This window comes from Panthera tigris, chromosome C1 (genome assembly GCF_018350195.1).
Source record: "Panthera tigris isolate Pti1 chromosome C1, P.tigris_Pti1_mat1.1, whole genome shotgun sequence".
Taxonomy (NCBI): domain Eukaryota; kingdom Metazoa; phylum Chordata; class Mammalia; order Carnivora; family Felidae; genus Panthera; species Panthera tigris.
Window position 1 is genome coordinate 8,423,656 of NC_056667.1, and position 264,625 is coordinate 8,688,280.

A 264,625-nucleotide genomic window follows, 5' to 3' on the forward strand; every position below is an offset into this window, starting at 1 on the left:
AAGGAGGAGAGAGGAAAGGAAGCAGAAGGGAGAGAAGGGAAGGGAGAGTGCCTGGACCACACAGGGCTCCATCTGAGCTCAGCACCTGTACAAACCCCCAAAACACCCTGCTTGCCTGAGGCCAGCCCCACCCCGCCCCAACCCCCTTGCTACAAGGTCATCCCACACCCCTGACCATGGTGCTTGGTTGCGAACAAACCAGGTCTGAGCCCATCTATTCGTGTTACCCCTCTGGCCAGTCAGCCAAAGACGTTCGCTGGAATTCTGGGCGGACATCTCCCTCCTGGTGTGCAGGGAGGCGTAGCTGGAAGTGTGAAGTCCATTTGCTGCCATGAAGGAAGCCGTCCTCCAGTCGAAACCCACACCGGCAATGGAAGAGAGGGGAGCAATGGGAAATAATCGGACGATCGATGACCACTGAGCGGCTGAGTCCAGCAGCGGGGCGAGCTTACCACTGGGCCCCAGAGGCATGAGCTGATACACCCGCTCGCTGGTTCAAGCCACTTTGAGCTGAGTTCTTCTGTCAGGTTCACGCAAGGGCAGCAGAAAAAGCTGAGGGAACTGGAGACCAGCCACCGTCCTCTCCATGAGCATCTGTCTGTCCTGCCTGATGCCAAAGAGGGGGCCGATGACTAAAGGGGGGTATGTATCAGTCGGGGTTCTCCAGAGAAACAGAACAAACGGGAGATGTAGAGAGAGGGAGAGACTTATTTAAGGAATTGGCTCATATGATTAAGGAGGCTGGCAAATCCAAAATCTGCAGGATGGGCCAGCAGGCTGGAGACCCAGAGGAGAGCCCATGCTGAAGTTCAAGTCCCCGGGTCTCTGCTGCAGAATTCCTCCTTGTTGGAAGGAGATCAGTCTTTTGTCCTATGGAGACCTTCGACTGGCTGGATGAGACCCACCCACATTACGGAAGGCAGACTGCTTTACTCAAAATCCACAATAACGTTTGACCACATATCTGGACACTGTAGCCATGCCAAATTGACACATAAAGTCAGCCATCATAGGGTCCCCGGATGCATCTTGTTCCGCCCCCTCAGATGAAGAAACAGAAGTCCAGAGAGGCCCACGGGGCTGTCCTAGGTCACACAGCAGTGTAACAGCAGTGCCTGGCTGCCTCCATCCTGACTCTCAGGCCAGTGCTCTCTGGACAGTCCCCTCACTCCTGCTGTGGCTCCTAGGAGCCCAAGGACCAGCTGAGAGCAGGAACCACAGACAGGCTACCCACACTGCCAGCCCAATACACCTGAGCAATCAGCCTTCGAGAAGAAATGGTGGCTGGTGGGGTATTTGCATACCCTTAACATGCTGTTCCGTAAAGTTCAAAATATACAGAAATTCCCCAGATCTTCCTTTTCCCCTATAGCCTTGGAATTTCCAACTGAATTCCTTGGGAAGGACCCAGAAAGCGTTGGTTCTTCTGGGTGGGTCACCTACCCCCTGACCCCCACCCTGGTGCTGCACCAGCCAGGAGGTCAGATTCAACTGACTGAGGTTTTCCTTCACATGGCGAATGCGCCATTGCCCACGTGGGAGCTGACATTTTTTATTTTAACAGTCACGTATTCACTTTTATGTTGCTTTGAATTTATGACTAGGGATGCTGGTTTCCCATTTATGGAGGTGATATAAAGTTTCCCTTTAAACTAAATTTAAGTTTTTTAAAAGTGAGTCAGTGGAAATAAAAATAGTAAGTAAATAATAGAACAGGCAGTGTGTCGATATGGCCAAAACAGAGCTGAAATAACCGAGGTTGTAGGGATGCTGGAGTGACCGAAATACCTCCTGCCGCCATGTCAACCCACCTCCACTTGGCCTGTCCCCAGTGGAGGTGAGGGCCGAGGGGACACAGTTGCACGAGTTGGGAAGAAGTGTTCACTCCCCTGCCTGTGCCTGGCCTTGACATCCTGACCCGGGCACCACGGCGTATCCAGTCCCCTTGCCTGGAATCCCAGGACACCAAGAGTCCCGGCACCAAGTTCTGGGGACTCAATACCTACCAAAGGAACATCCCACCAATTTCCTCTCCTGCCTCCCGGAAGGGGACTTGTGTTTTCTCACCTAGACCACCCACCAGCACGGAAATAAGCCATTACTCCATACATAAAAGCCTGCAAGGTAATTAATATCGCAGCCATTTAACTCAGCTGTAATACCCTCACCGTTAATAAGCTAGCTTAGAGCTCTGCTTGAAATTAATAACTTGCAAATGACCCAAGAGCCCTGGTTTCCTACCTTCTTTTTTAAACCAAAAAAAAAAACCAAAAAAAAAAAAAACACACCAGAATTTAAATAGAAAAGCAATTTTCATTTATGAGCCAGTACCATTATTCATAACTGGAGAATTGTAAGGAGTAAAAGCCTTTTCCACTTAATTAGAATCCTGAGCACCACAGGAAGGAGGGGGAGGCCACGTCTAGCACAGGGCGTAAGGAGGCAAGAGGTACAAATCGAAAGGAAGAAAGTCCCTCCTATGTCTACACAGCTGGATGAGGAGCAGGACCCCCCCCCCCCCACTCCCCTGGTGCATCTACTGCAGTGAAAAGTCCAGCACCAGCAGCCGCACGGGGGGCTGACGCTGGCAGGGGAGAAATGCGCGAAGACGCCCGCGTGTCAATCCGTGTCCTCAAGACGCAAGCGATAAAGTCTAATCTTAAAGTACAAGGGAAGCGGAAGGGAGAGAGCAGAGGCCAGATGAGAGGCTGGGGAGGAGGGAGGAGGGAGGATTGGAGGCAGGAGGAAGGAAAGGGGGAGAGACAACCATCCGTCCTTCCTCCCGCATGGAGGACCCAGCCCCGAGGCTCACTACCCCACCCCGCGAACCAGGTGCTTGGCAGGTGCGCTCTGGGAGGAGCCTCACTGTCACCCGCAAGCTTCACAAGACAACCCCTACCTGTGTCCCAGTGAGGAGAGGGGACGCAGAGCAGGCAAGGTCCTGTTAGGGGCGGAGCCAGGGAGGGGCGGAGCTAGAGAGCCAACTCAAGTCTCTGACTGCAAGCCGGGGGCAGCTTCCCAGGCCACCAGCCAGCTCTGCCCTCAGCCTTTCTTCACCTTGATCAACTCACTGAGGACTCACTTTCGTGAAGTAGATACTGTCCTCCTCCTTTCAGAAGTGAGGAAACTGAGGCATGGGGCGGTCAGGCCACAAAGTCACGTGGTCGGCCTGCGGCCCCGCCCCCCGGAGGCCTGCTCGTAACCATGAGGAACACTGCCTTCAGCTCTGGGGTCTATGCTTTTAGGCCCCTCCCCGTCACAGTAGCGACAGGGAATCCCAGAGTCATCCTGTGGCTTCTCTCACGCTGCGCATCGGAGGCATTTTTCCTCCTTACCCCAGCGGCCCCCTCGCCAGCTCTTGCTGCCTACACCGGCCCCCCTGGACTGACTTACGGGGACTCAGTTGCCCCCTGGCTCCCGCAAGCCGAGCGCCTCCTCCCTGCCACCACCCTCCCACCACCACCCCCCCCCCCAGTGTGGCCCCCTCCCCAGCTGAGCCCTCTCCGAGGGCTGGACTAGATTCAGAATGTCCAAGCTCTAAAGATCTGACAAGCCACCTCCTCCACTGCCACGCCCATTCTACAGGTGGGGAGACCGAGGCCCCAAAAAGGATGCCCTGACTTGGCCAAGGTCACGTGCCCCCTCCCTCCCCAGTGGCCTCCTGGGGTGTCCCCAAGTTGCACCCTCTCTCCCCCTCCTCCCCAGGTCCCATCCTGTCCCCAAGCACTGGCAGGATCTCCAGGAAGAGCTCTCCGCTCCCAGATGCTCCACCAGCTGGCAGGCCTGGGTCCCCTTATGGGCCACCTACCACGTGTGGATGCAAAAGCGTCACCACCAGGAGCCTTATGTTGGAGTCTGGACTCAGCAGCGACGGCCGCCTCCAGTTGTGTGTGTGATGTACCCCGTTAGCTCTCAGGCGAGCAAAGGCAAGCAGTGCCCCAAACAGGAATAAGCTCGTTGTCCCCTTTGAGGAACCAGACTTTTTAGGCAGTGGCTCCCAAATGTCAGGTAAACAACCAACTACATCAGAATCACTTCTCCAAAATACAGTCCCCTGGGTCTCACTCCCAGGACAGTGCCATCTGGCAGGTCTGGGGAGGGCCCAGGGATCTGTATCTGAAAAGCCCCCGGTCCCACCAGCTAATTCTGGCAAGGAGGCTTGGAACCACTACTCAGAGCACTTTACTCACAGAGGGTCAAACTTGGGGGCATCTTAAGGCCCCTCTAGCCCAGGGGCACCTGGGTGGCTCAGTCAGTCGGTTGAGAGTTTGACTTAGGCTCAGATCACGATCTCACGTTTCATGGGTTTGAGCCCTGCTCCGTGCTGACAGCAGAGAGCCCACTTAAGATCTTCTGTCCCCCTCTCCCTCTCTCTCTCTGCTCCTCCCCCTCAAGTGTGCACTCTCGCTCTCTCTCTCTCTCTCTCTCTCTCTCAAAAATAAACGTTAAAAAAAAAGATAAAAGGACCCTCTAGCCCAGCCCACCCATTGTACGGTTGGGAAAACTGAGGCTTATGGGGCTTGTCCTGGGTCACGATGGTGCTATTACTCAGAGCCAAGTGTCCTGGCTCCCAGACCGGGGTGCTTGCCCTTCTGTGAAGCCATCTTGGGGGACAAGGGGAAAGGGCTTCTAGCCCTGGACCGTAGGCCATGCTCGGCACAGAGCAAGATTTTCATGGAGAATTATTGGATGGGAATGAAGAGTATTGACCTGGGGACACGGCCTGTTTCTGACCATCTCTCCCTGTTCCGTGAGGTCCTGAGGGAGCTGAGTCACAATGCTCTGTGAGACACATCTCTCTCCCTCTCTCCCTCCCTCCGTCCCTCTCTCCATCTCTCTGTCTCTCACGCACACACACACAATGTCGGTGGGTGGGCAGGTGACAGGGCCGGGCTGCCCAGAGTTCTTATCCCTCTGACCACTATACCCTCTCTTCTTGGGATCTGTGAGGAACAAACTATATTTTCAACAGCAGTTGTCTCCTGATCTATGGGTCTCACCACACCTAATTACAATAAAACTATACCGTAAAACACCCTCTGAACCTCAGCTTCCCCGGCGGGAATCAGATACGATACTGCTTCAAAAAGCCTGGAAACCACAGGGGACTCAGATCTTCAAAGAGAGAAGGCACACATCCGAAGCCAAAGTCGGTCCTTTGAGGACACCACCGTCGGAAGGCCTCCTCGTGACACCTCTTTGGAGTGGCGGAGGCCAGAATGACCACCCCTGTCTCCAGATAGGTAAAACGAGGCACAGCGAGGCAAATGACACATGCTGGCTGTCCAAAGATCCGGGACTGGAAATCAGGAGATGGGAGGAAGCGTAGCCCCGGCCGGTTGGGGTCAGCCAGGGAGAGTGTGTCGGGGGAGGCGGAACAGGAGGTGAAGGGGACCATTGCCAGACGCACGTGCACGTGCCCTCACACGCGCTCACACCCTCTCCTTCCGCCAGCACTGGCGGAATTGAGAACGCAAGCAGCGTGGGGAACCGGCCAGACAATTACCCCATCACTCCCGCTCCTAATTCTCCCTCCCCGTCCTTGGACACGTTTGAGACTCTCTTGAAGGTTCACAATCAGACCCCTTCTCCAACGGGCCTTTCTGCGCCTCACCGCGTGACTTCCCCTCTCCCCAGGCTCTTCGGCAGCCCGCCTCTCGGCCCAGCGAAGCCTGACAAATCCTGCCTACAAACGCGCGTGTCTCAGGCTCGGAATAGCCCTCCCCAAGTAAGAGAAAAACCCTCACGAGGTGATGCCAGGTAAGTCGCAGCGACAACCCCAGCGTGTCTGCTTTCTCCCCAGGTCCCAGGCGTTCCTCGTCTGGGATAGCCATTCGGGACGCGGCCACGGCCAGCCAGGGAAGCCCGGTGCTCCAAAGAGCCCCCAACAACCAGATCACAATGATTGGACTCCGCCACCCTCCCATCTGGAGTGTGCTGGGGGTCGGGGAAGGAAGACATCTGGTCTCCTGTGCAGAGAGAGAATAACAACGCTCATGGTAATTGGCAATGCAAGTAATTGCCACTTACTACATGCCAGGCACTATTCTAAGCCCTTTGCATTCATTAGCTCGCTCAGCCCTCGCACCAGCTCCACGAGACATGTTCCTGTGCCCCTTTTCCAGGTGGGGACTGAGACCCTCTGACCACCCAAGATTAGCGCCCCCTAACATGGCAGTGGTCCTTGGAGCCGGGCAATGGCCGGGACATGCCCACTTCAGTTTGCCGTGGTCCCCGCCGCCCCCTAGTCTATTATATCCTGTCTGTCTGGCCCGTTGAGTTCCCTCACTTCACCCCTGCAAGTGTCTGAGTTTTCAACCCCTATACCAGGCTGCCTCCTCCCCTGTATTTTCCTCCACCCGCTCCGGCTCTTAAGGAATCAGGATCTGGAGCCTACAGGCCTGCCAAAAGCCGTACCCTTCCCCTTCCTTCAGGCCGGCCCTTCCAGGAAGTCTTCCTGTTTTAACCATCAACTCTGCAAATGTCTGAACCTAAAGGATTCTGGGAGGCCGACCTGGGCTTCACCCATCGGGTGCAGATAAGAGCCCGAGGCCCGGAGAGACGTGAAATGCTGCTGCCCCCTCGCGCAGTCAGGAAGCCTTGCGATCCAAGGTCCCCGCTCCGGTTTGGCATGGAGGATGGGGGGCGGAGGGGGTTGGATCGGGCTGGGGTCGTTCTCATGCTCATTTTACTGGGGCAAGGTTGCAGGGTGTCTCAGTGCCATATACGAGGCTGCTGTCTCTTCCAGGGTTTTCCTGGCCACAAGCTTGTCCTCTCATTCCTCCTGAGTCTTCTGTCGGTCCCTGAGCTCTGGGACCGGGTCCGGGCCCTCCCCCTGCCCTCTTGCCTTCACCGGGCACAGCCTCCGGAACTCCCACTGACTCTCCTGACCCGATATGTGGGTCCATCATTCTGCCTCCATTGCACACCCACCCCAGCTACACTCTCCTTCTGGGCTGAGGGGAGGCCTGATCCTGCCCCTAACTTCCCAGCTGACAAAGGAGTATCACAGAGAAGCTAAATGTGACCCAAGGTCACAGCCACTCCTGCGGAGTTGGGACCAGCTCTGGACCCCTGACTGCTGTTTATGATTCCTCCTCCGCAGAAGCCAACAAGGGACTTTGTGACATCACTGTGACCCTTCCCCTGTCTTGAACCTCCCCCCTGGAGACCCTGACCACTTGGAAGACATCCCATTTTCTGGAGTGGGCAGTGGAGACTTACTCCCCCCCCCCACCCCCAAGATGATCATTTTCTCAGAACCTTTGATGTACAGGCCCTGGCAGCTCCCCAAGCTCACACTGCCTGGTCTTTCCCACGACCCCACCTATCTCTGGATACCCCCAGGCCTGTCTGTACAGCTGTGCAGGTTGTGCACTGCTCCCCCAGCACAGCCCCATGCTGCAGTCCTAATTGTCACTCACTAGGCATCGCCATGCGTCCTACGCGACGCGGCTGCCAACTACAGGAAGTGCTACAGCAGCAGACCAGAGAGCCTCCCCTCTCCTCCACTGCATCCCCCCCCCCCGACACACACACACCCCTGCCCCAGCCCAGCCACTAAACTCCCTCAAGCAACCAGGGATGGACCTCCAGGACTGACAGGAAAGGTCCCCCAAGCGGGGGAAATCTTGCTCGGCCGTAATTAAACTCCGTCACTGCACAGGCTGCAGACAAAAGGGAGCCCGTAATGGGATTAGAATTGTCATAAATTAAAATCATAAATTCAATAAACGCCTTATCGGCCTCCCTCTGGAAGTGGCTGGCCCACGGCGGCTGGCTTTGATTGGCATAATGGAGGGGCCATGGGAAGATGGGTCTCTGCAACCAGGCAGGCTGCAGGCAGGGGGGACTCTGGCCAGCTAGGGGGTCCTTTCCCAGAGAACGCTCCCACAAGGACAAACCACGACAGTCGATAGTGCTCCTCATCCCCCCCAGGATTTAATCCCGCCTAGCTGTTCACCAACTTCCTGCCTTAGAATGGGTCGTCACACAGGTCTGCCACCCATGTGGGCACCCATTAAATGGCCTTGGGCTGCAAATGTGCGGTGTGGTAGAAGGACATACGTTGACAAAGCAAAGTTCTGGGTTTGAATCCCAGCTCCAGCACATGCGAGCTGCACGGTCTCGGCCAGGTATCTGCATTCAGGAGCATGCGTCTTCCCTCACCCTGAGAGCACCATCCATCCGCCTTTCCATCTATCCCCACATTCGGCACACAGTTACGGAGTTTGGACTGAGTGCCAGACTGTGCTAACCACTGGGGGAAATGACAGTAAGATCATGAAGCGGACATTCCCATGAGGAGACAGGCCTAAGCAGGAAACTTCACAAATAATTGATTATAGCTATAATTCACAAAGGAGAAACCCAGGAGACCCGGGGCCAAGTTGGGGAGGAGGACACACAGTGAGAGAGTTTTGTGAAGAAATAAAGTTCCAGCTGAGGTCTAAAGGAAGAACCAAGAGAAGAGTGTGGGGGGAAGCATAAAGAGCTCTCAACATCGGGAAGAGTATGTGCAAAGGTCCTGGGGTAGGAGCAGCAGGGGATCCTAGTTTTGTGGGACCTGCAGTTTATATAACCTGGGTGGGAGACAGGGATCTTAGAAATAGAATGCAAATTAGGCCTAAACATCAATGTTAAAGTTTCAAATAAAGTTTAGAATGAACTAAATGAAGTTAATGTTTATTTAGAATGGATGGGGTGTCTGGGTGGCTCAGTCGATTAAATGTCCAACTTCAGCTCAGGTCATGATCTCAAGGTTTGTGAGTTCAAGCCCCACGTCGGGCTCTGTGCTGACAGCTCAGAACCTGGAGCCTGCTTTGGATTCTGTGTCCACCACCACCCCCCCGCCCCTCCCCTGCTCATGCTCTGTCTCTCTCACTCTCTCAATAATAAACAAATGTCAAAAAAAATTTTTTTTAAAGAATGGAAAAAGTGTTGCAAATTACACACTTTTTGGGGCGCCTGGGTGGCTCAGTCGGTTAAGCGTCCGACTTCGGCTCAGGTCACGATCTCGCGGTCTGTGAGTTCGAGCCCCGCGTCAGGCTCTGTGCTGACAGCTCAGAGCCTGGAGCCTGCTTCGGATTCTGTGTCTCCCTCTCTCTCTGACCCTCCCCCGTTCATGCTCTGTCTCTCTCTGTCTCAAAAATAAATAAACATTAAAAAAAAAATTACACACTTTTTAAAGCTGACAAATACTACAAAATCCAGGGCGGGGTGGGGGGGGAGTATATTTTTAATCATGGCCTAACCCACCTCTGCAATATTTCCTTTTTACATTTTTGCCTGCAGACTCTTGGATTCCCTCTACATATGTCAAGATTTTGTAATATCATTTTCTAGAGGATAGAATCATTCTTCCAGCATGCCTGAGTGAAACACACACACACATGCACATATACAAACACACGCATACATAATACACCCATATATAACAAATGTATTGTGTTATATGGGATCCATAAAGCATGTGGCTTCACACACAGGCACCTTCATTGTCTGTACACCTGCTACAGATCTGTGCCCTGCTGTGGTCAGCAGAGCAACAGCCCCACGAGACAGCTATGCCTTGAGCTCCGTAAGCTATGAACATGTTGGGTTACCCAGCAAAGGGCAACCAGGTGGCAGCCAGAATCAAAGTTGACCTTGAAATAGACAATACTGGACTCTCTGAGTGGGTGGGTCCAATGTAATCCCAAGGGTCCTTAAAAGTGGAAGAGGGAGGCAGCGGGGACAGAACCAGAGACAGCAGCGGGAGGACTGAGCCCGGTAGGGCTGGAGGCAGGGGCCACAAGCCAAAGGGTACAGCCAGCCTCCAGAAGCTGGAAAAGGCCAGGAAACAGATTTTTCCCTCAAAGCTTCCAGAAAGGAAGGCAGCCCTCCCAATACCTTGACTTTAACCCTTGATGGGAGACCCATTTTGGACATCTGACCTCCAGAACCATAAGATAATAAATTTGCATTGTTTAAGCCCCTGGGTTTGTGGTAATTTGTTGCAGCAGCAACAGAAAACGAAGGCACCCACAAACACAGGAATTCGAATCAATTCCATTTCACACGGTCGCCAATGAGGAAGGAAACATACACACAGTGCGTTTATACTCGCAGATCACGTGTCCTTAAGGATGTTCCCAACTGGAGAGAACTGGTTTTGACGAGGCCTCTGTGAGAACCGAATCCTACACTGAAGAATTTCCACATTCCAGAGGTGCCTGGGTGGCTGGGTCAGTTAAGCGTCCCACTCTTGGTCTCACCTCAGGTCTTGATCTCAGGGTCATGAGTTCAAGCCCCACATTGAGCTCCACACCGGGCATGAAGCCTACTTTTAAAAGTAATCATAGGGAAGCCTGGATGGCTCAGGCAGTTAAGTGTCTGACTCTTGGTTTCAGCTCAGGTCATGATCTCATGGCTTCGTGGGTTTGAGCCCCACATCAGGCTCTGCGCTGGCAGTGTGGAACCTGCTTGGGATTCTCTCTCTCTCCCTCTCTCTCTCTGCCCCTCCCCCACTCGTGCTGTCTCTGTCTCTCTCAAAATAAATAAATAAACTTAAAAAAAATAATAAGAATAATTTCCACACCCAGTGACTGGCTTCCCACTCCGCACGTGCCAAACCTTCTGAGACGGGTGCCTCAGGACACACACACCTCCCAGGTCAACTCCTGGCCCATGTCTTCATGTCACAACCTTGGGCAAGTAATGGGTGGGGTGGTAGGAGGGCTCCTTAACTAGACTCCGAGACTGTGGGGCCGCATACATAGATCCCGCTGAACCCACACTAAACAAATCTCCCCTCAGCTTTGCCTCAGATGGATTCGAAAGCTGCTGTGGCCACCCTAGCCCCCCGACCACTGGGCAGTGGGAAAGCAGAGTGACAGAGTGGACAGAGACAATGGTCTTAATGGGCTGCAGTTGACATCGCTCCATTAGCGAATTTTACAAACACACCTAACCGTGTGGACACCACGTTAGGGGAAGGGAACAGGAGCACCCTGAGCCTTGAGTGCCAAGCTTTCCCCATTCAAGTGACTCAAAGCACGTGTGGTGCCAGGGGGCACAGAGGGCCTGGAGGAGTGATGGGGGCAGGTGGAGGCGGGTGGTGGGCCAGGAGGCTGCAGCCGGACCAGGCGGGGCCTTGAACCCACCCGATCCACCACTCGTGAGTGAGAAGGTAACAAGGTGAGATCAGAGCAGCTGCTGGGTGGGGAGGGGCTGGATGTGGGAAGGCTATTGCAGGGGGGTCCCAGGAAGAGCGGATGGGGGCTGAGGAGCCGGGAGGAGGAACAAGCACCAGCCAGGAGGTGCTTCCACCTCTTGGAAGGTAGCAGCCACAAGACCTTGGGACAGATTGGAGGTGGGGCTTGAGGAAGGGGCAATGTCAGGGCTGAGTCCAAGGTTCTGGCGGAGAGACGGGAGGGCTGGGGTGAGGCGGGGCTCCAGGAGGAGGGGCTGTGAGGGAGAAGAGGAGACCCTATGCGCCCACCTCCCCTTCCACCCACAGCACAGAGCAAGGGACGTCTTCCCTTACTTCCCCTGCAGCCCCCGAACCATGACTTTGGGATGAGACTGAGAAGGTCCCGCAACGCTAGTGCTACCAACTGCCTCAGCCCAGGAGGCAGAACAAAATCTCCAGAAACAGAAACAAATTCTTCCTTCAGGGACGACGCTCCTGCAGCTGCTCAGGCTGCCTCAGAACCCCACCTGTTCCCAAGGCCAGCGCTCACCCCCCCCCACCTCTCAAGCCCCCACTCCTTGCCCTCTGGGGGGTCTCAATCCCCCCCCCCATCTCAACCCCAACTCCCAAGCTAAGCCCGAAGTCTTTGCTAGCGCTTATTAAGCTACTAATTAATTGAATTTTTCCCCCTCATTGCATGCTGTTAATTAGTTTCTTGTAGTAACAGAGACTATTATTCTTGGAAGTAATAACTTGGTCCAGGAGGCAGTTTTAATGTTACTTGTAATTGCTGGAGAAGGTGGGGTCTTGGGCTCAGGCGGGTGGGGCTAATTCAGGAAAGGAAGGAAGGACAGGGGACATGATTCTCCTATCTAAAAGGTGACTTTTAAGTCAGTCTTCACGTTGTCCCGCATTTTCCAAATTTTCTCCAACGGAAAGCATTATTTTTATAACAACAGAAGTAAAAATTAAAAAAAAAAAAAAACGTAAGGCAAGACAGGCTTCAGAGTGTCTAGGAAAATTGTGCTAGAGCACGGAGCCACAGAAGGCTGGGCTAGGAGCTGGGGAGAGCGGGCTCCTTCTGCTCCCAAAGCTTCTGTTCTGGGCTGTCCCTTCTCCTCCTTCTCCATGATCCCACAGCTGGTAAGCACCACCACCAGGATGCGAAACCTGGGCTCTGACTCGGAGCCCAGGGACCTGATGCTGACCCCCGCTGAGTTACGAAAAGCAAACAGCTGGGTGTGATGTCTTCCCCGAGCAGGGATGGGGGGGGGGGGCCACAATGAGGAGATGACGCAATGGAGAAGCAGCGTCTGAAATTGCAACCCAAATTGCTAAGTCCCTCCTTCCCATCTTCACAGAGCTTGTGTTCTAGTAAAAGAGACAAGAAATACGTAAGCAGAAAAACAAAGTAAAAGAAAGGTTTGTGGGAGGCAGAGAAACATACCGTAGCTAGGACGCTCAGGGTCTCCCCAAGGGGCCCGACACTAAAGCTGAGCTCAAAGGGATGAGGAGGAAACCTCATACCTTACGCAAAAGGTATTCTAGAGGACACGTCTGCCTCTGCGTCTACCTGTGAGCGCACTCCCTCCGGCCAGATTCCTGCCTTGTCCTCAGAGCACCGCAAAAAGCTATCGCTCACACCAATAAAAGCACCAGTTAACCTTGAGGCCTCAATTAGCCGCAAGGTCTTAACTCCGTCATTAGCCTGGACGTGGGAGGGGAGGAGAGCGGGAACCACACCTGATTCCCAAAATGACCTGTGGTGTTGAAAAGTGGCCAAACGGAGGCTGAAAACTCCCGACGCCTCCATGGGAAGTCCTTCTGCTCTGCCTCAGTTCTCCCCAGACGAAGCAGCTGCTTACAGGCAGGAAGGACATCTTCGGTGGCCCCAATACGCCCCCCATCCTTTGCCGCTGCTTCAGAGGATGGTATCCGTCAAAGCGCTTAGGTGCAGTGAGTGATGTGCTGGTAAATGCTTAAGAACCAGTTCTCCAAAGCGGGGAAAGCCCTGATTTGTAGCCCCTGTCAGTGTCCTCGGGGTAAATACTCCCACCAGGGCACACACACCACGGCTCCAGCCTTGGCGAGTTTCCTCATCTGCAAAGCGGAAATTAAACGAGATTAGGTAAGTCACCATCACCACCAGGAAGGGCCTGATGAAGGTCAGTGCTGATAAAGTAAAGGTTTCCTTCTCCCACCCAAGAAGAGCATAGGAGTCCTGGCACAAGATTGGGAAATACCACCGGAGCATTCGGGGACTGAATATCTTGCTTAGCCATCTGGGCAGAGGTGGCGTGGGGTGGGGTTGAGGGGGAGGGACAGCACAGAGAACATAGGGAGAATCAACTTCCGGTCCCCACCAGCGCCCCGTCCAGTCTCGCCTCCTGGGTGGTAGCAGGGAGATGGCAAACGTCACACTACTTGGGCGCCCCGGGACAGGGGCTGGACTTGACTGGTTCACCCCTAAATGCCCAGCCCCCAGCCCAGTGCATAGCAGCAAGCGGCAGATGTTCCAAAATGTTTGCCAAATGAGTGAATCAATGAATCACAGAGACCTCTGCAAATGGAGGATGGCAGCTGATCGCCTCCTCCTCTCAGCCCACGCACATGCACGACAAGAAACCTGAATCATGGGTCGGGCTCTGGAACAGATCACCAGACCCGCACCAAACCCCCGCCCCCACCCCCACCCTGGGACACTGATGAAAGTATCTTGGGACCCAAGGATGGGCTTGTGGTGCTGTGTGAGAGCAGGTTAGAGACAGCCTTGTGATTCATAGCAGCAAATGCTGGGGAAATAAATATCACACTGCCCTAGCCCTTCCCATCTCAGCCTCTAATATCCTTTCTGCAGAAAGAGGCCTTATTATTCAGTGCCCGTGGTGACAGCTAACGAGTAAATCAGTGGCCTGGAGATTGCTCCCTGGGGAAATTGGATGTGGCTTCTGGTGACGGCCACTCTGCAGGGGCTGTGTGGGAGCAAAAGGGGTCACATTGGAGCAGAGTGGGGGCAGGGGTTGGGTCTGGAGAGAAATTCCCTGCCCGTCTCCTTGCTTCCTGTGACGCCTGCAAGATTGGGAAGCCCCACTCCCCACCCCCACCCCACCCCCATGCTGTCATTTGCCTTTCTAGAATAGAACCAGCTCAAGGGCGAAATAGAGGCACAATTCAAAGGAAGTATCATATGGTCTTCTGGGCACTCGTCCTTTCCAGAACCTGACCCCCAGGTCCTGGAGCCAAATCCGTCCTCCTGGGCTGGAGTGGGTAGGAACTGAATCTACCAGTTACAGTGATAAGAGACCAGCTTTGTTTCCCCAGTGTCAACACCTGATTCTTTACTATTTGCCTGGCACATAATAGCCCCTCAATAAATATCTGTGAATGAATAGATGAAGAAATGAAGAAATGGTTCCAGAACAGAGCGGGCATGGGCGTGCATTTTCATCTATTTCCCTGCCTCGTTATGTTCCTAATCTTTCCAAGGACGCACCACCACTTTTCATCACGGCAGCAATATAATTCACTGGGTCACACTAATTTCCAGTCTCTTACTTCAAGCTCTGTTTGGTTTTGCTTTCCATTCCTCCCACTGTCCAAATGACACTACCCCAAAGTCCTCTTCCTCCCTCCAGATGGTGGGCATCATAAGCAAACTGGTCCCTGTCCCCCTGGCCAACATAATGTCTTCCTACGTCCCCAGCAGGCCCCCATGGGGTGGCCTTCATGGTCAGAATTCCAGATGCGGGGACAGACAAGGAGATGTGTTGGGGCGAAGGGGGTTTTCCTATTGCCTTGAACCTCACACAAGAGTAAATTTCTGGGGACAAGTACCTACGGGGCTTTGCAGAGAATGGGAGCCATGAATTTAGTGAGGGTAAAAGGCCCGGTTCCAAGTTTTCCCCAAGGTCAGCAGGATATAGCAGCACCAGCCTCGCTGGCTGCCACTCCAGCAAACCTTTCTCCTAATTATATCTGAATTATGCAAATCAATACCAATGTCGATACACGATTTCCTCTAACAAGTCAAGAACATGCAAGAAGTGAAGACCTGGGGAGATGGAAACCCATCTAATTAGGAGTGAGTTTCTCTGTTTTTCTCGTGGCTGAGGGAATAGTTGGCTGCATGAAAACCCCAGGGAAGAGAACATTGGGGTACGGAGCAGGGCAGAGGGCAGATAGAACATGAAGATGGGGTGTGGGCGGGAGGGGTCGGGAGACGGCGGCCACACTTGAGAGCATGATGGGTGTAGTGCCAGTCTCAGAACAAGTGTGTGATCTTGGAGACTCTCTTTCCACGAAGCAGTTTAAAATGTCTCAGACCTGAAGGTTGGGGGCCCAGGAACACAGAGCGGACACAGTCGGATACCCCCCTGGACATGGGCTACAAGGAACTAATGAGTGGGTGAGTGAATGAATGAATGTTACAGCTATCATACCTTGGACTCTGCTAAACACTGTACCTGCATGCTTCCACTTAACCCTCAATGCTCTGGGTGAGATACTACTATGACCCCATTTCGAAGGTGAAGACGGTGCGGTCAGAAAGGTGAAATGTCCTGCCATGGTCCCATGGCTGTAAGTAGGAGGCTGGGACACCAGGACTAGTTGTCCCCCTGTATGCCACTGCTTCGTCAAGAACAAGTGGGGATCATAGGCAGAGTGTGGGCTGGCAGAGAGTTGCCTGTGGAGAGGTGGGACGAAGAACAGGGAGCCCTGCTTTAAATCCACAGGGGTCTTGGGCACAGTGACCCCCTTCTTCAGGTCCCTGATGCAAAGAAAAAGCCCCAAGACCCGAATCCCAGAACAGGAAAGTCATCAGAGGAAGGGACTGGCTTAACTTCCCTTGAAGTTTGCGCCAAATTGTTCTGTTATGGCATCTCCTCCCCAAGTAGAGACTGGAACACAGCTGGGGAGCTCTTTATCTGTTCAATGAACAAACATTCTCTACGCGGAGGGCCCAGCATGAGGCACTATAGCATAGTGGGTTAAGAGCCTGGCCTCGGGAGGCAGACTGTCTCCAATCCCAGCTCTACTGCTAGTCGTGGCCTGGCCTATAACAAGTTACTCTCCATGCCTCAGTTTTCCCACCTCTAAATTGGGACTGATGGCAGTGCTTGATATATAGTAGGACCTCAATAAATGTTAGCTGTCACGGTTGCTCAGGGCAGGACATGGGGTCTCAAGATAAACTAGGCCCCATCTCTGTCCTTGAGAGGCTTGTAGTATAAGGAGAATGGGGAAAAGACAGCACCATGATAAGTCAGTTATGGAGGTGAGCAAAGAGGCCATGGGAAACCAAGAAAGAAGCCCTTAATTTTGCCTGGCTCAGTGCTCTGGGGAGCTACAGAACAGTCGGGGAATGCTTCCTACAGGTAATAACACTAGGGCTGAGCCATGAATGATAAATGGTACTTACCAGGTAGACAAGAGAAGCGATGGCTTTGCAGGCAGAGGACTCAGCCTGCGCAAAGGCCTGGAAGGCATTCAGGATGTCTGCAGCAGGCCATGGCTGGGGCTGAAGGTGGAGAGGTAGGCAGAGACCTCTTCCAGAGGTCTCTTCCAGAGACCTTGAATACCAGGCTAAAATGTTGGGATTTCATCCCAGAAGTGCCAGGGAGACCCTGAAGAGGGACAAGATGAGCCTTACACTTTGGAAAGGTGCCCTGCAGCTGAGTGGAGGCTGGAGCAGAGATGTGGAGTGGGGAAGGCAGGAGGCTGAGTCCTGGAGCCCAAGCCCCAGGCTCCCAGCTCCCAGCCAGACTCCCTCTGTGGGGGCTGAGGTGGGAGCTGGAGCTCAGCGGGACCAGAGAAGTTATTAATCGCTCCACGACGCCGCAGGCCATGGCCCATTTGCTGCTTTTCTTGGTCTGTTTTGAAACTGTGAAATGAGCTCCAGTCTTCAAGGCGGCTATAATAACCATCCCGATTCTGACATTTAAATTACAGATGGCATTTTCAATTAAACAGGCGCTCTCAGCAGGTTTAATTTAGCTATCAGTTCTGGTCTGTTCTTTAAGTGCTTAAAAAAAAAAAAAGGCCAACAGTGAATTCTAGCTCTCCTTCCAGGAGGAGGGAGGGTCTCTGAGATGTGACACCAACTCTCATCTTCTAGCCCCCCTGGGGACTGACGCAGCCTCCTGTAAACAGTCACACTCCACTGAAGCCACCCTCATGTGCATCCAGAGGCATTCACAAAGCCACACACATAAACATAGACCCAGCCTCTCAGCTACAAACCCAAGAGCTTTGGGGTCATTTTTGCCACAAGTGTGCAGAGGCTGTGCCTCTCCCATCTGGCCAGAGTAACAGTAAGAGATTCCACAGCCAGACAAACCTAGATCGAGGTCCATGCTTTACTACCAACTAGCTCTGTGACCTGGGGCAACTTGCTTAACCTTGCTGAGCTTCTGTTTTCTCAGCTGTAAAATGAGAAGGAAGATAAGGCTGAGTTGGAGTGGTGTAATAAGGTGTCCAGCACTGTGCTGGCTTCTGTAAGTGCCCAATAATCCTTGTGCCTACCCCCGTCTTCTTCCCTTGGGCTGTGATACCCTGCCCACTTGAAGTTCTCCCATTCAGGATTTCCACTCCTGGATTCTTTGGTCCAGGTGGGAGGGCGCTGTCCGCGGTGCTGAACCACACCTCTTGCTTGCTCTCCGTTCCAGAGGCGTTATCTCCTTCCACCCTGCCTGGCTGGCCTCCTCTGAAAAATCTCACCTCACCCAAGGCAGCCACTGCAGGTGACCTGCATGACAAAGGCCCAAATGTCCCCCTAAGGTTCTGCCTCCCCATATCCCAAAGTGGGGGCAGAGGGCAGGGGCACCCAAAGGAAGAGTATGACTGGTCCCTGACCCCCGGCCCATATGCACACAGAAAATCCCCAGCTTCAGCCAAGCAGTAGTCCAGCAGCTGGGCTCCAGAGGTTTTGTCTGAGGTTCCTGTTGTTCTGGTTAATCCCTGCTCTCCTGTTGAGTTCTGGACAAGCTGTCAACGGGCTGTCTTCTCTACCCACCAGTGTGCTGGTTCCAGTATTTCAGGAAGATGCCGGCTTTGGAGAAGCCACAAGTGGCCAGTTGGAGTATATTTGCATGGATCGCCTGTCCTCTCACTTTCCAGACAAACTTCCGATCAAGTGGAACTAGGGCTCAGGGAAGGAGAGGGCAAAGGTTACTGCCCCCAGCTAACCAAACTCCAGGGAAAACCAGAAATCCACCAGTGCATCAGGTCAGGCCTAGAGCTCCAGTGTACCCCAAGGCCAACAGACATTAGAAATTGGGAGGCAGGGAAGGGGGGGTGGGGAGGCATGAGGCTGCAGCCCAGAATCTCGATAAAACAGTGTCTCCAAGGGAGGGTTTTGTAAGAGAGACAATTCTTCCAGCCAAACCTTATTTGCAAAATATTAACAGTTCATAAAGCACTTTCTCAACCACCCACTTCGTTGGTTCTGGCGGCGGTCCCATGTAGTAAGTCCTATTATCCTATTTTACAGGGAAGGAAGCTGAGGTTCAAAGAAGTAGAATAGCTTGCCTAAGGCCACTGGGAAAAAGAAGCAGCATGTGGACTTGAACTCTGGACTTGGGAAACCCCGTTGTCCCTGTCCTCACGCCCAAGGCAACCTTACTTGGGGCGGGGGGGTGTGGGGTATGGCAGCTGGCAGAAGACAAGGAGGGCCAGTGCCCTGTCAGGGCAAAGTATGGGGCCTGAAACTGAAGCTACAGGAATTCAGACCAGACCCAAGAAGGCAGATGGGTGCGTGTGCCACCCCCCCCCCATCACCTCTACCTGCAATCAGTGCTTTCAAGTCAGGGCACATCTGGGCTCCGCAAGGCTAAAGCACCACCTCCCCAGGCAATGTCCCTACTTTCACCCTTTTGCTGTCCTTCCCAGCATTTCACATCCAAGCCTCTGCCCTCTGTCCTCCAAGCCACAGCCTTTCGGGGCAGCTGTGACCAACAAGGCCCCATTTAGAGGCCCCCACCTCTCCACTATGTGCTGACCTAGTAGGAGCCTGACCCCCCCTCCCGGCACACATCAAAACCAGATCGGCACCTGTCCTTGGTGAGCACCTAGTGTGTGCCCAATGCTTTACACAGAACACTTTGTGGACTAGGTGTTACGACGTCCATTGAAGTAAAATAATTTCAGGGGCGCCTGGGTGGCTCCATCGGTTGAGTGTCCGACTTCAGCTCAGGTCATGATCTCACGGTTCGTGGGTTCGAGCCCCACGTCGGGCTCTGTGCCCACAGCTCAGGGCCTGCAGCCTGTTTCAGATTCTGTGTCTGGATCTCTCTGCCCCTCCCCTGCTTATGCTCTGCCTCTCTGTCTCTGAAATAAATCAACATTGAAAAAAAAATTTTAAAGAAAAGTAATTTCATTGAGATTCCGAGAGGCAAATAACTTGCCCAAGGCCACCCAGCTTCCTAGTAGTAGAAACAGATTTGAACCCAGGTTCTGCCTGTACTTTCCCCAACCACACCCACTGCTCCAGGCTGGTGGCTGGGAAGTGGGGGCAGGCAGAGAAGACGGAAGGGATTCTAGAAAGCCTTCTTGGAGGCAGAGCACTTTGTGAACTCCCCCAAACGCAGCCTCCACCCTGTGCCAGGTGCCCCACCCCCTCCTCAGGTCCAGAAGCTCCCATCTCCCAGCCGCCTCGGTTGCCCCTTCCACAAACCCCCGTGGACCACAGGCAGAAGCCCCGCATGGCCCCACTCCATGTTCTTCATAGGGCCTCTCGCCCTGGCCCCTCTTCCAGAGGCCTGGAGTAGCCTTTATGTCTTAGGGGTAAATATAACACCCATGAAATCTAATATGTGTTTTGAGCCCTGACTGTGCTTTACACACACCACCCAATTTCATTCTCATGACCACCGAACAAGCTAGGGCCCATCTTTCTGCCTATTTGACAGAGGAGGAAACAAGCTCAGAGAGGTCTGGAGCCTTACTTGGAGTCCCACAGCCAGCAAGGTGTGGAGCCGGTCACTCTGCACTCATGGCCAAGCTGGGGACCTCGGGGCTCGGCCACCTCTTCTTCTGGTCCCTGAGTTCCCACGCCTCTGGTGGGCGGGGCCAGGCGGTCAGATCAGGCATCTGAAGACCCCCTAGAAGCCAGCGGTTCCCCCTTCCTACCTCATTTCCTTCCTGGCTCTGGAGCCTCCCCAATGCCTGCGTGCCCCAGCCTCCCGCCCCCCCCCCGCCCCCCGCCAGCTTGGGTTCTCCTCCACCCAGGGGAAATGGGCTAAGACGCCACCTCCCTCTCCTTGCACACCTGCTCCCAGAACCTCGGCGGCTGGCTCTCGAGAGAGGCCTGTTTATCCCCTCCTGCAACACAGCCTCAGTTTCCTCCTCTGTAATTGGAAAGATGCCGAGTGAAAACCCCTAAGACACACGTGCCAGCCCTTCATGGTGGGTAGGAAACAAGACACTCCTGTCCTCCGTGCTCTTCCTCCTCCTTCCTGGATCCCTCGGGCAGGTGTCTAATGGATACGGTGGAGGTGGAGTGCATCAGAATCTCTCTGCCCGCGATGGGAAGCAGGGGGTGTAACATTGTAACAGAAAAAGGCAACTCCAATATCAGAGCGGGACTTTATATTCAGGGAAAATAAAACAAGAGTTGGCAATTCCACGTGAGCAGCTCTCACTTCTGGGGCACAGAGCCCCCATGACCCCCTCCCCAGACCCCTACTCCTCTCTCCCTGGTCAGGCCTCCGGCCCCTGCAGAACCCCAGCCTCAGCCCCCTCCCCAACAACTCCCTCGGCCCCAGTGCATTAGCCCTGAAAAACCTACTCAAATCCAGGGGGAGGGTTTTTCAGCTAAAATAGCTCCATCTCAGGCTAGTTTTTTTCCTCTCTTCCCCACATCATTAGTGAAAGTGCAGCCCTTGCAGTCCCCTGGCTGTGTGGGGTGAGTCAGCCCCCCCTTCCCTGGGGACCCCTGGCCAGGCAGAGGGCCAAGGCTGGGATCTGGCCTGGGGGTGGGGAGGGAGGTTCTGGGGGAGCAGATAAAGTAGGAGATCATGAGGGAGGCAGAGGGCGGCCCGGGCAGAGCCCCTTGTAACCTGCCCAGGAGGACACTGCATCTTCCTCAGTGAAAATTGGAAACAACCCCAGCAGGGCCGTGGTGGGCAGAATGCTTGCCCGATGATGCCAAGCGCTGTGCCAAACACCCCCTCATTCTTGCCCGGGGCCTGTGAGGGGTGGGGCTCTGTGTGAGGTTTTTGTCCCAGTGCCTTCTTCAAGGGGGGCAGCATCTGCCCCCTTCTCTCAGCCTGTGGTTCTCACTGGGTGGCTCCACCCCAGGCCTTGCTCAGGGATGGGTGTGTGAACCCACTGGACTTAATGTCGGGGTGCCCGGCCCCTTCCAGAGCGCGCCTGCCTGGGGTGAAGCCACACAGCGCTGAGATACAAAGACAAAGCCCAATTTCCGAACACGCCATTGGGGCCTCTGGAACCAGCTATCCCTGGGAGAAATCTACACCGGGCTTTTCTGTTATGTGAGCCCCAAATCTGCTTTTTCATTAAGCCACTCTGAATCGCGTGTCTGTCATTTGCTACCGACAGAGTGGCAACCAGTACAAGGGTTTTAGTAAACCCCATTTCTTGGGTCAGGACACTGATGTCCAGAGAGATTAAGCTACCCTTCGTCCCAGGTCACACAGCTATGAATGGGCAGAATGCCCCAGACTGAAAAGCTCCCAATCTCAATATGTTCCCCCCTGAGGTTGGGCTGGGGAGGGGTGGGGGGGAAGTGAGGCCATTTTCCACAAGGCCCAGAGAGCAAGGGACAAAAAAGTAACAGGTTGCCATGGCTACCCACTCACTGTGTGGCCTCAGACAATCAACCTCACCTCTCTGAGCCTCAGGCTGGAAACAAAATGTCTCACCCCTGCAGAATGCAGGTGGCCCCTTGGGCAGGTGGGGTGGCTGCCTCTTGGCCCCCACCCCAGAGCATTATGAGCAGGGGGCTTCCCCAGCCAGGCAACAGAGGTCCCGGCAGCTGTCAGACCCTCCCCCCCCGCCCCCCCCCCCGCAATGTGCACACTCCACCTGGTTTTAAATGTCTCTCAAAGACCAAATTCAATTTGGTATAACTCCACCGGCTCTGCAGTGCAGAATTCATCGGGTGAGGAGCCTGCTTTTGGGGGAATAATTCATTTTTCCGGTGTCGGAGAGCAGAGTAATTGATCCAGGGGGCTGACGCCTCCCTCCCCTCTCCCTCCCCGGGACGATCTGATTCCAAATGCAGCCCAAGACTGTTAGGTCAAAGTCACAGCAATAAATAGGAGGGGGGTATCTGCTTTAATATATTGGATTATTCCACTCAGTGGTGACGAAAAACAAGATTTAATTCCCTGAGAAACGCCAGCTGAGAAAATCATTTCCCTGCCTGCTTCTCCCTTCCTTTTTTTTTTTTCCTCTTGTTCTTTTTTCCAAAGACATCTTTGTCTCTTCATGCAGGCTTTGAGGGCCTTGCTACACCTTCTACCACCAGAGATTTCTCTGCACCTGCCCACCCACCAATCTTAAGAGAAGATTCAGGACCTTCTTGGCGCACTGCCCTCAATCATGGGTCCCTGGGGACACAGATTTCTGTTCAAACGCAGATGACACTAATGGTGGTTTGCACACTGATAAATTCTGACAAGAAAGCCCCAGGAAATGACCGGTTAGTGCCAGAGCTCCAACTGATAGTACATGGAGCTAAGAGCTGCTTAAGGAAGTGATTTGCCTTCCTACTACTCCTCAGATCAAGAGTCCACTCACTGCCTCCTCCAGGAAGCCCTCTCTGATTAAGATCCAAGTTAGATGCCTCTCCTCTGGGTTCCCACAAGATAGTGGGCTTCCTCCTCATAGCCCTTTTACTGTTGGACTACAACTGCCAGACTTACTCGTTTTACTTTTCTTTTTTTAAGTGTACTTATTTATTTTGAGAGAGAGACAGAGTGCGAGCAGGGGAGGGGCAGGAGAGGGAGACAGAGAGAATGGCAAGCAGGCTCTGCATTGTCGGTGTGGAGCCCGATGTGGGGCCTGAACCCACAAACCATGAGATCATAACCTGAGCCCTAACCAAGAGTCAGACACTTAACCCACTGAGCCACCCAGGTGCCCCGTTCATTTAGCAAACTCACATATATTACTTGCCATATACAGGCTCTGATCTTAACAAACATTACCTGATGCTTTACAAATATTAACTCGTCTGGTCCTCATAACAACCCTATGAGGTAAGAACTATAATCAGCCCTATTTTACAGGCAAGGAAACTCAGGCACTGAGTGGGTAAGGGACTTGGCCAAGGTCACATGGCAGGGAGGGTCAGAACTGGTGACCTAGGTGTCTCCCTCTTTAGTCAGCGAGCTCCCAAGGGACAAGGACCTCATTGGCTCACAGGGCCCTGAGACCCATGCCCTTCACCAGTCCCACCGCGTACAGGACCGGAATCCACCATGAAAAGTCTCATGATGTGGGACAGCCTCCTGGTGTGGAAAGAATCCCCACCCTGTAACGTGTGGCTTCCAGCTGTGTGGCCTTGGGCAAGACTGCACTTCTCTGAGCCTCAGTTCCAACACAGTCTTTCAAGTGAGAAGGGAAGTAGGGCACAGGTGTGCTGCAAGGATTGAATAAAGCCATGCACCAATACCCAGCACGTGGTGAGCGCTCAGTAGGTGTGAAATATCATAAACTATGAGATGTGGACTTCGGGAATACTTCTGCTATGCTCAGAAAACAACAGAACCTCATCAATCCCAGGAAATGAAGCGAGGCCCGAGATCTGGATGGAAGGGTGGATTTTTCTTAATACTCGTAGTAAGATGGGTGAGTTGCCAAGAATTACCAAGAAGAATTTTGCAATCACACACAATCCATTTCCTTCTGGGAGTTACCAGGACGCAAGAGGGTCTGAAATGGGGACCTAGTGGGCCAGAAATGGCGATTGAGGAGTGTTTCATTCATTCAGGTGTGGGCTGAACGCCTTTCAAGTGCATTGAAGGGAGGTGGAGTGGGGGGAGGGGCACAGTTGCCCGGGAGGGCCCCTCGGATCCAGGCCCATCCCAGCCAGCTCTGCAGGTCTTGCAGGTGTCGGTTTGTGTCCTTGACCCCTAGACCCCCCTCTCGGCACCGCAGACTTCTCTTTCATAAATTGGGGTGACAAATGAAGTCTTCCCCAGGGGTTGCTATGGGGAGCCTGTGAGATAGTGTAGACGGGGTAGGAGACTGACAATGTTAGTTCCCCCGCCCCCGAGCCTCTCAATGGTGGCCCCAGGGGTGTGGCAGTCCACCTGACCCACTCGGCCCCGTATCTTGTACAAAGAACCCACTGGGTGCCAGAAACTGGGCCTGGAAGCTTGGGTGCTTAAACTCCTCGGAGCCGCACTCAGATCCCACTTTGCAGCTGAGGACGAGCGGCAAAGCCAGGTGAAACCCAGGTGTTTCTGTCTCCAAATCCATGCTCTGAACCCTCATTCCTGGGACAGGAAGGGAGGGGGGCAAGCAGGGTGGGGAGGAGGCTGGAGACCCCTGCATGCAAGTTCATTTATCAAAGGCAACCCCAGAAATGGAGTTCATGAGGCTGAGACAGGTCACAGGGCGATACCCTGAGGGAGGAAAGGCAGGGGAGGGTGTCAGGTGGCCTGGGATGGAGATGTTGAGGGGTCAGGGGCCTCAGGGAGCAAATGCCTTGCACGCGCAGGGACCCACGGAGCCTCTCCCCATGTCTCACAAAACCCACCTGGCAGAGGGATTCCACACTCTTCACAGCCCCCTCCTTGGCTTCAGCCCGTTCTCTCATCCAGGCAGTTCTCCTTTACATCTAACTGACATTTTTCCTGCTGCATCACTGGCTGACCCCTGCTGGAGCACTAGGAGACCCCCCCCCTCCCCGCACTCCCCCCCTACCACAGCCCTGCCCATCCTGTCTGCAGAGTCTGTGCTGGCTCCCGGCTCAGGGCGGTAATCCTGCTAACAATTAATTGGCTTTTGTTGGAGGAGAATGAATACCATCTCATCTTAATCTTCTTCATTATTCTCCTTGTTCAGCAAAGTCAACACAAGATTAGGTTTAATTTACGGGGGAAAAAATAGCAAAGTCATTACTCACCAGGAGATCAGGACTGGATCTGCCTGGGTGTTCTGTGTTCACTGCAGGCGAAGGGCCGTGAGGAAAGCCCGGGGCTCTGCCAAGCTCGGGATGAACTGGGGCAGCAGGTGGGAGAGTTGAGGGGGGAGGTCTAGGCCCTGAGACCTATTTGGGGCTGGATTCCCGAAGACCACCAGCCCCTTCCTAGTCTTACAGGACTCAAGCCTCAGAAGACCTAGCCTCCTAAATGTTTCTCAGGGGCCTCTGGCATAAGAGCAGCCCCAAGCAGACCCTCAGCCCAAGACTCAACCCCAGGCAAGAAATCCAATCCAGCTGTGGATTCAAATCCTACCTGCCGATGCCCCTTCCCCTGCAGAGAACCCGGCAGAAGCCCAGCCTGGGAACTCCCTTGACAATGCTGACACCTAGTGGTGCTCAGAGGAACTGGTCCTTCCTTCCCTCCTCCCTATACAACCGCTCCTAAACGTACCGTGCACACAAAAATCCAGGTTTACAAACAAAATAAATCAGAAAGGGGAAGGAGAACTTTTTCCCATTGCAAAAATTACTAAACAAAGAGCTCTACCAAGAAATCTAAAAGAAAAGTCACTTTACCTACCTCAACCCCTTAACCAAAATGGCCCAGAAACACTTAGGATCCCCTCCTTCCGTCTGGGGCAACCAAGAATATGCTTAGAAGGCCTGGAGCCCCACCGTCCTTGTCACCACTGTTTCCACTCTTCCTCGCCTCAAAGCCCCCAGCTCCTGCCATTGCTCTGTCCCCTGGCATGTGCCCATCTTTGACCCTGAGCCGTAGTGAGCCGGATTTCCAACCTGGAGAGCCACAACTGTTTACTCACTGTATGTCCCTGAGCAAGTTCCCCAACATCTCAGAGTCTGAACTCTTTCATCTATAAAATGGACGTGTCTGTGTCTACCAGAGAGGGCCACTGAGCAGATTAAATGAGGCTGTGCGCTTAGCACGGGAATTGACTCCCACCAGGTCCCGATGGATGCTTGTTATCATGCCCACCATTGTTGTTATCAGCATCCTGGTTATCCTGTTACTCTCGGGAAATGTGGTTTCCTCACCTGGGCTCTAAGCTGCTCATGTCTAACTCCCCATTCTCAGGTCCTACTGGATACAGCAAAGGTTTTTCCTTAAAGCATTTAAACCTTATATGTCAGAGCACACAGTAGGGTGTTCAGGAAACTCTCAGAATTGCCTGCCTACATCTCCAATCTCATGTCAAACAGCTTCCCTGCTTGCTCACTGAGCTCCAGACTTTCTAACCTGTAAATGAGTTCATTCCCACCTCAGGGCCTTTGCACGTACTGCTCCTACAATGCTCTTCCGCCAGATATCGGCATGGCTGGTTTCTCCTCATCCTTCCAATGTCCCTTCCTCGAAGAGGTCCTCCCTGATGGCGTGACTACCCTCAGTTTGTAGTTTGTTTACTTCACGTAGAAGTCAAGTGCCTAAGTGGCTGAGGAGAATTCCGGTTCCACCATGTATTAGCTGTACGGCCTCAGGCAAATTGCTTAACCTCCCTGTGCTTCCGTTTTCTCATCTATAAAAATAGAAGTAATAATATTCCCACTCCATATGGTTATTTTAATGAATCAATCTATACAAAGCTCTCAAAGTATTGCCTGGTATGTATATTAAGTGCTCTATCATGTTAGTAATTACCTTATTCATTTATATAGTTGCTTGCATTTAAGTTTTTCTGCCTAGACCGTATATTCCAGGGGGCAGAGTCCTCGTCTGTTTTTGCCCTGCCTGGAAGATAGTAGATGCTCAGTAAGCACTGATTGAGTGGAAAGGACCTTCAGGAATATGCGCCTCTCTCTCTCCTTAGCCAATGTTCAGGTGCCATTGAGTCATGTGGCTAATCTGTCTGCTATCTACACTCCCCACGGTCCAGAGATGGCCCTGAGGCACCCCCTGCTGGACAGCATAAGCTTTTCCCCTTGAAACCTTCCCCTGAAGGTTTTCCCCTCCCTTGAAGCTGGTATCTGCAGTCCTAGAATCAATGTTGGAGGGGAGCGGGCAGGTAAGGACAATAAAACTGAGGGGTTAAGCGCACACTCTTTGAAGCCCGTGCCACCTTGGTTGAAACTTGTGCTTCTCCAGTGAAGTCGTGTATCATCAGCGAGGTCTGGGCTCTTCAGTATCCTCGTGTCCAACAGGGGTAAGGATGCCCTCTCCCCCTTCCCCATGTCCGACTGGGCACGGGGATGTAGTGACAGGACGCGCCCTGTGCACAGTGAGTACACAGTGCCCTGTGCAAAGCTCACTGTGCTTTTCTGGCCCGTCCCCCGCTCCCGAAGCATCAGCTCTTTGGTGACTCAGGAACTGCTGTCTGCTGAATTCCACCAGTGTATCCAACTGTCCCTCTAGTGACTGTCCCTCAGGGACAGTGGGTCTGGAGCACTCCATTATCCGAGCCCCTCAGGTCTCCTCTGTGGGTCTCATCTCTGGGGCCCCAGGGCAGAGAATCTGGTCTCTGGGCTTCTGGCTCCCTCCTCTGAGTGCAGAGAGTTGACTACAGATGGCCTTGCTGGCCTCGCCCCCTCCTACCCATCCCATCCCCGCCTCCGTGGCTGCTCTGTCTTCTCCACCACAGCCCTAGAGGCTGTTTCTCTGTGCCCTCTCCTGCCTCACTCCACATTTGTTCCCAGCCCTCAACAGTGGCCTTGGCTTTGGCCGCTGGCCACATACACTGCCAACCCTAGATCACCAGCCCAGAGCCCCAGACCCTTCACGGGCCTCTCTTCTGAATGTCCCCAGCTCCCACCTGCAGCACCTTCCATGCCCCCACACCCCGGCCCCGGCATCCAGTCTTCACAGGCACCTGCACAACGCCTGCCTCTCATGCTCACCGCACCTCCATCCAGCCTCCTCGCGTAGCCCCAGCACGGGCCCAGTCCTCCCCCAGCTCATCCTCACGGGGATCCCTGCGTGCCCATCCTAGTCCATTGCCCCAGGGCACCACTGCCTGCTGCACCTTTACGTACACCTGGAAGCTCAAGGGGTGAGCCTCTTCCTTTATGGCATCCATCGAACTCATCAAGGCATCACGCCCCCTGACTGGAAACTCAGGTAGGTGTGAACAGTGCCCTCCCCCACCGGACTGTGACATCCCCTAGAAAGGACTGAGGGTGCCCGTGGGGCAGGGGCTGTGCCTCCACCTTCAGACTGGGGAGTTCTCGAGATCAGGGTTTTGTCTCCCCTGTCAGACTGAGGATGCCCCCAGAGCTGAGACGACTGGAGGCGCCCCAGGACCCCAGGATGCCCCCTCTTCCTGGGACAAGAAGTATCTTCCTCACCCCTGGAATCTCAGGGCCCTGCACAGAGCCCGGCCCCGGGGACTGGGGCTTCAGGATTGGGGAGTGAAGGAACGAACCAGTGACCAGGCCCAGGCAGGCCCCAGCTTAAAGCCTGCAATCCCACCTGACCAGCAGGTGGCAGCAGGGATCAGAATCAAAGGAAAGCTGGGAGGGGGGGGGCAGGGTGGGCACTGAGATTTTATTGGTCACCATTGCCTAGAGGAGAGAGGCTATGGGGAGACCCTCATTCAGCCCCAGGACCAACACCCGAGAGTCCTGGGGAGGGGCTGGGTTTGAGAGCTGCTGGAGAGGCCAAAAAAGGGGCCTGGCACCACACCCTTGCCGCCTCAAACCAGGGCTAGAGCCAGCCTCCCGGCAGGGCTTAGAAAAATGACCAGATGCTGGAGGGGGGGGTGGGGGCTGGGGGGCTCAGTCGGTTGAGCATCCAACTCCAGCTCAGGTCATGATCTCACGGTTCGTGAATTCGAGCCCCTAGTCGGCTCACTGCTGTCAGCGTGGAGATTGCTTTGGATCCTCTGCCCCCTCTCTCTGCCCTTCCCCCACTGGCGCTCTCTCAAAAATAAATAAAACTTTTTTTTTTTTTTTTAAGAAAAAAAAGAAAGAAAGAATATGACCAGAGACCAGATGCTGCTGTTCAATCCATCGCCAGGCCAGGGAGGACAGCATGAAGTGCGCCTGTACTGAAGAGGGACACCAAGCCTCTCCCCTAGCCACCCCCACCCCCAGCTCCCCATCCCCACCAGGGCCACCGGCATCCATCCCTTGGGCCCCGGAGAATTCGTGTGCTAAGTGAGAGGCTACCGCCACCCACCATCCTGGTCTCAGAAAGGAACAGGACGAGGACCAAGAGAGGCCTGGAGGGCAACCCCCCCGCCCCCGCCGCCCCTGACAGACACACACACACACACACACACATACACACACCCTGTTCTGGCCTCTGGGCAGCTTGGGTGTCAGTCAGGCGCCAGGCCCAGCTCCCCACTCCTTGGCCTCACAATCCCGGCCTTTGTCCAGCCGGCCCGGGCCTGGCTGGCTCTGTACCGGCCCAAGGGCCTCTGGAAACCAGAGCAGCTGGAGCCCCACCAAGTATTTTTCCAGGCTGGGCCAGGGGCCCCCAAGAGACAGAGGAGGATGCAAAGGGGGCGGTGTTCATTCATCCGTTTGTTCATTCATTCCTTCCTTGGACAAATATTTATTAGGTGCCCACTTTGCGGCAGGCATTGTACTAGGTGCAGGGGATTCAGCGGTGGGCCCGACCCAGGCCCATACCCTCACCCATCTTATTTTCTAGATGCACATATACGCCAGCAAAACTCCTCTTTCCCAGTGTGGGGGCTGGGCTGGGAGAATGGGGCAGGAGAGGAGTGTGTGGGGGTGGGGGTGAGGTGGGGGATGGAAAAAGTGAGGGGGCTACTGACTAAGGCCTATCTACCCCAGGCCTCTGCACCTCCAAGAGGGCTGAGGTTGGAGGAGGGGTCACTCAGGGCTCCACCCACACGCTGCTGTTGGTCACTCGGGCCCCGAACCAGCCCTTCCAGTAGACGGAGTCCTGACCCCCATGTTCGAAGCGGACAAAGCGGACACCGGGCCCATAGTCGGTGAAGGTGTGGGAGATCTGGGGGGTGGAGGTAGGAGGGTCGGGTTAGGGCCCTGACGCCTCCCCCAGCCACCCCACCCCAGCGCACTTTCCCAACCCCTGGCCCGCCCCCTTTCTGGGTGTCTCAGCCAGGGTCCCTCACCCACACCTCTCCGCCAAGTCTGCCTTACCCCGGCCGCGCGTGCCATGGGCGGGGTTTCCATGAGCCCCGCCCTTCGCTCCCAGGCCCCGCCCCGGCCCCCGGAGCCTCCAGGCTCACCTGGATCCAGCCATCGTCGCTGTCTGGGGGCACCGCCACCTGCCCGCTGCTGAACTCGGCCAGCACGTCCTCGTGCTCCGACAGCAGCTTCACCGTGAGCTCGTACAGGCAGCCGGCGTCCCTACGGCCCGAGTACCTGCCCCGAGGGACAGAGCGAGGGCCGGGGGAACCCTGCTCAGCCGGTACTGCGGGCCCTGCCTGCTACCGAAGTTCTCATTTCCGCCCAACCCCGCCGGCCGGTACTACTAAGGTCCCCGTCTTACAGATAAGGAAGCTGAGGCCAGAGAGAGCGTGGATTCGCCCAAGGTCCAAACCCCGGGGACTACACCCCAGGTCGGCCAGACCCACCCCCGGGGCTAAAGCCAGCCCACAGTGACAAGTTTTGTTTTTTTAATTGCCCACCTTTGAAAGTCAGCAGGAGAGGTGGGTTTCCACCTTCTCCCGAAAACCCCGTGGCCCATGTAGCCACAACCAGTAGAGTTGGGAGGCCCCGGCCCCTGGGGCAGGGCAGCGGCTCCGGGTCGCCCCTCCCCCCCCACACACACACCCCTCTGCTCCCTCCCTCCCCCCTCTCCCTTCCCCTCCCTACCGTCCCGGCCCCACCCCCAAGGCCGCTCACCAGTCCTTCACCACGATGGCCGGCTGAGCGGTGTCCAGCAGCTCCTCCCAGTAGCCCTCAGCCTGCAGGTCAACGACCTGCGCTTTGCGACACCACCTGGGGAACTGGAGTTAGGAGGGAGTGGAGACCCCTCCCCCCACCCCCACCCCCGTGCCCTCCATCCCGCTTCTCCTTACTCAAAGGAGGAGGCGAAGTACTTCTTGACGCTCTCGTCGTGGATGAATTCCACCCCACAGTCTCCGGGCAGGTCCTCCACCCTCCAGCCGTCCCCTCCGTGCTCCACGTCGCACCAGCCCTCCAGGTCCTCTGTAAGAGCACGACAGCCCCACCCTGGTCACCCACTCCCTGCTGAGGGTGTGGCCGGGCTGGTTCCCGCGCCATCAGTTGCGGGGCAGGGGAACGTGGTCCTTTAACGGGGTGGGGGGGGTGGGGAGGCAGGTGATGCGAGGGGTTGGAACGGGAGGAATTTCCTGTTCGTCCCCAGATTCTCTCTCCCTCCTGGGAGGGTCCTCCACGGGGCCCGTCTTGCCTCAGATCGTGAGGGTGGAAAGACCTGGAAAAGGGACCCCCAGAGAGCAGGCGGCCCCAGGAGCCAATAATATGCACAGGATTCTTGTCGGGGCTGCCCCGCGGGGCGTCGTGCCGGGGCTTTATCCCATTTAGCCCTCCAAGCAGGCTGGCGTTGCTCCGGCCCATTTTGCAGCAGGGAAAGCTGAGCTCCCCGGGGCAGCTCACCTGCCCCGCACGGGTTGCGCAGAAGGTTGCGCCGCCGCTTGCTCAGGAAGTAAAACTGTTGCCAGTGGTCGCGCTCGTCCTCGGCGCCGCCCTCGGGCACCAGCCCCTCCTGCTGACACTTGAGCAGCCAGAGGGGGGCGCCGTCCACCAGCTCCTTCCAGCGCAGGCACACCAGGCGGCAGGCCTGCACCAGCTCGGCGGCCGGCAGCTCGGCCAGCACGCGCAGCAGCAGCGGCTCGGGCAGCTCCTGCAGGTACGCCGCCGCCTCCTCCTCCTCCTCCTCCTCCTCGGGCCGCTCCTCCCCGGCGCTCGCCTCCTCCGCGCCGGCTTCCTCCTGCTGCCCCTCCGGGCTCACCTCCTCCGGCTGGCCCAAGCTCTCTGCAGGCGGGGGAGGGGAGGGGGGCGGGGGCTGTGACTCTGCTCAGAATATCCCCCTCCAAGCTTCAGAACCGCGACGTGTCGGGTATCCGCCCCTCACCCACCCTCGGACGATCCGAAACCGGGGCCCGAGGCTCTGTGGCCAGAGACCGGCGCCCAGTGGAGGAGACCCCAGGGGGCTAGGGCCGCAGACCAGCGCGCCCAGTCGGAAGAGTTTCCTGGCAGGGCCAGTAAACCCGAGCGGTTAACAGCAACTGATAATCTGATCGTAAGGGCACCCATCTAATTGCACAAACTTGACTTCATCCACTCCTTTATCCTTACAACCGCGCCCTGAGATCCCTGCCTCCCCTCCCCTCCTCTGGGGACGGCTCCCGGACTTCCCACCACGAAATCTTCTAGCCGTGGAGTTCCTGTCCCTCCTAGCGCTTGTCTTAGGGTGTGTTGGTTTGTAAACACCTCCCTCAGGACTAGAGTGAGTGCAAGAAGGCAGGAACTGGGTCTGGGACACTCACTGCTTCACCCCAGTGCCTGGCGTCTCGAACCCTCCCTGGCACACTGTCAGCAGCTAATGTTTCCTGGGCATTTAGCAAGAGCGAGACATTGTCCTCAGCGTTTTTATTTATTCCAAATCCTTGCAGCATCTCTCTGAGGTTGCTCCTCCTGCTGTCGCTATGTCATTGATAAAGAAACGGAGGCAATAGTGAGGTGAAACCACTCAGGATCACACAGCAAATGAGTGAAGACTGGGTTCAAATCCAGGCTCAAAAAAAAAAAAAAATGCCCTCAATAAAATAGTTTGTTGACTTTGGAGGTGCCTTTGATTTTGACTCACCAAGGGTTATGCTGCTAGTATTAGGACAGGGACATGGGGATCTGAGGCCTGAAGGGAAAGGGGAACAGGGATCGTAATCCCCTGCTGGCCACAGCAGTATGACGTGGGGGCTCATTAAAAGAGAGCAGGTAGGGGCGCCTGGGTGGCCCAGTCGATCGAGTGCCCAACTCTTGGTTTCAGCTCAAGTCATGATCCTGGGGTCCTGGGATCGAGCCCCACCCCAGGCTCTGCACTCAGCATGGAGCCTGCTTGGGATTCATTCTCTCTCTCTCTTTCCCTCTCTCTCTCTCTTTCCCTCTGCCCCTCTCCCCTGCTGGGGCTCTCTCTCTCTCTCTCTCTCAAATAAAATAGACAGCAGGTATATCAAATAGGGAGATGTAATAAGTGCTCAAGAAAGGAAGGTCTTTTCACTCCCTCGTCCTATCCCTGGACCTCAGTTTCCTCATCTATAAAATGGGAGTAATCAATGTGCCAGGCCATTCGAACAGTGCTGATGTTCCAATCCCCTGGGGAGGGGGCAAGAGCATTCTAAAGTGTAAGGAGGTGGACAGACGTCAGGAGCTGCAGGCTGGACTATCTCCTGGAACCCAGCCGGCCTCAGCTGGGCCATCAAAACCTTGAGTAAGCAGATACTGAGTGCACAGTATCTCTGGAGGAGGAAGACACGGTGGTGAGGGGCTGGGACCACTCTGGGTGATGGGGGCGGGTGGGGGAGACTAGTGCTCTCAGATCTAGGATGGGGGGTTCCTAAGGGCTAGAGCCTGGAAAGCCCAGGCAGTGGTAGAAACAGGCTGAACCGGGGGTGGGGGGAGAACAGGCAGGGCCTAGACCCAAGTCTGGATGTTGGCGGGACCCCAGCCTGCCAGGCTTTACCGCCCCTCCTCACATGTAGCACATTCTCCCCCCTCCCACAGTCAGGCCCTTGAGAGCTGAACCAGGGTTTACCTCTTCTTCAGAGCCCAGAGCACACAGTCAGTCCTCCGCAAATCTTATTTAGTGAATCTGAGCACAACGCTTTCCTTCATTATTAGCTGCATTGGGGGGGGGGGGCACATCTTTATGATGCGGGGGTTTTCCCTTTCTTTTTTGCAGAGAGGAAACTGAGGCCCAGTTTCCTAGCTTCTCCCAAGTCACACGAAAGAACAATGGGCAGACAGAAAGGAAAATGCCAGGCCCTGAAGCTGCATCACCTGCCTGTTCTGCTGCCCACAGCTCTCTGGGGAGCCAGCCCCAGTGTCCTCACCTCTCCAGCCCTCCCCCTGCCCTGCCCTGGCCCTGGTGGACACCTGATGCTCCCCCGAAAGGTGCACCTTGCCCAGTCCCCTCTTCTGGCCCCAGGCCTGGCACTCCAGGCCCCAGATCTAATTACAGCCCCCCCCCAACCCCTTTCCAGTACACACAACTCCCCACATTGTTGCTGTCGGAAAGTTATCTGGCCCCTAGAAGCTGCCTCCCAGGCTGATTCACTCACCTGCACTGGGCCCTGGAGTCCAGGGAATAGCTGAGCCCTGGGAAAAAGCAGGAGCCCATTCTGGGGCCCTATAGAGGGCGTGGCAAGGGGGTCACGGATTGGGAGCATGGGCTGAAGGAGCTGGGAGTTTCAGGACTGGGGAGAGAGGGGCTTGGTTACCGGAGCGTGCATCAGTGTTTCCTGTTGACTCCTCCAGGAAGGCCCACTCTCAGATGGGCCTGCTGGGACCGGGGTGGGGAAATCTGCAGGCAGGTTTTGTTCCCACCCTGACTCAGCAGGCAACCCCTACAGGCCCAGCAGGGAATTCGAGGGATGGGGAGAGGGGGGTCTTTGGTGCCAGGCAAGATGACTGGGCAGTCTCAGAGGGCTCTGAGCTGTGCCCCAACTCTCCCTCACCGCTGGCCTGATCCCCACTGGGCAACCGGCCACCCAGTTGAAGAGCAGTCCCTCCAGACAAGGGAGCCAAGGAGGAAGGCAGGGATGGGGTGAGGAGAAGCCGGTAACCCCAAGAAAGCCGTAGGGATACATACACGCAGTTCAAGGGCCAGAGCTGGCAAATGAAAGAAGTTGATGCGGGGGGGGGGGGGGGGGGGGGGGGAAGCTTGCAGCCTCCGTCATCCCAGATGTGTCCCAGACCCGGACCCAACAGACCCTCAGGAAGCTGAGAGGCGAGAATGTGGGATTACCCCTACACTATTCCCCCCCCCCCCCCGTAAATAGGACCCAGGAGTCCTCCCTCCCTGCCTGTCACCTCTGGAGGCCTCCAGCCACAGGGCTGTGCTCTTTTAAAACTGTTTCAAGGGCTTTGCGTGGGTGAAAGTTTGCCGCGCTCGGTCGCCGGGACCCCCTCGCTTTCTGATGCCCCCTCTCCGTAGCATTCGCTCGCCCGCCTGCCTCGGTCTCCCCTCCCGGGCCGAGCGAGTGGATCCGGGTGGCAGCGGCTACCTGGTTCACCGTCTCCGTCCATCGCTGCGGAGGGCGGTCTGGAGAGGAGGAGGAGCCGGAGCGCTGCGGGGCTGCGGGGCTGCCCGAGTCCCGCGGCGGCGGCGGCGAGTCCAGGCGCTGCCCGCGTCTAGGTCGGGTCCCGGCTGGCGGCGCCTCTTAAAGGCCCCCGCCTCCGCCCCCGCCCCGCCTTTGGCCCGGAGCCGGGACGCCCCGCAGTCTGGAGCGGTCGGCCCCAGGCCTGAGGCTACCGGTTCCAGGCGGACCCAGGAGGCAGGGAAAGGTCGGGAGTCGGATTTTTTAATGGGAATGGGGATCCGATTTGGGGTGTCTCCCAGCTCCCCCCAGGGGTGGCTGCTGGGAGGAGGAGGCGAGGGGGCACCGCGAGTCTGGGTCATGCGGAGGGTGCGGGGCGCGCCGCCCTGGAGGAGGGAGGAGGGCGGAGGCCCCTCCCCGCGCCCCACTCCAGGTAATTTTCCTACGTAGCGGTGGGGGGCGCGGCGCGGCGCGGGCCAAGGGGGCGGGGCCGGGGCGGGGCCTGGCGGGCCGGGGCGGGGCCTGGCGGGCCGGGGCGGGGCCGTACGCGCTCGCTACAGCCGGCGGAGGTCCGCTCAGCCCCGCGACCCAGCGGGATCCGGCAGCGACGGCTAAGCGAAGGTGACCCGGCGGGAGTGGGCGCGGGGAGCGCCGCGGCGGGGGCGCGGGCCGTCCGGGGCTGGGGGCCGGAGGGCGGGCGGGCGAGCAGGGCGATTTCCGGCCTCGCGGCAGTGCGCAGAGGGCGGCCCGGCGCGGACAAGGCCCAGGCCTGGGGCTGCGCGGCGCGGGCTCCAGCGGCGGCGCAAGAGGGAACCGGGGCCGGGGTCGCTTATCGATGCTCAGGGGTCCAAGCCCCAGCTTTGGATTGGGGCACTTTAAAGCCACAACGCAGGGTGGGAAGCGCGCGCGCCGGGGGTCGTGGGGCTGAAAGCCCAGCCGCGAGGATGGAGACGGGAGTGTTGGAAAGGCCTTTCTTTCCCCATCTCCCACCCCATCTCCAGTCCCAGCTAGGGGGATCATTTACTCTGCGGCCTTGAGAAAGTCGCTTGAGCTCTTTAGACCTCCGTCAGACACCAGGATAATTATCCCCCCTGCCCCCAATCTCTCTCCCTCCTCCGTTGGAGGACTTGCTGGAGTGCTCTGCGGGGCTGCGCATTGTTATTCACACTGTAAAGACTTGCTTTTTGGAAAAGGTCTGCTCTAGAATCAGAAGACTCTTTCCCTCCTCTGTCTATATGACCTTGGGCAGGTACTGGCACCCCTCTGGGCCTCCTTAGCGTCTTTTAGAGGCTGTCGTATGGTGGCAGTAAAATCAGTTACCATTTATTGAGCATCTGTTGTGTCACGGCATTTGAACCCATTTTAGTACAGTTCCTGGTCCCATTTTTCAGAGGAGAAAACTGAGGCTCGGAGACGCTCGGTGAATTTCCCAAGACAGCAAGTGGCAGAGCTGGGATGGGAACCTCCACCACCATGGGGTGTTGCGAATATTCTGTTCTGGGGGAAGGGGCCGGCTTTGAAGGGTAGCTTCTCAATAACCACAGGGGGTTGTCCAGAAGCCACAAGCCATGGCCGTGGGGAACATCAACGAGCTCCCCGAGAACATCCTGCTGGAGCTGTTCACGCACGTGCCCGCCCGCCAGCTGCTCCTGCGCTGCCGCCTGGTCTGCAGCCTCTGGCGAGACCTCATCGACCTGGTGACCCTCTGGAAGCGCAAGTGCCTGCGTGAGGGCTTCATCACCGAGGACTGGGACCAGCCTGTGGCCGACTGGAAGATCTTCTACTTCCTACGCAGCCTCCACAGGAATCTCCTACACAATCCGTGTGCTGAAGGTGGGATGTAGGGTGGGGTCTGGCCTGCCCCCAACACACACGGCTGTGACAGCAGCTGACTTTCGTTACGCATTTACTATGAACCAGGCACTTTGGATGGCTTAACTCCTTAATCCTCCCACAATAATCCCAAGAGGTAGGTGCTGTTAATGCTCCCATTTTTCAGATGGGCAAACTGAGGTCGAGAGTGGCATTTTGCATTCCACTCTTAAGATTATTTCCCCAGTGAGGGACTGTTGACCAGTCAGGACTACTTGTGCCCAAGACACAAGACCAGGAAATCAGAGCCATAATTTGTTGGCCTGGATCCCAGACTCCAGGGCTAGGCGGACTAGGACTGTCCCAGAGTGCAAAGGGGACTTTACTCATGGGAGGATGAGAGATCCACTCTTCTTTCCAGCGTATTACAACAACAGGTAAAACAAAATTTCTACATCACCTAGAGCTCTCTTTTTCTCTTACTGCATAGTAACTCATTGGCCAGGCACTGGGATGGGATGGGATGGGAACCTCATTTTCTAGTATATGACCAAATTCTGGAGCACAATGACAATGAAATAACTCCAAGCCGTCCAGAGCTTTCAGATGCCTGCCTCACTTGACTCCCCAATGGCCATGACCATGGACCTTGGCACTCTATGGTCCATTAGCCACACCTGGCCCAGGAGCTGAAACTAGCTTTTGTGATTTTAAATGGTTATATGTCAAAAAAATAAAAATAAAAATAAAGACTAATAGAGATAGTATGTAGCCCACAAAACCTAAACTCTTTTGGCCCTTGGCAGAAAAAGTTTGCCAGCTCTTGTTCTTAACTCCAGTTTACAGAGGACAAAACCAAGCCTCAGAGAGGGAAAGCAACGTATCTAGGGTCACACAGCCTCATACTGGTAGAGCTGGGACTAGCTCCAGATCTGGCTGGCTCTGGCATCAGAGCGTTCTCCATCACAGAAGGGATCTGGTCACTCCCATGGTCGCATGTCTTGGGATTCCCAGTGGCAATCACTTGCCATGGTGCCTGGCGCACAGGAAGCACCTAATACAAGACAGCTACTGTTGGGGCGCCTGGGTGGCTCAGTCGGTTAAGCGTCCAACTTGGGCTCAGGTCATGATCTCACAGTTGGTGGGTTCGAGCCCCACGTCGGGCTCTGTGCTGACAGCTCGGAGCATGGAGCCTGCTTCAGATTCTGTGTCTCCCCCTCTCTCTTCCCCTTCCCCACTCCTGCTCTATTTCTGTCTCAAAAATAAATAAACATTAAAAAAAATTTTTTAAGTAAAAAAAAAAAAAAAAAAGACAGCTACTGTTGATCAGCAGCATCCCACAGCGTGAGGCCTGAGGGTAGCTGCAGAGATCCAAGGAGCAGATCCAGGAGGAAGGGGCACTTGTGAGAAAGGGACCACTGAGGGGCTTCCGTATGACGTGAGTTCTGCTTTCTGGCCAGAGGGCTTTGAATTCTGGAGCCTGGATGTGAATGGAGGCGATGAGTGGAAGGTGGAGAACCTCTCTGGAGACCAGAGGAAGGAATTCCCCAATGACCAGGTCAAGAAATACTTCGTGACTTCTTATTAGTAAGATCTGAGGCTGGGGAAGTCTTGGGGTGGGGGGAAGCCCAAGCCACTCCACCCAGGGATCTCCTGCCCCTGAGAGGGGCAGCCCTAACCCCCCAGTGCCCTAGTGCTGAGCCCCAGCCCCTCCCGTCCCTCCGCCCGCCCTCCCCAGCACCTGCCTCAAGTCCCAGGTGGTGGACCTCAAGGCCGAAGGGTATTGGGAGGAGCTGATGGACACCACACGGCCGGACATCGAGGTCAAGGACTGGTGAGTGCCTGGGGCGAGGGCCTGGGGGAGGGGGGCCTGCCACTCAGGCGCCCCGCCCCCACCCTGCCCCCCATCTCCGAGGCCCTGATGGGCCCTCCCTCCGCACGCAGGTTCGCAGCCAGGCCAGACTGCGGGTCCAAGTACCAGCTGTGTGTTCAGCTCCTGTCGTCAGCACATGCGCCGCTGGGGACCTTCCAGCCAGACCCGGCGACAATCCAGCAGAAGAGCGATGCCAAGTGGAGGGAGGTATGTGAACTGGGAAGAGGGCAGGTGGCATATTGCCCAAGGCTGAGACTGCAGTCGAACGGGCCCGGGTTCGGATCCCAGCTCTGCTGCTTCTCACCTGGGCACCAGCTGCTCAAGCTCGAAAAGCCATCAGCGAAATGGTGCTGGTAATAAACCCATGTTCGAAAAGGTTGGCGGGTTCTAGTTACTAATATCGGTTATTCCTACTATTTAGACCAGGGGGCAGCAGACACAAATATTTTAGGCTTCGGAGGCGTTGCTGTCTCTATCACCTGTACTCAACCCTTCAGCTGGGCCATTGCGTTGTGAAAGCAGCTATGTAGACACGGCTGTGTGCCAGTAAAACTTCATTTACAAAAACAGGCAGTGGGCCCCTAGGCCATAGTTTGCCAATTGAGACCAGTGCTGTCCAGGAGAAATGGTCTATGTAACCAATAGCCACATGTGACTATCGAACACTTAATAAGAGCTAGTCCCTAGTGTGACTGAGGAATTACATTTTTAATCTTCTCTAGTTTTGATTAATTTTAACTGAAATAGCCACGCGTGCGCAGTGATGACCGTATTGGACCTCTTTCACTTTCCTTCAGTTCCTTTGAGCTGCGCTTGGGCAATCCTGTGGAGTGGACGGACCCAGGAGGACTCTGCTCCATTTTACGGATGAGGAAACTGAGGCAGAGAGGGGAAGGGGTCTGCCCAAAATCACAGAGTAGGACTAGAACTCAGTTCTGCTGACTGCTGGGCCAGCATTAAGACCTTGGCCCCTGACCTCTCTCCCTCCACCTGCCGCCAGGTCTCTCACACGTTCTCCAACTACCCACCCGGCGTCCGCTACATCTGGTTTCAGCACGGCGGCGTGGACACTCACTACTGGGCCGGCTGGTACGGCCCGAGGGTCACCAACAGCAGCATCACCATCGGGCCCCCACTGCCTTGACGCCCCCCAAGCCCTGATCCGCCAAACCCCGACTGGTAAACTGCTCTCAGAGAAGGGCTGGGTTAGGGAAGGGGAGGGGGGCCGGGCTCCCCCAGACCTCCTGGTTCATCCTTGCCCCTCAGTTGCCTATTTTGTGGAGCCTCACATGCCATGGGGGCCAGCGCTCTGCCCCAGGTCTCAGCCTGAGTGATGGCAGGGGAGGCCTGTGTGGGCTCCTTTAAGAGATGGGGCCCCTGAGGTTGGGGAGGTGCAGGATGTTCTCCCAGGTTCCTCCAAGAGTGGTCTCCGAGCTCAGATGCCAAATCTAGATGCGTGTCTCCTACCTTCCCCTCCTGGGCCCTTTCTCCCTGTCTACACTGGGGGCCCTCAGAGCAAGGACAGTCAAGACATCTGGCAAGCCTGTGCCTGGCCTAGATCGTGCAGATGCTGGGAGGTGACCACATAGCTCAGACAGATCTGGGAGCAGAAGAGGAGCTGTGCTGGCCTGTCTTCTGCCCCTCCCAAGCTCTTTGCTCTGCCCGCCAAGCTCAGGCCTGGCCTGAGATGGGCAGGCCCAAGATGGGTTGGGGTCCAGGCCAGGTCTGGACTGACCTCATTATCGATGAAGCCCGAGAAGTCAGAAGTCAGATGGGTATCAGGTGGAGGCAGGATCTCCAGAAGACCCCTGGAGTCCTGTGCATGGTAACCCAGGGCAGGTGGGGGGCAGGATTAGACCCTGATTCTAAGAGCCGGGACATGTAAGCCCTGGATGAGATGAGTGGGAGGTTTTCAAGGACCACCCATCCACCTCCATGCCCAGATCACCTTCCCTGTGGCTTGGAAAACATCCCAAGCCCCTATCCCACCCCTGGAACTGCCGTTCCAGAACACCCCCCCACCCCGCCTGCCCAACCTCACTCCTTCCTCTCCCTCCTGCTGGAAGGACAGCTGTGCTGTGATTCTGCTCCTGCTGCATGCAGCTAAATAAAAGGTGTTCCCAGCCCAACCTGTGCCCTGTGGTTTCTGAGGGGGAAAGGCAAGTTTCATGGGAAGCCCTGCCCTGGGGGGTGGGGGGGAATATCTGGGTAGCCCTTGTATGCATCTCACTGCAGGCACCAGTTACCGCTTACTTACTTGGCCAAGAGTTTTACTGACATTAGATGAAGCCCCAGCATTTAGAATAGTATGCGGCACACAGTTGGTGCTTAATGTACTGTTTATCTCAGTAGCAAACTAGATTAGGGCCTCAGCCTTGGCAGGGACACCACTCACTAGCAGTATGGTAAACCAGTTAGTAAAAGACCCCTTTGGGGGAGATGCAGCCCTGACGAGTTAACAGGATGGCCTGGGCCAGGCACCCTGGCGCAGTGCACAGCCTGCACAACCCTTTGTGGTTGCCTTAAGTAGGTGCTTGATAATTATTTGTTGAATGAAGAAAGGAATTAATAAATTTAATCCCGACATAAACGCAGGGAGGTTTTTACTTTTGAGTAGATTGAGGCCTACGCGAAGCCACTCCCTAGTGAAGGTGAAAGCCATGCTCCAGCCCAGAGTTCCAGCAATCACCCTCTGCGGCGAGCCCCACCTCCCTCTATACCGGAAGGAACGGGTGAAGAGGTCTCAGGGTGACCCGCGCACAGGTGGACGCTTGGTTAGGAGAAAGCTCGGACTTCCCTGAGGGAGGAGAAAGCAAAGGGAAGACGTGGGATCCGGCTGCCGAGCCGCCCACCACCTGGAGGAGAAGAGAGCTTAAGGCTCCGAGGTCCGGAGGGTCCGGAGCGCCGCGGAGGCACCGACGACCTCAGGGTTCCCTTCCTTTGGCTGCGGAAGGAGCGGGCGTCGGGCCGGACGGCGTGGGGCGGGGCGAGGCGGTGGGCGCGGCCCCGGGACCCGAGGGGGGCGGTCCGAGCGCGGCGCGTGACGCGAGGGCGGGGCGGGGCGAGAGCTGACGGCGCAGCGGAGGGCGAAGGGTCCAGGCAGACCCGGAGCTCAGGTCCGGCGGGGCGTTCCGCCCCGCGTCCAGGTCGCAGTCCAGCCCGGGGGACGGGCGTGGGACAGGCGCGGGTAGGGCTTGGGTGTCCGGAACCCCCCGGGGTAGGGGGGGAGAGGAGGAAGGGAAGGGAGGGGCTGGGGGCGGGGCATTAACTGAGCCGGCGACGCAGTCTCGAGCGGGCGGGGACTCCGGGGACCGCGGGGCGGGGGTCTGGGCGGCGGTCGGGGCGGCGCGAGGCGGAGGGGCAGCGCGGGGCACTGTCGCCCAGGTCTGGTCACGAGCCGGGCCGGATCCCGCGCCGCCCGGTCCTGGCTCCGGGCCGTGCCGCCTGGGAGCGACACCCTGCCCGGGGCCGATCTGGGACCTCCCGGCAGTACCATGCCGGCGGGGGCCCGGGACCGGCCCCAAACTTTCCCAAGCCTCAGCTTCTGCTTTCGAGAAGTTGGCATGCTAACAGTACCTGGAGGGGGTGTTAAGAAGGTCGCGACTCGGGCTGGGGACGTGAGAAGCACAGGGTGCCCCGGGGTGGCTTCGCCTCCTGCCCCAGTCAGGCCTCGCCGGAGACCCTTGAGGTATAGAAACTAAGGGAGCGGGTGCGGGTGATAACGTTCAACCGGAGCCAGAGACCAGACTCTGGACGCCTGGGTGAGGAGCTGTTCGTACCTAAGTCTCCTCTAACTCCGACCCAGCGACTTTTATTTGGCCTAGACAGTGCCTTTAGAAGTTGCCAACATTTAAAAATTGACAGGTGTCGTATTTTCAAAATCGTTTAGAGTTGCTTCTGAAAAATCGGAAGACCTAGCCACACGCAGTTTTTCCCATCCTAGCATTATTGTGCGAGGTACAAGTACTTTTTTATTGTTCTCTGCCCTGCTGAAACGCTCCTCTCTGGGCAGGAACTAGATGATGCGCCCACCTCGTTTTTGCTGGGACGGTAGCTTTGGGAAGACTGTAGGCTGCTATGGAAAGTGAGAAATCTCAGAAACTCTGGGGGTGGGAGAATAGTTCCTCCTTCTCCCACCTGTAATCAGATGAGGCCCATCTGAGTGACAGTGGCTGGCCTTCCCTCCCCTCCTAGGGGATCTCCTTAGAGATCTGGATGATAAGCAGGCAAGATTCAGGCCAGGGTGACACTGAATTTTCCAGAACCCTTGTGCAATTCAGGTGTAGAGGGTGGAAGGTGTTCTTGGGGGCGAGTAACTACAGCTGCTGGACTGTTTTTGCTGTTAACGACAGAAGTGTAAGTAATGGGGGTCTGGAGCACTTCTTTACCCGCCCTATGCTAAGTGCTTTGCTTGTGCTAACTCAGTCCTCCTGGCCCTTCTGAGGTTGGGACAGTTGTTAGCTCCTTTTACAGCTCCCCACGCTAGCCACTGCAGGCCAGGATTCAAACCCAGGCAGGCTTGCTCAGGCCTCCCCCAATCTGCTTTGCAGTTTCTGAGCTTTTCAAAGTGGGTTCTGGCCTGATCCCCAAACCAGAATGGAGTTGGGAGGGGAGGGGGGGGGTGCTTCTCATTGGGGTGTTTCAGCACATCTGGCTTCCAGGCCAAAGTGAGCAATCTGGGGAGAGGAAGTTGGTTTCTCAGCACTAGCCCCGCCGCTTAATGAAGTCGTGACGTGGAATATAAAATCTTTATTACGTCCCCAGATAGTGAATTCCCAGCACCAAAATAACATCACCACAAACTCCTGCAGAGCCCACAGGCAACAGCGTGGCCTCGGCAAGGTCTTCCAGGCCACCAGGTCCACCATTACATTTTTTTTTTTTTTTGAGAGAGAGAGAGAGAGAGAGCGAGCGAGCAGTGGGGCTCACCCAAAGCAGATTTGTGCTCACCCAAAGTGGGGCTCCAAGTCATCTGATGCGGGGCTCAAACTCACGAACCGTGAGATCATGGCCTCGGCGGAAGTCGGATGCTAAGCCGACTGAGCCACCCAGGCGCCCCATTAGGCAATTATTTTTTAATGGGGGGGGGAAGGGCCCCTTTAAATATTAGCTCCTAAAGTCTCTATTAATGTGTTTACTACACTCTTTTAAAAATGTGCGTAGCATGTGACCACTCCGTATTCTGACAGCCTACTCTGTACTGGAAGGACACTCAAATGCGCCGTCTACCCCTCTCGTTTCAAAAGCCCGGGTGGCTCAATCGGTTGAGCTTCTGACTTCGGCTCAGGTCATGATCTCACAGCTCAGCTCAGCTCCTGAGTCCAAGCCCCGCGTTGGGCTCTGTGCCGACAGCCCGGAGCCTGGAGCCTGCTTCAGATTCTGTGTCTCCCTCTCTCTCTGCCCGTCCCCCGTTCACACTCTCTCTCTCTGAAAAATAAATAAACGTTAAAAAAAAAAAAAAAAAAAAAAAAAAAAGAGCCCCTGGCTGAGGTCCCTGGGAATCCGAGGGGGTCCACCTGCTTGGTCAGGGCTCGTAACCAGTGTTGCCCCCCACAGGCCTGTGTGTGCACCCTACCTCACCCCAGCCATGGCCCCGGTCAGCATCAACGAGCTCCCCGAGAACATCCTGCTGGAGGTGTTCACGCACGTGCCCGCCCGCCAGCTGCTCCTGCGCTGCCGCCTGGTCTGCAGCCTCTGGCGAGACCTCATCGACCTGGTGACCCTCTGGAAGCGCAAGTGCCTGCGTGAGGGCTTCATCACCGAGGAGGGGGACCAGGCTGTGGCCGACTGGAAGATCTTCTACTTCCTACGCAGCCTCCACAGGAATCTCCTGCGCAATCCGTGTGCCGAAGGTGGGTCGGGGGGGGGGGGGGGCTGCCCCAGGCCGGTTCCCTCCCCTTTCCCGCCACTCAGGAGGCCTTGTTTACCCTCACAATTCCCACACTGTCTGGAACGTTCTCTCACACCCCTCCCACACTCCCCTGATTCCTCATTCTTCAGGTCTCAGTTCAGACACCTGCCCGCGCCCCCACCCCCTCCCGCCCCGCATCTATCTATATCACATCCACTCTGTTCAGTTCCTTGATGACACTTTCGTTACCTATAATTACCTTATTTATCTCTTGGTCGTTTTTTTTTTTTCCCCCTCTGCCACAGACTTCAAGGTCCAGACTTCATGGGTCTTGCTTGCCCCTCTCCGCCCAGTGTCCGCAATGATGCCTTCACATAGCAGGTGCTCAGAAAACGTTTGTTGAATGAACAGACTACACATTCACCGTCCTCTCTTGAGTTCGGTCTAAGCTGCCTAACGTTTCTGGAGGGGCTTCCTCTGCATCAGGCACTGGACTGAGGTCTTCACAAATGTCATTATCCTCCTGTTATCCCTATTACCCAGATGAAGGAAATAAGGATTTCAAGAGGTGACTGCATAATTTGAGGCCCCTGCATAGCTCTTAATGTTCTCTTATGTCTGCCAGTGGTTTTTTTCCTTCATTGAACACCTACCACATCCCAGGCACCGGGCTTCTTGTTGGGGCTACAGCAGCAATCGACTGAGGCGTAGTTTGTACGCTCGGAACCCCTTTCACGTCGGTTTTCTCTCTTGACCCTCACAAGGATCCCGAGAGTTGACCGAATAAGTAGGTTGGCTCCATTTTATAGATGGGGAGTGCTAGGCCCGTGATGAGCGTCCTACCGGAAAATCCAGAACTGCCCAGTTGCTGGGGCCTGGTCCTGACTGATAAGGGCCCTCGGGCCCCTCTCTGAGGCCCCACAGACAGTGGCCCAGACACCCAATCTCTCTGCCTGCCCCAGATTCCACTCCGAACAGACCCAGCTGAGCTGCCGGCTCAGCTCACGCAGCTTCCACAGAGCCCGCCTGCAGCCTGTGCCTGGCTCAGGCCCACAGCTGGATTTCTGTGTTGTTCCCCTGGTTCTCCACTGGTGGGCCCCGGGGCACCCAGGGAATAGGTGTGGGCTTCTAGTAGAGGGAGGAAGAGAGCAATTTGGAAAAGCTCCCTTGGTGACTGTTCTGGAAAGCCTTGGTAGAGAAACACTGCTGTTTTTTTAAGGTCCTCTCAGCTCAGTCGGAATGTCTGAACGGGGAGACCGGAACCTGCCAGGCCAACCTGGTGGGGATCACGAGTATGGGGTCACCACATGCCACCAATGCAGAGGACGCCCACCCTCACGGTTATCCCTCCTGGCCTGGGCAGAGGGGGGTCTGAGCTAGCCCAGAAGGTTCCCATGACCTGCCACCAAACCCACAAACCAGTCCTCGGGCCCCCTTGGATCTCAGTTACATAGCTAGGGTGTCAGGGGAAACGTCAGTCAAGTCAGTGGGCCACGTTGGGACAAACTGACATTAGCCATTAAGAACAGGAGTACCATCACAGGCCCTTCATAACTTCATGTTTTGAGAACTGAAACTTGGGTATTTCCCAGAGCCCTCCAGCAACAGTGTGAACGAAAGGAAGGAAAGGCTAGTTTCGAATTTCTGGTAGTACTCTCTATTTTTCCCAGCTTCATGCTACAAATAGAGCCCGTCAGGGACAAGGTGGGGCAGGGAGGGTCCCGGATCAGAGCCCACATGGTGGGGACAGGGGGGAATGTGCTGGAGGAAAGGCACTTTGGAGGGGTGCTCGCCTTGAGATGGGAGCTTGAGTAAGCCCAGCCTTATACCTCCCTCCCTCCTGACAGCAGGAGGGAAGGGCCAACTGTACACTTACCCAGGGGAATCTGACCTTGGTCCGTTTCTCCTAGAGGATATGACCTCCTGGCAGATCGATTCCAACGGCGGAGACCGCTGGAAGGTGGAGAGCCTCCCCGGAGACCACGGGACGGACTTTCCCGACTCCAGAGTCAAGAAGTACTTTGTCACATCTTTTGGGTAAGGGACAAACCACCGAGCCGGCAGTGTCGAGGGGGAAGGGGGTCAGGACACCTTTTGCCAAACCTCAAGCTTCAGCGAGGGCCTCTCTCTGCAGCTGGAGGAAGTGGAAGCCTAGAGCAGGAGTCCTTAGCGGCCTGGATTCATGGCAGGGGGGGGCGGGGTGGGGGTGGTGATTAGGGTAAGTCAGAGGTATCTTCTGGTTCCTAATCTAGGAATACGAGTTCACCAAGGTGCCCTCTTTGGGACCCTTGGACTGGGGTCACATGCCACCGAGGCACAGGTGGGTCAGACCCCTCCCCCCATGTGTTTCTCATAGGCCAGCACCAGCCAGTGGCCGCGGTCCCACAGCAGCCGGGGGACACTGCTGGGTCCTGGCCACGGCGCACACCCGGGAAATGTCCACCTTTCCTTATGCTCCACAGGATGTGCCTCAAGTCCCAGCTGGTGGACCTCAAGGCCGAGGGCTACGGGGAGGAGCTGCTAGACACGTTTCGGCCTGACATCGTGGTTAAGGACTGGTGAGCAGGGCTCGGGCCGCGCTCTGCGTCCTCCCCTCTTTCCTTTCTGGGAACACCCATAGGCAGTGCCCAGTCTGTGCCTGGCAGTGTCCTGGGGTCGGGGCTGCCCCAGAGCCGGCGGACCCGGCGCTTGCTCATTCAGTGCTTCTGGGCCCTCCTGCCACCCTGCATCGGCACGTGTTAATTCCAGTTTACAGATGGGGAGACTGAGGCCCGCAGATAAAGTGTCACCAAACAAGTACTGAAGCAGCAGAGACACCAGGACGCACCCTCCCCGGACTTTGCTCCACGCCTCCCGCCTATCTGCCTCCCCTCCCCCTTCGGCGTGCACCCCTCAGCTCTTTCCCAGGCTCCTGCTCGGCACCCAGAGCTCTGCAAGACTCTGGCTTGGCCCAAAGCAGCAGGGGCAGGACCCCAATTCCAGCCAGGCCCTAGGCCGCCACTCAAAGTGTCACGGATGGGGCTGGAGGGGCATCCAAACCTGCAGAGGGGTGGACAGCCAGAGGGTGAGCTCCATACCAGCCCCTGTCACACAGGCCACCCCTTAAATCTCCCACCACATCTCCAGTCTGATCCATGATAACGTACAGGTGACACAGCTCCCACAGCCCAGGCCTTGATCCGTAAGGACCCTTTTGCTGTGTTAAAGGGACATCAGCAGAGGATACCCAAAAGGGATGCTGCTTTGCTCCACTGCCCCAAGGGCACAGTAGGGCCCAGGGAGCAGTGAAACCAGCGGGGCCTCAGGGGCAGAGCAGGGAAATCCAACTCAGAGCTCCAGTTTATGGGGCTGCCACCTCCCCCACCTCCAGAGCCACCTTCTGTCTTGGGGTGCACAGTCCTGAGCCCCACCCTCCCCCAGGTTCGCCGCCAGAGCAGACTGTGGCTGTACCTACCACCTCCGCGTACAGCTGGCCTCAGCCGACTACATCGTCCTGGCCTCCTTCGAGCCCCCGCCCGTGACCATCGATCAATGGAACAATGCCAAGTGGACGGAGGTGAGGCCTCACCTGCTTGCCCTTCACCACCTGCTTCTCTCAGGGCCACGAGGGCAAAGAAACAAGGGTCAGCCTCAGGGCACAGAAGGCCCCAGCTCTCCTGCCTGGAGCCCGTGGTGTCCAGCGGGGGGGGGGGGGGGGGGGGGGGAGGGCTCTCCCCTGCAGGACCTGGCTCTTCCCCTCTCCAGCGGGGTGGTCACCCCATCTCATCCCTTCCCCAGTCCGGGCGATCACTTCTTCCTCTCCCCACCCCCCAGGTCTCCTACACTTTCTCAGATTACCCTCCGGGCGTCCGCCACATCCTCTTCCAGCACGGGGGCAAGGACACCCAGTTCTGGGCAGGCTGGTATGGGCCCCGCGTCACCAACAGCAGCATCGTTATCAGCCCGAAGATGACCAGGAACCTGGCCCCCTGCACAGCTCAGCCTGAGACCACAGAGGGGTAGGAGAAGGTTGTCTGCCTGCCCTCCTTCCCTCACCTCAGAAGGCCCTTCTGACAGCCTGTCATTTGATAGCCATTCATCCGTCCTCTGTCTGGGCCAACTGACTACCAAAGGTCTCCTCCGGCGGAGCGTGTAGCCGGCAGCGAGGGCCCCTGCCCCTGGAGCTCCTGCCCCAGTTCCAACCTTGGGGAAACCCACCAGTTTGTGGGAGCCCCCAGTCATTTGCTCTGACATTTTCTCACAATAAATGTTTTCCGTAAAACCAGCCTGGGGTTGGGTTTACGGGTGGTGGGGGTGTCCCTGGCACTTTGGGAGAGAAGCAGCCCCTCCTCCCAAGTTAATTTGGCTGCTCCTGTCCCTCTCCAGTTAGTGACAGCCCAGCTCAGCCCTTGGGGCTCTTTATTGAAACAACTCACAGCACAGTATTTCAGACAGACAGTGTTGGCCGGCCACATCCCAGGAGGCCAAGAAATCAAGGTCCCGGCATCCTTCCCTGCCCTCCTGGGGAAAATTCCTCCATGAAGGCAACCAGACCTGAGCGGCGCCGGGCCGGAGAGTGGGTGGTCCATACACAGAGGCAATAAGAGCACTTGGAATCGGGGGGAGGGGGTGTCCCTCAGCACCGGCCTAGGCTGGGGGCCCCCAGTGTCCCATAGTTGTTACATCCATGATCGGAGCATCACACCCTCAGCTGCTTTTGTGAGCTCGCTCTTCCACGTAGAGCTGCATCTAGTGGACAGGAATAAACCGCCAAGGTCAGGAGCACAGCCAGGGCACGTCCTCAGGAGGGCCCGTAAGCCCCAGGCAGACCGATCCCTGCCAGCGGTGGGGCAGTGTGGCACAGCCACGGGTTAAGGGAAAGGGAGTTTGGAGCCTTACGCCAGGCACTCCCTGGTCATCTCCTCCGAGCCTTGAGCCATTAGCCTCAGCGTACCGTCTGTAAAGCTGCCCGGGTCCCCATGCAGCTCACCTTTAAAATGTCTGATGTCATCGTTTTTAGCGGTATCAGCCGGGGATCATGCATGTGGACGTCCTGCTCATCTGCCAGGATCCAGGGAAAGTCCTAGGGTGGGGACCAAGGGAAGCGGGTGGAAGGGGGCTGGGCCGTGGCCTGTCCTCACTTTGCTACCCACTCCCTCTCCAGCGCCGGGGTCCCCAGACTTCAGGGAACACCAGAGTCGCTAGGGAGCTACCGCATTGCGGACTCCCGGCTTCCTCCACCCGAGAGGCCGAGCCCGTGGATCGGAGCTGGCCGGGGCACCCAGGTGATTAAACGAGCCCCAGACACCATTTCAGAAACTGGCGGGTGAAGACCCCGCCCCCCCGCCCTCTCTTGAGAGCCACCACTGAGCTGGCAGCCCCAGGACATGGCTCCACCCTCCTCTCAGTACTGGGTGCCCAGGCTGGGTAACGACCAGCATTCGGCCACACAGTTAACACACGACAAAAACCTGCCGCGTGCCAGGCACCGCCACCAACGATGTTGAGGGTGCGCGAACAGCAACACCCCGGCCCACTCAGAACTGTGGCATCTTGCTTTCAAAGCCTCCCGGCTGTCTCCCTGCCCACCAGACGGGTCTCCTCTCACCTTGATGACCTGAATCTTCTCCATGTTGCGGGTAGCAGCTTCTCTCGTGTGCACTAAGACTGTGAAGGTACAGCCTAAAGAAGCAAGAGTCTGGTCAAGGCTGGGCCACGTCACGCCTGCCACTGGGCACAGTCTCTTCCCCGCTCCCAGGCTGGCTCAGCAGCCCCCCGAGGGGAGAAGAGTGTAAAACAAGTGCTAAGACAAGACACAGTCAATAGGGAGACTGAACCCCGGTGGAGTCCATCAGGGTAGCTTCCTGGAGGAGGTGGACTTTCAGAGAGGTTCTAAAATGCAAGAAGGAAGAGAGGTGGCTTGATACAGCAAAGTAGGGACCGGAGAATGCAGCCCGAGCCAAGGTAGCCATGGAAAGGCCCGAGGACAGTGGGGTGGGGGCGAGCACACCTGGGGGGTTGTGGTCCAGGACAGCATCACACACACTGATCTTCAGGATGAAGGCTCGGAGCAGCTGCTCCACATGAGACAGCAGGGAATCTGAGCTGGAAGGAGAAAAGGAGGGGCTCCCGTCACACTGGCGGCCCTTCCCACCAGCAGGCAATCAACCCTGGAAACAGACCTGGGGGTCCAGGGGCCCTCTCTGCTTCTGACCGTGTTGGCTTTGGAGGGCTTGGCCACCTATCCTATCTACGCAGTTAAAACCATCTGGAGAGTTTAAAACCAATGCCGAATGTGGCGCCTGGGTGACTCGGTTAAGCGTCGGAACCAGTCGGGATCTCGCGGTTTGTGAGTTCGAGCCCCGCCCCGGGCTCCGCGCTGACAGTGCAGAGCCTGCTTGGGATTCTCTCTCCCTCTCTCTCTGCCCCTCCACCTCTCTCTCTCTCTCTCTCTCTCAAAATAATAAATAAACTTAAAAAAAAAATGCTGAGTCCCATCCCAAACTAAGTCCAAATGGGGCACTGTGAACCCCCATAGGTGGTTCTAATGTGCAGCCAGGTCTGAGAACAAGGACACAGCCCAAGCCTCCTCATACCCCAGGACACCAAGCCAGGAAGGGAAAGGGCTTGCCTGAGGCCACACAGCAAGTGGGAACAGATAACAGTGCCCTGACCTCACCAGGAAACCAGCAGCTGACCAGCCAACACGCTTGCCCAAGGTCAACTTCTGGTTGACTATGGGCTGGACACTCGACTAGGAAGTCAGAAAACTGGGTCTGGTCCCGGCTCTGCCACCATTTGGGTGACCCTGAGTGGTTCATGTCATCTCTCTGGTCCTTGGTTTCTCTGTCCATAAAAGGAGGTTGGGAATAGCCATTCAGCAAAGCGATGGTTTGCCAAGTGTGGACCTCACAGAGGTTACATGAAGACCACAGGGCGGCCAGCCGCGTTAGGATAGTGTTCCTTGCCATTTTCCTCTTTACCGAGCTTCCTGGAGGAGGTGGGCTTTCAGAGGGGTTCTAAAAGGCAGGAAGGGAGAGAGGTGGCTTGGTGCAGCCAAGTAGGGACCTCAGAACACAGGCCAAGCTGAGGTATTCAGGGGCTGCCCTAAAGGGGTGAGTATGGGGGCGATTTCTAGGGACCTCATACCAGCCAGCCAGCTAGCTAAGAGTCCGGGGAGAGGCGGCTTACCTAATGGACAGCAGTGGAGGCTGGGTGATTTCAAAGACGAATTTCTCCACTGGGCGGTGCTCTTTGTCCAAAATTACCACCACCACTTTCTCGACATCGTTCTGCAAGGACAGGAATCCCCTAGTCCAGGACCAGGTAGCCCACCCACCACCACCACCTCCCTCCCTGCCCAAGGAAGGAAGGCAAGGGCACGCCCACAGCCCTTCTCAGCTTCTAGGCTGAGGGTCCCTGGGCTTTGAGAATTTCAAGTAGGCATCGTTGACATGAGCGGTACAGGCTGGGAGGGGAGAGAGTGTCCGGGCCCCATGGCAGTTCCAGGACATCTCAGAGAGCGGGACAAGATAAAAGGAGGAAACCCTGAGGGGGCAAGCCCAGACAGAACTTGGGGGCAGGGAGAGAAACAGAAGTGAGAAGAACCCAGAACCCTCTGGGGCAGGCTCCACTTGACCAACTCCACAAAACAGGGCTCCCGGGCCCAGCATACCCTGAATGTGGCCCACGTGCCCTGAGGTCTATCCTGGGGCAGGGGTGGTGTCCAGGGAACAGGAGATATGCTTTGGGGTATAGAGTCATAGGGACCCCGCACGGTCCCAGCATCACCCTGTCCTGGAGCCCTGGAGGAACAGACTGGGCGTGAAGTAGGCTGCAGCCTGGTGTCCTCACCTTCTCCAGCAGTGGCTTGACACACTGCAGGGTGTCCTGGATATACTGGTTCAGCTCCGGGTGGCAGGACATCTGCACACAACCGCACGATGGCTGGTGAGGCCCAAAGCACCAGTGGGGAAACCACCCAACACCCCTACCTCCAGGAGCCCAGGGAGAGAGGCCAGCAACTCCCTAGGGCTCCCTACCCAAGAGACTGACTTCCCATCATGGGGCTGAGAACTGCAAATTATCCACACAGAACGTAGAAGAATTCAGTCTCAACATTAGCACTTAATATAGCATCAGGGGTTTCTAAAGTGGGGTCTGCGGGCTCCTCTAGAGGCTGAGAAGTCCCTAAATTGTGTGTATTTGGGCATACAGGCATTTTTCCCAGAGAAGGGATCCAAAATTTTAATCAATTTTCAAAAATTGAGAATCTGGGACTAAGAGCTATGTGGCCTCAGGTAAATCACTTAACTTCTCTGAGCTTTAATTACTTCATCTGTGAAAGGTCTCGCAAAGAAAAAATGATGAGTAGTGAGATAATCCCGTACAACACAGAGGGTGCACAGTAAATGCCATTCTTTTTCCTTTTCCTCGTATATCCTTCAATCTCCCACCACGTTTCAGTATTGGGTCATTCATTTATTCTAATGTTTACTGAGTGCCTTCTAAGGGCCGGCACTTCTACAGACTGGGGACAGGGTAGCATTTGTTTACTGCTTTTGTCTGCCTTTTAACCTAAAACAACCCCTTACAATGAGGGCAGAGAGCAGGGATACCTGAGGTTTACAGGGATCCCCTCCCCAAACCAATCATTCGCCAGTCCCAGGAGCTCTTTAAAATACAACCATGCCCCAGGGGCAACTCTAACCCGAGAGTCTGGTCCCTAACTTGGGGCAAGGGGAACTCCCAGTTCAGAGGGATGGAAAGAAAAGTCCCTGCAGTTGTGGCTGGGAACTGAACGGCAAGGCCAGGCCGCTGGGGAGTGAGGGGGCTCAGCCTGAAAGCGGAGGAAGAGTTCAAAAATCCAACCTCTACCCGCCTTGAAGTTCGGGGATGACCAGAGGTGGGGGCTCACCTGGACAGGCACGTTGTACTTCTTACGCTTCTGGAAGATGCCCACCGGGTAGACCTCGCGCACGTAGAGGATGAGGTGCACGGCCACCTCCAGGAACTCGCAGAGGACGTCGGCCACCACTGTGAAGGGGCTGAAGCCGGTGAGCTTGGGAAGCCCGCCGGCCCAGGCCCTCCCTCGCCCCCCCACCCTGGGTCCGCAAGTCCAGCCTCCCTACCTTGACCAAAGTTGAGGTCCTGTCGCGTGAGTGTGGTCATCCTTACCGCCACCTAGAGGGTGGGGCAGGAGGGGGGGCTGGTTCTAACGGATCAGACTGCCGCAGGGTGCGCTTGCCTCCACCCCCTCTCCCCTCCGTCTGGGGGAATCGGGGCAGGACGTCCCCCTTCACACAGAATCTGGGCAGCTAGAAAGGACCTCCCACGCTGGCGTCATAGCTCGGGGACATTAGCTGCGCCCCGATCAGCTCTGTCTACTGGCCCCCCGCCCTGCTGTCTCGGGGGCGGGGGTTGGGGGGGTGCGGTAGGAAAGGCCAGAGCTGTGCTCGCAAAAGGGCACGGCCGCAGAGGGAACGGCGGGTTGCCTAGGCCCGCGGGCGCAAAGCCGGACACGCTGAGAACGAAACCGGGCTGGAATAAGACGCCGCCCTCCGCCTGGCCGGAAACCTCCTCGGAGGGAACCCCGCCCCTCTCCCCTCCCCCGGTGCGGGGAACCACCGACCCGACCACTCGCGCCTCCCGCTCAACCAGCGGCCTGGACTCGGCTCCGTGACTTCCGCGGCGTTCGGGCAGGTCCTAGCGACCGCCTCCGGCCACGCCCACTTCCCCGCGCAGCCAACCTGGAGGCGGGAGGGAGCGGCAGCCGGAGGGGCGGGGCTTGGGAGGGGGCGGGGCCCGGCCTCGCCGCCCGAGATCCCAAGGCGGGAGACGCGGAGACTGCGCGGCACCGCCTCCCTTAGGCTCGGGGTCGGCGCGAGAAAAGACCCCTTCGCTCTCCACGTCAGGTCGCCACGTATTTTGCTCCCCAGGGCGTTTGTCTCGCTTTGGGAAGCGTTGGGAGGGAGCGGATAGGTGTTGCTGGTGAGGAACAGGTGGAGGGTACAGCTGGGGACTTAAGACAGCGACATCTACTGCTAACTGCAGAGTCACCATCCCCGGACCGCAGCTGCCCAACCGAAAGCGAATCCGCCGGCTCCGGGGCGGGGACGTCCTCACTCCCGCCCTCACCCAGAAACTAAATGCATCTTGGGTTTACCTCCCAAGAAGATAAAACCTCCCGGGCCCGGGCATCATAGTGGTAGCTGCCCTTTATAGGGACCCAGCCGTGTGCCAGGCACCGGGCTAAGTGTGCCTGTGGATTATCCCACTAAATCCTCAAAACAGTTCCGTAAGACAGTTACTGTGATTGTCCGCATTTTATAGAGGAGCCAAACGAGGTTCAGAAGGGTGAAGTAACCTTCCCGAATCACACATCTATTGAGGGAGGGGACGCGCGGAGTTGTCTTTGCCCACTACATATTACGGTTCTGGAATCCCCTAGAGACATGGCCTCTGGAACCGCTGAGAGGCCCCCTGGGAGATAATAATATTAACATTAAAATAATCACTAACTTGAATTGAACACTAACTCAGCCTAGGAGCTAAGCACCCGTTTTACAGCCCCACTTTATAGATGGCAAACAGGCTCAGAGATGCTCCCTACTTTGCCCAAATCACACAGTTGGAATACAAACCCAGTTCTGACTTCTAACCTGATTCCAGGGCCTCAACTTATTTTCAGCCCCTTTATTTTACAGGTGGGGAAACTAGGGTCAGAGAAGTTGCAGCACAGTTACAGGCAACAAATCAGGACCAGAAGCCTGGGGACCTTGACTCTGACCTCTAGGGACAGAAGAGCTTGTTAGGAGTCACACCCAGCTGTGGGTACCCAGATCTAGCCAGGAATGTTTATCAATTACAGGTCGCTATTGGAGATCTGCACCCGTTTTCACTCCAGATGCCTTCAAACCTGCACTTGCCCACTTCTGATGGGGCGGAGATAAGGAAGAGAATAAGTGACTTGGCCCATTAAGCCAGGAATACCAGCAAAGCATTTCTCAAAGCAATCCTTGGAAATCTGCATCAGAATCCCTGGGGAGTCCATTAAACTCCTGGAACCCAGGCCTCTCTGACCTACTGGACCAGTCTGGGTGCAAAGCAGGGTATGGGCCCTTTAACAAGTTCCCCAGGGACCCTGATGCCCAAAAACATATCGGAATTGCCACGGTAGTTTGGGCTGTTCCCAAAGAAAGTCTGCATTTCATACCATTTCCACATTTAACCCAAAGGGATAAGATGGTTTATTTCAGGAATTGACGCACTCGGTGGCACATTTTGGGCATAGCAGCCCTTCTCAAGACTTGGGGACACTGCCCATATCATGCCATGAAGGAGAGAACCGTTTCCACACAGAGCCAGTTAAGCAGCTCACTGGCTTGTAAACAGTGTCCCCTGGCTCCTTGCGATTTAATCATTATGGATACTTTGGCCCTGGAGAAAGCAAGAGTCCTTCTTTGCCCCTCTCTGGAGGCTGTTCAAGCATTTTGTCCATTAGTGACAGGAAGTGGCAGTCTTAGGGGGGCAATTTCTTGTACAGGGTTTCTTGGGATTGGATCCTGGGCTGGGAAACTCAAGAGTCTAGCTGCTTCCATGGGATGGCCTCCAGAGTACAATGTGAGCGACACGAGGACTCATGCCAGGCTCCCAGCCTTAGCCCCCTGCCCTGAGAAGACAAAGCACAAGCCACCTGTAGGTCCCCTGACACACAGAGCTAAAGGAACTTCAGAGACACCTTGGCAGACATAAAACCCAACACTCAACATTTTTCAAATGCAGAAAGCGAGGTCCCAAGAGCTTTTGACACTGGGGTACCTGCCTTGTCAACTAGAAACCCATGGACAAAATGCCTACATTTGGGGCTTTGGATTCAGAGTCAGCCACAAGCAGAGGGATGCAGGCTGGGAGACAGGTGAGGAGGGACTCAAACTGATCTGACCCCTAACCCCAAAAAGGCCTCTATCTCCTCATTTTTGAAATGAACAGGCTGGACAGATGTTCCCTAAACCTCTGATGGCCTTGGGTTCCACGGGGGCCAAGAAGCTGGAGAGGGGGCAGGGGAGCTCTAAGAAGACATCTGTCATTTTTATCCATAGGGCTCTGTGGCATCTGGGTTTCTAGATCTTGAGCACATCAGCATGATGGATAGTCTTGGGACCAAGATTACATTATGGGGTTAATTTATTACATTTTTGAATACCCATTTGCAGGGAGACTGTTTTTCCAAGTTATTTGCATATTTTTCACCATAATAACAATATGTAGGAGGGCATCTTGGAGGAAAAGGATGGATGTTTAGGAGGAGAGAGGGCTTATTTGCCAACTGGAACAGGTCCCTGAGGGTCTGCAATGAGGACAGAAAGAAAATCACTCCCAAGAGACATTTAAATTGAAACTAAGAGAAAGCAAGATGTAAGAAAGTCTTGCAAAGACCAAGGCCTGCGTGGGCAAAGGAGGATCCCTGGAGTTCACTGAACAAATATGCAACAAGTGAACAGAGTAAAACAATAGACAATGAAGTATCCAGCCCCTTAAGATGCTGCCAAGGTCCCCTCGTACCCACTAGGCTGATCACATGACAGATCATTTATCCCATCCCTGCCTAAGGTTCCTAAGACACCAAACACAGGAGAGTGGGGGGAGCCATAGAGAGTGAGCCACATATAGCCTAGTAACAATCCACTGGTACCCCGATGCTCAAGGATGCAGCCGTTTGGGACACCTCCTGATCAGAGCCTCAGCCTTGTTCATTCTTTTGGTCCAGCCCCTCACCCAGTGCCTGGCCCAATCCAGGTTCTCGATGAGCGCGAGTAAATGAATTAATGAAAGAAAGAACAGATGAAATGATAGCGAACAGTGGCTCGTTGCCATTTGCCTGACTTGAATCCTAACTTATTCTGAATGAGAACAAAGGCCTCTGATTTCAGTGCTCGAGCTACAGGTAGCGGTGTGCAAAGAGCTGTTTTCAAAAGTGAAGCAAGAGCTGGGGAATGCTCACTATGTACCCCCTGCACCCACCGGGCTGCTCGCGCCTCTAACATGCTGTCTTTCCCCACCACTGCTCCTTAACCAGCTGTGAGTCCCTTCCCTCTCTGAATCTCAGGTTCCTCACCTGTAAAATGGGATCATGGGAGCACCGATTCCATAGGGTTGGGGGGGGGGGAACAAGTGAGATGGTTGTAAAAGTATAAAGTGCACAGGGGCGCCTAAGTGGTTCAGTCGGTTAAGCATCCAACTCCTGGTTTGGGCTCAGGTCATGATCTCACAGATTCATGGGTTCAAGCCCTGCATCATCAGGCTCTGTGCTGGCAGTGCAGAGCCTGCTTGGGATTCTCTCTCTCTCTCTGTCTCTCTCCCTCTCTCTCTGCCCCTCTCCCACTTTTGCTATCTCTGTCTCTCTCAAAATAAATAAATAAACTTTTATATATATATATATATATATATATATATATATATATATATATGGCACATGGGTGGCTCCGTGGGTTAAGCGTCTGACTTCGGCTCAGGTCATGATCTCACGGTTTGTGGGTTCAAGCCCAGGGCCAGGCTTTGTGCTGGCAGCTCAGAGCCTGGAGCCTGATTCAGATCCTGTGTCTCCCTCTCTCTCTTTTCCCCTCCCCACTCACTCTCTGTCTCTGTCTCTCAAAAATGAATAAACATTACAATTTTTTAATAAAAAATAAAATTATATATATAATTGTATATATTAATTAATATATTATTTTTATATTTTATATATATATATATATATATATATATATATATATATAAAGTGCAGAATGCCTGGCATATAAATGCACAATTCATGCTATTATGGCAATGATATTAACATCTGCACACACTGTCTAAGCCCCTAGAACAAACACTCTGGACCAGCCACCATGCTTTTCAAAACCCCATCTAAAACATTTTCAACTGCACCCCCTCCCCATCTCCATTTCCCAAGGCAGTCCCCAAGGTGCCCCAAGGTGCCCTAAGGAAGGACCTGCATCCCCCCTGCCAGAGATGCCTAAAGGCAAGGGAATGTGGCCCACACTCAGCTCCTCCCCTCCCTCACCTGGTCTTCTGGCGCGAGGCGTGACCTATACAGCTCCCCAGATCCACGGCCGACCTCAGACCCAAGCCAGGGCCCTGACCTTAGGCCAGCAGCACTGGGCACTTCCAACACCTCAGCCAGGGCAGAGCCCATACATGCCATTCCCTCCCCAGTGTTTTGCTGACCACCCCCCCGGTGTTGCTGACCCCTTTTTGGTCAGGAGGATCTTACAAATCATCTCTTCTTAAGCGTAGAGCTTCCACCCATAGACATGGAACGTCTTCCACAATTTCAGGGGTTCCCGGGCTCTCTGAAGTCATCCCAGACCACACACTAAGAACCCTTGATCCAACTCGACTACTACTTTAAAAATAATAATAACTGCTTTATTGAGATGTATTTCACAAACCATAAAGTTCACCCTTTAAAACATGCAATTTAGTGGTTTTTAATGCGCTGTGCGTCAATCACCACTATCTAATTCCAAAACGTTGTCATGACTCCAAAAAGAAAAACCCCGTCTCCCTTCCCCCAGCCCCAGGCAACCACTAGTCTACTTCCTGTCTCTATGGGCTTGCCTATCTTGAACATGCCATATAAATCATACAACATGTGGCCTTTCACGTCTGGCTTGTTTCACTGGGCATAGTGTTTTCAAGATTCACCCACATTGTGGCATGTCTTGGTACTTCGTCCCTAAAGCCCAAGTCAGGTCATGTCTCGTCTCTGCTCAGAACACAGTCCATCCTGGTGCCCATCAGGCTGATACTATTACATAACAATAGCAGGTCATTTTTCTAGAGTGTTTCCCATGGGGCCAGGATCTTAGGAACGCTATCTCCTCGCATCCAACAGAATCCTTGAACCCTAAGAGTTAGGGATGATGAGCTCAGAGAGGTTAGGCGACTGCCCCAGGTGGCCCGGAATGGCATCAGCAGATGAGCCCAGGTATCTGGCCTGACCCAGGAACGGAGCTCCTTAAACCTCTGAGCCATAACTGCCACACTCTGGAGGAAGAGGAAAACAATCGAAATGGAAGCCGCTGGGCGAGCTCTGGGCTCCAGGCGAGACTGGCGATTCACGCGCGCCCGGGTCCTGCCCAACAGCTCTTTGATCTTGGCAGTGCCTGTGGCCCCGCTGACCCCGCCGTGAGTTATGGGGGCCGCGGGACTCATAACACAGCATTCCCGGACTCCCAGGGTCTTTAGGACACGGCGCCCCGCGCGGTGATGGATGAGCCGGCCCTGGGGGCTGGCTTTGTCCCAGCTGGGCCGGGCTACGAGAACACCACCCGGACTTTGGACGGGGCGTGGCGAGAGGAAGACCGAGTGTGTGTGTGTGTGTGTGTGTGTGCGCGCGCGCGCGCGTGTTGGGTAGGAGGATTGTATCTCTCCCTTCCTTCTCAGGGTGTGCACCGGGGGAGACACACTAGTGCGGCCGTCAAGGCCCGGGATTCTCACCTGGTAACGGTTTGAAGACCCCCTATACCCCCCGCAACCAAGAGCGACCTCTCCAGAACCCCGCCCCCTGCTCCGCGCACTTTCCGAGGCTACAAAGGCTCCGCGGTGCCCCGTCCCGCCTCCCTCGCACCGGGCATTTCTTCCGTCCCATTTGACAGCCGGGGCGGAATAATCCTTTTGGGGACTGGCCGGCCCCTGCCCGGCCAGACGCGGCCGCAGCTGAGCGCTCAGCTCCGATCCATTGTTGGGTCCGCCGGGGACCCCCTGCCGCGGCCCTTTGTCGCCCGCTCCCGGCGGGGCCGCTCCAGATGCGCCACCGCTGCCCGCGCCCCGCCCGTCCCACGCGCTCCGGGCAGTACCGAGGCGACTCTTACGCACCGGGAGGAGTGGACTCGCCTCGCCCCGTGCCCGCTCGGCCGCCCGGCTGCGCCCGCCTTTGTCTGCCTCCTTTGTCTGCCCCGCGCCCTTGCGGCGACGGCGGCTAGGCCTCTGGGGAGCGGGCCCGGAACGCCAAGTGCAGCTGGCGAGGGCGCGCCGGCCGGGAGCGCGCAGGGCCCAGCCGGGCCGGGGGCTGCCCCTCAGCCGGGGGCGGCCGAGCCAACTCCCACCGCCCCTCCCCCGCCTCCTCCCAGCGCGCCCGCCCCTTCCCGCGCGCCGGCCCCCTCCCCTTCCCTCCAGCCCCTCTCAGCCTGGGCACATCCTCCAGCCGCCCGCGCACCTCGCCTCGCGGTCCCCGCTTCGCAGCTCGGCCCTCCGCTGCGCTCGGCTCCCGCAGGCGCTCGGCCCCGGGCCCCTCGGCCCCCGCCCCGCCGGCCGGACAGGTAAGGCACGGCCTTGGCCCGCCCCTGGCCCCGCCCTCCCTCCTCACCTGGTAGCGTGCCCGGACAAAGGTGGGCTACCTGGCGCGGTTAGGGGCAGGGCGCGCGGGGGACTGTGGTTGGAGGTGAGGATGCTGCTTTCCTCCCTGCCCTCGCGGCCCTCGAAGCCGTCGGTCCGTGTGTCCGCCGCCTCCGCCCCTCGCCGCGTCACCGCTGGGCTCCAGGCTCTGCTCCCGGCCCCCGCGTCCGCCCACCTTCCGCCGGACGCTTACTTTTCCACGCTCTGACACTCTGCCTCGCGCGCGCCTTGGCCGCCCTCTCTGGGTCGCGGCTTTCGCCTTCTCTCCTCCTCCGCGCTAGCCCTTCTCCCTCTGGGACCGCGTCTCTCTTTGTCTCTCTGTCTCTGAGTCTCTGGGCGGTCTCCAGGACGCGGGAGCGGACCGGAGAATCCGCCACCATTCGAAGAAGCTTCGAAGACTCCCTGCGCCCCGGGCAGAGCTGACAGGCGTGTCCTCTTGCCCCTTTCGAGGCTGCCTGGGGGGCTAAGGTGTGTTCCGGGGGAAGGAGGCTCGGCGTGCGCCTCTGCCAGCGCCGCCGGCGGCCACGCGCCCGGGCGGTTCTGCGCCCTAGCAACCTCGACGGCCCCGCTCTGGCCCTCTTCCTCCGCTGGCTTTTTCTCCATTTGCGCACCGGGGTCTCGGCTGCCTGCGGGGTTTGAGATGCGAGGGCTCTCGGGTTTCCCGCCAAGTCTTCTTGCTTTCCTCCACTGGGGGTTCCCTCGGCCTTCGCCTCCATCGGGTCTCCTGCCCAGCGCACCTTCCCCGCTGCCCTCCTCCCCAGCCGGGGGCCCGCAGGAAGTGTCCCGGTGCGGTTCAGCATCATCCCCCAGGGATCAGGCAGACAGAGGCCCTGGGAGTGATCTTGGACAAAGGAATGCATTTTCCTGAGCCTCGATGCCCCCTTCATAAAATGGGGATAACAGCACCTACCCACAGGGATGTGTGTTGAAACAGTGAGAAAAAAAAAAAAAAAAAAAAAAAAAAAGCAGATTGGATGCCAGCACAGGGCACACTTGGTGGCCGTGGGGGAGGCTTCGGTCCCTGGCTGGGGTGGGGAGGAGGCTCCCCAGCAAGGGGGGGAAATGGGTCCCAATTCAAGGCTTAGAGACACTGCAGGGAAACCTGAATGTCCCCCCCCCCGCCCGCCCCAGCGTGGCTGCCACAGTTGCAACCGCCCCCACCCATTTACAGGGTTCCTGCTGTCACAGGCACCGTCCCCTCTTCTCGCTCCTCCTCTCTGCTTGTCCTAAAAGCAGTTTTAAAAAGTCAGGGTGAATAGGGTCTCTGCTTCCAAAGTGAGATGAGTGTCGCTGTGACAATGTTGCCAACAGCTGGTCATTCATCATGAGGCGTCCATGTGACTCATTCCCAATTCTGAACCTCTGTCTTGCACCGATTTCTTTTTTAATGGCACTTGCACACAAGCCATCTCCTTCCCCCTGGGGGCACTGTCTTGCTGTATCCTGGACCTGCTGTGTAATTGCCCAAACCCTCTGACCACCGGATCATCTGTGTCCTCATAACAGGGGACACACCACCCCCGTCCCCCCCCCCCCCCGGAATCCAGCAGTGGCTCAATGAGGGCCACTTCAGCAGAGGGTAACCTCCTCCCAGCCAGCACGTTCTAGGCTCCCCCGGCTAAGTTCTTGTTTTCAGCCGTGGCCAGAGCTGGCACTTAGGGACTAGGGACACAGGCGCACCCCACCCAGCCTCCTGCTCGTGATCCCGCCTGGCGGACAGGCCCAGCTTTGGCAACCCAGGGCGCCCTTGCCGGCTCTGCCTCCTCGGGAAAGCCAGCTCGGCAGCCTCTGCGACCCCTCCAAAATTCGCTCCTTGCCCCTCACCCACACGAAAACGACGGCGCCTTCTCCGCCCGTCCAACCTGCCCCCTCTCCCCAGCCCCAAATCCTTCAAATAGCTCCCTGTTGGCACCAAATTAACAACTCTACCTGCCACGCACAACACTCTCGTTGAGTCTTTGGCTCTTCCCTCCTTCTGAAACGTCTCCTCCCCTGCCCGTATTCAGTCGAAGCCTGCCCTCCCTGCAGGCCAAGGTCAGATGTCCCCTCTTGCGGGAAGCCCTCTTGCTCCCCCCTTGCCTCCCCTTCTTGCGTGGTCTGCGCTCCCCTGAGCGGGGCTGGGTCTCGTTCCGTTCGTGGTCCCAGGACACCCAGTGGGTGCTCCATGCACACGTGTTGTACCGACTGGAACGTTTGGTCAAGGCGATGGGAGTGACCTGAAAATTGCAAGCCACAGGTTATCCTTGGGTCCCACCGGGTCCTGCCGGCCAGGCCAGGGGCAGGGGTGACCCTGAAGCAAAAGACCGTAGCTGGGGAGGTCAGAGGGGGAACAAGCCTCCTGGAAAACCCCCGGGGTACTGGGTTCTTCCTCTCCCTGGAAGATGAGGATATCTGTGCCTGATTATAGAGAGGGAAGTGATTGCCCAAGTCCTGCAGAATGGGTTTGAATTCTGGCTGATGGCTTGCTAGCTACGTGACCTGGAGGGAGTTCCTTCACTGGTCTCAGCCAGGAATTTGGTAGAGCAGAGATTTGCATCCTGGCCTCCCTGATTCTACAGCCTGGGGAGAATGGCGCTCCCTCCAGAGAGGGTCCTGGGCATATTCCCAAGGGGGGTGTTAGATGAGCATCCCTATTCTGGCTCTTTCGGAGGAGACCTGCCTCTTTTCCCGCTGCAGCCCCTCTGCCCGTCTTCTGTCGGCCCTTCCTCTTGAGTGGGCCATTTGGCCAACTGAGCAGAGGCCATCTCCAGGAAGGACACAGGCCGTCCCCAGGAAGGACATGGGAGGGTGGCTGAACCGTTGCCACTAGAGGCCAGGCCGCCCTCACCACCAGCTTTGACAGCTCTCCTTACACAACACCGTGGTCCGGCATTGACCATCTGGTACACGTCACTGGATGGGTGTGGGGGGGTCCAAGGGATAAGGCCCCTCCTAGAATCTAGAGCAGTTGAGGTGAAGTCATTGTAGAAACTACAAGTTCTTAGAGGCTCTCTCTGTGCCGGGCTCTGTGTTACGGCCTCCAGTACGGGAGGTCCTGGACAGTCACAGCGTCTACACTGAGGGTCACTGAGGGTAACATGAGGAGTGTTCAGAGACCCTGCCTTTGACAGTACAGGCACGGTTGCCTCTCAGACAACCATGAGATCAAGTCCCAGCCCTACCACTCCCTCTGCAGTGTAACCTTGGGCAAATCCCTCCAAATTTGGCCCCATGTTGAGTCATTTTTGCCCACTTCAAAGCGCTAAATTAGACAATGCACCTGACGCTCTAGGCCCAGATTAGTAAATGGCCAATAAATGATACTCAGACAACCTGGGACTGACGCCCAGAGAGGTTAATTGACTTGCTCGGGGTCACTCAGCTATTAAGCGCTTGGAGCCAGGATTCATCCCCAGGCTTGTCTGACACCAGGTGTCTTCCTGCCCCCACGCTGGCCTGTGCCAGAGCCAACAGCGGGCATTTTTGTCACTTGATGATTAAGCGATGGGTCTGACCAAACACCAAGTGGTGTTAAATTGTCTGGGTCCCGAGATAATGAAGTTTGGGGAAGGGGAGGGCGGGCGGAGGATTGTTTGGGGAGCGGGGAGAGGAGTGGCTACCTATAATGTAGCAGGAGGCAGGACACTGGCTCAGGAGGTGGACGTGGGACACTGGGAGAGAAAAGCCCAAGGCCGGGAGCCTCTGGGTGGGTGGGCGGGGGCTCTGAGGCGTCCCCCAACTCCACACCCCTATGTAGGTTTTTTGAGGTGTGAGGCCTTGGGGGGGCTGCCAATTCCCAAGGCTACTGTTGGAAACAATAAAAGCAGATGGGGCCGCCCCTGCGGGGAAGCCAAACCTCATTTACCAAGACAATGGTCCTCTCCAGGCTGGCCTGGGCCTGTCCTGTCCCACCCCACGGGAAACCATCGATCACCCCACTGAGGACTGAGGACATGGCCACCTGCGCTTGCCCCCCCCGACCCACACAGGCACAGATGCACAAATGCTTCCAGGACCAACCCCTCTCCCCCCCTCCACCCACCACCCCCTCTCTCTCTTTTTCCCTTCCCCATTATAACAAGGGCTACTGCTTATCCCGCCCGGACTGGGTTCTGCTCACTTTCTATACGTTTACTTCTCCTCCTCCACAACCCCTGGCATTTTACAGAAGAAACCGAGGCTCAGAGAGGTTCAATGACTTGCCCAAGGTCACACAGCTCTTCCCACCTGCTCCATGGGGCTCTCCCATGGCTCAGCTTGATGGATTTGGGCCGACACCTGTTTGAATCAGTGCTAGCTTGTGCCTCGAGCTTTCATTGGACCTCCGGCCTCTCCAGCAGGTCAGAGTGGAGACACCTGGAGGGCAGGCACTATGTCTTTGCCTGCAGATTAGAAGCTCCTTCCAGCAAAAGGTATGTTTTCCCCCATGCTGTGGGAACTTCCAAGGCCAGAGGTACGTCTCTCCTATCGGGAACCTCTAAGGGCAGCAAATGAATCTACCTCTTGATTTCTTTGTTTAAGGTTTGTTTGGTTTTGTGCACACGTGAGTGGGGGAGGGGCGGAGAGAGCGCGGGGACAGAGGACCCGAAGCAGGCTCTGCGCGGACAGCAGCCGAGCTGGGCTTGAACTCGTGAACTATGAGATCATGACCTGAGCCGAAGTCGGACGCTCAACCCACGGAGCCCCCCAGGCGCCCCTGAGTCTACCTCTTCAGACTGCAGGCTTCCTTGGGGCAGGAGTCGCTTTCCTTGTTTAGACTGAGAGCTCCCCGTAGGCGGGAGGGGTGTCTCTCTTCTCCGTCCGGGAGTCCTCCCTAGATCCTAGTCCTCCAAGGCAAGACGTGGATCTCCCCTGTGACACTGGGAACCCCCTAGGGCCAGGGTTAGTATCCCCATTTGGACTGGCAGTTTCCCGAGCAGAGACGAAGCTCTCTTCCTTGAGACTGGAGCGGGCTCCTTTACGTGACCTCCAGGTCCTGCACGCAGAGGGGCTCAGCCGGTGGTGACCGCCTGGTGTCATTCTCCCCTACAGTCTCCACTGCAAAGCAGCAGCCGGTGCTTCCCCACCCCCCCTCCTCCCACCGCCTCCCTCAAGATAGAGTCCTCTGCAGGAGGCTGGGTTGGCTCAAAGGCCTGTGGAAGGGTAGGTGGGGCTCTGGTTGTTCTGTGTCCTCTTCCTATTGGACAGGGAGAGGGGTGGGGACTAGATCAGGACTGTCAAGGCCCAAGTACGCACCTCGCCCCCGCCCCGCCCCCCCCCCCCCCCCCCCCCCCGCAACCCGCGGGCTGGGAGTGGGTGAGAGCTCTTTATATATTAAGGAGCTAATCTCTTGTCTGCTGGATAGGTTACAAAAAGAGGAGCCAGTGAGCTCGTTTGCTGCCTTCTACCCCACGTACACTGCCCGGCTTCCAGGCACACCGGAAGTCCCTTCTGCCCTACACGCGGCACGAAGAAATACTGATTTCCTAAATAATCATACCTCAAGACAGCCTGATGATCCCATTTCGCAGACAGGGACGTCATGACTCCCGAGGAGTTCTGATGGTGGGAACAGCTAGAGGGACAAAGTCTATTTCAGAACTGCCTTGAGAAAAGCCCACCCATCTGCCCCTCCCCCACTCTCATCTACACCAGGACTATTTTGATTGAACCAGCAAAATCACTCATTTTCCAGCCCCGGGGGAGTCAGGTCCCTCTAAAGAAGACAGGAATCTGCTCCCAGGGGGCCAGAAGCTCTAAGACCCCCCCCCCCCTCCGCTGGAGCTCCAGTTTGGGGAGCCCCACTGTTCAAAGACAGAAGGAGGGGCAGGCCTAGGTAGCTCAGTTGGTGAAGCATCCGACTTCGGCTCAGGTCGTGATCTCACGCTTAGTGAGTTCAAGCCCCAAATCTGGCTCTGTGCTGTCAGCGCAGAGCCTGCTTGGGATCCTCTGTCCCCCGCTCTCTCTGCCCCTCCCCAGCTTGTTCTCTCTCTCTTGAAGTTTATTTATTTTGAGAGAGAGGAGGGCCTGGGGATGGCCACCTCCATTCTCCATTTCTAGCCATTCCAGAAAGTGTCCAGCCTCCAGGATGAGGACGAGGCACCAGAGGGAGGAGTCAGGCAGATCCGTTCTAAGTTAGGACATTCCTAAAATCTTCATGGACACATGGGAACGTAAAACCAGAGATGATTCCTGCATTGAGAAAAATCCGTCCTAAGCACTGCTGAGTCGGGGTTCTAGGCCTACAATTGCTGCCCCAGGGCTCCCAGGCTCGGGGTGTCAAGGGCTGGGCGTGAGGGAGAGCTCTTTATACATTAAGGAGCTAATCCCTTGTCTTCTGGATAGGTTGTAAAAATGTCCACTGAAGAGTTTTAAGCCGTAGAGCCAGTCATCAGATTTGTTCTTTTTTTTTTTTTAGGTTTATTTATTTATTTTGAAAGAGAAAAAGTGGGGAAGGGACAGAGAGAGAGAGGGAGGGAGGGAGAGAGAGAGAGAGAGAGAGAGAGAATCCGTAGGAGGCTCCCCACCACCAGCCCAGAGCCCGACTTGGGATTCGAACCCACAAACCACAAGATCATGACCTGAGCCAAAGTCGGCTCTACCAACTGAGCCACCCAGGCGCCCCCAGATTTGTTCTTCTGACCACAAAACAGAGAATGTTTTGGTGAAAAGCAGGAGCGGAGGCAGAAGGGCAGCGTGGGAAGCTGTTCCAGTCACCCAAAACACGGCAGGGAACATGGCCAGGGTTTTGTGGCGAGCGGGCACCCACACAGAGGCCGGGCCTGCCCGAGGCTGCTGCGCAGAAGAACACGATCCAGCCTTTAGTACCCAGGATCCGGGCCATGTCCCCATGAGCCTGAGGGCTCATCACCGAAGCCTGAGAAGAGAGACAGCGAGCCCCAGGGTAAGGGAGTCTGGGGTGACTTCAGCATGTCCCTTCCCAGCTGGGTTCTCTCGAGGGAGCAAGATCTCAGAGATGTTTCTTGGTCTCTCAGAGGTCAGAGGTCCATTCCTGCTCAAGTTTAGCGGTGGGTGGTTGCCTGCAAGTTTCTTACGATCTGGAGAGGGTTAGGGTGTTTCCATGGAAAGGGTCATTTCAAGACCCAAGCTGTGGCCAGAGGAATAGCGGGAATTAAGACACCTCCCTGTCCAGCCCCCACCCCCAGCACCTTGCATTCTTTTCTGCAGAAGTCTAAAAAGATAGAAATGCTGCGATCGTCCCAAAGAGACCCTGTGCTGGTCTCAAGGTGCCCATCCCAGAAGCCCTGTGGGTTAGGGTCTCACTGGTGCCCAAGGGGTCAGCCACTTTTAGAGAAATGGACAGAGCACAGTAGGCCTCCTCCAAGAGCGAGGGAGAGGGAGGGCCAGCCCTGGCATGGGGTTGTTAATCATATAATTTGTTTTACCTTTTAGCATTTACCAGTATGTCCTCTGAATTCATGCCCCTAGCCCCTGGGGGCTTACTCAAATCCTAGAGGATATTACCCGGCACCCCTCCCCCACAGGGGGGCTGTCAGACAGATGGAGAAGGCTTGTCACTGTAGGTCATAAATTCCCAGGCTCCCTGGGCGGACAAGGTCCTTGAGGCCACCCCACCTGCGGATACGATGGTCTTCTTCTCCTGCTCCTCCCGTACATAAGTAGTTGCGAATGGCAACAATTCTTTTATTATTTTTTTTCCCTTCGAAGTTGATTTATTTTGAGAGGGGTGGGGGAGGGGCAGAGAGAGAGAGAGAGAGAGAGAGAGAGAGAATCCCAAGCAGGCTCCCCACTTCACGGGGCTGAAACCCATGAACCATGAGATCATGACCTGAGCTGAAAGCAAGAGTCGGATTCTTAACTGACCGGGCCACCTGGGTGCCCCCATAACGGTTCTTTTCAACTGCTTACCTTGAGCCCCTGGAACACTCTTCAGTGACCCAGGAGAAGCCCGAGTGACGATGGTGCAGTGCTCGTGTTAAAATTTGAGTAGAGAGCGTGTCTGAGAGTGTCTGTTGTCTTTGCTACAGCTTTCAGAATAGTTTAAAACATTTTTTTTTAAAGTGATGTTAGAATCAAACGTTTAAAGAAGCCCTGAAGCATCTCTAACAAATATGGTGGTTCGGATGTCTCGTTTTCACATGTGAGGAGGAGACTCAGCGTCAGGGAGAGGGGTTGATGGGCCAAGTTCTCCCAGTGGGTGGTTGTCTGGCTCACAGCCCGGACTGAGCTCGGTAATCCTCTGCTCTGTCAGAGCATCACTGATATTCCTGGCCCAGGATCCCCATCAGACCCACCCCCCACCCCCAGCCCTACTACCCCACCCCCCATCCCTCTTCCTCCCCACCCCCTCCCCCCATCCCAACCCACCGTGCGGCTGGTGAGCTGATCAGCAAGGCAGGAATGTGAGCCCTACAGCTGTCCTGGGATGCCCTGGGGGCAGTCCAGCTCCACAGTTGTCTGCCAGGCAGGTGGGACAGGAACCCCCCTAGTCCCCTGGCCCTAAATGCCAGGCTGTTGGGAGGGGAGGGGCTCAGGAATCACGGTAGACTCCAGCCTCAATTAAGTGCCTTCGTTCGCGTGTGCAGCCTTTGGATGGAGACAGCTCCCAGTCAATTGTCCCCACTGTGTAGGGACAGCTTAAGGACATGAGATAAGTTCTTTCCTCCCTGTCCCCAGCTGCCAGTGCCTGGTCCCCTTCTTGGGCCTCGACTGCACTCACAGCAATGACAGATTATGTGGGGGAGGCAGGTGACCCCTGATGAAGCTCAGTGCATGGTCGGTGGTGTGCAAGGACCGTCCACGTGCACTGGGTGAGTTGCATCATCTTGAATGTGTGGCTTTACCCTCCCGGAGCCTCGGTTTCCTCATTTTAAAAATGTAGAAAATGACATGCTGTGCAGGGCAGCGGGGAGGGACGCAGGGAGAAGTGGACGAAATCAGTCTCAGCGGCAGCTCCTATGATTACATTTGCTTTTGTTCTCTTTTGCTTTTAATGAGTCACTTAGATCTCAGTTACGAGAGGGGCATCTCTGGGTCGCGGATGGTCTTGAAGTCCCCTTGACAACTCTCATCCAGGGCAACTCCAGGCTGCTGGGGAGGGCATCCTCCCCGGGGGCCCGGAAGGGCGGACTTTGTGAGCAAGCCGCAGGCGGGGACAACCCTCCAGGGCTGATGGGGGTGGGGGAGGGGGGGGCCTGCTGCCCCTTTTTTGCCTGGATGCTCGGCGCTTTGTAATGCAGCCTCCAACTGGCTTTCAGAGTGACAGAAGTGGATTGGAGCCCCTCATCGCTGTGGATCCCTGGCACGACTTCTGTTAGCAGCCCACGTTTCCTGAGGCGCTTTGCCAGGCTGGCATCTCAGCTGCTGGGCTGTGCCAAGACCTGCGAACAAATCCCGTGGGCTTGGAGAGAGGGCTTCATGCAGTGGTCAGGGCAAAGTGGTGCCAGGATGCCCAGCCTTCACTCCAGTACTCATGCTCTCTCTCAAACCCACATGTGCGCGCACGTACACACACACACACACACACACACACCACCCTAGGAATTTATTCATGTTCTTCTGCTCAGGGTCACTTTGCGCTCAGTCCACTTCCATTCCCATCCACTGTCAGTGCCTGTTATTTGCAGGGTCCTGTAGATGTGATGGGAACAGAGGGAAGAGAGGGACAGAGCCCCCTAGGATCTTTCTGTCCAGTCAGTCTTTAAAAAAGCCTGCCCCGGCACAAGATGGCACATGAGGTCTTCAGGAGCTGGACACACATATGTGGGGGCGCGGTGGGGAGCATTTGTAACTGGGGGACTGACAGGGCTTCCTGGAGGAGAGGACATTTGGGATGGACCCCAGAGGACGGGCAGGATTTGGACAGAGAGAGATGGGGGGGGGGTGGAGAGAGGGGGTTGTTTGAGGCAGAGGGGACAGCCCAAGTGAGAAGAGAGATAGGAAAGGTGGGGTGTGTTTGGGGCCCGGAGAATAGTCTCTGTTGACCGTGAGGGGGAGGAAGTAGAAGCCAAGGCTGCAAAGCCAGGTCGGGGTCACGTTATACAAGGTTTTGAGTGCCGAGGTAAAGAGTCGCCATTAAATGGGAAGGCAATAGGGAGCCAAGGACAGTTTCGAGCAGGCGAGGGTCATGGTCAGAGGAATCTGTCAGCAGTACAAGCTGCTCTGGGGGCAGGACGGTGCCGGTAAGGTCTGGGGAGAGAAATGGCTCCCAGTGGGTGCATCGATCGGCACTGCACACTGAAATCCGTTCTTGCTTGTCCCAGGCTGGCTCGCGCGTGATTTGTGGGGTGCAAAGGGAGGGAGGGAACAAAGATGGCCCTGAAGCCAGTTGGGGTACCGTAAACAGACCCACGGCCATTGGAAGACTCTTGGCAACAGGACCCCGGTGGGAGAGAGAGATGCCAACGGGTGGCTCATGATGCCTGAGGAAGTGGCGATGGGCTTCCTCTTCCGGCTCTGCAGAGGAGGGGCTGTCGTCTGAGACAGTTCCCCGGGGGGGTCAGCGAGCTCACACCTTGGCTCTCAGAGTCACCGACCTGCTTCGCGTCAAGCATGCTGGCCCACGAGGGCCTGTGGGTCTGCCCACCCCTCCTCCTCTGCCTCATCTGGCCTCTTCCTGCACTTCTGGAGTGACCGGCCTCACCCCTCTCTATTCCCACCACCCCTGCCGGTGAGGGCACTCTGTGGGCTTCTCTCAGGCTATTGTCCCTGTGAGACAGAAGGGCCGCGCGGGGTGGGGGACAGCATCCCACACAGCCTCAAAGCCTTTCTCAGTCCCAGGCAGAGCGAAGCCTGGCCAACCAGCCTGGAGAGGAGTCTGCATCTGCCTCAGGCCCGGAAACAGGGTTCAAGGGGTTCCCCGGGGGCAGAACAATACTTGACTGACAGGCCTTTAGAATGGCCCCCCTCCTCCCGCCCAGCTGCCTCAGGAGCCCAGGAGCACAGGCCCCGGCTGCCTGAGCCCCGGCCTCCAGAGCCCTCATTATGGGAAGGCTGGAGGTGAGGTTGATGGGGCCGAATCCTCGTGTGGCCACTGAGGTGGACAGCAAGGCGGGCCAGGGCTTCATGGTTTACCGTCTTAGGCACGGAAGGCTGTGTGACGAGACAGGAGTTGTCACGCCATGCCATCCCAGGGTCCCACACGGCTCCTGAGGCTCTCCCGGGACGCGCAGGGGGCTCCCCGGGGTGGGAGGAAATAGGACGGCCTCTTTCTCTCAGTCGGTGGTTCTAGCAAGATCGGAGCTGCAGGCCGCGGAGGCAGGGCCTGGGCCTTGCAGGGGACCAGGACACTCCAGGCTGGAATGAAAGGAGAGCAGGATAAAGGACCCTGGGACCAGGCAAGGTGGGAGGAGCTGTTCCCCCCCTTCGGCCCCCCACCCCCTCAGAGTGGGTCAGCCTGGCGGGGCCCCGGCCTCCCTGTCGGGCCTGCCCTCCCCGCCCGTTTCGAGAGCCTCGCTGGGAGTTGGCTAAAGGCGAAGCTGTGGGTGGGGGAGCCGGGGGCAGGGAGGTTGTGGGGGGCAGGTGGGGCCACAGGGGGTGGTCGCCAGAGTTGGGCACCTGCCCCACCGTCCCCAGCCACAGGCCTCATGAGCCTTAGCTCCGACGTCTTCTGGAACATCCAGGGGTTGCTTCCTCCTCCCACAGGGGGGCGGCGGGGGGAGCAGTGTGTGCCCTGAGGAGGCCCCACTTCTGGTGGGCAATGAAGGGTTATCTTGAGGGTAGGTCAGGGTCAGCTCACCCCACCCTGCCGGGGTCAGAGCCAAGCTTCTTCCCAAGTTGCTCAGTGCCGGCAGAGACAGGGCTGTGTCAGAACCTCCCGGCCCCTTAGAGGAAAAGAAAAGAGCAAAGACAGGGACCGAGCGGTCTTGGGACAGCCACGAGGGAGGTGCAGAGCACAGACGTAGCAATTACATGTATGAGACTTACTAGGTGTGGCTTAACCTCTCTGGGCCTTAGTGGCTGTTCCAGAAAATGCTAGGAGCCACTTCAGAGGCTTGTCGAAAGGACAAAGTGATATGAGTTCCCGCAAAGCTCTGAACCCGATCCCTGCCCGTGGCACGCGCCCAAAGAGGCTGTTCTGTTTGTTCGGAGTTGGGCTTTGAGTCAAGCCTCGGGCAGGACAGGCCTGTTTCTGAGCTTGGAAGGACGCAGCTCATTCCGGGGGACTTGGCAAAGGGCAGAGGTCTGTGCAAAGAGAATTCTAGACGAATCTGGAACCTGGATGCTGCTTAAGCCAATCAAACCAGGACTTCCCAGCCTCGGCGCTGTGGTCTTCCTGGGCCGGCAAGCCTCCTTCGTGGGCCATCCTGTGCTAGCTGTAGGGTGTTTAGCGGCATCCCTGACCCCAGAAGGGGCAACACTGCCCCGCTATGACAACCAAAAATGTCTCCGGACATTGCCAAATGTCCCCCTCCATCCCTGCTGAGAGACACCGGGCTATGATGATGTGGGTGAGGGGATTTGCAGAAGTGGGGAAGCAGAAGACGAGGAGGGCTGTTGAGCTGTCTGCTCATGGTGCTGCTTTTCTTACAGACCAGAGCTCATGGCCGGGCCCAGCACCCACGCTGTCCCCATGCTGTTCCTCGCCCTCCTGGTGCTCTCGGAGCTGAGCCTGGCAGGCTCCCTGGGACCTGGAACCCCGGCTCGGAACCTTCCTGAGAATCACATCGACCTCCAGGGCCCAGCACTGTGGATGCCTCAGGCCAGCCACCACCGCCGGCGGGGCCTGGGCAAGAAGGAGCGGGGCCCAGGCATGCCCGGCCGGGCTCAGGATGGGGCTGTGGTCACCACCACCAGGCAGGCCTCCAGGCTGCCAGGGGCAGGGGAGCCGCTGCCCGGGCAGAGTCCTGCAGGCCTACTGGAGGACAAGGGCCCGCTCCTAGGGCTGGCACTGCCCTACCCGGAGAAGGAGAACCGGTCTCCCGGGTCAGAGAGGGTCAAGAAACGTGGCAGGGAGTTCAAGAGACGCAGGGAAAGGTTGAAACTGCACAGAGGTAGCCGGAGGTCTGCGAGGGGGTGGGGTCCTGACATGGAAAGGAGGGGTGGGGGGATGAGGGAAAGGCATACCGCCATGGCCAAGGGGACTCCAAGAGGGGGGTGGGGGCGGGCACAAGGGAAGTGGAGAAGTGTCGATGGTGTGAGAAGCCGGGGAGGATATCCAGAGGCTCCATAGAGGGCAGGCAGTGGACCCCCAGAGGAGGGGAGGGGGTCTCTCAAAAGTCGGAGTGATCTGGTAAGAGGAGGGAGCTGGGAGAGCCTTGGTGGTGGCTCGTGGGAATGATCCTCCTAAGTCAGGAAGCTCTGCCTTGTGTCTGACCGAAATCCACCCTACTATAAGCCCGGAGTAGAGATAGACTAGTTCGGTCCCCAACCAGGGGACTTAACACTTACTCAACTCTGAATCCCAGAGCGGGGACTGAGAGCTCAGACTCTGAAGCTAGGTCTGCCCCAGTTCGGCTGCGTCTCTGCCGCTTACTAGCTGCGTGCCCGGGACAAGTCCCCTTTCTGTGCCTCGGTGTCCCCTTTTGCAAAACGAAGATGAGGGCTCCATCTACCCTCAGTGTGGGCTCATAGAGGACTTAGATGCTTAGAATGGCACCTGACAAGCATCACGTGCCGTGAGCAGTAGCTGTTACTAGCTAATTCTCAACTTGCTCTCAGTGTGGAGTCACCGTCCCCTGACCCGGACACGGATGACCCAGGGAGAGACGTGGCGTCCTTATCCCTCCTGCCTCTGTCCTGTGTGTCTCTTGGGGTGCTCCCCCGTGGCCCTGGTCACCTTCTTTAAGTTTCTCCCACCTCCCCAAATCCCCGTGAGGGCCTAGCCGCCCCCTGGCCCCGGCCGCCACCTCCTTTGCCCACTCAGTCCCTGAACAAACATGTCCCAACAGCTGGGCCCAGGCAGCTCCTCCTGCCTGACCTGGCCCCAAGGCCACCAGGGGCCGACCAAGTGCCGCAAATGTGGGGCAGGTGTTCTCCAAGAGGAGCGTGATGGAGGCTGGGCACCCCCACCTCCTGCAACCGCTGGGGTCTTCCTTGCTAGGCCTCCTGAGACCCCCCCAAGTGGACAGAACACAGTCGAGAGATCCCCGCTTAGACTCAGCCTCCCACCCCCTTGGAGGTCACGGTCAGGTTGGGTGGGGGAGGCTGGCATCCTCAAGGACTCACGAGGCATGAACTCATCCTGGCTCAACTCCAGGCCCCAGCTCCATCGGACCAAGGGCCCCACCCCCACCCCAAGAGAGTCAGTGTGGCGGGTGAATGGAGGAGGGGACAGTGCTGGAGGCCAGGCCCGGTACTGCCGACCTGCTGCGGAGCTCTGGCTGACTGGGCCCCAGTTGCCTTGTCTGTAAAATGAATGGAGTGGATTCAATGGTCCCTAAGTCCCCTTTCTACTCTCTGGGGTTTGTTTCCGGAGGGTGGGGTGGCCCCGACTGACCCAATCAAACTCAAAGTCAGATCTTGCCCGAGAAAAAAGAGGCAAGGGTGAGCCCGGGGCCTCCAGCTTCTCTCAGAGCCCCTTTGTTCCTGACCACCTCCAATCCTGCACACTGTCCCCTCACACTCAACTTACCCCAATGCCCACGGGTCTTGGGAGGTGGCATCTGTGGCCAAAAGCATCGGCCTTGTGCTCAGATGGACCTGTGTTTGAATGCAGGCTCTGCTGTCCCCTAGCTGTGTGTCCTGAGGCAAGTTGCCTAACCTCTCTGTGCTTCCGTGTCCACACCACCCCCCATAGATGAAGCCTGAAGGAGCACCCATCTCCTAAGAGTTCCTACCGTGGTTAGATGAAATAATGCTTGTAAGGAAGGACCCAGCATACAACAGGGCGATGGTTATCACCACATAGGAAGCCCTTGCTTGTACGTGACAAACTGTGGATCTTGCCATCTCAAAGACCTCTCCCCAGTGCAGTGCCTCTCAGCCTCTCCTACTCACACCTCACCTCTTCCGGGAAGCCTTCCGTGGTCAATCCCACCAGTTCGCACTTGTTGCACTTACGCCCCCGGCTGTAACCTGACTTGAACTGGCCGGACTGCTGCTTTAGAGAGAGCATCCTTGGGCTGCCTCCTGGCGGCAACACTGCAAGTTCATTCAAGACCTCCCTCCTCTCTCCCCGCCACCCCAGTCCCTCGTTTCCACCTCCCCAGGAAGGTGGGCAACAGGAGTGTTGGCTGAGCCATGGCTTGGCACATAGTCCCTGCTGCCTCCTTGTTCGCAGATGGAAATGTGAGTTGTGCTGTGGGTTGACACAGGGTGGTGAGCAGATAAAGCTCCTGTGTTTCCCACTCCGTGTCTCAGGCCGAGCCTTGGTCCGAGGTCCTAGCTCCCTGATGAAGAAGGCAGAGCCGTCCGAAGACCAGGCACCGGATGCCACGATGGAGGAATCCTCCACCAGCCTGGCCCCCACCATCCTCTACCTAACCACCTTTGAGGCAGCACCTGCCACAGAAGAGTCCCTGATCCTGCCTGTCACATCCCTGTGGCCCCAGGTAAGGGGCCCCAGAAGAGCCTCATCGTATATTTAGGGAGACTGAGGCACAGGGGTGGGAGGGAGCGGGATGAGGCCACCGGGGCTAGAGGCGGACCAGGTCTCCTGATGCCTGTCCAACTCAGCTGCAGCCCGGCAGCCGCTCTCTGCTAAAAGGGCTGCTACTGTCCGGGACAAAGTGGTCCTAGGGTTCACTCCAGGGACAGGCAAGGGAGCAGGTGCCAGCTCAGCACACCGGGTCCGCATGGAAAAGAGCAGGGACCTCGGGGAAAATTTTCACACGTACCAACGCGTCCTTGTGCACTGATCCAGCCCTGAGACCGCTGGCTGTGAGGTGAACTGAGCGGCGGCCTCGCGGTGCTACAGAGCCAATGACTTGTCAGAGGAGAGAAGGGACAGGAAAGCGAGTGGCTGGGCTTCACCCAACTCCCCGGCTGCATAGGTGTAGAAACCCTGAGCAGGCACGAATGCCTTCCCGGTCCCTCCCTCAGGGGCCTGGCGGATAACTCACCTGTCTGCATTAATACCATCCCACTGGGGTGGTGGCTGCAGAGTGAGAGAACTGCTTAGGCAGCTGTCCCCGTGTCCCCAGGGCTGGGATTCCGGGCTGCCCAGCAGAGGACGAGCTGGCCTCTAAGGCGCCCTTCCTTAACCCCCTGGTTCTGGGGCCCCATGTTTCGACTCGCACCTGTTGGGAGCTCCAGGCTCCCTCCTCTCCATGTCCCTCCTGCAGGCTCAGCCCAGGCCTGATGGGGAGGTGATGCCCACACTGGACATGGCCTTGTTCGACTGGACCGATTATGAAGACTTAAAACCTGAGGTCTGGCCCTCTGCAAAGAAGAAAGGTATGTCCGCCCAGCCCTCCACCCCCACTCCTGGGTTCTCCCTCACCCCCCTCACTGTCTGTCACGGTGGGGGCCCCAGTGAGCCCAGCCTGACCTACAGGTGTCCAGAGTGGGAGGGCGTGGCGTCTAAATTGGCACTGACACCCACAAGGCAAAGGCTGTTCTCAAGTGCCGATCACGCGGCACACGTTTTCCTCTACCAGCTCGTTTTACCCGAAAAAAACAAAACAAAACTGTTAGGCCCATCCTGCTGTTGAGCCCATTTTAGAGAGGAGAAGACGAAGGCAGAGAGAGCGAGGTAGACAGTCCTGTCCACGCCACACCGTACCGGGGGCAGCGTGAGCACCCAGTCCCCGGCGCCCACGTGCCGAGTCTCTCTGCTCTGCTTGGCGTCAGCTTCTGACAGCAGAACTTCTCGTTGCCAGAGAAACACTGGGGTAAACTCTCCAGCGACGGTAACGGAACATCACCGGCTGAGGGTGAGCCGTGCGACCATCATCAAGACTGCCTGCCAGGTACGGAGCCAGCATCCGCCTTCAGGGCACACGGCTGGGTGCAGGGTCAGGGTTGGGGTGGTGGAGGGGAGGCTGCACGGGTGTGGGGACGTTCCCAGGCACGTGAGCAGGGCCTGTGGGTCCGTGGCCCTAAAAGGGAGAGAAATAACAAAAACCAGAGCTACCTCTTTCCTGAGTGTCGCTGTCATACTCGTACTTTATTTGCTCCTCATAGCAACCCAGGGAAAGGGACCCTGTCATCCCCAGTGTTTAGACCACCAGCTCCCGGACAGGCCGTTTCCTCTGCAACACATGGTTTTCACCCTGAGCGCAAAGAAAAGGCTTGATTTGGGGTCAACTGGACAGTCTTCCTAAGAGCTGGCTCGGTGTGTGGCGGGCAAAGCCCTGCCTGGGGTCTACCTTGGCCCCCCCGCCCCCCCACCCCCCTGCTGCTCCCCTGAGGCGGCAGGGGGGGGGGCGGGCGGGGGGGGAGGGGCTTCAGTTTTCCCATCTGTCAAAGTGGACCTTGGCAGCGATGATCCCTGAAGCCCCTCCCAGCTCCACACCCCCCCCCCAGCTGCTCTGCCCCCTCTCCCTGGGAGGCCATCCCACACCGCCTTCGCTCTGCCCGTGCTCTATCAATTGCCCATCTGGGGCAGCTGGGGTCTCTGCCACCCGCCCCTGGGGGGCCTCGGCCATGGCATCCATAGGTGGTCCCAGTAGGGAGCCTTGCGCACCAGATGGCCCACCCTGCCGGGCCACGGCCCTGCCACAGAGATGATGGATCTCCTGTCTAGTGGGACGGCGGGCTCGGCGGTGGGAGGGTCCGGGGAAGCGTGGCTGACCGCGCACTTGCTGTGTGAGCAGGGAGCTGCTGTGACCTTCGGGAACATCTCTGCACGCCCCACAACCGTGGCCTCAACAACAAATGCTTTGATGATTGCATGTGTATGGAAGGTGAGCCCGCACTCCTGGGGGGCGGGGGTCCCCTGGGCTCTGAAGAGGGTGGGCAGAGGGGCCCGCGGCCAAGAAGAGGGTGGAAGAGGGCCTCGGGAGCTGAAAACATGAGCAAGAACAGCTTTGCTCGGTGCCTTCCCAATCTGTGAACTCATTTAGTCTTGATTCCTGGCATTGGTTCTCAGATGTGCTTTTCTCACCTCTTGAAACACAAGCTGGCATGATCTCCTGTGATCTGGAGGTGGGAGAAGGGAGGAGAGGCGCGCATCTCTTTAAATAAGATCACATCTGAGGAGGCTGGTACTTTCATACCAGAATTCTATCCCTGGGGAGGCCTTCCAAGTGTGATAACAAGGGGTGGGGTGGATTTCCCAGCACTGTCCCAGGGGAGGATGCACTTGGCCAGCTACGTCCTTAACTCTTCTGAGCTCCCACCTGCCCAGGTGTGCCCCGCTGTGCCGGGCTCTTGTGCCGAGAACTTCACTCACGCCATCTCCCATAATCATGCACAAGCGTCCCGGGAAAGGGAGCTATTATGATCCCCCTTCCGCACATAAGCAAACCGAGGCACAGAGAGGTTAAGTGACTTGCCCGAACTCACACGGCCAGAAAAGTAGGGGAATGCTTTTAATTTTGCATTCTGAAACATTTCAAACATACGCGTTAGAAATCATTATTGCAACCATTAGCCCCCCAGAGTGATTTCCCATCATTCTGCATCAGGATTTACAGACTCACTGCCCATCTGTGCCACTTCTCCCCCCCACTCAGTTCCCAGTATGATTTTGAAGCAACTCTTGGGAGTTTACAGACATTTCACCTGTGATTAGTTCAGTATATCTCTCTAAAAGAGAAGTACGCTTTTAAAGATAAAATACCAAATGTGAACAATAGCTGCTCAGTATCATTCACTAGCTAATCAGTGTTCACGTGTTCTGAGTGGGAGAATTTGGTCGAGGTCCCTCTACTGACCATCCTGAGATACAAGCCCTGTTTTTACTCAGATTAGCCTCAAAAATTATCTGCGGTGAAAGCAATACACCTACACGGTCTAGTCAGTCAAGAAATATTTTGTTTGTTTGCTTTGAAAGAGAAAGAGAACAAGCAGGGGAGGGGCAGAGAGAGACGGGGGAAGAGAGAGAATCCCAAGCAGGCTCCACACTGTCAGTGCAGAGCCCACCGCAGGGCTCGATCTCACAAACTGTGAGATCATGACCTGAGTCGAGATCAAGAGCCGTACGCCCAACGGACTGAGCCACCCAGGCGTCCCCAAGTCAAGAAATATTTATTGAGTGTCAGGTACCGTTCTGGACACTCGAGATTCAGCGGCAAAGAGAACCGGCAAAGGGCACCCATGGATTCCATTCTAATGGGATGAACGGATACTAAGCAAATAAAGAGATAAGGTGTCTTTAGAAAGTAATAAGGGCTGTAAAGAAAATAATCCAGGTGGTCTGATGAGGATCAGACTTGTTTTAGGAAGGACAGACTGGAGGGGACAGTGGGGACCAGCCTCCAGAAGATGGAGGGTATAGGGACGGAGAGAGAGCCCCAGGCAAGAAGCAGGAGAGAGACCCCCAAGCAAGAAGCAGGCCAAAGGCGAGGACCTTGGGAGGAACAAGGCTGGTGTGTTTGAGTGGGCCCAGCATACAGTGGCCAACAGAGAAGGTGGCCCAAGGGCCGGGTGGGAGAAGCTAGCGGGGAGGATCACATGGGACGTTGTCAGCCTTGTTTGAGTTAGAATTGGAAGTCGTAGGCAGGTGTTAGGTGGGAGAGTGACATGGTCCCTGCTGCAGGATGCTGAGGGACAGGAGTGGAGATAGACAGGACCGACAGGGAGCTGAGGAGAAGGCAGGGTGGGAAGGGTGCAGGGAAACTGCCTTCTGTTACGTGTAGGCAGGGTTGGGGACCCATTTCACAGAGCAGGAGACTGAGGTATGGAGCCGGCAGGAGGGCACTCCAGTCCAGGTTGGCCAGAACACTTCTGAGGTCCGATCTCAATCCTTGGCCTCCAGGTCCAACCCCGAGCGCCCAGGTTGGGGGGGGGGGGGATGCGGCCCTGCTGAGCTGCACCTGCCTGGTTGGTGCCTGGCCGGGTGCTCAGGGGGTGGCCCCACCATCCAGGAATCCTTCCTTCTTTCCTCCCCTGGACCTCAGGCGGGAGGGGGCAGCTTTCCAGGCATCCGGAAGATAAGTCGGCATCCAAAGCCCCATCTGCTCCTTTCCTCTCATCCCTCTGGCACTGGTCGGTCCTGGAAGGAACGCTTGCTTCCTCCTGGGAGACTCAGGCTCCAGAAAAAAAAAGAACAGAAGTGACAACTCAGGCAGCTCATTAAAGATGGTCCAGGAGGCGGCTGTCACCAAGATGCCACACCAGAGGGATCTAGGCGGTGGCCAGGAACCCTCCTGAGGACCAAGAGTCCTGAGGACCTCTGAGAAACCCTGAAATGCTGAACACGGGGCCCAGGGCTTAAGTCCAACAGTCAGGGCCAGCCTGGGTTCTGGAGGGTTCTGAAGGGGCTTCTGTGGGAACCTAGTACTCCTGCTCATGAATCCCCTCCCCTTTCCAAGTGTCACTTGTGTGGCCACAGGTCTGGAAGCCCAGTGACCCAGGTGTAAATTCTAGACCACTAAGCACAAACTCTACCCAGCAGCTTGCTCCTTTATTCTCTGGATGGTGACATAAGTGAATCTTAAAGTAGCAATGTCCTCTCTCCCTGAGGTCACTCCTAACCTGAAGTGGTGGCATTGCTCAGGCCACACTCACATCTCTTTCCACCTGCCACCACCAGGAGGATGTGGCCTTCTGAGGCCTTAAATGAAAAATACATCTACCTGCCGTGTATCCCAGTAGATGCTGGTGGCCATGACAGAGAGAGCTTCAGCTAAGAAACCCTCCCACTGGTGGGCCAGAAGGGCCACACTGACTTTAATTTGGGTGGTCAGGGAGGGTCTTTGAGACGTGAAGGCTGTGAAGGAGCCAGGGATGCAGAGAGCTTGGGAAAGGGATTCTGGCTAAGAGAAAAGCAAGTGCAAAGGCCCTGGGGCAGAGCATGACTGGGTGTTGAGGAAAAGCAAGAAGACTGAGTGTGGCTGGAGTTGGTGAAGAGGAGAGTGGGAAGTGAAGAGGGCAGACGGGAGGCGGGTCCAGGTCCCAGGGGGTCGCCAGACTGGGAAGTTTGGATTTCTATTTGAGTTCCAGGGGGAGCCACAGGAGGTTTATAGGGGAGGGCAGAATCTGCATCCCTTTACACATTTTTTTAATAGACCATCTTTTTTAGCAGCTTTGGGATTACAGAAAACTTGCACAGAAAATACAGTTCTCCTGTGCCCTCTCCCCCCCACCCCCCTGCACGGTTTCCCCTGTTATCTTGCATTAGTGTGGTATGCTCTTTACAATTGAAGAACCATGGTCTTGATAAAGCCCATGGTGTGTATTCGGTTCACTCTCGGCATTGAGCATTCCACGGGTTTTGATAAATGCATCATGTGTCCACCATTCCAGTATCACAGAAGAGCTTCATGGCCCCGAACAGCCCCTGTGCTCCGTCTCTGCATCCTTCCTCCCCGCCCCCCCCCCGCCCGCCCCCCCGCCTATCGTCTTTTCTAAGCCCACTCGGGCTGCCGTGTGTTGAGTGGGTGGGTTTTAGGGCAGCACAAAGAAGGGCTGGTGGAAGTGTGCGGGGCGGTGGGGGCGGGGGTCCCAGAGGATGCGATGCGGGGAAGGAAGGGGCGGGCCCTGGCGGTGGGCCCCCCCTGACCGCCTTGACTCTCTCCGCTCAGGGCTGCGCTGCTATGCCAAATTCCACCGGAACCGCAGGGTCACACGGAGGAAGGGGCGCTGCGTGGAGCCGGAGACGGCCAACGGCGACCAGGGATCCTTCATCAACGTCTAGCGGCTCTGCGCGAGGCGCCTCCCCGCCGGCCTGGGGACCGCGCGCGCGCCGAGGTTTGGAGAAGCCGGGCAATTTGTTCGGAACTAGCCGTGCGAGATCGGATGGGGACTAGATGATCGAGGCTGCAGGCGCCAGCCCAGGACACTCAGCCCCGGCAGGGGAGCCCTGGGCGAACTGCCCCCGCCCAGGAGCCGAGCTGCGGCACACCCGCGCCCACCTCCCGGCCTCCGGAGGACCCACGAGGCCCCCGCGGCCCCGGGGGAACCGCGTACTCCGCGATGGCAATGTCGAGACTGCCCTCTACTGCCCGACCTCAGCACTGCAATGGAGAGGTTTCCGAGCGCGTAAAGGGACCACTCCCAGAGACCAGAGAACCCGAGGAGGTGACCGCGGGAACACCTCTGCCGTACCTGGCACTGTGCTAAATGCGTGCCATACGTTATCTCTCTTAGTTATCACAATGACCTTTCAGAGTGGGCATTATCACCGTTTTATAGGTGAGGAAAACCGAGGCAGAGTTAGTTATGACTTGTCCAGGGTCCCAGATCAATGCTCCTCAAACCTTAGCCTGTGTAAGAACCCCCGGGGAGATCTGGCTCAAATGCAGATTCTGGCTCAGTCGCTTCAGCATTTTTAACAAGCTCTGGGGGGGGGGGACATGCTGCTGATGCTGATGCTGATGGGGACCCCACTGAGAGCACCCAGGTCCTAGGGAGTAAATGCCAGAGCCAGGATTTGAACCCAGGCCAAGCCTGTCGGGTTCCCCAGGCCCAACGTGTGGTTGCTTGTCCACAACCAAGGATTTATCCCAGGTTCTCCAGGGCTTTCAGTGGGAAAGAAGCGTTCCCTGGCAGTTCCTTTCCCTGGGATGAAGTCTGCAAAAACGAACTGTTCTCTGCCTTCCCTGGACAAAGGCATATCATCTTTAAAAACAAAACATGCATTAAGCTCCCGCTTGCCGGGAAGGCATGACTTGGGAAGATTGGTCGCTGCCCTCTGGGAGTTGGTATTCTGAGATACGATGTGTTTGGGGGAAACAAGAGTGCATGTCCCAGGACATGTGCTTTGCCGTTGCCCTGATAGCTTCTTAAGCTTCTGTGGTTCATGCCCTTTCAGAATCGAATGCCAATATGGACTCAAAATATGCACCCATTTTGCATGCTGCCTTAGTGGTTTCCAGGCCTCCCACAGACATCTCTAGACCCCCACACCACACTTCTGCAGCAAAGCCTACTGAGGAGTTGAGGTACCTCTGAGGTCAAGGTGCTGTCTGAAACTACCTGCCCCCCCCCCATAAGCTAGACCCACGATGCCCTCAGAACATCTCTCCCAGCAGATTTGGCTCTAAGGGCCACTTCAGGAGAGCCACTTAAATCCCCCCTATACACACCTGGCACCTCATTCTTGGTCAGCCCTCTGGTCCAGGGCAAACCAGGTTGCAAATGACAAAAGCGTTCCCTGTCCAAATTCCTCGCTGGCCTGGACACCTGCCAGAGGGACCATACCCGTGATGTCAGGGCTGTTTACTCCATTGGGAAAATCAGTCAGGGTCAGAGGTCTGGCACCAAGCACAGCAGACAGATCTAGGAGAAACCAAATATCCTTGCTCATTTCTCCCTTTTCAAGTTCTATGGGCAAAGGAATCTGGGGCGTGGGGGTGGGGCAGGGGAACTGAAAGAGATCAAAGCCGGCCATTTGGAAATCAAATCCACCGGCAGTTTTGTCTAAGACCGGACAACGCCCGTGCTGTGTGTGCTTCACTTGGGGCGGCTGATCTGAGATTGTGATTGAACCCTAAGGGGGTGGCTGCAGGCAGGAAGCACAGCATTGCTTATGTCTGCCATCGCTTGTGTCTGGGGGCTAATAGGATGGCCCGGGGACATCAGCAATGGAAAACACAGAAGGCCCCATGGAACTATCCCTGTCTACTAGGGGAGTTCCACGGTTGGAAATTCAGAGGAGTCTAGCTCTTTGCCCTAGCCACCTGCATGTCGCGGTTGCAAGGTGGTCTGTGGGTGCAAAGCTCCTAACACCAGAGTTAGGGATCCCAGAGCCCCCTGTGTTTAACAAACCCCTCTGCCAGGAAGTTCTTCCTTAGGTCTATCTTACATTTCTTTCGCTGGTACAGAATCCCTAATCCAGGATTCAGCAAACTTTTTACCATAAAGGGCAGTTAAATATTTTAGGCTGTGTTCCAATAAAACACTTTGTGGACACTGAGGTTTGAATTTCATATAATTTTCACATGTCACAAGCTATTAGCCTTCGTTTGATCTTCTAAAACCCATTTATGAATGTAAAAACCTCTCTTAACTGGCAGATTATCCCAAAGCAGGTGGTGGGTTGGATTTGGCCCACGGGCGCTAGTTTACAGGTTCCTGCTACAGAAACTGGTCTCAAACTTGGCTTCCCGTTAGAAGAATATGGGGAGCTTTCCAAGGTACTGATGCCCAGGCCCACCGGCAGAGTGGCACGAGTGCTGGTTTCATTGATCTGGGTTGCGTCTGGGCTTCATTTGTGTCCAAGCCTCCCCCAGGCAACTCTAATGTACAGCTGGGCCTGAACTCTGCCCTTGTCCTCTTGACTGTGGGAGTGCAGCTGGTAGCAAACAGCCTGCTCCACCTCTTACCACCTTGGTGACCTTAGGAAAGTTACTTGTGCCTTGATTTCCTCATCTGTAAACTGGGTTAATGACTCTCCCTTCACAGAGTTGTTGCCAGAAGTAAACGTAAAATCCTTAGAGCATGTTTAGAATAGTGCCAGGCACATGATAAGCCCCCAGTGTGGGCTAATTTGTTTCCTAGGATAGTATTAGTAGGCGTTCTGTTCTTTGACGATGACCCATCATATACTCAAGGATCATTTCAAAGTCACCGTTCAGGCTCCTTCCCCTGGAACACTGGGGCCAGGAGATGCTCCTTTAGAAAAGAGAGGGCGGGGTTCTGTGGTCAAAGAAGTTTGGAAACCTATTCTGGACTCAGCCAGAGGCAGCCATGCCCACGGTTCCCACATGACTCCTTTCTGGGATTTGTCCAGCGATGCCAAGAGTGGCTCCCCAGCCTGCTGGGAATGGGCTGAGGGTCAGAGGACGTGAGGGCCGAGCCTCATAGGGAACGTGACGGCGTCAGTTGCCCCTTGAGGAATGACAGGAACCACAAGTCATATCCAAAGCCACAACCCCTTCCTCCCCCCAGATGGATCCTTACTCTAAGCCATATTCAACACACCCAGTAAAATCTAGTGTTGAGATGGTGGGCCCACAGCTCCTTGGAAATGGACCCGCTTTGCAGCAGGAGAGTCAGTGAACATACACGGAACCTACAAAGACATCTCTGTAAGACAGCAGAACAGCAAGGAAAGTGGGCGCTGGGAGGGACACTGGGAGGAGCCAGAAAGCAAACCACTTAGGCTCCTTACTGGGGATTTCACGGGACTGGCAGCATCACCTCCACGATGACCTTTCCTCTCATGGGACGCAGTGAGGAGCGTGGGGGAGGGGGTTAGGGGGCAGCAGGAACTGGTTTGCAGAACCAGGGACTTTCATGGCAGGGAATGTGTTTTCTGAATCCTAAGTCAGGACAGGTCGTCTGATATAGGATCCTCAGCCTCTTCTGGGTGCAAGAGGCTCCCTAGTCTCTCCTTACTCACCGTGTGGTCCTGGACCAGCAGCATGGCGTCACCTGGGAGCTTGATAGAAGTGTGGGATCCCGAGCCCACCCCAGGTCCGCTGAAACAAAATTTGTGGCAGGGGGGCACAGCCGTCTGGATTTTAACAAGAGCCAGGCTGTTCTTGTGCACGATTGAGTTTGAGAGACACGGGTCTAGGATGTATAGGGGGAACCAGAAAAGTGGGATGGTCTGGGACTTCTAGCTAATTCAGAGCCTTTACATTTGGGTGTGGGAGTTGGCAGATCTGAGATCCGGTTTGCCTAGTTAATAACCAGCGGGTGGACAAACCCCCAGGCTCTGAGGCCCTGGCAGGGCTGGAACTGGTCTATTTTCAGAGGAAATCAAGCAGAGCACCTGGGCCTGGAGCCCTCAGTCATTGGGTTTTCTGACTCTTGGGAACTTCCCTGGGGTGCTGTGGTTCCTCTTTAAAGTGTGGGGGCAGCAGGGGGAGGGGGGGAGGTGCCAGGCCCTTGTAGTCCCGTGATGACGTGTTGCATGTGCTCCCGTGAGCTGTAAATAAAGAGCCAATGGTTAATTAGCTGCTTTCTTGTCTCTCTCTGACTCTCCAGGAGATGATCTGTGTGTGCAGAGGCAGGGAGCACACGCGGGGCGTTTGGAGGGGACCGGAAGCCTAGCATTTCCTCAGCCACATCTTTGAGCATTTGCTCTGAGCTCAGCGGGAAACGAGACAGAGTCTCTGTCCTCACCTGGACCTCATCGTGACCCTTTAACTAGGCCTCTTGGTGGGAATGTCGTATTTAGAGCTCCCTCTCCATTTTAGGGTTGGGGTGGCTGAGGTCCCAAAGAGAACACAAGGCTCGTCACCGCAGGCTGGCCCTCATCCAGGGCCTGGGTGGCCACGTGTAGAGAACAGCAGACGCCAGCTTCAGCAGGATGGAAAGGAACAAAGCGCCACCATCTAAGCAGGCTCAGATGCCATCATGGGAAAGGGCATGAATTGGCCAGGGAGTGGCCTGGCTTAACACCAGGAAAGACGTCTCTTATCTCTGTGGCAGCTCCAGCCACTGGAGCAGGACCAGGCCCTGCTAGGCCTGGCTGATCATAATACAGACCAAGGCTGTGTAACAGCTCTAGGGGACTCCACATCCTGAAGCCAAGCCAGGTCCAGAGTCTCCTGGGGGCCGGGGTAACCACAGACATGGGATGCCCCCCCTTTTTTTTTTAATGCTTATTTTATTATTTTTGAGAAAGAGAGAGAGAGAGAGAGAGCGTGAGCTGGGGAGGGGCAGAGAGAGGCAGACAGAAGATCTGAAGTGGGCTCTGTGCGACAGCAGAGAGCCCAATGCGGGGCTTGAACCCTGAGATCATGACCTGAGCCGAAGTCAGACGCCTGACTGACTCAGCCACCCAGGGGCCCCAATATGGGATGCTCTTAAGGGCCTGGTGTCCCTGTGGGGCGCTCCCTGCCCAGGCACCACTGAGGGACTGGCTTCTGCAGCCTGGACGGGAGAAACACCCTAATCCAAGGTTTCCCACAGCATGGGCCTGGGATTCCCAGCATCAGGATCCTCTAGGGAGAAAACCCAGGTTTCTGAGCTCCACTCGGGCCTGTGACTCAGAATCTCTAAGGGTGGGTCTTGGGAATCTGCATGTTTGATAAGCTCCTTGCCCTAGGTATGAGAATTGCTTCATCAGATCTTCCTGAGAACTCAATTTCCTCCCCCACTCAGGCTCCAAGTAGCTGGCGAACCTCTCTCTGGGGATGGATTTAGGGAATCAAGCCCAAAAAGTTCCGTTTCATCTAAGCTTCAAAAGTCCTCCCCTTGCTGGCCCAGCAGCTCAGCTCTGCCACTGCAGGGCAAGGCAGCCACAGACAACGCTGTGAATGGATATACACAAATGCATGAGCATGGCTGTGTTCCAATAAAACTTTATTCATACAAAAGAGCAGCAGGCTGGATCTGCCCATGATCTATGGTTTGCCAACCCCCAAACCTATACTGCTGACCCCTGGGTCCATGGTTGCAGAAAGGTATGCTAGGCTTTTACAAACCCCTCCCACCCTGGGATGGCTACTCAAATCCATTTCTTCTGATGAGGGGTTAGAGCAGTACTGAAATGAGGAGTCAAGGTCAGTTGAACTCAAGGCCACAGGGATTTCAGCTCTCTGCCGGCAGCCTGGGTGCTGCCCTCAGGGGATCAGGTAGCTGGACGGGGGGGTGTATTGGCCAGGTTCTCCAGAGAAACAGAGCCAATAGCTTATTTGTATTTATATATCTTTGTGTATTTATATATCTCTTTTCTCTCTGTATCTATTTATACAGATTTATTTTAAGGAACTGGCTCACCCTATTATAGGGGCCAGCAAGTCTAAAATCCATGGGGCAGGCCAACTGGCCAGAAACTCAGGCAGGAGTTGATATGATGGTCTTGAGACCACATTTCTTCTGCTCTGAGACCTCAGTCTTTGCTCTTAAGGCCTTCAACTGGTTGGATGAGGCCCACCCACATTATTGAAGGTACTCTCCTTTCCTTGAAGTCACCTGCTTGTAGATGTTGACCGAATCTGCAAAATGCCTTCACAGCGGCACCTAGATTAGTGTGTGATGAAATCCTCACATACTCCCGCTGGCCAAGATGACACAGGAAGCTGACCATGACGGAGAGGCGAAGCTCAGCTCTCCAGCTCTGGATCATAGCACCCGGGCACGTGGTAGAGTTGTCTTTGGTGCGTCTTGAGGTTCTGGGCTCCCTCGCTGCTTTGCCAGCTTGAGTGCCAGATGACAGCAGTGACTGCCATCTGTTACGTAAGCAGACACACCAGTCCTAGTCTCAGGACATGAAATCCTGGCGGGCGTGGGATGGGGGAAGGTGGTGTGATGGACACTTGCGTAGGCAAAAGGCTAAACAGAGAAACTCCTTTCTCTGCACCCTCCCCCTCCAGGATGGTATATCCTGAAGCCCACATGTTTGTGCCTGGGGGACCATGGCGGGACACCTGGGACCCTTCCCCACTGGTGATTGGTCAGTCCAGTGGGGCAGCCTGGGCAGCTCTCTGCATGGCAGTCCTGAACTGTCTCTCCATGCCCCAGCCTTGACCTTGTGTCAGTGCCTGGCACAAAGCGGAAGTCATGTTTAGAGAGGGAACACATTCGTCCAAACACAACTGTGGCCTCTATCTATGGGGCGGTCCTCACTGCCAGAAGCACCCTCCTCTTGTGTAGCTAGGTATTATTAGAGCCCCTTTTTCAGAGCAGGAAAACTAAGTAGATGTATCGGGGACCCCACCCAGGTCTTTCCTACTCCAAAAACTCGATTATGTCCCCCGATTTCACACTGCCTCTCAAATGCCACAAGTTTGCTGAGCACCTACTAGAGGTTGGTCACTCCCACCCACCCCCACCCAGACCCCGGGTCACAGGAGCTGCACAGTGCATCTGGCATCACCAAGGCTGCTTGCGGGGCCGGCAGGGGACAGGAGTTCTGCCAGGCAGGCCCCAGCCCCGGGCTGCCAGAACCAAAGATCATGCCCTCACCATGCTGCCTTCTAGAAGGCCCCGCGGTGTGGAGGGGGAGGGGGTTGAGATTCCCTCTCAGGGGCTTCCCAACTGGTGAAACCTGCGGAGATACCCTGCCCGACCCCAGTCCCTGCTTCCTTTCTCTGATCCCTCCCCCTGCATGGCTCACAGCCTCCCTTACTGTCCCCCCAGCAAGGAACGCGAGACCTCAGAGAGCCTGCCGCAGACCTGGACCCAAAAGCCATTTGGTTCTGAGCTGGCCCAGCAGAAGGGGGTGAAAGCAAACACCAGGATAACCCCCACGCAGATAGGCACTTGGGGGCTGCAGGGCCCAGGACCCATAACTGGCCTTGTGCGTGTATCTGAGCGATCAGCAAGGTGCAGCCAGAGCCCTCAAATGCCTTTCTTGAAATTCTACCCCGAGCACGTGGAGAGATGAGAAGCCTGACGGGGAAAGAGGCGACAGCCTGAACTGAGGCCAGGACAGGACAGGCAGTGGGAGGCAGGGGGTGCATAGTGAGAGCCTGGGAACGCACAACCACGATGGCATAAAGAGGGTTGCTGGAGTATGGACGAGGCGAATGAAGAAAATGCCACAGGACAGAGCCGCGGGGAGGGGCGCCGTGGCTCTGTCTTGGGCAACACAGCCTCTTCAGTGCGCTTTCCCTCTGGCTGTTGTCGAACACAACCTCTGTTTCCTGGAACCGGACACAATTTCCTTTTCTGCCTTTCCCACGCTCGCCAAGAGTTCCATGGAGCGCTCTGATGTGTTCTCTGATGCCTGACTTGAGCACACGGGTGTCTGGAGGGACAGGGTACTATCGCTACGTGTCTGGCAGGGCCTTCCCAGAGTGGGGCTCACCCGCAGCCATTTTCTTAGGACCCTGATGAGGTGGCAAAGCTATAGGGCCATCAGGAATTACGGGCTTCATTTTAAGGCTCAAGGGAGAGTCTTCAAGGAGCCTGACCGGGGCCTCTAAAAGTCAGCCATGGATGCTGCTGTAAGTTCGAATTGTGTGCCAATGGGACAAATACCCTGGAATCAGTCCCCCTTTGACTAATCACAGAAAACAAACGTGTCCTCTAGAGTGGAGGCCTCTCCCACCTCCCAGCAATGTCCAGGCACCTCCAGAAAATCCAGGAAAAGGGATGTAGCAGGATCATCCAACCTGACTCCCTCTGGGCACATGCCTCCCCCGGGACCATGTCCCCTTCCTGGCTCTGAGTAAATGGTGCTGTGGACACAGTGATTTTACTGGTGAGTCATAATGGCATTTGATAGTTTCGGTACGCACATCAACCGAGGACTGGGCTGAAGACAGGGAATAAAGTCTGGGAGCCCAAGAGAGCCACTCCCACCCCAGTCCTACTACTACTGTAGTAGACTACTTCCTGTAGTCGGTGGGCAGCAGCTGGCCCTCAGAAGGAGAAAGAAGAGTATAGCCACAGATCCAAAGGCCAGCACTGACCCACAAAACTCCCACGCCTTCCCCAACCCCGCCAGACCTCAGGCTGAGAAACACAGAGCCGGCAGGTTACATGTGACAAGCTAACACGCACCCTGGAGGATGGGTCTCCAGATCAAAGCCCCCCAGGGGGATGTGCCACCAGGGGCCATGGCTCTGCTTCCAGACCCTTCTCTAATGTGCTTCTTGCGGAGGACTCTGCATTGTGACAGGCGCATGTGACTTTCAGACGGTGTTTTGGTGATGTTCTCTGCTCTCTTTCTTCCAGCTGGATTTACCCCCTTGGGAAAGGAAGTGGCTGCACCCCCTCACAACGGTGGGCCTCCCCTGGGTTAAGAACTGAAGGACAGGGGGAAATCATCTCCAAACCTTTTCATATTCGGAGTCTCCTTTGTGCCTCACGCAGCGCCGGGGGACTGATTATCACTGTCCCCATTGTCTCGATGCAGAAAAAAATGCGGAGGGATTAAGTGTCATAGATGCAAAGTGGCAGCGCAGGGGAGGGGAGGGTGTCGAAGCTGGGAGGGTGGTGGGCAGCAGGCTGAAATGCCGAGGTCTTTGCTAGTAGGAAAGGGGGGGATGGGCCTCTGCTCCCCATCAAAGGGGTCTTCCCCGGTGCATCTGTTCAAAAAGCATTCACTGTGGGCCCAGACGTGCTGGGAGACGCCGAAAGACACTTGTGGTTTTCTTCACAGCAGGAGGGTAGCTATTTGCCTACTGAGCATTTATGAAGTTCCAGGAGCTGTGCCAGGAGGAGGCAAGGCAGGGATCCAAAAACACCCACCTTTACCCAAAGGAGCAAGCAACCATGGGAAAGCGATGGCTGTGGTCCTGACGCAGGCAGGCCGGGACTAAGAACCCAGAGTGGGGCGGGGGCGGGGGGGGCTGCCGCAGACCCAGCCAAGAAAGTCCTTGGCTCCGAGCAGGATAGAAATCAAATGCATGCCAGAGAAAGTGAAAGCAGAGTTTAGTTTAATGAATAGCATGAGTGACAGAGTGTAACAGATGGGAGTGTCTGGGAGATGCGGAAACCAAAGGAGAGTGAGTCTCATGGTTGCTTCGAGTGGGGGCGGGGCGGGGGCGGAGGTTATACTGGAAAGGAGCCTAGGGTAGTGTTCCTTCGGGAATCCAGGGTAGGGGTCCGATCAAAGATGAGGTGGGTGATGGGCGAATAACAGGAACTATTTTATAAACCACCGGAGGGAGGAGGTGTTGATGTCAACATCAGCCGGGGTTTGTTCGAAGCTGATGCCCTGGAACCTGTTTGGGATCTGGCTCCTTTTAGGTGTTCTCAGGTGTTTGAGGCCTAGGACAAAGCTTTTTTGCTTCCCCCCTAGAAGTGGGAACATCGCTTCTTTGGCTTGTTCAGAGGCAAAGTGTAGAACAGGAGTGAAGGGGGCGTAGCAGAAAAACAGAGCAGATAGAGCCTTGCTTTATTTTTTTTTAACTTTATTTATTTTTGAGAGAGAGCACGAGCAGGGGAGTGGCAGAGAGGGAGACAGAGGATCCAAGGTAGGCTCTGTGCTGAGAGCAGAGCCGGACGTGGGGCTCGAACTTGAACTCACAAACCGTGAGATCATGACCTGATCTGAAGTTGGACGCTCAACCGATTGAGCCACCCAGGTGCCCCATTTCTTTTTTTCTTTTTAGATGTTTCCTGCATGGTTTGTCCCCTCAGTCAGCGTCCACAGGGCTCTGAGAAGCCATAGGAATATTCAAGTGGAGACTGTGGACCCGGCTTCATCTTTAACATTATGGAAAAGGACTATACATTGTTATGCCCAGAATTTGTGATCCCCAAAGACCACCAGGGAGCCGAGTCCGATGCAAAAGCAAAAGAGCCTTTATTCGAGCTAGCTCGAGCTCAATCCCCTACCTGCACCTACGCAGCGGTGAGATACCAGGGAGAGAGAGAGAGTTTCAAAAGGACAAAGGTTTTATTGGGGCCTAGGGGCAGTTGGTGAGGTAATGGCTATGGCCTCAGCCGATTGGCTGGGGAAGGGTCCGAGTCCTGTTAGGCAGGTGGGGGGGGGGGTTACTCAAGGGGAGGAGGTGTGGTCAAGGTGAAGGACACAGAACAAGATGGAGTCGGCCGGCGTAGGCCCGCCCTTTCATTCCCCCCTTGTCATGTAGCTTAGGGACCCAATCATGGGACCCGCTGCATTTATGGTGACAAGGGGAACAGAGTTTGGAGGTTTACGCAAAGTTCTGGGAAGCAAGTGTCCCTGGGGTGGCTCTGGGAGGTCTGATTAAGTATTGTCCCCGAGCTGGTGTCTATGATCTGCCAGGTGATGTTTTGGGGGGCGTGGGGACTCCCGGCAGCATGAGCAATGACAAGCAGAGTTAACAGAGTTACCAATATTAGTTGGGTCGAATGCGCTGTAGCTTGAGCTTGAGCGGGTTGTGTTGGTCCCGACTGATGGCCCATCGCGTGACGAAGTCTTTCCGGATCGAGGAGGGGTCCACTGGCCGAACGTGGGTGTGATGGACCCAGGTCGCGATGCCGTCTACTTTGAGAGCGGTGGGGGTTGTCAACACCACGATGTAGGGTCCCTTCCAGCGCGGCTCGAGGGTCTCTCGGTGGTGCCTCTTGACGTAGACCCAGTCTCCCGGCCTGTACCGATGAGGTGTCGGGGTCGGGCCAGCCTCATAGATGGCACGGAGGCGCGGCCAAATGTCCTCGTGCGCCCTCTGGAGCCCGCTCAAGGAAAGAAAAAGTTCTTGATCTTTAAACTCAGCAATAAGTTCAGCTCGAAGGCTGGGAATAACAGGGGGTGGCCTGCCAAACATGATCTCGTAGGGAGTAAAACCCAGAGTGTAAGGAGTGTTTCTAACCCGGTAAAGGGCGTACGGTAGGAGAGTCACCCAGTCCCCGCCAGTCTCCATGGTTAATTTGGTAAGGGTCTCTTTTAGGGTTCTATTCATTTTTTCTACCTGTCCTGAGCTCTGGGGCCTATAAGCACAATGTAATTTCCAGTTTGCCCCCACCGCCTTGGCTACTGCCTGTGTTACCTGCGAGATAAAAGCTGGTCCATTGTCTGATCCTACCATGGCAGGAAAACCATACCTGGGTAAGATGTCTTCTAGTAGCTTCTTAGCCACCGTCTGAGCCGTTTCATGCTTGGTTGGGTATGCCTCCGCCCAGCCAGAGAAGGTGTCTGTAAATACTAAAAGATATTTAAAACCATACTTTCCTGGTTTGACTTCAGTGAAGTCGACTTCCCATTGGGCTCCCGGTCTGGTGCCTCTGAGCCTGGTTCCTTTTTTTATTTGATGTGGCTCTCGCGTTGGTGAGTTGGCAGGTCTTGCGGGCAGATACAACTTGCTCTATTTTGGTGTCCTGTTGGTGAATCTTGATTCCGGCCTGTCGGATTAAGTCTTTTAATTTTCGGGCCCCCATGTGAGTAGACCGATGCATGTGCTCTAATATTGAGACTCCGAGCCGGTCTGGCAGCACGAGCTCCTTGTTAGGTGTATACCACCATCCCTTTATCTCCTGGGCCATGGGGAGTTTCTTGATCCGCTGTAACTCCTCCTGGGAGTATTTGGGCTGGTCTGGTAAAACTGGGTCTCCCGGGTCCGGTAGTTGTATGGTCATGGTGGGGACCCTCTTATTTACTTCCCGGAGGTCTTGTACCGGTCGGTAGTCATTTGTGTGAGGCTTTTTGACCGGCAGTAAGGGGGTGTTCCAGGCAGACTGGCAAGGAACTAGTACCCCTAGGCTTCGTAGTCTCCGGATGTGTGGCTGGATCCCCTTCCGGGCCTCCTGAGACATGGGGTATTGTTTGATCCTTACCGGACTCTCTCCTGGCTTGAGCTCTACCAGGACTGGGGTCCTGTGAGCGGCTAGTCCCATCCCCCCCCCCCCCCCCCCCCCCCCCCGTTCTCTGCCCAAACCGAGGGGAATTCTTGTAGCCATCTGTCTATATTATCCTCTCTCGGGAGCGCCTCCTGGTGGAGGAGGTATTCATCCTCCAGTTTCATGGTCAGGACCTGGATGGGTGGCCCTTGCCATCGGTGACCTGAGGCCCCCCCTTGTCTGAAAGTTATCTGAGCTCCAATCTTGGTCAGTAAGTCCCGTCCTAACAGCGGGTAGGGGCATTCTGGTATTACCATAAAGGAGTGGGATACCCGGCCCGTTCCCAAATCTACTGTTCTTCGGGTAGTCCATGAATACTGGCTCATACCAGTTGCCCCTTGTACCCAGGACTTCTTGCTGGCTAGTTTTCCTTGTGGGGTGTGGAGGAACGAATGTTGTGCTCCGGTGTCGACAAGGAAGTCAACAGGGGTCCCCTCCACTTTAAGACTTACCCTGGGTTTGGGGAGAGGGTCCGAACCCCGACTCCCCTAATCACTTAGTTTATCTAGCTCTAGGACTTTTACTCGATCAGTCTTGCTTCCCTTCCCGCCGGCCCTTTTTGGACAATCTCGGGCCCGATGCCCTATCTCCTTGCAGTATGCACACTGATCCTTCTGCAGCCTCTGCTTCCCCCCCTTGGTGGTTCCTTTACCTTTTCTTGCATCGTCTGCCAGCTGCCGGAGACGGCGGTCTTGTTCCTCAGGGGAGTCAGCAGTGGTAGCTAGTAGTATTCTGGCCAGGTCTCGAGTCTGCTTACTGCTGGCAGCCGCCATGGCGCGAGCCTGCTTGTCCTCAGGAGGCTCCCGGTTATTATATACCTTTTCGGCTACCACCAGTAAGTCCTGCAGACTTTTTTTCTCCTAATCTATCTATTTTCTGTAATTTTCTCCTAATGTCTATGGCCGATTGGTTTACAAAGGCCATGATAACAGCTGCCTTGCTTTCCGGAGCCTCTGGATCCATGGGGGTATAGGTACGGAATGCCTCCATGATCCGTTCTAAAAAGGCAGCCGGAGATTCATCTTTTCCCTGTTGTACATTTCCTACCTTGGTCAAATTGGTTGGCTTTCTAGCAGCCATTCGGAGACCCCCCCATTAGAGTTTGGCGGTAGACCCGGAGCCTCTCCTTACCTTCTGACGTGTTGAAATCCCACTGGGGCCGAGTTAAGGGGAAGGAGGCATCTATCTGAGCCTGGTTGGTGGTGGGATTCCCGTCTGCGCCCGGAACTAGTTTTCGGGCCCCATTGAGGATTCTTTCTCTTTCTTCAGTCGTGAACAGGACCTGCAAAAGCTGCTGGCAATCGTCCCACGTGGGCTGATGGGTAAAAAGAACAGAGTCTAATAAATCAATAAGCCCTGCCGGTTCCTCGGAAAACTTAGGATTCCGAGCTTTCCAATTGTAGAGGTCACTAGTGGCGAAAGGCCAATAGTGATGGAGCTGATTCCCCTCTGCGTCTGGGGGTCCGGTGGCTCGCAGGGCCAGAATAGTGGAGTCGGCGGCGGAGGCAGATTGGTCCCTCTGAACCCTTTGTCTGGTAAAGGGCGGGCTTCCCACTGGAGCGTTTCTGCCTCCCGCTCTCGGAACAGCGTCTGCCTCCCCCGGAGAGGGAGGATGGTGTTCTTCCGGCATCCTAGAGGGGTTATACGGGGGAGGAAAAATTAATTCTTCTTCAGTACCCCCCTGTAGGACAGGGTAGAGGGGTGCTGAAGGCTGGGTAAGACTTTTCTTCTTCTTTGTCCCCTGCAAAGCAAGAATGGGTTTTGGCTCCGGAGGGAGCGGGCTAGGAAGGGCTTAAGCCAAGAGGGTGGGTCTTCTACAAGGTCCTGCCAAGTGATAATGTAAGGGAGCTGATCAAGATGGCCCGTCTTAGGCCGAGAGATGATACTCCTGACTTGGTGGATGGTAGGGAGGTCGAAGGTCCCCTCTGGTGGCCATCCGACATTGAAAGTTGGCCACTCGCTAGAACAAAAAAATTGCAACCGACCCTTTCAGACTTCCACACTGAGGTTGTTAGCTCTTCCCCTCACATCCTTAAAGTGATCAATCATAATACTTAGAGGAGTAGTCTGAGTCTGTCCCATAACGTCCGTCCAGTAAGTCCACAGAACAAAATAGAGAAACACAAAAACAGACAAACAGAGGGCCCCTAGAAAGTCTTCCAACTCCATGGAAGCAAAACTGAGAGCTAGCTTAGACATTTGAGGGGATTCCACGTCCCTCCAAAGACGACGGCCTCACGCCGACCAGCGGGAGCAACCCGCTTCGTCTCAGACCTTTGAGGGGATTCCACGTCCCTCCAGAAGGGAGAATCGGAACGTCTTCCGAAACTCCCGGCCCGTGGTCCTCCAGTGCGTCCACTTAGACCGCGTCGGGCACTACCAGAATTCCAGAAATGAGCTCACACAGAAAAGACAGAACAAACAGACAGACACTAACCATGGCCAGTCAGGCTCTCCAGGTCGGGGGTCCCTTGGGGGTCTTGGGGATCCCGGACGAGCCCCCAAATGTTATGCCCAGAATTTGTGATCCCCAAAGACCACCAGGGAGCCGAGTCCGATGCAAAAGCAAAAGAGCCTTTATTCGAGCTAGCTCGAGCTCAATCCCCTACCTGCACCGACGCAGCGGTGAGATACCAGGGAGAGAGAGTTTCAAAAGGACCAAGGTTTTATTGGGGCCTAGGGGCAGTTGGTGAGGTAATGGCTATGGCCTCAGCCGATTGGCTGAGGAAGGGTCCGAGTCCTGTTAGGCAGGTGGGGGGGGGGGTTACTCAAGGGGAGGAGGTGTGGTCAAGGTGAAGGACACAGAACAAGATGGAGTCGGCCGGCGTAGGCCCGCTCTTTCGTACATCATGGGGCTGAGCCCCTATGCTCGCTGTGCCACCCAGACGGCACCCGGGGAGAGCAACCTCCCGGGATACCCACGTTGCAATGCCTCTGATTAAACAGCATCACCCCCTCAAAACGTTCTCCAGAGATTTCACCTTTCCCCCATCCCATACCACACAAGTGAATTTGAGGAAAGCCTATTTATAAACCGGTCATGGCTCAGTCAGTTAAGCGTCAGGTTAAGTGTCAAACTTCAGCTCCGGTCATGATCTCACAGTTTGTGGGTTCGATTCCCATGTCGGGCTCTGACAGCTCGGAGCCTGGAGCCTGCTTCGGATTCTGTGCCTCCCTCTCTCTCTGCCCCTCCCCCACTTGTGCTCTGTCTCTCTCTCTCTCTCTCTCAAAAACAAATAAACATTAAAAAAAATTTAATAAAAAAAATAAAAACCAGCCATTACTGTTGACTCTTTTGGGTTCATCCACCTGATCCGTGCCTCATTGTTCTAGAAGTATGGGGGGTACATATGCTCACCTTCATCTCCAGAATCACGGAAAGGGCTTGTACCTGGGACGGAATCCTTGGCCCCCAAAGACAGAACTCCAGGCAGGTTCACATGTTTTCTTTACAGGGCTCCCATGCAAGCTTTGCTAATTCCAACTTGGGTTAAGTCATCCAAACTGTAACAATGTTTCCATCAACAAAGTAGAAGTTTCTACCCTAGTGAGGATTAAAGCCATGATGAGCCTTTCCAAAATGGAGTCCCAGTAGCTTCCCTGCCTTAGGTGTGGTTTTTTATTTTTTTAATCTTTATTATTTATTTCTGAGAGAGAGAGAGAGAGAGAGTATGAGCAGGGGAGGGGCAGAGAGAGAGGGAGACACAGCAGGCTCCAGCCTCTGAGCTGGTAGCACAGAGTCCGACTCGGGGCTCGAACCCATGACCCGTGAAATCATGACCTGCCTGGGCTGAAGTCTGACGCTTAACCCACTGAGCCACCCCAGAGCCCCTCCCCGCCCCCACCCCCCGCTGCCTTAAGTGTTTTATCTGTTATCTGCATCCCCCACAACCAGCGCCACTGACCCAGCTTCCTGGACGGAGCCTGACGCTGAGGATAAGCAGGGGGTTGGGCGGCAGGTCTTTCAGATGTCTGTGATCGGGGGTGGGGCACACATATTCGTTCAGTTGGTGTATGTCGGTCCATTCCCTGAGTGCCTACTAAGGCACCAGGCAGGGGGCTGGGCACTGAGGATGTCACACCCTCCTAGAGCTTACAGTCTAGTTGGGGGGTGGGGGGGGGCAGATAATAAGCAGTAAGCAAGTACACTGATAGGGCAACACCTTCCGACAGTGATAAGTGCTACGTGCTACAGAGTAAAAGATAGGACGCTGCAATCACCTTGGGAAGTGACCTGGCAATTTCCTCTAAAGGTAAATATGACCTGCCATATGATCTGGTCATTCTGCTCCCAGATGTTTACCCAAACAGGTGTTCCATAACTCTCCCCTGAATGAATGAATGAATGAATGAATGACTCGGTGTTCTTCATGTCTCTCTCTGTACTGAAAGTGCAAAGATAAAACTTGGCTGAGGCACACACGGTTGGTGAGGGACGTGACAGATTTAAACTTGAATTCCAAAACTGTGCTCACTAAAGCTATGACCCCAAAGCCTTGTGGGATATAGGATTTGGGGAGGGGGGCATTTGTCCTTCCATAGTCGGGACTGGGTCATGGCAGAAACTCTGACTCCTTTGAGAATAGTCACTTTCCTTTGTTCCTGTGAGCTACCCCCCCCCACCCCCAACCCCAGCCAGCTGGGTCTTCTGCCCCCTCCCCCATGCCTCTGGCCCCAGCTGGTCGGGATGAATGCAGTGTCACTGTGTGAGCGGCAAGGACCTTCCACAGACCCAGCCTTGTGCTTCATCCGCAATCTGTCTTGCCTCCTCGCCTCCCTCTGTCCTTTGCATCCCAGCCTGGGCTGTATTTTCCCTCCCAAGATGGAGGCAGTGGAACCGAGGGGCTGAATGTCAGGGAGGGTCCCAGAGCCAGACCTCCTCGGTCCCCAGGCCAGTTTCATACCCACCAGTGACTTGGATAATCTTTCCAACTTCTCTTAACCTCAATCATCTTACTGTAAATAAGGATCAGGATAGCACCTACACCATGAGGTCATTGTGAGCATTTACTACAGAACGCTTTTCACACCGTGGGCCACAAAATAAGTACTTAATAAATGTCAGTCTTAATCCTAGGAGTTGTTTTTTATTTTCTCCTTCTAATGGGATTGCAGTCTTATTACACCCCTACAGGCTTGGATGAAACACCTCTAGGATCTCAGGCGGATGGGGACTTTTTCTTAGAAAAAGAAATTGACAAATAATAATATAGTGTTATAATATCCACCATTTATTGAGGAATTACTCTCTTCTCGGTATCCAACAGCAATAATTAACAATAACTAATACTTAATGACAATAGCAGCCAATCCTGATTTAGTGCTTACTATCTGCCAGGCACTATTCTAAACGCTTTTTGTGTATTAATTACTGACAACCCTTTGAGGAAGTTACCATTACGATCTTCCTCTTACACTTGCAAAAACTAAAGCACAGAGAGGTGAAGCAACTTGCCCAAGTTCAAACAGTAAGTGGCAAAGCCGGGATTCAAACACCTGTTCCGCTGTGTGCTAAATCACAAAAAATCAAACTAGGTGTAGCTGTTTACCAGCTCTCAACCACGGTGGCCAGTTTGCGCTTCTCTGCCCCCTGGGCTGGAGGACTGCATCTCCAAAAGGGCATTAAATTAGGCCAGCGGGCCCTGGAGTCTTGCAAAAGTCTCCCTTCATGTCCGGAGAGAGTATGTGTCTTGTTTTTTTTTTTTTTTTTTTTTTAAGGTTTGTTTGTTTATTTGGAGGAAGAGTGCGTGTGTGCAGGCGCGGGGCAGAGAGAGAGAGGGAGAGAGAATCCCAAGCAGCACAAAGTCCCAGTTGGGGCTGGATCCCATGAACCGTGAGATTATGACCTGAGTCGAAAACGCTTAACCGACTGACTGAGCCACCCAGCCGCTTCCAGAGGACGTGTCTTGATTTGATCTCAGGACCCTCCCACGCCTCACCTCCCACCGCCAATCCCAGGTAGTTTTGTAGCCTCCCATGAGGTTTCTCCCTCCTAAAAGCAAGAACAAGCACTCAGACGCATCCGAGGGGGTCTCTTACCCCAAGTGACTCTAATGGAAGCTGGTGCTCTCCAAATGAAAATTTTCTCTGGTTACGGGTGAAGGATGAGGTGGGGAGGGGGATGGAGGTAGGGAGAATTAATGTTCCTGTCTGGGTTGGGGAGAGGGTGGTCAACAGTCTAAGAGGGGTGCCAGGTAAGATGGCCCTTTCCTTCCTCAATTCTTTCCATTTACAGCTGAGGGGCAGACAGTGTTTAGATAAAATCTTTTGCTCTCCAATCTTCTTCTTTCTGGAGACAGTTGTGTCCTGTAGGTTTTCTGCTGGTTTTCCAGCTAGATTTTCCAGCTAGCTTTTGGTATACTGACTCAAGTGGGCCCAACCAGTATAGTGATAATAACCTTCTGTTTCGCTAATAACAACAGCTCATGTGTATTGCTCACTTACTAAGTGGTAGGCACTGTTCTGGGCATTTTACCTTCACAAAGACGCTATCCGTGATCAAATTTTAGCTAGGTTCCTCTGAGCCCTCTTCCAGACTAGGCCTGGCCTTCTGTATCCAGCCTATCCTTGCTGGGACTGCAGAGCCCTAAGAACCCTGCTAAATCAATTTAGTGAGACTCTCCCCACCCTTGATATCTGATCACCCTCCATATCTGATCAAGTTCCCTATCCCCCACCCTTGGTGTCCTCGCCCGCCTTTAGCAAGAATCCTGTCGGGTCAGTTTAGCAAGAATCTCCCTACCCTTGATGTCTGTTCTTGGTATTTTCCATCCACTGACCCTCCCTCTGCGCCTGTCCTTGCTGTCCTGGGAGGTGAGCTTCCTCAGGCTTCCCCATTGCAATACCCCTACCCGTCTTCCTTACCCGTCCAGCAAGTGTCAGAATAATTTTTTCATTATCAACAGGAATCAGTTCATTTAACCTCACCAGGATCCTATGAGGTAGGTATTGTCAGTGTCTCCACTTTGACGCCAGGAAGCAAGGAGGGGGGTACCCGCAGGGACGAGACCAGACACCAGCTGTGGGCACCTGGACGTTCCCCCCAATTCTTCAGCTGCAGGTGGTCCCCTCGATCCACCGGTCAGGTTAGTAACCAGGCGAGATACTGCGCCCTTGGCGACACGAACCCCAGCGTTCTCCAACCGCCTGCGGGAACTGCCTCCGAGGCGGCCGGAGCTGGAAACCCGGAGGAGGGCGGGCGCCGCCGGACGCCGTCTCCTAGCAACGGGGCAGCGATCACGTGGCCCGCCTCACGTGGCCCGGAGCGGCTCTGGAGGTGGAGTGGCCGAAGCGGGGCGGGGCGGGGCAAGGCAAGTTTGCGCCCGGAGTTCGGAGCCCCGGAGCCCCCGCGGCCGCGGCGCAGGTGCCCTCCGCCTAGCTCGGGATGGAGCTCCCTACCGTGAACTTGAAGGTGGCGACGGGCAGGGCGGGGCGCGGGCGGGGCGGGCCCTCCAGAGTGTGTCGGGCGTTTGCTTTTTTTTTCCAAGAAGGATTTTAGAGGTGAGGGGATCAAGAGCTTGGGGCAAGAGGGGTAGTAGAGAGAAAGAGTGCGTGGAGCCGAGCCGGGAAGGAGATGCGCAGACCGGAAAAGGAAAGGGATCCAGGGAAGGGCCGGCAGGGAAGATCGCGAGGGAGCTGGAGGCGGCGGGGGCGGGAGGATCGCTTCGGCCCAGGAGCCCAGAATTCCCCCTGGAGAGGGTGGGAGGGGCGGACTTGGGGGCGGGCGCTGAGAGCCCGAGGGGGGTCTCGGCGGCTGGACACCTGCCCTTTCCCAGAGAGAGGGGGGCAGACCTTTCACCTGCACGCCCAGCACCGCCCTGCGGCTTTGTTGGCTTAATCGGGTTAAGAAAAGCCGAAATTCCCAGACGAGTGCTTTTTCCAAAGTTGATCAGTGCGGCGTCCCTGTTTCTTAAGAAAACGGGAACTCCGAGAGAAGTTACTTAAAAGCAGAAACCCCCCACCGTATACACTTAGGAGGACGCTGAGAGCCTTTCTGGGGTGTCTTCATTTCCTGTGGCGTGTCCTCAGCTCCTCAAGATGCCAGCGGCTTCTTCATTTTCTCCCCGCCCACCGCCGGCGGCCTCCGCTTCTGGGCTGAGTTTGCCAGCGAGGGGCTGGGACCTTTGGCTCTGGGCAGCAAGGTGTGAGCCTTGGGCCAGACCTGCCATTTTGGGTCTGGGCGCCCTCCCCCTTGAGGCTATATCCAGGAATGGCCTCTTACTCCCCAGTGACGAAGCACTTAGCACGCGTGGAGTCCAGCACCAAAGGAATCTAACGCCTAGAGGGCTACAAGACAACACGTGATCCGTCTGCGGATTGTTAGACGGGGTCGTGTTCGGACTCCACATGGGCAGGTTTTCCTTAATGCCATTTGCCTCCCTGAAGCTTCCAGCCTAAGAGGTTTACAGGAGGGCAGCTGCGGTTTGTTGGGGTCAACATCCCCTGTGCTCCGGGCAGTTGTGAGTCAGTGCCGGCTGCCTTTTCTCTGATGACAGATTTGCCTACAATAATCGCTAGGAGAGAATCAGGTGAGGGGCAGAGCTGCGGGAATGGAGAGGGCAGGGAACCCTCCTCATTCCCGGGAGCCAGTTTGTTTACTCGATCGCAGCCACCTTCTGAGAAAGCCGATACTGTCACCTTTTTACAGAGGAGCAAACTTCCGGCTCAGGTCCGATAAGTAACCTGCCGAGGTCCCACAGGGATTCAGTGGCAGAGTCAGGCTTTGGACCAACTGGGGTCAGACTTCAAAGCCAGGTCCTTTCCTGGCCTCCAGTTAGGACTGACTTCTGCCTTGATGGTTTCCATCCACTGGGGGAGCCTTAGTCCCTTTGGGGCTTCCTTTGTTTTTGAGCAACTTCATGTGCCTAACAGGCCAAATGCACCCACAGGTTATGTCCTGGTATTCGGTGCCCCAGAGTGACATGGCTGGCTGTTCCCTAGGCAGAAACAAGACCCCATGTTTCCAAAGGTCACCGATGCTACCAGTCAGAGATAAGGAAGTACTAGGAGGCTCTGAGGGGACAGGTTTGCCAGGTAGCATACAGGACATCCAGCTGAATTTGAATTTCAGACCAACAACGAGTTACTTTTAGGCATAAGTATTAGGCAATATTCGGGACATACTAACAAACTGTTTATTAACCAAACTTCAGAGTTCACTGGGCGTTCTGTCTTGTTGTTGTTAAATCCGGCCACCCTATAGAGAGCGGCTGTTGACTCCTTCCCTGGAGGCACCCAAGTGGGATGTTCTGAGATCAGGACCCCCGGGGAGCTGGGAAAACGCACCCCTGTGGCCCCGCACCCCCTCATTTCATACATTCCTTGGCAACTGGTTGGATGCCGGCTTGTGCCCAGCCCAGCCAGAGTGGTCAGTGGTGACAGGTGAAAGAAACAGCTGCCACAGGCCCTTTACCCAAAGGGCAGCCCCTAACTGAGCCCCATCCGAGAGGCAAGTCCTGAGCTGCAGAAATGACATTGCGACAAGCTGAGAACAGAGTAGACTTGGGTCCATGAGGTCTTGTGAGAAAAGATCTTCGGGAGGAGGGGCCAGGGAATAGCAGCATTCGGTTAAAAATTAGGAAGCCGACTTCCTGACGGGAGTAACGAGGATGGCCGTGTGCTGAGGGCTGCCTCCCTGGCAGGCACTGTGTTGCGTGTTTCACGTACCTCTCTACCTCCCTGTGCCGCTAGATCCACATGACAACTCTATGACCCGGGCGTTATTGTCCCTACTTCACAGATGAGCAAACAGCAGTTCCAGGAGATCCGGTAACTTGCCCGAGATCACACAGCTTCTACATCATGGAGCCAGGATCAGATCCAAATCTTTGGCCTCATCGCCCAGGCAGTTAACCACCGCCCGACTCTGCCTCCCTGCTGTGGCGTTCCTGACGTGGGTCCCTCAGCCTTAGCTGCCCTGGGCGGTCTTACTGCCTCACGTAACAGGCTGCTGAATGTTTACACAGGACTCATAGAACTATATTCCAGACATTGATCTGTAGGTTGACCTTAGCTCTGTCTACCACCTGTCTAGGAATCTCCCCCACACCCAACCCCATTCGTCCATGGGCCCTCTAGTGGCAAACAAGGGGTCTAAGTCATGGTCCACATGACCGCTTGGGTTCCCCTTAGCCTTCCCTTCTGCTTAAACCTCATTTCCATCCACCCTTCCCTTTCTCCTCCAGATCCCGACCGTGTAGCATAGACTTTGCTACTTATTAGCTGTGTGACCTTGAACAGGTTTCTTAACCTGAGTATCAGTTTCCTCACTGTAAAAAGAGGATAAAAATAAACCCTACCTTCTAGGGTGCTAAGAGAAGGATCCAGTGGTCCAGAAGTTGGTGGAGCATTACATTTTTTTTTTAATGTTTATTTTTGAGACAGAGAGACAGAGCATGAACGGGGGAGGGTCAGAGAGAGAGGGAGACACAGAATCTGAAGCAGGTTCCAGGCTCTGAGCTGTCAGCACAGAGCCCAACGTGGGGCTCGAACTCATGGACCGTGAGATCATGACCTGAGCCGAAATCCAGGGTCGGACGCTTAACTGACTGAGCCACCCAGGCGCCCTGGGGCATTACATTTTTATTAGCAGAAAAACTCAGACCAGACAGACCGATTCGGAGATTTGCATCTGAGCTCTCTTGTTTATAAGTGTTCCAGTTTGGGCCAGTGACCTAATCTCTCACTGCCTCCGTTTCTTCACAAGTAAAAGAACCTTCATACTCTCTCCCCCATACAGTTGCAGGGTGACATGGTCCAAGTGTTCAGGGCAGTGTAGACACATGGCAGACAGGTCCTCATCAGTAACAGGAATTGTGTTATTGACGCTGTTCCAAGATGCCTGTTCACGGGGGTACTTGGCATGACTGGATACGTACAGTAACTATCAGACGCTGTCTCTCTACAGTTGAGGCACCCCGCTGGGACATATGGGGACATAGGTATTGCCTCCATTTCACAGAGAAGGACCCTGGGGCACAGACACAAAGGGACATGGCCCCTGGATCAGAACCCAGGTCTCCAGTCCAGCATCCTGTGACCCCTGGCTGCCGTGGCCCATTGGCCCTCCCCTCCCCAGTCTTCTGACACATTGGATGCTGCCTGGGGAAGAGCCAGGCAGGCCCCCTGTGCCGAGCACTGTATGAAGAGTCCAGGAGCTCAGGTCTCTGTCCTCTTGCCCAGCCAGGAAGGGCTGCCCAGGCACGTTCTCAGAGCCCAGCGCGCCCCCCCCCCCCGCCCCATCCCCCAGTCTCTCAGGCAGTACCTGAGAATCCCTGGTGTCCCCTTGGTTCCCAGAAACCTCCCCAACAGCCGGCAGACAGTTCTCTGTGCTGAGATGAGTCACTGTTCCCTCCTGTGTCGGGAAGGGCAGGGCCCATTTGGCTCGGTGTCTGGTTGGAGCTCTCCTGGACTCTAGGCCTGGGTGGGCGTGTCCTCTCACTACAAAGATGAGGAAACTGAGGCTTAGTCTTCTGTGGGTTCCTTTTCCCAGGGCCTTAAGAGACATGATCAAAAGGTGCTTAATTTCTTCAGTATTTATAAAACAAAAATGATGTCTGTCACATGGTGGGGACACCCTGTGTCTTCAAGGATCCTCAGTATTTCCAGGTTGCACTCTTTTCTTCCCCAAACAGATGGCATAGTTTTGGACGTTAGGCAGGCGCTCGCTGCATTTACAGGTCTTTTCGGCTCCAGGACAAATCTTTATCTCACAGGTGACACAGAGCGATTTCCCCACAGGCTTGCCTGGGCATCGGCGGGCACCCTGGGGGCCTCCTCCTCATCCAGCTCCCCTTAATCAGGCAGAGCTCTGCGGGGCCCGTTGTGTGCATGGTCTGAATGGAGGAAGCAGAGCACTTGGAAATTAAGACGGTTCCTGGAATAGAAGCCAGCAGTGCGGAAGGCTTAGGTGTTGATTTTCAGGAGGAAGGTGGTGATGTGAGCCGCCTCCCCTGTGCTGTCTTTCTCAGTGTCTTCTCTTAGTCCAAAAGCCGGACACCAGGACTCTCGCGACTGGTCACGTGCTGTGGCCTTCGAGGCAAGACTTCTCCCCTCTTGTGGGTAGGGTTTCCTGTTAAGACAGACCGGGTGGTGGTGGTTAGCTCTTGAGATAAAGATCAGAATTCTTTCCCACACCTCCCAGGCCCAGCCCTGCCCACCCCCCAGCTTCCTGTCCGTCCTCTGCTCTCCTCTTCGGTCCGACTGCATTGGCTTCTTTTCAGTTTCCAGAAGGTTCCATGTTTCCTTCTGCCACAGAGCCTTTGCAGGCTCCGTCCCTTCTGCTTGAAAGGCTCTTCCTTGATCTTTGCCCCTAGTTAATCCCCTGCTTAAAAGTCACTCCCGGGGCACCCGGGTGGCCCAGTGGGTTGAGCTTCCGACTTTGGCTCAGGTCATGATCTTGCAGTTCGCGAGTTCGAGCCCCGTGTCGGCTCTGGGCTGACACCTCGGGGCCTGGAGCCTGTTTCGGATTCTGTGTCTCCCTTCTCACTCTGCCCCTTCCCTGCTCGTGCTCTCTCTCTCTCTCTTAAAACTAAATAAACATAAAATATTTGTTTTAAAGTCACTCCCTCAGAACCACCCCACGGCCCCACCCCACCCGGCTGTAGAATGGGTCTCTGGTTCCTTTGCTATCACCCTCCTTCTGGAAGAGGTTCTCACTGGAGCCTTCGTTTCTAAGGTGATGATCTGATCAGCAGGTGTCCTCCACCATGTAAAAGTTCTGGAAGGCTCGCAGGGCACCACATCTCCTCTGCTCACCGTTGAGTCCCCAGGGCGGGTGCCTAGCAGGTGCCAGGGATGCCGGGTTAAAGTATAAATGCCTGAGAAAAGGAGCACCATGAGATCGCATCTCTTAAGCCTCTGGGAAAAAAAAAAAACAAAAAAACAAAAAAAAAACCAACCTATGGCAGGGGTACCCGCGTAGCTCAGTCGGTTAAGCATCTGACTCTGGATTTCAGCTCAGGTCGTGACCTCATGGTTCATGAGATCCTCTATTTTCTCATGTTGCCCTACTTTATGCCCCGTGTCAGGCTCTGCACTGACAGCACGGACCCTGCTTGGGATTCTCTCTCTCTCTGTCCCTCCCCCCTCTCAAAATAAATAAACATTAAAAAGATAAATAAAAGGAAAGGGTGCCTGGGTGGCTCAGTCAGTTAAGCGTTGACTTCAGCTCAGGTCATGATCTCATGGCCTGTGAGTTCGAGCCCTGCGTGCCCGCTGTGCTGACAGCTCAGAGCCCGGAGCCTGCTTCGGATTCTGTGTCTCCCTCTCTCTCTCTCTGCCCCTCCCCTGCTCACGCTCTGTCTCTCTCTGTCTCTCAAAAATAAACAAACATTGCAAAAAACATTTTAACAACCCCGTGGCAGACTAAGACTTCTCTGCCTCAGTTTCCCCATCTTTGTAACGGGAAGAGCACATCTGCCCAGGCCCAGAGAGGCCTGGCAGTCAGACAACACTGGGCTAATGGTCAGATTTGAATCTGTTGAGTGGCTCTGCCACTGACTTACCTCTGAGCCTCAGTTTTCTCAACTGTAAATGGCACCTCCACGGACTGTAAGGATGAGGTGTGTCCGTGTGTAGAAAGTACCTAGTATGGGGGTCTGACACTTAGGAAGCGCTCGGTAGTAAACAAAGGTAGCCAGTCGTGAAGATTCCTTTTTCTTTTTTAAGTTTTGTTTATTTAAGTAATCTCTACACCCAACGTGGGGCTCGAACTCCCAGCCCTGAGGTCAAGAGTCGGATGCTCTAACGACTGAGCCAGCCAGGTGCCCCGCGAAGATTCCTTCTAGCGCCAGCCTCCCATACTGTGCAGACTTGTTTTTTTCAGAGTCTTGGGACCTCCATAAAGTCAGGAGCATCAGTCCTTACGGAACTATTCTCCTAGCCTGTTGAGCTTTTGGGCCATGGCACCAAAGCTTTTTTGGTTCACTCGCACTGGGGCGGAACATCCCAGCCATCTGCTCTGGATTTCACCTCCCCCATGTGCAGAAAATGTCCACATTTGTCGAAAGTTCAAATGGCTTTGCTCCGCTGAAAGCCCGGGCCTCCGCTGCAAAGTTGGGTGCCCCGGAGGCACACTTACAATTGAACTCTGGTTTTACCACTTGCCATCTATGGAATCTGGATCGACTTGATATTCCTCGGAGACTAGTTTTCCCATCTGTAAAATGGGAATGATCTTTTATTTTATTTAATTTTGTGAAGTAATCGCTACCCACGCAACGTGGGCTTGAACTCATGACCCAGAGATCGAGAGCTGAATGCTCCCCCAACTGAGCTAGCCAGGCCCCCCAAAATGGGAATGAGCTTCATGACTGTTCCAGAGGCTGTTCTGAGGCCCCAAAGAGGTTGTGTAAGGCTTTTGGCACAGAGTATGTGCACAGTAAGTGGTAACTCCTCTCGAGGGGCTTCTCCCTCCCTAGCCAGGGTTCTTTCTTGCAGGTGGCGACCCCCGCTTCTGCCCTTTCACCAGTCCAGAAGCCGGGGCCGTTCACTATACACCCGTGCTCTGCCTGCCCTGGCTCTCCGCTCTCCGGGCCGGCGGGCACGCTATCCCCTCCCCATGCTCTCGGCATTCCCCCCCCTCCCAGCTTGACCCCCACCAATCCCTTGAGTAACTCCTTCAGGGTCCCCCATCCACCACTGGGACCCCATTGAAGCTCCTGACTTGGGGCTCCTGGCCCCCCATGGGTTCAGCACCACTCCCTCTTCCCCTTCCTGCCTCCCCGTTCCTGTTGTCACGCGCCAGCTCAGAACACCTTTCTCTCCTCCCCTTTGCCTGGCGGGTCCCCGCTTACCCCTTAGCACCGAGTGCCCTCCTTCGGAAACGCCAACTCACAGCCGCCCTGCCCTCCGCATAGCATCTGCTCCCTCCTCCGTCTGCTTTCCAAGCAGGGCCCTTTTGATTACCAGGAGGAGAGACCAGTTCCAGTAATGGAGGCTGTGATTTTTAAGGACATCTGGGGCGATAAGAGGGGTGGAATAGTGTAGACATTTAGAAAAGAAGCCAGAGGGATTTTTTTTTTTCTTAAACCATACCAGGTTACTTCGTTGCAGAAAAGCCTTTGGTGGCGTCCCCTCCATGCACTGAGGATGAAATCCACGTTCCTTGCCGAGACCCTCAAGGCCTGCCTCCCCACCCCCACCCCTCCCCCTGCTCTTCCCCTCCTGTATTTGCGAAGCCCTCTTAGGTGCTAGACAGGGGCTTGCGTCCTGTGTTTTCTGGCTGCAAAAGCTCCGCCGCGCCCCCCCCCCCCCCCCCGCCATCTGGTGGTCACATTCATAGATCTTTTCTTTCCCTCTCCCCTATTCTGTGCCGCAGACGATCCTCCTGGTTCACTGGCTGCTGACGACCTGGTGAGTGACTCCACAGGTGTCCCGGCTCTGTGTCCACCTGTCTCCCGGGATCTGGGTGCACATATCGCCAGGGTCTTGTCCGTGTGTCGCTTGGGTCTTGTCCGCGGGTCTCCTGGCCAGTTCCAAAGCCAAATAGCACCTCTGCCAAGAACGTCCTCAGCAAGCTCCCCACGTCCCAAGAATGTACGAGGGGCAGGCAGTTTCCAGAGGAAACTTAGACCCCCTGAGTCATTTTCTCACCTGCACAATGACGGTATTACCGATACCCCTCCTTACCTTGTAAGGTCGCTGGAAGGTGAAAGCATAGCTTTAGAAACTGTCATAACCGCTAACATTTATTGAGGGTGTCTCGGGGCCGGCCGCTGGGCTGAGCGCCTTCTGTGGCTTAGCTCAGTGGCTCAGCAAGTAGATATTGTATGAGCTGAGAGACGCAGGGTGGTCACTTGCTTGGGGACAGACCCTTACTCTTCCATCACACTCCTGCCCAGAGATGGCAGATTCAGGATTAGATGGACCCGGGCAGGTCCTGGCCCAGCCAGGGTCCAGCCGGGTTGCCTTAGGCAAGTGGCCCACCCACCGCTTGGGGCCTTGGTTTCCATCTGTCAGATGGGTATGTGGATGGCGCATCCCTCAGGAGCTGTGGGGGAGAGGCGTGGCAGTGCTCATCCCACACTCCCTGGGGCCACAAAGGGAGGCTCGAGGATTGCAGGGCTGATTTTCATTATTGCCGCCTAATGAAATAGACGGTTGAGCTGCTGGGGAGATTTCTCTGCCAAACCAGGACTGGAAACAGGTGAGCCTCTGTGTGCGTTTTGCAGACTTCAAGGTACACTGCCTGCGTCAATGGCGGTGTCTTCCAGTGTCTTCTGGAAAAGGGCTAAGGCTGTTGGAGTTCAAATCCCAGCTCCCCCACTTAGAAGCCGAGTGGCCCTGGGCACGTTACCTGATCTCTCTGTGCCTCACCTTCCTCATGTTTAAAAGCGAGGCCGGTAATTTGTGCTCCCTTTCTAGAGTTGCGAACATAAATGCACATAGATGAGTTCCTTTAAAGCATCTAGAACTGTGCTAGTCGCTAGCAGGGCCTCTGTGCTAATAGCGTCATTGGGTTGACAGGTCGTAAACACATCCGTCGGGAGTTGGTAACGATCCCCCAGAACAGAAGATACCGGCGGGTGTTGTGTTAGAAAGTGACAAGGTGGTACTTAAAATTAGGTGGTCGGGGAAAGAGTCTCAGAGGTAACGTTTGGGCTGAGACTAAAGTAACACAACAGGGCCAAGTGTTCAGGGTAGAGGACACAGCACGGGCAGTGGCTGGGCCGTAAGAGAGTCTGTGTCACGGGCCGGATCCCACAGGGCTCCTTAGGCCACGGGAAGGGTCTGTATTTCACTGCAAGTGGGACAGGAAACTGCTGGCGAATTCTTAGCAGGAGAGTGACATTGTCGCCCCTGGAAGGGCAGGAATGGAAGTGAGAGACCGGTGGGCAGAGGCCACAGAGATCAGTCCGTGGATGTATCCAGGGGAGGATGGTGTTTTGGAGCTGGAGGGATATGGCCGGATTCGGGGTCCCTTTGGGAAGTGACGCCAAGGGGATTTGCTTGCTGACATTTCCAGGGCAGGGGAGGTGCCCTGGAGCCGGGCAGATGGCACATCAGAGGGCCCTGAGGCCTGGGAGCTGGAGGGGGCGGGCACCTGGGGGGCGGTCACCTCATGTGACTCCGGTGCCTCTTCTCACAGGGGCTGCATAGCGTTCGAGGGCCCCTATCCCTGGGCAAACTTCACCATCCTGGCCTTGGGCGTGTGGGCCGTTGCTCAGAGGGACTCCATCGACGCCATAAGCCTGGTGAGGCGGGGGACGCAGCGAGAGGACTAGCTTCAGGGTGGTCGTGGCCCCCCCCCCCGGGTCTCCCCCTCACCCATCCTGATCCTCTCTCCTCCTCGTGCCCCCGTTTTCCATTCTCTAAAGCCTTGTGAATAAGCCCACCCAGGCTACCAGCCCACGTGTGTCTTCACTAGCCTGGCCTGCTTCTCGGCCTGCCGGGCCCAGAGTGCCCCGAGTCTGCTCAGGGCCTTCCCCGAGAGAGTGGCACGGGTGGGGTCCCCCCAGGCGCCCCAGAGTGGCCGCTCCTCGATGGCACTGGACCCCTTTCCTGTAACCCACCTCTAGGTTCTGGTGGGGAGGGATGTGGCTGGAGACCCACGAAGAGGGAGCTCCTGTACTTACGAGGTCAGAGTGGACACAGCCCTGCTGAGCTCTGTCATGGACACCCGCTACGCCCCGGCGGGCAGTGGGCGCTCCAGCACCGGCCCGTCAGGATGACCGAGGAAGGGCTTCCCTGGTGCTGGAGACAGATTGGGTGAACTCCAAGGGACCTGTGTCTTGGAGGTTCTGGAGCTAAGTCTCGTGCCCCATCATGGCCTCAAGGGCAACAGGGGCAGTGGTGGGGGGTGGGGCTCTGGTGGAGCCACAGGCTAGGTCCGGACCGGGTCCCCGCGTCCCCGCGTCCCCACGTCCCCGTACTCGGTGCTACAGTCCTCGGGCAGGCGCCTCATCCACAGGGTCCTGCCTGCTTGCTGATGTGTTTTGCAGCAAAGCCTGAGGACACAGGAGGGCACAGACAGAGCTTCCGGTCTGGTATATGGGAGGGGTGGGGGGCGGGGGCATGAGGGCATGATAGGGCACCGGCACGCTCTTAAGCACTGGTGACACATGGTCACCACGGGCCCTGCGCCTGGCCTGTCTTGCAGTTTCTGGGTGGCTTGGCGGCCACCATCTTCCTGGACATCGTCCACATCAGCATCTTCTACCAGCGGACCGGCTTCTCGGACACGGAGCGCTTTGGTGCCGGCATGGCCATCCTCAGCCTGCTCCTCAAGCCCTTGTCCTGCTGCTTCGTCTACCACATGTACCGGGAGCGCGGGGGTGAGCTCCTGCTCCATATTGGTGAGGCCACCACCTGCGGCCGGCTCCCTGACTGTCCTGTCCCCGGCCCAGGTGCTGGCAGCGCCTTCCTCGTCTCCCCTGACTCTGTCTAGCCTGGCCCACAGCCCCTGCCCGAGTGGGCCGTCCTTGCCCTGGGGACAAAGGCTCAAGGTGCAGGGAGGAGTGTGGTGTGGACACTGAACCCCAGACCAGGAGACGTGCAAGCTCTGGCTTCTGCTGCACCAGCCCTGTGCTCCCATCCCAGCCTGCTGGGAGCTTTCCCCGGCATCAGGCCGCGGGCAGAGTTGGGGGTGGCGACCGGACCCCCCTCTTAGCCCGAGCACGGATACAGCTGGGTGTGCCCCAGTTCCGAGGCAGCTCTGGGCGGTAGCAGCCTGGAGCCTCCCCTCCTGCCATGTGGGGTCTGGGTGGCCAAGGAAGAAGGCGCTGGCATGGCATGGGCCGCGGGAGCCTCGGCTGAGCCCCGGGTGCTCTCCCTGCTGACATCTGTGTCACCCCGCCCCCGCCCCGGCCCACCGCTACCCCTCCAACACCGTCTTTGAGCTGTACCCCTCTCATGATGGCCAGGCCATTCTCCTGTTCTCTCTGACATCTCATCTCAGATAAGTAGGGAGAGGCTGGGGGGCAGTCTTGCCCTGTTCCGTCTGGAGAAGAGAGGCCCAGAGGGGCCCATGACCTGCCCAGGGGAGCAGCCGGGCCAGGGCAGGGGTGGCCTGTGGCCTCCCCCTGGCTGACCTCAGCACTGCCAGGGGGTTGGGGGGAGCCAGTAACGTTCCTCCCGTTGGACACATGAAGGAGCTGGCGCCCTTAGCCCTTGGGACCTGCTCCGGATCACGGGACAGATGTGCAGGGCAGGGATGGGAGGGAGTGCATGGGCACCTCGAACCCTCTCACCTACCTGGCACCCCCAGCCCAGCGCTCTGGGCTCTGCGGCTGTGCCAGCTCTGGGCCTTCTGGACGCAGTAACACGGTGTCCATTGTGCCTCGGAGAGGAGCCTGTGGGCCCAGGGCTGGGCACCCTCTCCTCGAGTTGCTAAGTGTGCACTGTGCCGGGCCGAGCGTGGTGGCCGAGAGCACTCGTGCTGCCTTGGCTTGACTCTTAGTGTCCCCAGCTTCAAGCTCCCTGCTCGCAGGCAAGTCAGTCCACCTCTTTGACCCTCAGTTTTCCCGTCTGTAAAGCGGGGGCAACAAGACGCCTGCTCTGTAGGGATATGGGAGGATTGGCTGCACATATGCCAGTAGCTTGGGGGCGGTGCTCTCGCCATCCCTGTCCCAGGGCCCTCCTGGTGGGGGTGGGTGGGTAGAACATCGCGAGTCCTCACCCTTCATTTTTTTCTCCCCTACCCCCATGTCCCCCCGCCCCTAGGTTTCCTCGGACCGTCACAGGAGCGCAGCGACTACCAGACGATTGACTCATCAGAGGCGCCCGCGGACCCTTTCGGAGGCTCGGAGAGCAGGGGTCACGCCCCGCAAGGGTACTGAAGCCAGGCTGCTTTGCCGGGCCCCAGCCTGGGGCCAGTATGACAGACCGTGGAGGCGGCTCAGGCTGCACCACCTTCCTTGCGCTTCGGAGGGTGTTCTAGATGCCCCCCCCGCCCCGCCCACCTTGGACTGTGTTCTCCTGTTCCTCATCTCAGGGGTTGCCTGAATCAGGTGCCCCGAGTGGCCAGGAGCCCCATGCATACCTGTCCCAGACTCCCTGAGACCTCCTCTCCCTTCAGGGTAGCTCACTGGCCCGTGCCAGTGAGGCTGGGAACCTGGTCTCTCCTCACCCGCCCGTGCAGCCCCAGGCCGAGCTCTGCCTGGGCCAGGCCTTGCCCACAGTTTGTTGACCCCACCCGCAGAAGCTCTGAGAGCTTTAAGTGGTACTCAGCCCTCAGTCCCAGGAGCAGTGCAGCGTGGCAGTGAGGTCCCTGGGCTTCTCGCCGCCTGGTCACTCGGTGCTTGGGGACCTTGGGGCCGGAGACGGAGGGATGTCGGCAGCACCTGAGACCCTCTGCAGCCTCCAGCTGCCCTTCCCAGAGCCACGGCATTAAAAGCTTGGGGAATCTGTAGCTGGGTGTGTTTTGAGCCACGTTTAATCTCCCAGCCGGGCTGGGTCCGGGACCTGTCATTCCTGAGAAGATTTCTCCTTTGAGTCCCCAGGGAAACTGGGCTTAGTTGCCAGTTCTGTCGTGGCGGGAGGAAGCCTGGGCTCACGACCAGCTGGGCCTGCCGTGCACCCAGCTTTGCCCTCGCCGGGGCCTGGGCAGAGGAGGGCCCTCTTTGGTGTGGCAGACGGGCATGTGTGTCTCTGAATCAGATGACTTGGGTATTGGTTTGAATCCCTCTCTGCCACTTCCTGGCTATGTGCCTTTGAGCAACTTAACATCTCTGACCTCAGTGTCTTCTGGAAAAGGGCTAATGCCCACCCGGAGGGTGATGCCACACACAAAGAGTGCAGTGCCTGGCCCTTGGAAAGTTCCCGAAGTAACAGCATTGGTGGGTTGCTCCTTGAGCCTGTGATGACGTGGGGTCAGTAGGCAAAGGGTGACATCTCCCTGGCAGACCCTGTGTCTTGGTGTGAGGGCTGAGCAGGACCAACACCTGTCCAGAAGCCCCAAGTGTCCCGTGGCCAGGGTCCCACTCCACTCCCACTGGACTGAGTGTTGATCTCCGGGCCTCATGTGCCTGGACTTCCCCAGGCCGTCCTGGATTGTCCCCGGCACAAAGAGATCAAAGCCTAGTGCACAACCCCACCATCCTCCTGTGTCCATCTGTCCTAAGGGGCTTAGTGCCTGCTGCGGCAAGTGCCTGGGGCTGCAGGGCTGAACCCTGGTGCCTGCTCTCAGGGAATAGACATTAGGAGTCCGCTGTCAGGAGGCAGGAGCTCTGAAAGGAACCTCTGGGACCGAACCTGTGCTCTGGACCAAGGGTTGGTGAGTGGCTGCAGCTGTAAGAAACCTGGAACTAGCTTCACCATCAGAAGGGGACGGATAGATAATCCGTGCTGTATTCATCCTGTGGCTATGGTTCAGCAGTTCAAATGAATAAACCAGACCAATTTCTTTTTTTCTTTTTAAGTTTATTTTATGAGAGAGAGCGAGAGTGCAAGCAGGGGAGGAGCAGAGAGAGAGAGAGAGAGAGAGAGAGAGAGAGGGAATCCCAAGCAGGCTCCTCGCTGGTAGTGCAGAGCCCATCGTGGATCTCGATCTCACAAACTGCAAGATCATGACCTGAGCCAAAATCGAGAGTCGGATGCTCAACCAACTGAGCCACCCAGGCGCCCCAGACCTATTTCTTATGGACATCGGTCCCCCTGTTGTGAGCAAAACAGGTTGTAGAATGGCGTGTGCAATATGAGAGTGTTAGCATGACTTTAAAAACCTCCAAGCAATCCTGTATGTCGTTCATGAGGGTACGTGTGGTGAAATATTGAAGAGTGGACTGGAAGGAAACACCCTTCAAGGTCATGGTTGAGGCGGCCTTGGGTTGGGGAGGGGTGTGGCCTTCGAGGAATGGGACTAAAACCCAAGTTCCAATTCTCTGGTTTCTACCAGTTCCTGGCACATGGGAGGCCTCCAGTGGGCGCATGCTCCCGTGTGTATGTTGTGAATATGTCAGATTTCCAAAGGGAATGAAAAGGTGAGGGGGGTGGGGGGGGGGACAGCTAAGAGAGCCTGTGTCAAGCAGAGGGGATAGTATAGCCAGAGATCCCTCAAGTCTGACCGGATCTTTATGGGGGGCAGAGGAAGGTTCCTATCCTAGGTGGGCATCCCCAGAAGCAGACCCTGAATGCAGCGTGTGACTCAGTACAAAGCAAGGGAGCTGGGCTTTCCGGTCACTGGCCAAGGGCTGCTCCGGGGGCGGGGGACCGTGACTTAAACTTCCAGGCTACTCTGGCGCCCTGACCATGCAGACCAAGTGGCCCCAGGAGCCGGAGGACTGTCCTGCAAGAAGAGTGCCATCAGAGGCCCAGAGAGAGCGAGGGCCACCGGCAGGGTGCCCCCTTTCCACGCAGCATGTCTCAAGACTGATTTTGTAACATCCATTCAACAAGCAGCCAAGAGCCTATGGGAACTGGGAGGTTTCTAGATGCTGGGCTACCAGAATCAGACCAAAAAAAAAAAAAAAGCCCCAGTGTCAGGGGATTGCACCTGGCGTGAGGTTGCAGGCAGGGGAACAGCTCATAGGAAGGCCTGAGCGGGTGTGTGTGTTCCTGTCCAGCCTGTTACCGAGCATGGCCAGGAGGGCCAGGAGGCCGATCGGCTGGAGCCAAGGGAGGGATGGAGGAATGAGGTCAGAAAGGCAGCAGGGACCAGCTGGCAAAGGGTTAGTAGGTCATTTCGAGGACTTTGGCGCCTTTTTTTTTTTAATGTTTATTTTTGAGAGAGAGAGAGAGAGAGAGAGAGAGAGAGAGAAAGTGGGGGAGGGGCAGGGAGAGAGGGAGACAGAATCCGCAGGAGGCACCAGGCTCTGAGCTGTCAGCGCAGCGCCCGATGAGGGGCTCGGACCCACGAACCACGAGATCTGACCTGATCCGTAGTCGGACGCTTAACTGACTGAGCCACCTGGGCGCCCCAGACTTGGGCTCTTTCTGAGTGAGATGGGGGCCACTGGAGGGCTTTGCACAGAATGGGACACAATCTGACTTACGCTCTGAAAGGACAATGTTGGTGGCTTGGGCTGGGAGGTGGGGTGGGGACAAGTGGCCACATTGACCAGAACACCACGCACCGGGTATCAGTTTCAGGGAGGACATCAGACAGCTCTGCCCGCTGCACCCTGTGGCCAGAGGCACCTGGGAAAGGGATGCAGTCCAGCACTGGATGAATCATGCTTTGCTCACGCCGAGGAGGCAGCAAGATGAGTTTTGGCGGTTGGCGGCAGTCCCCCGTGGCCAGCAGGCCTCTCCCAGTAACTGGCACGGGGCCAGTGGCTCGCTCTCCCCGCCTTCCTGCCACAGTGGCAGGACGCTCCCCTCCCCGAGAGGGAGGAGAGGGAGAGGACAGATCTAGCAGTGGGGCTTGGCCGGCTGCCCTATGACACGCACCCGTAAGCAGAACAAAAGAGCTCACCTTGGGCCTGAAACTGGGAAAGATATTCCCGCTCGAGGTGACAAGGTCAGCACGGGCTGTGTGGGGTGGGCTCTTTATCTCTTGGTAAGGAAGTGTTCCAGCCTCAAGGCCCCTGTTACCAGGCATGTGGGGTTGAAAGACCCCATGGAAGGGGTGCCCGGGGCGGGGTTCAGTCCGTAAAGCGTCTGACTTCCGCTCAGGTCAGGATCTCGCTGTTGGTGGGTTCGAGCCCCGTGTCGAGCTCTGTGCTGACAGCCCGGAGCCTGGAGCCTGCTTCCGATTCTGTCTCCCTCTCTCTCCAACCCTCCCCTGCTCTCTCTCTCTCTCTCTCTCAAAGTAAAATAAACATTAAAAAAATTAAAATAAAAAAGACAGCATGCAAGAGACTGCCTTTCCCCACAGGGCAGCTCAGGGGTATGTTTTGGAAAGTGCCCACCCCAGGAAGCAGATTTCCTCCTGCCTCTGGTCTCTGGCTAAGGAGGGCTGAAGCCACTGGTCTAGTTCCCAAATCCTGTATTTCTTGCTTACACAACGCTGAGCCTTCCAGATGAGGGAGCCAGAGACGAGCCCTCCTCCTCCTGGGAGAGATCGAGGTCTTCGATTGGCCCAAACTAGACCAGAGCCAGCCATACATGCGGGGCCCTTGCTTTGGGCCCGGGGGACGAGTCTCCAGAACAGCCTAGGAGTTCCAACTCTCCCAGCCTCCCTCCAAAACAGCTCTAGAGCCAGCAAGGCTTGGTCAAATCCCTACTGCACCCTGTGACTGGCTGTATAAGAGACAGGACAGTGTCCTAACCTCACCGTGACTCAGTTTCCTCATCTGAAAAGTTGGATAATAATAGTGCCTGACTCATGGATTAGTAAGGTCTGAAAATGTGTCACGTCAGTGTTTCTCATTACCTGTGTTGCCACGTTTAATTATTCAGAGAGAGGGAGGGAGTGAGGTAAGGAAAGAGTTTTCCTCAACCCTTTTAGGGTCACTGGCTGGGTCTGAAAAGTGAACTGACAAAATTAACCGGGAAATCGTGTACGTTTTATGGGACGTTTACACGTCTACGAGAACCTTCACAAGAGAAGGAAGGCCTGAAGTGACAACAGCAGGAAGCGTTTCTACCTTTCACACAAAGAAACAAATGTGTGAGCGGGGCGCCTGGGTGGCTCAGTCGGTTGAGCGTCTTACCTCGGCTCAGGTCATGATCTCGAGGTTCAGAGTTCGAGCCCCACGTCGGGGGCGGGGGTCTCTGGCACAGAGCCTGCTTTGGATCCTCTGTCTCCCTGTCTTTCTGCCCCTTCCCTCTGCACCCCCGCTCGCTTGCTCTCTGTCAAAAATAAATAAACATTTTTTAAAAATGTGTGAAGAACCTACAGGACAAAGGGGTGTGGGCTGGGGTAGTGAGTGGTGAAGAAGTGTCTAGGGATATAAGGGTCCGTTTAACAAAGGTTGGTTTCTACAGATTTCTTGGCCATACGTTCCCTGTCTCCGGTGATAAGAATGTCCTCTTTCCTCCTGGTTCAGGAAGGGTAACTTTCACGTAGTAGATTTGGGACCTGTTTCAGGAAACGACAGGGGGAGGGGTCAGAGTGACTTTCCTGCTTCTGCCATTTTTTCAAACGCTCAGGTTAAGATGTCCATGATGCCAAGATGTCCACGGTATCCAAGATGCCGTATTCTGGGGGTAGCATGTCGTGAGTCCCATCACCAGTCTGTCTGACCGCCCATTCCTTTATTGATTCATTATTAGTCCTCTAAACATTTATTGAGTGCTTTCTACAAGTTTTGAAAAAATTGTCAGGAAGGAACACAGAGGTTTTCCTCTGGCAACAGCAGACCTCTGTGGGTCCAGTTCTTCAGGTAGTTGAGGGCTTACGTTCATACCTATTAGTCTAGCGACTATGGACAGAGCCAACCCGTTATTATAAAACATTATCAGGGCGCCTGGGTGACTCAGTTGGTTGAGCGTCCGACTTCGGCTCAGGTCATGATCTCACAGCTCATGAGTTCGAGCCCCACATTGGGCTCTGTGCTGGCAGCACAGAGCCTGGAGCCAGCTTCAGATTCTGTGTCTCCCTCTCTCTCTCTGCCCCTCCCCTGCCTGTGCACGTCCTCTCTCTTTCTCTCTCTCAAAAATAAACACTAAGACAATTTTTTTAATGTTTATTTATTTTTGAGAGAGAGAGAGAGAGAGAGAGAGAGAGAGCAGGGGAGGGGCAGAGAGAGAGGGCGATGCAGAATCATAAGCAGGCTCCGGGCTCCAAGCTGTCAGTGCAGAGCCCAGCACGGGGCTCAAAGTCACAGACCGTGAGATCATGATCTGAGCCGAAGTCGGATGCTTAACTGACTGAGCCACCCAGGTGCCCCTAAAAAAGTTTTAATTAAAAAACAAAAATCCCAAAAGCAACCAGGTAGAAACGATGTTGTCCTAAAAGAAATGACAATTACACTGGCAATTGATGTCTCAACAGCATCAAAAGGAGTCAGAAGACAGGGAACGATATGTTCAAAGTGATGTGAAAAATAACATAAACCTGAAATTGTGGACTAGGAGTTATCTTTCAGGAACGAGAAAAATAAAGGCCTATTCAGAGAAATGACAATAGGGTTTATCACAAACAGACCTTTGATACAGAAACGTATAAAGAATCTTCTTGTAGAAGGACATTTTTCCATGAGGAAGATCTGCCATTCACAAAGGAAACAGTAAACATGTGGCTTAGTGTTCAGAAAAATGCTGGTATATTTCAGGAGGAGCTCACCAGGGACAAAGTGTAATAAAGACCTTTTCTGTCTGGAAGGAAAGTAAACACTGGATTAACTTTAGGCTTTGTTAAATTAATGTCTTGGAGAACCACTGAAAGAATAGAAGTAGAATGTGTGATTTCCAAGACACCATTGGAGGGAAAAAAAGGAGGAAAAAGGAAGCCTTGATCAACTCCTTTGTTGTTGCTATGTGAGCAACTCTTCAAAAGGCAAGAAAGGAGAAGAAAGAAACATGAAGTCTGACCACTAGCTAACACAAAAATAGATGTTTTCATAGATACACATCATGATCATACCTTGTACATGATTTTCCAGGAACTTCCAGCTCTATTGTGTTTATAAAAGACACACCTAGGGGCTCCTGGGTGGCTCAGTCGGTTAAGCGTCCGACTTCGGCTCAGGTCATGCTCTCACAGTTCGTGAGTTCAAGCCCCACGTCGGGCTCTGTGCTGACAGCTCAGAGCCTAGAGCCTGCTTCACATTCTGTGTCTCCCTCTCTCTCTGCCCCTCCCCCGCTCACACTCCGTGTGTGTGTGTGTGTGTGTGTGTCACTATCTCTCTCGAGAATAAACATTAAAAATTTAAAAATTTAAAAATTAAAAAAATAAATACAAGACACACCTAAAATATAAGAACACAGGAAAGCTGAAAGTACAAGAATGAAAAAAGTTAAAGCCTGGCTGGCTGAGTCTGTGGAGCACAGGACTCTTGATCTCAGGGTTGTGAGTTCAAGCCCCACGATGGGTGCGGAGATTACTTAAAAATAAATCTTAAAAAAAAAAAAAAAAACTTTAGGGACATCTGGGGGCTCAGTTGGTTAAGCGTCAGACTTCGGACTTCGGCTTGGGTCATGATCTCTCAGTTGGAGGGTTTGTGTCCCACGTGTCCGGCTCTGGGCGGAGCCTCGAGCTCTGTGCTAAGCCCGGAGCCTGCTTCGGATTCTGTGTCTCCCTCACTCTCTGCCCCTCCCCTGTTCACACTCTGTCTCTCTCTCCCCCCCCCCAAAATAAATACACATTAAAAAATAATTTAAAAAAAACTTTACTAAATTAGTATCAGACCAACTTGCCTTTAAGGCATAAAGTACTACTTGAGATCAAAGAACACCAAGATCTAAATAACAAACGATTCCATCCACCAGGTTTAGGAGGAAATGTCGGATACACCGACTCAGGAAGTAATAAATACCCCCTCCTTTAAGAATTGCTTTAGACTTTAAGAAGCTCTTTGGCATTTATTTATGAAGTTCTCACGTCAAACCTGTGAGATGGTAGAGGAGGCCTTACCACACCCTTTTTGCAGATGGGAAGCTTGAGGGTCAGAGAATCGAAGGACTTGCCTCAGGCACACAACTGCAGCACCCAGGTAAGTCACCGGTCACCTGCCCGGAGGCCGAGGGCTCTTTGCCCTCCCATCTCGGGGAGGAGAAAGCATGAAATCTGGACTGAGGGTGGAAAGGCAAGGCAGGACTCCCAGGGAACAGCATGGGCAAAGGTCGCAGGTGGAAAATGCCGAGAGGGCAGTGGGACCGGGCGTCACGGGGCACTGGAGGAGTGGGGAGGGTGCACTCCGGGCGGGTCCAGCGGTACACGGCCACGGCCAGCTTGGCCCGTCTTCCGCACGCCAGCCACTTGCACGACGCCACGAGGCTGGATCTCAGTCCCCGGATGAGGGGCGGAGCCGAGACTCCGGCGGAGGAGCACGCGCTCCGCTCGTGCCCTGTAGCCCACGCCGTGGGAACCTGCGGCCACGCTCGCGACTCGTGGAACCGCCCGCGCGCCCCCAGGCTCCGCGAGTTCTCTGACGTCCCGCACCTTACCCGCCTGGGTCGTTAGCCCTTGCGGGAGGTCCCCTCCAGGTTCAAACCGGACCAGGCGGAGGACCTGAGGAAGACAGACGCCCGGAGGACGGGTCCCAGAGGCCAGGAGCACTGACCACCGGTTCTTTGGGGGGAAGAGGAGGGAGGCTCTGATGTCCCTAACTGGACAGGGATGGGGGTGGGTAGCCAGGGAGCAGAGGGTGGGAGTGAGGAGCACGCAGATGAACAGATGAACCCAGCCACGGGGCGGGGACACTAAAGGTAGGGATACTGTGGGTTGAGCTGTTTGAGATCTCCTTTGGAAAGAGGTGGGGGGCAGGTGGTCTTGGTTATGAGCATGCGCCTGGAATCAGCCCCTCCTCCATCCGTGGCCCCTCTGCAGCCACTGACCAGCTATAGGCTTTGGGCCGGGCACGGAGCCCCTTTAAGTTCCAGTTTCCTCATCTCTAGTTCTTAGGGTTAAATGACAGGGTGTCTCCTAAAGCTGCATGAGGTTTACCACGGTCAGTCGCTCGTTTCACACGGTGTAGAAGCCCCTGTTATGTGCCCAGCACTATTGCATGTGCTGCAAATACTGCAGGGGGAAAAAAAAAAATAACAGTGGCTCATAGACCCCTGGAGGGATAGGAGCAAACAATACTTTCTTTAGTCTGTTAGGTGGTGGCAAGTCATGGAGAAAAACCACGAAGGGTAAAGAGAGGACAGAGTGGAGAGGGTGCTAAAGTCTGGGAGAACAGTCATGGAAGGGCTCACTGCTGCGTTTGAGGCAGGCCTTGAAGGAGAGAGGGAGAGACAGTTCTAGGCAGCGGGGACAGCAAGTGCAAAGGCCCTGGGGCGGCAACATGCACAGCATTTTTGAAGGACAGCAAGGAGGCCGGTGTGTTTGGAGCAGAGAGAGCAAGGGGGTCTAGGGGTGAGGCCGATAAGGTAACTGAGGGCCAGATGATGCAGGACAGGGATCAGAAAACTTTCGTAAAGGCCTAAGAGTAAATGCTTTAGGCTTTGAGGCCCATAAGGTCTCTGTTGCAACTACTCTGCCTGTATCAAGAAAGCAGCCAGAGACAAGCCATTAAACCACTAGATGTGGCTGTGTTCCAAGAGAACTTTACTTACGTAACAGGCACCCTGCTGTGGGGCCTTGAAGGCAAGAGCTCAGCAAAGGAGGAACCAGCAGAGGTGACTGGGAAGGAGCTGGCAGGCAGGAGGGAGGAAAGGAAACCCAGTCAAAAGCCAAACTCAGCATATTGAGTAAAAGCAGGAAGCCTGAGTAATTGCAAGGCTCTCAACCTGCAAGGCAGGAAACTCAGGGCTCAGGAAGCAAGGAGTTCCGATTGCTCGTAAAGGGTTTTTATGGGATAAATACAGAAGTGATCTGGCTTTTAGAGCTGGTTGGCTGTCTAGTGGTCATTTTTATTTGGATCAGGGTAGCTAAGTCAGGGGGACAAGGACGTCCAGAGAGACTTGAACAGGCGTGAACAGACTTGGTGGTTGGGGGATTGGCTGGTGACCTCTGCTGATTTCTGAGAAGAGCTGTGAGTTCCTGTAAGGTTAGGTTAAGTGTCCTTTATGCACCTGCGTTGACCTGTCTCCATTCTGTTCTTGATATAAGTGACTCCCTTTGCGTTTGGTTCGATACCCAGGGGGGAACACCCTGGAGTCAGGGAAGCAAGGGGTCCCAGGAAGATGAGTGAGTGACCACTGTCCTGCTGTTGCTGCTGCCTTAAGAGAACCCAGGGCCGGCCAGGGGTGTGATGTCTCGGGGATCACCTGGAGGAAAGCAGCCTCGGGCAGGTGGGGGTGGGGTGCCGATTGCAGTGAGGCCAGCAGTTGGAGATGGGAGAGAAATAGGGGGACTTGGGTGTGGTGTGAGGGAGCGATGACCTGGGACCTGAGGCTCAAGAAGGGTGGGGGTGGGGGTTTTGCTTTCTGTTTTTAATTTTGTTTTTTAACATTTATTTCATTTTGAGAGAGAGGCAGAGCGCGAGTGGGGAAGGGGCACAGAGAGAGGGGGACAGAGTATCTGAAGCAGGCTCCAGGCTCCGAGCTGTCAGCACAGAGCCTGATGCGGGGCTTGAACTCGTGGACCAGATCATGACCTGAGCCGAAGTTGGATGCTTAACCGACTGAGCCACCCAGGCGCCCCTGCTTTCTGTTTTATAAAGTTGGAAGAAATAACCGCCTGCTTAAGTGCTCATGGGAATGACCTTGTAAAAAAGGGGGAAGTACTGATAGGGGTGTGGTGTCTCGAAGCAAGGACATGGCCCTGACCCACCATAGCCTGTGTCCCACCCCCCAAGCTCTGTGTCCAGGTTCGGGCCTGAGTCTGCCGTGGGGCTGTGGGGGTCATGGGTGCCTGTCTTGATGTCCAGAATGGCACCTCAGAGGCCAGTGGTGGCTCTGGGTGCTTTCCTTGGGGAGATGAGATGGGATGGCCCCCAGAGCGCAGGGGAAGGTCGGCCTGGGAATAGGACCGCACGGGATGGAGCGGGGAGTTGGGGGGAGGGCAGGTGGGGGAAGGCTGTGTCCTGGAAGCTGGCCAGGAAGGAACACGGAGGCATTTCTCTTCTGTTGCCCTGTTTTGTGAGTGCAACAGAAAGTAAGGTCTGCTGGGGGGAGAGGGGAGGGGAGAAGAGGTGGCAGGGACTTGAGGACAGAGGGGAAAGTGTGATTGGCATCTAGGAAGGAGGGGGGAGGGAACTAGTCTCATTCTCCAGCAGCCTTTGCACCCACGTGGGATCAAAGGCGGTCATTTGGAGCGAGGCTGTCGGTGCAGCAGTAGGGTGAAAACCAGTCATCAGTGTTGTGCAGAGGGAGGAGGGGCGCGGTCCAGGGGCGAGGTGTGCGCACGGGTGTTTTTACGTGGAGGGAAGGGAGAGACAGCAAGCAGCAAGGGACAGTCAGAGGTGGTGGGGCCAGAGGATGGGGTCTGATGGGGGAAAGACCACCAGCATGGGCACTAGAAGGTGGGGGTGGGCTCCAGAACTGGAGCAGGTACAGTTATTTAGGATGCTAGAGCCTGGGGGCACCATGGGAGTGGATGGCTGAGGTGGGACAAAGGGCAAGATGGCAGGAAAGGAAGAGGTCAAGGACTCCGCAGGCCAGGAGTGAGAGGCATCAGCCATGTGGACGGTGAGATCGCCAAGGACTGAGGCGTGTGTTGGTGACTGCCACAGTGAGCCAGAGCTGAAACCTTCAAGGAACGAGGGGACGGGGCCTAGACTGTTTTCAGTCCCGTTCAGCTTTGGGCTGCAGTGTTCTGGGGTCAGCGGGGAGAAGGAAGGAAGTGGTCTGAGAGAGCCGCCCCCCCCCCAGGAGGGCTGTCTGGGAAGCAGGGGCCACAGAGAGGTCTGGGGTCAGTGTTAGAAGGAGGGGGCGCTGGAGGACATTCGAAAATCATCAGGGGAAGGTGGCGGTGTGGGGGCCTGACCAGGACAGCTGGGGGGCCCCAGGGCAAGCAGAGGTGCTGACAGAGGGTATGGTGCAGGCCAGGGCTGGGGTGTGGCCCGGTGGGAGCTGGGCATCCTGTCCTTGCCCTTCAAGACCTATCCGATCAAACAGGCCAGACTGCTGGCCTTAGTGTGGACCAAGGACGCCTCCGCCTTGGCTTTGCCCTCGAGTCCATGGAGCTGAGACACGACGCCAGCTGCAAGGAGAATGTGCCCCCCAGGCCTGCGACGCCCCTGAGGCCAGGCAAGAGGCTTGGTGGGTCTGGGTTGGATGTGGCGGGAACAGGGTCCCCTCTCGCTATTGGCCCAGAGCTTCTTTTCCGCCAGTCCAGCCCAGGGCCTCGCTAATTCCAGAGGTTGACCGTACAGGGCCTGCTGGGCCGGGACGAAGTCTTCCTAGCCTGGGACGGAGGGAGAGTCAGGATGTCAGGAAGTGAGGCCAGGAAGAGGAGGACCAGGAGTGGGCCTGGCTCCCCGCCCGCCGCCCCCTGCTAAGGCGCTTGGCTACAGAGCCAAGGCTGGAAGCCGCCCCCAGACAAATTCAGATTCTGATGCACGTGCCAGTTTCTCCAAGTCCTAGCTGCGTGACTGTGGGGCAAGTTGCCAAACCTCTCTGGGCTTTAGTTCCTGTCTTCAAACCCACACCTCCTATGGCCCAGTATAGCTGCTAGGTCCCCAGGCGTTTCCTGGTCTCCGGCTGACGCATGGCCCCGGGAGCTGGGGAGACTAAGCCCCACCCTGAGTCACCCAGAGCAGCTCACCTGCAGCTGTTTGCTGTGTGGGTCTTGGCCCTGACCCCCAGCGCTGCTTCCCCATCACCCCTGCCCAAGCCAGGAATCAGTCATCCTTGATTCTTCTCTTTCCTTCACGGCCCCCAGCCCCCCAGCCCCGAGCCTCCACGGCAGATCCGCTTCCGCGTCCTTCTCTCCCCCATCCCTGATCCCAGCCCTGTCCTCTCTCGCCTGGGATGCCCTCAACAGCCTCTTTACTGTCCCCCTGCTTCCCTCTGCCCTCCTCCCCCCTCGCACCCCAGCCCTGCTCCCTGCAGCCAGGCATCGAGTCAGACCACCCCTCAGTCCTGGCCTCCTCCTGCCTGGCATCCTGTCTCTGACCCGCTCCCCCCAACCCACCTGAGCACTGACCACCGCGTCCGCCCTCGGCTCACGACTCTGTCCTCTCTTAAGAGCGACGGAGATTTCCGAAGAGCAGAGGTGTCGGCCGGGGCAGCGGACATGGCCGGTGGGTGCACGAGTGCCCAGCTGAGAGGGAAGGGCCTGCCACCATACGCTCCCCGGGGGCAGAGCGGCGCCAGGAGCCCTGCCGGGTCCAGACCAACCTGGCCGGCCCGAGCCTCGTCCTGAAGGATGCAACTGGCCGGCTGGTGAACTCAGGCTTGCAACAGCAGAGCAACCTGCAGACCCCGGCCGGCAGGCCCCAGGGGAGAACCCGAGAGCTTGTCGTCCAGCAGAGTAACCTGAGCATAAGGGGGACCAGCTTGGCCGAAGGCAGGAGTCACCTCAGCCCCCGCCTCCGGTCAGAGCTTCTGGACAGCTTCTGGCCCCACCTGATACCCCAGGGAAGCCCTCTATCCCGAGCGTCGCTGGCTAACCCACCCACCAGCCTGAGACAGTCCCGGTGGCTGGGCACAGACACCCCCTGCCCAGACGTCCAGCCTGCTGCAGGCTTCGCCTCTCTCAGTGGGCACACACTTCCAGGCTCCGGACCCTGGTGTGTCCTGGGGAACTGGCCCCCTAGGCTCATGGGGGAGCCCCTCACCCTGGAGGACCTGACTGTCCCGGTCCAGAGCCAGGCTCGGGCCCCATCCCAGACTGCCATCCACCAGCTGCTGGCCTCTGTGCGACACCTGGAGCACGAGGTAGCCCGTCTCGGGTGCCGGGCCTCCCAGGAACCCCCAGGCCCTGCTCACCGGGACCCCTGGACCAGCAGTGGCCGGGCCCTCCCTGCCCCCCGCCAGCCCGGCCAGCCTGTTCTTGCATCCTGGGAGGGGAGGGAGAAACCCGTGCGAGGCCTCAGGGAAACTGCGGATTTCCCAGGGACACAGGGGGCCCAGGCTGGCCTCTCAGACAGTCGGGCAAGCAGTAAGCCTGCGTCACCGGAGGCCACGCTGAGGATGCCGACGGGGGATTTCCTCGACCCGAAGCAGGGGGCCCTTCTGGCCAACCCCGCGAGGCAAGGAGAGAACTTCTCCCCGGGGCCTACATATGGCAGCAGGCCGAAGAGGGACCCTCGGCTCCCTCCAGGGGTGGGTAACAGGGAAGCCAGACCCTGCTCTTCAGCTTGCTCCCGTGCTGCCCGGGGCGGCCCACCTGGGCAGGAAGGAAGGGAGGTGGCCCTGCAGGAGCTGGTCAGCAAGGAGGAGGAGAGGACAGCTTCCTGCCCACCAGATGCAGCCCCAGCAAGGAGCGCCCCGCAGGTAGAGGCCAGAGGAGGCCGGGTGGGGGAGCCGGGGGACCTCAGGAGTGCTCCCAGGAATTCCCTTTGCCAGCTGGCCGCCGCTCCCCTGTTACGCTCCCCGCCCCCAGGAAGGGAGGCCGGGGACAGGCAGGCTTGGTGTCCCGCCCTGCTTGCTCTTCAGCCTGAGAACCGAGACCTGTTCTTTTGCTTTCCAAGAACAAAGCCCGAAACGTTGGGAGCCTGGAGTCTGGGACGGCCCGGTGAGGCCATGGGCTGTGGGGGTGCGGAGGGGGGGTGCCAGCCACACTCCTGGGACAGCTGCTCTCCAAGTTGCCTGGGCCAGTGGAGACGAGCACCTGGTGGAGGGCAGGCCCTGGGCGGGGGGCAGATCCACACAGGACTTAAGCGGGGAGGGGACTTCCTTCACCCAGTCCCTGCTGGGGGGGTGTTTCAGATGTTTCAGAGCCTGGTGGCATCGGGTGTGGAAGCGGCGGGCCGTGGCTGCGGCGGTGGCCCTGGGCCGCCGGCGGCTGTTGCGCAGGGGCCTGCGGGCGCTTCGGTGGGCACTGCGGCTCCGGGTGGCCCAGCTGGAGGTGGCATGGAAGCGACACACTCAGGCCCTGCTGGCCCAGAGCTTCCGAAAGGTCAGGGGCCTCCAGGTTGGGCCGTGGGGAGGTGATGGAAGGCTGGTATGTCTGGGGAGGAGGCCACCTGTTTTATACCTCCTCAGTGATCAGCAGTACAGTGGATGATGGCCCGCCCAGACACCTGACCCAGCTCTGCCTGAGTTCAAATCCAGCCTCCACTACTTTCTTTTTTCCACAAATTTTTTGCTGCGTGGCTTTGGGCAGGTTACTTAACCTCTCTGTGCCTTCGTGTCTTTAGCTCCGAAATGGCATAAAAATAATGGTACATATGTCTCGGGATTGTTGTGAGGTTAAATTAATAAATATAAAGGACTTAGGACCCTACTTAGCACATAGGAAGCACTCTGCCGGATGAGTAGCTGCTATGTTTTTCTAACCGTTAGCCAGCCAGGACTGGGAGGACACGTCTGTGGTCTTCCCTCCTTGGGAAGGGAGTGCTCTGGGAGGGCCCAGCTCCAGGTTTTGCCCCCCAAGGAAAGCGCTGCATTTCTCCATGCGTTCATTAATTCCCAAAGGGGCAAGGTAGTCTATAGGTTAAGACCGGAGACTTTGGAGTCTCACAGAAATGTCCCACTCCTGTCCACCATTGGGGCACATTTGAGGCTATGGCCCACATCCTTCTTTCCCTTCTCTCTTGCCCCAGTGGAGAAACCAGACTCTGCAGCAGAAGCAAGGGCAGCCCCGCGTCCAGGCTGGGCCGGGACCCCCACCGTCTGGGACGGGCCAAGGCCAGAGCCCCTCAGGAAGGGAGCCGGTGGCAGACCCCGCCTGGAGAAGCAGGTAGTCTGGGACACCCTGGTGGTCAGTTGGTCAGTGTGGCCTGGGCAGCGCTGGGGGCCTTCCCTCCCCCCGCTTCCTGCCTCAGTGTCCCCTTCTCGACTCCCCCACAAGAGAATGAGAATGACACCAGCAGATGTGGACAAAGATCTCTGCTCAAGTACGTCCACTGCAACATTATTTATACTAGTAAAAACCTCAAAACAGCCTAAATGCCCGACAGCGATTGAGAAAATTACGGTTTAACAACGTGGTGAGCATTTGGCAACCGTTCCGTGTGACGTTTGTCAAGACTTTACAATTTTCTCCCGTTCTTTTTTGGGAAATTTTTCGTATCGAGTGGCTTTTATTGGTGTTATTTCTAATTATAACAGTCATGCGTGCTTGCTTTGAAGAACATTCCAAATGGTTGAAAGTTTCATCCCTCTCCCTTCCTAGAAGTAGTTTCACGGGTCTTTGCATGGAATTTTTGCTGACAAGGAAAAATGGTTACGATGACGTTAAATGGGGGGGGGGGCGGAGAATGAAAATAGTGTGTAAGATATGCTTTCTGCACGTGAAACAGTACAGAAGGAAAAATCTGTTGCTCAATGAGTTAGGACTACGGAACTGCTCACTCAGAGATGATTAAGGTGGTTAAGTTTTATGTTTGGTGTATTTTACTGCTGTTAAAAATGAACATAAGTAAATATTTCACACACACACACACACACACCCCAAAACATGCTAAGATAAGCAGGTCGTGCTTATCTCTGGAGCGGTGGAATTCAAGTTGACTCTTTTCTTCTCTCTTCCCTCAATCTTCCACCATAGGGGTGTACTGTTTTGTTTTTTTTTTCTCGTTTGCAAATTAACTAGACGTGCTTGACATCATTATTCCAATAACATTTGTTTTATTTTATTTATTTAATGTTTATTTTTAAGAGAGAGAGAAAAAGAGAGAGACAGAGTGTGAACAGGGGAGGGGCAGAGAGAGAGAGAGGGAGACACAGGATCCGAAGCAGGCTCCAGGCTCCGAGCCGTCAGCACAGAGCCCGACGCGGGGCTCGAACCCCCCGACTAAGCCACCCAGGCGCCCCACTGATAACATTTATTTTAACACACGTTTGTTGCAAGAGCCCAAATAGCACTGAAGAGAAGGGAGCAGAAACAGAACCTCCCTGCAGACTGCTTAGATAATCGGGGTGAAATGAGAAGGGGGTGGGGGAGGGCCAGCTCAGCGCATCCTCAGCGTGGCCGGGTTGGGACTGTGCGCCCTCCCTCTGATGCCTGGGCATCGGTTTCTCTCCGGGCAACTTTACTCTCAGTCCAGGGAGTCAGAGGGAGGAGGCGGGAGCCTGGCCGGGACCAGATGGAGGCGATGGAGAAGTACAGATGCTTCAGGCCTTGCAGCAACTGGCTGGTGAGCCATGGGCCTGCGGGGGAAGCAGGGGAGAGGGAGCTGAGCCCCCACACTGGGCAGGGCAGGGGGTCCTGAGCGAAGGTCTGCTGAGCATCTACTCAAACGGCTTTTTGGACATGATCTCATGTGAGCCTTGGGGGACCCGGGCGAGGCACTGTGCCTAGTTTACGGATGGGGAACTGAGGCACAGAGAAGTTAAGTGGCCAGCTAGAGGACACGCAGTATGAGAGGCACACGTCCTGCATTGGTGCCACCGATGCTAGTTCGGGTCCAGCCCAGGCTTGCATGGTAGAACCAGAAAGTCCCTCAGCCATCCCTCACTCACAGGGAAACTGAGGTCCAGAGATGGGGAGCAACGTGGCCGCCTCCTGTCCCTGAGCCTCCCCACTCACTCATTCTCTCTTCTTGCTCTCTCTCCTCGCTTTCCAGGCTTCCTCTTATGGTGCCATCAGAAGGAATGGGCCAGGCAGGAGAGGAGGGTCCAGGGAGAGGCCTCCAGGGCCACGCTGAGGACTCAGAGGAAGGGGAGACCCCCCCAGGCCCGGTGCTCTCATGCTGCAGACGCACCCAAGGTGGCCTCGCTGGACACCCAGCAGCAGAGAGCCTGGCTCGGCAGGTAGGGAGAAGGGGAAGAAATGTGGAGTGGGGACCCCTCTCCTGGAGGCAGAGGCTGGGACGCAGCTGGGAGGTACCCTTTGAGTCCGTTCTTGACTCCTGCTATCCAGAAACAGTGATAAAAATAAGAAATGAAAACAGCTGCGGTTTGCTGAGAGCCGAAGGCACCTCCCCGGAACTCTGGAATATGGTCCAAAGCAAAGCTCAGTGGTAGTCCTGCCTCCGCCACCCTGGTGGAACCATGGCAGTCACAGAGGGTGTGCTCCAGTCCCGCTGAGTTCAGTGTTGTGAAAGGAAGGAACACAGATCTGTAAGAGGGGTTTTCTCTGGTTAACCTTTTATTATGGGACATTTATATCTTATACAAAAGGAGAGAGAGAGGGTGTCTGGGTGGCTCAGTTGGTTGAGTGTCTGACTTTGGCTCAAGGCCATGATCTCGTGACTTGTGAGTTCGAGCCCCCGCGTCAGACTCTGTGCTGACAGCTCAGAGCCTGGAGCCTGCTTCGGATCCTGTGTCTCCCTCTCTCTCTGCCCCTCCCCTGCTCATGCTCTGTCTGTCTCTGTCTCAAAAACAAAAAAATAAATTTTTAAAGAAAATTTAAAAATTAGAATAGATCCTAAACCCCAGGGTCCCCATCACCCAGCTTCAAGAAAATCACCTCCTAAAAAATTCATTTCATCTGTACCCCAACTGTTTCCCCCTATGTTATTTTAAAGCAGGTCCCCCACATCATAGCGTCTCATCCGTAAGTACTTCTGTAGCATCTCTAAAAGATGGGGACTCTTTTCAATGACACAACCACAATGCCACGATCACCCCGAAAAATGGACAGTCGTTCCTTAACACCAGAGAATACCTGGTCAGCATTCAAATGTTCAATTGTTTTTTATAGGTATGCATTCTCTTATAGTTTGTTTGAACTGGGATCTAAATCAAGTCCACACGTTACAGTCTTTGAAAACGATTCCAAAATAAGAAATACAAAATATTTTGAGGGGTGGTCACTCACCAGAATATGTGTCCAGCTTCCTAAATGACAACCCAGAAGAGGCCGACATTCATTCAAACGCCAAAACTTTGTACTGTGTTTTTAAAGAATCAGTTTCTTTTCTTTATATTGTACCCAAATAGTGCTTCATTAATGGGGACTTTTTTTCTGACAGCCCACAGACTACTTATAGAAAATACTACTTGTTGAAACATTAAATTTAATATTTTCTCTTTGGAGTACTTGAAGAAGTTAAAATAGATGTTGGGGGGGGTGCCCTGGGTGGCTCAGTTGGTTAAGCTTCCAACTTCGGCTCAGGTCATGATCTCACCGTTTGTGGGTTCGAGCCCCGAGTTGGATTCCAAGCTGACAGAGACAGCCTGTTGCGGATTCTCTCGCTCTCTCTCGCTCGCTCTCTCTGCCCGTCCCCAACTCGTGCTTTTTTCTCTCTCTCAAAATAAATAAATAAACATTAAAAATAACATAAAATAGGCGTTGGAATTTCATTAGATTCACTTAGATTCATTAGATTCATTAGATTCACTTAAAATATGATCTATTGCCTTCAAAAAAGAAAGAAAGAAAGGCAACATGTTAAAGTCGGCTGGAATCTTTAGCAGGCTGCACACTTATCATGGAGTTTGACTCCGGGCTCTCTCCCAAGACCCTGCAATCATGACCTCAGCCGAAATCCACAGTCAGATGCTTACCTGACTGAGCCACCCAGGCGCCCCTCATTATGGGGTCCCCTCTAGTTTTTTTCTCTGCAGTTTATCTGTTGAGGAAACCAGGCCGCTGGTCCAATAGAGTTAACCCGTCGATGTCTGCATCCTGCTGACTGCATGTCCCCCCGGTGCGGTTTTCATTTTTCATATATATATTTTTAAGTTTGTTTGTTTGTTTGTTGAGAGAGAGCTCAAGGAGCAGAGAGAGAGAGAGCAAGACTCCCAAGCAGGTTCCACAGTTAGTGCAGAGCCCAATGTGGGGCTCGAACCCACGACCTGCAAGGTCGTGACCTGAGCCAAAATCAAGAGTCAGATGCTGGGGCGCTCAGCTCGTTAAGCGGCCGACTTTGGCTCAGGGCACACGATCAAGCCCCGCATCCGGCTCTGTGCTGACAGCTCAGAGCCTGGAGCCTGCTTTGGAGTCTGTGTCTCCCTCTCTCTCTGCTTCTTCCTCACTCATGCTCTGTCTCTCAAAAATAAACATTAAAAAAAAAAAGAGTTGGATGCTTAACTGACTGAGCCACCCAGGCATCCCCCCCCACCACACACACACCGCCAAGTGCAGTTTTCCATGAGACCTTCGAGTGAAGGTTGCTGAGCTAGACTGGGGTTCAGCGGAGACGTGAGGCTGGGTGCTTGGCCGGTTAGTTGAGGGAGAGCCGGCAGGAGAGCGCCCGGCGAGGGAACAGCACAGGCACAGGCCTGTGACAGAGGAGCATGAGAAGCGCAAAGGACGCCAGTCAAGTTGGAGCCCCGTGGTCCAGGGTGGGGGCCGTGCCGGGGCCAGACCTTGCGCGGCCTTGTGGGCCGTGCAGAGTAGCTGACATTTTGTCCTAAGAGCAAGGGGGCAGTCACCGGACGATTTCAGCAGGGGAGCGAGATTGACGGCGTTTGAGATTTGAAAAAGATCACTCTGGCAACTGAGCAGCGGCTGTCTGGAGAGCCGTTGCAGGGGGCCGGGCAGGAGGCTGCTGAGGCCATCCGGGCACCCAGAGGCCCGGGTGTGGCGGCCTGAGCAGGTGGCACAGTAAGTCCTTACAGCTGCCCCATTTTACCTACGGGAAGCCTGAGGCTCTGAGAGGCGATGCGGTATGGGGCAGGCGGCTGTTGCTGCAATCATCGCTCTTAGTACCAGCACCTTCTCTCGGCTCCCCAGGTGCTTTGGGGCCTGGCAGCAGTTTGTGCAAAGAGGGGCCCGGTACCGGGACCGCCTGGCTCACCGCCGGGCCAGGACCCTGAGGATATGTCTGCAGCAGTGGGTGCGAATGAAGCAGCTCCAGGCCTCAGATGGAGCGAAGGTGACCCAGCTGTCCCTCTGCCGGCAGAAGGCAGGTGAGCAAGCGAGTGGCGGGCGGAGGGGCTCCCTTTCCCTCCCACCCCAGCAAACAGCATCACCTAAGCTCCGTCTGTGATGGGCCCCGGTTGAACCGATGGCTTCTTGGGATGGGGGATGGTGACGCAGGGAGCTTTCTGGGGGGGTGCAGTCTGACGGGCGCGGGAGGTCCAGGCGGGGTCCCCGGAGTGGGCAGGCTTTGGCTGGGCCCCATTCTCATCCCCAGTCGTGAGCTTCTCTGGACGAGGGACTTTGTTCTGTCTTCTACCAGAGGGGGATGTGGTCCCTGCTCTCAGGAAGCTCCTGGTCTGGGGGACGCACAGACCTTGTCCCCCACCCCAAAATCTGAAAGGGAAAGATGGGGCCTCTGAAGGGAGGATTTGGAGGCAGTGGGAGGAGGCAGTGCCTGGGAGGGGAAGGGTCCTCAGGAGGGGCGGGGGGAGGTGAGGCAGCAGCCTCTGTGACAGCCTCTGTGACTGCCGTGGGTTCCACCAACAGATTTGGGTGGAAGGAGGTCACTGGGGACGGGACTGACTCATCCCTCGACTGCTTCTCAGGGAACGTGGCCCTCTGCAGCTCAGCCCCTGGCGTGGCCACAGCCCAAGGCCTGGGGACAATGGCCCAGGTGCAAGGTGGCAGCTCCCTGCGGGAAGCCTGCCGGAGACTGGCCCTCCGCCGGGCGCTGCTGCTCTGGAGGACGCGGCTCTCCCAGCGTCGGAAGGCTGAGTAGGTGTCCGCGAGCCTGTGGCCCGGGGCTGGGCCTGGGGGATGCGTGCAGGGTGGGCACGTGAGCGGTGCCCAGCACCGGCAGGAGTGCCCCATGGGGAACAGGCCAGACCCCGCTCTTCCCCGTGGCACACTGTGGTTCCCAGCAGGTGTGGGACTGGGGGGAGGTGGCCCAGGGACCTGGAGGCCGTGATGGAGCAGAGAGCTGCAGGAGCCACGGGGTAGCAGGGGGCACAAACACAGACTTCTCCCCGAGGGGCTGGAACCCTGATGAGAGAGGTCGGTTTCTTGCTCATCTCCCGGCCGGGTGGGAACCCCCCGGGTGGCAGGAACCGTGTGTGTCTCACCTTTGTCCCCCAGTGCCTGGCAAGTGTCTGACACGTCAGAGGCATGGGAAAAATCCTGTAAGGGAGTAAGTGCCCCTATCTGCCTCATCATACAACTAGAGAAACTGAGGCTCCGCGGGTCGAACAGCTTGCTCTAAATCACGTGAAGTAGGAGGAAGACGGTCCCCGTTGCTTTTGCACAAGACACTCGCGGCCGGGATTCAGAGTCCCCGGGATGGTCGTGGTGGGTGAGGGGGGTGGAGGGGGTCAGGAGGGACCAGCTGCATCGATGATACGACAGGTGGAATGTACACCAACAGTTGTAGGGATAAGAATTCTGTCACTGAACGCCACATGCCTAGCATCCATTATCCCTCACCCGCTTGGTCCACTGGGACCCTCAGTCTCTTGTAACGTACCCCTAGAACTCTCGGGAAAGTCAGTCCACCGTGATCTCCCAGAAGGCAGCTTTCCCTCCTCCAGTCCGTCCTCTACCCTTTGGGCATCAGGGAGCAGTCCCTATCTATCTACGACATAGCTGGGGCCACCCTGTGACCTAGAAGGAGTATTTGGGGGTGCCTGGGTGGCTCAGCCGGTTAAGCGTCCGACTCTTGATTTCGGCTCAGGTCTCTCTGAGTTCCAGTCCCACGTCGGGCTCTGTGCCGACGGCGAAGAGCTTGCTTGGGATTCTGTCTCCAACTCTCTCTGCCTCTTCCCCGCTTGCGCGTGTGCACACATACCCTCTCTCAAAAATAAATAAACATTACAATAATTGTAGAAAAGAAAGAAAATGAGTATATGGAACCCACATCTTCTGCTATTTGGAGTTTGGGGAAATGACCTTTCACCAAGCCTCAGTTTCCCTGTCTTCCTAACTGAGCAGAGGCAGAAGTGGTTATACCTGTGGCCTCTTGAATCTGGGGGCCTGGGGCCTGGGGCGCAGCTCCATACCCATCAGGAGTGTGGCAGGGATCAGCCAGGTGATGCAGGTGTAGCAGTGGTCTCAGCCCAAGAGGCTCACGAGGGTCACTCTGGGAGCTTTGGGAAAATTAGGAAGCCCAGGCCCCACCTAGGTTGTTAAGTCAGAGACTCTGGGGCTGGGATCCCAATGGGCCTCAGTACTTCCCAGGACTCCCCAAGAGTCCCACGTGCAGCTGGCTTTGAGAGGTGGTGCTCTAGCCTTTGTTTGGCACGCGGTGGCTCCCTTCCAGCCCAGCGCTTTTGCAGGGACCCAGCTGGGGGGTAGCACCTGCTTGGGGCCCAGGGACTCACCTGCCCCTTCCTGTAGCTCCTTCCTCCAGGGCATGCGGCAGCAGATGATTCGGCGTATCCTGAAGGGCTGGTGCCTGAGGGCCTGGGGTCCAGGCACCCCGTCAGACAGTGCCAGGACCACCTTGGCCCCGGAGCTCCTGGGCAGCATCCCGGGGGGGGAGGACTTGCCGGGCTGCAGCACACCCCGAAGCTCACTAGAGAAGGTGAGGGGCCGGGGGTGGGGACGGGCTAGGGTGGCAGGTGGGAGGAGAGGGTGGGGACGGAGCAGGGGCCCGGGGATCCAGGACTCCATCCCTCCTTCCCCAGGTTTCCAGGGCCCCCACCCTCCTGGAGACGCTCCGGCTGAGCTTTGTGTGGGCAGCTGGGCGGCAGCAGAAGAGGCGGTGCCTTCTGCTCTGGCAGGTGCGGGCACAGCAGTCCCGGAGGGCAGCGAGGTGGCACCGGTGTACTCTTCGGAGGCGGTAGGGACCCCTCCCCTTGAGGGATGAGCCATGCTGCCCACCACTCCATAGACATCCTGTCTCCCAGCCCCCTTCCCATCAGTCCTTGTCCTTCACCACTCATCCCTTTGGGGTCTGCATCCTAGAGGGCTCCCATCTCACACCCCCAGACTCAGATCCTCTGGACGTCTCCTGCCCTCTTGGCCTGCCCTGCTGACAGGGAAGGGGGCCTGAGGCACTCTACGGGGTAATCGTTTCTCCCAGAGACTTTGTTAGCTGTGGCGCATTCATTTATTCATTCGTAGCACAATGCTTAATTAAGGGTCGGTCTGCCTGGGTTCTAATCCCAGCTCTGCCCCTCGCTGGCTTGGCTGTGTGATCTTGGGCAAGTTGCTTAACCCCTCTGAGTCTCCGTCTCTCCATTTGTTCAGGGATAATAATAGTACTCCAATGGGAATCGACAAGGTAGGGGCCTGTAATCCCCTAGCACAGTCCCTGGCACATAGCAATGTTTGTCACCAGTGGCTGAGCCCCAGGACTTGGCGCTGGGGTCCGGGATCCCATTTTATCCCTACCGCCTGTCACCGTGACACTCAGAGTAGCGTTTGAGCGGTCCGGCCCCCAGCAGCCCGCCCTCCCCCAGGATGGAAACAGGGAGAAGAGTCACCTGAAGCTCCCGACGGAGGGGAGGGCTGGGAGAGCCTGGGGTGGCCGTGCCCATCCTCAGGGTGGGCTCTCCGCTTCCTAGCATCCTTCTCGGCTGGAGCCACTGGGCAACAGCCCAAGGGGCCCAGAGAGAGCTGGCTGTTGGCTGGGCCTGGGAGCGGAGCTGCAGGGCCGCACTGGGCTTGTGGCGGCGGCGGCTGGCGCAGAGGCTGCAGGCAGAGCGGTGCGTTTGGGCCCGGGGTCGCACACTGGTCCGGGGCGCCCTGCACCGCTGGCACGGCTGCTGGCAGAGTGAGTCAGGGCCTGGGTCCGGGCCCCCGCGGGTGAGAGAAGGGCCAGGGCTCATCGGGGCGACCCAGGATTTTGTGTCCTCCCGCACAGGGTCCGGTGATGGGACGTCCACAGAGCTCACCCGGGATGGGGAGGGGCAGAGCAGAACCTGGGGGCGTGGACACTGTGAACACTGCCCTTCCATTCCCCAGCTGTGTGGACCTTACACAAGCCGCTTAACCTCTCCGAATCTCAGCTTACTTACTTAGCTGGAAAATGGGAATCGGGGCGGCACCCTCCTCAGGGGGCAGTTGTGGGGACACTCGGAGACCATCCATGCGCAGCGTTTGGCTCAGAACCCAGCTCCCCTCGGATGTTCCATTGTCCTCGCCTCTGTCCTCATCTTCATTATCCTCACCTGGCCTTCAGGAGTCATGGGTCTGAGCGCTGAGTCATGGTGCCCTCAGAGCCCGACATGGGGGGTGGGGATCGTCGGGGGCCCCTTTCGAGGCTTCCCACTGCACAGATGCATCGTATCGATGAGCTGGCGGGTGGGGACCCGGTGGCTCTGGAGAACCCCTGTCCTGTTCACTGAGGACAGCTGCTGCTCCAGTCCACTTGCTGTCCCAGTGTGGTCAGACCTAGCTTCCAAAGAAAAGCTGGAAGTCTGGATTTCAACATGAATTCTCCTGATTCCTAAACATTGCCAAGAAACGAAAAACAGCGAGTTGGGTTGATCTGGTCGTCACTGGACACTTGTAACCGAAGCATTTATCTATCTATCTATCTATCTATCTGTCTATTGTTTAACCTTTATTCATTTTTGAGAGACAGAGAGAGACACAGCATGAGCGGGGGAGGGGCAGAGAGCGAGGGAGACACAGAATCCGAAGCAGGCTCCAGGCTCCCAGCTGTCAGCACAGGGCCCGACGTGGGGCTCGAACCCACGAACCGCGAGATCATGATCTGAGCCACAGTTGGATGCTTAACCGACGGAGCCACCCAGGCGCCCCATAGCCCCCAATGGTTAGGGGGCCTCCTCTGTCTGCATTTGGCTGAGGAGGGCCCCACAGTCACCCGGGGCCAGAGGGGCGAGGCTGGGATGAACACGCAGTGGCATTTCAGCCTCTCTCTGGCCACAGGGCGGCAGCTCCTGCACGAAAAGTACCAGCAGTGGGTGCAGGTGCAACTCCAGGGCCTAAGGAGGTCTGTGTTCCGGGACTGGCGACGGGCAGCAGCTCATCGGAGACGCACAGCGGCCCCGCCAGAGCAGCCCCTACTGCAGAGGTGGGTGGGCCTTGCTGGTAGGGGGATGAGGGTCACACCCTCTCTGGAAGAAGCAGGGAGAGAGCCCAGAAGGAGCCAAAGAGCCACGACCACCGGCCTTCTATTACCTGCTTTGTTTGAGTGGTGGTGGGGTGGGGGAGGGGGGGTGGCAAGGCTTTAACTCCACCCGATGCCCTGATGAGCCCCAGATCTCCGACTCCCGACCGGGTCAGTCCTTTGGTTTCAGAGGACATGGTAAAGATGGGGGAATTCAGCTCCTCAAACACCCAGCATATCGTGTGCTCCAATACCACGTGTTGTTCAAACACAGGCAGGCTCTCCTCTATACCATTGCCAAAGGAGTGAAATCTTGAACAGAGATGTTCTAGTAAAACGCCTATACGTCATTCGTGCGTATTTAAAAGCAGAGCGGGGGCGGCGCCTGGGTGGCTCAGTCGGTTAAGCGGCCCACTTCGGCTCAGGTCATGATCTCGCGGTCCGTGAGTTCGAGCCCCGCGTCGGGCTCTGTGCTGACAGCTCAGAGCCTGGAGCCTGTTTCAGATTCTGTGTGTCCCTCTCTCTGACCCTCCCCTGTTCATGCTCTGTCTCTCCCTATCTCAAAAATAAATAAAATGTTAAAAAAAAATTAAAAAAAAAAAAAAACAGAGCGGGCAGATGACGCCTCTTCCCACCGTTCAGCCACAAATACCCCGACGTTCACGGTGTCCGCACACGGGCCGCCGGCCACAGACCGCCGAGCGGCTGACTCCTGGGCTTTCACCCCTGAGCAGTGGACACCGTTTTTTCTGGCCCCTCCTGGAGTGGGTGCTGTGCTCCCCTCACTGACCTCCTGCCCCGGAGTGGGCTTGTGAAGGGAGACCAGGCCTGGCTGCTCCCCTGATCGCACTGGGACTGACTGGGACTGGACCCCACATCTGCTGGGTTCCCACAACCTCCCGGAGAGCCCCTGCCGCCCTGAGTCAGTTGGCTCCTGCAGCAGCTCTTAAAAGCCAGCACTTTGACCTGTTACACGTGGGTCCGTGCATTTTTAATTTTTTTAGTGTTTATTTATTTATGAGACCGAGAGGGACAGACCATGAAGGGAGTGGGGGTGGGGGTGGGGGTCAGAGAGAGGGAGACACAGAATCCGAAGCAGGCTCCAGGCTCCGAGCTGTCAGCACAGAGCCCCGACGCGGGGCTCGAACTCATGGCCTGTGAAATCATGACCTGAGCCGAAGTCGGATGCCTAACCGACTGAGCCACCCAGGTGCCCCAGGGTCCGTGCGTTTTTTAAGGTGCAGGGTTGTATGTGCAAAGCCACGTATTACCTCTGACATTGTGACTTCTGACTCTGAAAGCCCGCCGGGCCCCTCCTCTGCTCCTGTTTTGCAGCCATTTCCAGGCCCCGTGTGGAGTTGTGAGAGACACAGGGGTGTTCCCAGCCACCAGAGCCTTTCGGGATGGCCCGAGAAGGGCCCTGGGGACCACATTTTCCATGTGGCGGGAAGCCGGAGCAGCCAAAGCCTGGGCACAGGAGCAGCATGTGGCCCGGGTCCCCGTGACCCACTGGAGAAGCCGTGCACGGGGGGGCCCGACGGACGGGCAGCTGAGGAGGTGAGTGGCTCTGGGCCGGCGCTGCAAGGCCCACCGGCTGGCGGAAGAGAGAGCAGCTCTGTGCTGGACGCGGTGGGTGCGTGGGTCCCACCCACGCTGAGTCAGCAGAGCCCATGCTGCCCAGAAGCTGAGCGCCAGGTGGGTGCCCACGGCCCGCGGGCAGCCCCACACTGTGCTTCCAGCTGGGTTTGTTTTTGAGGTCTTGAGCTTGTTTGGGGCACAGGTAGAAGGTATTTGGTGGCTGGTGACGGGGCTTCGGAGGCAGGGGTCAGAGGGAGAGGTGATCCCAGCCGCTGGGGCTAGTGCTGGGGTCCAATTCCAGACCTGCGCTTCCCAGCAGTGTGACCCCTCTTTGGGCAAGTCTCTAACTTGAAAGGTCAAAGGGAGAGAACAGGCCTGCCTTATAGACATACCGCACGCAAATGCTCAGTTCAGGGGTCAGAAACACAGCAGGTGCTCAACAGACAGTGCTCTTTCTTGTGAAGGAGGGGGAGGAGCAGTGTGGCCGCAGGACTACCCACTCTCTGTCCCCTCAACGGGGCGCTTTTCCCCCCCCCCCCCGCGTGTGATGTTCTGCAGCTTTCGGTGCCTGTTCGAACCGGATTTCCCCAGAAGAGGGATGAGGGGAGGAGCACTGGCAGGGGCTTGGCCTGGGGCAGGGGAGGGCTCCCTACAGCCCACCACAAACATGGGCTCCTGCCTCTCTCCCAGGGTCCTAGAGGCCTGGGCCCAGGCAGCAGCCAGGGGCCGTGTCCGGGGAGCCGCCATCACCCAGTTCCGGCAGGCTGCGTCCAGACGCCTCCTGTGGACCTGCTGGGCCCAGTGGCGGGCAGTGCTGCTCAGTGGGCAATTGGAACCACAGGAGGCAGAGGCCCAGGAGGCCTGCCCGGTTGACCGCAGGCAGCGGCCCGGGGTGGCCAGCAGAGGGCGCCTCCTAGCACTGATGGACACTCCAGCCCCGTGGAAGCAGGTGAGGTAGCCTAGGTGGGGTGGGAGGTCCAAAAATGACCTGAGGGCCAGTGGCCTCAGAATCAGCTTGTTTCAGCCCAAGGTGGCAAGCGTGGCTGGATGCTTATCCGGGGGCCCACCGACCTTGGGGACAACACCCCTACCTGGTTGTGGGACGGTCTCCTGGCTCTGGAAGACTGCCATCTTTGGGCCCATCAGCCAGTGCCAGCCCAGTGCAGATCTGTCCCAAAGACAAATGCTCTGGGCACCATCTACCAGGGAGACGGGCACCTAAACTCACACGTGTCATGGTGCAACCTAGATCTAGATGGGTGCAGGGGAACAGGAGCAACTAGCAAGTCCTTTTTATTCTTTATTGGAAAAATTACGCATGGTCACTACAGGGAAATCAGGAAATATAAATGGAAAAAACAGTTTCTTTCATAACCCTCTCCACCCAAAGATAAACCACCAGTCAGTCACTCTCCAGACCAGAAGCAGTTGGTTCTGTGAGTACCTGGCTGGCTCAGTCGGTAGAGCATGTGACTCTTGATCTTAGGGTTGTGGGTTTGAGCCCCACATTGGGTATAGAGATTACTTAAAAATAAAGAAACAATTGGGGGGCACCTGGGTAGCTCAGTCGGTTAAGCATCCAACTCTTTTTTTTTTTTTAATTTTTTTTTTTAATACTTTATTTATTTTTGAGACAGAGAGAGACAGAACATGAACGGGGCAGGAGCAGAGAGAAAGGGAGACACAGAATCGGAAGCAGGCTCCAGGCTCCGAGCCATCAGCCCAGAGCCCGACGTGGGGCTCGAACTCACGGACCGTGAGATCGCGACCTGAGCTGAAGTCAGACGCTTAACCGACTGAGCCACCCAGGCACCCCAAGCATCCAACTCTTAATTTCGGCTCAGGTCATGATCTCACAGTTCATGAGTTTGAGCCCCTCGTCTGTCTCTGTGCTGACAGCACAGAGCCTGCTTGAGATTCTTGCTTTCCCTCTCCCCCCCTCTCTCTCAGCCCCTCCCCAGGTCGCACATGTGTGCTGTCTCTCTCTCTCAAAAATAAAACATAAAACATTTAAAAAATAATTTTTTCAGTTTTAAATATCTTTAAAAGAAAAAAAGCAGTTCTGACACTAGCAAATGGCGACAAGAGCTTGATGGCAAACAGGACTGATTCAAAGCCACAGTGAGAGCCGGGGACAAGGAATAACACAGCATAGCAGCCTTGGGACGTGTCACTGGAGGACACACAGCCCCAGAGCTACCGGCCAGACACTTAGTGTTCCTAAAAAGGAATTGAAATCATCAAGAATCCTGTTTCAGAATGCTAGGAAGCATAAAATAAATTCTAGAAAGAGTCTAAGAAAAAAGATTGAATTGTTTTTTTAAATGGAATAAGGGGCTCGCTTGGTTATTTGCAGAATCCGTGTATGCACACGTATAGGGCTATGGCAACAGCAAATTCTGGGGTTTCAGAGTATTTTATTTCTAGATCTGTGTCACAAGACAATTTTATTTTCAGAGTGTGCTTAAGAATATTAACATTCCGGGGGCGCCAGGGTGGCTCAGTCAGTTGAGCATCCGACTCTTGGTTTTGGCTCAGATCATGATCTCAAGGTTTGCGGGATCGGCTCCCACGTCGGGCTTTGCGCTGACAGTTTGGGGCCTGCTTGGGATTCTCTCTCCCCTTCTCTCTCTGCCCCTCTCCTGCTTGCCCGCACTCTCTTCCAAAATAAATAAACATTAAAAAAAATTTTTTTTAAATATATTAACATCCTGGGGTGCCTGGGTGGCTCAGTCGGTGAAGCGCCTGACTCTTGATTTCGGCTCAGGTCATGATCCCAGTGTCATGAGATGAGCCCCTTGTTGGACTCTGCCCTGTGCGTGGAGCCTGCTTAGGATTCTCTCCCCCCCCCCCCCCCCCCGGCTCTCTGCCCCTCCCTAATTCGTGCGAACGTGCACGTACTCTCTCCAAATAAACATTTAAGATAAATTAACTCGTTATCGTTCCATTCTTATTGGCAAAGGCAGGCGGGGATCCCATTTGCTGGTGGAGAAACAGGCATACGGAAACCAAAAGTAAATGAGAACTAGGGTGCTTGGTTCCAGGCCTCTCCTTTCTAGCACATGAACGCACGCAGCCAGGCAGCCCTCCCCCACCGACACGAGCAGGTTTTTTGCCACCTCATGGTGCAGAGGCCTTCGGACAGCCCCTGGCCTGTAGTCGAGTAGAAGCTGGGTCTCAGTCTCTGGAGTCACACTGCTCCCGAGACAGGGGGCCTCAGACAAGTAATCTCATTCTGTAAAGCCTAAGTGGGGGCGGGGAGGGGGGCAACCTGCTCACAGGCTGTGCTGGCACCGGTACGCTGTCACCAGGTGGTGGCTGTCACTGGCCTGCCCTCCGCTTGAATTTCCAGCCTTGCTGGGGAGAACGGGGAAGAGGCTGTAATGTGTACCGATGGCCATGCTACACCTTCTCCGTCTCCCCCTGGGAGCCCCAGGGCCGCGCAAGAGCAGGAGGCCCTGCTTCTGGGGCAGGACAGGAAAGGATCCTGCCAGGTCGCCTGAGTGCCAGGGGGTGCAAACCCCTCAGGTTCAGGTTTTGCTCTCCGGCTGTTCCCTCAGACCCACCGCTGCAGGACGCGGCCCAGCCCAACGCGGCACCACGGCGGCGGTGGACCGAAGGAGCAGAGAGAGATGTCCTGGGCTCAGAGTAAGGAGACCTGCCCCTGGGGTCCATCATCTCGCAGGCCTGGAAATCAGCTTCCGGCAAGGTGGCAAATCCGTTCTATGTACTTATTCTTTATTAACCTCTTCTTTCCAGGTGACAGAGAGCCTCGCCTCTGCCGTGCCTTCCAGGTCCAGCTGCAGTGGCCTGGACGCACCAGCCAGGCCCAGGGCCCGCCGCCCGGAAAACCAGGAGGGGACTGCAGCTCTGAGGCCAGTGTCCTCAAAGGCCAAGGCGTGGCCGCTGAGAGGCAGCTGGGGTAAGATCAGCTGCGCGTGCGTGTGTGCGTGCGGCAGGGCCCCGGGGCTTGCCTGAGCCACGGCCGGAGCTGGGCTCTTTCTGGCCGGCGCTCATTCCTGGAGGACCCTGGGGGATCCGTGGCGCTGCCCTTCTACCTGGTCATGAAGGGCTCGTGACGGTCTGGGCTGTCGGGGTGCTCAGCAGGGCCTCACCCCACCAGGAGGAGGTACCTGCAGCGCTGGCACCTTGAGGCCTTGCTTCGCCGGCTCCAGGGCTCCCAGCAGGCCAGGTGCCTGGCGGCAACATGGCAGCACTGGGTGGACGCTCAGGGAGAGGAGCAGCTGGCACGGACGCTGGTGAGCAGGCTCAGCCCCGCCCGCCCCCCCCCCCTTCCCAGCCTTGTGCTGATCTCTCAGCTCATCGCACCTCAACCCTAACCCCTAGAAATGAAGCCTCCCGAAGCATCTTGGTCTGCATCCGTGGGGTCAGGCGACGGGATCTGCGTTAACACACCTCAGGGGATACCCCCGTCCCCGCCCCATCACGGCCCCTGTCCTGTGCTGCAGGGGTGTAAGGGGAAGACGTGGCACAGGGGCGGCGGGCCAGCTTGGGGCCTCACCACCTGTCCCCACAGCTCAGGCAGTGGCACCTGAAGCGGGCCTGGCGCGTGTGGCGGCGGCGAGTCCTGCGGCTGCGGGCGGCTCGGCGATTGCAGCAACAGGAAGGCGGCCGGGTCCTTTCCCAGGTACTGGGGGGTACCCCCCCCCCCCCGGCAGGCCTTCCCAAACTAGGGCCACACCTGGACATTTCTGAGCTGGGGGCCCCTTCGTTTCCCGGGGAGGAGTCAGTTCCTTTGAGAAAACACAGCTTGGATTCTGATTTGGCTGCTGGCCATGTGCTCAGCCCAGTCCTACCCTGCCACTCAGCGTGGGAACAAGGCTCAGTCACAGCACAGCTGCCACTCAATGCCAGCCCACGCTGTGTATGGGTCCCCGGGTGCCCACTCCCTCATCTGCCCCACTCAGAACACAGCTCCCCAGATCACAGATCAGAGCTGTTCTGAGCCTCTGCATTTGGCCTGGGGCAGAGCCGGCTGAGTAGCTGGGGCGGAGGGAGGGATCTCCTATTCCCTCTGGGGACAGAAGGAGCTGAGCACAGGCATTCGCCTAGCACAGACAGCACTGACCCAGGAGGGGCCAAATAGCCTTTCCTTTCTCCTCTCTGGCTCCAGTCCTTTGAGAAGTGGTGCCAACAGCTGGCAGCCAGGAGCCGGAAGAGAGGAGCCACCGGCAGCCCGGTACCCCCTGAGCAAGGCGGGCATCGGGAGCCCTGGGAGCAGGCTGGAAGCTGTTGGGGTGGATGTGGGCGGGGCAAGGGGCCCAGCTGCAGCTGTGACTTGTTCCCATGGAAAGAAAAACAGAACTGTGCCCAGCCTTCAAAAGGAAGGAACCACGTCCCACCCATCCGGGGAGTGCAGGCTCAAGCCACCAGGCACTCATCCCACAGCCTGGGGACAGAGCTCTGAAGGACAATAAAACACCCTCCTTGGTCCCAGCTGCTTCTCTTGCTCAGTCTCTCCTAAGGGCTGCCCCTCTGCCTCAACCAGCCACCCTGGGAAGGAGGAGGGTAGGTAACCCACGACTGTGCCTGCCTCTTCTGCCATCAGGCTGCTCTTTGGACACCCACCCCCACCCTTGCTGAGCCAGCGAAGACCAGCAGGCAGGGACGGGGACAGGGACCAGCTTCTGTGCATCCCCTGGTCACTGTCCCTGAGCAGTGGGGCTTGAGGGATGACTCCAGGGGAGCAGGGCCAGGCAGACAGCTTTGGGAATGGCGAGGGAGTGGGGGGTGGGGGGGTGGGGGAGGAGGGAGCAGAGGGGACAGAGCAGCTGGCAGGAAAAGGTCCCATCTAAAAAAATAAGCCAGGAAGAAATAAATCCTGCTCAGTGGAGCCTCATCTTTGCCCTTGACGGTAACAGTCAGGGTAGCGCTCCATGGCGGGGGTTGGGGGGAGGGAAGGCCGAGGGCTCCACCAAGTAGAAGGGTATAGATGCCTTCAACCTTTAAGAGACACTTTCCCTCTCGAGCCGCCAGAACATAGAAACGGCTCTTTCAAAAAGCAGCCTTGTGGAAAGGTGAAAGCCCGGCTGGCTCGCAGGCAGACGCTGGCAAGAAATGCCCACGCTATCACGTTTCAGGCCAAGGCCTGTCCGGAGGCCTGGGACGCGGGCAGGTGGGCAGGGCAGTGGTCTGCCCCTCCCGCCCACGAGCACTTAAGTGCCCGGCGGCCAACACCTCGGAGATGAGGGTGCGGCGCCCTCGCTCTATGTCTCTTCTGCAGCACTGCCCGCGCCCGCTACCCAGGTTCGCTTTGCCATCCCCGTGGGTCCCAAGTGCAAGGTCACTGGCAGCCCCAGGCCGGCTCCCAGGGTCTGCCCTGGTTCGAGGCCTCAGTCGGCAACAACCATCCTCTCTCCTTGTCAGGGAAGATGCTGTTCCACCTCCCACGGTCCTCTGCAGGAGGGGGGTGCTTCTCACCAAAGAGCACTAGGCCGAGCCACAAACGCCCCGTTCCGACGTGGGGCGGACTCAGGCCCAGCCGGAGCCGGCAAGCCTCACGCCAAGTCTAGCTGCCATCACCGTGTGAGGAGTGGAGGCCAGGGCTCGGGGAGAGATGGAGGAGAAGAGGGGTCCCCAGGAAAACCAGGACTGGGGAGGAGGAAGGCAGGACACGAGTGGCCTCAGGCCAAGAACATCAGGGCGCGGGATCACAGGGTCTCTGTCTCCTGCTCTGGCCCGGGTCTGTTGAGCAGCTCAAACGTGTCTTCTACCACTTGCCACAGGCAGTTGTCCAGCGGAAACTCGTTATCTACCAGGTTGACCAGGAAGTAGTTGTCGTGGATGTACTGGATGATCATGCGGGACGGAGACTCCTCCTCGTACAGCTTGCCCCACTGCTCGATCCACAGGGCAAAGGCTTCATCCTGCACACACGGGCACGTGCGGACACACACACACACACACACGCACAGACACACACACACACAGACACGGGCAAGGTTAACAGAGCCGCAGGTCAGGGCTCCACGCTCAGTGCCCCAAGGGCCTCCATGCTGCCCAACAGGACATTTCCCGGAATAGAAACGAGGCTCACTGCCAGGGTCGCATCCCATCCCCCAGCCCAGAACTCAACACCTCGAGGCAGAGTCCACCAGCCCTGGGCTGCCGCTGCCACTGCCAGCCTAAGGCTGGCAAGGTGGGCAGGGCAGGCCCGCTCCCAGCGTCCTTACCTTCCAGAACATGAAGCTGACAGGATCCACCACTGTAGGCTGGATGATTTCTCGCCCAGGGAAGATGCCCCAAGTGACTGCATTGGGCTGCAGCTCGGGGGCATTGGTGATGTTTTCACCCTGATGGGGGGGTGGGGGTGGGGGAGGGGGTCAGAACAGACCCGGGCCCAGACACCTGCAGTCCTTCCAGTGCCTGCGAACCCAGCTCACCCAACCCACCGGGAGTGCGCTCTGTTCCATCCCCTCCACCTGCCCCTCCCAGCTCTGCCACCCTGTGAGAGGCCACAGGCTGCTTCCTTCCTCCTCCCAGCCTCCAAGCTCCACTCCCCCCCAGTCCCATCCCCCACATCCGGTAGCTCCTGCCGGCTTACTCTGCAATCCGTCCCCTCGGGGCTGCCCAGCCGGGCCTGTCTTTGCCACCGGACTACCACAGGGGCCTCTGACTCTAGTCTTCCTTGGCCCTACCATTCGCACCACCGTCCGCCCTGACTTGCCTACGACAAAACACGGAGCCAAGCTACCGCTGCTGGGAAAGGCTCCTTCCTGTGTTTAGGGGAAAACCCAGCTTCCAAGCCGGACAGTCGATACTTAGCCTGACTCTGAACCCACTCAGCGGCGTCCCCACGGGCTGTGCAGACAATGCCTTCGCACACCCTCTGCCCTTTCCCCGTGATGTCCTTGCCCTTGTCCTCAAAGAGTCCAGCCAGCCACACGGGACCCCTCTAAGCCTTCCCTGACCTCCCAGGTCAGACGTCCCTCCCCTGCGTCCCAGCATCCCATACTGAACTTTATTGTTAAAAGTGCAGCTGGATTTGTAATTACCCACTGACTGGGCCCCCTCCCTAGGCTGGGGGCGCTCTGAGCTGAGGGCAGGGGCCTGGCTCTGTGTACGTGTATCCGTTTCCTCCGTGCCTGGCCAGGGCTCGGCGCTCGGTGCTCGCTGAGTGGAGGAGTAAGCGTGGTGCCTTCAGCCCCGGGTGTCTGGGCCTGCTGAGCGCTGTCGACACCCCGGAAGCCGGCCTACCTTCACGTCCACGATGTGGTAATTAACCCGGAGCTCGTACTTCTTCAGCACCTGCAGAAGCGCCCCCACCGTCTCACGGGAAGTAAAGAACTCCAAGTAGGCCTGCGGGAGAGGGGCGGGCACCGCCACATCAGCCCGGGGCCTCGCACGACCCTGCTCCGTGTGCTGCTAAGCACACCACGTGCTCCGCGACACCGGGCGCTGGCCCTCCGGACCGTCCCGGGGAGGCGCCCACGCCCACACGTGTGGCAGGACTTGAGGCACTGGGACTAGCGTGGCCGTGCGGATCGCATCATGAATCCAGGCAAGGGGGACAGGAGCACGTATGTGAGGTGTTTCAGTCTGGACAGGTCTGAGGGACACCTGCCCCCCTCTCGCCACTAGGGAAGGTTTCACAGAGAAGCCATCTCAGAAAACGGACGGGAGGCCCAGTCTGACGAGCTGAGACATGGGAGAGAGGCCTGACTCATCCCAGCCTCCCCGCTCCCTTCACGGTAACACTGATGGCAAGGGCTTCTTGAACCCCAACTGCCCGTCAGGGGTTGAGTGGGGGCACTATTGTCCCCATTTCTCACATGGGGAAACTAGGTTCAGAGACGTTGAGCAACTTGGCCGCACGGAAGGTGCAGCAGACCTGGTCCTCAAATCCACGTCTCTGAAATTCCAGAGCCCACGGGCTTTAGTTTATAATGTAATTTTACCTCTAGCACCCCTTTCTAAAGAAAGGTGCCAACTCAGGAGACCAGTAACAGTTCCATTTCGTGAACGCTTCCCGCGTTCTTCCCACGTGCTAAGCACTTCCCATGCGTTGTCACGTTTCCGCCCCGGAACGTGACGGGATCTATCCCCATTTTGCAGAAGAGGCAGTTGAGGCTCAGAGCGGTCACGCGACCCGCCTGCCCAGGTCTGCCTGACATAGAGCATGAGCTCCTATCCGCTCTACCTCTCAGAATAAAGAGACCCCAGAGAGGAAGGCTTCTCTGTCCTCCTCTCTGGGGAACCCCTGGATGCCGGCCGGGGTGGGGAAGCCCCATGTGTCCCTGCCACACCTTCTGGAAGACATAGCCCCCACTGGGGCCCCAGCCCACAATGGGGTCGGAGGATGGCTTCCCGTTGATGTTGGGCTGGGAGTTGATGGTGAGGATGCCCTGCCGGTTCACTCGAAGCAGCTCCTCCTTCATCAAGCTGGTCTCGGCCGCCAAGGGCTCGTCATTCCAGGGCAGGCAAGTCACCTGGGAGAGAGGGCGGGCCAGGCTGGGGCGGCATCACGCCCGGCAGCCCGCCTTCCTCCCTCTTGCGGGCTCCGCCGGTCACCGGGCACCCCAGGCGGGGACTTCCCAGCTCACCCTTCCCTTTGCTGAGGTGCTGTGTCCAGAGAGAGGTGAGGCTTAGGTAAACAGGGGGCGGCATGAGTCCCAGCCCCGAGGCCTGGCCCACAGGGAGACAGGAAAGGGCACCTAACAGGGCCCCCCGAGGCCTGGCCCACAGGGAGACAGGAAAGGGCACCTAACAGGGCCCCCCGCGGCCCTCACCTTATAGCCATTCTGGTTGGGCTCTCCCGAGAGGTAGCAGGCAAAGACTTCAAAGACGCTTTCTTCCCCGGTCAGCTCCTCCCCCCACATCTTCAGCAGCTCCTCCCTCGGGGACTTGCTCGTCAGGTAGAAGAGATAGTAGTCCTTCAGCTCCCCGAAGGCTGGAGAGGAGGAATTGCCCCTGGCCAGGGAGGCACCCGGAGGGCAAGGCACACTCCTGACCCGGGGCTCCTGATGGAGGGACAGGCGCCCCCACCCACCCGGGGGCATTCTTGCGGATCCTGTCCCTGACTGCTCCCCAGAAAGCATGCAGAGAAGCAGGCAAACTCCCTTCAGCTCCCTCCCAAGAAACAGGACACACTCGCACTTGCTACGGGGTCCCCACCAGGTGCTCACCAGCGGCCGTTGGGGAACTCGTCCCACTCCTGGGTGCGGTAGATGTAACTCTTTGGTCTGGAGGCCCAGAAGATGGGACGCACGTCCTCCTCCCGGCGCTTGGGGTGGGCACTGACGGCCCAGGGCAGGGGACGCCTGGGGGAGAATGGAGACAGAACGAATGAGCAACTGGCCAGAGGACGCAGGAAAGAGGGGCGCACCACTGAGCCGGGTGGAGACCTCTGCTCTCACTCTGTGCATGGACTTCCCCCTGAGGCGGAACCCTAAGTGTACCGCTAGCCAGGGGAGACCTCCCTCTGGACGGCTGTGGTGGCCAGCACCACTAGGGCATGTTCACTCTGTGATTACTGACTTCTCCGCCCACCCGACCTTCCTCTGTGGCTCCTAGGCCTGAATTCGGGGCCGCCGGCTTCACCTGGGGTCCTCAATCCACATGCCCAGGCGCTTCAGCACCTCTGTGGTGGCCATCTCGCGGTTGAGGGTGTAGAAGTGAAGGCCTGGCACCAAGCCACTGGTCAGAAGCTCCTGGCACAGGCTCACAGCCTGCTCGATGCCATAGTTGCGGATGGCAGCGTCATTGTCTTTGATTGGCTCGATCACGTCCTTGATCTGCTGCGGTACCTCCAGCTTGGACAGTTTCACAAGCTGCCGAAGGGAGTGGTAGCCCTGCCCGAGACACAGGGGACTCTGGGTGCTATCTCCCAGCCCGTCTCTTCCCCGAAATACTTACTGCCCTCCCCATCCCTGCCGGGCCTCCTGGCCAACTGTCGCGTGGCACAGAGGGACTCCGGGAGGTCAGACCAGACTGTACACGTGCCCTCGCCTTGTCCTGCTTCTTCCACTCCACAGAGCATACCGGCTGCCCACGGCATTCCTGCCCTCGGTCTGAGCCAGCCCTTCCGCCCCTAGTTGTCTTCACTGATAACATAGTGGGCATCAAGGCCAGTGGTTCCCAAGCCACACTGATCATCAGCACGGCCTGTAAAACTTAAGTAACGTGAGAGTTCCCAGGCCCTACCTCAGATCTATTAAATCAGAACCTCTAGGCATGGGATTTGGAAACCTACATTTTGAAAAAGCTTTTCAGATGATTCTGATGACGGCCAAGTTTGGGAAACATTGACTTAACCAAGATTTATAACGACAGTGATTATCCCCTTTAGTGACACTTGTCAGCAGGCCCCTCCGACAGCCCCTGTTGCTGTCTGGGAGGGTGGGAGACGAGGTAATCAAAATGGGGTGGCATTTTCCAAGGACTGGAGCATCTGTCAGAAGGGAAATCCAATGAGCATCAAAGCACTTTACCAGGAACCTGGCATTTCAATTTCACCCCAGGGCCCTGGCCTATGCTAGGACAGCCCTCCTGGGACCCTCACCTGGATAGGAAAGATTCCGGGGAGGATGGGGCAGGTAATGCCTATCTCGCTGCAAGCCTTAACAAAGTGGAAGAATGTGTCAGCCTCAAAGAAAAGCTGGGTGATGATGAAGTCGGCTCCTGCGGATACCTTCTCCTTCAAGTACTTCAGGTCGGCCTCAAAGCTCCCTGCGTCGGGGTGGCCTTTGGGGTAACCTGCCGATAGGGATGACAGTTGGGAGAGGCTGGCTCCCACCTGCTCAAGGTGAATGACGAAGAGACCAGAAAGCTGGGAACCCAGAGTTCTCTGCCTCGGGGGTTCTGGACTCGTCCCCTGCAATACTGCAGCACGAACGGGCCGAAACAGTGGGTGGCTGGGCTCGCAGGGATGTGCCTCTCACTCCAGACATGACCCTCGGTGAGAGGCAGCCTATGGCCACCCGCCAAAGAATTGTGGGGGACAGCTCCCTGACCTGCCTCACGTCCCTTGCAACCAGCCGGGCAAAAAACCAGGCCTGCACTTTGTGGCCACAGAAAAGAGGAAGTACCACATTCAGCACGGGTCAGGCGGCATCTGGGGTCTGGGCAGTGGATTAATTGAACATCAAAATTATTCAGGGATCCAAGAGACTGAAAGTTCGAAACCATGCACACAGAGGGAAGCCTTGACTAAAGTGGAGATGTTCCACCTGAAGGAAAGAATGGACGGAATTCCGTAACTACCGCCAAAAGCCCAATGGTCTGTCATACGGGGAGAAGGGATTCACCTGCATCAAGTTCCTTATCAGTCATAGTCTGTCGCTTGTGATGACAGAGCCAGGATCGGTCCCAGCGAGCAGCCCCACCAGGTAACAATCTCCTGGAGGGTGAAGCACTGGGGCTGCCGGGGAGGCTGAGGATGGGATTCGGGAGGTGGGACCACATGTCACCTAGGCTCCTCCCCAGCTCTGGAAACTGATTGCTTCCCTGAGCGGCCCTGCCTGCAAAGGATGACGGTAGGCCTTGATGAAGCTACAGCGGAGAGGGGCAGAAGGAGAGGGAGAGGAGGAGACAGAGACAGACAGAGACAGACAGAGAGAGGGAGACAGAGACAGAGAGAACCTCAAGCATGCTCAGCGCAGAGCATGACACGGGGCTCAATCCCACGACCTCTGGGATCATGACCTGAGCCAAAACCAAGAGTCGGATGCTCAACAGACAGAGCTACCCAGGTGCCCCCATTTTCAACTTTTTATTACAGAAGTTTGAAAACTTACTACTCCCAAGTAATGAAAACAGTATAATGAACTCCCAGATCTCTAACAGGGATCAAGCCAGAGGAAAGGAATACAAATATCATCGGGGACTGTCCAGTGAAAAGATGCCCACAGAAGAATGCCCTGCCTGTGGGTGCACAGCTTCTGGAAGCAGAATCTGGTTAGAAACTGCATGCATACTCCTGACTCTGGTCTTCTTATATTTTTATTAAAATTTTTTTTTTTTTTTTTTTTTTTTTTTTTTTTTTTTTTTTTTTTTTTTTTTTTTTGCTTCTCCTCTGTCTTCTTGATGATGAGCCCCAGGATCACCAAAGTTAAATTATGTCCTGGTGAGGGGTGCTTGGGTGGCTTGGTCGGTTAAGTGTCCGACTCTTGATTTCAGCTCGGGTCGTGATCTTAAGGCTTCTGAGCTAGACCCTGGTGTTAGTCTCTGCACTGACAGTCCGGAGCCTGCTTGAGATTCTTTCTCTCTCTCCCTCTCTGCCCCTCCCCTGCTCATGCTCTCTCTCTCTCTCTCTCAAAAATAAATTTAAAAATTTTTAAAAATATATGTTAAATCTTAAAAAAAAAATGAAGCTATCAGGAGTGCTGGCTTCCTCAGCCTCAGCCCTGGGCAGGACCCTGAGCCAGGCTGCGGAGAGACAGCCTGCTTTGCTGTGATAAAGGCAGTTTTGTTCTGAAGAAACTGCAAGTCAAAAGGGAAGATAAAAACTCTTGTTTCAAGGGGTGAAACATGGGAGGGACTGAGCACCACAATTTCACTTTCAATAACAAGCTATTCTTCCAGCAGGAATTTCAAAAACAAGGCGATTTTCACAGCTGAGACTAGAGCTGTAAATCATCAGTATCAGCAAACACAGCACATACTTACATTTAGATTTTGCTCCATTTACTGTATTTTCTGTCACAGCCCCAATCTGCTGTTTTCCAACCCTGGGATCAGCCTTCTCGCCCACTTTATGACAGGCGAAGCACCAGACCCCTCGGTACCTGCAAGCTCACAGCTCAGCCAGTCTCCATGCGTGTAATGCCTACTGCACATGTGCGTGTTCCTCAATTAACTGACCCAAGGGTGGCCAGTGTGGGCAGCTAACACTTGAACAGGTGGCAATGCCCGCCATGTGCCTGACTCCTCATCAGGGCCTCCTACACTCACCTAAACACGCCTGTTGACTGTGAAAAGTGGATACGTACATGGGGGCCTGGGACTAAACCCAAAGCCATAGGCAACAACTAGCTACCTTGAAGCCACGTGGCTTATTTTGTAAAAATCACGTCACTTGGACATGCTACTCCAGAATGTGGCTATGTTTGTTTTAATATAAAAATGATATTTTCCCAAAAAATGTTTCAGAAAAGTTGTCACGCTAAATGATGTGTCAAAGCAATCCCTGGACTTCTGGTATCCCTGGCACATTTGCTTCACCGTACCCAAGCCCTGGTTTGAGAAGCTGAGGCCCAATCCCAGTAAGCGGGGGTAAGAGGGAAGGCCATTTCCAGCAAGTGCAACTTGCGTCTTGGCTGTAGCCCACAGAACGGACGCTGAGCTGATCCGATGCTCTCTCCTGAGAATTCAGAACCGATACTGAGACCTGTCGGTCAGTCTGGACTATTGGCTGGACGTGATCATGTACACTTAGGAGCTGGCAGCTGGTCAGTGTGTGTAAAAGCAGACCGATCAGAACTATCGGAAGCATGGAGCAAATGTGCAGTGGGAGGTAGAGAGGGGGTCAGGGTGGGGGTGGGGGGACTATGTGGCTCCAGACAGAATGAGGGAGGCCTTGGTTTCTGACTGCTTTCTGAGCCGGGGCCTAGTGAGGTCAGATGCCATTTCCTGACTGGGGTTCTGAGATTCCTTGCCCCCCCCCCCCCACCATCTTAATAAATATTCTTTTTGTTTAAAGAAGAAGAATAGGGCTAGGAAGCAAGGTAAGAGTGCAAAAAGGCAGAGGAATAAAAATTCAAAGGGTGGGGCAAGACAATGAGAGCAAGGGCATTGTGTGATGCACCCCTGAGCCTCCCTCACCTGGCACAGGCTCAGGCCCACGGCACCCTGGGATATCGGGTCCTGAACTGAGTGCTGGTGGGCGTTCTGTGCCCTCTGGGCGCGTCATTCCTTCCCTCCCCTGTCCCCATGCACTGGGAAGGCCCAGCCACTCACCTGCCACACAGACGTCAAAGTAGTCTCCAAACTCGCTTCGGATGTGCCTCACCAAGTCTGCAGCATAGCTGAAGCCTCCTTCCTCCTCTTCCCACTGGTCACCCACGGGGTCTGCAGGGGTGGCAGAGGTCACAGTCACTGGGTGTCACCCACCCTCCAGACAGCCTTTCTGTTCCTTCTCCCCACCCCCCACCCGGGTTGTCAGCTCCTCAGAGGTAGAGCCTTGATTTCCTCCAGGGTGCGCGTCCCTTCCTCCCAGCGTGGCACTTGGCAAATGGTGGCCAGGAAGACCGTGGCCATCCTGCCAAACGCTTACCGAGCACCGACTCTGCAGGCAGTGCGCCGGCAGGGCTAACCAGGGGGCAGCTGCGCCTCCTCAGTTAGCCTGGGGCGTCGGAGACCCCTTCCCTACCCCAATCTGGCTGTGTTCAGGCACCCTCACCCAACCCTACTGCTTACTCTCCCGCCCTCTTGGACCTCTTGCCTCCCGGGAGAATGTCTACTCAAGTGAGTTCTTGTGGAGGGCACGAGGCCACAGAATCCCACCCGTCCGGGTCCTCCTCCTCACACTTGGGTGGGACAGCAGGTACTAGAGGCACCGGCGACTGTCTCACCCCTGGGATCGATGCCAGAACCACGCTCTTTGATTGGGCCCAGGGCTGGGTACAGCCAGCGATCGATGACGCTGTGTGCGGCCAGGGCAGAGGGTTATCAGGCGCTGGCTGCATTCCCGCCTGAACTACGCCGGGGTCAGGAGGTCAAGAAGCGGCTCCGTGTGTGGTACCCACAGTGCTCACTACCCACAGTGCCCGTGGACACTACTGGCAGGGAGGGGACTGAGCGCGCTCAGTGTGGGACCCAGAGAAAAGTAAAGGACCGCTCCAGGGACAGAAGAGGCCTTCGAGGAAGTGAGATCCCAGATAGCAGGGTGCGGGCTCCACACCTCCCCTCAACGCCAAGATGTTCTTCAGGCCCAGCCGCTTGGCCTTGTGCAGATAGCCTGTGATCTGTTCCCGGCTCTGACAGCAGCAGGTCATGTGCAGGATGGTCTCCAGGCCACAGTAGTTCACGGCGGTGCTGGCGATCACCATGGAGGAGGTCTCCTTGTCTGAGCCGGGATCCCCTGCCGGGTGCCAGGTCACATCTATGAAGAGGGGGCCACCTGCCCCCATCCGATCAAACCTGTATGGAATTTCTTTCTGAAGAGGGGCTCCTGAGAGCACACTACCCTTCACCACCTTCCCTTGGGGCCCAGGGGTTAGGGAACCATCACACGCAGGTGGTAATCGGGCCAACTCCATTCATCTCCTGCTGGCTTCGCTGCTTATTAGCTGTGTGATCTCGGGAAAATTACTTGATCTGTCTGAGCCCCAGTCTCTTCACTGCAAAAACGTGCGAAGAACGGTACCTACTTCGTGATAACACTACGGAAGTACTACCATAGACAGCTCCACAGCTCTTAGAAAAGTGCCTGGTACACACCGAGCACTCAGGCAGTGTGAGCTTCGATGATGATGACGACGACTGTAGAGGTAACTGATGAGCAACAGTGAAACCCTTTCGTGTGAGAGCAGTACATCAGCCTTTTCAAAGCATTTGCACGCTCATTATCTCGGGTGAGCTAAGACACTTCGATGGTCAGAGGTTTGGGGAACTCTCAGAGTGGCAAACAGAGGCTCACTCTAGGAACGGGGAGAAAAGAGGGTCGGCAGACACAGGTTTCTTTCATGCTGCCTCCCGGCTGCGGTGCAGCGGCCAGCGACCTTATGGAACAAGGCCACGGTTCCCGAAGAGCCACAGGTGTGCACACGTGCACGAGCTGTAACAGGGTATTTAAACACCCTTGTGCCTTTAAACCTCAAAACCGTGAGAGCGAGCGACACATGGAAGATACAAATGGTAAAAAGCAGACACTTTCTTTCTTAAAAAAGGAACTGCAATTCATAACGTGCTAACGTAACTCATTTCGCGTTTCTAGATTTCAAGAGGCCTAAGTCAAATTCCTTACTTGTGGAAAATGTTCTCCAAGCCGCTGCTTTATGACTTCCCAAACTGTATTTGTGCACCAGCCCCAAGTTCCGCCAAAGAATGCGGTCTGAGAGAATGAACATTTTTAACCCGTTACGTGCAGTGTGTGACTCTAAAAATTCCAAGTTGCTTGCAGGGTCTGAAGCTGGCGCTCAGATGATCTCCCCCCCCCCCCCCCCCCCCCCCGCTCTTTTCCACCCCCTCTGGCGGCCTTCTTCTGCCGGGTCAAAGTGTGGCCCTGCCCCCGGGCTGCCGGTTTGCCTCCCCCACCCCCCTCATTCGGCCCCTATTTCCTAAGGACATCAGCGCACCTCGAGATGAGATTGACGGCCCCCTGAGCGGTCCGAGGAGGGAAGAATTCTAGGGAGAACCACTTGTCACCAGATTCCATCCTCCGCCTCATCTTCTCCCTGAGTCTGTCGTGGCGCTCGGGGTCCAGCCCCGGCGTGGAACATCTCGAACTATCCTTGGAGCTCTCGCTGCCACTGCTGCTGCCCTCCGAGCGGGACGTGGGGCCACCATCCCCTCTGGGTTCGTTCACCATGGCCGGGTTCCTGCTGCACGGGGTGGAGGGCAGGAGCGTCAGAGGGCAGGCAGCCAGGACCCGGAGTGGCAGGGTCAAGTGAGAGATGCTGCATTTCCACGCGGGAAGAAGGCTGGTGAGGGTAAGGGTGACGGTGCCCCCACCCAAGGGCTGCACACACCACAGCTATGACTGTCTACACTGCTTCACTCAAAGCTTTGCCCTCCACAGCTGCCTGGCTCTAAATAAACCAGCCCCCACCCGGCACAGAAACACGCTCTTTCAGCCCGTGGATCCTCGGTGACAGCTACCTGATGGAGGGTGGCACTGAGAACCTCCCGCTGCTGGCCTCCAAAGCCCACATTCGTAGGGAGGGGCAGCGGGGCCTGGCTAGGAGGACCTTGGGTGTTGGATGGTCCATCTCCGCCAGCTCAGACCCAGAGTGGGTGGGGACAAAACAGGAGGAACCTTCCCCCAGCCAGTGTGTTTGTCTGGGCGGAGGGAGGTGTGACAAGGGAAGAGCCCAGAGCTAGAGCTGGGGCCCTGCGCAAGGGGGCGGGGGCAAGGCTTCTAGGCGAGAGAGAGAGAGAGAGAGAGAGAGAGAGAGAGAGAGAGAGAGAGCGAGCGCTGGGGCTCTAGCAGCAGAAGCTGGAAGGAGGGGGATGTTGACTAGAGGCTGCAGGGGTTGGTGGATATGAGACCAACAGACGTTCAGGGTCACTGGATCACTCTCCCAAGAAGGCAGAGCTCAGCCTGGCCCTGCCTGGAATATCTCCTGTTACTTGGAACGGTTTGTGTGCTTGCAGGATGGAAGGGTGCGGGCATGACAAGGCAGCCAGATTTCTCCTGAGTTCACGCTTCTCCAAAAAAAGACGCGTCATGGCTTAGAACTTGACATTGAGTAGGTTCCACAAGGAAACAGACCCAAATTCAGTAAGGGCGTGAATTTATGTTCAACTCAGAACAAAAGCTGTCCGGTCTGTGCCTGCCTTCCAGACTGTCCTCCTTACACACACCACTGAAGTCAGTTAAAGTAATTATAGTGACTGCACAGCAACCACATAGGAAGCCCTGAGCCTTGGCAACCACAGGCAGGCCAACGGAGAGCACGGCGTCATTGGCCGGTTTGGTGGGGAAAATAAGACAAATTCTTAAAAACAAAACAGAACGCTACTCTTGCACAGCAATGTGCAAACACACACTTTTGGTAGCGAAAATCCAATGTGTGGTGACTTGGGGTCATCAGAGGAACAACCAGGCCAAGTTCATTCCTTTCAGGGATCATCCACTGCCAAGCCAGTGTTCTTAACTATTTGGGGGCTCTAGACTCCTGAGAAATTGATGAAATCCACTGCTCCTCTCCCCCGAAACACACACAAGTGCACATAACACAAGTTTGCACGTCCAAAGTCAAGGAGTCAGGACCAGAGTAAAAACACTCATACCGACGGTTTTTCTCCCTAGGGATGCCCATTTTGATCCTAAAACTCGAGGTTCTCAGCAGGAATGGCCAACGTGAGTGAAGAAGGGAAGAATGTCAAGATGGGCCTAGCTGGCCTTCCTCCTGAACTCAAGAGAGTGGCTCATTAACTGTCTGCTGGAACCAAACCAGGAGAGGGGGCAGGAAGCAGAACCACCCACGAACTACCTGCTCTTTCGTTTCTTTAATAAAGACTTACAGCATTCCTAGAACGTGCCAGGCATGTGCCTTCTTTCAACCTTCTACCTCCCAGCACTTACCCATTTTAAGCTGGACTCCCATAGCACCCAACACAGGGCTGTAATTGTGGCTTCACGGTTTTGTCTCCTCTCCTACCCCCCCACCCCCACCCCAGTGCCCTGAGAGGAGAGCCCAATATCCTGCCTATGGCATCCCCACGATGATAAAAGCCAGCACTCAGCGCCAACAGGTCAGGCACCGTCACTCTCTTCTCAAAATAACCTTCTGACATTTACTGACCACTCGCTTAATCTGTGCCAAGCACCGCGCAGTGCGCGAATGCAAAACCCATCGCTCCCAGAAGGGCCAGGGGTGGACACCTGTGCGCAGCCCGACGCAGTGGGCACCGCAGACGGCAGTGCCAGCGGCCCACAGGTGCTCAGCTGGGAGGCAGGTTTAAAAGGCTGGAGCCGGAAAAACGCCACCGGCACCCGGGTGGCTTCCAAAACCGCGAATCTAGTCACCGGGTCACTGGGTCATGGTGGGGGCGGGGACGCGGACCCAGACCCGGTCCCGAGGGTCTGGGTCACCACCCCCGTCTCAGGGCCGCCTCTTCCCCGGGGTCCCTCCGTCCAGGTCGGAGACTGCAAGGGAGTCTTCGTTTCAGGGTTGGAAGTCACTGAGGTTCGCAGCCATTGGAGGTTACAGAGGTCCCCCGGGGGGCGTGCGCCGAAGAGCTGGAGCCCACCACCTCGAGGGCCGGGCCGGGCCGGGCCTCCCTCGCTCCCCGCCCCTCGGTGGGTGGTCCCCACTTCCCGGATATCCCTCCCTGGCGACCCCACGCCTCGCTTCCACTCACCCTCCCTTGGCGGGTGACTCAGAGCCCTCGCACCCGCCGCAGCTGCGTGACCGCTGTGTGAGCGCCGGAGGACGGGCGGGGCGCGCGGGGGGCGGGGCGCGGCGCAGGTGTCAGGTTGCAGTGCAGACGGAGGCGGGACGAGAGGGCGGAAAACATCCGTGCGGGAGACCGGAAGCTCCATCCCCAATATGGCCGCGCCCAGAGGTCTCTTTGGAAGTGGTCCCTCCACCGTCATGTGACGCGGGCCCTCGCCCCACCCGTCTGCAGCCACTCCCTGTCTCGGTCCCAAGCTCGAGAGGGCCACGTGACACTGTCGGGGCCAGTCACGTGAGGCGCGGATTCTGGGTGGGAGGGGGTCGGTGGAGGGTTCCGGAGTGGCAGTGAAGGAGGGAGATGGCGGGGTGCAGGGGGTCCCTGTGCTGCTGCTGCAGGTGGTGCTGCTGCTGCGGTGAGCGTGAGACCCGCACCCCCGAGGAGCTGGTAAGGAGCAAGCGGAGCCCGCCTGGGGAGGGGGCGGTTGCCAAGGGATGGCGAGAGGCGTTGCCGGGGGGTGGGGCCGAGCCGCGCTGGGGCCTCAGGTGGCAGCGGGTGGGGTCTGGGGACTGCATCCTAAGCTCTCGAAGCATCGGCCGGGCTTCACGTGCCCAAGTCTGGGGTCTTTTCTCATAACCCCTCCCTGGAATCTGAGGGAATATCCAGGCCCGCTCCAGTTAATCCCCTCCGTGTTTTCTTTTATTTCCATGTGAAAAGAGTTTTGAATGAAACCAGCGTTTTCAGAATGAGCCCCTTCACTGGACTTTGTGCTTATCATGCAGCTGGCTTAGTTTCCCCAGCCCTTTCTCACCGCATCCCTCACCTTTTCTGGGTCATTGATAATCCAGCTTCCCTCTGCAAAGCACCCTGGGAAGACTTGAGTTGCTGTGTCCCAGAGTTGACAGGTCCCTTCTGTTTTCAGATTCGCCACATTGTCAGATGGAACCTGATTTTTTCCCCCCTTTAGCTGGCAAGGGACATCTTTGAGGTGTCCTGAAATCGTTATTTGAAGAACACATCAATAGAAACAAAGAGCTCAGCTGGATGACCGTAGATTGCCACCCACAACACCCCCTATCCGAAAAGTGGTGTTTTTTTTTTGTTTTTTTTTTTTTGAGGTCTTGTTCCCATTTGATAATAGTTCGAGACGATTTGGAAATTAGCAACAAATTTCCATAAATACTTCTGTTTATTTTTACTTTTAACCGTTAAAAGAGTCTTGCTTTTGTGGATCTGTTTTTCTAGACCATCCTTGGAGAAACACAGGAGGAGGAGGATGAGATCCTTCCAAGGAAAGACTATGAGGTGAGATTCTTAGATGCTGTCTTGGGTAACAAAAGCAGTGAGTGACCTGGTCACTTCCGACGGAAACATTAGGATTTCAGTGAGAATGCTCTTTGTCTCTCCCAGGGAGTGAATGGGTAAGAAGAGGTCATGTGTCTCTCTCTCTCGAGAAACGAGCTGTTTAACAAGCCCTTTTCTCACCATGACCCCAAAACAGGGTCTGGGTATGTCTCCATGCATTCACGGGTCTATGGTACCTTAACCTGGATAGAATATGTTTGCTGTTAAACTATTTGCTCTTACAGCTAGAGACCCAGAGTCAAAGCCACTGATAGTGTGTGTTCATAACAGGTGTGGGACAGGAGTGTGTGCTTCTCTTCTGAGAGAACTTCGTTTTCAGATAGATGATTGTTTCCTGCCCAAGGAACTTTTTTCTGAAGTGCTCTTAATTATAGTCCTTGTTTCAAGTATGGGATTTTTAGTGTGTGTGTGTGTGTGTGTGTGTGTGTGTGTGTGTTTAGTAAGGCCAGTGCTGCTGGAGTAAAACCAAACAAATACACCTCTTTATCATTTAATCCGTTTACGATAATGTGTCTGTGATTTTTGAAATAACAAAAACAAGCCTTGGTTATGATGGAGAATTCTTAAACTGTTTACAAAAAGAAGCTAGAGAAAAACCCATAACCCTGTTCATTAAAAGATGACCATTAACCTGACTGAATGTCCTTTTCCATGTTCCCATTCCTGCTTTTTTTAAGTAACAAGTGTGATTTTTACTACATGTACTATTTTAACATGTTTTCCCCCAACTTGAAAACAACTTTCGTATTGCTAAGTACTTTCCTACAGTATCTTTTTAAATAGACAAATATTTTTTATTAAGCCACAATTTATTTAATTTGATTTTTTTATAGGATGAACTGTATAGTCTTGACTATCCTTTCTTGTTCATTTTTAATCGCTTCCTTAAGCAGTTCTAAGAAGTGTAATTAATCATGCATGTATAACGCTTTTTTAAAAATGTCACATAGGGGCGCCTGGGTGGCTCAGTCGGTTAAGTGTCCGACTTCGGCTCAGGTCATGATCTCATGATTTGTGAGTTCGAGCCCTGAGTCGGGCTCTGTGCTGACAGCTCAGAGCCTGGAGTGTGCTTCAGATTCTGTGTCTCCCTCGCTCTCTGCCCCTCCCCCACTCATGCTCTGTCTCTCTCTCTCTCAAAAATAAATAAACATTAAAAAAATTTTTTTTAAATGTCACATAGACTAAAAGTTCAATATTTTAGGGCACTAACAGACTAGTTTTCTTTTTAACATTTTATCTTTTGCTGTAGAATTTAGTACAGCTAATAGGATTTATTAGTATAACATGGAATTTCAAAAAAACCTTTCATTATAGAGAATTTCACACATAGAGAAAAATGGACAGGATAGTATATTGAAATCCCTTGTACTCATCATACAGTTTCAGCATTCAACTCCTGCCCAACCTTGTTTCATCTGGCTCCCATCCTCTTCCCCTTCCCTTATTATTTTGGAGAAAATTCTACCCATCACGTAATTTCACCCATAAATAATTCAACATGCATCTGTAGAGGATAATGTTTTTGTTTTTTTTTTAATGTTTATTTATTTTTGAGAGAGAGGGAGAGAGGTGCAGAGTATGAGCGGGGAGGAGCAGAGAGAAAGGGAGACACAGAACCTGAAGCAGGCTCCAGGCTCCAAGCTGTCAGCACAGAGCCCAACACGGGGTTCAAACTAACAAACTGTGAGAACATGACCTGAGCCAAAGTAGGACATTTAACCTACTGAGCCACTCAGGCGCCCCAGGGATTTTTTTTTAGCAAAACAGGATACCATGTTCATACCTAAGAATTTAACAATAATGCCTTGATATTAAATGTCCAGTGTTCAAATTTTTCAGTTGTCTGATAAATGTCATATAATTTTTTAACAGTTTGTTTCAACCCAGTTCCAAATAAGGTCCTCACATTGCATTTGTTTGATTATCTTTTAAGGTATATTTAAACTTTTTTTTTTTTTTTTAAGTAATCTCTACTCCCAGTGTGGGGCTCAAACTTGCAACCCCAAGGTCAAGAGTCACAAGCCCACCAGGTGCCCTCCTTCTAAATTTTTTTTAATCTGTAGGTCTCTCCTTCATCTTTTTCTTCCCTTGCAGTTGACAGAATAATTTTAGGACTCTGGCATTTGCCAGTTGCACCACCGTGGTATATGCTACACTGACGGGAATGCTTTTCATGAATCAAAATAAAAAAGCACAGTATCTACTGTGCACACATCTACTGATGTGTTTTCCCATATTTCTAAAATATTTGTGTCCGTGCACACTGTTGAGAGGTTTGCAACAATTAGTATAAGAAGCCCCATATTGCGCTGTCACCTCACATTCCCTCACTGAGCCCAGTGATGTCACCCTGAATGTGTGACCATGACTGGAACTTTCTGGCAGCCTTCATCTACCCCCTGGAACTCACCATGGTTTCTCTGCTCCATTGATCCTGCTATTCCCAGGCCTCCTTCTCTCCTTTTACTAAATTGCACTTACGTTTGTAATGCGTTTACTTTCACCTGATATGCATATTTATGTAAATGTTGTGGGTTAATGTTCTTTCATGTGAGTCATTAATATTTCTCAATTAACTATCTTCAAGGATGAGCTTCTTGAGAACATTTGCCTTGCATAAGAGCAAATTTAGCTGGACGCTTAATCAGAAAAGTCTGCTCAGATTTTATTAGGGATCACCTAGAAAACCCTTCTTTTGAAAATCTTTCTAAAATGTGCTCCTTCTCATTCCTGCCTCACTAAGAGTTCATTACACCTACTTGACTAATTTCTTTGATAAGTTGGGGGTCTTACAAGATGTTAGGATTGCTGTTTTGACATCCTGTCTCGTTCTGGATGGTTCATCTGTGGGATGAGTCTGTTAACAGACAGTGATGTTTCATGCTGGTCACAGACCCTCTATTGCTGTTTTGAATTAGGGAAAGGCACCCCTCAGAGCAGAGGATTTAGAATAAAAGGCCTCTCCCTCTGGGCCACAGCAGCTCCTGTAGCTCAAGACCCATTGAAAGTGCTTCTTGTTGGTGGAACGTGGGCTGCCTTTCAGCCCCACTTGCCCTCTTCCCCCGCTCCCCCCACCGTGGCTGTGTACCATTTTGCTCATAACTTTGGGCAGCAGGACACCTATACACATTTTATTAAAAAAAAAAAAAAAAAGTTGAGGCGCCTGGGTGGCTTAGTCAGTTAAGCATCCGACTTCAGCTCAGGCCATGATCTCATGGTTCGTGAGTTCGAGCCCCACATCGGGCTCTCTGCTGTCAGCACAGAGCCCACTTCAGATCCTCTGTCCCCCTCTCTCTATGCCCTCCCCTGTTCACGTGCACACGTGTACTATCTCTCTCTCTCTCTCTCAAAAATGTAAACATTAAAATTTATTTTAAGTTGTTAGCCCCCCACCCCCGACCCAAGAGCAGAATACAGCAGAAATAAAAGGAAGTCCATTGTCACAAAAGAGAAGTAAACGATATCTCGTTTTAATGAATAAATTATCTAGTCCATTGGTACGTACTTAACAAAGTGTCAAACTCAATTTAAAAAAAAGAAAAGATCGATGTCCTGGTGTTAGAATTGTTTTCAAAATGTGCCTTTTAACAGTTTTATTGAACTTATAACTCATAGTCTATACAGTTTATCCATCTGAAGTATATGATGGAGTGGTTTTTGTAGTATATTCACCGAATTGTGCCACCATCCCCAGATCACTTTTAGAACATTTTCATCACCCCAACAGGGAACCCTGTACCCATTATTGGTCACTGCTCACTCCCCTTGACCTTGACCCTCACCCTAAAGAACCACTAGTCTACTTTCTGTCTCTAGAGATTTACCTGTTCTGGACATCTGAAAAACCTCTTAAATGTTTATGAAGCCGTAGCATTATTAAACAAACCATGAAGCACATAATTGGCTGGCAGTTTCTCTATATGTTTGGTATGAAGGACATTCGTATTTTTCAACATTTTTTCCCTGTTTGTTCCTGGAATGTGATATAACCTTAACGTTTTTTTTTTTTAAATGTACATATATATTTATATGTATGTATATAAAACACATATAAATATGTATGTATTACACGCACATACTCTATATCCCACCCCTTGCGCAGTAAAAAAATCTACATATAACTTTTTGACTCTCCAAAACTTTCTACTAATAGCCTACTGTTGGCCTTACTGATAACATAAAGTCAGTTAACCCATAATTTGTATGTAACGTGTATCATATGCTGTATTCTTACAATAGAGTAAGTTAGAGAAAAGAAAACGTTAAGAAAAAAGAGAAAATACATTTACAGTACTGTACTGTATTTTTTGAAAAAAATCCGTGTACAAGTGTATTTGCTCAGTGCAAATCAGTGTTACAGGGTCAACTGTATTACACGTATAGTATGTTATGTATATGTAATCACTAAATACATACACATCCTCATCATTCACAGATGAGTCCGTTTCCTGGCAGAAGTATTTTTTACCTACTGCGGTATTTTGTTTCGTAATCAGAAAAAAGAACGTCTTTTTTAAATATAAAAAGTACATGTGAGAATTTCAAACAACACCCAGATGTGAACAGCCACCTCAGAGATATGCATTGTTAACAGTTTTCCCAGGGGTGCTTGGGTGGCTCAGTCGGTTAAGCAGCCAGCTTGATTTCAGCTTAGGTCATGATCTCACAGTTCATGCGTTCAAGCCCCACATCAGGCTCTGTGCTGACAGTGTGGAGTTTGCTTGGGAGTCTGTCTCTCTCCCTCTCTCTCTACCCCTTTCTGCCTCTCTCTCTCTCTCTCTCTCTCTCTCTCTCTCAAAAAATAAATAAGCTTTAAAAAAAATTTTTTTAAAGTTTTCCCAGATGTCTGGCATTATCTGCTGACATTCAAATAATCTTAATTTTGTGTCATCAAAACAGGATCATATTATATATTTCATTCTGCATCTGGCTCTGTTTGTGTACTTTGCATTTTCTTTTACTTAATAACTTCTATACATTTTCCACATCCGTCTGTGGAGACCTATCATAATTATGGTTATGTAGTCTTCCGTATTTGGATGTTGGATCATCGATTTACTACGTTGCCTGTCGATGCCCCAGGACCCTTTGAAAAAAGGGATTTGGACTTTGGGGATACGTATGGATGGAATAAATTGTCACGTGTCACACCTGTGTTTGGCTGACTGCTGACTCTTGTCGTGGGAGTGTGGCTACCGGGCCAGCGTCCAGCTTGTTCACCAGCCTATGCGTAGGTAGCAACAGGTTTAGGAAGGAGAGAACACACAACACATCATTTCCTTTGTTGCCAGACTGCTGCTTCTCTTACAAAACATAGAAGAAATAAAATTAGTTCCTTTGAGTTGTTTCTCAAGATGCCTCTGGCACACACACAGATTTGTTGCAGAATAGCCGTGTTGCAGAATAGCTCAGTTTAAGGAACACTGCTGTCGATGCAGTTTTAGGAGCTGTGCTGAATCTGTGCCTCTTCCCAACATAAGCTGAAAGTTGCTTTTTAAAATACCTTGCACGTTGGTTCGTCTCGTGACTAACCTCTTTCTCATGGAAGCTGACTACTGAAGAGACTTGTAATTAACTGATTCTCTAAATGAATTTGGTTCTGGTTAGTTGATGTAGTGGGATAAGTTGGGGAACACTGATAGCCAGAGGTCTCTTCATGTTTCGCAGAAGCAGGATGTTTAAAGGTAGGTAATCGAACGCTTTTCCTACAGCGGGAGTCTGTAGCCGTGCTGCTGGAACGTTCGTGCACGTCCAGCACCAATTCTGATGTGACAGATCAAAGGTCTGAGATGCTGCACTTCTAACCAGCTCCCCCCCCCCCCCCCCCCCCCGGTGCTACAGGCCCACTGCCCTACCCGTCCACACTTGGAGTAGCAGGAACCTAGAGCTTTATTTTCCAGGTTTCGGTAATTGTTCCTGTCTTGTGACTTTTCTTACTCCTGTTTGTCTTTCAGAGTTTGGATTATGATCGCTGTATCAATGACCCTTACCTGGAAGTTTTGGAGACCATGGACAATAAGGTGAATCCCTTATTGATTTCTTGGGACTGGAGAGATCTCACAGTAGCTTCTTTTTCCCATCTAAATGCCCCTGTGAATAGCCTTACTCCCGTGGCTTTTAGCCCCTGTCGTGAGATATCTGCATTTACTCCTGAAACCTTCACCCTGTCAACCACAGTACCCACAGCCAGTGTACCTGGCCCAGCCTCTTACAGTATATCCTTCTAGCCTTGTAAAGCACCTGCTATAGCAGACGCCATTACCGTGCTTGCTGTCCCTGTGGAATCTAGCCTGACCCTGATTGGCCAAGATGTGTTCCTTCCTTGCTGCCAACAAAACCATATAATGAACTGAGCTTGTCTTTCTCTGTGTGAACAGAAAGGTCGCAGGTATGAGGCGGTGAAGTGGATGATGGTGTTTGCCATTGGAGTCTGCACTGGGCTGGTGAGCAGGCGGGGGCGTGGGGATGTGGCGGGCCAGAGGGGTGGCAGAGGTCAGAGGGCAAGTCATTTGTCATGATAACAGAGACCACCTTTTCTGTTTTTCTCCCCCGCCCCCAAATAATAATCCTGACACCGTTTTCATGTCTTGTTTTTCTCTTTATGAAAGTGAACCAGACATCACTGGTACTCTTTAAAGCACTCAAAGGCTTGGTTAGGACCAAGCTGTCGTAACACGGCATTGTCCCGTCAGGCAGACATAGTGGGGAGAGTACTGAGTGGAATTTGAGGTCACTCTGTAGGGAAAAAGCAAAGGAGTGAAACAAAACCGACCGTCGTACCCTTTCCTTTAGTATGGCGTGCCCATAAGCAGGACACCGTAGACCTCAGTGAATTTATTGTCCTGGGCTGCTTCCCTGCACGTGGCTTGTTTTATCTAGAAGATAGAGCTGGTGGCTGTGGGTGGAGGAACATGCCTGAATGCATGTTCAGCCGGCTGGGGTCGGCTTGCTCGTATGTGAATCACAGACCAGAAAAGATTATGAAACACTGCCAAACTTGAGTAGTAGCACAAGGCCTGGAATCCCAACTGCTGACCTAACCACACTTAAAGCTGGGGAAGAGAAACTGGAAAAGTCAGCAGACAGTCAAAATGAGATGTCAGATATGATTTGCCATCAGTACAGTGTTAGAATAGGCAGTCTTCCTCCATCAGGGCTGCCTTTTATCCTATAATAAAAACACCGACTTGCAGGGATTTAAACGACAGGTGTTTATATCTCACGGTCCTGGAAGCCAGGAAGTTCAAGATCAATGGTACCAACAGATCTGTGTCCTGGGCTTCCTGGCTCCTGGCTGTGTCCTCACAGGGCAGAAGGGGGCAAGAGCTCTGTGGGGTCTTTTATAAGACTACTAACCTTATTCACGAGGGCTCCATGCTAAGGACTTACTTAAACCACCCAAAAGGCCCCATCTCCTAAGGTCGTCACAATGGGGGTTAGAATTTCACCAGATGAATTGGCGGGGGGGGCATGCAAACGTTCAGTCCAGGACTGGGGTTATAAGTATTCCTAAGCAGCAGCCTGTTTATCTCTCTGGAATGACTACAAGTCTCACCTTGACTCTGTATGATATACCCATAAAATGCAAACATGTGTTTAATGTAACGTACCCACAAAGGCTATGACCAATTTTTATTTTTCTGGCGCTTGTCAAATTTTTACTGTAGTAGATTCAGAGGCCAAGGACCATCTTACTAGTTAAGACAGACGGCACTCAGAAGGCCTCTTTAGTGACATTCTGATGGATGCCGATGTGGGGGGAACTTGGGTTGACCGGATTGTTTTACTGAAATTTTAGAGTGTCTACTTTGTTGTGTATGTTTCTGGTTGCAAATTTCCCGGCAGTAAGCATCTACATGTTTAGTCTTTCTGCTACTTTCATATCAAACTCCTTTGAGCTGCCATTTACCGGTACCAGCAACTATACCATGTACCTTCGTGTTATTGGAAGGCAGACTTGCCTTTATAGCCTAGCAACCAGCCCTTGTTACTGCTTGGCTCTCTTATCCTTAGATCTGTCACAGTATCTGCTGCAGTACTTGAAAGCCTCCAGGCGTTGGCTTGAGGGAAGGCCAGAGTCAAAGGCATGAAGCCTTTGATCCTGAATCCACCGAATCATAAACCTTTCCTGAAGTTCTCCTTTAAGCCCCGAGCCGAGACTTGGGGCTTAACATGGACTGGTTGGTGGAGCTTTTCCATACACACCTGAGTAAATGTTGTTTTTCAAAGTTACATCCTAAGCTATATACTTAGCTAAGCATCACTGAAGATATGACTGGAATTCTTCATCTGAAACTGCCTTTGGAACATGCTGAGCAGTCCACGATTCTGGATATTACTGTAGTCACAGGATGGCCTTCCTCGGTTTCACGTCTTTTCTGGCATCCTTTTCCCTCTTTGTCTTACCCTCCTTCTCTCGGCAGAGCTATGCCCCCGTCCTTTGTTCTTTGGAGAGGCGGTGGGGCCAGGCTGGCAGGGAATCTCCTGGAGAGTCAGAGTCCCTAACAGGAAACCTGTTTCCGCATTGCCTGTTGGTAACACGGGTGCAAGTGCCAGCCAGGAAAGGCCAGGGGGTCACCCCAGCCTCTGAGCAAAGTACCTGCGCCCCGGTGGGGAAAAGCTGTGTGACGGTTTGCTTGCTCTTCACAGGTGGGTCTCTTTGTGGACTTTTTCGTGCGCCTCTTCAGCCAGCTCAAGTTTGGAGTGGTTCAGACCTGTATCCTTTTCCCGGTTCTTGGCATTCCCAGATGTCAGCAGTCTCTGACTTTGCTCTCTTACCTAAGAACAGTAGACGGGGCCTGTTGAAGAGTTTTTATTAGCCATTCAGCTTAAGTTTTTTAATGATCATTGAAGGACACAGGAGGAAGAATTTGCTAGAGACTCGTGTTCAGGTTGGTAAGACACAGATCCCACAAAGATGCCTGCTCTTCCCAATCATCTGTAAATTCAGTGTGTCCCAGTCACAATTCCGATAGAGTTTTCGAGGAACTGGAAAATTCTCTTCCTAAATTTGTTGGAAAGAGTAAAGGGCCAAAGGTGGTCGAGACAGTTTTGAACAAGCAGGGGGAACTTGTCCTACTCAACGTGAAGGCTTGCATAATTTAAGATATAGTAACTGAAACCATGTCATATTGGTGCAGGAATTCCCAGTTAGGCCAACAGAAGGTAACAGAAGCAGAAATTATCTTGCACATGTAGAGAAGTATGGTGAATGACAGAGTTAATGTTGTAAGTCTGTGAGGAAGAGATAGATAATTTAACAAAAGATGCTGGGACACTGGTTATCCATCTGGAAAAATATAGATTCCTACTTTGCACTGTAAATTAATTCCAGATGGATTGAAGATGTAAATAAGCAAAACAAAACTTGAAGAGACCACGTGATGTCAAGAGTAGGGAATAATTTCTTAAAACTCCAGGAGGCGCAGAGTGAAAGGGAAAAAGGTCAATAAACTTGACCACAGCAAAGTAAGTTTGTTTTTCGTTCTTTTTTTAAAAAAAATTTTTAACGTTTATTTAGTTTGGAGAGACAGAGTGCAAGCAGGGGAGGGGCAGAGGGAGAGGAAGACACAGAATCAGAAGCAGGCTCCAGGCTCTGAGCTGTCAGCACAGAGCCCGCCACGGGGCTCAAACTCACAAACCGTGAGATCATGACCTGAGCCGAAGTCAGATGCTTAACCGACTGAGCCACCCAAGCACCCGAGTTTGTTTTTCATGCAAACAAAAAACCTCAAACCACAACAATAAAACACCATAAACAAAATGGAAAACGAGTCCACAGCCTAGGAGAGGTGGTTCACCATACATTTAAGAGGCAAGCAATTCGTATCTGGAACACAGGAAGAGGTGCAACTCGGTAAGGAAAAAGCCTAGTAGAAAAATGAGCAAAGGAGCAAACAGGCAATTCTCAGAAAAGGAAAATTGAATGGTCAGTAAATAAACCTGGGGAAAGGGTTCCCCTCACCACTAACCAGGGAAATGCCAACCAAATAGACAGCAACTCCTGAATCCCTCTTTTTCCTGCGGACCTTGGACCTGGGACATGTACGTACCGTTCATTACAGCTTTGTGATTGCAGAAAGGTGAAACCACACCAGGTGGGAGAATGGAAACATTGTACCACTACAATGGTACCATGGTACAATGGTTCGTTTGGTGTGATTTTACGCAGAATTTACAATGAATGGACCAGCGCCGTATATATCAACATGACTAATTCTCAAAAACTTGATGTTGAAGAAGAGAAAAGAGGAAATTGTAGAATGTGTAAGAAGGCAATCCCATTATTTTAGTTTCAGAAACATATACTACGATACGGCTACGTATAAAAACACAGAAAGACACACAATAATTTCAGGTTAGTGGTTTCTCTGAGGGGAGAGAGGGAGGGAAACACAGGATTTTTTTTTTTAATGGTATCTAATATTTTAATTAAAAAAATAACCTGGAGCAAATTCAGGATTTGTTAAAGTAAGGATGGAGGCGGGGGGGGGGGGGGGGGGGGGGGGGGGGAGGGTGTTTGTTACTTTTTATAAAGTGAAGTGTTGATGTGAAATGTTGGGGTCCGGGAGTGAATGGTCAAGAAAGATTCCTGCGACGTTTTGGTGCAAAAAAAGGTGGTCTTATTAAAGCACAGGGACAGGAGCCATGGGCAGAAAGAGCTGCCCCAGGATTGTGAGGAGTGAGTGATTATATACTTTTAAGTTGGGAGGGGGTCAAGGATAGCGTTAAGTCTTTTTTTTTTTTTTTTTTTTTTTTTTTTTTTTTTTTGCGTTAAGTCTTTAAGGAATTTGGAAGCAAGGTTTCCAGGGCCTTGAGAGGCTAGCTGCTGTTAAGATAAGGTTATTTACCATTGTCCAGTAAAATCTTTGTCGTGGAACCCTTCAGATGTGTTATCAGTGGGCCGTATGTTTGAAGGATGATTGCTAACATAAACCTTGGGTTGGGAGTTCAGATAAAAGAAGTTTCCAAAGGGATTTTCGTATGTTAAAGAAGACTGAGGATCCCGGAGGTCGAGCAAATGTCACACTAAAGTTGCCCTTTGCCAGGAGCATTAAGGGTCAGACATTTGAGCTCCTGGAGGGCAATCACTGTACCACCTCAAGTATTTGTCGATGGGCTGCAAGTTGTAAGGTTATTTGAGTTTTTCTACATTCCTTTTGCCTTTGTTCTGCCCATCACTATTTCATAATTTAAAAATGGCCCCTCACGTAGAAGACATCTCAGGCAGTTTCCTTTTTTTTAAGTTTACGTATGGAGAACAGGAAGATGCACAGGAGACAGCCACTACGTCTTAGAGGAAGGGACACCGCACCATTTCAGGTGATGGTGGGAACGCCCTTGACTGGCGGAGCATGTTTTCCTTAACCCTGGTTCTGTAGCGGTGGAGGAGTGCAGCCAGAAAGGGTGCCTTGCCCTGTCCCTCCTCGAGCTCTTGGGTTTCAACTTGACCTTTGTCTTCCTGGCAAGCCTTCTCGTCCTGATTGAGGTGAGGTGGTGTGGGTGTTGCCTTTTTGCTAACGAAGTTTCGGATTCTTTCGTGTCCACTGCTGGAAATGCCGGGAAGCTGAATCAGACTTAGAAATGTAAGTTCCGGCAGAAAGTGGCCCCTCCTACACTTAAGAGTTGTTTCTGAAAGTAAAGGTTTCAGCCTCTGGTGAGATTACAGAGGAAAAGTCCAGATTAGGAGGGTGGTTCTCAACCGTGGCAGCACATTAGAGTCACCTGGGGGACTTTAAAAAATGACTTTAAACTAACTTTAAAAATGGCAGATACCCGGCTCAAATGAATGAGATCGGAGTCTCTGGAAGGCGAATGTCTGCATTGGCAGATGCAAGTTTCCCAGGTGATGCTGACTCACCAGAACCTGATAGGAATGCAGCTGTTTCGGTTTCCCCTCAGACCTGCTGAGTCAGAAACTCAGGGTGGGGCCCACCGGGTGATGCTGATGCGAATGAAGGGCAGCCCCACCCCCCCACCCCACCCCACCCCCCCACACCTTGGTAGTGAGGCTGTTGCCAGTAAGCCATAGGACCAATGGATTTTGAGTTTATGGGTGTCCTACTCTCCCCCCTCAGCCAGTGGCAGCAGGTTCTGGAATACCCGAAATCAAATGCTACCTGAACGGTGTGAAGGTGCCCGGAATTGTCCGTCTCCGAACCCTGCTCTGCAAAGTCTTTGGAGTGCTGTTCAGTGTGGCTGGAGGTAAGGAAGCTCTTTCTGACTTTTATCCTTCCAAGTATTCAGGGGGTGAAGATAACAAGAAGCATCATGTACGTAAATTAAGTCGATCTGGATTTGAAGGGCCTGCCCTCTGACCCCTGCACTGTTTCTTGGTAAGTCATTGTTTTAAATGTAGACACGTTAGGAAGTTACCAGAGATATGTGACAAACACATTTAGTTTTGGAGTAGTGTGACCATCTAGTTGGTCCATGGAGTTGGCTTTTAGCAAAGTCAGCAAGCTTTTTGTGTAAACAACCAGACAGTAAATATTTTAGGCTTTATGGGCCAAGAGACAAAAGGGGAGATGTTATGTATGTACTTAAACCTCTATAACCATTTGAAATAGATCCATGTAAGGATGTAAAAACCAGGGGCACCTGGCTGGCTCAGTCGGTGGAGTGCATAACTCTTGACCTCGGGGTTGTGAGTTCGAGCCCCATGTTGGTGTAGAGATTGCTTAAAAATAAAATCTTTAAGGAAAAAAAAAAGAATGTAAAAACCATTTTTAGCTCCCAGGCTGTAGAAACAGACATTGAATCTATCTTGGCCCACAGACTATAGTTTTCTGACACCTCAATTTAAAGAGTATTTTCTCTTATTTGATGGGAATTTGACTCTCTTACAAAGTCATGTAATCATCTCTGTTGCACGGCTGTCGAGAGAAAAGTCTACATAACAAAGGTCTCCTAACCAAGTGGGGTGTCTGTGCTGACTGATGGTCTCCCCTTTTCCACCTGTTCCCAGGGCTCTTTGTGGGGAAGGAAGGCCCCATGATCCACAGTGGAGCAGTGGTGGGAGCTGGCCTGCCTCAGGTAAGAGTTGATGGGCTGGGACGATACGTCCCTCCCAGCGGGCCCCTGGGCAGGGGCACATCCATGGTTGAGTTGATAACCAATTCGTCGGGAGCACCTAACGTGGCTTTGGAATCAGATGTCAGTTTGGGTTGAGGTGGAAACTGTCCTGTCATCCAGGAGAGTGAGTAACTGGTACCTCGAGGTTTTAACAAGGCCCTGCTGAGTGCCCGGAGCAGCCATGGGACATTCTGTTCGCATGAAAGTCACCTGGTGCGCCCATAGCCATCGCCGAGCACCTGCACGTCCGGGGGCTTGATGGGTCATCTACATGCTGCCAAACCTGAAGAGGCTGGAGGCATTGACCGAGGCGGTCTCAGGCCCAGGTCTGTGCCGACCCCCTTTGGGGTCGCACAGGAAAGGTAGCAGCCGCTGTCTGCTGAGTGCCCTCTGGGCCAGACTCTCCATATACCGACTTCTTTCTTCTTTCAAGCTGCCTCAAGGGTTTGGTTGGCCTCAGTCATCCCCATTCGCATTTGAGGAAACTGAGCAGCCGGCTCGGGACGCCAGAGCTCCCGCTTCTCACGGTTTTTCTGGATTCCCCAGCTGCCAATTGGAGAAGTCTGTGTTTCCTTGTAGACAGCCCTCGTGCTCTGAGGGAAGAGTCGCTGTGGCTGTGGGTTGTCCAAGCCCATCTTCTGGTCTCTCTCTTGCTACTGCATCATCTCCTTCACGTCAAGTGCTCATCCTGGCCTCCCAGGAGTGAGCGGAGACGGGCGGGGGGAGGAGGCCAGGCGAGGGCTGGGCGGCAGCAGCCTGAGAATTTGCTGGACACATTGGAGGATGGCTCTCCCTGCCCCTTTCTTACTGACCTCCCCTGAGCAGAGTCTATTTCGTCTTCTGCTGCAGCTTTCAGATCCTCCTTTTGCTCAGCAGTTTCCCCTTTTGCTTTGCTTTCTTTTTTTTTTTTAAGATTTATTTATCTTGAGAGAGAGAACATGAGAACACGTGCACGCATATGTGTGTGCGCACGTGAGTGGGAGAGGGGCAGAGAGAGAATCCCGTGCTGTCAGCGCGGAGCACATCGTAGAGCTCAATCCCATAACCCTGAGCCGAAATTGAAATCAATAGTCGGACGCTTAACTGAGCCACCCAGGCACCCCTCTTCTCTTCCTTCCTGACTTGTTGACTGTGCACTAAATGCGATTTCCAAAGATCCTAGAAATATGGGGGCAGGAAAAGAAGTTCTTTCCAAAAATGATGCCTTCCCTCCCCACCCCCCATGTTGTTCTTCTGGACTTCTCCTTCTTGTAACACATCTGGCTGGGTGTGCTCAAGCAAAGGGACTTTCCAGGGCCTCGGTCCCCATGGGCCCCCCTCTGACTTTGTTTTCCCTTCCTCTAGTTTCAGAGCATCTCCTTACGGAAGATCCAGTTTAACTTTCCCTATTTCCGAAGTGACAGGTATGAAAACCCAACCATCAGAGAAGGGGGGGCTTTGAATGTTTCTGAGAATACGCAACTAGGGCCATGCTGGCATCGTGGCTTCTATTTTATCATGACCTAAGGCCTAGAACCATCTCAGGCAATGAAGAAGACAGCCCAGTATCGAATACATGACCAAGAAAGTCCATAGGCGTATTGTCGAGAACGTGTTTTATGTTCCAAAATGTCGTACTTGGTCAGCTGCCTCTGTGGGTCGCAAGGTGCTCTTCCTGGTACTTTTTCGCCCCGTGGGACTTGTGCGTGTTACTGACCTGCACGCCTTGCTGAGCCCTTGCAATCAGGGGCCCAGGTTCAGAGCTGTCCATCTTCTCGTATCAGGAGTCCCGCGGTCACTGTTAACGCTCCTCTGCATGTAAACAGCGCTTTGACATTTTTCACTGATGCTGAGGCTTGCTGGAAGAAAGATCTGGTGAGAACCTGGCTCAGCAGTGACCGACAAAAGTCTGCACTCAGTCCGTGTTCAGAGCAGACTGACGTCAGGGAGCCCCTCCGACTCAGGAGTGTGTTTGGCTCTTAGGTAAACCGTATTTGCTGCTGAGTCGGCCTCACCAGACACCTGCCCTTCATGAGCCCTGACTGCACGTCACAAGACGTTGGTGGACCAGAAGTAAAAACTGCCTTCTGCGGCCTGAGGACTCTTTTTTTTTGGGTAAACCACCTGTCTGTCTTCTCTCCCCCAGAGACAAGCGGGACTTTGTATCAGCGGGGGCCGCTGCTGGAGTTGCTGCAGCTTTCGGGGCTCCCATCGGGGGGACTCTGTTCAGTCTGGAGGAGGGCTCATCCTTCTGGAACCAGGGGCTCACGTGGAAAGTGGTAAGGAGGACTTTGAGTGAAAACCTTTTCCTAAACCTAAAACCGCTCCCGCCCCGAATTAAACTAGACATCTCTTTCTTGGTGTGTTTACCTGTCATTTGGTTGAGACCAGGACGGGTGACTGTATCAGAAAGTCCTTTGCTCTAGCTCCGTAACCTCCAAACTTTGGACTTTTCTGTACTTTTCCCGTTAATGCCCCCATCCTCAAATCAAACTGCCCTTGTCCTCTGTTGATGAGCCGTCTGGCATGACAATGGGAGACCGGCTGAGGTCAGAGGCAGGCAGTGGCAGAGCTTGGACTTGAACCCTACTAGCGTCCTACCTCAGACTACTGTGTTCCTTCTCTTGTATTTGCTGTTCCTTTTAGGGCACAATATCCAGTCCATAATAGGCGCTAAATAAACAGACTCTCCCAATAGGCTGTTGAATGCATACTTCTTACGGCCTGATTTCACACTTTCTCACGCTTGAGGTGTGCCCACGGCGGGTTTCTATGCAGGGCAGTAGGTTTCCTGAGGCCGCGTCCAGCAGAAAGTAGGACTTGTCACTACTGAATGTTCTCGTGCGTCCCCTTTTCTCCTAGCTCTTTTGTTCCATGTCCGCCACCTTCACCCTCAACTTCTTTCGTTCTGGGATTCAGTTTGGGAGTTGGGGTTCCTTCCAGCTCCTGGATTGCTGAACTTTGGCGAGTTTAAGGTAGGTTTTATCCTTTCTTCCATAGTTGTTGGTTTTTGTTTTTGTGTTTGTTTTTACTTGACCTATGAAAATCGCTCTTAAGTACCAGAGAGAAGTGGTCAGAAGGGCAGGTATGGCTTCCGGTGGGGCATCTCTGCCCCGTTAGTCTCGTGTGTGTGCTCAGTGCTTGGCGTGGGTGGGCTTCCAGCACCGCATTGGCTCTTGTAGAAAGAAAGCAGCCTCGCCTCTTACTTCTTTCTTCTCTGCTTCTATCCCTCCCTGTTCTCACGGGCACTATGGTTTTTCTCTCTCCCTCCCTTGCCCCTTCTCTCAGTGCTCTGACTCTGATAAAAAATGTCATCTCTGGACAGCTATGGATTTGGGTTTCTTCGTCGTGATGGGGGTCATTGGGGGCCTCCTGGGAGCCACATTCAACTGTCTGAACAAGAGGCTTGCAAAGTACCGTATGCGAAACGTGCACCCGAAACCTAAGCTCGTCAGGTACCTGTGCAGTCGCCTCCCCAGCCTGCCGTGGCTCCCTGAGCTTCCTGTGGACCGGGCCACCTCTCCCTAGGAGGGCGAGCGTGTGAACTGACCCTCCTTCCCGTGCCACCTTTGATTTCGTGTCTCAGACAGAAAACACAGACGGGGTCGTAGATCTCCTCTATTTGTCAGACAGGCCAAAAGGCTGAGTCTGAGCCTAACTTACATCAGAGTTGCTGGTTGAGTCCCCGCCGCTAAGACACGTGACAGAGTCAGAAGGCTCTCACCCCGGGACCTAAAATGGAGGGCCATTTTGTTCCTCTGAGAGAGATGATGTGGATGTAGCAGCCCGTGTTACTGGCTACCCACTGTTTACATACGCCTTGCTGGGATGCAGTGAGTCGCTGACAAATTCTGCACAGATGCTGACTGACTAGAGGCTGCCGGGCATGCTCTTTGGGGAAGTGAAGGTTGGGGGTAGACAGGGTTGTGGCTTTTTAGTTCCCAGGACTGGGGTGTCTTTTTATCTTGTAATAACAGCTGTGCTTTGCTTCCTAGAGTCTTAGAGAGCCTCTTGGTGTCCTTGGTAACCACTGTGGTGGTGTTCATGGCCTCGATGGTGTTAGGAGAATGCCGACAGATGTCTTCTTCGAGTCAAATCGGTAATGACTCATTCCAGCTCCAGGTAACCCGTGTGCACCTGCTACCTTTGTCCTCTACCCACAAAAAAAAAAAAAAAAAGAAGAATCCAGAAATGTATGACCTGCCTCTGCTTAGGGCTAGTAGCTACGTTGGGTTCATTGCTCTGCGCCTGTGTCAGATTGCTAAGAGATAGAGGAATCTGTAGTGGCCTTTCTACTGAAGCAAGAATGTGCACGCTTTGTCCTTTTCACTTTGGTGAAGAGTCATGGACATCCTAGAGGGGAAGTCTTCTCTCTCTCCAGCCCCCGGCCCCCCTTTCTGTTGATCCATATTAACTGGAGACCAGCTCAGGAAGCTGATCATCCCTTCTTCATCAAGCCCCAGTTTCCTCTTCTAACTCTTCACCCCTGAAAGGTGCCCACCAGCCTCACCGTGAATGTGAGAATCACCCCTAAGATGGGGAGAAAGGAATGTCTGTTTTGGGGTGATCAGTGATCTGGCTCTCCTGGCATCTTCTGGTTCTTACTGGGTTTAGGTCATTTACTGGCATATGTTCTTTTTCCGTCTCCCTTTCTCTCTCTTTTTAGGAGTATTTAGTATCTTCTAGAACCTTTCCCTGAAAGAGCAGGGTCATTGAGGGAAGCATTAGAGCTTTGTCCCGCAAGTTTTTGGTCCAACCTGTTGGGTTTAGAGAGCCGCATCTGGTCAGCCAGATGCAAGGTTCTGGCCTCTAGGTTAGGGGCTCAGGAGTGTTCACTAAGTCCCCTGTCCTCTTGTTGCCCCTCAAGGCCTCGGTAGGGACGTTGTCTTGGATGACTGTCCTTTTGGTGTCCCCAGGAGCATCCATGAATAGCACGTGTTAGATCAGGTGTCAGCAAACTATGGCCCACGGGCCAGAGCTGGCCTTTGGCAACTGCTTGTTTTTGTGTAGCCCCCGAGCCAAGAACAGTGTTTACATTTTTAAAGGCCGTTAAGGAAAAGAAGAATGTGCAACAGAGGCTGTCTATGGCCCGCAAAGCCTAAAAGATTTATTATGTGGCTCATTATAGAAAAAGTTTGCCAGCCACTATCACTAGTCTAGTCCTGAGGCGATCTCATCACCAGCCCAGCATTTTCCAAATGTGTTTTGTGGAATGTTGACATATGTGATTCGGGAACAAACAGAAAAGAATTCTGCAGTCTGACAGGTTAACCAGAATTAAACAGGTTGCTCTAATACGGGACTTCCTGGGGCCTTTAAGATTCCAGGAAGTGTGACAGACGTTTGGAATGTTTATTGGGTGCCAGGGATTCCACTAAGCACTTCACGTGCATGACTCCATTGAATCCTTACCACTGCCGTGTTGGCACCCCATTTTACAGGTGGGAAGACAGACAAAGTGAGGTCTTGACCGTGATCTCTCAGTAGCATATAACATGAGGCCGGCATTATTCCCATTGCATAGGTGAGGCAGCTGAAGCTTTCACAGAATGAAATGCCTCTCCCACGGGGCTGGCGAGGGGCTGGGTTAGAGGCCAGTCCTTCTGCATATGGAGCCTGTGCTCTGCCTTCAGCAGGTTCCCTGATCTCCAACAAGTGCTGTGCTGCATCTCGGTGCACTCGACCGCAGGACTCTTTCCTGGGAGCCCTCGGGACTGGGGTTCCTCTAGACATAGTCTGGGAAACACTACGCCTGTTGGTCATTCCGCGGTCACACACACATTTCTCCCTTGGCAGCTCCTCCCTGCCAGGTTCCTCCAGTAGGGGGCACCGACCTGCTTCCTGCGGCCCTCATCCAGCTGTATCGCCCAGGCAGGCTCACCTGGCAGGACTTTGCAAACCCATCACCTCACAGGAGGGCATCTCTAGAATGTCCTCAATAGAACTGAATCCAGGCAAGATCCATTCCTCGTGATGAACTTTGTAGTAACAGTGTACCCGTACACACAGTGTTAAGTACCCCACCTGTACCGTTGTGCACCAGAAGCTAAAACACAGGGACTGTCCTACCCCAAATGCCCTTGTCCTCCGATGAGTCAGGCCGCTACCAGGATGTCCTCTTCCCACACAAAATGGCGGAGAGAACGAGAGGTCTGAATCGTGGAGAAATCACCTCTTTTCCCTGTTGGGGTTTTGTTCAGCCAGACGGGCCTGGGAGGGAGAGACAGCCAGGAGCAGAGCATCTCCTCCAGGCCTCGTGTGGAACTGGCTTTTCTCCTGCAGAAAATGCAGTGGGGAGGCTTTTTCCATTTGGACCCGAAGTCGGGGCATTGGGTCAGGCAGGAACCTGGCCTGTCCTCCACCATCACCTGCCACCTCCCAGCAACTCATCTGTCACCCACCTCCTCTTCCCACAGCCCACGGGGCTCTGGGGTCAGGCTGCTGGCAGTGTCACCTACTAAATTAGCACCAGGAGAGGAAGCAGAGGCAGATCCATGGCGAATGTCATTGTAGTAACTCAGGAGCCCTCCTCCCGATTCTTTCGTCCTCAAAACATAAGGAATACAGCGTTACGGTTGGCTGCTCGTGGCTAGAGATCTGTTTTTGCCACAGGTTTAATTTCTGGGTAAAACTTGCGAGCCAGACTTTCTCAACCTGAACAGAGACATCCCACTTGAAGACGCTGAGCACCCTGGTCCGGTGTATTGACCCTTTAGTGACCTTGTGCCTACTTTTTGATTCCTGTGTCCCAGGTCACATCAGAAGATGTCAATTCAAGTATCAAGACCTTTTTTTGTCCCAACGAGACCTACAATGACATGGCCACACTCTTCTTCAACCCCCAGGAGTTTGCCATCCTTCAGCTTTTCCACCAGGACGGTGAGAATCCGTGAGCCTGCCGTTCTCGGGCGATCGCTCTTTTCTGCAGGGAACAAATTACCATTTCTCTGCCCCTTCCGTTGGCCCACGGACACAGCCACGCTGGCCCTCAGATCTGAGCAATGGGACTTTTCCTTTGTAATACCACCCCAGACCAGGCCAGAGTTTCTGCCTCCAGTGTCGGAGGTGGACCAGCGGGGTATGGAAGGATATGGAAGGAGCCAGGGCAGCCCGGTGGGCCTTGGTGGCATCCGGTGGTGGGACTCAGGGTGGCCCTTGCCTTGCAGGCACTTTCAGCCCTGTCACCCTGGCCTTGTTCTTCGCCCTCTATTTCCTGCTCGCGTGTTGGACCTATGGCACTTCTGTTCCCAGCGGCCTGTTTGTGCCTTCCCTGCTGTGTGGAGCCGCTTTTGGGCGTTTAGTTGCCAATGTCCTCAAAAGGTACCGTGTGTGCGCGTGAGCACGCCCGTGCGTACATGCTCGCGGGTGTGGAAACCTTGAGATCCTCAGCCAGGGTCTCGGTTTCCTTCGTCCCCAGCTACATCGGCTTGGGCCATATCTATTCGGGGACCTTCGCCCTGATTGGTGCCGCAGCCTTCCTGGGTGGGGTCGTGCGCATGACCATCAGCCTCACGGTCATCCTGATCGAGTCTACCAACGAGATCACTTATGGGCTCCCCATTATGATCACTCTGATGGTGAGTGCTCCCCTTCCCGGCCTCTCTCAGGTGCGCGGCCAAGATTCCCCACACCACCCCCCCCCCGCCCCCCACAGCAGCTTCTTTTCAAGTCTTTGTTTCCTGTTTCAGGTGGCCAAATGGACGGGAGACTTTTTCAACAAGGGCATTTATGACATCCACGTGGGCTTGCGAGGCGTACCACTTTTGGAGTGGGAGACAGAGGTGGAAATGGACAAGTGAGGCCACGCCTTGTCTTCGTGTGCTAGTTTCAGAATTTATAAACTCTGGGGCCCAAGGGATGTTTGTATCAGGGTGGGAGGTGGTAATTAAGGTTCTGCGGTTGGACTGCAGGAAGCATGTGGGTGTGGCGGGGACCCGGGGGTGGAGGACAGAGGGGCCTGGTGGGGGCAGAGGTGGGCAGGCTGCTTCCTGGTGGTCTTTGGCTCCTGTGGCATTCCGGTTAAACGCGAAGGGGGGTCTCTCGATGAGGCCTGTGTCGTGACGACGTTTAAGGGTCTGCCGAGCCCTGTTGAGTGGGAACCAGCCTGCGTCCCACGTGCCTAATGAGTGTCATGCTATCAGCAGTGCTTATTCTGGGCATAATCACCAAATTCTCCATCAGCCCACAAATGGTTTGGGCCGCCTGTGTCTGGGTATCCCACCCGGCCCTGAGAGTCCCACAGAGGGATCAGCAGACTTTCTGCAAAGGGGCACATAGCATTTTCAGCCTTGCAGGCCACGTGGTCTCTGTTAACGTATTCAGCTCGGCCACTGCAGTGCAGACACGGGCACAGATGGCACGTACGTGAGCGGGAGAGGCCAGATTTGATCTGTAACCTACAGTTGCCACCCCGGTGTGAAAGGACACCCCACGCTTTTTTTTCTTTTAATTCCAATAGTACGATTAGCAGTTCAGTGGTAACACAAGCAGCGTGCCATGGAGGGCTGAGGAGGGAATGGCCGATCACCCGGCCAAGTGGTTGGGGTCTGTGGGGAGGGGACATTTTGTGTGGAGCTGAGGGGTGAGGAAAGGCCCACCGGTTTGGCAGAGCAGGGAAGGGCGTTCCAGGCACGGGGAAGGGCATTTGCAAAGGATAGAAATCCAGAGGAGCTGCCAGAGAGAGAGGGAGACACAGAATCCGAAACAGGCTCCAGGCTCTGAGCTGTCAGCACAGAGCCCGACGCGGGGCTCGAACTCACGGCCTGTGAGATCGTGACCTGAGCCGAAGTCGGACGCTTAACCGACCGAGCCACCCAGGCGCCCCAAGAGGAGCTGCCAGAGATGGTTCGGAAGAGGGACCCCCACGGTCCAGGAGTGCAGGAGCGCCGGGACTCGCTCCCGAGTGCTGTGGGCTCTCTGCTGAGGCCGGACGGCTTTCCTCCCTCCTCTAGACTGAGAGCCAGTGACATCATGGAGCCCAACCTGACCTACGTCTACCCGCACACCCGCATCCAGTCTCTGGTTAGCATCCTGCGCACCACGGTCCACCACGCCTTCCCGGTGGTCACGGAGAACCGGGGCAACGAGAAGGAGTTCATGAAGGGCAACCAGCTCATCAGTAACAACATCAAATTCAAGGTACAGCAGCCCGAGGGGAGCGGTGGGCGACAACCAGGCAGTTTCTTGACACACACCCTCATCTCGTGCCTGCCAGCCCGTAGATGGGGTGCCCTGGTTGGCTCTCGGCAGGGAGAATCAGCCAATCAGCCTCTTCATTACGTGCGGCGAGTGAGTGAGTATAGACACGATAGCAAGTGTGGACTTCGTTAGGCCATTGGGACATGTGTCTGTTCTCATTCCGGCAATCCGTGTAGGCGGATCTTTTGTTTTAATTGACGTGATTTATGGCGTATAAGTGGTAGCAGGGGGCTCTCTAGAGTTGTCAATGACAGAGATGGACTTGGGCCTACTTAAAGACAGAAAAAGAAACAAGCCGGAGGCTGCAGGGCTGACAGGAGAGCTGGAGAGTGGGGAGCAGCACGCCGGGTGTGCGGGCGGCTGGCAGACGCCCTGGAGGGGACGCCAGCCGCTGCTCCTGATTTGAAATCCAGGCAGTGGGAGAGTCCCACTGCCTCACGGAGGCCTTGTGCCCACCCCTTGGCTCTGGGGGCCAGGCCCACATACGTCGACGGTCCCCCCACGACGTGACGTAGGAGAGGGGCTCTCCCTTGGAGAGTTGAGGAGGGGCTGCTCCCAAACCGAAGGGGTGGGGAAGTTGGGCCGGCAGAAAACCGCAAGATTCCAACCCCGAGGCTCAGAGAGGTTCCTTTCAATCCCAAGCCCCCTGAGCCACCGTGAAGATTTCTTGCAGTTCCTCTGTCGGCTTATGCTTTTGACCCCACCGTCCCCCAAGTCCCCAAGCTACGAAGATGCCACGTTTGTGTGCCCGTGCCCAGCCGTCGCTGGCCGCCCCGCTAGAAACCTGTCCCCTCCCCTCCCGCCCACGCACAGAAGTCCAGCATCGTCACCCGGGCCGGCGAACAGCGCAGGCGGAGCCAGTCCATGAAGTCGTACCCGTCGAGCGAGCTGCGGAACGTGTGTGACGAGCACGTCCCCGAGGAGCCGGCCGAGAAGGAGGACCTTTTGCAGCAGATGCTGGAGCGGAGGTGAGCGCGCGGGCTCCGGAAGAGCCGGCGCTCTGCTGTTAGCTCCCCAGCTTCCTGGGGATTTGGGGAGCTGGCTGGGGACGCGGGGGAGAAGCAAGAAGCAGTCCCGCTGAGGGTGTGCTAGGCAGCGTCTGGTTTTTATGTAACAGATACACTCCCTACCCCAACCTATACCCTGACCAGTCCCCGAGCGAAGACTGGACCATGGAGGAGCGCTTCCGCCCTCTGACCTTCCACGGCCTGATCCTGCGGTCACAACTGGTCACCCTGCTCGTCCGAGGAGTTTGTTACTCTGAAAGTCAATCAGTGAGTGTCTCTGGTCTGCACTGGGATTCTCCAAGGCGCGGGCTGGCGGGAGGACAGTCCCTGTGCCTCCGCTGGGGAGGCCAGGTGCCAGCGGGCTGCTGTGAGGGGTGCGTGCGGCCCGCGGCTCCCTCTGCCGCGGTCCGTGCCTCTCAGGTGACCCTGAGCCGCAGGGGACTCTCCCAGTCACCTTCCCCTTAGTCTGTGCGCTGGCTGTCGAGTGTCCTTCTAGCCTGCAGACTTTTAACATAGTTTCTACGCTTTGATTTCTGATTTGGGCGAACTTTTATACGTACGTTACCAAAAAATACTGCTTTTCCCATTAATTTCCTTTTTCCTTTCCTTTGGTGTTTACGGAGAAAAGCAGGGGTAGGAGGGGGTGTCTTGTTCAAAGTGGTCCCTGTGGCGACCTGAAGACCCTGAAGGTTGCCCAGAGGCCCGGTTTCCAAACCGACACTCCCGGTTCGGCTCTTGACCACAGAGGCCAGCCTGAGGTCACTCGTGGTCCTGGTGGCCTGTGGAAGAGAGCCAGCGTGGGGCAGGACAAAAGGGGCCACGGGGGAGAGCGGTCTGTGGTGAGGACAGCCTGGCTGGATGAGGGTGGAGGTGGCGTGTGGGGCACAGGAGGGGTGAGGTGGGCTGGGTGACTGAGCAGAAACCAGCCGGAGCAGGCGCCGCCCGGCAGGTGGCGGGTGGAGGACGCTGTGTGCAGAGAGAGCGGGGTCCCCGGGGAGAGAGATCAGGACAGAGCAGTGACTGGTGCTTGCAGCCACTATGCCCAGCCTGAGTGCCAATGGTGGTGGCCCAGGAGCCCAGGGAGGGCGGAGGGAAAATCTAAAATGCTCAGAATGCAGGGATGGTAACAGAGCTGCTGTGTCCGTTCCCCATGGCTGTCGTGTCCGTTCCCCGTGGCTGCCGTGTCCGTTCCCCGTGGCTGCCGTATCCAGTTGCCACAAACTGGGTGGCTGCAAACCACAGAAATCTATTCTTTTCATGATTCTCAAGGCCGGAGTACCAAGTCCACACATCAGCGGGCCTTGCTCTCTGGAGAGGCTCCGGGGGAGGGGCGTTCCTTGCCTTCTAGTCCGTGCTGGCTGCCGGCCATCCTTGGCACGGCGTGGCTGTGGATGTGTCACTCGAGTCTCTGCCTCCGTTGTCACGTGGGCTTTTCCCTCCGCATCCTCTCCTCTGTTTCGAGGGACAGCCGTCATTGGATCTAGGGCCCACCCTAATCCAGTATGACCTCACCTTAACTGGCTCACATCCGCCAAGACCCTGTTTCCGATATGGCCTCGTTCCCAGGCAGCAGGAGTTAAGACTCAGATCTTTTGAAGGATACAAGTCAACCCACGACAGCTATTGGCTAGCTCTTCTCTCATTTAGACTCCAGAATAAGCCACATCCATCTTACGGGTGAAGAGAAGCAGGTTCCGAGAGATCAGGAGACTGCAAGGGTGGCGGGCTGGCGGGGAGCCGGCTGGAGATGGCGGCGGCTCTCTGCCGAGCGCTCTGTTCTGCACTCCTTGCGCCGGGTGGGGCCGTGGCTGGGGGGGGGACATGGACTTAAAGGGGGAGGGGCCCTAGACGTGACCCTGACGGTCGCTGTGCCCGAGCAAGGACAGTGTCTCGGTCGGGATTGCAGAGCGCCAGCCAGCCTCGCCTTTCGTACGCCGAGATGGCTGAGGATTACCCGCGGTACCCGGACATCCACGACCTGGACCTGACACTGCTGAACCCACGCATGATTGTGGTGAGCGGGGCTGTCCCTTTGGGGCGGGGACCCCAGAGAGGAGGCCAGCAGCCCGTCCCACGCAGAGCTGGTCGGCGCCGTTCGCGCCTCATCCTGGTTAGGGCGGCGGTGGCCGCCGGTGACTTGTGTTGTCCCCTCTGCAGGACGTCACCCCGTACATGAACCCTTCGCCCTTCACCGTTTCACCTAACACCCACGTCTCTCAAGTTTTCAACCTGTTCAGAACGATGGGCCTGAGGCACTTGCCCGTGGTGAATGCCGTGGGGGAGGTGAGTCTGACTTCCGGTCTGCCCACAGCCGGGCCTCTTCTGGAGAGGACCCCGTGACCGCAGCGCCCCTCCCAACCAGCAAGGTTCCTGGGGCCAGAACCTCCTCCGCAGCCCTCGGAGGACCTTTGCCTCCTGCGTGTTGCTGACGCGCACACTCCGCTCGGCCAGCAGGTGTCGCCAGTGTCACGGCAGCCTTAGCACAGTGCAGTTTCAGGTTTCCAGGTTTTCGTCACCCTCCGTGGGGGCCTCTACTTCCTGGAGGAGGGGCTCTGCTCTCCACCTAGGATGAGCATTTATAACATTAAATGAGAGAACGTCAAGCAAAACACTTGAACGGTTTTAAAAGATACAGCCAGGTACAACTAGTAATCATTGCTGCAGACTTTTCCTTTTTTTCTTCTTAGAACTCCCATTTTTTTTCTCTCATTACACAGGTATTGTTTGGTTGCTAAAAAGACGTATATGAGAAAATGTAGAGAAGCAGAATATAAACAAAAAGAAATACCAAAGCGTTATTTCTAAGAGGTAGCCACGCTGTCTAGCCAAGGTAGATCCTTTGTCGTTCTTCTCCGCATCTAGGAGTAGAGATTTTATGTATCAAGTTTTAATGAGAATGTTATCAGTTTATACTGTTTAATACCCTAATGCTTTGTTTAATCTAGAGGAAATGACTTTCCGTGGCAGAAAACTTCGTTGGCCTACAGCATAGATATATTTTTAAGTTTGTTTATGTTTATTTTGAGAGAGAGAGAGGGAGGAAACACGTGGGGGAGGGGCGGAGGGGGAATCCTAAGCAGGCCCCCAGCTGTCAGCACAGAGCCCGATGCAGGTCTCAAACTCACGAACCACGAGATCATGACTTGAGCAGAAATCAGGAGTCAGGCGCTGAATCAACTGAGCCACCCAGGGCCCCCCCCCCCCGGCATATGGTATTTTAGTTGGCTGGATAGCATTCCACTGGCTGGCTGTCGGCCACTTACCCAGCGGTCCTCTGTTGGGGGATATTTTGTTACATGTCACTCTAGTGTTCACCCCCCTGAGACTTTGGATCTGTGCCGCCAAGTGGCCCCCCACCCCCAGGGAATGAAACCTCTCTAAATAGAAGCATCCCGTGGCAGACGCTGGCACCCCACAGCCTGCTCTTCGTGGGTGTAGTTGTGGGGGACCAGATCGTGTTCCTTGAAACACAAGTGCAGTGAGGGTTCTGACACGTTTCACGGTGCAGGGTACCCACGTGAGTGACAGATGTGTGTGGCCGCCTCGGTCACAAAAACCTGTTTCTCTGGATGCATCCTCTGCTGTACTTCTGTCCCTGTTCCGCACACGGGCGGTGCCGAGTCTCCGAACGCCGGCTCGGCGTCCCACGGCGTAGCTCGTTTCTGACACCATGCACCTGGAGGTAGCGTGTGACCGCACATGTTAAGGGCTCAGCCCTACCGGCCCCTCCCCCCACTTCGGATGTCAGTCAAAAGTCCAGTTGTCATCTGTGTTTCTGGCTCGGTGGCTATAGATGGGAGGTTCCCGTGATCCTCTGCTCCTAGAACTCAAGAAAGCAGTTTACTTACCCGATTACTAGTTTACTCTAGAAGACTGTGATTCGGGAACAGCCAGATGGGAAGAGACGACGCATAGGACAGGTACGTGGCGAGGGGCGCCACACGTCCACGCTCTGCAGCACGCTGCCCTCCCAGCACAGAAGCTCTCCACACGCTGTAGTTCAGGAATCTTCTTGGAGGCTCTATTACGTAGGCATGATTGATCACATCATGGGTCATTGGTGATTGATTCAACCTCCAGCCCCCACCCCCCGAGATAGGGGGTGGGGCTAGAAGATCCAATCCTGTAGGCACATGGTTGGCCCCCTTGGCAACTAGCCTGTGTCCTCAGGAGCTTCCTAAAAGTCATGTTATTCACGTAAACTCAGGTATGGTTGAAAGGAGCTTGCTATGAATGACTAAAGACACCTCACTCTCATCACTTCATTCCACGAATTTCAAGAGCTTGTGGCAGGGACTAGGACGAAGACCTGTTATAAATTTCCTATTATAAGTCCCATTATAAATCACAGGATCATAATGACTCAGGTGATGCCGAGAGACCATATTTATGAGCTGTAGCGGGGTCTGGGCCTCTCGGAAGCCTGCATTGAGCTATGCCTTTTGGACATGTGTGTGAGGCAGGCTCTAGGGGTGGTGGGAACTGAGAAGGTTGGGGAGCATGTGCCTTGCTCCAAAAGACATTCAAATTCAGGGGCGCCTGGGTGGCTCAGTCAGTTAAGTGTTTGACTCTTGATTTCAGCTCAGGTCATGATCTCAGAGATCTTGAGTTCGAGCCCCACATCGGGCTCTGTGCTAACAGCTTGGAGCCTGCTTGGGATTCTCTCCCTTTTTCTCCCTCTGGCCCTCTCCTGCTCGTGCGCACACTCGCTCTTGTGCTCGCTTGCTCTCTCTCTCTCAATCTCTCTCTGTCTCAATTTTTTTTTAAGACATTCAAATTCAGATTTTAGCTGGCCCGACTAAAACTCCTCTTGGGGGTGAATTTGTCCCATTGGCCTCCAGTTTACAAGCCCTGGTTATGTTGATCTCCTTCTCAGCTGGAAACTGGGTAACCTTGAAGTGCACAGCGTGACCGGGTTGTCCCTGCGCTCTACAGGCCCGGACTCTGTCTCCTCCGCCTACTGTGAAGGACCGGGCAAGCTCCCTTTGCTCCTGTTCTTGCCCCAGTGAATTTATTCTGCAGGTGACGTGGGTCTTCTCTTTGTTCTAGATCGTTGGGATCATCACTCGACACAACCTGACGTTCGAGTTTCTGCACGCCCGACTAAGGCAGCACTACCAGACCATCTGATGGGCCAGGGTGGCCAGCCCACCCTCTCCCAGAGCTGCCTGAGGGCGCAGCTCACTCATGCTCCGCCGCCACGGCTGGCTGGGGCCGTGCCAGGGCACGGAAGATTCCCACACACCCACTCGCTCGGAAAGCCTACAATCATCGAACACTTCGCTGGTCAGACATCCCGGGGGTGGTATTGCACCAGGAGAGCGTGAACTTGCCTGACTCTCTCAGCAAGTATCTTCCTGTCTCCTGCTCACTGCTTTCCTGCCGTCCAGCATCGGCTCAGGCCCCAGGCCCCTCCACCCCACTAGTGCCAGGACCAGAGGGGACGTCAGGCCTCACCCCCCAGAGAGTAACCCCCAGAGCAGTTTTCCCACCCCTTCCTGCTGCTTTCCTAGGGAGCCCAGCTGTTGCCTTAAATTGTAACAGGAAGGACTTTGACCAAGGCAGACACTGGGGCAAGCGCCAGTGGCAAAATTAAGTGAATTCTCAAATTTAGGGATTGGGCAGTGAGAAAATGACCCCTTTCGGGGAGGTCTTCCTTCGTTGGGACCCTCAACTCGATGTGCTCAGCAGTTCGTTTGGAGGAAGCACCTGTTTTCTGGAGGCGGCTGCTCTGGGCGCACCCCTGCGGCCGCGGTCTCCTTGGGGGCGGCGCCTTCCAGAAGCACAAAGCATTAAGGTCCCACTGATCGTCCCTGAGATAAGTCTGACCATACGCCCGGATTTACAACCCCCCCCCTAGTTTTTAACATTTCAGCTTCTCTCTCCTCCACTCCGTCCCTCGTCCCTTTGATCTGCATTGACTAACTTTCCTTCAGTTCTTACGTGCGTCTTCCTGGTGAAGCAGCCTAGTGAAGCAGGAGGATCTTGGCGTTCCCCCCGCCACCCCAAGTTAGCTAAAAGGGCGCCCCACGATCAAACTGCTCTACCTAACTCCGGGGGGGTGGTACAGTTGTGTCTCAGACAGAAAGAAGCGAGCCCTGAGCCAGTGACCTCGGCAGGAACGTGATGTAGCTGGAGAAGCCAGTGTCAGGATGAAGCTTCTTCCCGGAGGAGGGTGTGTGCCCCTCACAAACCTCTCTCAGCCCCCTGCTGCCAACCGGTCCCCAGGGTGGGCAGGACCAGGCCCTGAGGCTATAGCGTTAACCTTAGGAAGGAGGCCTCTGGCTGTCAGTGACCTGCCTCCCTCCGGGCCGGGTGGTCCTCTGACTGGGCACCCAAAGTGAGCACTTGCCGTCGGGTATTTGCACTTCTCCCCTGTCGACCCCCGTGCTCTCCCCTTATTGTGTCCCCATCCGAGGCCCATCCTGCATCCCTGGGCCAGACGCGCTTTGGGACTCAAGACGGCCATTCCTTCGCATTTAAGTTATTTTTGTAAATTGTGGAAGATGCCTGAGGGCGTGGACACCAGGGCTTCGGCAACACCTCTTGCCCTCTGCCTGGGGGTGGGCGTCCGTCTGTCCTTCCGTCCTTCTGTCCATCCGTCCATCCGTCGGGGCCGGGCTGGCCCAGGCCTTGTGCTCAGCACACTCTGCTCACTCAGGAGGCTGCTTTCAGGGTCTTTCCCACCTGCCTGCGGCCCCCTCCGTTCTTCCCGTTTTCTTGCCTCTTTGACCAAAAGTATGTTAACTTGTACATTTCTCGGTTTCCTTGGATGCACTTGACTTGTGAGATGTGGATGGGACCCCTCCCCCCCAATAACTAGTTGGGGGAATCACAAGGACCAAAAAAGGCAAGCCCTTCTGACTGTGACTGTGTTTAACCGGCTGCCAGTGTGTTTTAAGGCAGCATTCAGAGCTTGGCCAACATTAATCTTTCCCTTTATTAAGAAAGAAAGCAGTTCCCCGAGTCAGGCAAACGTCAGGACCACCCATCACAGGAACAACCCCCTCTTCCCATCCCTCCCTGGAATCGGCAGAACTAAAGTGCTGCGGAGGGACCTCTGGCCTCTGGGGGTCTGGGACGCCAGCTGCCTGCCTCAAGGCCGCCCTGGGTGAATGCTGTTGGAATGTACCCCCCCCCCCTACCGCAGTGCACACTGCCTGGCATTTAAGTCACCAGATACTTTGGCCCCACTGGTGTAGCCCAGAGGCAGATGGCACCGTGCAAATGCCTGCCTCCATCCGCTGGCCGCCACCGACCCAGACTCCCTCTGGGAAGGCACGTTGCTTCCTGTCCTTTGTGGGCGTCTGCCCCTCCCAGATAAGCCCAAAGACAGCGACTGCCCCACTTATAACTAACTGGAAGCCTCACCCCTTTGATAGTGAGAAGCCCACGTTGTCACCATCTCCCCCATCACCAGCCCCGTCGCCTCCGGGTGGGATGGCATGTCCATAAACAGAACCCACAGGGGGACCACAGGGGTGGCCGGAGACAGTTTTCTGTGTTTCATCTCGTGCTTGGTGTTTCCGGTTCCCCAGCTGAGGTGATCGGGAGCTAGGGAGCGAGAGTCCCTCCCGACCATGGGACCTTTGCGCTCTGGGGGGTGATTTGCTCATGACCTTGATTAACTAACGGTTCCTGGCTGGGATGGACGCTTGCTTGCTTGACCCAACCAACTCTATGACATTTCTGATGCAAAATCGCGTACTGACGCGGCCCTCGGAGACCAGAAAGCCTCTGGAAAGGCCAGAAGCGCCCTCCTGGGCCCTGCGGGGTCAATGTACATACAGTGTTGCCTCACAGCTCCGTGGACCTTGGTCACCTCGACAGTAGCAGCTTCCTTTTCTCTGTTTGCACTGTTGGTTTGTATAGTAATACTAGCTAATCCTGTTGTGTACATAAATTGTATTTTTTTTTAATTTGTAAAATTCTATTTTTATTTGGACTTTTGGAACTTGGAAGTTCTCATTGTAACCGTAACACATCAGAATAAAATGTCTTCATCTGTCTCCTTCGAGCTTTTGTCCCCACGGTGCTGTTTCTTTGGAGTTGTACTTCGCTTTTACTTTGCTCTCTTTCTAATATGGAAAAATCACAGAGTAGATGTAGCATCTCAGCTGTCTCCTGCTAGAGCTCTGCCAGCAAGAAGGCTTCGTCCCCAGGGGTCCATCTACTCCCACCTTAGTCCTGTGGATCTTAGCAAAAATCAACCCAGTTCCCAGCCTTCCGTTTCTCCCCTCCAATGAACACCGTGCGATCTCAGTTGCTGATGCTTTGTACCCGCTCCCTCAGCTACCGCTGTCCCCTGTCCGCTGTCGCTGTCGCTGTCCGTAGCAGGAGGCAGAGGATCCATTTGTAGGCCTGAAGGGCTGCGTGTAGGACTTCGCCCCACCGACAGGTTCCCCGACACCCAGCAGAAGAAGTGAAATCCATACTGAGTCTGTAGATGTTTAGACCTTGGGGCTGGCTTCCCTGGTGCCATCTGTCATTCTCTTTGCTCTGCCAGAAACAGGATTCTCTTTGTCTCTGGTTGATCTGCTCTAAGTTACCCTTCGACCAGCAGTAGAGATGGTCTCTGTTCAACCCTGTCCCCTGGTTTCCTAAGTGCCAGGGGCACTTTCTGTGTATCCGGCACTGTCTGTCAGTTCCGTTCCGCGAGAGCCCACCGTGTCCCAGTGACCCCTCAGGAGCGTGTGCGCGGTTCACCACGCTCCCCTCCTAGCAGCCCCTCCTCCCCGGACCTCGGCAGCCACGTTTGGACAGACACTTCTCCCTGTCGCTGCTCTTGTCCTTGCTAGGCCTTCCCTGCTTCTTGGTTTTCCATCCTGTGCTCAAAGTCCACGTGAAGAATATTTTTATCAGAGGTGGTTAGATTAAAGGTCTTTCCCCACCTCTACTCCCAAACTGTCAATTCACTTCTGGCCTCCCCTCTTCTCTACGAAGAGCGAATTACTACTTTATTTCCCTCTTTTCCTAATTTCTGTACACGACCAAGACAATTTGACTTTTTTTTTTTAAGTTTATATATTTTGAGAGAGAGAGTACATGGGTAGAGACAGAAGGAGAGAAAATGAATCCCAAGCAGGCTCCACACCATCCGTGCAGAGCCCAACACGGGGCTCCAGCTTAAGAACTACAAGATCATGACCTGAGCTGAAACCAAGAGTCTGGCGCTTAAGCGACTGAGCCACCCAGGCGCCCCGACAATTTGACGTTTATAGGGCACCAAGAATGCCATGTGCTGCAGAGGTGCTGACCAGGCCTTCACCTTCAAGGAGCTTCCAGTCCAGGGACACAGACACAATCGCATACCAAGGCAAATTGTCTTGTGTTGTAATAGTCCTATACAAAATGCTGCCGGTGCAGAGCTTAATTAGTACCAGGCATGTGATCTCAGGGTTGAAGTGGCATTTTCAATGAGCCTTGAATGTGTAGAATGTTCCCAGGAACACTGGCTAAATCTCATTACAGGAGGGCATGAAGTGAACGTTTTGGCGGGGGGGGGGGGGGGGGGCGGGGGGGTGCTGGTCAGAGGAATGTCGTAGAATCTGACATGGAGAATGAGGCCTGTAGGGCGGGAAAACAGGTTCGAGCACAGTTCCCTGTTGTGGGTGAACCTAGTGCCTGGGACTCTCTGCTTTTCAGAAACGGACACAAGGAAACGGCATCCTCTCCAGTGCAGCCCTGCTCCGTCACCTTGGGCCTGAATTAGAGAAAGCTGGCGGCTACTTTTTAATTATGTGTTAGTACCCAAAAGGCACATAAATGTGCGGTTCGTCAGCAAACGTTTTTTCTTCACTTTGCTCAGCATTTTGGGGAGGGGGGGAGAGAAAAAGAGCGCATGAGTGAGGGAGGGGCAGAGAAAGAGGGGGACCAAGGATCTGAAGTGGGCTGCACGCTAACAACAGCGAGCCTTGATATGGGGCTCCAACGCAAGAACCACGAGATCATGACCTGCGCTGAAGTCGGATGCTCAACCGACTGAGCCCCACAGGTGCCCTGCTTTGCTCAGCTCTTAAACCCAAATGCTTTGCCCACTTTCTTAAAGTGCAGTCACTCAGCTGTGCCAAGTAACTCTCTCAAAATGTATCAGAGAAAGTTTTGTTAGCGCCCTCATTTACAAATGTGCCTTGATTTTTTTTTTTTTTTAGGCTCTGAGTATATATGTGCCTCCAAAAACAACAACAACAAAAAACAAAACAAAAAACTACTGGGTGTACAAAATTGTCTATGGGGTACAAGCTACATTAGATGCAACCAGAAAAAAAAAAAAAACCCAGATGTTTGTAAGTTTTCTTTTTAATAAATAAGTGCCCTGAATATGAGCAAATCTGAAAAATAAATGCCCTTTCAGTCTCCTGGGGCATTTCCAGGATCTGTGATAAGGCTGATGTGAGAGAGTAAACTGTGAACTGTGGTTTGTGCCCCACCTTCCACCAAAGAAAAATTTAAGGGTAAGAGGTGGGAGGGAATACAAGCAAGAATTTGTCCAAATCCACAGCATGCCACCAAGAGTGACCCTAATGTCAGCTGTGGACCCTGGGTCTCAACAATGTGTCAGTGTAAGTTCATCAGCTGTCACAAAGGCTCCATTCTGGTGGGACACATTGATGACGGGGCTGGCTCTGCATGTGTGAGGGCAGGGGGCCTATGGGAAGCCTCTATACTTTCTGCTTCATTTTGCTGTGAACCTTAAATGGCTCCCCAAGATAAATTCTATTATGTTTAAAAGGAAGAAGAGAGAAACCGGGCATTCTCTCTGACAAAAGGTAAATGGGTATCAGGCTGAATTCTCTTCCCAGGAAAAAGAAAGAAATCACCAACCCGAGCCTTCGGCTTCTGTCCGTGGTGCTGAAGTTTATTCATGATTCAAACAGCTTTCAGTAATGGGTGAGCGTCTATCCTAAAATTTAATGCATAGGATGGGAGCAGAGGGGAAGCCACAATTAAACCACTTGGTCTACATTCAGCATAAAATGTGAGAAACGTTGACAAGAGGCTGCAGCTTGAATAGGGTGCTCATCACGGCTCAACTTGATGGCAATGAGATGGGACAAAGTTGAGTGAGAGACCCCAAAGGATGAGGGTCTCTCGAAGTCTGCGCAGGGCCTGGCCTGCCTTTTCCTCCCTGGCCATTATCTTCGGTACTACAAAGAGAACAGAGACAAGGTTGGCTTGGTGACCTGGCCCTATTGGAAAAGTCAACCTCACAGGACTGTGCTCACTTCCCAGCAGCCCCCACTCCGGCCTGACAACCCTGAGTTTCATGAACTGGTACACAAATTGCTTGTTAGAAGCTATAAGTCAACCCTGGTCATTTTCATTTAATCCTTCGGGGTCTGACAATTCTGGGGAGGCACATGAACTGCCAATCAGCAGAACAAAGGTGACTTGGCTCCATGAACATTTTAAGTCCCCAGTGCTCATGGCAGTAACTTTTTTTTTCTTAGCATTTCCTTAGCAGCCTGTAGCTGAGAATGATGATGTCATTGCCCCAAGTTGGGACACAAAATTTCCAAAAAGAAAGCTCCTACTCTGGTCTCTTTACTGCAGGAGGCATCCCTGGTGGTGTTCTTTGACAAAGTTTGAGTCTCAGTGAAACCATAACCGCCTTCCTCCCCACTCCATTTCCACCCCCAGCTCCTCTTACCCGGAAGCTGTTGCAGCCCAGTCCACTCTGAGCTCCAATCCTGTCCATCCTGCCTCCAAAGCAGCTGGACCTCCGCAGACTCCGAGGGGCAGCAAGCAGTGCCCTCAACTTGCTTTTCAGGAGGGCAGATCTATCGGAGGAGTCCCAGGAGCCCCGCCCAAGGGCACCCCCATCTCTCTGGGCTGGGTTGACCTCCCCAGCCCAGGGAGGCACCTCAGGGAGGGGGCTAAGAGCTGCCCCAGCTTCCTCATTCTGCTCACTTAGTACTTGTGGGGGCACGACTTCATCTTCTAAAGGCATCTTGTCCTCCAAATGGTCCAGCAAATTCTTTACAAAAAGAACACACGGGGAAAGGGAGAGGTCTCAGTGACCAGCACAGTGTCACAAAGCCCCCTGGTCCCAGACTGTGGCCCCTGTCCCGGTCCTACCTTGAAATCCATCAGGTCTGCGTTGGACACAGAGCCATATACCGGGTTAGCTCCTGTTTGCCACAGGAGCTGACACGCCAGGAAGAGGAGGAAGCTCGCGGTGATGGTGGAGAAGGAGCCCATGATGGCGTCGGTCAAGGAGTGTTCTGGTGCTTGCTGCCTCTCTGTCCTCTCTTCTCCTTCTCTCAGCCTCCCTCCGCCTGTCTCCCAGCTGCCCTGCGCCTCCTCTTTTTATAGCCCCCCAGCTCTCCAAGAGCGCAAGAGGGACGGAACCCTCCCCATTCTGTCACTTGCAGCGATAAAGCAGCTGAATGAGGGAACAGCAGAAGATGACCTTTTAAAGCTATCAGCCCAGCAGAGCCTGTCACTGCCCCCTCCACCTTGAGCAGCCCCAACAACCCCAGACCCTCAGCTGCAAGAGCCACATTCTTGTTGATTTGCCTCAAGAGGTTCCCACTTCAAAGGTGTGAGAAGAGCAAAAAAGAGTCCTTGGTTATCTCACAGTGATGCCTGGGGCTTCTTTCTCCTGGGCAACAGGACCCATGCGGAGAGGCAGAGGGTGACGGTTGGCCAGCGCCCAGCTCCCCGGGTAGGTTTTTCGGCTCAGCTGTCAGGGGCTCCAAATAAGGGCGGGAGAGGAGGAAGTGGCAGGCGGCCGGCAGCTCGGGACAAATTAGTCCAGATGCTCAAGCCGGCCTCACACCTGACTCATCAGCCGTGAGGGCAGACCTCTCCCTCCAACTGAGCTGCCCTCACTCCTGGCAGTCATTCTCGGCAGTCAGGTGAAGAGGGAGTTATTATTTAGAATATTAAGTCAGCCGGGAACCAAATGTGATGAACATCCCAAGAACTCAGCTCCCACACGTAAACACCAAGAAAACTTTTGGGAACGCAACCATCCCTCTGCCAAGCTCCTCCTCCTTCCCCTCCACAGTGTTGAGGGAGGTGGGCACTTCGAGAGGCCAATGGTTTCATCCCTGTCACCTCGCTGATTAGAGCAGCTCAGACTCTGAGTTTGAAGTTTATGATGGCCCCAACACTCCCAGGAAAGCTCCTGTGGCGAGTTGGCTGGTGGAGTGACGGGGAGGTGAATGTGGCACCCAGTTTCCCTTAATGTCTTCCATGACCTTCCATGAGGCCAGGCGAGTGATGAGCCACTGAGGCCTCCATTTTCCTGACCCACCCCCCAAAGAAAATTAACAGGCAACAAGTCTTCCCCCCCCTTTTTTTTCAAGATTTTAACTTTTTTTTGAAGTTTATTTATTTTTGAGAGAGAGAGAGAGAGAGAGAGAGAGAGAGAGAGTGACAGAGCATGAGCAGGGGAAGGGCAGATAGAGAGGGAGATAGAGAACCAAAGCAGGCTCCAGGCTCTGAGCTGTCAGCCCAGAGCCCGACACGGGGCTCGAACCCACAGACCGCGAGATCATGACCTGAGCCGAAATCAAGCTTAATCGACTGAGCCACCCAGGCGCCCCTCAAGATTTTAAGTAATCTCCACACCCAACGTGGGGCTCGAACTCACAACCCCAAGAGCACGAGTTGCACACCCTCCCAACAGCCAGCCAGGCTCCCCAAGGCTGCCCACATTTAATGAGCGCCCTCTGTTCACTAAGCACTGAACTCCATGTTAACGTACTACTCAATGCAAGATGGACTTGGGGGGAAAACCCCAAATTTGAAGGGTTGAGAGGCCCGTGCTAGAGCCCCGAGCAAACCAGGTTACACACATCGTCACAGCCTTATTTTCCCCATGCTCTACCCACCCCTCAGTGTTGCCATGAGGCTTAGATGAACTACCAATGTGTGCATTCTGCACACGCGTTCTCAAGTGTGAAGTGCTATCTGTTTGAAAGATGGTGAGAACGGTTGCCCGTGTTGATCAGCGGTAACATGCCCGACACCATGTGGAGAACTTTAGATGGATTATCTAATTTTCATCACAGCCCCCATTGTGTAATATTGGGTAACAATATGTAACATTGGGTAATATTGTTCTCATTCACAGAGGGGCAGAACTAAGACAGAGGTTATGTCACTTGCCCAAGGTCACTGCCTAAGTGGCGAGGCCAGGGCTGGAACCCCAGGTCTGACACCAGCGCCCGTAATTCCTAATCCATTTCACAGATGCTGCTGCCCCTTAGCATGACAGTTCCTTGCCAGCCCTTTCGGTGCGGTCTCTGATTAAACACGCCCCGATCCCCACTCTCCAGGTGACCTCTGAGCAGCTCCTTTACCCTCCCCCTTCCTGGGCAGGGGGTGTGCTTGGCAAGTCCGTGAGCATGCGTGTGTGTGTGGACTACCTCACGGAAAGGGTCATCCAAGCCCCGCGACCGGCCGACACACCCGATGTGTTTCGAGGGGCTCCCCGGAAGCCAGGAAATGCATGTGCCAAGCCCCCTCCCTGGCTGGTCAGGTAGAGAGGCTGTTCTGCGGGCGGGCAGGAAATCGGGGCAGTACGAGGCCAGAGGTCACAAGAGGTATCCAGGGTGATTTTATTCTAAGACAGAAGGAGAAAGGAGCGCTCTCCAGGAACCTTATCAGGGTCAGCCGAACTCAGCTTGAAATCCAGAGTGGGTGCAACCCTGAACAGGAAGTCTGGGGGCAAAACCCTCGTATCCTGGAGTCCCTGGAATGTGCTCACAGCTTAATCGCTCGGTTGGCAGGGTTATTATTAGCAAAGAGGATTCAGTGAGCAGCCACACTGGGGGAACTGATGCTCCTTGCTGTGTGCGTCACACGGCCGATCCCCTGGAGATGCCCTTTCAGACAGGCCTTTGAGGCGGGCGGCGACTTCTGGAAGGGCCTTGTGGCAGGTAGTCCCTGCAATAGCTCGGCCCGAGGGCCTGTGCTGCTCCTCTGTCCTGAGCCACTTCTGAAGTCTGCAGGTGGCCCGAGGAGAGGGGGAAATGCCCTTCCAGGTTCCGGAAAGAGAATTTCAGAATTTTCCCGGCTCCTTGTATTAAAGTAACCTCTCCTCTTCCGGAGTGAAGCCTGAGCAGGGCCTCAGTGTCAGTTGTCGCATTTCTTCTAGTAGCCTCAGCTTTTTGTCCGGGTTGCGTTTGGTTTTTATTGCTGTCTATTTTGTGGAAGGGAGGTGGCAAGAAAGAGCATATTCAGTTTTGCTGCCCCGAGGACTTGACGTTGAACCAACTTACCACCTTCTGCACTGACAAGGCTTAGTGGAAACAGAGACCAGCCCCAGATTGTCTGATTACCCCAATCCTGGTGAAGCCTTCCATTTGCACCTGAGACAGAAAATGGCTTGATGTGAAGTTTCTCTTCTTTTCCATGCCCCGGCCCAATTTTGGGGGGTGTGCACACCGCCCGCGTGGAGAAGTTAATATTTGACGGCGTGTTTAGAAGCCAGCCTGGAGGAGTGAGGCAGAAGAAAAGCAAAGGCCCAGAAAAGCAGATCCACCCCCCACCCCCACCTCTCCCACTAGCTAAAAAGTCAACAGCCTTTATTTCCTTATCACTGGAAAGAAGTTGTCTCAGTCACACAATGGAATGAGCATTGCAAATGGGGGGGAGGATCCAGAATTGGGGAGTCTCTAGCTTCTATCGCAGAGTCCCCATCTCAGGATTCTCCGCGGGGACGCTGTGGGCTGCTTCGGGGAGCCATGAGGTCCCAGGAATGTCACACATGGTCTGCAGCAGAAGCCCCAGTTGGAAGAAATTGGCAAGATCCTGCTGCACGTTTAGGGATGGTTGTTTCTGACTTTGAAAATGATGTTCGGGGCGCCTGGGTGGCTCAGTCGGTTAAGCGTCCGACTTCAGCTCAGGTCATGATCTCACGGTCAGTGAGTTCGAGCCCCGCATCGGGCTCTGTGCTGACAGCTGGGAGCCTGGAGTCTGCTTCGGATTCTGTGTCTTCCTCTCTCTGCTCCTCTCCTGCTCACATTCTCTCTCTCTCTCTCTCTCTCTCTCTCTCTCAAAAATAAATAAACATTAAAAAAATTTTAAAAAGAAAACATTCAGTCCCAATACTATCCTGACTTCTGTAACCTCAACACTTGGGACCCAGCAAAGCCCATCCACTCTCTACTTAAATCCTTTCCAGCTTTGAAGACGTGGGTTAGGGCTCCTGGGCTCTATTTTCACCAGCACATCTTTCTGGGAAGATGACAGTGATGACCATCTACGGAGAGATATAATCTGGCAGCTTCGTTGGACAATGAGGCTGATAATAGGGAAGTCAGGGAGGTGAATGCCATGGCTATAGCTACGTGGGGGGGGGGGTACATTTGAAGGGGTCAGGGTCACAGGTTAGGGAGGGCCATGTTTTTTTCATGTTTATTTATTTTTGAGAGAGGCAAGGAAGGGCAGAGAGAGAGGGGGACCGAGTATCTGAAGCGAGCTCTGCGCTCATAGCAGACAGCCTGACTCCGGGCTTGACCTCACAAACTTCAAGATCATGACCTGACGCTAAGTCTGATGCTTAACTGACTGAGCCACCCAGGCGCCCCAGGGAAGGCAGGTTTTAAAGGGCATCCATAAGGCCACCTGGGTGGTTCATTTGGTTTCGATTAAGCGTCTGACTTTGGCTCAGGTCATGATCTCACGGTTAGTTGGAGTTCCACGTCAGGCTTGCTGTTGTCAGCACAGAGCCCGCTTCAGATCCCCCGTCCCCCTCTCTCTCTGCCGAACCCCACTCTTGCATGCTTTCTCTCTCTCTCAAAAATAAACATTTAAAAGAATTTTAAGGGCATCTATAGACAGGGCGTGTTTGCATTGCTCCCCACAAACACCAAACACGAGGGGAGCTCAATGCGAGGTCCCTCCATTGAGTACACGGGCTACCCACCCCCGTCCTCCAGCGGTCACATTTGGCTCCTTTGCTGTTCTCTCTGCGGTCCTCTTTCTCAGACTTTTGCCTGCGGAGAAGACCCAAGTAACACACGTATCGTATGTACAGACCCCACCCACCTGAGCCCTACATATGGATAAGCCAGACTCACTGGGAAGAAGCGTTGGCTGGATTTGGGGAGTGGGTGTTCTGAGAAAGGCCCGCCTTCATCACCTGAGCAGAGGGGAGAGGTCACCAGCGGGCAGCGGTAGTTCACCAAACGCGGAGCCGAATGATGCCATTAGTAGGGCAATTTTCCTCCCACCAGCAAACCTGCTTCACTGACTTGGGAGGGACGGGGTGATGCAGTGGTTAGGGACCTGGGTGCTGGACCTGAACCCTGGCTCTGCCACTTACTAACTGCATGATCTTGAGCAAGTCACATCACCTCTCTGTGCCTTAGTTTCCCCCTCTATTAAAATGAGGGTTAGTAAGAGCTCTTCAGAGGTTTGTTGCAAGGACTATAGGAGTTAACGAGACAGTAGCTGGTGCCTGATGAGGGCTTTGTGAAAGTTAACTACGCTGAGTATTCATTGCACTCCCTGGGTCGGAAACACCAGGTAAAGGTGGCTCACAGTTTTATTAGAAAGCAACTCGCTCCTCAACCTCATTTTAAAAACCTTAATTGATGTCATCGGCTGTCCAGAACCTTTGGCACACACTGGGCTGACATGAGAAACGACACAGAGACCTACCACTTGTGGTTCCCCTCGGTGGCAGCAACATTAGCTGAGAACAGCAGGAAGGTCAGGAGAGTGAAGTTCAAGGCCAGGAGCGCGGGGAGAGGGCACAGGCTCAAGAGTCACTTGGCTCTCCACTCAGTGGGAGAGCTCAGAGCATCCGTGGCCACATGCGGCCAGGTAGGGGGGCTTCGGTTTTCTGGGTCTCAGTTTTCTCATCCATCAAACGGGGATAAGAATAGTCCTGTCCCTTCTGCAGAGCTAGCATCCTAAAAGGCATTCTGGGCAAGGGGACTGCAGGAGCTGAGGCCTGGGAGCCTGAAAGCAAAGGAGTGTGGCCCGGGATGCTCGAGAGGCAGGGCGCTTGGGAAGGGGGGACCGTGGGGTACAGGGCAGCGTACCAGCAGGACTCCCTGCTGAATAAGACAACCCAGTATGACTCTGGTGGTTGTTTCCTTTTCGGCCCTAGAGATGAGAGGTTTCTCTCTCTGAGGCAGAGAGGAAGTAAAGATGTGGAGCCCCCGGAAAAGGGGCACCCTAAATGCTGGGCCTTTTGTCAGACACTTTTAAACCTGGGATGGGGAAATGAAAATGCTATTGAACTCAGGGCTTTAAAGGAAACAATCACCAGGGAGAATGTCTCCGATGGCAGAATTCCAGACAGAGGGAAAGCTAGTGAGCAAACACTGACCCACACTCCCGTGTTGCGTGAACGTCTCAGGGCCCATCTGCACTCCCAGGGAGAAACTGCCAGCTTTGAAAAGCAGTTTCTGCAAAGTGTCTTGAGTGCTTGAGGTATTTGTAGACATTTCAGAACAAGAAAAACCCTTCAGGAGAAGCAGGGCACCCCTACTCCTACCTGACCAGCTCTGATGCCTTCTCCCCACCCCACCATTAGGACACTTTTAGAACCTTCAGGAAAACAAAGGCTTTGGGTTTTTTGGTGTGTGGGTTTTGTTTTTTTTTTAATGATGTATTTCTTCTAATGCACTAAGACGAATCAGTTTCTTTTCTTTAACATTTTTTAAGTTTATTTATTTATTTTGAGAGAGAGAGAGAGAGAGAGAAGGAGGAGCAGAGAGAGAGGGAGAGAGCGAGAATTCCAAGCAGGCTCTGCACTATAAACGCAGAGCCCGACAACGGAGCTTGAACTCACGAACTATGAGATCATGACCCAAGCTGAAACCAAGATCCGGAAGGAAGCTCCACCAACTGAGCCACCCAGGCGCCCCAGGACAAATCAGTTGCGAAAGAAGAAGATAAAATGTTGACTTTATTTCACCGTGGAAAATGTGTGCTCGGAGATAAGAATCATCTTATATAAAACAATCACAATAAATAAATAAATAAAAATAAATAAATAAGAATTGCTTCGAAGGGGCTCAGGGAGTTGATGAAGAATCAGACGCAGATGTCTGCACCGGCACTTCCTCTTAATGCCTTCTCAGCACTGTGTGGGGGGGGAGAAAGGGTGATGACGGCGTCAGGTGGGAAACTGAGGCAGGATCTGAGCTTCCCCACACTGGGTGTGATCCCTGCCACCACCACCCCCACCCCCATCCTCGGCTGATCTGGGTGTTTGAGGCTTTAGAATGATCCCTCTCTCTGGACCTCAGTCTCCTCATCTGTAAACTGGAAATTATTGCTGCCCCGGTGATCCCGTCCTCTGCCTTTGAGGCTATAGACAGGCTGGGGGAAACCAGGAGGAAAACGTTTAGGAGTCTTTCTGCTCCAAGGAGATGCAGCCAGAGAATGACTGGATTCCATCCTAAGGCGACTCTGCCCCTTTTGGTCAGCGAGGCAAGAGAAGCTGGTAGGGACTCGTGGACATAGTAACGAATGATGTCCACATTTAATATTTCTAGAAAGGTGCCCCTTGGCCCTAAGCACTGTCAGCAAGAGAGAGTAAAGCCCAAGTGTCTTCTTCTCAGAATGTGGTTCCCAGAGACAATAAACCCAGAAGTGGTTCCGATGGTGGGACCCATAGGAGTGGGGCAGGGGGATCAAGCTGGCAGGGAGGGGGCTTACCATTGCAGCCCAGGCCACTGAGGGAGCCAATCCGGTCCAGCCTCCGGCCAAAGCACCTTGAATCACGCATCATCTTGGAACTGCCTAGTCGTCTCAGGGCCGGGAGGACATTGTCACGGGGCGCAAGGACCCGCGCAGGGGGTTCCTCCTGGGCCTCCCAGGATTCTGCGGGGCTGTGGCCCTGCTGGAGGGGTCCCAGGGCCATCTGGGCTTCCTGCAGCTCTGAAACTGTGTCCCGCAGACCGTCCAGCAGCTCCTGCAATGCGTGGGGACAGCCCCAGCCTCAGCAACCGGCACCTGGCCAAACCGCCCTAGACGGAGCTGAGATGAACCAACCACCTTAGGTAGGGGTCCTGGCACCCAATCCGGTTGCTTTCTAATCCCTTATCACTAATTCGCTAGGGGGGCTGAAGACCTTTTGGGACAAGAGCTCAGGACCCGTTTAACTGCTGCTACCCACAGCAGCCTTTTCGCAGGCTGAAGCTCTCTCACCTGTATTGCGGGGCCGGGGCCGCCCAGCGGGTGGGAGCGACCTCCTAGAGGCGACAGGTGCAAGAACAGGAGGAGCAGGAGGGCCCGGAGCAGCGCCGTCTTGGGGTCCATGTCACCGGAGAGAAAGAGATCGTTGCCGCTGCCGCTGCGCTGTCTTCCGGGTCACGTCTCACCTCCTAGAGGCCGGCGGACGCTCTCCCGGATCCTAGGACAACCTCGGCCTTTTATCCCGGGCCTGGGGTTATCTCTGATTTATCGGCCGCATTCCGGCACGCTGAGCTCAGGGCGGGGGAATGTACCCCTCCGCGCCTGCGACCATACTCGCTGGGGGTGGATGCTGGGGAGAGCAGGCCTTGTATAGCAATGGGCCCGGCCGGGGGGCGGGAGCGCGCGGGGGACACCAACAGGTCCTTCGCCTCGCGCTGCCTCCTTTCCTGCAAAACTCCCAGGGCCTCTCCTCCCCACCCCCAACCATTCTCGGAGAAGGCAGACACAACTCCAGCGTTCCGAGGCCCCACGACGCAAGTGCGGGGCGCACGGGGTGACTCAGAGCCAGAACAGTCCCAGCCAACCCCCCGCCACCGGAGCGCGTCTTCCCTCCCCTCGCCTGCCTGTAACTCGGCACGGGCTCTGCTCTCTGCACCCTGCGCCGCTGCGGGTCTTCAGGGCACCCTGACCGCTGTCCGTGGTTCTGATGGTTCTGAGCAAACTCAACCAAGAGGTCTCGCTCTCCTCAACCCAGGTCTGGCCGGAAAGACAAGCATGCAGCAGGGACCTTTGAGACCCCTCCCCACCCTCTCACAACTGCCTGCACTAGGATGCTAATTCTCCAGTATCATCTGATTAAAAGCCTGGGTATGACAAGGAACTTCTGGAATGCTGACCCCGCTTCCATCCCTTAAACGGTAGAACTGATTTGGCTGGAATTTTGAGAGGCAAGGCCCAGAGATGAAGTCATCCAGGAATGCCTTCTATCAAACCTCCTCCAGGTGCCAACACTTCCTCTCCCCCACCAAGCCAACACGTGACGGAAAAAAGCAAGGATGACTGGAAGATGGTTATCTATTTGGTGGGACACTACAGGTATGAGGAGTGCCCCTCCCCAGTGCCTCCCTCATCTGACCATCCGTGACCTAATTCCCATTAGCAGATGGTCTGGACCTCCCATCTGTGATTGCAAATGAGGCTGCAAGGAAAAATGGCCCTGGGAAGAGACACAGCAGATTAACCACCCCCCCCCCAAAGCGTACATGACTGATGTCACCACCCCTTCCAGATGCCTTGTGTTGACAAGCAGCACGATGAGAGAATGGGGTATGGGTGATGGAAAAAAGGCAGCAAGGGGCAGAAGCAGTGACCTCTAAACAAATCTTACCTTCAAAAAATAGCATCTGCCAGATATGTGAGAAAAATACTGTTTATTGTTTTTCATTTTTTAAATGAGGGAACAGGGGGACCTGGGTGGGTCAGTCGGTTAAGCATCCGACTTGATTCGGCTCAGGTCATGATCTCACAGTTTGTGGGTTCGAGCCCTGCGTCAGGCTCTACTCTGAATCCCTGCTTAGGATTCTCTCTCTCTCTCTCTGCCTCTCCCCTGTTTGTGCTCTATAAACAAACAAACAAACAAACATACTTATTTTTTTTAAAAAGTGAGGAAACAGAGCTCAGAGGAATTAATATGCTTTCTTAGTTAATGACTAGGAAAGCTTGGGTTCCAACCCAGGCAGTCTGATTCCAGACCTGACCCTCTTAATCACCACCAGGGTGATTGCAAGGGGTTTCTACTAAAAGAAAAAGTAGATTAATTTATTGTCATTTCCAAAGGTAGAGAAAGCTGTGCCATGAGGGATGTGTAAGTTGGTGGCTGTGTGCAAGAAAAAGGATGTAAAGTGTGGCTAAGATGACCATTTTACAGATGAAGATGGGGGGACAAGGGGTAAGAGCTCCATAAAGATGCCAGTCCTGGGAAGATTCTGGGGGCCGGAGTGTGTGCGTGTGTGTGTGTGTGTGTGTGTGTGTGTACATACACCATAGGAAGAATATCCAGAGATTAGTGAAAGTGAAAGAGAAAACAAAATCCAGTCAAGTGGCAGAGCTGAGTCAGAGGGTCAGAGGCTGCTGAGAATGTAGAGTCCCTCATGCTGACGTTAGAAGTAAAGAGTTGGGGGGGCGCCTGGGTGGCTCAGTCGGTTAAGCGTCCGACTTCAGCTCAGGTCATGATCTCACGGTCCGTGAGTTCGAGCCCCGCGTCGGGCTCTGTGCTGACAGCTCAGAGCCTGGAGCCTGTTTCGGATTCTGTGTCTCCCTCTCTCTGACCACCCCTCCCACCCCGTTCATGCTCTGTCTCTCTCTGTCTCAAAAATAAATAAACGTTAAAAAAAAAAAAAAAAAGAAGTAAAGAGTTGGAAGCAAGACAGAGTCCATCAACCAGCATCTATCAAGAAATGACCCGGGGCGCCCGGGTGGCTCAGTCGGTTAAGCATCTGACTTCAGCTCAGGTCATGATCTCTCAGTTCATGAGTTCGAGCCCCGCGTCGGGCTCTGTGCTGGCAGCTCAGAGCCTGGAGCCTGCTTCAGATTCTGTGTCTCCCTCTCTCTCTGCCCCTCCCCCACTTGTACTCTGTCTCTGTCTCTGTCTCTCTCAAAAATAAATAAAATGTTAAAAAAAAAAAAGAAATGACCCTGCATGTAACCTGAGCCTCACTTTGCTCTTCTGCAAAATGGACACATACTCTCTCCTTTCAAGGACTACAAGAGAGAAAATGAAGTCTGTGAAAAGCCCAGGGCATCATGGGAAGAGACAAAGAATTAGGAATACAATTTCCCTGAAGGAGATAGTGATCTCACTGGGAGAAGAGTCAGGCCAGGGAAACAATTAAGTGCTAAGCACTCTGACGGAGCCTCCACCTGCCCCGGGGTGGGCCAGGAGGATTGTAGAGGAGATTTTAGGGAAGACACAGGACTGGATACATCCTTCAGGACCTTCTGTCCAGTGAAGAACAATGTATTATCAATCAGCTGTCACACCAGATCATCCCCACGAACACTTATGCGCACCCCCTGTGTGCCACACATCTTCCACTCCTATTAAGTGGAGCTTGTACCACTATGTCACAGCATTACTGTACAAGGGTTAAATGAGATGGTATATGTTGTAGACTGCACAATTTTCCCCAAAGATGTCCATGTCCCAGTCTCCAGAAACTGTGAATATATTGCTTAATATGGCAAAGGAGGCTTTGTCTATGTGATTAAAGATCTGGAGGTAGAAAGATTATCCTGGATTATGGGGGGGTGGCTAATATAATCACAAGGGTCTTTATAAGAGGGAAGCAGGAGGATCAGGGTCAGAGAGAGAAAAATGGAAGGATGGAAATGGAGATCAGGTATGAGAGAAGATTCTACACTACAACTGGCATCTTTGAAGATGGAGGAAGAAGCCATGAGCGCAATTGGCCTCTAGAAGCAAGAAAAAGCACAAAAATGGTTTCTTCCCTAGAGCTTCCAGAAGGAACACAGGCCTGCCTGCCAGCACCTTGAGTTTAGCCCATTGAAACATACTTCAGGCTTCTGATCTCCAGAACTGTAGGGAAATAAATTTGTTATTTTAAGGCACTAAGTTCGCAGCAATTTGTTTCAATGGTAATGTGCGATTAATCCAGTATACGCAAAATGCCGAGCATAATGCCTGGTACTTAATAAGCTTCCGTAAAGGTGGTTGTGGTGGCAATGTTGGTTCTTACCAGTGTCAAACCTTAGGTGCTAGGTGCTGGCTACAGAGAAAGAAAGAAGCCCCTTAATTCATTCAACAAGCCTTTATTGAACGTGTGGGGTCTCCGTGGTCTGGAGCCCGGACTCTGAAATCAGACTGCCTAGATTCAACAGCACCTCAACCTTTTGCTACTTATGGGATCTCAGGCAAGTTACCGCGCATCTCTTCATCTTTTCTCATGTCTGTGTTACATGGTTGTCATGAGGAGGGATGAGACTGTGCAGGCAAAACTAAGCTTTCTGCTAGGAAGTGGGAACACAGAATGAACGAGACAAGCTCTGCTCTTGGGGAATGCACAGTGCAGGGAGAAAGATGCAGTCACAGACTCCCCAGGGTGGTGTGGCCACCGACACTGGACAGTCCTGGGTGTGCTCTGTAAGCACAGCAGGAAGACTCAGTTGAAGGGGGAGCTTCCCGAAGAAGTTATTACTGAGCTAAGGCTTTGAAGGATTAGAGAGAATTATCCACGGGGGTGCCTGGGTGGCTCAGTCGGTTAAGCGTCCGACTTCAGCTCAGGTCATGATCTCGCGGTTTGTGGGTTCGAGCCCCGCGTCGGGCTCTGTGCTGTCAGCTTGGAGCCTGGAGCCCACTTCTCCCTCTCTCTCTCTCTCTGCCCCTCCCCTGCTCATGCTCTGTCTCTCTCTCTGTCTCAAAAAATAAATAAAAACATTAAAAAACAAAAGAAAGAATTATCCATTAGAAGGAAGATGAGGAGGGCATTCTGGGCAGAGCTGAGGGCTGCTTAACTGACCAACTACCACCTCTAGTCTCTTAGTGTGGGCTGCCTTATAGCAAAATACCATAGACTGGGTGGTTTATAAGCAACAGAAATGTATTTCTCATGATTCTAGAAGTTGGAAAGTCCAAGATCAAGACTAGTAGATTCCATGTCGGGTGAGAGCCCTCTTACTGGTTCGTAAGCACCGTCTTTGCCCTATAACCTCAACTGGCAGAAGGGACAGATGAGCTCTCTGGAGTCTCTTTTAAAAGGGCAGTAATCCCATTGTGAGGGCTCCACCCCCACGACCTAATCACCTTCCAAAGGTCCCACCTCCTAACCCTCTCACATTGGGGAAATAGGTTTCAACAAATGAATTTGTGGGGGAGGGGACACAGACACTCAATCTATAGCATCTAGGCTCTTGTCAGAAGGGAGAAGACGCAGACAAGGAAAGGTTTGGGGCAAATGTGCTAAACTACTTCTCCTCAGCTCCCCTCTGACTCTGACCTCCAGCCCTGGGCAGCCAGAAAGGGCAGCACAATGAGAGCACCGACCTCCGGGGAAAGGGGAAGGAGGAAGCAAGGCACACTGTCCAGGGGGTCCACAGGTGGTAAGTCTCTGCCTGCTGTTGTCTCATGGTGTGGCTTTTATGCACGTCATTTCTCTGCTCTGGGACTCTGTTCCCCCTTGTGTAGAATGAAGGAATGAAATGAAGATTTCTCACAGGTGCAAAAGCCCTGTGAGAGTCAGCTGCCCCTCGTTCATGGTTAGGTCTGCTCGCCGGCTCCCAGCCCCTGCTGGTATCTGCATCTTCTGTGACTCTTTACGCTTTCTCCAAAGGCCAGAAAATGTCTGCAGAAGAGCCATCAGATCCTTCACAGCTGTGGCATCAATGCAGGTGTGCGTGTGTGTGTGTGTGTGTGTGTGTGTGTGTGTGTTGGGGGTGCTTTGGAAACCAGCATGAGTTCGTGAGTGTGCAGCTCTTCTTTGCTGTGAAGCGAATCTCTAAACTGATGGTTATCAGAGGGAAGGCTGAGATCAGTAGCCTGGAAGAAAATAGCTCTTAATTCTTCCCATCCCGTGTCCAGCCTCACCAGCAGCATCTGAGCGTAATTTCTATCTCTATAGAAATGACATTTCTCGGGGCACCTGGGTGGCTCAGTCGGTTGAGCGTCCGACTTCGGCTCAGGTCATGATCTCGCGGTCCGTGAGTTCGAGCCCCGCGTCGGGCTCTGGGCTGACGGCTCAGAGCCTGGAGCCTGCTTCCGATTCTGTGTCTCCCTCTCTCTCTGCCCCTCCCCCATTCATGCTCTGTCTCTCTCTGTCTCAAAAATAAATAAACATTAAAAAAATTAAAAAAAAAAAAGAAAGAAATGACATTTCTCATTTCTATAACCTCATAAGGGAAAAGAGTTCTGAAAGGGTCGCCTTATCCTTCCCACCACCTCCAGGAAGGACTTCACCATATTGTCCCTCTAGCTGACATCCCGGTGAGATCATTAGAGCTCCTGGCCCCGGAAATGCCCAAAGTTAATCTACTTCAGCCTTTGCAGTTATATGAGCCAGTAAATCTGCCCCCCCCACCTTTGTGCCTAGACCAATTTAAGTTCGATTTCTGTCACTTCCACCCCAAATCTTCCTGACACAGTCCCCAAAAGAAATTGCACACCTTTTTCTTAGAAAAGTTTCTTGAGAACAAGGTATCACAGCCCTTAGTAACAGCCCAAAGTCTGGAGCCTTTGCAAACAAAATTGCTGGGCACTGTCTAATTTTTTTTTTCTGGTTTACTGCAGAACTTTATTTTCCTCACGCGATGATGTAGCGCTGGGGCCTAAAGTTCTCACGTGACAGTAGAACACCAAAATTTATCGTCATCTCTTGAAGAATTGAGAATTGCATACAAAAACCTTACATAAATTAAAAGGAGGAATAAATGTACAGGTGTAAATGCAAACCATTTTTCAACTCAGGGCAAGTAACACCCCACGGCATTCTGGCAGGAAAACACCAGTTAAGAAAGCAAAGTGGAGGGGCGCCTGGGGGGCTCAGTCGGTTAAGCATCTGACTCTTGATCTCGGCCCAGGTCATGATCTCACAGCTTGTGAGATCGAGCCCCGCATTGGGTTTTGTGCTGTCAGACCGGAGCCTGCTTGGGATTCTCTCTTTCTCTCTCAATCTCTCTTTCTCTGTCCATGCCCTGCTTGTGTGCGCTCTCTCTCTCTCTCTCTCTCAAAATAAATAAAGTTTAAAAAAAAAAAAAGAAAGGAAAGTAGACAGGGGGCACCTGGCTAGCTCAGACAGTGGAACATATGACACTAGACCTCGGGGTCGTGAGTTCAAGGCCCATATTGGCTGAAAGGATTACTTAAAAATAAAATCTAAAAAAAAAAAAAAAAAAAAAAAAAGAGGGGCGTCTGGGTGGCTCAGTTCGTTGCGTGTCTGACTTCGGCCCAGGTCATGACCTCGCGTTTCGTGAGTTCAAGCTCCACAATGGGCTCTGTGCTGACAGCTCAGAGCCTGGAGCCTGCTTCGGATTCTGTGTCTCCCTCTCTCTGCCCCTCCCCACCCCCTCAAAAATAAATAAACATTAAAAAAAATTTTTTTTTAATTTTTTTTTAACGTTTATTTATTTTTGAGACAGAGAGAGACAGAGCATGAACGGGGGAGGGTCAGAGAGAGAGGGAGACACAGAATCCGAAACAAGCTCCAGGCTCTGAGCCATCAGCACAGAGCCTGACGCGGGGCTTGAACTCACAAACCGCGAGATCATGACCTGAACCGAAGTCGGCCGCTTAACTGACTGAGCCACCCAGGCGCCCCTAAAAAAAAATTTTTTAAGAAAGAACGGAAGTGGGTCCTAAGGCTCAGACTTTCCCAGCCCCATCGGACCAGCAAGACGGAAACGACAACCAGATACGTGGTGGCCCCACCAGGCAGCACCGTGTCAGCGAAGAGGTCCTTCCGGATGTCAGTATCATGACAACTTCTTGATGGAGTTGAAGGAGGTCTCCAGGATTCCCCAGGAGGGAGGGCTGAAAGAGCGCCTCGGGGCAGCGCTGATGGTGATCCCCACCTGTGGGCAGCTCATTGCTTTTCTCCAGGGAGGAGGATGACAGGCTGCTGGCCAGCTCCCGCACCAAGTCCAAGGTGACATAGCACATCATCTCTGTGACGTCATACATGATTTCCCACTCGGCCACTGTGCTAAAGCTGTAGCCATGCTCCAAGAGGACGTTCGTGAGGTAATGCATCACGTCTTGGGCAGCCAGGTCCGGACGCAGGGTGGCCTGGGCAGGTGTGCAGTGTGGGTGACCCCATCTCCAGAGCCCAGGACAGCACCAGTGGTGCAGCCAAAGATCTACAGGGACAGCACGGCCTGGATGGCCACAACCACGGCAGAAGTGTTGACAGTCTCGAACAAGCATGGGCCGGACCAAGGAACAGCCAGTGCAGAGGCCCTACAGTGAATCTGGCACATTGGAGAATGGCTAACAGGCCAGCGCGGGGAGTGGAGGGAGTGATAAGAAATGGGCTCAGAGACGGGGCGCCTGGGGGGCTCAGTCAGTTAAGCATCTGACTCTTGATTTCGGTTCAGGTCATGATCTCACAGTCATGAGACTGAGACCCACGTCAGGCTCTGCGCTGACAGGGTGGAGCCTGCTTGGGCTTCCCTCTCTCTCCCTCTCTCTGTGCCCTTCCCCCACTCGTGTGTTCTCTCTCAAAATACATGGATAGACTTTAGAAGAAGAAGAAGGAGGAGGAGGAGGAAGAGGAGAAAGAAATGGGCTCAGAGAGGTAGTGATGTTTCCACAGTGCACAGCTTTCTGGTTAAGACCTTGGCTAACCTTAGCCAGAGTGAGATGGGGGCCGTCGGAGGGTTTCAGGTCAGAGAGGACATGCTCTGCCTCACTCTAAGTGTGGCCCTGCCCGTTCCGGGAAGCTGACCCCAAACACCTCCTTTTCTGCTTCTCCTCATCAGGCTGGGACCCTGGGGCCCCTCCTCCAAGCTGCTAAGTTTGAAGCATTCCTACGGGCCCCCTGCGTTACCCTAGCAAGGGGGTGAGTGGCAGCTTCCCCCCTCCCCGATACCTAGCGTTCTCTGTTTGCCTTTTCAGGTTCTCAGCGCCTCATTAACAAGTTTATACATTAAATTCTCTCTGTTAAAATAACTGGTGTGGTTCCTGGTCTCCGACCAGCCCTTAGCAGTAGGCTCAGCAGCAAGGCTTCCCCGAGAACAAGGCCTGGTCTCCAACCTCAAGGACAGCCCCGTAAGGCGGTAGGAAGGAAAGTGCCACCCTCACGTTCCCAGAGATGCCATTACAAATTACCACCCGGGGGGCGCCTGGGTGGCTCAGTCGGTTGAGCGTCTGACTTTGGCTCAGGTCATGATCCTGTGGTTCATGAGTTCGAGCCCCACGGTGGCCTCCGTGCTGACAGCTGCTTGGGATTCTCTGTCTCTCCCTCTCTCCTGCCCCTCACCCCCCTCAAAAATAAACACTTTTTAAAAATTACCACAAACTAACCAGCTTAAAACATCAGGAATTTTCTCAGCGTTCTGGAGGCGGGAAGTCCAGAATCAAAGTGTTGGCTAGGCCACGCTCCCTCAGAAGGTTCTAGAGGAGGATCCTCCCAGGATGCTTCCAGCTCCAGGTGCTCTTTCGCTTATAAATGTATCTCTGCCTCTGTCTTCACGTCACCTTGTCCCCTCTGTGTCTGTGTCTCAAATCCTCTCTCTTTTTCCAAATGTTTTTTTTTTATTTTTTAAGTTTTTATTTATTTGCTTATTTTTGTTTTTGAGAGAGAAAGAGAGACAGTACAAGCAGGGCAAGGGCAGAGAGCGGGGTGGGGGTCGGGGGGACAGAGGATCCAAAGTGAGCTCTGCACTGACAGCAGAGAGCCCCATGTGGGGCTCAAACTCAAGAACCGTGAGATCATGACCTGAGTCAAAGGCAGACAGCTAACCGACTGAGCCACCCAGGCACTCCTGTGTATTTATTTCTGAGACAGAGAGAGGCAGAGAGACAAAGAATCCCAAGCAGGCCCTGTGCTGTCAGCATAGAGCCTGACACAGGGCTCGAACTCACAAACCATGAGATCGTGACCTGAGCCAAAATCAAGAGTCCCTTAACCGACTGAGACACCCAGGTGCCCCACTCTTTCTTTTGTAAGGATAACCTGTCATTGGACATCGGGCCCACCTCATATCTGGGATGACTTCATCTCAAAATCTTTAATTTCATTGCATCTCCAGAGGCCCTCTTTCCAAGCAAGGTTACATTCACGGATCTCAGGGGTCAGGACGTGGACAGATTCTTTTGGGAGACCGCCATTCTCCGTAACGCAACCCCCAACCCCACCGCCAAATGTCGGTCTTACTGTCCCACGTTCTCTGCTCACCTAACGCCCTGGCCTGCCTCCCGAGTCCCTCATGGTGGGCCCCAACTCACTTTCCACTTCTCTGGGCATAGTCTTTATACCTACACGCCCTGAACCGACGGACCAGCAGTCCTTGAGACCCTAGGCCCTTCACACTGTGGCTGCTTCCTCCATCTGGAAAGCTCTGCTCAGCTTGGCATCATGTTTTCTATGATGCTGGGATGCTGGCTTTGATCCTGCCAACCATACCCTCCCCCTACCGTCCCCCTCATGAATGGCTTGGAGCAGAGTGTTCACCCGAGACCCAGATCATGAATGACTGTCCCAGAAGACGCTAGAAGTTGTATTTCCTCCTTCCCCTGTGCCTCCCAGAGCATCTGGTGCGGACCTCCATTGACAGGCTCCTGATACTATAGCGTAATTATTCAGCGGCTGTCTGTTTTCCCTGCCGAGGTGGGAGCTGCACAGGGCACGGGTCAGACTTACCCATTTTGTATCTGAAATGGCTGGCACAGTTCTGAACACATGGAAGAGGCCTCCTTAGACATGTGTTAACCCAGAGATACGCAAATATGTCTGTTTGTGGGGCACCCTGGTGGCTCAGTAAGTTAAGCATCAGACTCTTGTTTTATGCTCGGGTCATGATCTCGCAGATCGTGGGTTCGAGCCCCGCGTCCGGCTCCGTGCTGCCAGCTCAGAGCCTGGAGCCTGCTTCGGATTCTGTCTCTCCCTCTCTCTCTTCTCCTTCCCCGCTCGTGCTGTCTCTCTCTCTCTCTCAAAAATAAATATTTAAAACAAAGAAAGCGCGTAATTCAATAGCTTTTAGTATACTCGCAGATAGATGCAGTCATCATAGGCAATTCTAGAGTATTTTCGTCACCTCAGAAAAAAAAACACCTCCATGCCCTTCAGCCATTATCCCCTCCCCTCTGACACCAGCCCCAGGCAACCACTAATCTTCCTGTCTCCATAGATTTACCTACTCTGGATTTTTCATATAAGTTGAGATCATAAATGTGTAACCTCTTGTGTCTGGCTTTTTTCACACGGCATAATGTTTTCAAGGTTCATCTATGCTGCAGCCTGTATGAGAACTTCGCTCCTCCCTATGGCCAAACAATATTCCATTGTGTGGACGTCTCACGTTGTGCTTCTCCATTCTTCCGCCTTTGCAGTTACTTCTGCTGTTAGGCTATCGTCAACGAACATTCACGCACAAGTCGCACAAGTTTTTGTGAGGTCGTACTTTTTCACCTCTCTTGTGTATATACCTAGGAGCGGAATAGATGGGCCATCCAGTAACTCTGCTCGATCATTCGAGGCATTTGTACATACAATTATCTATAACATTCCTATATATAAGTTTTCATATAGTTCTCAATGTAGCTAAAGAGCTGTCATATTTACTCTTTTAAATTTTTTTTCAATGTTTATTTATTTTTGACACAGAGACAGAGCATGAACGGGGGAGGGTCAGAGAGAGGGAGACACAGAATCTGAAGCAGGCCACAGGCTCCGAGCTGTCAGCACAGAGCCCGACGCGGGGCTCGAACTCACAGACTGTGAGATCATGACCTGAGCCGAAGTTGGATGCTTAACCGACGGAGCCACCCAGGCGCCCTCATACTTATCCTTTTAAATGGTCGTTTTATAATCCACTGAATTTTGTATTCGTAATGTCATTATTTTCTAATTTGATAGGTAGTGCCTAGACTTCTTTTTCGTTAGTTTAAATGACGCCGCTATAAAAACCTTTACACATGTAGGCCTTTTGTCCTTTTGGGTGTGGGTTCCTCAACCTCCAACATGTAGACATTTGGGGCCAGATCCTTCCTGGTCGGGGTCAGGGGCAGGGGGGCGGGGGCTGCTCTGTGTACCGTAGGATTCTTAGCAGCATCCACGGTGTCCACTCACCACACGCCAGTGGTGTCCCTCGCACGCAAATAATGAAGGCCAAAGGTGTGTCCAGACATTACCAGATGTCCTCTGGGGGAGCAAAATCCCACCTGGTTGAGAACCACTTCTGTATTTCACTAGGCTACATGCCCAAGAGTTACCGAATTGAAAGCATGAGCATTTTCAGGACTCTCAATGCTGATGAGGGGCTGGCCCCCCAACAGGACTGTAGCAGCTGACAATCTTTGTCACAAGGCTCAAGAGAGCGGAGTCAGGGACCCTCGTGAAAGTGGTGGGGGTGTCTGCGAAAGAGAAGACCTTACATGCGGGGAGAGAATGACACCCTACTGCTGCGCGCACACCTACAGGGGGCACCGTTCACACGGCAGTCCCTGGGAAGGGCTGCGCGGGGCACATCTCCGAGCAGACGTTGCTCACTTCCGGGGCGATGTGAACACAGCAGCCTCTAACTCCGGGGGGGTCACTCTGAAGAACAAGCACATCATGGCTTAGATCCTGCAGGCTCTGGAAATGGAAAAGGGCAGGGAGGGAGGGAAGGAGTGGAAAACAGAAACGGCCACAGGAGAGGAAGAGGGAGCCGGCCAAGCCCGGAGGGTCACATTCATGAATGGCTTGGAGTGGGGGGGGGGGGGTGGGGGCACACGTGAGGCCAAGATCATGAATGGCCGTCCCGGAACTTCCACATGAGAGCTATTTGAGGAGAGAACACTCTGTGCCTGGGGAGGGTCACACAGGAGCAGGGCCACGTGCGGGGGAAAGAGCTCTGTGACACTCCCACTGCCGGAACAGGGCACCCAAGGCCTTCTGGTTGGCTCTTCTCCCTCAACACTACTCCCCAGAGAAGGGGGCAGTCCCCAGGCGCCTCAGAGTTCCAGGCCCTCCGAAGCTAGCTGCATCCTCCGGGACATGTTTGGGGACCTGTCCCCGTGGTCAGAGCCATGTTCCCTCATTTAAAAGGGAATGATGTGAGGGGCTGGGAAAGTAGGTCGGGGGTGATAGGAAGATCAGACAGGGGCCATTGTGCTGGGTTGAACTGTGTCCCTTAAGATTCATGTTCTCCCAGAACCTCAGAACATGACTTTATTTGGAAATGGGATCCTTGCAGATGTCATTAGTTAAGACGAGATCATACTGGAATAGGGTGGGTCCTAATTCCAATATGACTGGTCTCCTTATAAGAAGAGAAGAGACACAGATCCAGACAGACAGGGAGGGAGGGAGGGAGCAGTGTTAAAAACAGAGGCAGAGTTAGGAGTTAGGAGCCATGTGTCTACAAGCCAAGGATTTCCAACAACCACCAGAAGCTGGAAGAGGCAAGGAGAGATCCACCCCTAGAGCCTTCAGAGACAGCCCAGCCTTGCCGACACCTTCATCTCAGACTTCCAGCTTCCAGAACTGCGAGAGAATAAATTTCTGCGGCTTGCAGCCATCCAGTTTGTGGTGCTGTGCTGTGGCCACCACAAGAAGGAACACAAGCATCTTGGATTTACAAAGCGTCTTTGGCCTGGGCTCCTGGGTCCTTAGGTTTATGCCGTAGGTCTCCGGGGGGCTTAGGCTTTGATAGGACAAGGTAGGGTCTGGGTTCCGGGAGTCAGCCTGCCTGAGATTTGGAGTTTAGTCCCGCCTCTTCCCTCTGTGGCAGATGGCCACAAGATCTCCCACGGGACATGCTCTTCCTACAACGGGATCTGTAACTCTCCTTCCCTCCGAAAGAGGGTCCACCACGTTCCCTCCTCTGGAACCTGGGCAGGCTCAGGGTTATGGCAGAAGTCACACCGACTTCTCAGGCTAAGTCTTGGAAAGTGAAGCAGCTTTTGCCCTGCTCAGCAGATCACTTGTGCTGGAGGCCAGAGTCAGCATGTGAGGAGTCCCACTGCCTTGAGGCCGCCATGCCATGAGGAAGCCCAGACCAGCCCACCTGGAGAAGCCCTGAAGCCCCACGAAGAGAGAGAAACGCCAGGCCAGCCCCACCTGCCCCAGTTCCAGCCACTGCCTGTCTGCGGTAGCATCCAAGACCCTGAGTCAGAAACCGCACAAGCCCTTCCCAAACTCTCGGCCCACAGAAACCCTAAGACAGAATAAAATGAGTGCTGTCGTTTTAAGCCACTGAATTCTGGGGTGATTTACTACACAGCGATTGATAACCAAGGGCTAACTGTATATCTTGGGCAAACCACTTTAGCCTCCCTTTGCCCGTCTATATTAGCAGCACCTACCTCAGGGGGTGATTGAAAGATTAAATGAAATAATATATGTAGGGGCACCCAGGTGGCTCAGTCGGTTAAGCATCTGACTTCGGCTCAGGTCATGATCTCACGGTTCATGGGTTCGAGCCCCACATCGGGCTCTGTGGGAAGGGGTGGGGGCGGGGGACAGGAGATCCAAAGTGGGCTCCGTGCTGACAGGAGCAAGCCCGACGCAGGGCTTGAACTCATGAACCATGAGATCATGACCGGAGCTGAAGTCAGACACTCAACTGACTGAACCACCCAGGTGCCCCCTCTTTTTTCTTTTTTTTTTTTTTGAATGTTTATTCATTTATTTTGAAAGAGAGAGAGAGAGAGAGCGCCCATGCACATATGCAAGGAAGGGGCAGACAGAGAGGGACAGAGAATCCCAAGCAGGCTCCTAGCTGTCAGCACAGGGCCCGACACAGGGCTCTATCTCACAAACCATGAGATCATGACCTGAGCCACAATCAAGAGTTGGATGCTTAACTGACTGGGCCACCCAGGTGCCCCCTGTTTTCTTAAGTCATTAAGTTTGGGCTACTTTGTTACACAGCAACAGCTAACTAATACAGGTAATACTATAATACAGGTAGATATTATCATCTCTGTTCTATAGATGAGGAAATTAAGGAAATAATTCATCCCTTCGGCAACTGTTTACTGAGTGTCTACTCTACGCGGCACTGCCTTAACACTGGGGCCAAACAGGCACCAAAGAATATAGGACTCCCTTCCTCACAGAGCAGGAGACCTGAACCTGCTAAGTCATTTGGTCTCGACCCACAGCAAAGTGACACAACCGAGGTTCAGCTTTTATCCATCTCGCTCTAATTGTGTGACCCCAACACCCAGAGATTCCCCCCCTCCACATACAAAGTGATTCCTGGGAGGCTGATGTGCTCACCTCCCACTGCCCACACCCAAACTGGAGGCCAGAGAGACAACTCCCCATGGAAGTGTGGATCCTTCCAGGGGTACAACCTGTGAACAGGACAGGAAGTCCTGCCCCCCTCCACTGCTCTGTTGCGGGGGGTCGGGGGGCTGTCAGGCACTTGCCACCTGAGAGGAAACTCTGATGAGGGAGGAAAGTGACAAGAATGCCCCCAGGTGGGGACACTTAGGGATAAAGCCGACCGACAGCTTTTCCGTTCTTCGGCAACCACTGTGGTCATCTCAAGAGGATCGTTTTGGTTGCGTGATGCCAAGCAGCTCTTGGCCAGAACTCCAAACCTGCTAAAGGTCATTTAGCATTCATGGTCACTGACAGATGACTCCTGCTCTTGGGGACCCACCAGTCTGTTCTGCTCTTTCCAACTCCAAGGCGAGGGCCATAGACGAGTCTTTCCTTCTAGAACCACATGGCTGCCTCGTCGCCTCGGGTCCCAGCTGCACAGAGGTGCCCACTTGTGCCCTGAGAATGGAGCCCATGCCACCAGGACAGCTCAGCCTCAAAAATAAACAAATGAATGAATGGGGAGCTCTAAAACCACCCATTTCCAACCCCTCAATTTAAATAGAAAGAGAATCGGAGGCCCAGAGAGGTAAAGCCGTCGTTCCAAGTTACGGGATCAGCTTCTTCCCTTCCTCCCTCCTTTCCTCCCTCCAGCCCTTCCTCCCTTCCTCCTTCCCTTCTTCCCTTCCTTCCTTCTTTTCTTTCCTTCCTTCCTTTCTTCTTCCCTGTGCTCACACATACACCAGGAGCCCTCTAAGGGGCCCTGGGAGACAAGCTAATGTTCACTGAGCACATAGCGGGGGTCATGAACGGTTCTACACGCTGAAGGTAATCATCATGTCATTTACAGTGAGGAAGAAATGAGCAGAGCCGGGGGCCGAGCAGCACGCCATAAATGCTCACTCGTATTTTTATTATGCTGGGGTGCAGAAGGGCCAGGTGCCTTGCCCAATGCCCCTGGTGGGTGAATTGTGGCAACAGTGTCGCTGTCCCCCACCACTCAGTCCCCGGGGGCCTCTGGGGAAGGCTCAGGGAATGTTCCAAGGCTCCGGAAGACAGGTTTCCCCTTCAGGACTCAGGTGCTCAGAACGGGGTCTCTCTCCATCGCTTTTATTCAACACCTTTGCGTTGAGCACCTACTGTGTGCCAGGCACAGGGGCCGACTAAGAAAGTTCTCTCCACAGAGGTGACATTGGAGCCAAGACCCGAAGAATGAGAAGAAGCCAAGACTCCAGGGAAGAGTGATCCAGGCAGCAGGAAAAGAGGCCAGGCCTTGAGGAGGGAAGGGGTGCTGTGTTTGAGGAACAGCAGAAAGCCAGCAGGCTGGCAGAGCAAGGGTGAGAAAGGCTAATTAAAGGCCTCCAAAAGATGTCCACAGCCTAATCCCTGCAACCAGTGTCACCCTACCTGGCCACAAAAGGACTTTCCAGATGTGACTAAATTAAGGGTGTTGAGGTAGGGAGATTAGCTTGGATCATCCAAGTGGGCCCAAAACGCAGTCACAGGTACCCTTGTAAGAGGGAGGCGGAGGGGGACTTGGCCCAGGCGGAATGGAAGAAGGCCGCGTGACCTCCCAGGCAGAGGCCAGAGCGATGCGCCATGAGCCAAGGGACAGCAGCCACCAGGAGCTGGAAGATGTAGGGAATGGACTGTCCCCAGGGCCTCCCGAGGGAGTGTGACCCTCCCACACCTTGACTTTAACCCGGTGATACAGATTTTGGACTTCTGGCCTCCAGAACCATGAGCGTTGCGTCGTTCTGAGCCAGCACGGTTCTTGGTTCCTGTAGTTTCCGGACGGTAAGAGTGAAGGCAGGGAGGACAGCAGCAGGGGCAGCGGAAGTGGGAAGGAGCCGGGATTCTGGTCCTGATGCGGCTCCCTGCCCTTTCCCCCTTCTCCTGCTCCCCTCCTCCTTTCCCTGCCAGTGCATCCCGGTACCCCCACCCCTTTTATTTTTTTCAGTTTACTTGTGTATTTATTTTGAGAGAGAGAGAGAGAGCAGGAGTGGGGGTGGGGCAGAGAGAGAGGGAGAAAGAATCCCAAGCAGGCTCCACACTGTCAGCACAGAGCCCGACACAGGGCTCAATCTCACAAACTGTGAGATCATGACCTGAGCCTAAACCAAGAGTGGGACACTTAACTGACTGAGCCCCCCGGGTGCTCCAACACCCCACTCCTTTTAAAATAACTTGTAGGGGCACCTGGGGGGCTCAGTGGGTCGGGCTTTGGACCTCGGCTCAGGTCATGATCTCCCCATTAGTTGAGTTTGAGCCCCCCATCGGGCTGTGTGCTGTCAGTGCAAGGCCTGCCTCGTATCCTCTGTCTCCCCACCACCACCACCCCTGCGCTGCCCCCTCCTGCTCTCTCTCTCTCAACAATAAACAAACGTTAAAAAAAACTTTTTTTAATCGATAAAAATCTAGCAAAATATAATACAATAAAATAACTCGCAGCCAGCAGGCATCAGCTTTGAAACTGCAAACACATGCTTAAGTCTTCGAAGGCAAGCAGCGGGAGGTTGGGGGGAGGGGGGAAGCAGGATTCATCTCTGTCTCTCTTCTCACCGCCATTCTTGCAAATGTCCCTGCAAAGCGCGCCTCCGCCCTGTGCTGGGAACCGGAGGCCAGAGGCCCGGAGCCCAAGCTGCGCCCCACCAGCCCCTGGCTGTCAGCACCCTTGGCCCGCAGGATTGCTGCAACTCTGTCACTCTAACAGCTTGATAAAGCCCCGCGACCTGCTCATCTGGAGCCCGGGCCTCTACGCCTGATAAGGTGGGCCTGTCAGCGGGCTTGTCCACACCTGCTCCTGGCCCAGCCTCCCTGGGCCCACCCCTGCTCTGGGCTTCCTGCTGCCTGTTTACAGCAAAGCCCCGGCCACCGTGCCTAGGCCGGGCCACAGTCACCTTGAGGTGACCCCTGAGAACCAGGCTTGTGTAGCAGGATCGGGAAGAACAGTTCATTCAGGATATGGAGTGGGTCCACGGTGCCAGAGATTTCCTGCCCCAAGTGCAGGCCAACCCACTATTTCCAGAACCTTCCTTGGTTTGGGGGGGGGGGCGGTGGTTAGAGAGAGGTAGGCTCAGGATTCCAAATGCAGCAGCACTGGGGCCTTTCCTAAGGCAGCCAGCTAAGCCAGCAGGGCCTTGACCCCTGGAAGACATTTGGAACGCCCAAGACATCACTGTTGTCATAACAAGGGAGGGGGGTGCTCCCCACATCTATGGATAGAGGCCAGAGAAACTGCGAACCATCCCACAGTGCACAAGACAGCCCCCACAACAAAGAACGATCAGCCCAACATTTTGTTGACAAAATGTCAACGGTGCCGAGATCGAGAAACCCCGGCTGAACAACAGAGAAGTAAACCTGGGAGTGGGGCCTTCAGATCCCTCACCCAGAGATGCAGAAGTCAAGTCCAGCAACTGTCTGGAAGCCCGGGCATGGGCCAGAGCCAGGGCAGGGCCCTGCCTTCAGGCATCAAATGCCCCTGGAAAGGCCAGCGTCTCCCCAAGGTCCTTCCTGACCCCACGGTCTCTTGGCCAAGCTCATCCTAGGAACGCCGTAGAAAATAACAGCTGAAGGGCATGTGAGTAGCTCAGTCGGTCGAGCGTCCGACTTCGGTTCAGGTCATGATCTCTTCGTTCGTGAGTTCGAGCCCTGCGTCGGGCTCTGTGCTGACAACTAAGAGCCTGAAGCCTGCTTCAGGTTCTGTGTCTCCCTCTCTCTTTGCTCCTCCCCCACTCACACTCTGTCTCTCTCTCTCTCTCTCTCAAAAATTAAATAAATAAATAAGAAAAAAAATAACAGCTGCTGTTTTCCTGAGCACCAGCTATGAGTTGGGCATTGCATCGAACATTTTTCTTCTTTGTGGTGTTTCTACACAGCAATCTGGGGAGGAAGGGATTGTCTCCAGCCTCATCTCATAGACAAGGAAATTTTTCTTATTAAAACAAATTTGTTAAACATTTATTTACTTTTGACAGATAGACAAAGCTTAAGTAGGGGAGGAGCAGACAGAGAGGGAGACACAGAATCCAAAGCGGGCTCCAGGCTCCGAGCTGTCAGCACAGCGCCCAACTCAGGGTTCGAACTCACAAACTGTGAGATCATGACCTGAGCTGAAGTCAGAGGCATCACCGACGACGGAGCCACCCGGGTGTCCCCCGCTGAGTCATTAACTAACTTACCCAAGGTCACCGTCATGGTCACGTTGGAGTACCAAACCCTAGTCCCTCAGAATTTCCTTATTTGGAGATCGGGTCTTTGAGAGATGATCAGGTTTAAGTGAGATCATTAGGGTGGGTCCTAAAATCCAATATAACTGGTGTCCCTCTGAACAGGGGAAACTTGGGCAGACAGCCTAGCATTTAGCAGGTCCCTTAAGTAAAGTTTCTGCTTCCAGAAGCTTCATTTGGTTGCTGCACATAACACCTAAAATAATGCTGCTAAATAATAATAATAATAATAATAATAAATCAGTGTGAGCACCATCCCAAGGTGTGCTAGAATTTTTTTTCCATAATAATTCATCTGGGCCACCCAGGCAGTAAGGACTAGTAGATGAGTAATTAGGAGAAGAACCCCGGGCTCTAGAGGTCTGAATGACAGGCTTGGGTCGAAATCCCAGTTCTAAAGCCCACCAGCTCTGCGTGATCTTAGGCACATCACTCCGGACCCGCCAGCCTCAGCTTTCCCAATCCGTAAAATGGGTATAGCAATAGTGCCCACCTCATGGGGTTTTCACGGAGGCTAAGTGAGACGATGCCTGTAGGAATCATCAGCCCAGCATCATTCTCTGCACATTGTATTCCCCCCATAATGAGCTATTGTTGTGACTCTGATTATCACTATGATGGTGGCTTTGTCCTACTGTCCCAGGAGGACGGAGGGGAGTGGCTACCCACGACTGGCTCTCCTTGTTGAATCTCCACTCCAGGTCCCCCCTAAGGGGGCGGGGGGACACTGGGGAGTCAGGAGAGGGCTGTGGGGCCCTCACCCGGCTCCTGCGGGAGTCACGTGGGTGGTCACATGCGGAGCACGAGGCACTGTCTGCGTCTCCGTCACATTCCCGGGATTCCTTAGTGAGAGAGCCTGAGCTGCTGTCCCACGGGATGGCTTTGCCCCACGCAGGATAGCGCTACGCCCCCCACGTGGTGCCCGGCAGGCATTGCTAGCTGGGCCTGAGACAGCTGCCACGAAGCCACCAGAATCCGTGACAGGATGGACGTGTCTGGTGGAGAAACCTCTCAGAAGAGGTGGAAGGAAGACCAAGGACTGGCGCCCCTGGACCTGTTGCTTCTGAGAGACAGGCTGGGTGTCCCTCCACCCGCAGGACGCAGCAAACATCCAGCAACACTGACCAGAAGCCTGACACTTTGTGGCACAAAGGGGGACCCCAAAAATGTCCCTGCCCTCGAAGCATTCGTCGTCGAGAAGGAGGGAAAGACCAACACATCTTTCTGTTGTTGTATTTTGCTTTGTTACGTGATGAATGACAAAGGCCAGATCTCCCCAATTTTCCTGCCAAAGTCCAGAAATAAATGATAGAAAAATAACAAAGGAAAAAACCCTAGTCGTGTAAGAGAAAACTGGGAGTCCAGCCTAGGGGGAGGACGGTGGCAGATGATCGACCTTTTGTTTTCTTTAATTTTCTTTCTTTTTATTTTTCTATAAAGTTTATTTATTTATTTTGACAATGAGAGAGTGCACAGGAGGGGCAGAGAGAGGGAGAGAAAGGGAATCCCGGGGCTCAACACGGGGCTCAAACCCAGAAACTGCGAGATCGTGACCTGAGCCTAAACCAAGAATAGGAGGTTTAACTGTTGACCCACCCAGGCACCCCTTTAATTTTATTTTTCGGGCAAAAGTAACACACGTCCCCAGTAACGAAAAGGAAATCGGGCTTTGGAAAGAGTCCCGTCTGGATCCCCACCCCTCAGCTCTACTCGGATCCCGGATGCGCGCTGATGCATTTCTCACAGCCCCTTGCATGGATCGCTCAGCCACACAAGGGCACATGCATGGACATCCAGTCCTTTGCATTTTCCGCTTTGTTGCTTAAATTATCCAGCAATTCGGTTACTGAATTACATGATCTTAAAGACCATTCTATACGAACATATAGACCTAATGTATAGACCTCATGGCATAATCATGCCACAAAGTCCAAACCAGGTAGCTTTCGAGCATGAAATGGGGTGGTGTTAAGAACCAGGACTCCCCAGGGGGGCCTGGGTGGCTCAGTCGGTTGAGCGCCCAACGTGGACTCAGGTCGTGGCCTCACGGTCCGTGAGTTCGCGCCCCTTGTCGGGCCCTGTCTGTGCTGACGGCTCAGAGCCGGGAGCCTGCTTCAGATTCTGTGTCTCCCTCTCTCTCTGCCCCTCCCCGACTTGTACTCTGTCTCAAAAGTAAATAAATATTTTTTAAAAATGAAAAAAAAAACAAAAAACCAGGACTCCCTAGACAACCAGGTCTTAGAAGGAGTTGTGAAAAAGCCCGAACCAAAGTTGAGTTGGATACAGTTGGACAATCGAACACATCTTTCCTGAGTGCTCTCCGTGACTTCTAAGCGGGCCTGGGGGTAGGAGACACGTTAGGCTGGGCTCACCTCAACGGTCCTCAAATCTGAGGGACTCCTAGGGAAACCCAGTGTGCTAGACTTTGGGGACATGTATGTCATTTTCCTTGTGGATTCTCCTACTTTCCCTTCAAAACTTCCAGCAGTCTCCCTGAGGGTTGATTGAAGATCTATCTGCTTATCTGCTCTATTCTTTTTTTTTTTTTTAATGTTTATTCATTTTTGAGAGAGAGCATGTGTGAGCGGGAGAGGCGCGGGGGGGACAGAGGATCCAAAGTGGGCTCTTAGGCTGACAGCAGAGAGCCTGTGAGGAGCTCAACACATGAACCCTGAGATCATGACCCGAGCCAAAGTCCCAAGATCCAACCGACTGAGCCACCCAGGCGCCCCTGCTGTATCTATTCTGTGAGAGCCCAGGAACCCAGGCTACAGGGTGAGGACAGGAACAGGAAGCCCAGTTGGGTGGGCCAGTAATCGATGAGTCCCCGCTGTGGGGAGCGCCATGGACACAGCCCCCAGACCCTATTCCAGCTATGACCCTCCCCGCTGAGTCCCGGCTGCAGCCTCCCTTGGCGGACCGGTCCTTCTTCACCCAGGCAGCCCGTCTACACAGGTCCCTGGGCCTCGAGGCCCCTGTTACCCGAGAGTGGCCGGGGCACTGCCCTCCCGGTTCCATCTCAGCCTGATTCAACATGTGTCTTCAAGCGCCTAAGTCCTTTCCGAGGAAGTGACACTGAAGTTGAGGGAGTGGGGCTTATCTGGACAAGGGGGACAGGAGGGGGACAGCAGGGGGGCGGGCTCCATCAGACGGACTCGGCGTGTTGGGCAATGGAAGAGACCGCCATGGGGCTGGGCTGTGGGGAGAGAGGGGGCAGGCTGGACCTCTTGGGGCTTTCGAGATCGTATCCCCAGAGCCACCGGCAGGAGTTAAAGGAATTCACTCGTGTGTGGTGACAAGACCCAAGGTGCCACCCTCCCCGCCGTGGAAAACAACTTGGGGTGAGAGGAAAGTCAAATGACAGTCTTGGGCCTCAGGCCAGGGCACGGGAGAGGGAGAGAGGGGTCGTCTCAGAGCCGGGGGACTGAGGGCTCCTGGCACATCATTCCAGGAAGTGGCTTCATAGGACTTCGACAGCTTCCTGAGAGGTGGCCGTATCCCTGAGGGCAGGGGTGAGGTGTACAGACTGAAGGAGGAGACAGGGGAGGGGTATGGGGGCCGGAGCAGAGGCCTGGGCCCAAGCGGCCGGAACCCCAGGCCCCTCTGGCTCACACTCCCAGCTAGGCAGTGGGTATAGCTCAGGGGTAGAGCATTTGCACCCTCCCAGCCAGGCCTCTGGAGCCCCAGGCCCCAAGATGGCTGTTCACCTGAGCACCCCCTCCCCCAGCATGGAACAGAAAGCAGGGGAGACAAGGGGACAGTCAAAAAAGGAAAAACACGGCTGGGAAGGTCAGACAGCCCCGGGGACGGGCGGCTCTGCCCCCTCGCCCTCGTGCTCGCTGGGCGCGGACAGGAAGCGGTTGGAACCAGCTCCAGAATTTTGCAGGCGGGGCCGCTGGGGGGAGAGGTGCCCGTGACCACTAGCCATCGGGCGGCCCCATTGGTCCTGCAGGCTGACCTCACTGCCCAGGCCCGCAGGAGCGCTTCCTGGGGTCACATTCCGCGCTGAAGAGCCCCTCTCCAAGGTCTTGGTTGGCGCCAATGTCTTTTTAGGAACCAAGGGTCTAATTTTAGTGTCCCGGCCTTCGACACCTTCTCAAAATAGCTCCCTGTTTTCCCTCTTGTCCCTGCCCCTTCCTTGGAGAAGGTGAACCCCCTGCATCCCTGCGGTCCGGGTTGGTAAGCTCAGGCCCAAGGCCTTGTATGGGTTTTGTTAGAGGAACCCGTGTCCATGTGACCATGTGTCCAGGTTCCATGTGACCTGACCCAGAGCGCTGGCCTCTGGAGAGGGTGGCTCACTGGGCCCACCGGGCCAGGGATGCCCCAGCAGGCAGAACTCACGCCTGCCCCCTCCCCGTCCGTCTGCCGTGGCTCAGGTGTGACCCAAACTCAGGTCCCCACCCTCCTGGAAATCGAACCTGAATAACCCCGCCCAGCCTCTATCCGTAGGAAGTATGGGTCGGCTGACCCCTCGACCCAGGGAAGCCTCTATTTTCCTTTTTGCAGGTTCTGCCATTCTTGTGTTGCTGACAATTATTGCTATTATTTTCTGAGCACTTTCTGTGGTGCCAAGTGCTTCTCGTGCATGATTTATTTCATTTACCTTCTCAGCCACCCTGTGAGGCGGACGCTGGTGGTGTTCCCAAGACTGTGGGGCCGCCAAGGGGCGGAATGGGATTTGAACTCAGGAGATCTGACCCCCGCCTTCTGCTTTACCGGTGTCACCACACAGACACCCTCCCTGGATCCTCACCACTGCCCTTTCTGCACCACCTTTGTCCCAGTCCGTGTCCCGGATACTCAGATCCTTCTAGGCATCCCAGGCGAGCAGGCCAGAAGGGTCGTCCCGCTTGCCTGAGGTCACACAGCAAACTACCCAGCCAGAGCGGAGCACATCAGGGCCTCGGGAAGCCCTCAAGAGTTGGGCAACCCGCCGAGCCACCCAGGCGCCCCAAGAGCCAGCCACTCTTCCGAAAGGAGCCAGAGACCAGCAACGTTCCTAAATGCTGTCCCCTCCACAGTCAGTGCCCAGTGCCAGGCAGATGGCCACGCTTGCCAGGAGGAGAAGGGGGGCTGTTACTCAGCCAGAAGTGGTGCCAAGCCTTGAAATGACCAGAGGGACTGATGATAACCCTGCACTTCCCATGTAAATAACGCAGTTGCTACAAACACCTATCAAAAGGGCAGGTGGACCAAAGCAAGCCGGGTGACAAATAGTACTTGACCTGTGACCTCAGTGCCAGGGACACAGCAGGGCTTGCGGAGGCCAGCCTAACCCTAACCCTGGAGAATCTTTTGGGGGGTTGCCCTTGTATTGTCAGATGCCGTGGAAAATTCAAAACCTTCTGTAAAAATCTGATTTTTCAATCTTGCCCAAAAATTTTAAGATCTTTCCTGACTGCTGAGTTTCTAACAAGACGTGTATGTGGGTGGTACCCAGCCATGGGGAGGACCGGTGAGCAGTGGGGGGAAGCATTTGTTGTGAGCTTATGCTTTTTTTTTGTTGTTGTTTACAAAGCACAGTGTCTTGTATAATTGTCACGCCAACCCTGTGAGCAGGCTGGGCAGGCCCACCGTGTCCATTTGACAGATTGGGAAAACCAAGGCCCGGGTGAGTGAAGCACTTTGCAAGCGTCACACAGCAGTGGGACGGCACGGATTTAAACTCGGATCTCTCTGATTCCAAAGGGGTGCTCTTCCTGCTTGGATAGGTCAAGGCTGTGTGGTGAGGGGAGGGGTGGGGCCGCCTGCAGGAGAGGGAGCCACAGTCTGCACTTCTGCACCGGGCGAGCTGACCCTACCCTGTTACCTGAACTCCCGGCTCCCAGCTCTCAGCACCTGAGAAAAGCTCAGGGTGGAGCTAAGGCTTCGGAGGTGCTGATGAGGCCGGTGACTCAAAGAGTTTTGTCGTTCGGAAGGCGGCCCCACCCTCCTTGGCCTGGCTGGTGGAATGCAGAAAAGAAGGGTCAGGTGACGGACAGGGCGTCAGTGATGGACAGATTGACAGATGTCAATCCCAGGAGCTCCAGGCTGAGACCCGCCCCACCTCCGAGGCCACCTCCCCATCTGTAGGCTTCCTGTTTTACCCCCCACCTTGGCCACTCACCCCCCAAAGCGTCCTCACATCACCAGGGCTTGCCTGCCTCTTGGGGCTCCAAAGCCCTGAGATCCCCCGTGGGGGAAGGGCAGCAGAGATGCCTCCCATTGGATTCATCCCTCCTCAGGGCAGGGATGAACTGATTTGCTGCAGACCCTGCCTTACTGGAAAGCAGCCGGCATTCCTGGTGCCCTAAAGGAGACCCAAGCGAAGCCACAGGCGGCTCCAGGCTCTGGACACCCCGGGCACAAACGCACTGTGGAAACACCTGTTTGGCGGCTAGCCCTGCCCCTGCTGCCCCCCACCCTTCGCTCACAAACATATGGCCGAGCATCCACCAGTTTGTCAGTGGCCTTTCCGAGAAAACGAAACCAAAATCCCCCACCCACAGGACTCGGTTCTGTTGGGTTTCTTAAAGCCCTGGCCTCTGATATGTTTTAACATCACATATAGACAGTATGATGTTTGTCTTGCCAGGCTTTTTCTAGAAAAGCCGCTATTGTTGAAGTAAAATTTTCCCTCCAGCCCTATTTTTTTTTTTAATTTGTTTAGTGTTTTCTTATTTATTCTTGAGAGAGAGACAGACAGACAGAGCACAAGCGGGGGAGGGGCAGAGAGAGAGGGAGACACAGAATCCGAAGCAGGTTCCGGGCTCTGAGCTGTCAGCACAGAGCCCGACAGGGGACTCGAACTCACGAACCGTGAGACCATGACCTGAGCCGAAGTCGGACATGTAATCGACTGAGCCGCCCAGGCCCCCCCCTCCAGCCCTGTTGTAAAAGAAGCAAGAATTATCGGAAAATCAGGATGATGCCTATATTACTGTGATTATAAATGCACTTGAGAAAGCAGTCTCTGGGACTCTTTTTGTCCCACCCCTCAGTTCTGTCTTACCAGGATCCCAATTCTATCCTTACTCAGGGAACAGTGTAGAGTAAGAAACAGCTGCATGCGGGGGTCTGACCACTGACAGGCCACCGACCCCAGGCCTGTGAATGGGGAGGTAACCAACCCCCACTGACCACCTATTACAATCTGGTGCTCTTACATGCTGACCCGTTTAATCCTGGCGCTAACCTGAGCATTAGGCATTATTGCTCCATTTTACTGATGAGTAAAACTGAGGTTCAGAGAAATGAAGCAACTTGCCCAAGGTCACACAGCCCTCCAACAGGCAGAGCTGGGATTTGAACGGAGGTCTGAGTTACTGCAAGTTCTATGCCCTTTCCAATGCACCAAGCATGACTCTCAGGGGAGACAGAATGAGGTTGGCTTTGACCCCTGTGCGGCTGATCCCAGGCCAGAAGGGGGACAGGCCCTCCTGCACTGCCTAGGAACACCCACGCAAAGACAAAGATCTCCTATAAGAGTTCCCCTGCCTCACCTGCTCGCCTGAGGTAAGGGGTGGGGAAGAGCCCAGCCTGGCCTCTGGCTGAGCCACAGCGCGGGTCTTCCCCATCTGACCCATCCACCCCTTCCCAGATTCCGGATAGAGCTGGCGGTGTCACGGAAGGGAAAAGAGAGCCTTCAGCGCCACCTGCTGGAGGTACAATAGCAGCGTCTGCTGTTTCCCCAGAGCAAGTGCTTCGTGGCCGCGGGAGGTGGGGAGGGGGGTGGGACATGATGGAGGGCAGGGAGGGGGCCATGCTCCCTCTCAGGGGATTAACTCCTGTACTTGACCTTATAAACAGGTGTGGGTATTCCTCCTGCCATAAACTTAGCAGTTGTCTTCGGGAAGCTCACAGTAATTCTGCTATGGACATTCCTGCCCGTGTCTTTCGGTGCTTATACACACACATACACACACACACACACACACAGTGTTTGGCTACGCACCTATGAGTAGAAATACTGGATCATGGGGTATGTGCCCGTTCGGCTTCAGCAGCCACTTCCGTATAGTTTTTCAAAATGATTTTACCAACTGACTCTCTCCCGGCAGTATATGTCGCTCCACATTCTCATCAATACTTGGTATTGTCGGCTTTTCAACATTGTATCCATTCTGGTAAGTGCATAACGATATTTCACTGTCGTTTTAATTTGCAATGGCAAATAATGCTGAGCACTTTTCATATGCTTACTGGCCATTTGAATATGCTCTTCAGTGAAGGGCCTATACAAATTTTTCCCGGTCTTCTAGTACACTGTCTGTCATTTTCTTATCGATTGGTAAGAGTTCTTTATATATTCTGGATAGAAATCCATTGTCCCAGATACATATTGCAAATATCTTTTTCCACCTGGTGACCTTACCTTTTTCACTCTCTTCACGGAGTCTTACCAGAGCTTCGTTTTAATATAGTCCAGTTGATTAGTCTTTTCCTTCATGGAGAAGTGTTTTTAGACTTTAGGAAATCTCTCAAGGTCATGAAATGCTCTCCTAGTTTACCTTTTAGAACGTGGATTGTTCTACCCTTCACATTTAGGAACCGGTCTGCGTGTGTGATATAAGAAAGGTGTCTCCATTTTGAAACTCGGTTGCTAGAGCACCATGTTTTGAAATAAATTTTTAATGTGTATTTGTTTATTTTGAGAGAGAGAGAGAGAGAGCGTGAGTGAGGGAAGGGCGGAGAGAGAGAGGGAGAGAGAATCCCAAGCAGGCATCGCTCTGTCGGTGCAGACGCCAACACTGGGCTCGATCTCACGAACCGTGAGGTCATGACCTGAGCCAAAACCAAGAGTGGGACGCGTGCGTGACTGAGTCACCCAGGCGCTCAGATACAGCACGCTTTCTTAATGAATAGATTAGCTGTCTAATGTGGGTGTGGTTGTTTTACATCACGTGACTGTATACACGTGGCTCTATTTCTGGACTACTTTGTTCCATTTGTCTCTGTCTGCCCTTGCACCAATACCACACTGTTTCAATTCCTGGAAGTTATTCTAAGCTTGAGCGCACATAGCTTTGTTTTAGCCAACACCGTATGTCCTTACCAACATTCAGAGAAGTGTTTGTGATTCTAGCTATTCCGGAGGGTATAAAGGAGCATTTCATTGTGGTTTTAATTTCTATCTTCCTAATAAGAAATGATGTTGAGTACCTCTTATGTGCTTATTGGGCCTTCCTACATCTTTGGGGGGCAGGGGGGAAGCGTCCATTCAGATCTTCTGCCCAGTTTTTACTAGGTTCTGTTTTTACTAGCGGATTTGTAGGATTTCCTTATATACTCTGCATACAAGTCCTTTGCTAGATGAATGGATGGGGAATGTTATCTCCTAGTCTGTGGCTTGCTTTTTCACTCCCACTGCCTTAATGAGCAGAAATGTTTACTGTTAGTGGAATACAAATTATCTACTTATTTTTATACGCGACGCTTTTTGCCGTTTGCTCTAAGTAAATTTCACCTACCCCACGGTCATGAAGATATTCTCCTATGTTTTCTTCCAGAAGCTTTATGATCATAGCTTCTATGTTTAGGTTTATGACCCATCTTAATCCCTACTTTGGGGTTAATTTGTTCCTCTTCTTCCAGCTTCATAAAATGGAAACTTAGGATTTTTATTTTTAAATCTTTCACTTGAAGCTACGAGCTCCCTTCTAAGGACATTAGCTGCTTCCCACAATTTTTTATGTGTTTGTTTTATTATCACTGAGTTCAAAATAGCTCCTAATTTCCCTTTTGATTTCTCCTTGGGCCATGGATTAATTTGGAAGGGTGTTGTTTAACGATCAACTATTTAAGGCTTCCCTAGATAACTTACGGTTTTCAATTTCTCTTTTAGTTCTCTTGTGGTCAGACAACACGCCCTGAAAGATTTTAGTGTTCTCCAATTGATTCTGTCACACTGTGCCTCATTGCATCTTTTTCTTTTTTTATTTAAAAAACTTTTCTTAAATGTTTATTCATTGTTTTTGAGAGAGAGAGAGACAGAGCATGAGCAGGGGAGGGGCAGAGAGAGAGGAAGACACAGAATTTGAAGCAGGTTCCAGGCTCTGAGCTGTCAACACAGAGCCCGATGCGGGGCTCAAACTCACAGACTGTGAGACCATGACCTGAGCCAAAGTCGGATGCTCAACCGACTGAGCCACCCGGTGGCTTTCCATAAGGAAAAGGCTAGTGTCCATGAGGCTAGTGTCCTTCCATAAGGACAATAAGGAATGTCCTTATTCATCTCCGGCAATATTCCTGGTCTTAACATCTACATCGTTTGATATTAATACAACTGTACAAGACTTGTAAGGTCTACTAATGCATAATTTTCCGTCCTTGTAGCTTCAACCTCTTTGTGTCTTTATAGTTCGAGTGTATTTCTTTTGTGGCATCATATGGTTGAGTCTTACTATTGGATACCCTCTGGCCTTTAATTGGAAGATTTTATTCATTTATATTTAATGTAATGTAATTACTTATACCATTGGGTTTAAGTCCATCACCTTGTTACGTGTTTTCTATTTATCCTCTCTTCTTTGTTGTTCTTTTCCTGAATTCTTTGGGGCTAATCGAATAATTTGATATTCCTTATTAGTTTTTTAGCTATACCTTTTTATATTGCTCTAAGGATTATGCTATGCATTATTAACTTCCCAGAGTGTACCTAGAATCAATATTTTACCAGTTCAAGTAAAAGGTAAATACTTTAAAAGAGCATAATTCCATTTAAACCCCTTCTTTGTGCTATTAATATTGTATATTTCACTTCTAGGTTATAAACTCCCAAATACAAATTATTACTTTTGTTTCAAACAGTTGACGTTTAATAAAAATTTTTAAAAGCATCTCCTCTAGCATGACAAGCTGAGGGTCTCTCCAGAGGGCAGGCAGCAGGGTGGGCGTCTGGATGGAAGAACAGAATCACACATGGCAGGGCTGGGCAGGAGGAAAGGAAGCAGTCTGGATGGTCCCGCTGCTACGCCCCTGCTCAAAATGTGGTCCGTGGGCCAGCATGATAGAAATGCAACATCCCGGCCCAACCCGGGAATTACCCGGTCAGCATGTGCACATCCGCCAGAGGCTCCCCCCCCCCCCGCCCCACCCCGCCACCCAGTGGTCTTCATGCACGTGAAAGTTGGAGACGCCCTGCAGTAGAATCATACCTGGACTGTTTGTAACGCTCACTTGGCACAAGGGAGCAAGAGAGCAAACTCAAATGAGCCTATTCGTACCTGAGGCCAGGATTCCTGGGGCACGTGCAAATAAAGTAATCACGGAATTGACCTGAAGTGGACAGCGACCCACAGACCATCAAGCCCAACCCCTTCATTTTACACATCGGGAGACTTTACCGGCACATTTTTCTTGCCCACCATCGATTTTGATAACCGTGCTTTCCTCTCCCTTCCAGGATACCCACCCCTCCACGCCCACCTCTGTCTCTACGGTTAGGGTGGTGCTACCCACTCCAACACCTTCCTTCCAGAGAGGACGTGTGATCCAGGTTAGGCCGCAGACATGGAACTTTTGCTGGGACTCTGGGGGAAGAGAGAGGGAAGAGGCACCCTCTTTCCACGAGGATGACGTGGGATCAAAAGCTCTCGGGAAGCCATTCTCCGCCCTCCTGGCATGAGCCACATATACCGGAAGGCCTCACAATGGAAGCTTGTCCAACAGATGGAAGTGCAACATCCTAAGGACAGCACGAGCCCCTGGATCCAGCCATGCCTGAACCTGCTTAACGCTTTTCAGTAGCATGAGCCAATACAACCCCTTTGGTGCTTTAGCCAGATTGAGCTGAGTTTCTGTTACTATTTGGTAAAATCACGGTGCCCACCCCCTCCTCCCCATGGCCCAGGGTTAGCGTAGGCTTTGTAATGACATGTCCCTCCCCATCTAATGTCAAGAGGGGCTTCCCCCCTTCCCCACTCTCTGCCCTTTTCTTGGGGACAGTTGGGCTAAAAGCAACTTCTCAGAGAAGTATCTGTCTGCTTCCTGAGAGAAGGGACAAGGGGGGAGAGGAGTGGGAGGTCGGGGCCGAGCCTCTCAGAGCTTTTCCAACGAGGAAGCCACAAAAGGAGGGGAGGGCTCTGGGATAAGACTGACCCAGAGGATAGAGACCTTGGACCTCTGCCAAGGGTGCCCCATCTCGGGGTGCAGAACAAGGCCTGGGATGTCAGCTGCAGCCACGGCTTCTGAGTTCCTTCCCCGTGTGGGGCACACGCTCGGTTGCCGAGATCCAAGATGAAAAAGACATGACCTCTGTCGCCCTCTCTGGGGAGACGGAACGCAGCAGGACAATCCCACGAACGCCAGGAAGCAGGTGCTCCGTGCTGACCATGGGTCATGAAAAAGAACCCCTCGGTTGGAGTGCCAAGAATGGCTTCCTGGAGGAGGAGGCAGGTGAGCCGGGCCTCAGGGGAAGAGGAGAGAGGCAAGGGCTGGACATCCTGGGAAGGGAGAGCAGAAGGGAACAGACAGGCCCCGGGAGCAGCAGGCTGGTCTGGAGAGGAGCAGAGAGTGCCACACGGGAACAGGTGGTGAGGAGCGGTAGGTGAACCACAAGGCTGGGCTTTGCTGGGTGTGCACGCAGAAGCCCTGGAGGGTCACGTGGGTTCGGGAGGGATTTTTCTGGCAACTGTGGCAGTGCGGATGAGAGCAGGTAGAGTGGGTGAGAAGGCCAATGGGGGCTGCCTGCTTGTGTTTGAGGCCTGTCTCTCCAGGGGGGGGTGACAGGGCCACGAAGCTGGGTGGGGAGTTTGAGAGCAAGTTGGGTGGGGGAGGACAGAGCAGAGGTCCTCAGGGTGAAAGTGGGCAGATGAAGTCAGAGAAAGCTTCCCAGGAACTACAGTCACACCTGCCATATACTGAGGGCCGACTATATGTGAGGGACTCTGCTGGGCGCTTTGGATGACTTTTCTCCTGTAATCCCGACATGAGACCTGTGAAACAGGCGTTTGTATCCCAGAGGAGAGAAGACTGAGACTCCGAGAAGAGAACTAAGCCGTCCAAGGGCACACGGCACAGGGCAAAGTGATTTATTCTGCTGCGGAAATCTAAGGGCTGAAATCTAAGGGCTGCGGCAAGCAGGCTGGGACGAGAAGGACGGCCCCGGGGCGGCAGGGCAGGTGGGGAGCCTCGGGAAGGGGGGACAGGAGCTGCACCATAGGAGCAGAGACCTGGCACGGGGCTGCCTTAGGTCCAAGCAAAGGGCTGCAGGGCTCAGAGCACCCCGGGGGGTGTCCCTTGTGCTGTCCGGAAGGCCGCCTGCCCACGTTCCCCACCTGTGCCCCAGGCCTTCGCGCCCCCTCCCCGCCCCCACCCCGAGTGGTGCTCATCCCAGATTGCAATTCTCTGCTATTCCCTAATCAACCCATTTTGCCGGTAAAATCACCGGGAGCTTTATCTGTGACATAACAGGTGACACAGGTTCCAGGGATTAGAACCTGGAGTTCGTGAGCATCATTACTGAGCCTCCCACACCCCCTCCGCTGCTCACGCTAGACCTGAAATCAGGGCACAGGGATGGGAAGGTGTAACCGAGAGCGCCAACCGCCTGCCTTGACCTGTTTGCCCTGCTTGATCTGGGCACTATGCTGGACTCACACATACAGCAGAGAAAAGGCATGAACTAGAACTGAATCTACAGAGAGCAGCACAAATCGATCTTGAAAACCTGATGTTGCATGAAAAAGGCAAGTTGCAGAAGGATTAAAATATAAGCATTGCTTTAAGTTTAGGGGGAGGGAGGGGCAGAGAGAGAGAGGGAGATACAGAATCGGAAGCAGCTCCAGGCTCCGAGCTGTCAGCACAGAGCCCGACGAAGGGCTTGAACTCACGAACCCTGAGATCATGACCTGAGCTGAAGTCAGACGCCCAACCAACTGAGCCACCCAGTCTCCCCAAAAGTGTTTTTTTTTTTTAATTATTGTTGTGATAGGGGCGCTCACTCAGTTGAGCATCGGAGACTTTGGTTCAGGTCACGATCTCCTGGTTCGTGAGTTCGAGCCCCGCGTCGGGCTCTGTGCTGACAGCTCGGAGCCTGGCGCCTGCTTCCGATTCTGTGTCTCCCTCTCTCTACCCCTCCCCCCGCTCATGCTCTGTCTCTCTCCCCAAAAGTAAAAGAAACAGAGAGCAATTGCTGGGTCATAAGATCATCCTGCATTTAACTTTTTGAGGAACCACCAGGTTTTCGCACATCACCTTTCACATTCCCCCCAACAGTGTGCAGGGTTCCAGCTTCTCCACATCCTTACCCACCCTCATCGTTCTCCTTTATTATTATTATTATTATCGCCATCCTCGTAGGCGCGAGGTGAATTAAGTTGGTTTTAATAAGGTGATTTCTGACAGAGTCTCTTTTTTTTTTTTTTTTTCTGAGAGTAAAGGTTCTCCTCCCTTTGTTGTGTTCGATTCTTGTATTCCACAAGAGGAAAGGGAGATGGGGTCTGGGGCGTTTTCTGGCTCCTACCTCCCCTCCCTCTTTCGTGTTGGGAAATAAGGAAGCCCGCGGTATCTGCTGGCAGGCAGGGGAGACAGGCAGGGGTGAGGCTGGGAGCCCAAGCGGAGGGTCAGCCTTGGTGGGGAGTGGGCAGAAGAAGGGGCAGGGACGGGCAGGCTGGTAGATCCGGAGGAAGGAAGGCGGGGGCTTCTGCTGGCTCAGCGAGATCCCCGGCGGCGTGGTCAGGGTCAGAGTGAGAGTCAGGAAGGCGACCTTGGAGGCAGCACAGGGAGAACGTTTAAGAGGCACTGCAACACCTGCTTCCGCCTCACCCCCTCCCAGCGGTCCCTACGGAGCCCCCCCCCCCCGCACCCGGCCCCCTCCCTCCCTCACCATCACCCTCCCTGCAGCTGGGAGCTTCCTGCACCCCCACTCCTTAGAAACGCCTCTGTCCAGGGGCGCCTGGGTGGTTCAGTCGGTTAAGCGTCCGACTCTGGATTTCGGCTCGGGTCATGTTCTCGCGATTTGTGAGTTCAAGCCCCACATCGGGCTCTGCGCTGACCGTGCAGAGCCTGCTTGGAATTCGCTCTCTCCCCCCTCTCTCTGCCCCTACCACACTTGCTTTCTCTCTCTCTCTCAAAATAAATAAACTTTAAAAAAAAAAAAAAAGGAAAGAAAGAAATTCCTCTGCCCAAGGCCACCGACCTCCCCACCATGACACCCACTTTGCAGTCCCTGCCTTACTTGACCTCTGGTGGACGCTTACCATAGCTGCCCTCGACTTCTGTGCAGCCCCAGCTCCTGAGTTTCCTGTGGCTTCCTGGGGACATCCTAATCCCCTTCACACGTTCCTGCAGCATCCACCCCTCCTTTATGCCACCACGCCCCCAAGGACTCACCTAGACTTCTTCCCTCTCCTCACTTTCCTCTTTCCCAGGCCTTCCTCCCTCCACACCCACAGGCCAGCCACCTGGAAGTCTTCTCTGGCTTTAGTGCTCAGCTCCCTAATTCACCTGCCCCAGACTCCTTGTCTCTACAGTCGCCACATTAGCCAGAATGGTTGTCCCACAGTGGTTCTCTGCCTCACCTGCATCAGAGTCACCTGGGGGACTTGTGCAATCCTGGCCTGCAGGGCCCCACCCCCAGGGTTTGAGATCCAGTAGGTCTAGCGAGGGACCCAAGAGTTTGGGTCTCTGGCAGGTACCCAGGTGATACTGACATGCCGGTCTGGGGACCACGTGGAAGGAACTACTGCCTTAAATCACTCATCTGATCGCGTTGGTCTCTTGTAAAACTCCTGGGTGCCTCGCCATTGCCCCCAAGGTAAATGCCAGCTCCTATCTTGGCACCGAAGGCCATCTGGTCACTCACCCTCTCTGCACTGCCGAGAACACCCTCACCGCCCTAGGCGTGCCTAGATGTCAGCGAACATTCTGTTATCAGTGGTTACCACTCACACTTAGCCTCCCCATCACATACAGGCTCACTGAGGATGAAATGTCGGGGATACCTCTCTATCCTTGCAGCCCAGCACAGGATTTAACACGGTGCTCAGGAAATTGTCGTTGAGGGGCGCCTGGGTGACTCAGTTGGTTAAGCGTCCGACTTCGGCTCAGGTCATGATCTCACGGTTCGTGAATTTGAGCCCCAGTCGGGCTCTGTGCTAACAGCTCAGATCCTGGATCCTGCTTCAGATTCTGTCTGCCTTTCTCTCTGCCCCTCTGCTGCTTGTGCTCTCTCTTTCTCTCAAATATAAATAAACATTAAAAAAAATTTTTTTTAAAGAACGTTGTTGAATGAATGAAGATAAATATTTTCAAGTTTTATTTTATTTTTATTATTTTACTTAAGTACAAAAGAAATTTTTACTTGGAGTCAAAATTTATAAAAGATTTTTTCTGGTTGCACCAAAGCGTAAATCCTGACAATCTGGCCTCCGCGCTGCCCCCTGGTGGTAGCCTCAGTCCCCGCAGGAAAACGAATACGCTGTTTAAGGCATTTCCGGGAACCGGGGCGTGACGACGTAGGTTCATTTGCATACCCAAGAGGCATTGCACACCGGGCAATTTCCGACTTAGAAATGACGAGATTTTCCTTTTGCGGTTGAATTCTTTTTCCCCAAGAATAAGGCCGCTCCCACAGAATTGTCTGGGAGAACGACGAAAATCACTGGCTCTTTCGAGCAGAGAATCACCATCACTGTATTCGGGGTAACAGTTACCCGAGGAATGTGTGCGGGCAGCCGGGGAGCATACTCTGGTTTCTCTTCAGATCGCATAAATCTTTCGCCTTTTACTAAAGATTTCCGTGGAGAGGAACAATTCTGAGTTTTTAACCAATTTTTTGAGGCCTTGCGCTTGCAAGGCTACTCATGGTGTTTAAAAATAGGCTAATTTGTTCTGTTTGCTTTTTCTCGTTACGCGTGCGCGTTTTGTTTGGGAAGTACAGCTGTAACTGCCCAGTTACGTGTTTCTGCCTTGTTTTGTTTTGTTTTTTCGTTATTTGTAACGTGCTTTTTTTGTATCCACCTGCTCTACGTTTCCGTCTTTTCTGACGCTCCCGGTGGGGCGGGGCGCTCACCTGCTTGAAAGAAGCTTCCGGTCTCGCGTGCGGGTCCACGCCGGGCCTGCCAGGGCAGCGCTCCGCTACGGAAATCTAGAATCTTCTCGCAAAGTTTCCTGGTCTGCCCGCCTCGGAACATTCACAGGCTGGAAACCACCAAACCCGGACTTGTTCTCTGTTTCCGCCCTCGCGCGCGGAGGCGGGCGCAGAAAGTTGCTGAACAAAGAACATCTGGTTAACCTGATCTGGCCCAGACTTCAGATAGCACTTTTTTTTTTTTTTTTTTTTTAAGATGACTCTTGGGCATCTCTGTGTAGTCACACACACCTTTCGAGGCAAGGCCCGGCACCTTTCTGACTGTAAGCTTTTTAAAAGAACCTTAAACAATTGAAGCAATATTGGCTGCGTTTTCTTTTCTTTCCCTTTTTAAGCTTATTTATTTTTTGAGAGCGAGCGTGCGTGCAGGCGAGGGGCAGAGAGAGAGAGAGAGAGAGAGAGAGAGAGAGAGTGGGAGGGAGGGAGGGAGAGCATCCCAAGCAGGCTCCGCGCTGTCATCGCGGAGCCCTACTCAGGGCTGGAACTCCTGAACCCTGAGATCATGCATGACCTGAGCCGAAACCAAGAATCGGTCGCTTAGCCCAGTGAGCCATGCAGGTGCCTGGCTGCTATTTCTAGGACATATTTAAAAGTATTGCTGTTGGGTTTGTTTTGTTTTGTTTTGTTTCCTGATGAGGTAGTTAAAACTAGAGCCGGATCATTTGTGGAAAATTGGAGTGAGAAAGACCTTTGATGACGGTCATAATGGATTTGATAAAACTCAAGAGGAGGTGAATCACCACTTAGCTTTGTGGTCCCGCCTAGGTGCAAGGTAGGCTGGGAAATGTAGTCTTTCCCCTGGGCAGCCATGAGCCCTGCTAATGTGAGACCCATGGAGGGAGAAAGTGAATAAATACTACGAAAGGAAACTAGCAGTGTGTGCACCCAGATCCCAAAGTTGCACCCCACCCATCCCAAAGTTCCTTCCTTGCGTTTCTCCACCTCCCAGCCTCCTCCCAGTGGCCAGCTCTCCCTTGCTTGTGACTGTGGGATAGCCACCTCCCAGGGTCCTTTTGATGTCCCTTTGTGTAGATGACCCCCACCCAGGCTCAGGGTGCCTGAGGCAATTGCCCTAAGTCCAGCCCTGCTCTGCTGGTACCACCATTTGTCACCAGGGAGACCCCTTGAACCCCAGACTCAGGATTGCCCCCCTGAACTCAGGAAACTCCTAGAACCTTCTGCCTGTCCATTTCATCTCTTAGAAACTCACAAATTGCTGAAACAAGAAAAGAAACATTTGAGAACCATACCCGTCCAGATGAATCAGAAAGTGCCGGACAGGGGTGCCTGGGCGGCTCAGTTGGTTAAGCATCCGACTACAGCTCAGGTTTGGGAGTTCGAGTTCCGCATCAGGCTCTCTGCTGTCAGCACAGAGCCTGCTTCGGCTCCTGTCCCCCTCGCTCTCTGCCCCTCTCCCGCTGGTTTTCTTTTTCTCTAAATAAATAAACCAAAAAAGTGCCTACTGGGTATCTCAGATTCATTATAATATTAAAATCCCCCTCTAAATATTCATCCCAAACCCTATGAAAAGGAGCCTGCTTACCCCTGTTTAGGGAGTTCACAGTTTTGGAAAGTATTCCTCGAGGTCTCCTTATTTGCACAAGGAAAGTGACCCTGTGAGGCAGGCAACTCCACTCAGTGTAGTCTGGGTCTACAGCTCTCCAAGGAGCGGGCCCACGTTGGTCCAGTGACAGGTTCAAGCCCTGAGAGAGTCATTTTCCTTTCTTTCTCCCCAGCAAACCTTTCCTCACTTGGCAGCTCGGGTCAGTCAGCATTAAATGCTGATGACCGGTGCTGTCCCTGGGCTCCGAGGACAGGGTTTCTATCAAAAGCAGGGCTTTTAAACATGTGTGTTGTTCACCTTGGGCAAGGAACCACCCAGTGTAATGAGCACCCAAGCACCCAGATTACAGTCTCCAAAGGCCGGTTCCTGGTCAACGGAAGCGGGCTCCTTGGAGAAACAGAGATTCCAGGCAGGAGCCAGGAAATATACGCCCTCGCAGAGGTTCCCAAAAGCCCAAGGTGATATCAATGGGCCATCAAGAAGATTAATACATTCAAAGGATCAAAGCATCTCAAATGTATTTAAATCTATGAGTTCATGAAAATACTAACACTCAACTGAGCTAACAGGTCACTGTGATGATTGATTTTTGTGTCAGAGAGCTGGTAAATTACTCTTTACACGTGTCTAGAAGGGTGTTTCTTTTCCTATATATATATATATTTTTTTTTTTTTTAACGTTTATTTATTTTTGAGAGACAGAGTGCGAGCGGGGGAGAAGCAGAGAGAGGGGGAGACACAGAATCCGAAGCAGGCTCCAGGCTCTGAGCTGGCAGCACAGAGCCCAACATGGGGCTCGAACCCACGAACTATGAGATCACGACCTGAGCTGAAATCTGATGCTTAACCAACTGAGCCACCCCGGCACCCCCTGGAAGGGTGTTTCTGGAAGAGGTTAGTGTTTGAATACACAGTCTGAGTAGATTGACCTTCCAAATGAGTGGGCCTCACCTAACCCATTGAGGGGGCCTGAATAGAACACAAGGGGAGAGGAAGGGCGGGTTTGCTCTTTTTGTCTTAGAGCTGGGACATCCATCTTCTGCCATTGGACATGGGCTCCTGGTCTTGGCCCTAATTTCCACTTACGCCACCGGCTTTCCTGGGTCTCCATCTGTAGGTGGCAGATCGTGGGACTTCCAGCCTCCATAATTCCGTGACCCGATTCCCATAATAAATCTCCTCTTACATCTATCTATTTATCTCCCATTTGGCCTACTTTGTGTATGCTAAACATGAGCCATCGTTTTAAAGGTTTTTTTAAAAGTTTATTTATTTTGAGAAAGAGAGCGTGTAAGCAGGGGAGGGGCTGAGAGAAAGGAGAGAGAGAGAGAATCCCAAGCAGGCTCCACACTGTCAGTGCAGAGCCCAATGCGGGGCTAGAACCGACGAACCGTGAGATCATGACCTGAGCCGAAGTCGGACACTTAACCGACTGAGCCATCCAGGCACCCCTAACTATATTTTTAAAACAAATTTGCGACTGGTAACCTGTGCTTCTTTATTAATAGACCAAATATTGGGATCTAGTAGCAAGTTTAATGACTACCATAATTTTAAAGGCACCATGAGGGGTGCCTGGGTGGCTCAGTCGGTTAAGCGTCCGACTCTTGGTTTCCGCTCAGGTCATGATCTCACGGCTCGTGGGTTCAAACCCTGCGTCGGGCTCAGCGCTGACAGTGCAGAGCCTGCTTGGGATTTCTCTGTCTCCCTCTCTCTCTGCCCCTCCTCAACTTGCACGGTCTCTGTCTCTCTCAAGATAAATAAATAAACTTAAACAAAATTCAGAGGTGCAACAACCATGAGCAATCACTTCAAGATCTCTGCAATGACTATAACGGGGTCATGAATGCGTTCATTGTCATCTGTGACAATGACGTAAGTGCCAAAGTTAACCATGGGAGGGAATGCTAAATTTCAGCCAGAGGTTGGTGAAAATGAAACCTATCCAGGTTGGCAGACCCTCTGAATTCTGCCTGCGGACCCGGGGTTAGGAGCTCTGACCTCCATTCTTTTGCCTCCAGCTACTCAGTGCAAACCATCCGCTGTGTGGGTAGAAAGTTTTGAACTTATCAAAGCACGTTCACACACAGTCCTCTATTTAAGTGGGACTTCCCGACCATCTCCTGAAGTTGGAAGGTGCTATTAGACCCATTTTACAGGTGGGAACCTGGAGTCTAAACGCTTACCTCACTTATGGGAGGTTGCGCGATGATAATGACCGAGCTGGAGATGGAATCAGGTCCCCCAACTCCCAGCCCGCTGCCGACTCTTTTACATCCAGCTCTCCCTTCCCCAGAAATGCTGCCTAATTACCTTGCGGCCAAGTTCTATTTTGAGAGAATCCACAGCCTTCCTCCTGGGCTCGCCCGCCTCTGTTTTGTCATATGTCGGGACACCCACAGAGCCGTCCCATGGACTCCTATGGCGCTTGGGCAACCAGGAGCGATGTGAGCAGAGTGGTAATTGCCCTGCCAATGGGAGGTTGTCAATCCTGCGAGGCGCTGGCGACCTCCCTTTGACCTTTGGCAAGGCATCCTCTTTCACTCTGTCTCAGTTTCTACTTCTGTAAAACAGGGTGATAAACTGTCCTCCCTTGGTTTCGGGGGAAGCCGTAAAGATTGGCTACAATTGTAACAGTAACGCGGGGAGAGGACGTGAGAGTCCATGGGAGGGAGCGTCACCTGTGATGCTGTCATTGCCATGAGTTAGGTCTGAGAGCCTACCCACCCTTGCCTTTAGAAGTCAAAGATCCGTGATGAGGGAGACACAGGCAAGAGAAATGTAGCTTAAATTAAATCTCCTTACAGCCTGCAGCTCGCGGATAGACACCTGAAACGTGCAGAACGTGACCTTGCTCAAGGAACTCATGGCTGCCTTACTTCCTTGATGTTTTAGTTTTATCAAAGACTAAAAGTAACCCTATCTCACCAGTAGCTAGCCCCTCGAGGTCCTTGAAAACCTTGCTTTCAAATTCCTCAGAGGGCGCCTGGGTGGCTCAGTCTGTTAAGCGTCCGACTTCAGCTCAGGTCGTGATCTCCCGGTTTGTGGGTTCGAGCCCCGTGTCGGGCTCTGTGCTGACAGCTCGGAGCCCGCTTCAGATTCTGTGTCTCATTCTCTCTGCCCCTCCCCCACTCGTGCTCTGTCTCTGTCTCTCAAAAATAAATGTAAAAAAAAATTAAAAAATTCCTTAGAGGCTTACACTATCTCCCTCCCTCCACAAACCTAAAAATATACAATCAGTCACTCCTCACAACCCCAGTGCAGCTCTTTCTGCCCACGGATCCTGTCCCTGTGCTTTAATAAAATCACCTTTTTACACCAAAGACGTCTCAAGAATTCCTTCTTAGCCGTTTTCTCAAGAACCCCATCACCATGGATCGATAAACCCCACCTCTCTTTACAGGATTCTACACTCTGGACAAACCGGAGTATTACTGTCCTCTTGCCTCCCGAAATGTCCCCACCCACGTCTGTATACTTACTCGTGCTCTGCCCACGACCTGGAAAGTCCTGTCCCATGCCTTAGCCTGGTGGACGCCCATCATCCCTCAGGTTCCAGCTTCCTCCAGGGAGCCACCCCTGATGCTCCAGCGGAGAGGTTCAGTGTGCCAGCCCCACGCTCCCGCTCTCTGATCGCAGTGTAATTGGCTTCTTATCTGTCTGTCTCGCCTTCATACTGTGCATCCCCTGAGGTCAGGGACTCTATCTGTGTGGTCCCCTCCCTTTTCCGGGGCTCAGTGCCTTGTGGTCTCTGAGCTTCACTTGCCTCATCTGCAAAATGGGAATGAAACTTCCCCTGCAGGGCACCCTGGGCCCAGGAGCTTTGCTGCCAAGCATCTATTTTTCCTCCTTCCTGATAAGAGTACCCCAAATTTCCTTTGAGAAACCACCTCTCTCCCAGTGTCCTCTGTTCAGTGGCTGGAGATTGACCCCATCTCAGCTGAAGAGGTGGCCTGATTGGCCTAACCTAACGGACATATCCCTTGCAGCCTGGCCACAGCGATTGGCTGGGGGGTGGGTTGTCCATTGGGAGGTGAACCTCTGCACCGCGGGTGGGAACAGTGAGACTCAGACGCTGCTGACTTTGCTAGGAGGGCATCAGGCTTGGGATAACTGGGGTCATTTTGTTACCACAAAGGTAACTAGTCTGTGGATGGGAGCCAAGCTACAGGAAGCAGGGCTAAGAGCTGGGCCCTACTGATGTCACTTGAGTTCTTGATCAAACCATTCCTGAACTCCTGCTGGACTACTCTGTGAACCAATACTTTTCCTTCTGTTTAAACCACTTATAATTAAAGTTTTCTGTCACTCGCAACCCCAAACACAAGGATTAAATGGCGTAATGCAGACAAATGCAATTCCACAAACATTCTTGGACCATCTACCCCGTGCTAGTTTCTGGCCATCCCGAAACGAAAAGACAGAGGTAGCCACTGCCTTCACAAAACTTAAGTGCCAAGCACACAGTAGATGTTCATCAAATGTAATCTTTCCCGCTTTGCAACCCAAGGGCCAGATGCATGGCCTGTTAGAAGAATCACAGTGAATATTTACTGAACCAAAAGGTATATCCAAAGCTTCCGCTGGCCAAAGTCCGGAGGAGAGGCTCCCGGGAACCCGGAGAGCCAGACCGCCGATAGCTTGTTTCAGGTAAAGCAGTTTGCTGAGCCGGTGCCCAGCAGCCAAGATGACCCCACCGTCCCTGAGCCTCCTTTCTGCAGGCAGGGCGCCTGCACCACAGCAAATGGTGTGATCCACCCAATGGCCAGACTCTGAACCAGGCTTCAGAAGCTCAGACCACTGCCGCTTCCTGTGGTGGGTGGGGGAGGGTAAAAACAAGACCCCCGAGCTGGAGGTTATCTTGTTCGTTTTGAAGCCAGGCATCCTTTAAGAATCCGACGCAAGGGGCACCTGGGTGGCTCCGTCGGTTAAGCAACTGACTTCAGCTCTGGTCAGGATCTCGCAGTTCACGAGTTCGAGCCCTGGGTCGGGTTCTATGGGCTCTGTGCTGACAGCTCGGAGCCTGGAGCCTGCTTCAGATTCTGTGTCTCCCTCTGTCTGCCCCTCCCCCACTCATTCTCTCTCTCTCTCTCTCTCTCTCTCTCTCTCTCCCTCTCAAAAATAAATAAAAACATTTTTTTTAATTAAAAAAAAAGAATCTGAGGAAAGTTACAGAACGTCTCAAGAAAGAAAAAAAAAGTGCATACATTTGGCCATTCTGGGGTCCTTGGATCCAACGAAGCCAGGTTACAGATTCTGAGCAACAAAACCTCTCAGGTTTCTTCTTCATCTAAGACCCTGTGAATCTCTGTTTCTTGGTTTGTTTTCGCCTCCAAAAAGTTCCATTCCTCCACTGCAAGAACATGCCTGTCTTAGTCTGTTTGGGCTCTTATAACAGGGTGCCAGGGACTGGGGGCTTAGAAACAACAGGAAGGAGGACACCTGGGTGGCTCAGTCAGTCTGACTCTTGCTTTCAGCTCAGGTCATGATCTCACGGTTTGTGGGTTCAAGCCCCGCGTCGGGCTCTGCACTGACAGCGCGGAGCCTGCTTGGGATTCCCTCTCCCTCTCTCTCTGCCCCTCCCCCCAAAATAAATAAACTTTAAAACAAAAAAAAATTTTTATAATAAATACATTTTTGAAAAGAAAGGGAATGCAAGCTGGTGCAGCCACTCTGGAAAACAGTATGGAGGTTCCTCAAAAAATTAAAAATAAAACTACCCTACGACCCAGCAATCGCACTACTAGGTATTTATCCAAGGAATACACGTGTGCTGTTTCGAAGGGACACATGCACCCCCATGGTTATAGCAGTGCTATCGACAATAGCCAAAGTATGGAAAGAGCCCAAATGTCCATTGACGGATGAATGGATAAAGAAGATGTGGTTTATATAGACAATGGAGTATTACTCGGCAATCCAAAAGAATGAAATCTTGCCATTTGCAACTACGTGGATGGAACTGGAGGCTATTATGCTAAGTGAAATTAGTCAGTCAGAGAAAGACAAAAATCATATGACTTCACTCATATGAGGACTTCAAGAGACAAAACAGATGAACATAAGGGAAGGGAAACAAAAAGAATATAAAAACAGGGAGGGGGACAAATCATAGGAGACTCTTAAATATGGAGAACAAACTGCGGGTTACTGGAGGGGTTGTGAGCTAAATGGGTAACAGACAGTAAGGAATTTACTCCTGAAATCATTGTTGCACTACATGCTAATTTGGATGTAAATTTAAAAATAAATAAAGTAGTAATAAATAAATACATAATACATCTCTAAAAAAAATTTTTTTTTTTTAAAGAAACAACAGGCAGGTGCTTCCCACAGTTCTGGGGGCTGGAAGTCCGGAATCGGGGACCAGCACGTGCGTTCTGGTGAGCACCCCTTCTGGGCTGTTAGACGCCTGTTGTGGCCTCACCCCACACACAGGCGAGGACGAGGGTGCTCTCTGCGTTCTCTATTATTAGGGCAAGAATCCCATTTGGGAGGACTCCACCCTAATGACCTAGTCACCTCCCCCAGGGCTCCCTCTAAACACCATCACACTGGGGGTTAGGATTTCAACATGTGAATTTGGGGGACGGGGACACAGAGCAAAAGGTGGGCTGAGAGGAGGGGGGCTGTCAGGGTGTCATGGAGAGGACGTGACCTCCAGTGATCCGTAAGCTGGCCCCAGGTGATCAGAGGCTCCTCACCCCTTCCCTGGCCCTGGATGTGGGATCTGAGTGCCTTTCCTGCTCCCAGAGTCTGCTCCAAGGGGACAGAACTATGATGGTGACTGAGCGCGTGTCTGAACCCAGGTAAGACCTCTGTAGAAGCTTTAATGTGTGGTAGGCGGGTGCCGGGATGCACTGGTCTTACAGCCCAAGACAAGCCTCGTAGAGTAAGTTCCCTTCTTACTCCACCTGCTGCCTACCCCCCTGGAGTGGCCTGTCTCATTCTTTGGTCTCTCCCTGCCCTCTTGAACAGGGACCAGGTTCAGATGACTCCTAGGAAACTCCTAGGGGACTTGCAAATCAGCAGGGGCCCACGATGCAGGTCGGTTTTTAGGGAGCTAATACATGTCCATACCGAGCCCTCAGCTTTTGGGAAGTGCTAAGTAGCATGAAATTAAATTTCCCATTCCAGGTTTCCACCCCTGAGAAAGCAGCTTGGTAAGATTCCAAGGGGATCCTAACCTCCTCCCGCAGAGGCCCGCGCGGACGTCCAGTAAGGGACCCGCAGTGAGTGCTCGACGCGAGCTATAATTCACAAGGAGTTTATTGAAATTCTGGTTGTTCAGTCAGTCTTTCCGGGGCAGCAGGTACATGGGTTTGTTTTTACCGTTTAGGAGCCTCTAACAGGCCGAGTTCCAAGCCAAACAGAGGGGAGAAACATTAAGTGTGGCTCTTGTCAAGCAGCTTCCACCTTTTTTTTTTTTTTTTTTTTTTAATGTTTATTTACTTTTGAGAGAGAGAGAGTGCCAACAGGGGAGGGGCAGAGAGAGAGGGAGACACAGAATCTAAAGCACGCTCCAGGCTCCGAGCTGTCAGCACAGAGCCCGCCGCGGGGCTCAAACACCAACCTTGAGATCACGACCTGAGCCAAAGTCGGACGCTTAACGGACTGAGCCACCCAGGCTCCCCAAGCAGCTTCTACTCTAACGAAACAACTGGAGGGCCCGTCACACCGTAAACCACATCCAGCTGCACTCCGTGAGATTCCTGCTTCCCTAAACGGGTAGGCCAGCCAATGACCCACGGCTGGACGAGGAAGGCACTTCGTCCAGAGCACAAGGGGAAGGTGGGTGGAGCCAGGACAACTCATGGTAGGGGTGGAGATACAGGTTTCCTTTCCCTCCCAGCATGCCATTGTGAGCATCATTCTGCTGGTGGCGAGCAGACCAAGCTTCGCAGGGAATCATGCTGCAGCACCCACAACGCTGTGCCCACGGCCTCCCAAGGCGGGCTGCCAGGCCTAGCTCAAGTCCCTTTCTGGTCCTGGGCCCAGCCCCATTCTCCTCCCCACCAGGCAGGGTCATCAGATCCTGCAACCACCACCACCAACGGGCAGAAGGCCATCGGGGTGTTTTCCTGCTGCCCAGCCCTGTGGCTGGCAACACCCAGGACAGACAAATCTAGGCTGTTTAGGGCAGGTGGGGGAGAGGCACTGCAGCAGGGAAGGGGCCGGGCTGACGCTCCTCAACCCGCCCGCTCTGCCGGGTGACCTGGCGAACCAACCCTCCCCCCAAGTGGATCAGCGTCTTCTCAAGAGGAGTAGTAGATGTGGGGGGGAATCAGCCATCCCCAAAGGGCTGGGCAGCCCATCTGCTTCAGACACTACCTGAAAGTCAACTGATGGAGGAAGATACGCTGTCTCCAGAGGTTTCAAACCACACACAAACCGATCATGGAAGTTTGAAAGAGATTTATTTAAAAACAGAACAAAAAAAAAAAGCTTTGGTATTTCAAAACCCAACAATCATCAACCCCTAGAAAGTTAAATACCTCCCCCTAAAGCCCAGAAGTACAAAAGCACAGATCTCCACAGGCTCATGGTAAGAAAGAGACGATGTGCAAACCGGGGAGGACCCGAGACCCACGCTTTCCACGCAGGCGCAGGTGCAGGCGGCAGGGCCTCCGGATGCCCCCCCGGGGGCGGCGTAGGTCGGAAATCCCCGCCCGAGATTCACTGTCTGAAGGGGGTGCAAAAAGCATCCGGCAAAATCTCAACAACAATAAATTAAAAATTCAGTCAAGAAAGAACACATTAAATTAGGAATAGAACACAACTTTTCCTAGACAGGTCTTTTCAAAAGAGGCTCTGTTTCCTGGGACAGAAGAAGGGGGAAAGCAGAAGGAGTGAGTTCAATTTCAAGTATTTTCCATACAGGTTCATTTTATTGAGTCGAAAGCTTACAAAAAGTCCACCGGCCCTCCCCTCCCGCTCCCCGATGCAGACTCCTGAACATCCACACGCACTCTGCGTCACTGGCGTCCCCAACAAGGCACAAAAGGGTGGGTGCGTTCGAAGGATCCCCTGTTCGTGCAGCAGGACTTTCGGTGCTGGGTGTCTTGTGCAGATGGGACTTCACTCAGACACTGGGATCTTCCTGTTCAATTAACAAAACAAGTTGTTATTGTTCACCACCAACCCCGTGGAAGCTACAGAAATCTCACGCGGGGCAGGTGACGGGGACGCCCCTGGTGGCATCCCGCCCGGGCGATGATCCGGCTCTGCAGACACTGTGGCCCAGGGATGCGCTAGAGCCACCGTGGGGTTGGTGGCCCGGACACCTCCTCGGGCTGACGCAGTGTTCGCTGGGCTCTGCTCTGGCGGGACCCCGGCTCGAGCGCGAGTCAACTGAGGGCCACGGGGTAGCACCCCAAAATTAGGGGTCTGGCCTGTCCCCTGGATCGGGTGGGGAACCGGGGGCAGACGGGTATACGGCAGATTAAGAGCAGAGGAGCCGACCAGGCAGCAGGGAGGAGCAGCCTGCCGGCTTAACAGAGGCCGTCAGACCCACGCAATGCAAACGGAGCACCTGTTTTGTTACAGCTCGGCCACGTTTCTCTTTCATCTGACCTTCCATTTGTTCTCCAAGCTCCAGGCTCAGACCTGCTGCCCACCCTGCTCCCATCCCACTCCGTCAGGGCTGAGAGCTGCTTCTTCTCAAGTCCTGGCCTTGGGCCAGAAACTAGAAACCAGAGGGCACAAAGCCCTCTGTGGAGGTGAGGAGGCATTTCTCCGGAGCTGGCCCAGGCTCCTCAACTGCTCGGGAGCACAGACCCAGAGCTCTTGAATCTATCTCTGCACATGCTAGTGCGACAAGAGGAGAGGAGAGAAAGGGAAGCGAGCCCCGCTCCCTCTGGAGAACTGTCTCCTGTGACTGCCAGCGATGGGCTTCCTTCTGTTCCCTCTCCCGGGGAATCCTGGCAGCAACGGAGCATGCAGCACTGGGTGGGGGGGGGGGCGGAAGGGGCGGCCTCCCCTGGGACTGAGCCTGATCCCCAAGACCATTCCTGATGAGAGTCTCACAGCGACCACGCTCAAAGTCACGGCTTCCTGGGGGCCAAGGTGTTTGAGGAAATGAGAGGAATGACCTTGCCTTGTGCTAACGAGATTAGCTGGCCCACAGCGAGAGGCACGAGCAGGCCCTCAGGAGGGAGCGCAGGGGGCTCACCTGAGGCTTAGATAGCAGTTTCCGGTCTATCTAGGGGCTTGTTGCAATTATTATTTTAAGTCTAGTTATTTATCTTGAGGGAGGGGGGCGCATGCAAGCTGGGGAAGGGCAGAGAGAAGGAGACAGAGAGAATCCCAAGCAGGCTCCACGCTGTCATTGCAGAGCCCGACGCGGGGCTCGATCTCGTGAACCGTGAGATCATGGCCGGAGCCAGAATCAAGAGTCGGACACTTAACCGACTGAGCCACCCGGGCGCCCCACTGCTGTCCCTCCCTACGGTCTCCTCTCAGAAGTCGCTTTCTGACAGCCTCTGCAAACACGCTCACTCCTGTCTGTGTTGCGGGCTGAGGGTACTGGCTTAGGAGGACACCCCATTGCCGCCCAGGCCTCTCCCGTCCCGGTCTGAGGCTAGAACACGAGGCCGGGGCCTCAGGCCCTGGAGACCCAGGGGGGCTTTATACCTTACTCCTGAAGAGGGGCTTGGCCCCAGGCCCACAGTACTCGTTGTAGATGAGCTTGAAGAGGAAGAGGTGGAAGAGGGTGATGAGGGAGGCCACGCTGAACCAGAAGAGGAAGGGCAGCCCGGGGTCCTGCTGGGCCATGTGCTCGTCGTGGGCCAAGATGGCCTTGAGGTGCAGCGTGTGGCGCAGGTCCTGCAGGTGCGTGAGGTCGGTGGAGATATAGAGCAGCGGCGTGATGGGCTGCGTCACCATGACCGGGAAGGTGTGGCCCTGGGGCGCCGAGGTCAGCTCCACGGGCTCCTCCAGGCAGCCGGCCTCACAGGCGTAGATCCTGACGGGCTGGCCGCGGGCCTCCACGGACACGTGCAGGTACGGCTTGCCCTCGGGGTCCGCGAGCACGGCTAGGTCGATGTGGTCGTTCTTGTAGCGGATGCCGCGCAGGGCGTAGCTGTTGTGCAGCACGTCGGGGTCGGCCTGGAACTGGAGGTGGTTCTCGGTGAACTGCAGCCCCCCGAAGCTCAGCACCATGCCCTGCAGGATGCCTGGGGCGCCCACCTTCACCAGCCCCTTGCAGCCGCGCTTCTGCAGGGTCAGCTTCCACAGGTCAGAGAGCTGCAGGATCTGCTGGACGGACGACAGCCGGCCCGGCCACAGGTTCTCGGCGTGCATGGTGGCGTGGCCGCTGAAGCAGTGATCTTCGTAGTTGAGCGTCGACTCCATCTGGTCGCGCTCCCTGTGGCTCAGGCTGGGGTTGAGCAGCGGGGCTGGCGAGCAGGAGAGCATGTAGTACAGCGTCAGGTTCACGGTCAGGCCAGACGGGGTGTGGGCGTCCGTGATCTTCTTCATCTCCACACCTGAAACGCCACAAAGGTTGCACGTTAAGCGGGGACGGCCCGGCCGGGAAGATGAGGTTCTGAAGGGAAGAGCGGGAGCGACGCAAATGGCAGCTCCGGCCTCCCCTGAGCTCTGGCTCCCTCACATGACCAACTTGACCCGGTGGGCCTGAAGCCTAAAATCCTGTTCAAAGCGGGGCCTCCCGGGGCGCCTGGGTGGCTTGGTGAGTTGGACGTCCAACTTCGGCTCGGGTCCTGATCTCAGGGTTCGTGAGTTCAGGCCCCGCATCAGGCACCACTGTCAGTGCATAGCCTGCTTTGGATCCGTAGTCCTAACCCCCCACTCCCACCCCTCCCCACTCGCACTCTCCCTCAAAAATAAGTAAACATTAAATCCTATAGATAATAACATAAATAACATAATAAACATAAATCCTGCCAGCGCCCAGAAGAACACAGACGTGGCCGGGACATGGTGCCGGTTGAAGAGTCCAGCACGCCCCCCGCCCCCCTGCCCTCTGCCTCCGGAACACCGCCATCAGCGCTCTGGCCCATCCTGGGTTGCTCCTTGCCATCATCCTGTGCTCCAGTCCTGGAGCTTTAAATAACATCTGAACACCGGATCTCCCAAATCCGTATGAATTCTAGACTCAGAACAGCTAACTGCCCATTTGGGGTCTCCACCCAGACGCCTGACAGGCATTTGGGACCTGACGTGCTCTAAGTTCTTCCAGCCCCAAAGCAATCCTTCCACAAATTATCTCCAGACACTTGCTCGAGGGCTCCCCACAAATTCAGGAGTCACCCTCCAGTTCTCACGCCCCACGCCCAGTCCGTGCAAAGTCCCGGTGGCGCCACTTCTGAAAGTATCAGAAGCCATCCACTTCTGTCTCCACGGCCACAGCTCAGGTGCCAGCCACCCTCCTCTTTCACCTCAGCTCCTGCAAAATCCTCTCATCTGGTCTTCATGTCCCACTTTTGTCCCTTATAGTCTAGATTCTGGATAGAACAGCCAGGGGATCCTGAAAAATGTACATCCGACAGTTGTCTCTGCTCTCCCTTCCACCCCGCTTAGGATCAAATTCACAGTCGTCACCACGGTCTACAAGACCCTTCGGGATCTGGCTACCCCGACCCCTTCCTGGCTTGCTACCCACAAGCCACCCTGGCCTCTCAACCAAACCTGCTCTTGTCTTAGGGCCTCTGACTTGCCAGCTCCCTCTAGATCATCACATGGTCAGTTTCTTGCTATTCAGGTCTTAGCTTAAGTGCTTCCTCCTTGGAAAGGCCTCCCCAACAACTGGAGCTAAACAGAGGCCCCCACCCCACTCCGAACCCCACCCAGTCATCCTCAATCACATACTTTTAATTTTTCTCTACGGAACTTAAAAAAAATTTTTTTAAGTTTATTTTGAGAGAAGAGATTGCACAAGCGCTATTGGAGACAGAGAGAGAGAGAGAGAGAGAGAGAGAGAGAGAGAGAGAGAGAATCCCAAGGAGGCTCCTCACTGTCAGCACAGAGCCTGACACAAGAAATCAAGGGCTGGCTGGTTTAACTGACTGAGCCACCCAGGCGCCCCGCTCTATGGAACTTCGTATTCTAAAGAGCAATCTGGCTTATTTATTCAGACTTTCACTTTTCTACTATTGTCTTCCTCCCATCCAGAATTTAAGCAAGCACCATGAAACAGGCGCTTTGTTCTGGTCACTTCTCTATCCGTCGTATGGAGCACAGTCCCTGGCAGGATTCGATCAATACTTGCTGAACGAGTGAAACACACTTGGAGCAACTAAATACAAGGATTTAGACAACGAGCACCCTGGAAACCAAAATCTCTCTCTCACCTAGAATAGGATTTCCTTTACTTCAACAGTCTTTAGGGGAAGGAAGTTTTTATTTGGTGGGTGCATTCCACCTGCTGGAGAGGTTCCATCCCCTTCCAGTCAATGGAGCACATGACCCCTGATCTCAGTGTTGTTGAGTTCAAGCCCCACGAACCGCAGAGGTCACTTTAAAAAAAAAGGCGGGGGGGAGGGGGGCCTGGGTGGCTCAGGCGGTTAAACATCCCACTCGATTTCAGCTCATCATGACCTCATGGTTCATGAGTTTGAGGCCCACTGTGGGACTCCATGCTGACTGTGCAGAGCCTGCTTGGGATTCTCTCTCTGCCCCTCCCCTGCTCATATGCTCTCTCGATCTCTCTCTCAAAATACACTTTAAAAGGGCGGGGTGGGGGAGGGATGCCTGGGTGGTTGAGTCGGTTAAGCATCTGGCTTTGCATCAGGTCGTGATCTCACAGTCCGTGAGTTCGAGCCCTGCATTGGGCTCTCTGCTATCAGTGCAGAGACCCTCTGCAGACCCTCTCCCGCTTGCATTCTGCCTCTCTCAAAAATAAACAAACATGTAAAAAAAAAAAAAAAAGCGCATGCCTGTCACCAGCCAGACTGTGAGGGACTGAGGAAAGAAAGAATCTGGGGACCCGCCAGGCCCTTCTGCCTGATTTATCCTTTACAAGCTGACCCCCCAAACCACTCTCCAAATCAGGCCTCATTTATGAGGACAAAGAACAGTAAGGCCTGTCTTTTACGCTCATTCCTTCCTCGGACTCACAGAAGCCCTCTGAGGTGCTCTTGTTATTACTGAACACAAGCCCACGGAGATCAGTAAACTGGTCCCACGTCGCTCGCACAAATACCAAGCGGTGGAGCAGGGTCAGCCCAGGTCGATGGCCAAGCTCCCTTTCACCACCCCCACTGCTCCCCTTCAGGGTCAACTCTGCAGACTTTAGTGGGGCATCTCCAGGGTGGGCCGCGGAGGCCCGGGTGTAAGGTGTGCACTGTGGCCCAAGAACTGGCCAGGCCTCACCTGGGCTGAAGAGCTGAGCCCAGAGGCGCTGGTGGTCCTGAAGCAGCTCAGCCGCTGGCATCTCCAAGAGCTCCAGCATTTCCTTCCGTGCCAAATCCTGGACCACCTTGAGCTCCTTGGCTGCTTTGTTTTTGAGCACCTGGGGGTTAATAGGGCCTGAAACATGCACCACCCACAACACTGTCTCGTCCAGTTGTGTCTTGGGAGCCACCTGGAGCCGGTTCACTAGCTTCTTGGCCGCCACCACCACCAGGTGCACCAGCCCCGTGGGAAAAGGCGGGGACCGGCCCGAGTAGAGGAGGAACTGATGATCTCCCACCTTCTCCAGGGTACTGGTGAAGGCTCTGGGGACCGGGCCGGCAGTGGGCCCCACAGTCTGCAGCGCGGCCACCCTCTCCGTGGGATTGTTGAGCTGGATACGCTGCAGATAGACGTGGGGTCGGCCCCGGTGCGCCAGAAAGTCCTCTTGCAGCAGCACGCAGTCGCGGCCGGATCCCGTGACGAGGCCGGAGGCCGAGGCGGGTCCGGGGACGGCGGCCGCAGGGCCGGGGCCTGAGGTCCCAAGCTGCAGGCAACGCACTCGGCGCAGCAGCCCTTCACGCAGCAACAGTACTGACTCTCCGGCTTCGGAGAGCGCACTCAGCGGTCGCAGCTGCACGAAGGGCACGAAGTCCGGCGCCACGGCGGGCTCTCGCTCTCCAGGAGTCACCCACAGCCGGTTGGCGGCCACGTCCAGTGCCAGGAAGCCGTTGGCCACCAGGGCCGGCACTCCAGGGCCCAGTGGGACAGCCTCGCCGCGCTCCCGCAGGCCGCGCCAGGCGCGGGTGGCCGCCTCCAGGCAGGCGGAGGACTCGGCGGCGCCCGGCTCGCCGCGGGACCAGGGCAGCAGGTGCAGGCCGCCCGCGGCCCGCCGCGCCCCGGAGCCGGCGAACCACAGAAGCAGCAGCAGGAGGCCGAGCAGGCAGAGTAGGCGGCGGGCCCAGCTGCTCGACAGCAGTCCCGGCAGCCCCTTAAGCCGCTGCTGCAGCCACATCGGGCCGCCAGGCGCGGCGCGGGGGCGGCCGCCGGGCCCGCCGCCCAGCCCACCGGCCCGGCCGCCCGCGCCTCACTCCCCGGCCCGGACCGCGGCGCCCACCCCGGCCCCTGCCGCAGCCGCCGCAGCAGCAGCCACCGCTGCTTCCTCCTCCCTCTCGGTTGCCACCGGCCGTCAAACAACCCCGGCCGTCAAGCGCCGCCGAGTCTTTTGCGACACAAGGGGAGGGAAAGGGCGGAGGGAAGAGACAGGGGCGGGTCGGAGAGAAGGGGGCGGAGCCTCGGCGAGGAACTGACGGGAGTCGCCGGGGCTGGACCACCCGTTCCCCCGCTGATAGAGCGAAGTCAAAGAGACGGCTGGGGTCTGGAGGGGGGGGGGGGGGGGGGGTGGAGGCGTGAGAGCGTCCAACTTACTTGTAAGAAAAACACTGAGCCAGCCAAGCTGAACACGTGTTGGGCCCCATTTGCTACTGATGGTTTCAACAGCCCTACGATTTAAAAAAAAAAAAAAAAAAAATTAACTTTTGTTTAACTTTTGTGTAAAAATGACGATTTTCCCTGCAAAAAACCCCTTAGTACAGGGAAGAAAGAGAGAGAAGAAAGAAAGAAAGAAAGAAAGAAAGAAAGAAAGAAAGAAAGAAAAGAAAGAAAAGAAAGAAAAGAAAGAAGAAAGAAAGAAGCCACCGTAAACTAGACTTTATACAAAATATTTTGTTGCCAACTCTTCCAGATCAGCATATGGAGACACGTATCCCGCCCAGGACTGTCTCATTTCTCTGCCACACCACGTCAGCTTGATGTCACCCTGAGTTTTAACTTATTAAATAACATAAGACACTAAAGTCTCATTATTTGAAAATGACTTTAAATTGTGAATCATCCATGCAGAAGAGAAATTTTGCTTTGTTTCTAAGGGAAAAAATTCAATATGAGCACAGGGGAGGACAATGGAGCAATTGTTTCCACTTTGGTTTCAGGACATTCCAAAGTCAGACAGTGCTTCTCAGTTGCTGAAAATTTTAAACGGTCATTTGAGGTGGCTTCTTGTGGGCTGTGAGCAGGCATGTTTGCAGAGTTGGGAATGCCAGCACCCCGTGAGAAGGTGCCTGTCCAGGTGATCCTGCAAGTATGCTTACCTTTTTTTTTTTCCCCAAGGCTATTATCAAAGCATAAACACAACTGTTTTTTAATAGTTTATTTATTTATAATGTGTATTTTTTTAATTTAATTTTTTATTTTTAAAAATTTACATCCAAATTAGCATATAGTGCAACAATGATTTCAGGAGTAGATTCCCTAGTGCCCCTTACCCATGTAGCTCATCCCCCCTCCCACAACCCTTCCAGCAACCCTCAGTTTGTTCTCCATATTTATGAGGTCTCTTCTGTTTTGTCCCCCTCCGTGTTTTTATATTCTTTTTGTTTCCCTTCCCTTATGTTCATCTGTTTTGTCTCTTAAAGTCCTCATATGAGTGAAGTCATATGATTTTTGTCTTTCTCTGACTAAGTTCACTTAGCATAATAGCCTCCATTTCCATCCACGTAGTTGCAAATGGCAAGATTTCATTCTTTTTGATTGCCGAGTAATACTCTACTGTGTATATATATATATATATATATATATATATATATATATATATATGACATTTTCTTTATCCATTCATCCATTGGTGGACATTTGGGCTCTTTCCATACTTTGGCTATTGTTGATAGTGCTGCTATAAACATGGGGGGGTGCATGTGTCCCTTCGAAACAGCACGCCTGTATCCCGTGGATAAATGCCTAGTAGTGCAATTGCTGGGTCGTAGGGTAGTTCTCTTTTTAGTTTTTTGAAGAACCTTCACACTGTTTTCCAGAGTGGCTGCATCAGCTTGCATTCCCAATTGTGTATTTATTTTTGAGACAGAGACAGAGCATGAGCAGGGCAGGGGCAAAGAGAGAGACACACACAGAATCCAAAGCACAGAGCCCAATCTCAGCACAGATCACAATCTCAGCACAGAGCCCAATGCTGGGCTCGAACCCATGAAGTATGAGATCATGACCTGAATCAAAGTTGGATGCTTAATCAACTGAGCCACCCAGGCACCCCTATTTATTTATTTATTTTTTAGGAATTTCTACACCCAACATGGGACTTGAACTCAGGACCCCAAGATCAAGAGTCACATCCTCCTCTTTTTTTCTTTTTAATGTTTGTTTGTTTGTTTGTTTGTTTATTTATTTATTTATGTTTGAGAGAGAGACAGAGTGTGAGCAGGGGAGGGGCAGAGAGAGAGGGAGACACAGAATCCAAAGCAGGCTCTAGGCTCTGAGCTGTCAGCACAGAGCCCGATGCAAGGCTCACACTCACAAGCTGTGAGATCATGACCTGAGCCGAAGTCAGACGCTTAACTGACTGAGCCACCCAGGCACCCCTCCTCTTTTTTTTCTTTTTAAGTTTACTTATTTATTTATTTATTTATTATTTATTTATGTTGGGGAGAGCACAAGTGGTGGAGGGGCAGAGAGAGGCGGACAGAGGGTGCTGCCCCATATGGAGCTTTAACTCACAAACCATGAGATCAGGACCTGAGCCAAAGTCCTCAACTGACTGAGCCACCCAGGCTCTCCAAGAATCACATGCCCTTCTGACCGAGCCAGACAGGCAGCCCCATAAACACAATTCTTAATTCCCACCTGGAGTTCACAAACCCCACAGTATATGTTCATGAATGTACAGGAATCCATGACCTACAGTTAGAAAGACAGGATCCGTTCAACCCCCTCGAGAAGGCAGAAGTCCCTGGGCGGCACAGTGTGGTGAGAACAAAGGACTGGACCAGGCTTGATTCTACCTGTGAAATGGGGATGACTAGAGAATCTGCCTCGTATGTTTTTTTTCCCCTAAAGAGTTTTTATTTTTAAGCAATCTCTACACCCAACATGGAGCTCGAACTCACAATCCATAGATCAAGAGTGGCACACCTTACCGACTGAGACAGCCAGGCACCCCTGTGTCTTACATTTTTGAGGCATAATTGAGTCAATGCAGGCAAGGTATGCAAGGCGCATGACACATCGTGAGTGTTCAGTAAATGTAAAGCCACATAATTATTTTGGCTATTACAAACAACTATGTAATAGACATCCATCTTGGCCTACTTACATGAATGTTTCAGGGGGAGCGATTCCTGGAAGCAGATTCCTGGGTCAAAGGGGAGCCTCATTATTTGTGCTCGTAACTCCCTTGCCACTCTCAACACTCCCCCCACCCCCAATCACCCACCCTCCCCACTTCCCACCCCTACAGGGGAATCACAGCCCTGGGTAAGCAACAGAGCTACAACAAAGCCGGGAGTCAAGAGAGAGGACCCTGACATCAGGCTCTCTGGGCTTCACATCTCTTGGCCTTACCCCTTGCTAGCAAGTCACCTAACTTCCCTGGGCTTCTCCCTCCATAAAATGGGGATTATAAAATAGAGTAGGAGGGGCGCCTGGGTGGCTTGGTCGGTTGAGTGTCTGACTTCGGCTCAGGTCATGATCTCACAGTCCATGAGTCCGAGCCCCGCGTTGGGCTCTGTGCTGACAGCTCAGAGCCTGGAGCCTGTTTCAGATTCTGTGTCTCCCTCTCTCTCTGCCCCTCCCCTGTTCATGCTCTGTCTCTCTCTGTCTCAAAAATAAATAAACGTTAAAAAATAGAGTAGGACTGGGGGTCCTGGGTGGCTCGGTCGGTAAAGCATTCGACTCTTGATTTTGGCTCAGGTCATGATCTCAAAGTTCCTGAGATTGAGCCCTGCATTGGGCTCTATACTGACAGCACAGAGCCTGCTTGGGATTCTCTCTCTCCCTCTCTCTGCCCGTCTCCCTCCTGTTGTCTCTCTCTCAAAATAAAGAAATAAACATTAAAAAAAAAAATAAAACACAGTAGGGCTGCTCTGAGACTTAAGAGACACAAGCATGTGAAACATTTCACATACTTCCTGGCTTAAAATAACCATTCAGTATTTATTTTTGCCAGGAAACAAGAAACACACATACATGATCCAAAATTCTAAATGTGCTATAAGGTGATGGGTGAAGTCTTCCTCTCTCGGGGCCCCAATTCATCCGTTCCTTTCCCTAGACTCAATTACTGCTGTTTTCCATTCGCAGAAATTGGAGCATGTAATATACACTTGTATCTCTCTATTTTCACTTAAGGGAACAGCTTGGAAATCCTATTGATAATTATAATAATAATTATTATTGTTTAAGTAGGCTTTACACCCAGCACAGAGCCCACCTCGGGGCTTGAACTCACAACCCTAAGATAAG

The 264,625-nt window shown here is 54.3% G+C and overlaps 12 protein-coding genes, 2 long non-coding RNA genes, 2 other non-coding genes and 1 pseudogene across 33 annotated transcripts; 8 read left to right on the forward strand and 9 right to left on the reverse strand.

Moving 5' to 3' along the window:
* The first annotated feature begins 4,804 nt into the window (after positions 1 to 4,804).
* LOC122241129 lies at positions 4,805 to 7,212 on the forward strand. 2 transcript variants are annotated; one of them, XR_006221111.1, is made up of 4 exons: positions 4,805 to 5,243; positions 5,638 to 5,728; positions 5,804 to 5,999; positions 6,435 to 7,212. It is a non-coding gene; the product is annotated as an uncharacterized LOC122241129 (long non-coding RNA). The 2 variants fall into 2 exon arrangements; XR_006221112.1 differs by lacking the exon at positions 5,804 to 5,999 and having other exon boundaries at positions 4,806 to 5,243; positions 5,638 to 5,760.
* A 22,540-nt stretch (positions 7,213 to 29,752) lies between these two features.
* Positions 29,753 to 35,887, reverse strand: FBXO2 (F-box protein 2). Its single transcript, XM_042996266.1, has 6 exons — positions 35,441 to 35,887; positions 31,812 to 32,189; positions 31,253 to 31,382; positions 31,077 to 31,172; positions 30,458 to 30,593; positions 29,753 to 30,216 (listed from the first exon to the last, which is right to left on the reverse strand). Exons 1-6 carry the CDS (start codon positions 35,460 to 35,462, stop codon positions 30,082 to 30,084), a joined length of 897 nt encoding a protein of 298 aa, XP_042852200.1. The 5' UTR covers positions 35,463 to 35,887; the 3' UTR covers positions 29,753 to 30,081.
* Positions 35,888 to 36,005: 118 nt separating this feature from the next.
* Positions 36,006 to 41,280, forward strand: FBXO44 (F-box protein 44). 3 transcript variants are annotated; one of them, XM_042996849.1, is made up of 6 exons: positions 36,006 to 36,094; positions 37,018 to 37,306; positions 38,746 to 38,872; positions 39,024 to 39,119; positions 39,230 to 39,365; positions 40,159 to 41,280. In XM_042996849.1, exons 2-6 carry the CDS (start codon positions 37,042 to 37,044, stop codon positions 40,300 to 40,302), a joined length of 768 nt encoding a protein of 255 aa, XP_042852783.1. In that variant the 5' UTR covers positions 36,006 to 36,094; positions 37,018 to 37,041; the 3' UTR covers positions 40,303 to 41,280. The 3 variants fall into 3 exon arrangements, with proteins under 3 accessions (XP_042852783.1, XP_042852784.1, XP_042852786.1); XM_042996850.1 differs by having other exon boundaries at positions 38,746 to 38,843; XM_042996852.1 differs by lacking the exon at positions 39,024 to 39,119 and having other exon boundaries at positions 38,746 to 38,843.
* A 610-nt stretch (positions 41,281 to 41,890) lies between these two features.
* FBXO6 (F-box protein 6) lies at positions 41,891 to 49,270 on the forward strand. 3 transcript variants are annotated; one of them, XM_042996406.1, is made up of 6 exons: positions 41,891 to 42,043; positions 44,715 to 45,010; positions 46,920 to 47,046; positions 47,472 to 47,567; positions 48,430 to 48,565; positions 48,823 to 49,270. In XM_042996406.1, the coding sequence occupies exons 2-6, from the start codon at positions 44,746 to 44,748 to the stop codon at positions 49,009 to 49,011; spliced, it is 813 nt and encodes a 270-aa protein (XP_042852340.1). In that variant the 5' UTR covers positions 41,891 to 42,043; positions 44,715 to 44,745; the 3' UTR covers positions 49,012 to 49,270. The 3 variants fall into 3 exon arrangements, with proteins under 3 accessions (XP_042852340.1, XP_042852338.1, XP_042852339.1); XM_042996404.1 differs by lacking the exon at positions 41,891 to 42,043 and adding an exon at positions 42,217 to 42,345; XM_042996405.1 differs by lacking the exon at positions 41,891 to 42,043 and adding an exon at positions 42,693 to 43,514.
* A 120-nt stretch (positions 49,271 to 49,390) lies between these two features.
* Positions 49,391 to 54,714, reverse strand: MAD2L2 (mitotic arrest deficient 2 like 2). Its single transcript, XM_042996407.1, has 9 exons — positions 54,620 to 54,714; positions 54,120 to 54,171; positions 53,906 to 54,024; positions 52,843 to 52,914; positions 52,180 to 52,280; positions 50,999 to 51,093; positions 50,597 to 50,670; positions 49,979 to 50,071; positions 49,391 to 49,737 (listed from the first exon to the last, which is right to left on the reverse strand). Exons 2-9 carry the CDS (start codon positions 54,157 to 54,159, stop codon positions 49,696 to 49,698), a joined length of 636 nt encoding a protein of 211 aa, XP_042852341.1. The 5' UTR covers positions 54,160 to 54,171; positions 54,620 to 54,714; the 3' UTR covers positions 49,391 to 49,695.
* A 15,591-nt stretch (positions 54,715 to 70,305) lies between these two features.
* LOC122241240 lies at positions 70,306 to 73,305 on the reverse strand. The gene is made up of 3 exons (XR_006221275.1): positions 73,067 to 73,305; positions 72,403 to 72,624; positions 70,306 to 70,709 (listed from the first exon to the last, which is right to left on the reverse strand). It is a non-coding gene; the product is annotated as an uncharacterized LOC122241240 (long non-coding RNA).
* A 563-nt stretch (positions 73,306 to 73,868) lies between these two features.
* DRAXIN (dorsal inhibitory axon guidance protein) lies at positions 73,869 to 83,652 on the forward strand. Its single transcript, XM_042997113.1, has 6 exons — positions 73,869 to 74,321; positions 76,630 to 76,820; positions 77,553 to 77,664; positions 78,090 to 78,179; positions 79,026 to 79,115; positions 82,899 to 83,652. The coding sequence occupies exons 1-6, from the start codon at positions 73,871 to 73,873 to the stop codon at positions 83,009 to 83,011; spliced, it is 1,047 nt and encodes a 348-aa protein (XP_042853047.1). The 5' UTR covers positions 73,869 to 73,870; the 3' UTR covers positions 83,012 to 83,652.
* Positions 83,653 to 93,273: 9,621 nt separating this feature from the next.
* LOC122241723 lies at positions 93,274 to 93,476 on the reverse strand. Its single transcript, XR_006221947.1, has one exon. It is a non-coding gene; the product is annotated as a small nucleolar RNA SNORA73 family (small nucleolar RNA).
* Positions 93,477 to 102,791: 9,315 nt separating this feature from the next.
* Positions 102,792 to 116,834, forward strand: LOC102957088 (angiotensin II receptor associated protein). 2 transcript variants are annotated; one of them, XM_042996201.1, is made up of 5 exons: positions 102,792 to 102,895; positions 110,804 to 110,838; positions 112,574 to 112,679; positions 113,585 to 113,780; positions 115,147 to 116,834. In XM_042996201.1, exons 1-5 carry the CDS (start codon positions 102,869 to 102,871, stop codon positions 115,260 to 115,262), a joined length of 480 nt encoding a protein of 159 aa, XP_042852135.1. In that variant the 5' UTR covers positions 102,792 to 102,868; the 3' UTR covers positions 115,263 to 116,834. The 2 variants fall into 2 exon arrangements, with proteins under 2 accessions (XP_042852135.1, XP_042852136.1); XM_042996202.1 differs by having other exon boundaries at positions 113,585 to 113,759.
* A 10,122-nt stretch (positions 116,835 to 126,956) lies between these two features.
* On the forward strand, positions 126,957 to 147,821 carry CC1H1orf167 (chromosome C1 C1orf167 homolog). Of its 5 annotated transcripts, none has more exons than XM_042998076.1 (20): positions 126,957 to 127,116; positions 128,045 to 129,294; positions 129,492 to 129,535; positions 129,730 to 129,919; positions 130,566 to 130,702; positions 132,007 to 132,101; positions 132,531 to 132,717; positions 135,587 to 135,762; positions 136,321 to 136,489; positions 138,104 to 138,290; positions 138,394 to 138,548; positions 139,276 to 139,484; positions 140,606 to 140,750; positions 142,122 to 142,343; positions 143,055 to 143,313; positions 145,925 to 146,012; positions 146,124 to 146,286; positions 146,488 to 146,623; positions 146,902 to 147,012; positions 147,499 to 147,821. In XM_042998076.1, exons 1-20 carry the CDS (start codon positions 127,035 to 127,037, stop codon positions 147,790 to 147,792), a joined length of 4,299 nt encoding a protein of 1,432 aa, XP_042854010.1. In that variant the 5' UTR covers positions 126,957 to 127,034; the 3' UTR covers positions 147,793 to 147,821. The 5 variants fall into 5 exon arrangements, with proteins under 5 accessions (XP_042854010.1, XP_042854011.1, XP_042854013.1 ...); XM_042998077.1 differs by having other exon boundaries at positions 126,957 to 127,104; XM_042998079.1 differs by lacking the exons at positions 139,276 to 139,484; positions 143,055 to 143,313.
* A 285-nt stretch (positions 147,822 to 148,106) lies between these two features.
* Positions 148,107 to 162,447, reverse strand: MTHFR (methylenetetrahydrofolate reductase). Of its 7 annotated transcripts, none has more exons than XM_042998086.1 (12): positions 162,351 to 162,447; positions 159,620 to 159,862; positions 158,224 to 158,462; positions 157,281 to 157,391; positions 153,886 to 154,079; positions 152,925 to 153,175; positions 152,510 to 152,644; positions 152,114 to 152,294; positions 151,631 to 151,813; positions 150,582 to 150,683; positions 149,558 to 149,677; positions 148,107 to 149,251 (listed from the first exon to the last, which is right to left on the reverse strand). In XM_042998086.1, the coding sequence occupies exons 2-12, from the start codon at positions 159,850 to 159,852 to the stop codon at positions 149,036 to 149,038; spliced, it is 1,965 nt and encodes a 654-aa protein (XP_042854020.1). In that variant the 5' UTR covers positions 159,853 to 159,862; positions 162,351 to 162,447; the 3' UTR covers positions 148,107 to 149,035. The 7 variants fall into 7 exon arrangements, with proteins under 7 accessions (XP_042854020.1, XP_042854019.1, XP_007078441.1 ...); XM_042998085.1 differs by having other exon boundaries at positions 159,620 to 159,865; positions 162,351 to 162,429; XM_007078379.2 differs by lacking the exon at positions 162,351 to 162,447 and adding an exon at positions 161,872 to 162,315 and having other exon boundaries at positions 159,620 to 159,865.
* A 263-nt stretch (positions 162,448 to 162,710) lies between these two features.
* CLCN6 (chloride voltage-gated channel 6) lies at positions 162,711 to 195,023 on the forward strand. The gene is given in 24 exon segments (XM_042998081.1): positions 162,711 to 162,830; positions 163,629 to 163,688; positions 169,703 to 169,768; positions 170,126 to 170,191; positions 172,398 to 172,464; positions 175,130 to 175,236; positions 175,826 to 175,952; positions 176,716 to 176,783; positions 178,167 to 178,225; positions 178,948 to 179,080; positions 179,664 to 179,742; positions 179,745 to 179,776; positions 180,090 to 180,256; positions 180,797 to 180,923; positions 183,554 to 183,680; positions 183,968 to 184,121; positions 184,219 to 184,378; positions 184,490 to 184,596; positions 185,753 to 185,939; positions 186,813 to 186,967; positions 187,117 to 187,273; positions 188,913 to 189,020; positions 189,164 to 189,289; positions 192,056 to 195,023. Coding segments are annotated over 24 exon segments (2,607 nt in total). The 5' UTR covers positions 162,711 to 162,743; the 3' UTR covers positions 192,137 to 195,023.
* Positions 195,024 to 197,843: 2,820 nt separating this feature from the next.
* NPPA (natriuretic peptide A) lies at positions 197,844 to 199,531 on the reverse strand. Its single transcript, XM_007083865.3, has 3 exons — positions 199,085 to 199,531; positions 198,657 to 198,983; positions 197,844 to 198,153 (listed from the first exon to the last, which is right to left on the reverse strand). The coding sequence occupies exons 1-3, from the start codon at positions 199,205 to 199,207 to the stop codon at positions 198,142 to 198,144; spliced, it is 462 nt and encodes a 153-aa protein (XP_007083927.1). The 5' UTR covers positions 199,208 to 199,531; the 3' UTR covers positions 197,844 to 198,141.
* A 6,356-nt stretch (positions 199,532 to 205,887) lies between these two features.
* Positions 205,888 to 207,410, reverse strand: NPPB (natriuretic peptide B). The gene is made up of 3 exons (XM_007083807.2): positions 207,131 to 207,410; positions 206,639 to 206,894; positions 205,888 to 206,060 (listed from the first exon to the last, which is right to left on the reverse strand). The coding sequence occupies exons 1-3, from the start codon at positions 207,239 to 207,241 to the stop codon at positions 206,044 to 206,046; spliced, it is 384 nt and encodes a 127-aa protein (XP_007083869.1). The 5' UTR covers positions 207,242 to 207,410; the 3' UTR covers positions 205,888 to 206,043.
* A 6,019-nt stretch (positions 207,411 to 213,429) lies between these two features.
* Positions 213,430 to 215,101, reverse strand: LOC102968858 (annotated as a pseudogene).
* A 27,894-nt stretch (positions 215,102 to 242,995) lies between these two features.
* On the forward strand, positions 242,996 to 243,111 carry LOC122241604. Its single transcript, XR_006221845.1, has one exon. It is a non-coding gene; the product is annotated as a U5 spliceosomal RNA (small nuclear RNA).
* Positions 243,112 to 253,366: 10,255 nt separating this feature from the next.
* Positions 253,367 to 260,364, reverse strand: KIAA2013 (KIAA2013 ortholog). 2 transcript variants are annotated; one of them, XM_042996622.1, is made up of 4 exons: positions 259,298 to 260,364; positions 256,154 to 256,452; positions 255,599 to 256,078; positions 253,367 to 254,066 (listed from the first exon to the last, which is right to left on the reverse strand). In XM_042996622.1, the coding sequence occupies exons 1-4, from the start codon at positions 260,328 to 260,330 to the stop codon at positions 254,049 to 254,051; spliced, it is 1,830 nt and encodes a 609-aa protein (XP_042852556.1). In that variant the 5' UTR covers positions 260,331 to 260,364; the 3' UTR covers positions 253,367 to 254,048. The 2 variants fall into 2 exon arrangements, with proteins under 2 accessions (XP_042852556.1, XP_007083926.2); XM_007083864.2 differs by having other exon boundaries at positions 255,599 to 256,452; positions 259,298 to 260,362.
* Positions 260,365 to 264,625: the final 4,261 nt, after the last annotated feature.

What these genes read in the sequence shown, in the direction of transcription:
- FBXO2 (XM_042996266.1), bottom strand. Translation starts at nt 35,462, where the DNA reads ATGGACGGAGACGGTGAACCAG. An exon ending in GGACGGAGACGGTGAACCAG is followed by an intron (nt 32,190 to 35,440) that starts GTAGCCGCTGCC and finishes CCCCGCCTGCAG; the next exon opens with AGAGCTTGGGCCAGCCGGAG. An exon ending in GCCATCGTGGTGAAGGACTG is followed by an intron (nt 30,594 to 31,076) that starts GTGAGCGGCCTT and finishes CCCTCGGGGCAG; the next exon opens with GTACTCGGGCCGTAGGGACG.
- FBXO44 (XM_042996849.1), top strand. Translation starts at nt 37,042, where the DNA reads ATGGCCGTGGGGAACATCAACGAGCTCCCCGAGAACATCCTGCTGGAG. An exon ending in ACACAATCCGTGTGCTGAAG is followed by an intron (nt 37,307 to 38,745) that starts GTGGGATGTAGG and finishes CTTTCTGGCCAG; the next exon opens with AGGGCTTTGAATTCTGGAGC. An exon ending in GCGATGCCAAGTGGAGGGAG is followed by an intron (nt 39,366 to 40,158) that starts GTATGTGAACTG and finishes ACCTGCCGCCAG; the next exon opens with GTCTCTCACACGTTCTCCAA.
- FBXO6 (XM_042996406.1), top strand. Translation starts at nt 44,746, where the DNA reads ATGGCCCCGGTCAGCATCAACGAGCTCCCCGAGAACATCCTGCTGGAG. An exon ending in GCGCAATCCGTGTGCCGAAG is followed by an intron (nt 45,011 to 46,919) that starts GTGGGTCGGGGG and finishes CGTTTCTCCTAG; the next exon opens with AGGATATGACCTCCTGGCAG. An exon ending in TACTTTGTCACATCTTTTGG is followed by an intron (nt 47,047 to 47,471) that starts GTAAGGGACAAA and finishes TATGCTCCACAG; the next exon opens with GATGTGCCTCAAGTCCCAGC.
- MAD2L2 (XM_042996407.1), bottom strand. Translation starts at nt 54,159, where the DNA reads ATGACCACACTCACGCGACAGGACCTCAACTTTGGTCAAG. An exon ending in AGTACAACGTGCCTGTCCAG is followed by an intron (nt 52,915 to 53,905) that starts GTGAGCCCCCAC and finishes GGTTGTGTGCAG; the next exon opens with ATGTCCTGCCACCCGGAGCT. An exon ending in AGAAGATTCAGGTCATCAAG is followed by an intron (nt 50,072 to 50,596) that starts GTGAGAGGAGAC and finishes TCCCCACCCTAG; the next exon opens with GACTTTCCCTGGATCCTGGC.
- DRAXIN (XM_042997113.1), top strand. Translation starts at nt 73,871, where the DNA reads ATGGCCGGGCCCAGCACCCACGCTGTCCCCATGCTGTTCCTCGCCCTC. An exon ending in AAGGTTGAAACTGCACAGAG is followed by an intron (nt 74,322 to 76,629) that starts GTAGCCGGAGGT and finishes TCCGTGTCTCAG; the next exon opens with GCCGAGCCTTGGTCCGAGGT. An exon ending in TGATTGCATGTGTATGGAAG is followed by an intron (nt 79,116 to 82,898) that starts GTGAGCCCGCAC and finishes CTCTCCGCTCAG; the next exon opens with GGCTGCGCTGCTATGCCAAA.
- LOC102957088 (XM_042996201.1), top strand. Translation starts at nt 102,869, where the DNA reads ATGGAGCTCCCTACCGTGAACTTGAAG. An exon ending in CCATCGACGCCATAAGCCTG is followed by an intron (nt 112,680 to 113,584) that starts GTGAGGCGGGGG and finishes CCTGTCTTGCAG; the next exon opens with TTTCTGGGTGGCTTGGCGGC. An exon ending in TGAGCTCCTGCTCCATATTG is followed by an intron (nt 113,781 to 115,146) that starts GTGAGGCCACCA and finishes CCCCGCCCCTAG; the next exon opens with GTTTCCTCGGACCGTCACAG.
- CC1H1orf167 (XM_042998076.1), top strand. Translation starts at nt 127,035, where the DNA reads ATGGAGCTGAGACACGACGCCAGCTGCAAGGAGAATGTGCCCCCCAGG. An exon ending in CAGAGAGCCTGGCTCGGCAG is followed by an intron (nt 132,718 to 135,586) that starts GTAGGGAGAAGG and finishes TCGGCTCCCCAG; the next exon opens with GTGCTTTGGGGCCTGGCAGC. An exon ending in GCCGCTGAGAGGCAGCTGGG is followed by an intron (nt 146,287 to 146,487) that starts GTAAGATCAGCT and finishes TCACCCCACCAG; the next exon opens with GAGGAGGTACCTGCAGCGCT.
- MTHFR (XM_042998082.1), bottom strand. Translation starts at nt 160,252, where the DNA reads ATGGACCATCCAACACCCAAGGTCCTCCTAGCCAGGCCCCGCTGCCCC. An exon ending in GAGTTCCCCAACGGCCGCTG is followed by an intron (nt 152,295 to 152,509) that starts GTGAGCACCTGG and finishes CTCCCTGGCCAG; the next exon opens with GGGCAATTCCTCCTCTCCAG. An exon ending in TCAGCTTCATGTTCTGGAAG is followed by an intron (nt 149,252 to 149,557) that starts GTAAGGACGCTG and finishes CCGTGTGTGCAG; the next exon opens with GATGAAGCCTTTGCCCTGTG.
- NPPA (XM_007083865.3), bottom strand. Translation starts at nt 199,207, where the DNA reads ATGGGCTCCTTCTCCACCATCACCGCGAGCTTCCTCCTCTTCCTGGCG. An exon ending in CAGACCTGATGGATTTCAAG is followed by an intron (nt 198,984 to 199,084) that starts GTAGGACCGGGA and finishes CTTTTTGTAAAG; the next exon opens with AATTTGCTGGACCATTTGGA.
- NPPB (XM_007083807.2), bottom strand. Translation starts at nt 207,241, where the DNA reads ATGGACCCCAAGACGGCGCTGCTCCGGGCCCTCCTGCTCCTCCTGTTC. An exon ending in GCCCCGGCCCCGCAATACAG is followed by an intron (nt 206,895 to 207,130) that starts GTGAGAGAGCTT and finishes CACGCATTGCAG; the next exon opens with GAGCTGCTGGACGGTCTGCG.
- KIAA2013 (XM_007083864.2), bottom strand. Translation starts at nt 260,330, where the DNA reads ATGTGGCTGCAGCAGCGGCTTAAGGGGCTGCCGGGACTGCTGTCGAGC. An exon ending in GGCTCAGCTCTTCAGCCCAG is followed by an intron (nt 256,453 to 259,297) that starts GTGAGGCCTGGC and finishes GTGGCGTTTCAG; the next exon opens with GTGTGGAGATGAAGAAGATC.